Source organism: Rhinolophus sinicus, chromosome 2 (genome assembly GCF_057876585.1).
Source record: "Rhinolophus sinicus isolate RSI-liver-muscle chromosome 2, RSI-T2T, whole genome shotgun sequence".
In the NCBI taxonomy this organism is placed as follows: domain Eukaryota; kingdom Metazoa; phylum Chordata; class Mammalia; order Chiroptera; family Rhinolophidae; genus Rhinolophus; species Rhinolophus sinicus.
In genome coordinates, this window is record NC_142502.1 from 45,687,310 (window position 1) to 45,931,102 (window position 243,793).

General features: G+C 38.2%; 3 protein-coding genes and 1 non-coding gene across 6 annotated transcripts; 3 read left to right on the forward strand and 1 right to left on the reverse strand.

Annotated features, from left to right (window-relative positions):
- Window positions 1-4,959: 4,959 nt before the first annotated feature.
- Window positions 4,960-108,095, reverse strand: FIG4 (FIG4 phosphoinositide 5-phosphatase). The gene is made up of 23 exons (XM_019735020.3): window positions 107,841-108,095; window positions 97,561-97,659; window positions 96,209-96,332; window positions 87,666-87,822; window positions 87,083-87,133; window positions 85,222-85,370; window positions 82,216-82,344; window positions 79,767-79,867; window positions 78,266-78,428; window positions 77,755-77,852; window positions 71,576-71,709; window positions 70,194-70,310; window positions 68,338-68,383; window positions 67,240-67,388; window positions 64,602-64,768; window positions 54,632-54,767; window positions 49,134-49,192; window positions 47,778-47,925; window positions 45,150-45,233; window positions 43,220-43,415; window positions 42,169-42,251; window positions 38,144-38,230; window positions 4,960-5,318 (listed from the first exon to the last, which is right to left on the reverse strand). The coding sequence occupies exons 1-23, from the start codon at window positions 107,904-107,906 to the stop codon at window positions 5,141-5,143; spliced, it is 2,721 nt and encodes a 906-aa protein (XP_019590579.3). The 5' UTR covers window positions 107,907-108,095; the 3' UTR covers window positions 4,960-5,140.
- Window positions 23,342-23,415, forward strand: TRNAV-CAC (transfer RNA valine (anticodon CAC)). Its single transcript has one exon. It is a non-coding gene; the product is annotated as a tRNA-Val (tRNA).
- A 65-nt stretch (window positions 108,096-108,160) lies between the features above and the next one.
- Window positions 108,161-218,261, forward strand: AK9 (adenylate kinase 9). Of its 3 annotated transcripts, none has more exons than XM_074333408.2 (41): window positions 108,161-108,240; window positions 117,822-117,949; window positions 119,217-119,280; window positions 120,795-120,847; window positions 120,947-121,043; window positions 127,253-127,365; window positions 130,641-130,829; window positions 135,145-135,273; window positions 139,853-139,927; window positions 143,879-143,977; window positions 145,666-145,805; window positions 145,886-146,066; window positions 149,642-149,786; window positions 153,817-153,924; window positions 154,019-154,117; window positions 156,722-156,805; window positions 158,240-158,379; window positions 162,764-162,920; window positions 163,740-163,854; window positions 172,157-172,233; window positions 175,056-175,196; window positions 177,445-177,531; window positions 177,991-178,191; window positions 178,627-178,748; window positions 183,251-183,463; window positions 185,040-185,300; window positions 186,249-186,373; window positions 191,115-191,334; window positions 195,971-196,036; window positions 199,364-199,576; window positions 200,006-200,224; window positions 203,148-203,361; window positions 207,933-208,134; window positions 209,818-209,964; window positions 210,069-210,289; window positions 213,064-213,260; window positions 214,338-214,507; window positions 214,719-214,817; window positions 215,225-215,327; window positions 216,463-216,577; window positions 217,544-218,261. In XM_074333408.2, exons 2-41 carry the CDS (start codon window positions 117,833-117,835, stop codon window positions 217,744-217,746), a joined length of 5,721 nt encoding a protein of 1,906 aa, XP_074189509.2. In that variant the 5' UTR covers window positions 108,161-108,240; window positions 117,822-117,832; the 3' UTR covers window positions 217,747-218,261. The 3 variants fall into 3 exon arrangements, with proteins under 3 accessions (XP_074189509.2, XP_074189508.2, XP_074189510.2); XM_074333407.2 differs by lacking the exon at window positions 108,161-108,240 and adding an exon at window positions 108,812-108,967; XM_074333409.2 differs by lacking the exons at window positions 108,161-108,240; window positions 177,445-177,531 and adding an exon at window positions 108,812-108,967.
- A 6,945-nt stretch (window positions 218,262-225,206) lies between these two features.
- On the forward strand, window positions 225,207-243,537 carry ZBTB24 (zinc finger and BTB domain containing 24). The gene is made up of 7 exons (XM_019735024.3): window positions 225,207-225,431; window positions 226,078-227,057; window positions 229,409-229,576; window positions 230,045-230,128; window positions 230,808-230,891; window positions 240,398-240,479; window positions 241,231-243,537. The coding sequence occupies exons 2-7, from the start codon at window positions 226,103-226,105 to the stop codon at window positions 241,946-241,948; spliced, it is 2,091 nt and encodes a 696-aa protein (XP_019590583.1). The 5' UTR covers window positions 225,207-225,431; window positions 226,078-226,102; the 3' UTR covers window positions 241,949-243,537.
- Window positions 243,538-243,793: the final 256 nt, after the last annotated feature.

Here is a 243,793-nt window from a genome sequence, read left to right on the forward strand (position 1 = left end):
GTCGCTAAATGAGTTACACACACCAATTAAAGATCAAGAGCACATTTGTGAGGGGATTCCTGCACCAATGGAGAACCTCTGGCTATTGCTTTGTGTTGAGTACTATCTCTACCTAACAGCAGAGTGCTGCTGGCCTGGGTACTGTCCTGTGTGCTCTCGCCCAATGCCCAGTACGTACCACGTACCATCACACTTACCATTATGGATCCAAAGTGTCCTTTTCTCACCCATCTTCCCTATCAAACCATCAACTCTTTGAGGAAAGGAACTCTGTTTTGCTTGCCAGTGTATTCTCAATCTCTAGCAAAGAGCCTAGCACATAGTAGGGGTTCAGGTCTAATCCTATAATGGTCCAACTTTGCCACATGGCAAGAGCTGCCTTTTCCTTTTGGTAACTGGCAGACACACTTGGGGAGACCTGGTCCCTAAGTCTATAGTCTCTCTGTGCTTCCACCTTGTCTAGCACATGGCCAATGCACCAAAAAAGAAAAAAAGAAAAAAACAGTTTGTTGAATGAGTTAGCTTAGGAGGCGTGCTTAAGCCAAGGAGTGAATGGATTCATTCATGTTAGTTAGGCAGCCATCTTCTCATCTTTGTGGGCCTCAGTTGGAGGAGAATAAGGACCTCTTAAGACAGGAAGAGTGACACAGATAGGTGGTGGTTGTGTGGTGGGGGGTGGGGAGGGTAACATTCAGAAGAAACACTTGTGGGAGAAGTCCAAGAGCTGGGGGAAGGTTACCAGGCAGACAGCGTTTGGTTCAGAAAGTTCCTGGGAGCACTCGTCTCTGGAAATGTCAAGATTTGTGGCGCATTCTTAAGGCTAAGGAGTCCTTCAGGGTTCCAGGTTTGTCTGATCTGACGACGTCGCAGTTTTCAGATCTAACTGACGCCGTTGCTGCATCCATGGGAAGGATGCTGTCACACAGCAAGTATATTCCATGGCGATTCCTCCTGTCTTTCTCCAAAGTGACCAGTGGCCATTTGCTTAAGTGACTGGACACTGGGGAAAGGGAACTAGACATTTCACTCACTCTTAGACACAGATATGAGTTGACAGTGATACCTGGATATGCAACGTGTCATCATGGCTCCCCATTAGAGTGAGGGCTCCCAGGGGCCAGGTAATAGACACCAGCCTATAGTCCAGCTCACCGTGGACCCATTGGGTCTGTGGTGGTCATTTTCCCAGCCCTTGAGTACATAACTGGAACTGTCATACTTGGCAGAGGGTGTGACATCCACATGGGATCCTTGGACTATGGGTTAATAGTTCTGAGAGTGGAGATGACCAAGTGGACACCTTTCAGAGGGCTCCCTCCTTATGGGCCAACATCATGCATCATAACATATCACCCCCAGGGCAAAAGGAGGAGATGAGTGCCACTTTGTAAAAACAGAATCGTTTCATATAGCCCATTGCCCTGGAGTACATTACGTCCCCTGGGTAACGTAGGTGTGGGCATTTCCACTTACAGCCAGTTCTGACCCAGATCCAGAGGAGCCTTTTCACTGTGTCTGCCAACCCTCTGCAAGCTGATTTTGTTTAAAAAAATAATAACAAACCCACCCTGGTAAGTGTATGTAAAATAGAGTCCTTAATGCAGGTAGTAAATTGAGTTTCCTGCATAGACAATTTTTTTTTAATGTAGAAGACTCTCAGAAGGTTTATAGAGACATTTAATTTTATTATCCCAAAGATTTAAATCTTTGTCCCAAAGATTACATGAGGAAAATATAAAATAGATTGTTTTTTAACATAGGCTTAATTGGCCTGAAATAATGATTAGAAAGGTCATATATTTCCATTTACTAAATGTTTTCTGTGAACAAGCTGACCTGTGAATTTCTCTCTCTGAAGATACAGACAAAATTAAATGTTTTATTGAACTGAATTAAAGATGACTTCATAACCAGGGAAGAGAGATTCATACAGGCTTTTATCACACGTGATTTGCCAACATGTGGCATCTTTTCTCAAATTGATTTTTCAGAGGCATTAGATTTTATTGAGGCAAAGCCAAACTTAACAAAATTTTATCCATACCTCTTAGAGAAAAACAGACCTCTATAGTTAGTTCATCTGGAAGTGAAAAGTTAAACTAATTCTCCACAGTGAAGTGAATAGTAAAAAAAAGCACATTAATATAATCTCTAGTCTACCTTGTGAATAGTGTAAAAAAAAAAAAAAGCATGTTAATATAATATATAGTGTACTTCCCCTGCTAAAGAGCAATAGAAAGTAAATATAGATGGAAAAAGTCCATATTTAAGACTTTTCAATATTGTCAGTACAATTTCTGGTATGTTGCAATGACCAAATCCAACAAAATTGAGGTTTTGGACTAGCTGATCCTTTTGGATGTGATAAAAGCAAAATCTATATTTCCATAAATCTTTTCTTCTCCAGAAAGACAAGGTATATAGTCTGGACTCAGAACAGCCCTGCTGCTGGCAGGAACACGCCACAGGTTGGGGAGTGAGGGGTTTAGGGAGGTGCCGTCAAACCTCCCTCAGACGTCTTTTAAAACGGAAATAACATCTTTCTAACTGGGTTCGACCCTCAAAGGCAGGAGGATGATTCAAGTCTCTTGTTTCTGGTCCTGAGCCTCCAGTGTCACAGTGCTGCCAGAGTCACCCTCAGAGCATTTACTGAGTGTCAGCTAGAGGGGCTCTGGGCTCGAGAGATGCCACTGAGTGTGGCGTGGCTGTGCTCTGACAATGCTCAGTCTTCTTGGGGAGACAGACACTTAACCCAATCTGCAGAACAATGTGGTAAGTGCTGCAAGAAGCCAGGATGCGGTAGCACCCAGAGGAACATGTCCAACTGAGGCACTCTCTTCAAGACCCTTACTGGTGCCACCTGTCCACTGGTTAACACTCAAGCCCGTGATCTCTTAGCACAGTAGTTCTCGAAATGTGGCTCATGGGCCCATGGGAGTTCTCCAGGCTCGTCCAGGGAGTTGGCCGGGTCAAACCACTTTAGTAATGATACTGAGGATTTGGGGATGCGCCTGTCTTAGCTATTCTGCCCCCTTGAGGCCAGATGGTAAAATTTATCACCAGCCCAACCACCTCTAAACTACAATGATTGGGGGATAGAGAGAGAGAGAGAAGGGAAGAGAAAGAAACGTTGTATTTAAATTATAATTCCCATTTTAAAAGGAAAAATGATGGTGTTGAGGGAGTGCTGGAGTCATTTGCTTTTAAGCAGCAGAGGAAATGCAGATGGAGGCCCTTTCCTTGTTTCTGTGGCTCACTTGGGAGACCACAGTATATGTGACTCTCCCCTCAGCATCCGTGCCACACTTCTCTTGCTTCTGATCAGAGCCTGGCTGCTTCCTACTTTAGCAACTCATATTTCACAGTCCTTCTCTTTATAAACTAATGCTCGTGGTTTAGTTTTGTGATTTGCTTTATGAAAACATCTTCATAAACTATTGAAGTTCAATTTCAGACCATAGTTCTTATTTACCAATTGGATGGCAATTACATTGGAGGCCACTTAGATGAATGTATCAAAGAATTGAGCCCATAAAAATATTTTGTGTGTGGGTAGCAAGAGTTAAATAATAGCTTACTGTTCTTTATTAGTAAATGGCCCTCCAGCTTCTGAAAATGAAAAGGGGACTCAAGAGTCTATTGAAGGAAGTTGCTCATGTGTGGACAGAGAAACCTGAGCTACCGTAGGAGCATATCAGTTTGGAAACACGTGCAGTTTCCAAAGAGGTGTGGATTCATCACCTCTTCCAAAAGGAGCACATTAAGTCTCCATAAGGAAGAAAAATAGATCATCCTTCCTTCAGTAAAGGATTCACTTAACCATAAAAATCATCAATTACCTCTACTGTTAGGAGAGATTCTGAGAAGTGGTATTTATCTCAACAAAACAAATTAAAAATGCCAGGGGGGGCAAACCAGAAAAAGAGAGTGTGTCTTTAAACTGGTTTTAAGAGAGCAAAACATGATTTCAAGAAAAGCATGTTTGGGACATTAGACCACCTTCACCTTCTCTGGCCACTCTAAGCCGTTTTATTCTGACCAGACAACACCACATTCCTTTTGCCTATTATTTTGTCATTCTTTAATCCTAATTTTATGATGGCATCAAATCAAAAATGTCTGTTAATTAGTGCTTAACTTCTATCTGCAATTTTAAAAAAAATCCCAGAATCTTGGTGTTGGAGATATTTTCAAGGTCAGTTAGGCTGATCAGTTTTCCTTCTCCCATTAGACGGCTTGGTTTTCTTCTTTATTTTATCTATGAGGAGGGAGAACTGAGACAACTTGTTTTTAAAAAAAGCAGAGAGATAATGAGATCAAGTCATTTGTGTTCAACTATTAGAAAATGCAGAAAGTTGTCCCTATTATGTTTGACTAAACGGAGAACAAACCATATGTGTACACGAAGAGTCAACTCTGATTGGACACCACATGTAACAGAATTGTACACCACAGAAGTTATGCAGAGTAACAACTTTTTAATGTTTTATTTTGATATAATTTCACATTTATAGAACAATTGTAAGAATAGTTCCAAGAACTCCTTTTTATTCTTTCTCAGGTTTACCAATTACTAATATTTTGTCCCATTTGTGCTGTTTTTCCTGAATCATTAGCACTTTGTTGACATCTTATCCCTTTACCCATAAATACTTCAGTGTTTATTTTCTAAGAAGGCCTTTCAAAGTAATAAATTTTAAATCAAAACACAAACTTAACATAAAAATCATCAGAATAAATGAGAAAAATATGTTAACTACAAAGAAAACGACTCCTTTTGCACAACAGAGGAATTTCGGTCCTGTTGTTCTTTCTGTGATACGCCCAGGCCCTCCCAAGTGCCTGGCACACAGCAAGTGCTCAAGAAATGGCTATTAGTTTCTTAATGTCATGGTATGAGACTATATTGATCACAAGTCTAAACAAAGTATTTCTAAAATAAAGCAAAGGCAATGACAGTTCAATATTCAGTCATTTCTTTATTACCTATAGTTTATAATTCACCAATTACAAAAAGAGGAAAAACCTTCCGATGTAAAGGACTGACAGGCAATTACCTTTTCAGATGAGACAAAACAGATTACAACATAAGCAAACTGACTTTGTTGGTCCCCGTCAGGGCCACCGTGGGGGCCTCCCTTCACAGGTAGCGGTTTCTGATGTATTCTCGGTACACAGAGGTGTCTTCTTTCCCAAGGGGCTGCGTGATACCGTGACTGGCCTGGATGTGGGCCTGGAAGATCTCTGTAGATTTTCTATCTACTCTTGGAGGCTGAACTTCATAGATGTTGTCTTGTGAGAAAGCCGAGATGGGTGTTCTGTAAAACAGAAGAGAAGGTTATGTTAAAGAAATAAAGGGAAGGACCACAGGGAGCGGTGGTCTCCAAGTGTTTGAGAGCTACTGACCTTGAATGAGTGGGCTTAGTAGTAACAAGTGGAGGTAGTGACCTCCCCTGTCCCCTCTCAGATGGCTTCCTCCTCTGCCTGGAGGACAGAGCTGGACCCGCAACTGCCCAGGGAGCTTTCCCTGAAGCACAGGCCAGGCGGGCACCCCTCCTCTGTTCCCACCGCCCTGAGCAGCCATTGTCTGTGCATCCAAATGCCTCCCTCACATGACCGGAGTCACTTTAGGTGGGCGCTGTACAGACTTTTTGCTCCCTTTTTTTGTATATTGATTTGGTATCCTGTAACTTTACTGAATTCATTTATTAATTCTAACAGTTATCAATAGTCTTTTTTTAAGGAAGATTTAGCAGGAATCAGTGAAGTAGAAGATACTAATAATTCCTACGTCCCACGTTCATTAGAGGAGTAAAGGAGCTTATGTGCAAAGTGCTCACTTAGCATAGCGCCTGGCACACTCTAAGTGCTCAGTAAATGTGAACCACTGTTAACAACGATAGGTGCTTAATTCCTTGTCTGCAATTCTGACATCCTAAAAGCTTTAATACCCTAATGTTACTTTGCTGGTAAAACCTGATCCAATTGAAACTCATTTGGTGGCACATCCTAACCTGAACTAACAAACTCATCCCGTTTCCTGTGAGTATTAGTGTGTTTCATTATCAGACAAGGTATATGTTCCACTGTGCTGTGCTAACACCCCCAAAATTCTGAATTCTGAAATAGCCTCAGGCTTTAGGATAAGAGATTGTTGATCTGTACTAGGCAGCTTCCTTCCTTTCTGGGATGATTTGAAAAGTGCCAAAGAATCTCTCTATTCAAAAATACCCCTCCATTCCCACCTCACCTAACCTGGTGTAGCGCTCAAAATTGCCATCCACCCCTTGGGGAAGGTGCTGTGAAAATGCATCTCGCTGTCTGACGTACCCTCTACTCATCAAAGGGTGAGCACCTACTAGTTCTTACATCCTTAGCGGGAGGCAGGGCCTCAAGGGATGAGTCAACCAAGTCAGGTGTGATGCAGTGAGTCCGCGTGTACAGTGTGGGTGGAAGGTCAGGAAGAGGTCACTGACAGGAGAGGATGGTAAACTAAAAAGATGTGTGGGGCATTGGGAGTGTAATGACAACACACTCCACCACTTAGCCCAGGGCTGGCCCTGCCAGGTGGAGAGTTCTCCATTCTCGGGCACCAAGATAACACAGAGAAAGATCTGGAGAATCTATTCTGCTAGGCTGACACCTAGCCTTGTTCATGTGCATCTTATCAGAGGAATCAGGAAAGCATCCTGCGTGCTGCTGTTTGGTTAGCTGGGACTCCTAGGGCTGGGGGAGAGAGCCTGCAGTCAGAAGCAGAATTGGACCTCAGACCCAGTTAGATCTGTACTTGGCATGTCGTCAACATTTCAAGGGACACGAGGAAGTGTAGACACACACGGAAGACAGCATTTATACACTAACACCCTTGATCCTGATAGGATGTGTTACACTTAAACGTGGGTCTTTCTTACTCTCCCAGAAGACAGTCAAGGCAGCTTACTGTATTTGCTTTTATCTAGAACACTAACACATCCTGCCATGGCGGGAGACTCTGCATTAAGTCACATTAAATAAAATCGCATTAAAATGAAATACAACTAGAGGTGAAATATTCTTTCTGGAAGCCAACCTCAACTGTTTTCACCTCAGGGTAATATATTTCAACTCAAATTTGGTAGATAGTTTATGAAATACTCCCATTTTTTCAAAGCACTCTGATAATTTCACATAATCTCAGAGAATGTATTCTTACTTAAGTAAACAAAAAACAAAGGTAAAATGATTTACTCAAAGTTAGAAAAAATTAAAGACCAAGGTGAAAGGATCCTGAGATGTCTGAATCTCACTTTGAATGTCAGCCTGACAGCAGTGCTGTCCTTCAAAATACAGAAGTTAGTTATTGTCATGTCTGTGGCTAACACGTTATAATGGTGAATAATTAGGATGATTAATATATGAATTCTTCTTCCCAATTTTCTCTCACAAAGGCATAGCAACTCTATCGTCATTTACATAATTCCAAGTGAGATGCTAGAATCCTTTAATGGTTGATAATATTCAGGGTCAAACCATTCTAACCTGAACCTTTAAAAAGGAGGCTCATTAACATTTTTAAAGATAATTATCAAAGCACCGGTCACAGCCTCACACACCACCTACACCTGTCTAGTATCTTCTTCTCACATCCCTTTCACATGTATTATCTTATTTACTTTTCACACCCATCTTGGAGGCAGGAAGCACAGGGATTACACCCTCCATTTTATAGATGAGACATTTGAGGTGGGACGGCTTTCAAATGGGACTAATGGTTTCTGTCCCGTCTCTGAAGGCTGACCTTTGCCAGGATCCTTACAAAGGCCTTAATGAAGGCCTCTCTGGCAGAAATCACACCAGACAGCCAAAAGACGTAGGAAGCTACCATCTGGAATTACACTTGAATGTAGCTGAGAAGGGAGCGTGCCAAGTCACGGAGTCACTGCTTTATCCTTCAGAGGCCTCAGCTGCAGACACGGGCAGGCGGGCTGTGGGAGGTAACAGGACCAGGGCTCCCGACGACAGAAGGCCGGGACAACCACAGGCTGGGCCACAGACTAGCCATTTCCACCCAGGGCCTTGGGTTTCTTGTCAGTAAATCAATCGGGAGTTGCCACCCTGCTTCTGAGTAAATTGCTTCACTGCCCTGTGGCATCATGGGAAACCATTACAAACACTCTAAATACGACATGCCAAACATCAGCCTTAAATGGTAGCAGACTGAGTGGCAGGTGGGTTCAGGGCTCCACCACCACCTCTCTATAGTTGCGAAACAATGTATGGAGTCAGAAAATGCATCCACTACCCCCTTTGTCCTTTTTACTCTTCTAGATTCAAAGTCTATATTAACAAAATTGTGACGTTAAAATGTTTGTTAGTGGATCTGGGCCAGGAAGAAGCTTAAAACGTACCCCATGTTGTTGGCAGAGTCAGAAAAAAGAGCAGGAAGAAATGGGTTCACAAAGAAACCTTTGTTTCCTCAGATATCAAAAGCCAGTCACAATGGGCTCCTCATGGTTTTAGGGCAGTGGTTCTCCAAGTATGGTCCCCAGACCAGGGGCATTCGCGTTACCTGGGAGCTTGTGAGAAATATAGATTCTCAGGCCTACTCCAGACTTACTGACTTGGAAACTCTGAGTGCGGGGCCCAGCAACGGTGTTTAACAAATCCTCCAGGTGATACTGACACTTGCTAAAGGTGGAGAACCCTTGGTCTAAGGAGACCAATTGTACATAACGTGCTAAATAAGACCTTATTTGTGGTCAACCAGCAGCACTGAACATTTTAAAGCAAGAACTTTTTTCTTAAATGATATACTACTACTAACCCTACATTGAGAAGGCATAACTAAACATTTAATTATAAAGATAAGCAGCAATATTAGATTCATCACACACTTCCTCATGAGGAGACACTTTTGATTTCCCCTTTGGCTTACACATATCTAAGATGGGAAAGAAATACGAAAACATCCACGGGTTGGCACTTGTCTCAGAAGGCACTGGAAAGAGATGGAGGTAAACCCAGTAACGCTTCCAATACTACACGGAATAGTCTTTTTTACTAGTTTAGGTGGCATCTGTTTTGGGATATGAAAACCAGTCTTTAAACACTAAATGATATGGAAATTGTGAGACTACTTTCTTTTATTCATTCCATAAAAGGAATAAAATCCAGAAAGAGCTGGATTATGGTTGCACTTTCACGGTGGAAAACAATGGTTCCACATTTCTCTCCTGGCCATAAAGAGGGAATTGTTTTTTTTTCAGCTTCTCCTTACAGACCCCAAAGGCACATGACCTATTGACCCTAATTCCAGTGCTAGTTGTATTTCTGGAGATAAAGTATTACAATTACAAATCTGTAGGCTTATTTCTTTTTATCTATAAAACTTAATTCTACCTTTAAGGAGAGCTCTTACAGTCTTATTTAGAATAACGTATTTGCCAGTTCATTTATGGGTTGCTTAACCTATATTGCTTACTCAAACACCAAGGATTGATGACATTTAGCCTTAACCGCAGTTCTCATTCATAGAAGAGCAACGCTTTGGGCAGAAATTAATTAGACACACCATGTGCTTGTAAAGAAAATTCTTATTCTTGCCCTTTTATACTCTTTCTTAAGTGTGGCATTACTCACTTGGTTAAAATGTGACCATGTCTGATAACAACCATATCTTACACTTGAACACAGAACTAATGTTCGAGTTTCTTTTAAAGTTCAATTCCTGTTGAGGATTTTTTCTGACTTATGTGTATTGAGAACCCAATAAACATATTCTGGTTTCACAAGAAAGTTATATATAGATAGATAGATAGATATTAGAAAGTATTTTATATATATGTGAATATACATACACATATATATAATTAGTTTCAGGTGTACAAAACAACATAATACAGAATAAATGTGGAAACAAAACAGAAATAGACTCAGAGATACAGAGAAAAAAACTGAGGTTGCTAGATGGGAGGGGGTTTGAGGGATGGGGGAGAAGGAGAAGGGATTAGAAAGTACAAATGTGTAGTCACAAAATAGTCACAGGGATGTGAAATTAAGTTTGGGGAATTTAATCACTAATGTTGTAGAGATCATGTAGGTTGCCAGATGGGCACTGGACTTATTAGGGAGACCACTTCACAGACTGTAAATACCTGACCACTACACTATGCACCTGAAGCTGAAGTGGGAAAACATTGAATGTCAACTATAATTAAATATATATGTAAATATATATATAGTCACAAGAAAATATTTAATTCAGATTAAAATCTTTTTAATTTAGTAATGTAGTTGGTGATAGAAAAACCAGACACTATTCATATAATTTCAATAATTTTATATATGTGATACTTTCCCATATGTTAAAATCTTATTATACTTTCTCTATGATTAGCATTTTGGCATGCGTCAAACCCCATTTGGCATTTCCAGAAAATTTCGTAATGGCTCTAGTCACAGAATAGGTTTCCCTTCCAGTGGTCCATTCTGTTGCTACACAAACTCTAAGTTTTCTCCCAACAGGGCTGTTCTCACCTCACCAAATCATTCTTTGTTGGTCATGACTGAATCACAGAATGAAGAGACTACAGAGCTGAGAGGCCCTGACTGCAGACCTTGGCCAGCCCCTCGATTTGCAGATGACGATCCTCATTAGGGCATTTCTCTCATTCCTTCTACTTCCTAGGAGAAAACTCCTAGGGGCAGTTCCACGTCGGTCAGATGCTCTGTCTCGGTGAACAAAACCTCAGCAAATGCTTGAGTAGCACTAGCCCTTGATTATTAGTCTATGTGTCTTTCTGCCAGTTTGGGCATTTCTACTAGGAAATAATAGCCCTTATCATCTAACGGTACACATGGCCATGCAACGATGTGCTCTTGCTACGCCTTCAATATCGCTCAGAGCCTTTAGCTGTCCCTTGTGGATGCCATTCGAACATTTTTTTCGTGACCATCCACTGCTTCTCTTTAGTCCCCTTGTTAGGTTGCTTGTATCTTTACAACAAGGCCCTCATACACTGCAGCCTCGTCATGAATCTATTCTACCAAGGTGATGCAGTGAGAACGTGTTTGCTTTTTCATGTTAAAAAGATGAAGACAGTGCTGCACATTAGTCACCTTCCCTGCACAAGCATAGACACCTAAGTCCAACATGCAGCTCTCAAACTGCACTTGTCCAATATGGTAGCCATAAGCCACATGTGGCTACTTAAATTCATTAAAATTAAATAAAACTTAAAATTGGTTTCTCAGCAGCACGGGTCACATGTTCAATGCCTGATAGCCGCAGCAGCCCATGGGCACTGTATTAGCGCAGATACAGAATTTTCCCATCATCACAGGAAGTTCTATCGGACAGACTGTTTCAGAACCACTTTCCTGTTATTTTTTTCCTCAGAAATTCTGGGTACTTTTATGTCTTTCTGGACCCATTACCCTAATATAATATGTTTCTGCAGAGCATTTATCACTATCCAATCATTTACTTATGTGTTTATTTACTTACTTGGACGTGAACTCCATCTCTGTCACCCCTTTATCCCCAGTGCCCAGAAGAGCACCTGACACATAGTAAGTGCTCAATAATTATTCGCTGACTGAATAAATGATGTCTGGTTAAGGAAGGTGATTTTACCTTGGGTTTCTAAACGCAGAACCTGAATTTAGTGTGATCTGGATTATTCTAGATTATAGGGAAGCTATAGTCTATTTCCCATCACAGGCCTCGCCCTTAGGTTCCTTAGATGGATCATAGGTGAGCTAGAAAACTGAGGGAAAGCTGGAGTGCTTTCTAAAGGAGCAAAGTTATCAAAGGGGCTTAAAAAACAAGGGTAAGACAGGAGGGGTGAGTTCTTACCCCTCTTTAGAGGTGACAAAATAGTGTCTCACAGAGATTAATACATTTACTAAAGGGCTGAAGTCAAGAGGAAAGTGTCAATCCTCAAACCACCTCTACTACAATGAAACAAAAGGCAAAATACACCCCCATATTCTGGAATCCTAGAAAGCAGGCTCTGCCTATACTCACTTTTATATACCCTGTCCCACCAATTTCAGTATTGGAAGTTGAGGAAGCACTCAGGGTTACCGGCTGCCTTGCCCCTCCCCCCCGTAGGGCACTTTCACATGCCTTTGGGTAAATATAGGTGTATGACAGACAGAGCAAAGGTGACAGGCTTGAGGGGCAAGCACGTGCCCTGTATTGGGAAACTAAACCATGTTATTAGCTGCTGATGACATTCTAAACATCATCAAGGTAAAGAATAATAATTAATTCCCTTTTACTCCTAAAAGACAAGTTCTCACATACACAAAATGCTATGAATCTGATACACAGCCCACAGCAAAGTCCAATTATTTCAATCTTATTATGCCATTGAGAGCTAATGAACGTGACACAAAACAGGAAACAAATCTGACTCCAAATCTCAACAGTTCCGAATCCGTTTAACAGGGGCTATGATAACGGGATGACTGAACTGTCCTCCAGCACTGACCCTGAAAGGAGGGTTGGAAATTCACAGGCAGGTTAGGATCCATTAAAGCGAAGATGACAATGCCAGGCCCTCCATAAACCACAATTAGAAGGAGCAAAAGGGGTGATGAGAAGCAAGTGAAGGAAATCATCTATGACGCTGGAACAGAAAATGTTGCAGCTCCTGTGTCTGCATAGAAGGCCCTTCAAAGGCTCGGCAACAAGGAATCTCAATTCCTTAGAGCAGACTAGGTCTTTAAAGATTTTGATAAAAGTGGAACAAGGGAGCATTTTGGTCATGAGGACAGCAAAACCTTTACTGTCTGTGTGTTTCTTAGACACGTATCTGCCTTCAGCCTGCAGGGGCGCTGTGAAAGGCACTGCAGTCGCACAAAAGGTGAGGATTTTACACGTACGCCTAAGCAACATGAACAACACAGAACAATTATTTACAGAAGAACGTACACAATGACCTTAATATAGCTCAAAGAAATTTATGCAGTTGTAATGAATGCCTAAGACTGCTAAACTCTATCTTTTGAAGACTCATTTGTCATCAGACCCACTAGATGAAAAAACAGTGTATGTATGTGCACACACACGACTGTATGTAATAGATATATTTACCGGTAACATGTAGTTATGGCTATATACACTATTATATACATGTACGCATTTTTTAAACACAATGCTGAGGAAAGGGCAGTATATATGTATTACAACCTTCCCCACAAAGCGATGTACTTCAAATGAATCCATGAGAACTCACTGTACAGTGCCCATTTTAGTGTGAAGATACTGGCACGGAAGTATATAGCTGATGAGTGTCTAGGATACTGGAGCCAATAAATCTAGGTAACACACTGTAACATTTACTGTTTCTTAGACGGACCTGGAACATCTTAAAAGGTAACTTTTTATTTATACTGTTATATACTGGGGTGCCAAAAAATGTATACACATGACTTGTATTCATCTTTTGTTATCGGTATATATTATTACAATTTTAATAGTTTCCTCCTTTCTTAAAACGTATGCATTTTTTTGGCACCCTCTGTATATATGATCAATGCAATACACACTAGAGCCTTAGAAACTGTTACAAGCTTGCCAGAGGGGGCGCTGGAGAGAAGGTGGTAGAGCCCTTAGTCCCCGTAGTTCTTCTACATCTGGCTGATCAAGCAGTGCCTATCTGGCTGATTAAGCAGTGCCTTTCTGGCAGCAGCACATGTAGAGTTAGGGACATGAAAAAGTGACAGGCTACCAGCTATACTTTTATTGCGTCTCCCATTAGCTAATGGGAGTATGGCTAGTATACCAGGTACCTTACTCCACTATCCAAGCAGGGTGCTTTCCTCATTCTTGCCTAATGGGATTTGATCACTGCTAATACATATGGCAGTTGTATGTTCCCATTCTCTCCTTTGTGAATGACAGTTTTCCTTTTCCTTTGCCACCATTATATATTAGGAACAGTCAGTCTTTTTGTTTATAGGTCACTAAATTACAAGCCGCCTCATCTGGACCAGATAAAGAGGGCTAACACAGAATGCAGAGATCCTGGACTTTGAGTGGAATACAGTAACTTATGGTAGGGGGTGGGGACTGGGTTCTACCTATAGCAAGAAGAGTACGCATGGATTACTGGGCAACAAGATTTCTAAATATCCATTTGAACTCACCTTCTAGTATGCAAAAGCTGAAAAGCAAACAATATCCCAGACTCCCTTGCAATTCAGGTTCAAAACGTGATTTAGATTCTACTCACCGCTTGTACTCACAGGAGGCTTTGATTTGGAACTGAGTCATATGGAAAGAAGCAAGATATAGGATATGTTTTGCAGACTGTGGCAAAGCTGACATATTCTTGAGTTGGCCACTGCAGTGGCAGCTTCCTGATTATAGCTGAGATGGCTGGTTTTGCAGCCAGAGCTGCTGTGATAGCGTCCTGATCAAGGCAGATGCAGCAGCCCCTTTGATAGTTTGCCATATGGTTTTGGGAGTTGTTCCTGGAAGCTTGGCCTATAGTCTCTTTGGCCCTCAGTGATTCTGAAAAACCACCTAAAATCCTGTAATAAATCACTGTCTATTTAATCTACCTAGAGTGGATTGTTTTCTGCAACTGAACTCTGATTACCATTGTGAGCCAGTGAGCAAAGCACAGCCAAGTCCAGCTCTCTCTTGCTTTACCCAGAACAGACAGCCAGGTTGGTTCCTAGATGGTTCTAGAGGGAAGGGGATACTTCCAGCCATTGGGCACGTACGTGTGTATGTTTGCTGCCCATGGAGACGGAAGGGGTAGTCTACCAAAGCACACAGGTGAGTGTTCATGGTGGTACTTTTTATGTTTGCCCATACCCATTAATGTCTTCATTGGTCCAGGTATGGCAGAATGACACTGTTTTACATTCTGTGTGAGAACTGTAAAATGAGAATGTAATTGTGTTTTTAAAAGAAATTTTGGTTTTGGAGAAATAAAGCAGAATGATTTTCGGGCTTGAAACAGGTAACATGCTTCCAATTTACAGTGCAATTTATAAACCGTATGGATTTCCTCCCATCTATAGGACATAGTATCTTGTTATAGAATGAAATGCAGTTTTTCTCTGTTCCAGCTGCGTTTTTATTACAAACACCGGGGGAGTGGCCAACAGTACTGGGCTGCATTGTTTTGTAGGCTGTAAGGTGAACATTTCAGCTGTTGTTTAATGAGAGAACACTTAGCTTTGAGCCACAGACCTCAGGCACTGGTTACCCTGCACAGCACTAGGTCTGTTCTGCCAATAAAGGGCGGGCTGCACATCAGGGACCTAACAGCTGTTCCCAAAGGGCAAAGACAGAGCCGCACTGCCTGGAGTCCTCCGATTTGCCCTGCCTGTGTGCAGCCCTGACTCTCCCCCAGGTTAACCAGTCATCTATCGGGCATTTACACTGTGACCTCTGGGAGCCATCTGTCCCTTCTGTACTCAAATATCCTGCAACAGCAGCAGCAAAGGTCTGTCACTCCTTCAAACCTCAGACCAATGGGTTACTGTAGTGGTCATGTGTCTTATCGCCCACATGGAGGTGATGACACCCTACTTATCTTCTTCTTGCCCATTCAGGTATTTTCACCTTTTCCTGGATGATTCACAAAGGGCTACCATTGAGTTTACCATGTCACATCATTACATCTCTTGTAACCTGCATCTTTTTTTTTTTTTAATTTTTATTGGGGAATATTGGGGAGCAGTGTGTTTCTCCAGGGCCCATCAGCTCCAAGTCGTTGTCCTTCAATCTAGTTGTGGAGAGTGCAGCTCAGCGACAAGTCCAGTCGCCGTTTTCAATCTTTAGTTTCAGAGGGTGCAGCCCACCATTCCATGCAGGAATTGAACCAGCAACCCTGTTGTTGAGAGCTTGTGCTCTAACCAACTGAGACATCTGGCCTCCCCTGCATCTTTTTTTCTAACCTTTAATCTTAGAACCACTTTAGATTTATAAAATTATTGTGCAGAGGATGGAGTTCCCACATAGCCCACATCCATTTTCTCCTATTAGTAACATCTTCCATTAGCATGGTATAGTTGTTGCAATTAACAAGCTGATATTGACACATTGTTATTAACTAAAGTCCAGACTTAGTTTTGACCCAATATCCTTTTTCTGCTCCAGGATCCCATCCAGGATATGTTACATTTAGTCAACATGTCTCTTTACGTTTCTTATGGCGGTGACAGTACACTTTTCTTGTTTTCGATGACCCTGATTTTTTAAAAATAATTTTCTTATTTTTCAATTACAATTGACATACAATATTATATTAGTTTCAGGTGCACAATATAGTGATTAGACATTTATATAACTGGTTAAGTGATCACCCCAATAAATCTAGTACCCATCTGACAGCATAGTTACGTGTTACAATATTATTGACTATTCCTTAAGCTGTACTTTACATCCTCATGACTATTTTGTAACTACCAATTTGTACTTCTTAATCCCTTTACCTTTTTCATTCACCCCCCAACCCCCCTCCCATCTGGCAACCATCAAAATGTTCTCTGTATCTATGAATGTTTCTATTTTGTTTGTTCATTTATTGTTTTTTAGATTCCACATAAAGTGAATCATATGTTATTTGTCGTTCTCTGTCTGACTTATTTCACTTAGCATAATGCCCTCTAGGTTTGTTCACGTTGTTGCAGATGGCAAGATTTCATTCTTTTTCAGGCTGAGCAATATTGACCATTCTTCTTTATTCATCTGCTGATGGACACTTAGTTTGCTTCCATATCTTGGCTACTATAAATAATGCTGCAATGAATATACGTATGCCTATGTCTTTTTGAATTAGCATTTTGGGTTTGTTTGGATAAGTACCCAGAAGTGGGATTACTGGGTCTTTCTCTGTCTCTTGTTAATAGCCTTTCTGTTAAAGTCTATTTTGTCTGGGATAAGGACTGCTACCCCATCTTTTTTTTTTCCTTTTCATTTATGTTTTCATGAAATACCTTTTTCCATCCCTTTACTTTCAGTCTGTGCGTGTCTTTCAATCTGAAGTGGGTCTCTTGTAGGCAGCATATGTAAGGGTCTTGTTTTCTTAATCCATTCAGCCACACTATGTCTTTTGATTGAAGCATTTAGTCCATTTACATTTCAAATAATTATTGATAGATATGTAGTTATTGCCATTTTATTATTCATATTTTTTATCTTTTTTTTTTCTTCTTAAATAAGTCCTTTTAACATTTCTTGTAATATTGGTTTGGTGGTGATAAACTTAACTTTAACTTTTTCTTGTGTGAGAATGACCCTGATAGTTTTGAAGAGTACTTAACCTGCATCTTGTCAGAGTTGGCCTTTCCTTTACTAAGAATCAAAGAAAACTGTCTCTTGGAAGGAGCTATCAGTAGGATCATGAGCCTTCAAAACAAATCCTAACTGTCCTGAGTTTTCAGAAAGACCCTGTAACTTCCTGGTCGTCTGTGACAGAGTGTTGGGTGCGCTGGCCAGTGGATATCCAGACAGCTGCTGAAGGGATTTCCGTGGGGTATTCAGTGGAGCAGGGGTTCCCCAACCTGGCTGATCATGACATCCAAACGGAGAATTTTATAAAGCACATGTTCCCGGGCCTTAGCCCAGGTGTAGTGAATCAGAATCTCTAGCAATAGGGCTTTGAATTCTGTATTTTGTATCCCTTTAAAAAGAAAATAATACTGCTAATTTTGTTTTGAATACAGAAAATTATAAAGAAAACATGGTGCATAATGTCAGTATTATTAATATAAATAAAAGTATAAATGTAGAAACTTTAAAGAGTAACCACAAAATCCAAAATGAAAACTGAATGCCTCCCCATAATCTACATATTTAACCATTTTCTAGGGAAACTCTGGTTGCTCCCTGTTTTTATTGTTGTCTTTTGTTTGCTTTGGGATTTGTATTTCAACAAGATATTCTGGTATAACAAGACATTTAGAATCTGCTACTACAGAAGAAACACAGATTCAGCTGTGGGGGAGCAGAACGTCCCTTTCAGTGCTGATGTCCATTATAAAATCATAGAGCCCTGCTTCCCCCCCAACAAGTAAGGCTAAAGCCATTATTAGATGGGGCAGGGCAAGGAGAGACAGCCGGTGACAGCATGTGGGGAACTGCAGCCCAGGCCGGGTGAGAAGGGCGTCCATGTGGGGCAGCCTGAGCAGGGAGAGGCGGGAGTGGGTATCCATGTGGTGGGGTGACCTGCAGCCCAAGGGATGAGGAGTGCGTTCCGGAGGGTAGGTGTCTCTGCGGTGGGAGTGAGAGCCTGAGTGGAGGGCATCTGTGTGAGGGAAGGGGTGGATGCGGTGCCGAGGGGAGACTGGTTATGTGTGGGGGGATTCATCAAATAAATAAATGTAACAAGGGTAACAGGAGCCAAGCTTCTCACTGCTGGAGAAGGAAGTCACTAATATGGACAGGGAGGACAGAATAAATGCTGGGTACCCTACAATTACTGGTATCAGTATAAATTTATGGATTTAAATCTATCTATCTATCTATCTATCTATCTATCTATCTATCTATCTATCTATATTTACCTATGTTTATTTACATTATATTTATAAATACATTTATGTTATATACTAAATATTTATGCAGTATATACTTGTGTATACATATATGTATATGTATAGTTACACATAGATGTCTGCATACATTTACATATATATGCATATGTAAATGTGTACATGTCCTATGAATGGGCCTGGGAGCAGCAACGCCCCAATGGCAGTGGCACACCCAGTTCCCAGATCTTGGCTTTAATACCATTTTCCACTAAAAAGGAACCAGGGATCCTTAGAGAAATGGCTGATTTTGGGGCTGGGGCAGGCAAAGAACATGATGAGCTTAGAACATCTTGTGCCAGAAATCAAGGAAGTGCTCAAAAAATAATGAGGACATGTCCAAAGAACACAGAAGCTAGGTTAAAGGGACGCTGGTGAAATTGGGGCAATTTGAGCATCCAAATAAATGATAGAAACAGATTATTCCCCATTGAACAAAATAGGAAACGGAGATCTCATACTGAGAAAAATACATCAATGAAAAAAATTGAAAGTTTGATGAAGTAAGGGATATTTATATAGTTTCAAAGCATCTTCCACAAAATATTCACTCATTAAAAGAAGAAAGAAAGAGGAACTTCACAGTGAAAACACCCAGAAGATACAATACCACTTTAATCAAGGGATTGAAATAAAGATCGTTAGTAATGGGACGAATTGAAATTGTGTGGCACCTGATAGGATGCAATGAATAGAACCCACCATCCTTCTGTGATAGTCCTGCCTCTGTTCATATGTACCTTAAGCCAACAAACATTATGTCACAGTTTCTGGGAGTCAGGAATCTGGGACTGGCTCCAGTTCAAGGTAACTCACAACGTTGAAGTCAAGATGTTGCCTGGGATGACAGTCACCTCAAAGATTAACTGGGGCTGAAGCGTTCACTGCCAAGGTCACTTCACATAGCTGGTAGGCCTCAGTTTCTCACTGCCTGTTGATGAGATGCTTCAGTTCCTTGCCATTTGGGCCTATCCATAGGGCCGCTCACAACAGGAAGCTTGCTTCCCCCAGAGCAGGGGATCCAAGAGATCACTTTCATAACCTGATCACTTCTGCTATATGCTCTTGATCACAAAAATCAACTCTGGTATAATGTGGGAGGAGACTGCACAGGGTGTGAATAACAGGCGGTAAGGCCAATCTGAAGGCTGGCTACCACACTGCCCAAGATTCAGAAGATAATCATGACAAACCCAAATCGATGGCCATTCTATAAACAATTGGCCTGTATTTTTCAGTGTCAAGGTCATGAAAATCAAGGAAGAATGGGGGAATTATTCCAGAATGAAGGAGACTAAAGAAACATGACAACTAAAAGTAATGTGAGATACTGGACTAGATCCCTTTGGGATTAAAGATTTTATTGAAACAACTGGCAAAAAACTTGAATGGGGTTTCAATAGCTTCATCAGAGGATCAACTGGTAGCAATGTACTGATGTTAACTTCCTGACTTTACCAGACTGTACTGTGGTTTTGTAGGAAAATGTTCTTATTTATACGTAATACCCACTGGAATGTTAAGGAGAGATAGGATATCAGGTCTGCAACTTACTCTCAAATGGCTTTCAGGGAGTGTTCTTTGTCCTGTAGTTGCAACTTTTAGATAAATTTGAGATTTTTTCCAGACTAAAAATGTATATAAATTATAAAGACCTATGAGAGAAATTTAAAATTGTCTAAGTTAAAGTAGAAAATCCTAATTCTATTAGGTAGAACTACAGGACACTGCTGTTTTTATAGGTCAAAATGTGTGAATATTGGTACTTCATATTTCATATGGTTCAGAAAATATTGGCAATTTCATATGGTTCACCTTAACACAGAAAGTCCCAACGAACTAATCAACATCAGAGACAATGAAATTATGGATGTCAATACAACGCAGTCAATTCACAGCGCCCTTTGAGGGTCTCACTCCTGTAGTTACCCACTCTTTATCCAGAGTCCTCAGCATCGGCCTCTCTTGCAGACCCCTTCCTGTCAGCACAGGGAAGCTGCTGCAGTGACTCACATCTTAGAAAGAATTTCTTGATTTCATATTCCTCTCCAGATACAGTCCTATTTTTCTGCACCCTTTTACAGCATTTCTTGAAAGAATGGTTTCCATTCCCCATGTCCTCTTACTCACTTCCCATTTCTTCCTAGATTCACTCCAAGTGGGAGACCATCCATAAACATTTTCTCATCACGGCCATCAATAACTTGCCGGTTCATTTTTCTCTATTCAGCACTGCTGCCCACTCCTTCTTTCTAGAAACATGTTCTTCTCTTGGCTTCTGCGAAACCACACTTCTCTTGAGTGTCCTCCTATTTCCCTCTTGGCTTTCAGCTTTGCCCCCTACAATTCATCCTCCAGAAGGAACCTAGTCATCTTTTAGAGCTGTGACTCACCGCATGCCACTCCACTGAAAACCCTCCAGTGGCTTCCCCGGGGACAGAAGACCGGCTAAGCTCCGGAGGGACCTGGCCCCCACTCCGCCTGCCTCCTTCCCACAGCACATTCCTCTGGGCCTCTCCTTCAGCCTTCTGCTTGCTTCTCCAACCTGCCAAGCTGGCTCCTGCCCTGGTCTTTGTGCACATCCCCCCTGCTTTGAACAGTCTTCCCCAGTCAGCTCACGGCAGGCGCCTCCTTTTCATTCAGGTCTCAGCTCCAATGTTAACTCCTCAAAGTGACTTTCCTTCAAAACTTAAATTAAAACAGATCCCAACCTTTAGCTGCCCCGATCACTCTCTCTCATCACCCTGGTTTGTGTTCTTTGGGGCATTGATTCTAATGTAAAATTGCTTTATTTATTAGTTCAATGTTTGTCTGCCTACCCTAAAACATACACCTCCTAAGGGACTTTGTCAGTCTCGTTCTTTACTATATCTCCATGTCTCAAACAGTGCCTGACGCATAGTAGGGGCTTAAAAAATATTTAGTGAATAAACAAATCACCTACTTCTTGTTTCGAACTGCTAATGATCCCAATCATCGGATGTCCCATGATTGTGATAATGATAATTACAGAATCTTTGAGATGACCTTCCTTCCAAATCTTCTTGTCCAACATCAAGTCCAATGAAGAAACTCTCCCCAACACTGCTGTCAGGTTATCCAGCCTCAGCGTTAGTATTCTCAGTAACAGGACAACCCATGACTTTTCATAATGGAATGTCTACATGCCATTGTTGATAGCTCTAACTATTTGAAAGATTTTCACTTCAGCGGCCCTAAATCTTCCTCCCTGTATATTTTACTTATTGGTCCCCAAAGTGAAAAAAATCCCTGCTTCACCTGATAGTGATTCAAATATTACTTGAGAGAATGACCACATGACTCCTAATTCTCTTTCCTGAGATAAATGCTCCCAGTTATCTCTATACTTCATGTGACATGAAAAATTAACCAACACTGCACATGGAAAAGGTCTCCAAAAATTTAGCAGCTTGGTTTAAAAAACTAAATCCTTTCTAAGCATTTTATCTGAAAAATAAAGCATGAGAGTGGCCTGGGGTATTCAGAGACCATGGTCTCATTTCCCATGGCTGTCTTTCTGTTCTCTTAACAGCCTGCTTCTCTGTGTCACACTCTTTCTGATACTGAGGGAACTGCAACAATCACGGACAGCCAAGCCCATGTGCATCTTTCCCGAGGACAAAGACTTTTATTTTTCAGAATATATCTTTGGGTCTGTGTTCTCACTTGTGAATAAATTTTAATAAGATGAGAGAGAACTCTCACATTATAACTGTTTGCTAATGAGCATTGTGGCAAGGGCTCTTTGCTGAAGGCATGAAACAGTTTATTCTACGAGTGAAAAAACAGTTTGGATCTTATTCCCCTTTGGGCTTTCAATATGTGTGGAATGAGGGAGGAAGAATGTGTGTCGTGGTTAAACAGGCAGCATCCCGGTGCATATGTGTGTCCTTCCCTGTGACTTCCAAGTAGAGTAAGCATTCTAAGTATTCCTGAAGGAGCGAGACTATGAAAAAAGAAACTGACGAGCCAGAGGATGTCTCAGCTGGTGCTCTTGTCCAAGCCCTCATTTTACAGATGAAGGAACATGGCCCCGACAGGGAAGAACTCATAGTTCAACAATGCCAGACGTGGGACCAGGCCCCAGGGTTCCTGATTCTCGGGTTTCTTTCCACAGATTCATGCTGCCTCTCTTATTGGGCTCCTGTGCAAATACATTTCCAGCTAACTGGATAAGTAGGAAGGATTTTGTTCTGTTTTCTGTTTAAAAACCAAGTCATTGTGAGTGACTTTCTCACATCCATGTCCCCCAAAATGATTATTTTAAGCCAATCACAGCTAGCTCATGGCCCTTGGCAGTGACAAGTTCAGGGACTGGCAATGTGACCCAATCCTGGCCCATGAGGCTTGAAAAGTCTGCTAGGCAGGTTCTGGGACTCCTTGCTCCTAACAAGGAGACACAGGGAAAATTTCCTTTTCTCCCTTTGGCACCACTGGGTCTGACTGTGGTACTTGGACCTGCTACGGCCATCTTGCTACCAGTCTGAAGATGAAAGAGCAGAGACATGGAAAAAAACTGGACACTTTATGATCCCAGGAAGCTCCTGAATCAACCAACTCCAGAGCCTGCACTATCAGCAATCTTTCAGTGAAGTAAAATTATAAATTATCTTATCGCTCAAATCAATTGGGTAAGATGTTCTGTTATTTGGAGCTGAAAGTATCCAAAGAAGTTCAAACAACTTTTTAAAAAGAAAATATTTGCTGCCTTAATTCTTTAAACAATAAAAATAAATAAATAAACATTTCTTCAACCAGTCAAGAATATCGTTCTGGGGGCGGCCAGTTAGCTCAGTTGGTTAGAGCGTGGTGCTCACAACACCAAGGTTACCGGTTCGATTCCCGCATGGGCCACTGTGAGTCGCGCCCTCCACAACTAGATTGAAACAACTGCTTGACTTGGAGCTGATGGGTCCTGGAAAAACACACTTAAAATAAATAAAAGTTAAAAAAAAAAAAAAAAGAAAAAAAGACTATCTATCATTCTGCTGGCCAGAACTGAGTAAAGCTATAATGTATCAATGTCTTGGTTACCTCAGCGCCACACACTGACATAAATGGTTAAATATTCTAGGCCTTTTTTAGTCTTAGGGCCCCTTTACACACTTAAAAACATTATTGAACTTTGGTTTATATGGGTTATGTCTACTGATATTTACTGTATGAGAAATTTTGTAAATATTTATTAATTCATTTAAAAATAGTAATAATAAACCCAATAAATATTAACATCATTACCAATCACACCAGTATTGTTCATTATGATGGCTATAAGTTTTCTGATTTTGGCTTGAAATATCCACATTTATCATTAACAAATATTATCAACTGTTTCTCTTGAAATGAAACGCTTATTTTTTGTCATAATTATTTAAATTGGTGTTCCGTGAAAAAAGGGGTGAGTTCAAGCTCACAACTTAGACAATTTCACAAGTGCTTTTCCTCGAAACACCATCATATTTTGATATGCAGTGGAAGTGTTTTAGATGTATTTCCCATTTTGTCACAAAGAATACGAAAAAGAAATACATTCAAGGGTTGATAGTTAATTTTTACTGCTTCATCAAGGACCTATGTGTGTAACTGGCCTCCCTTCCTCCCTCCTTCCGCTCCCTCTCTCTCATTCTGCTATAAGTGTGTAGCAATGAAGAAAATGACTACCAGTACAGTTTGGCGCCTCTACTTTGATCTCATAAACCCAATCAAAGGGTCTTGGAACCCCCAGGAGTTCACAGACCACATTTTGACACTCATTGCTTCATGCTTTTTATCTTTATCCTTTTCTTCCTTTGCTGACAACCTGCTAGCTGTCACTATCCGTTACAGTCCATGCTACCTAGGGGAGGCTCCCCACTTTTAGCTGCACCCAGTAGGAGTATGGGTTGGGGAAATTCCAGCTGCCTGACTCAGGCCAGCATGTTATTGGACTTTGGGTTTAAGCACCAAAGAAATGGATTTGAGTCCCAGCTTTATCACTGTATCAGCCCAGGGGACCCTCTCAATTCAGTGCTGTGATGGTCAGGAGGGAGGACAGTAAGATCAGAATGTAGTCACTCCTTTACTCTTCTAATGCTGTCCTTGTTAGTCTCTTTGGGTACAGTGGGGTGAGTCAGCCTCACTCTTGGGTTTTGAGATTTTCACAATGGTCTCTTGTCTATGGAGAGTTGCTCGTTGGTCTTTGAGGGACGTTGAATTTGGGAATAACCTATGTCACCATCATGATCCATGATTTTCTGATTTTCAGTTCCCTGCTACCAAATTGCTGAAGCAATTCAAAAGAATTCTTCAAAAGAATTTCCCCCCATTCGAAACTAGTTCTTGGAATCCCTTAATCAACATGTCTAGAATTAAACCAGGATTTCCTGATTTTCATTTGGCTGTTGTTTCCAAACACATGAAGCACTAAAAAGGTTTGCTTTGTTTTATATGTAGCTTACTCATAGAATCTTATGATTAAAAAAAAAAATTATGACTGTTTGATCTCAGTTGCAAAGGATGAAATTTTTTACATTTAAAAAAAATCTTCCCACTCAAATCCACTTTCCATTAGCTTGCAAAACACTCTTTATAAGATGGTTTATATTCCATTAGTAAAAGGTCATGGTTTCTATTCTATCTGCATGATGTCACCAAAACACAACTAAGCCCCAAAATATCTGAGTAAAACATATCCTGATAAAGGAACTACCAATTTAGCTATTTATCTGTTGAGATAAGCCTAAAAGAGTTTTATTGTTAAAGAAGTATTATTTTGATGTGCAACACTTAAAAAGCAGTAATTGACGTTATTTTGACATTAATTAATGAACTTCTAACACAATTATAAGTACAGTTTGGCTTTACAGTAGTAAAACAAAATGGTTAAAAAAGTCAGAATAGTCTCAATTCCTCTTTTCTTCTAGAACAGGGAGGGCACGTCCCACGGGGTCCACTTGGGTCTCGCCTCACAGGGATCACTGCTGAAATCTTTGGGTTTTGACCACAGAGAATCAGACAGATGAAATGAAGAAGCGGGAGGGTCTTACAGTAACCAGCACTCAGATTTTGGCAGACCACATTTATCCTTGAAACTACAACTGAAAAGAGATCCCAGCCAGGGACTCTTTCCATCCTCAGAGCTGAGCTCATGGCCCTGTCTGGCCAGAGAGCTTGGTGTGCAGTGGATTAAAAAAAATGCTAAAGGATGCTAATTAATATCACAAAAACATATGCATGTGTAACTCTCACCAGTAATAGTAAATATATAGTAAAGTCAGATTCTCTGATATTGTAATGATGGTGTGTAATTCACTAGTTTAAAAGTAACTAATTTAAAAAATAACCATAACTACAATAATTTGCTATTGAATACATAATATAAAAAAAGATGTAAATGGTAGTATCAGTACCCTAAAATGTAAGGGGGGAGATGTAAAAGTATGAAGTTTCTATATGCTATTGAAGTTATCAACTAAAAACAGGATGTTATAAATATAAGATATTTTATGTAAGCCTCATGGTAACCACAAAGGAAAAACCTGCAGTAGATACACAAAAGATTATGATAAAGCAGTCAAAGTATACTGCTATAAAAAGTCATCAAATTACAGAGGAAAACAGCAAGAGAGGAAGCAAGGGACAAAGGATCTACAAAACAGAAAACAATGAACATAATGGCAATCATAAGTCCTTACCTATCAATTTCTTTAAATATAAGTGGATTAAATTCTATAATCAAAAGACAGAATGACTGAATAGATTAAAAAACAAGATCCAATGATATGCTGCCTACAAGAAATTCACTTTAACTTTCAGAACACATAGACTGAGAATGAAGAGATGAAAAAAAAGGTATTTCAAGCAAACTGATAACCAAAAGAAAGCATGAGTAGCTATATATTTATATCAGACAAAATAGACTTTAATGGTCAAAAGGACAAAGTCATATGATAAAGGAGGTCAATCCATCAAGAAGATATAATAATTGTAAATATGCACCCAATATCGGAGCACCTACATATATAAAGCAAATACTAACAAAACTAAAAGGAGAAATAAACAGCAATACAGTAATCATTGGGGACTTTAACAGCCCACTCTCAATACCAGATAGATCATCCAGAGAGAGATTCAGTAACAAAACTGAGAATCTGAACACTATAGATCAGCTAGACCTAACAGGTATATACAGAACATTCCATCTAACAGCGGCAGAACTCACATGCTTTTCAAGCAGACATGGAACGTTTTCTAGGATAGATCATATGTTGGACCATAAAACGAGTCTCAACAAATTCAAGAAGGTTAAAATAATACCAAGTATCTTTTCCAACCATAATGGAATGGATATAGAAATCAATAACAGGAGAAAGCTGGAAAATTCACATAAATTAAACAATACACTCCTGAACAACCAATGGAGCAAAGATGCTAATTAAAATGGAAGTAAAAAATATTTTGAAACAAATGAGAATAGAAACACAACATACTAAAACTTATGGGATGCAGGAAAAATAGTTACAAGAGAAAGGTTTATAGAGATGAACACATTCATCAAGAAAAAAAAGATCTCAAAACAAACACAAAACCTAACCTTACACCTCAAGCAACAACACAAATGAACAAACAAAGCCAAGAGTTAACAGAAGAAAGAAAAATAATAAAGATTATAGCAGAAATAATGAAATAGAGAAGAGAAAAAATTAAAAAAGATTAACAAACTAAGGGTTGGTTCTTTAAAAAGATAAAAAAAAAAAAGATGAACTTTTAGCTAGACTAACAGAGAGAGAGAGAGAGAGAGAGAGAGAGAGAGAGAGAGAGAGAGAGAGAGAGAGAGAGAGGAAGAGAGAGAGAGAGAGAGAGAGAGAGAGAAACCCAATTGAATAAAATTATAAATGAAAGAGGAGACATTACAAATGGTACCATAGAAATACAAAGGATTGTAAGAGACAAGATGAGCAATTACATACCAACAAATTGGACAACCTACAAGAACTGGATAAATTCCTAAAAACTTACAACCTCTCAAGGCTGAATCATGAAGAAACAGCAATCTGAACAGACTAATAATAAGGAAATTGAATTGGTAATAAAAAACCTCCCAACAAAACCCAGGACCAGATAGTTTCACTGATTAATTCTACCAAAGATTTAAAGACAACACCAATCTTTGCATTCCCACCAACAGTGTATGACAACATGGATGGATCTTGAGAGTGTAATGCTGAGCGAAATAAGACAGACAGAAAAAGCAGAGAACCATGTGATTTCACTGATATGTGGTATATAAACCAAAAACAACAAAAGAACAAGACAAACAAATGAGAAACAAAAACTCATAGACACAGACAATAGTTTAGTGGTTATCAGAGGGTAAGGGGAGTGGGGGTGGGAGATGAGGGTAAAGAGGATCAAATGTATGGTGATGGAAGGAGAACTGACTCTGGGTAGTGAACACACAATGGGATTTATAGATGATGTAATACAGAATTGTACACCTGAAATCTATGTAATTTTACTAACAATTGTCACCCCAATAAATTTAAATTAAAAAAAACACACCAATCTTTCTCAAACTCTTCCAACGAACTAAAGAGGAGGAAAGACTCAAAATCATTTTATGAGGCCCGTATTATACTAATACCAAAGCCAGATAAGGATATTACAAGAAAAGAAAACTACAGGCCAATATCCTCAATGAATATAGATGCAAAAATTCTCAAAATACTAGCCAATCAACTTCAACAGCACATTAAAGGGGTCATCCACCATGATCAAATGGGATTCACCTCTGGGCTGCAAGGATGGTTCGACATATACAAATCAATAAATGTGATACACTACATTAATAAAATGAGATAAAAATCACATGACCTCAATAGATGCAAAAAAAATTGAAAAAATTCAACATCCATTCATGATAAAAACTCTCAACAAACTGTGTATAGAAGTATTTCTCAACATAATAAAAACAAGATATGACAAGCCACAGCAAAGATCATATTCAATGGTGAAAAGCTGAAAGCTTTTCCGCTAAGATCAGGAACACTACAAAGTTGCCCACTCTCACCACTTCCATTCAACATAGTACTGAAAGTCCTAGCTAGAACAATCAGACAAGAAAAATAAAAGGGATCCAAATCAGAAAGGATGAAATTATCTGTTTGCAGATGACATGATCTTATATGGAGAAAATCTCTAAAGACTCCACCAAAAAAACTGCTAGAACTAATAAACGAATTCAGTAAATTTGCATGATATAAAAATCAAGAAACAAAATTCAATTGCTCTTCTATACACTAACAACAAATTATCTGAAAAAGAAATGAAAAAAATCCTATTTACAATATAAAAAAGCAATAAAGTACTTAGAAATAACTTTATCAAAAGGTGAAAGATCTGTATAATAAAAATATAAGACATTGATGAATGAAATTGGAAGAAGACATAAATCAATGGAAAGATATTCTGTGTTCATGGACTGGAAGAATTAATACTGTTAAAAAGTTCATACTACCCAAAGTAATCTATAATTACAAGTAATCTGTTAATTGCAATCTATTAATTATGAACTCTATCAAGATTCCAATGGCATGTTTTACAAAACAGAACAAATAATCCTTAAATTTGTATGGACACACAAAAGATCCCAAATAGCCAAAGCAATCCTGAGAAAGAAGAACAAAGCTGAAAGCATCACACATCCTGATTTCAAACTGTATTACAAAGCTATAAGAATCAAAACAGTATGGTATTGGCATAAAAAAAGACACAGACCAATGGAACAGAATTGAGGACCCAGAAATAAACCCATGCGTATATGGTCAAATAATATTTGACAAGGGAGGCAAGAATACTTGATAGAGAAAAGATAATCTATTCAATAAATGGTTCTGGGAAAACTGGATATACACACACAAAAGAATGAAAATGAACCCGTATCTTACACCACACACAAAAATTAACTCAAAATAGATTAAAGACTTAAATGTAAGAATTGAGAGCATACAACTCCTAAAAGAAAACAGGGGAAACCTCTTGGAAATTGGTCTTGGCAATGGTTTTATGAATATTATACCAAAAACATAAGCAACAAAACCAAAAATATACAGATGGGATTTTATCAAACTAAAAACCTTCTGTGCAGCAAAAGAAATGATCAACAAAATGAAAAGGCAACCTATGGAATGGGAGATAATATTTGCAAACCACATGTCTGATAAGGAGTTATCCAAAATATATAAGGAACTCATACTACTCAATAGAAGAAAAATAAATAATCCAATTAAAAATGGGCAAAGGACTTGAATAGATGTTCTTCCAAAGAAGACATACAAATGGCTAACAGGAACATGAAAAGATGTTCAACATCACTAATCATCAAGGAGATGCAAATCAAAACCACTTAACACCTATTAGAATAGCTATTATCAACAAGATGGGAAGTAACAAGTGCTGGCAAACATGTGGAGAAAAGGGAATCCTTGTACACTGCTGGTGGTAATGTAAACTGTGCACCACTACAGAAGCCAGTATGAAGGTGCCTCCAAATATTAAAAATAGAACTATCGTATGATGCAGCAATTCCAATTCTGGGTATTTACCTGAAGAAAACGAAAACACTAACTTGAAAAGACATATGACATATTCACAAATGACATATTCACAAATGACATATTCATGTTCATTGTAGCATTATTTACAATAGCCAGAATATGGAAACAACCTAAGTGTCCAGAGATGGATTTACGAATAAAGAAGATATGGTATATATGTAGTGGCATATCTTTCAGCCATAAAAAGGTAGGAAACCTTGGCATTTGCAACAAAATGGATGGACTGTGACAGCATTATGCTAAGTGAAATAAGTCAGAGAAAGATAAATCCCATATGATCTCACTAACACATGGAATCGAAAAACAAAACAAAACAAAAAATCAATAGAATCAGAGAACAGATTGGTGCTTACCAGAGGCAGGGGGTAGAAGATGGGGAAATGGGTAGAGGTGGCCAAAAGGTACAAACTTCCAGTTATAAAAGAAGTAAGTTCTGGGTACGTAATGTACAGCACGGTGGCTACAGTTAATAATATTGTATTGTATATTTGCAAGTTGCTAAGGGAGTAGGTTTTATAAATTTTCCTCATTCATACACACACACACACACACGCATTATGTTAGGGGAGAGATGTGTTAGCTAATTTCATTTTGGCAATCATTTTGCAGTATATACACATATCAAGTCATTACGTTGTACACATTAAATTTACACATTATAAGTCAATTATATCTCAATAAAGCTGGAAAAATTAAATTTAAAGAATCATGATTGTATTTTAGCTTGTCCTACTAACATTAACATATAAATTAACTAATAAGGACAGCAGTAGTTTTATCATTTGAAGAAATCCTGAGAGACCTGCCAAAATCTCTGAGTTGTTACTACATCTAAAATTGAAAATAAACTATAGTGAAATACAACTTACACATATTTATTATTTGTTTTGCCATTTGCTTCAATTTGTTAACCCTGGCACTTCTCCCTCTTTTTCCCTCACACTTAATTACTGCATGACATTCCTAGAAGTGGTAATACTACTGAATATCAAATATTACTCATGTGTAATTTATTTAATGCTTACTGTTACCAGGTATTGTGCAAAGGCCTGAGGATACAAAGGCAGATAAGCCCTGGCCTCAAGTAACTCATTGTCTTTTTTAGATTTGTTTTAGATTAAAAATACCACATGGTGGGTTCTATTTATCAAGGACTTTCAGTTCCCATAAAATTGAGAGGGATAGCATAAGGATGTTTATAAAATATGAGCAGTCCTTTAATTGTGAAGACATAATGCGATTAATTTCCATGGTAGTATTCCTCACATTTCTTCATGAAACCATGAAGAAAATGAATAAGAGTAATATTACAATATTAAACATGAAGAATTACTGATATAACATTAAAGACTATTGAAGCCTGTTGGTGAATTTTAAACTAATTAGGACTTAGTGGAATTTGTACTTTACTTTTTAAACCATGTGTAAAAACCCCAAGGGGTTCTAAGTGACTTATAGAACGGTAAAGCTATATTTAGATATAAAATTGAAATGTTTTCTCTTGCATGTAACCAAAAGTGTATCTTAACTGAAAAGACTACTCGTGTTTGGTCAAAGAGAATGGCAATGAACACACCATACCTGGACACACATCTTCATTGTGCAAAGAAAAACAAGGTTGTCAGGAAGCCATGGTGACATAGCACAGGCTCAATAAATGCGCCGTCTGCCCCCCATCATCCCACTCACCTTCCATACACAAAGATGATCAGAATTTGGTAAAGTAGCAAAATATCAAAAGGTTAAACAGTTACAACAAAATGTGACTCTTGTGTATGGAGCTAAGAGAACCAATGAGTAATAGCCCTCGTGTGGCGATAGCCGATCTCCAAGCCTGTTCCCACAGGATTAACCTACTTGCTCATGACAGCGTTTTATGAGCTAAAAATACACTTGGAACTATAACAAATTCTTCCTCTCTATCAGTAATTAAAGGATTGTTTTCCCTGTAATCTGACCATGACTCTCCAAGAAATTTAAAGAGCACGTATGATAATCTATTTAACTTGGACCCCTTCAGAGCAAGTTAAGAAATTTCACTTACTTGCTTTTTAAATCAAGAGCAGAAAACAAAACTAAATTATTCACTATCTTTAATGTAAAACATCTTGAGCTCCAGAAAAATCATCTCGGAAGTCTTATTACTGTCACAAATGAACCACCTTAGCCCCCAAATTTCATGTCATGTACTGCCAATTCCTGATGACCCACCACCCTATCTAGTCAACCAAGCTAGAAAACTCTTGCTCTCACATGTTCCCCACACCCAATCCATTACCTACATGTGGCAGATGGAGCATTTTTTTTTTACCAAGCTCTACAGATTCTACATTTACAAAATAACCCCTTTCTTTATTTCAGCTGCCAATAGTACTCCAGTCACTTTGTCCTGATGTTTCCAACAGATACGTTGTTTATTTCCTTGCCTCCAATCCACTCGCCATGCTATTTCCAGAAGTGAACTTTCTAAAACGCAAATATAAGCCTGTCACTCCCCTGATTAAAGCAGACTTTTAGGATAAGGGTCACGCTGTCTCACTTAGCATCTCCGTCTGATCCATTCGTCTGTATCGCTTGTATCCTCCTTGACTATCCCCTGGCATGAGGCACCGAACTGTGTATGGGTCTCCAAAGTGGTGTCTGGAGCCTCGGCCCTTTGCCCTCCTTGCCTTTTTAAGCAGATAACTCCATCTTTCCCTTAGAATTTACCCCAAGCGTTAAGCCTGCCCAGGAATCTCTGCTTGATTTGGATTCTCCCTGTATTCCTACGACCTCCTCTGCTAAACAGTCACACCTCGCCAGCCCTGGGAATCACTGACTCACCCCGCAGTGTAAACCCTCAGACTCGGGCTACTACGTCTCATTCCACTCTGTATTGTGAGCACCTAACCTGGCACACAGTGAGGAGCATTCAATAAATATCTGTCATTGAATGCCTTTAATGTCTCACCAGTAAGGTAAGTATACCTTACCTTAGAGATCTACGTTCCCGAAAAACAACAAAAAAACCCATTAAGTGGGTATGTAACACCTCACGTGAACTGTGAAAGCTCCCATAGAGGGTATGCTCTGTAGTGATCAAAATAAAACAGGCAATACACTAAATTAAAAAAAAAATACATCCAAGTCATTTTAGATACCTTAAATTAATAACATAAGTACCTACAATTAAATTTATATTTATTATTCCTTATATGCTAGAAACCTTTCAGGGTAGTCCTCCCTGAAAGTTTCAACACATTCACCCTGTTTCTTTGACCTTATGTTGTTTAACATAGTATGCAGATGCTATTTTAGATAATATTCAGACAAAGAGGCATGCACTTTATCTACCTAATGGCTTTTCATTTTGACTTTCAGTTGTAGCTCCCGTGCATGCTCATCCCAGCTCTCAATTCATTGTAAGTAATGAGAGTGTATTCCCCAAGGTCTGCATTTCTTTTACCCACTATGGACACACCACAGAAACCTCTCTCATCTCTTCCTGGCCCCTTTTCTTCCTGACCTGTCTTCTCTTTTTCTAATTATTCCCAACAGGAATCACTCACACATACTTGCATTCAATCAACAAACATTTATTCAGTGTCTAGATTCCAGGAACAGAGCTAAGTTTTTAAATTCATGTGAATCCAGAAAAGGTTCATTCACATAAATCCAACCTGCGACTGTTCCCCACAGTAAGAAATGTACTTTGCATGGCAAACCAGTACATACATGCTGTATTTATGCATAGAAACAAAATTTCATGAAATAAGACTTAATCATATACTATGGGCAAGCACTGCAACTTTCTGTTGGTTTCAGTTCAGTTTTATTTCATTTCACTGTGTGGGAGCCTACACATTAAATTTCATGACCCACTAGTAAATCAAGAATTACAGTCTGAAAAGCACTGTCCTAGAATATATAAAGGAAGGAAACTTCTATTTTGGAGAGATTCCTGTATTAAAAAACAAAAACAAAAAAACTGAAAATACCCTGGAAGGAATGGAGAAAGGATGGCGAGGGAGGAAGAGGGAAAGAGGAAGATAAGAGTAAAATAAATGGGGGTGGTGGGTGGGGAATGAAACAGAACAAGCTAATTTAGAAATAAAAAAGATATATAGGGAAAGCCAGAGAGGGTTAAAGAAAAAGAGAGCGAAGTAAAGGCCAGAATGAAAGAGGAAGAAAGGCTGTTGAGGTAATTTCTGGGGTGAAGGAAGAAGTCACAGCCTCGTTTCTGGGGCTGAGGAACTGTCACCTACCATCTCCTGCCTATGGAGGGAATTAGCTGATTCATCATTGATCCTGGCCTCCCAACTGCTCTCATCCTTAAGCCTTTGAAGACTGTACTCTGCGGTGTTTGGGAACGATAACAAGTTACCCATTGAGGAGGAAATTATTTAGCCTTCAGCACAAAGACCAGAGCATTATCTGCAGAGGACTAGATGCAATCAATTGGAGGGGCGTGGGACCCCAGAGAGTGACTTGTATATAGAAAGCACATTATTGAAAATGTTTTCATGAAAAGCAAACAAAGTTGAGTTAGTCATGGCCATTGTGTCACACTCATCAGTGTGAAAAGGTGTGCTAATACTGAGTAAGAACACACTCTCATCTGTGAAACGCTTCCCCTGCCGAAGCCCATACCCAGAGGCATTCACTCTAAGGTCAATACATGATTCTTATTATGAGATGCACTCAGGGAATAATTTCAACCTTATGGTCCTGTAACAGTTAACATACTTATTTACCTTGTATTACATTTCAGCTCATTCTGCATTGGAAAAATCCTCAGACAGTATTTATCCAAACCCTATGTGTTATATTTTGAACCATTTCTTAGAGGTAATTTCTAAATGAGTGAGACATATTCCTGGAATAGGTGAGCTACAGAAGAGCAGGCACTAATGATATGTGTCCTTGTTCTTTTAAACCTACACTGATTGGCCTTTGTTGCTCCGTTAAACACTCCCAGAGAACTGGTTGGAGTGTAAAACGAGAACAGGCTGGTCTTGAGTGAATGCAGGGAATCACTGCCAGGCCGTAAGCACAGCACCCCACCCGCCCGGGCACAGCACGTCCTCCCACTTGGGTCCTTCTCACTCTGCGTTTGGTCACAGATGCAAGTGGAAGCAGGACAGAGGGAAAAAAGGCTCAAAACTTGGTGTGCTTACTTTTTTTCTTCTATCAGAAGGCAGTCCGGGAACAACAACAACAAAAAAACCAGGAGGGGGCCGAGGGCTTACAAACAGGAAACAGAATAGGGGAAGAACTAAAAGGAAAGTTCAAGGATGGGGTGAGGAGGGAAGGAGTCACTGGGAGGATGGCAGAAAACCAGGGCGGGCGGGTGAGGTGGGCCTCTAGGGAAGCTCAGGTGGCTTCATACACCCCCTGACAGTAATGAGAGGGTCTGGGGGGCGAGGTGCAGTCCATTTCAGCACTCAGTCTCAGGTACTGTTTTGGGGGGCAGTAGAGAACACCAAACACGGGCTGCCCTCTGGGAACTTATCACCTGCTAGGACAGCAATAACCCTAAGTGGCAGCAGCACTGTTCTGAGGCTGGCCGGACACCGTTCTGAGGCTGGCCGGACAACGTCTGCACGGTGGCGGGAGTCAAGCAAAGCATGCTTGTCCAGGAAGCACCTCTACATTAGGGACGATGCGCTGGGTACCGGGACAAGAATAGAGGTGTATACCGGGGGTGCCAAGAGGATCTAGACATATCATAAGAGATGTTAACACTTTGGTCAGCGTTGCTCAAGCAGTAGTCCGCCATAATTAGAAGTGTCCGGACGCTGATGGTAACCACTTTGAGCACCTCTTGTAATTGCAGAAGTCAAACGTGACTTGTATGCTTCTTTTGTTATCAGTATATATTAATACCGGTTTTTCCCCTTCTTAAAATGTGCATACAATTTTTTTGGCACCCTCTGTATTTTCTTTAAATATTAACAAAATTAAAGCTCAAGAGAGCAGAGAGAGTATGTCTGCATGTAAAGGTGTCTACAAATCCAGACCATGTCAGAGAACCACAGGGAGGGCTATTAACACTAATGACAAAGTATTTCTGCCACTGTGGTTACAAAAGCAGCTGGTCACACGAGGCATTTACAGCTTAGTGGTGGAGATCCAGCCTGTCGGGGTTTGAATCTGGGTTCCTTCACTCGTTAGCTGTTTGACTTTGGGCAAATTACGTATTTCTCTGTGCTTCAGTTTCTCATGTGCCAAATAAAGGCGATAGTAAGATCTACTTCACAGGGTTACTGTGAGAATGGAGTTAATACAGGTTAAGACCAGTGCTTACCCAGTGCTCGCTCTGTAAGTGATGGCTGTTATTTCTCCCTAATCACCACCCATCCACTTAGGAAGCGGCATGAGTCAAAGGGAGGGGTCACACGCAAACAAAGTACAGCTTTGAGTGGGCTGACGGTGCAGACCCTGACCAGTTTTGGTTTAACACATCCATTTCTAATAAATGTCTTGCAAGAAGACCTTGGGTGAAAATGTCCAGCTCCCCCATCTATTAGGTTGGTGCAAAAATAATTGCAAAAGCCGCAATTACTTTTGCACCAACCTACTAGGTTTCTGTACTTCTGTTGTTGTATTTACCTCATATTTAGCAAAGGAGTAAGGTTTGCCTCATGATTTCAAGAAAAATTGGATAGATTATGAGTTATCCAGAGAAGAGTAGCTACGTATGTATATATAAACTTAAAATAAACTAATTACCCTTTTAAAATCTACTAGAACCTAAAACATAACAAGATGAGAATCTCGATAATCTCATACAAATCTAACTTCTCTTGGTTTTGGCATAGCTTTGGAAATCTAAAAATGAATAGTTGACATTTTAAGAACTTAGAGTGGTTTCAATTTAAAGTGCACAACCATGTACAAACACAGACACACACACCCCAAAACAACAATAACACTCTTGGGCAGTTGCCATGACAACATAATGCAGAGCCTACCAGGCTCTTTGTTATCCTGCTGAAGATGCTGTGCAAAAACACACTCAACTTAGACTCTGCACTAATTAATTGGAAAAGGTTAAAAAAAAATTCTAGATCCACATGGTTTTCATATGTCCTAGAACTCAGGAAAGCAAATACTAAATATTTTAAGAAAACAATTTAAAAGTAATAACTGCAAGATCAATTATGCATCAAAGTAGTCCCAATGTCAAAGGAAACAGGGGAAAAGGTTTTCTTTCAGTTTGTGTGCTATATTCATGTCATCATCTTCTCCTCCTCAGTTGTGCCATGCTATTTTAATGGAATAATCAATTTGTATAATACAATTTGGTTAACAGAGTCTCTTATTTTACTGACACATTTAAATACTTTCCTTCTTTGGCCACATCTATTTCAATTCAGTTAGGAGCCCATACTTCCATATGCTAATTAGACATAAGGGAATAAAACTGTCTCTACTAGGAGTTTGTATCTTTTAAAAAAAAGGAAAAACAGAAAAAATACTGATGGGGAGAGAACAAAGGGATAAATAGCCATTTTGAAGGCTGTGATAAAATATGGTAGAGCTATGATTCAGGATATGAACCTAGTTCTGTTTAAGAATTGACTAAACACCCATTTAACTTTATAGCAAGTTAAGAACTGGTGAGGACCTATAGCTAGAAGAGACAAGCCCATTCCTGCCCTCGAAGAGCTTGTATTAAACTTGAGGAGCATGTCTACAGGGTCAGAGCTGTTTTGTCATCCCACCTCTACACAGTGGAGAGCAGAGTTCATGGCGAGAAGCCTCCGTCAACTCCAATCCTAATCCAAAGGATGCATTTCAAGTACCGTCAAGGCTCCCAATCTCTTCCCCATACCTTAGCTCCCCCGTTTTCCTTGGATAAGGTACTAGGAGGAGATGCTATGGTGCTTACACTAATGTGTTGAGAAGACGATTTTTTTTTTTTTTTTAAAGTCTTCAAAAAAAGCACTATGAATGGCATGAATACGAAGATTTTTTTTTTTTTAAAGGTCTAATCTAGTACTTACAATTTTGTAACTCCATCTGGGCACCTGGAACAGAGCTGCTGGCTGCTCTTGTCTTGTTGATGTTGACTCAGACCCAGCTGGACAAATCTATACATTACAATGGATAAAAAGTAAGCTAAAGAAGAAACTACTTGCAATAAGTTCAGTAGATCACACAAAATGGAATGAGCTTTCAAATGACAATACAGTAGTATCTCGATTTTTGAACATGTCTGTTGACAAACATTTCGGTTTACAAACGCTGTAAATTTTATGGATCTATGGTATCATTAGTAAAATTCGTGCTAAATTTGCAGTTTTAGGGGTTGATTTTAAAGGTCTGGAACGGGTGAATCCATTTTGCATTACATTCTATTGGGAAACGGTGCCTTGGTTTTCAAACGTTTCAGAACTTGAATGATCTTCCGGAACGGATTATGTTTGAAAACCGAGGTATCACTATAATATGCTTATTTCAGAAAAGCACACAAGTATTCTGTGTAACAAAAGACTTTACTTGTAAATGGTAGTCTGATTTTAGAGTGGGTTTGTTAGTTGTAAAGAAGGAGAGATTCTGCAGAACCATGGGTATAAGAATGAAACGAAACGTGTACTTCATTGTATTTCTATCTACTTAAATGTGATACAGAACTGAACCAAAACGTTCCTAAAGCCAAACAGATGATCTTTTAGGACCTCCTAAATCTAAGGGTGACTGTGGCAGGAAACATGGGGAAACATTTGTGGTGAGACACGTGACAGGGACAGGGCAGGATCAATATAGGGATCCATCTCCTAAAGCAGCAACGCCGCTGAGAACCCAGGAAATGGACTGTTTCCTTAGGACCAGAAGAATCCCCAAGTAGACTCCTCTCACTCCTAAGGGTACTTTCAACAAGGTGGAGGGGACTGAGGAGACCATCTGCTGAGCACCACTGTATACCAGCCCTCCTTAGAGAAGACTGGGGCAATACTAACCTCGGCCTGAAGCTAAGAGCCAAAGGGTATCGCCCCAGCCCAGTCCGCCGGTCAGAGGATATCTAAGATGGGCCCAGCTATTTCTCAAGCGCAGACCTGTCTAAAGGTGGCCTGTGCTATGTGCATTCATCTTCCCCTCAGGGTTGTGGCTTGTAGTTTTGTTCTAATGTGCCCCTGGGAGGTTACAGGGCAGGATTAAAGGGCTAATTCTCTTTCCACTTTTCTGCTATTTAAAACATTTTCTTTTAATGACTATGGATACTTTTATAAATTTATTTTTAATTAGCTTTTTTAAGGTCAAACAAAGTGCTGTAGAACTACCAATTCTTAAATCATTACAATGCTACTGAAAACTTTTAAATAGCTTACTTTTACGGAACTTTTTATCTTTACCAAGTGAACATTTTTGATGCATTTTTTGAAAAGAATGTCACATAATATCTAATATTTGTACAGAACTTGAAACTTACCAAATCATGTACACAATCACTGTCAGAATTTAAAAAAAAAAAAGATTTGGTGGGGGTCTGAGGCTTTGCGGAAGTATGTAGAAAAGTTCTGGGTCTGGTCAAGATAGCAAACCAAAGCTACCAGAAAGGATGAGGGCAAAGGATGGTACAGGGAATAGGGCTCAGCAATTAGAACAAAACCATAAAACCAAGAAATCCTCAGGAGTTTGATGGTGGTTGAGAGTCAACGTAGGAAAAACAGGCAGGAGAGCAGGAAGCTGCGAGACAGGCCTCAGAAGCCAACTCTAGCTGCATCACTTCCCTGCACCATTGTTCTATGGTAGCCCACGTGGGAACTGTGACAGGCTAGCCCACGTGGGAACTGTGACAGCCTAGCCCACGTGGGAACTGTGACAGCCTAGCCCACGTGGGAACTGTGACAGGCTAGCCAGGATAAGGCACCTTTGTTACAAGCACAAACTTTGGGGGTACCAGCCGAGTGGGTACAGAACTGCAGTGGGAGAGGGCACCTCACAATTTAGGGCAGAACATGGGCTCTTGTCCTGCCCTTGAAGCTCTCCCCTCTAGATCAGAGGATGCGCTAAGAGAGCATTGGGCCCAGCGGGGGCAAAAGGGGATGCCAGTCAGTCCCTGCACATTCTTGGCCACCCCATGGCACAGCTACCCATCCCCCAGACCCTGACGGAGCGAGGCTTCCTCTGCCCACAGCAAGGCCCGTGACCGGTCTCAGAGAGGGGAGATGCCCCTACTGCAGACAGGCAGTCTGCCCATAGGAAGGGGCTACTCACAGAGAGAGGAGGAGATGGCCTGGACCCCAGTCTGCATCATAAGCAGGGGCAGCTGATATTACTAAGAGGATAAAGAGGAAGGTACAGTCTAAGATCACAGCACACCTAGGAAGCACGGGCTAGGGCTCCTGGGTAAGTCACTGAATGGCTCTTTCTGTGCTCTCAGCATATAAAAAGGGATAATAATATCTTTTCAGTCTATTACAGAGCTGTTTGAAAAAACAACTAAAACACAGTAAAGTGTTATACACATCAAAGAAGGAGGTGTTGTTCTTCAGAATATCCAAACCAGAATCTTAGTGCAGGACGTGGATTCCTTCCAGTTCTGAGGTAACCCCTTCCCCACAGGCCTGCCCTTGTACACCTCTTAGATTGTTTCCCGGGGATGTTGTGGCTGAACAAGGCTGTATCTTACTTCTCGAGAAGGGAGAAGTAGAAGTGGGCCTCAGGGCAGCCTGAGTTATTATACAAAGGCTCCAGGTGAAAGTTATGCCTGAAGCAAGAGGTATGTTTTGCTTAATTGAGCCAGAATGTCAGTGCTTGACATGTATACTCACACTCTCTGCGATAAGCAAAGTCATATTATTCAGTCACGAACCCCAGATAACTCGGGCTGCCAGACCGTGCTGCTTACAAAGACCCACTTCAACTAATGAAGAGTTTTTAGCTGCACTGCTGTGACTGCACGTCTGTGTGTCCAGGAGTGAGGCGGGTGCGGCCGAGTTCTGAGTGACTAAATTGGCTTCTCCTAAGACAGTGATGTAGTCACGCCAGTGCTCTTGCAGTCAAGAATACTGTGCATTTTTGTATTTTACATATGACGTGGGAGATCTTACTAGTTTGAATTAAAAAGCTAACAATATCCAGTTCGATGGATTCTGCAAATGAAATACTCTCCTTAGAAAGAATGGAAGGTCAGTGCTCCTTTATATTATAGAGTTTACATAAGCCAAACTTATATGAATGAAGTGGGATGGTGTTCACATACAGTAATTAAGGCTTCTCAGTGCATGTCCTAGGCTGAGGGGGTGTTTCCAGTGGTCTCGTCAGGTTCTTGAGGATTTCTAGGTAAAGGATTCTTTTGAGAATCTGATAACTATGAATCTTCTAAGATACACAAAATTATGTATATTAGTAATTTCAGGGAATGCCTTTTGGTGGATCATGTCCTTTCAGCTAGGTCTGCCTGATAAAGGTAGGTAGCATTCTGAATTGGCATCCTGTGTCACTGCTTCCTTTTTCCTGCTCAGCCACCACTCCCACCAGCGGCCCAGAAATAAAGCGAATGTAAGGTCCTCAATCGTGAATATCCCAGGTTCATTGTATAAGAAGGTACAGATCTTAAGGCTTTGTTAATGCAGAAACGTATATGTACTTCAGTCTGCAGCTTATATGTGCGCAGTGAAAATACATGTACGTATCACTACTTTTTATCACTGAGGGGCACTGAGATAGTCTCAGGCAGTAGACCCTTTAACTCCAAATATAAATCAGTGTTTCCAAATTTGACCTAAACTCTATGACTGTACCACAAGTGGAATTCATTTCCCTCTGTATTGACTGTTTTCAGTTTTTCAAAGTTATACTCTCAGAACTTTCACGATCACTCCCAGACATGTGCATGTACAGAACAGTGAAAAATTAGAGTAACCCAACGTAATGTGTCCAGCTGAGGCAGAACAAGGTGACACTGTCTTTTTGTTTTAGCTCTCATACTGTAAACAATTATCCTTTTCACAGTCTATAACTAGATGTTATTGTAATAATAATTTGCATTTTTTTCCTTAATCTCTACATGGAAGTAGTTCACCTTGAATAAATGGAGAGATCTTCTTCTGAGAGGCCATCAAAGAGATTAATTCCATATACCTCTTTCATGGGCTGGACCACATTCTGGGGTTAAAAACAAAAGAACGAGGAAGAATTTTTAGACATCTAGGATATTAATTATGTCCAAAGATGAAGAAAAATGAACCTGTGAATTTTTCCACAAAAGTAATCACAATATTTCTTCAATCTTATTCATTATACTTCTCATTTAAATGTTTTATAAAATCTGATTTCATTTCCATTGAAAATAGTTTACTTTAGGGTAAAAAAACTTAAATAATTACGAGTTATATGATGCAGGAGTTGGCAAACTTTTTCTGTAAAGGGCCAGACAGTAAATATTTTAGGTTCTTTGGGTCATACCATCTCTGCTGCAACTACTCCCACTCTGCTGTTACAGTGCAAAGGCCACCACAGACAACATATAAACAAAAAGGCATGGCTGGGTGCCAATAAAACTTTATTTACAAAAACAGGCAGCAGGCTGGATTTGGCCAATCTGGTTGCAATTTGCTGACTCCTGGAATAATGGATTTAGTTCTTATCACATTTTATTTGCCATCTCTACCTCTAATGACTTTTGGCGAATTCTAGAAATTAAATTTCCCCAAAGCTAGATTCGGTTCTTTTGTTGTTTATGTCCCTTTATTTTCCCTTAATATATTAGTTATATCAAATTGAACAGGATGCATTTCCCACTGAAGCTATGCAAAGATTGTGAGGCCCAGGTCCAAACCCTGTATTCATTCCAACAACGGGCTGCTTAAAGAGGGATAAAATTCTCTTTAAAATTCTGAAGTGATAAGAATTCACCATTATACCTGGGAGCAAAAATATGCCAGTCTTTTCTCAAAATGAAACCATTTGCAATTTTGTCGATGCTAAATGTATTCAGCGCCTCAACCACGGCACATTGGACTAGTGTGAGTGAGATAACGTGACCTTTTCTCAGCCTTTTAACGGAAAGTAGAATTTTAGAGCTCTTTCCTCAGAGCCTCCCGCTGGCCCACACAAGCTCCTCTCCCACACACCTCGGTCACTTTGGCACCGTCTCCCGTGTCGGTCATCTTCACTGGGGTGGAGCGCTGTGACACAGAGCCCTCGTCTTCCCTGTCGGTCCCCGAGTCATCCTCAGAGCTGCTGGACACCGCCTCCTCGCTGGGGGGTGGCGGGGCGCTGGCTGCCGTTTTCCGCTGTAATACAGCTTCTTCTCGATTGCTTTTGTTTCTTTGAAAGATCAATATGGAGGTGAAGCAACTTTAAAGCAAACCCTCAACACGCACTGTGCAGCACTCTACCCCAAAGCCTTAGTCCTGGTGAAGCATAAGAAAATGACTGTGAGAAACTGGTTTCTAAGCTCAAGTTGTGCTAATGGGAAAACCTTAATATTTTACCATGTACAGGTACTGACTTTATATGAATTTGAGCCCTGTTACAAATTCAGAAAATAAACCAGAATGTGAGTGTAAGCCAGTGCAGAAAAGTTTTCTGACCACTTAGTTATTGTGCCTTCCTTTGGTAACTGAAATCAGTATTTTCAAAATATATGGTACAATAATAGACTACCTGTTTGAGGTATTAGTAAAATTACCTATAACTTGTAAAAGCTTCAATAGCAAATCCATGTATATTTCCTTCCTTCCTGTGATTTTTATCAATCACAGTATCAGCAGATTATTTGTACCAAAGTAGTGAGTAATTAATGAACATAAACTAAATTTTAAAATTTACTGTTATTAGTAAATAACTATATTTGCTGAACATTCCTTCTAATAGTAAGGGCTAGATGGGGGTGGGGGGAGGAGGGGAACAGAAAAAATACCCAGACTTATAAAAGAATTTACTTTTATTTTAGTTCTAAATTTGAGAGTAGTAAGAATATTGTGTTTTTTGATTCAAAAAATATTTTATAGTAATAATTTTGGCTTTTATTAAAAATGTTTAATATTTCACTCTTTTTAAAAAGTTCTCTGCAAGGGATATAAAATAGCACAATATTTTGAAATGTTCTAGGAAAGGAAAATGTAATACTATCTGACTATGGGTTGGATAGTTTAGAAAATAAATTAGTTTCTACTTTCAACAATTAAAAATTAATGTTGATAGCATTTCTGTGCCATATACTAATATAGCTGGTTATTTATGTATTTGTCCCAGGAACTCCTTAAATTCTAAACTCCTCAGGACATCCTAGGCTTCTGGCCCAGGGCTTAACATATACTATTTAAAGACACATATTTAAGCCACAGAAATGGTGTGTCTGAAAAATAGTAATATATATTCCATTGTATAAATCACATGTAGCTAGAATCTAATTAGGACCCTATACACACTCCTAAGTATAATTAGGACTTAACACCTACAGTCTGGTCAGGGTCTAGAAGAAATCTTATCACTGTGTTTATTCAGGTCAGAGGCAGTAACAGATTCTCATGCTAGAACACAACACAGTTCACTCCAGTCTCTAAGCATGGAGATGTAAACATGGTTCGTCGTCTTCTCCATATTATTGGATATAAGAAAAAAAGTCTCCCTCAAAACAACGTTACAGTTATATACAGAAAATCTATTAATCTCTCTATCTGAACATATTTGCTTTAATGTTTCCTCAGGATGCAAACAAAAGTAAATACGTTGAATATAAATTTTTACCTAAGTATTTTATGTTGAGGGAAATAGAGGATGCTGACTTATTCATAGGACATACATTATGCCATCTGTGATATTTCTAATTAAAAATGAAAAAACACCATGTGGCTGAAATTCCCATAAATTCTACTTTCCACATTGAATACTTTAGTGATCCCAGTGCTACAAACAAACTACCTGTATAGCTGCAATAAATGGACTGTGCCCCAAACTATGTGACTTGAAGTCATTAGTTTTTGGTGGAAATTACATTGCAAATGCTATCTTATTTTATATGAATCTTTAAAATTTCATTCTATATGCAAATCTTACCCCAACACGGATTTTCCGGTTTCATCTGGTTTACGCACAGTAAATGGACTTGGATCAATGCCAACGGTCTTAGGCATAAAGTCACTGAAGAAAAGAGAAAAAAAATTACATCTGAATCTCTGTCCATCCAGATGATACTGGCTTCCACTCAATTCACATTTGTATACTATTCCTTCTTAGCCCTTGGAGTTCCATATATTCAGAGCCAAGTGTTGTGGGGAGCTTAGGTGGTCAGGGCCATAAAACCCTATGAACTAACGGCACTAGGCAACTTCAATGTTATTAGTCTTCACTGTGAATTTTCTTTATAAGTTAGGAATTTGAGATTTTGTGTACTGGAACAGAGTTGATATCTAAATTACTACTAAGATGTATACCCTCTGGTTAGGTATTACGATTAGTTTTCAGGTATAATTAAACTCATAAAACCCACTGACTTTTTAAAACACTAAGCCACTCGGTTTTATGGACAACGTTTTCATTACACTATACCTCCTAAGGAAGCGGACATAATGATAAAAAATACAGTGGCACAAATTAAAGTATCAACATCTACCTCATTAGGCTAAGGTTCATTCATTAAAACACTGGTGGAACACTTAAATAGAAATTGTTACCACCTACTAAGATAAGCAAAAGCTACTTCCTCACTATGCAACACCTACCTACCTGTCACTGCTGAAGTCAGACCAAACTCCTTACTAGCTGCTAAAAAAAGCAACAGTTATCGGCAAGGATACTGCTCCAAGTGTGATTCAATATTACATTTTTTTGAAGGAAAAGAAAGTAATATTGAATCTGACTCAAAATGCCTCTTTAACAGTTTGAAAATGTTGTTTGTAAAATGTAAGTGGTTTAATTTTTCTTTCTTTTTGAACATGTAGTTTATCCTCATTATCAGTGAACTCCATATTTGAGAATTTGCTTACTCGCTGAAATTTATTTCTAATCCAAAAATCAACATTCAGAGCTTTTGCGATCCCTCCCAGATGTGTGCATGTGCAAAAGTGTGAACAATTAGCGTAAGCCACTGCTCCTGTTCCCAGCTGAGGCAGAACAAGGTGACAGTCTGCCTTTCGGTATTAGCTCTCATGCTGTAAACAAGTATCCTTTCCAGTCTATATGGTGCCATGGTTTTCACATTTTTGTGCTTTGTGTTGGTGATCTCTGTCTAAAATGGCCCCCAAGCATAGTGCTGAAGCTGTCTTGTGTTTTAGAGCACAAGACAGCTGTGTGTTATAGAGAAAATACGTGTGTTAGAGAAGCTTCATTCGGGCGGGAGGCATAGTGCTGTTGCTGTGCGTTCAATGTTAATGAACTGACAATATGTATTAAATAAGGTGTCTTAAAACAGAAACACACAAAACAATGGCTGACAAAAATGTGACCAGTGGCTTTCAGGAACCTAACAGTGTGTTTCCCCTAGGAGCAGGGATTCACTGGTCTCTAATTCAGTGTTTCCAGGAGCTTTATAGAACATAAGTCCTGTAAATACAGAAATCCCATGTATACCTGTATGTACGCATATACCTAACATCATCCTTTGCTGAATTGAAAAATTCTGGAAATGACAATGAGCTTATAGTTAAAACAGCTAAACTTTAACAAGTTTAATTGAAAATGCAAGTAACAACTCCAAACTTTCCATCTAAAACTGAAGCAAAATGTAGAGTGATTTATAGAAAATAAAAACCATAAAACGTTTCCGCATGTACCATGTTAAGCTTAGGCATATATATATATCACACTTGAAGAAAATTTAAAATATAAAAATGTAAACTTCAGCATTAAACATAATAATCAAAAAGTGCTATGCTTTACCTAATTTTCTTATGCTAGTTCTATCATTTTCCTAAAAGGCCCCACACCAAAGTCTAAAAGAGACCCAGAAAAATGCAGTTATGTTCAGGGGTGACAGACCAGGACGGGGAGAGTCTGGAAGCAAGGTCACATGACTTACGAAAGAAAGAATGGAAGATATTTACCCTGAAAAAAATTACTACTGCTTCCTCCAATATCTGGCAGGCTGACCTATAGAAGAATTAGACCGGCAGTGTACCTAATAAAAATAGTAATATAATGGTAGCCACCCTTTATTAGTTACCTACCTGTGTCAGGCACATTAGGCACTTGGCATGTGTGTGTATAGTATTTATGTGTGTAGGTGTGTGCATGTCACACACACCCCTATGTGTAAGAAATGAAGAAACGGAGACTCAAGATATGTTGGATAATTTTCTCAAAGTCACACAGGTAGGCAGTGGCTGGTCTAAGATTCACATCCTGGCCTTTCTAATACCAAAGACTGTTTTTTCCCTGTGAATTATGTTAGCTCTCAACTTCTATGTTTAATGAAAAAAAATTGAGTTTACTTCAAATGACAAAGTGAGACCAGTGAGAGGCAGGTTTCAACGGGTCACAGGGCAGCAATTAACTCCAGTTGTCTAACAATAGAAGGGACTCCCTCCTGAAGTGGTGGGCTCCCCATCACAGGAGGTATTCAGGGGCTGAACCACCACCTGCTAGCAGGCTTGCAGAACAGATTTCGGGTAAAGTAAGACATGTCTCTATAATCCAGGACAACTGCAGCTCCCAAATCCTTACAGAAGCAGAATGCTCGTGACATACCGTGCGGAACTTGTCATAGCCAAGCAAAAGGTATCGTCAAAACTGCTCAGTTCGTACGGTCGGAAGAACTCGTTGTGGATGTCAATCTCTTCTTCGTATTTGTGAAATTTCTTCACTATCAACTTCTTTAAGTTCGCAGCACAGATAACTAAGGGAGATACTGCCTGTTACTCTTTCGATTACATCTAGCAAACATGCCGGTAATTATCAACTGTTTCCAAACAGCACACTGAACAAGGTTCCGTTTCTGTCTTTGGCACTCAGAAAAGAGACAAAATATATGTGCACAGAATAGACAACGTAAAGCCGAGTGTCACAGGCTGTAAGGGGGCAGGAGCAAGGAGTTGTTTTAGAAGCCACATTACTCAGCAATTTCAGTTCCTTTCTGTTCTTAAATAAGTGCCCTCTGGCCTTCTAGATAAAAATCGAGCAGCTATTTCACTAAATTTCTTGTATATTTCAAATCTTGTTTATGGCCAATGTTAAACTGTTAAAAGTCCTTTCCTTTCTTCCAGAAACTTCGTAGCAATATGAGTGATCATTTTGCCCAGAATGTTAAGCTTCCAAATACTTTTTAAAAATCAATTAATTTATTAAGAACTAAAAATCATTTGCTATCTTCTTACTTCATGGTTTCACCACCCAGAGCTGGGATGGTTAACCACGACTACATGGCGTCCCCAACCGGAGCGTTCCAGACGGGCAGTAATCATACTTCCCTTTCACACATAAAAAAAATTGGCTTGCCCAAGGTCAGGGGAGTCAGAAGCAGAACCAGGGCCAAACCGTATTTAAAACTGAGCAGTTATTTAAATTCGGAAACATCATTCTAATGTATTGTACATTGGAGAATATTTTTTAATACAAAAATTTTCCTGCCTTTCTGACCAATTAATAAAATTTAATTTAAACTTTAGTGACTAAAAGATACTTTTATAAACACATCTGTACCTTTTTTCACTGCTTAGGTACAGGAAAAGGTTTTATTGCTCCTTGTAAATGGGTCTTCACTTTCTCCCCATTCCCACCAAATATCTAGAAATACAATCAGTACTAATTTGAAATGATGAAGTAGTATTTTATATCTACTAACCATGTGAGGGACATAACCTAGTAAGTGTAAGACACAATGTAAGGCATTGGCCTACTTAGATAAAAGAAGTTTAAAACAATCCTTGCCCTTAAAAAAGCTGTCTAAGATGTCTCAATCCCCCATTATAACAGCAACATAACACTGAGTAGCTATTCATTTCTTTCTAACAAAATATTATATGCCAAGAATTTAATACTTCAAGCTCATGTAGGAATAATTCCAAAACGTTAGTATGAAAACTAAAAGAGAAAAAGCATACCTACCTTCATCATAAGGCAGGGGTAAATGTTTTATTATCTCTGGTGTCCACCAGTAAGTATAACTATAAAATAAAAAAAAGAAAGATGGATTAAATGTAAATGTTGGTTTTCTACAATTCACTGGATTAAAGGGATTGTATGATTTATGGTAAGATAGTTCCTCATACATCAAAGTTTTTTTTTCTTTTTCTTTTTAAAACACGTTTGTGAAGCTTTTGGCATGGTAAGTCTTCAACATGTTAATTCCTTTCCCAAGCCCTTTCTTGTTTCAACTGTGTCACAGATCTACAAAAATGCCATGAACACATCTGAGAGTCAAGATGTTCTGATGTATTTACTTTTTGCTAAAACAAGATTTGGGTATACTAAGCCAGATTCTATGAGCTGCTGTTACTTGTCCCCAGGGAGGGGACTGGCACCCGGTGAGTGGCAGGGCCTTGGCCGCCAGGATTGGCTTGTACGTAATTATCTGAGAGTTAGATTATCTTTTCTACTCTGCTCTATGTGCATGGGTCTGTGTGTATAGTTACTTAAAACAGTTCAGCAAATTCATGAAGTGAATGGATAGTCCTAAAGAGCAAGTTCCCTCAGAAAATAGAAGAAGCCCTGTTTATCTTTCTAAGTATTCATTACTTGATCAGAGTAATCAAGTGAGAGTAAGGCAGGGAATTTCAATGATCTGCATTTCTGCTTGAACACTCATCTGCTCTGAGCAGAGAATCTGAAAGAGCATTCTCGCTGAACACTGAATTTCATTATAAATCAAATTCTGATGAAGTGGATATTTAAAGAAAAAATGCTATATCAAAGTTCATGAGAACTAGGAAGGGGAATGATGTGCGGTGGCATATCAAAACTTTTAAGAAAACACCTTTTCAAAAGGTTCAGAAAAAAGAGCCTATGGACAAAAATGCTGAAAATATAATTTTAAAATGAAAGGCTTTCTAAATATAAAATGCTGAGATTATAATCTTGGATAATCCCAATTATGAAGAATGGGGGAGTATTTAAATGAAATAGGCAACACAGAGAACTCTCTTTGGAGATGGCAAGCAGAATATGCGTACATAACCAAGCATGATGAAGAAAGGAAATATGAAACAAAATATACCCAGCTTGGTCAATAAAAAGTAAATATTATAAAAACGTGTTTTAATTCAGAGTGCACCATGTGGAGAAAAAGAATTACGAGATAATCTTGTATTAGTGATTTGAGACCAGGACGTAATTTGTTTCTAAATAACACTAAACTGTATTTCCTAAGCAAGACAAAGCAACTGAACAATACTTTTTTGGAAGTCCACCTCCTCTAAGTGGGTCTCAGAAGAAAAGAAGCCCAGGAGAAATATGTGCCCTGGGAAAGATGAACTGAGATGGATGAAGGATGAGAGCATGAGACCAAGCCCAGGACGGGGTATCTTCATTACCTCCAGCACCAGGTACATTTATTCAGAGGAAGAACGCCTGCGCCAGGACAGAAACCTCCTTTGGGACCAGGGATCAAAGGAGGGAGATGCAAGGTGGTGTCAGTTCTTTCTCTGTGTATATACAATACCTAGTAAGTCAGCATCTTTTCTCTCTTTCAGTCCCCAGTATTAAGAATGCTCAGTTCCACTGGCTCATATAGAAAGGTTAAGGAGATTAAAAATGACTCTTTAGTTCCCCAAGCTAACTTGGGAGCCCTCTGAAATAACATATATGGACTTTAGCAAAGCAATCAATATTTGTGAACAAGACACAGAAATGTGGGCAGGATGACAGTATAGTTAAGTGATAATAATATAGTAAGTTAACAGCTGTTGAAATGATTCCAACCAAAAATTATGGAACAATTTTAAGGAATTGTCTGGTGGTATTCCACAGGCCAACTACCCTATTTTATTCAACAGTTTTCATCAAAGACTTTTATTAGAATCAAGGTGGCCCAGATGATTAAATGTGAAGAAGCTACAAAGCTACTAAGATGAACAGTTAATAAAAAGGACACACATTTAAATACTTTTTTGGGGAAGCAGTCAAAGCACATATGAGCACGACCAGAGTGCTCCAAGGAACACAGCCTGGTATAAATAAGGTGCGGCAGTGCATGTTAAACAGACTTGGGAGTTCTAACGGACAGGAAGCTCAGCGTTAACACTGATGGCAAGGCTGAAAACAGTTAATGTAATCTTACACTTAATGATAAAAATAGAGTACCAAGGACAGGGGAATAATGGTCCCATAATAGTTGGCACCAATCACACCAAACTCTGACTATGATTGGACCCAGGTTTGGATATCAATTTAAAAAGAACATTGACATTGACTGGAATACATACAGAGGAGAGAATTCTGAAGCTAAAGAGACTTGATACCACAGTATACGAGGAACAGCTGAAGAAAGTGGGGCCATTTAACCTGGAGAAGACGAGATTTTGAGAATGTATGAACTTGTCTTTAAATATTTAAAAGAGGATCAAGTGGATGAGGAAATCATGTTCAGAAGGTCTCAGTGGGTTGAACTAAGATTCGTAGGTAAAGTACAGAGAAGCAGGTCTCAGCATGATATGAGGAAGAATTGTGTAAGTGAACTTTCCGAAACGACTGCCTCCTCAACCAGGCTTGTGATGGATGACAAATGAGGACGAGTCAAGCATAGACCAGATGACCTCTCTCTGGGCAGATACAGAGGAAAGTCCCATAGCAGACAGTGAGGGGAGCCAGGAAACCTCCCAACTCTGAGTCAATGAAATAATTAATGCTTCATATCTAACAACATCTTGGTGACATTATAAACACTTACATGACGGATGCCACAACCTAATTCAGAACAAAGCTTCAATTAGTAGTTTTGAGCCGATCAATAAATGTGGGATTTTGAGTAACAAGTAGTTACCTATAGGGGACCTGGTTTGGATGAACTCTAGGCAGAGCTAGGTTTATTATTCCTTTATCATTCAATAAAAATATTATTTCAGAATAAATCAATGGTAAACACAGTATAGAATACAGGATTATCACCAAATTTGGAAACAAACAAATACATAATAAAGTTTCTATTTATATTATAATAAGCGATAAAATAACATTACTTAAGTTTCCAGATTTTATGGCCACCTATATGATTTTTAATAAATGTTACAACTAGGGAATGTGATCTATTTAAAGAATAAAAACAATACTGATGTCTATTGGATTTAGTATGTGCTAAGCATTTGTATTATCTCATCTGATTCTCAGAAAAACCTACAAGTTATACACTATTCTCTCTGTTTTACCGATGTGGACAGAGAATCAGACCAGTTACATGACTTGCTCACCGTCTCACGGGTAGTAACTGGAGGCAGTCTCTCCATCACCTGACCGCTTCAAGGCCTTGTTTATTCTGTGTCAGACCCGGTACTAGGTACTTCCCTCACATTTTCTCATTTAATCCGCAAAACAACCTTGTGAGGTATGCAGAGTCATATCCATTTTACAGATAAGAAAACGAGATTTCCAGAGGTTAAGTAGCAGGTCTAAGGTCAAACATTTGCAAAAATTCCAACTCAGCTGCATGCAAGCCTTAAATCCATGCTCTTGTCCTGTTAGTGCCTCTGGCTAAATAGTTCATTTCCTCTGAGAATTATACTGCTTTAACTGTCATCAAAATAATCAGTAAAGGTGAGTGACACTAGAAAGTCCAAAATAAAACACTGAAATTTATCTTACAGAATTTATAACTACTGTTTATAGGCAGTACCAATTTTTGACATGATTAACCAATTTTGGGGATTCTTGACGTTCTGGAGAAAAAAGCAAAAACAACTGAGAAAGAGCCGTATCAGCTACTTCGATAAAACTTTATTTTTAGTAGCAGGCTTGTAGCTGATTCTTGTTAAATCACCTAACTAGCTGAATAATCTGTCAAGATACATTCTCTTCACACCTCAGTATCCTTTTTTCTAGAAAATGGGGATGTAACACCAGCTTCTTTTTATTTCCCCAAATAAGCTCTAACACTGCCTGCCTTACTTATGTAACTCAAGGTAAGCAAGTGGTTTAATTTACCCTTGAAAAATACTAGCTAATTTCTGCAGTAGAAAATCAAGTTTTTGTTGTTTCCAGCTTGTCTTAATATTTTCCATACTTAGAAGCAATATAAAATTTCAGAAAATCAAACACATTTACCCATAGTCAATTGTATCACCAAAGCTAAAATAGGTATTTACGCTCATTTCTCCCCAGATATATGTAATTAGTTCCAATTTTTTTGCTTGTCAGCCAAAATTCACATAGACAATCATTTATGAATACTAAATTTAATGTAAAAACCAGCAGAACTTCATTCATAGGAAAAGTAAGCTCAAGCATTAAGTTGGTTATTCCAGTAATATGCACATATCAGAACAAATCTGAGAAACTTATGAAGTCTGACACTTCCCTAATATTTTAAATATTCCTGAAGTAACACAGAATTTGGTTTAACAGCTGTAACATCCGCATTTATTAATTCACCAGTTATTTGTGGTCTATCCACATAATTAGCACAGACTGTCAATAACCCCTGTAGTGTTTGGGAGGCGTCAGTGCACAAAATAAGGGCTATATCAAACTGGTGCTGCGAGAGAAGAGCATTATGAGAGAACTTGACATTATGGCCTGTGAGCAGAATGGACCAGGCTCCAAACTCATATACATATGTGAAAATTGCGCTTATGGGGCAAAACTGATCATATTAGGACATGACTCCTCAATTAAAACCATGAGTGTTCTCATGAAATCCTCACAATAACTCTGTGAGGCGTGTCCTGTCATTTATATTTTGCAGATGAGGAAAATAAGGCTTAGAGAGGTTAAATAACTAGTCCAAGGGCACACAACTGCAGATACTCAACTCTCTGACCCTGAGGCCCACACTACCTGGTGTCCTGTTAAAACACTTCAGGTAAACAGTTCATCTCTTTTGAGAACATTAATACCAATTTAACTGTCATCAAAATGACCTGACCTGATGAATGACTCTAAAAAGTCCAAATTGAGTGGTAGAGGTGATGGGAGTGGTATCTGCCACTGAAGTCACTGCTCTAGTTTCCTGTCTTTACTAGTATCACCAAGAGTTGGTTGTGCTTCCTGGAGGAAAAGACACTGGAGGAATCCCAAAGTGATGCTACTTAGACACCACCCTTGAAAAACCAAAGGCTGACTTCTTAAATGTCAGAATTCTTTAGAGTTCCCCGGTTGTAGGAAGCACTCAAAAATGATGGTGATGGTTTGCTTCAGTGAAGCTAAAACTTACATTCAATAAGGAAGTTCTGAAACTTTGTATCTTGCAGAAAATGCAAAACACCAATTGTTAAGGACAATTTCCCAAACCTACTATCAGGACGTCAACAATACTAAATTCCTCATGGCAAACATGTAGAAAGACTGACTACTTCAGTAATATGTAATTATTTCTCAAAACAAAACAAAAACAAAAAGTTTCATTTTCAAAATAATATCAAATCTGAGTTTACATAGTAGACTAGGAAGAAAAATACCTTCTTGTTGGTAGAAGTCTCATGGTGTTTTTATGATGCAAATAAAAATCTGTTGGAAGTTCCCAGAGATGAGGTTTCCCTTCAGTGGGATGGAAAACTCCCAAGAAGAGATTAATGGCATCTTGTCTGTCAGCATCTAAAAAGCAAAAATACGCATTTCAGGAAATCCATTACTGACATATACAACTCAGAAGAACGTTTTCTCAGGAGAATGAGTACAACTGTGATTTCATGGGATATATCTTTGAAAATAACAGTATTTATACTTCAAAAGCCATACACAAACAAATCTAAAACGAAGATTTTGAGCAGAGTTCAAAATTTGCTTCAAAATGTTTTCTTTTTGCTCCATACCGCTCATAATATAGAGGATACTGCACAGAAACTACTTCTTGAACTTTGAGAGGCTCTTACAAATCTTTAAGAACTGCCATAATACCACAGTGATTTTTAGGATTAAAATATATTCTCACCATTTGTTAGTTTTATTGAAATAAATACATCTCCACTTTACTGCAAAGATAAGCGGAGATATTAGAGACAAATAAAATAACCCATTTCCTACCCATGTTCTGTTGCACATCCTTGAACAAGTTAGTTCACATAGTTTCCACTTTGAATCCTTGAAAAGCTAGTCTCCATTTCTTTAGCAGAGAATGTGTTTACAACATTTCCTGCTCTCCTGCCCCGCCCAGCTGTGGACCTGGCCCCATTCCCTTTTGTGTGTGCTAATAAAGGCAGAACAGGCACACTGATAATAGCCTCATTCTAACCATTCAGTCACTCCAAATTACTGACCATGTATGTATATGTTGTATTTCCTCTTCCTCTTCTAATTAAATTTTGGTAAAAATGATGATAAGCTCTGAAGTGGTCTTATAAACTTCCCTTCCCATTCTGCACCGTCTCCCCCCAGCATCCTTTTTTCTTTCCCCTCACTTCCTTCTTTTCATTCTTGTCTCAGAGCTCTAGGTACTCAAGTTTGGGGCAGATATCCACAATATAAATAATGACCTCTTTCTGAAAATGAGCATGGAACTCAAAACATAGCCCAGTACAAATGACTGTTTTTGAAATAACATTATCATAAAATCAATTTTCTTCCAATAGATATTGTGAACACATATACCTGAAATTAGCAACATTGTTCTCATTGGGCTATTTGGTCATTTTAGCAAAAGCAATAAACGCAATATGGTACACCAAACATGTATTTGAGTTATTAGTATTTTGACAGGAAGTATTCCATTAAAACAGCGCTTTCAGGCTAAAAGTAACATATAAATGCGATGTGTTTATATGCTGAATATATTTGGGGGCTTTTTTTGCCATTTGTTGAGAGAAAATATCAAGTATTAAATGATGTAGACATTATCGCATCCTCTTTACACAATACAAAAGTAAACATACTGCTTTTATGGTAATTACATTCCTTATGCTTCTTGAATAGCCTTAATGATACTTATTAACTCATCTATGTGGTACCTCAAAATATCTTAATGCTATCTAGAGAAGCTTTCCATTTTTTAGCCATGTTTTCAAGGAGTTTCTTTCATCCTTTAAACCAAGAGTAGCTTCCTTGAATTTTTAGCAAGTATGAAAAAATATAGGATGTGAGAAACATAACCAAATAAAGAATAGTCCTTCAAAGGATCATAATGAAGACTTCTTGAAGGTACTACTATTGTTATAACTTAAAATATATCTATGGAGCTTATGGTCACTTGTTAAGCTTGGACTATAAAGCCAGGCCTAATGAGCCTGAAGATTTTTTCCTGGCTCTTTTTGACAGCAAGTAAGACAATCACACTCAGGAAGTACTTGTGGTATTTTGGATATGGACAATAGCCTAAAACAGGGAAGTTCTCTGTAGAATAAAATGATTACCTATTTTTGTACTCAATCATGCTTCAAAGGAAAAAAGAATATGCGCCAATTCAAACTCCATTCAAACAGCTAAACACTAACCAATTTTATTATACACTGTATTTAAATAGATCAGGCTTGAATATAACAATTCTTTTTAATCAGCCAAAAACTTTATTTTGGAAGTAGAAAATTTGTTATTCTAATATTTTATTAAGTGTGTGATAAAAGGGCCCTGACATCAATAATGAAAAGGAACATTATTTGACTGTCATAAGAGCTGCTGCAAGGCTGAGTAGATAAAGATAGAAAAGTGATCCCTGGGATTTGGCAATGTGGGAATAGTCGGTGATTTTGACAAGCACAGTTTCAGTGGCATGACAGAGCAGTGAAGCAGATGGAGAGAATAGGATTTAAGAGAGGAAACAGGATGGCAGATAATTCTTTCAAGAGGTTTTGCTTATGTAGAGAAATGGGATGTGGGATTAAGGATAGAAGGAAAGGTAAGATGGAAAACACTAAGGTGTGCTTTCATGCTAATGGAAAAAAGGCAGTAGAGAGGGAGAAACTGACCAGGTACAGCAATGAGAACATAATTACGGGACTGCAGGAGGGAAGGGATTTCAGAGCACAGTAGAGGGGGCAGGGCCACTCCAAGCACAATAACACAACACAAGGTAGCAACTATGGATGCCATAAGGGCAGGTTCTGCATTTGGTGGTAAGACAAAGCGGGAGTTCACCTCAATGACTTATTTTCTCGAAGCAAGGTCATCAGCTGAGATTGGAGTGCTATAGGATTAGAGAAAGGACAGGTATGAAATGGTTGTTTTGGAGAGTGGGAGCATGAACATACCAAGGAAATGTAGTATAGTAGCTGTCACGCTGTTTTTAGTGTCCTTTGGAAAACTGCAGTCAGTTTAAACTGAAAGTAAGTAGTAAGTTAAAACTTTTTCTTTTGCCACATTTAATTGTGGGAGAGATGGGTAGTTGTGTTTTAATGAGAGTTACTAATGCTATTTAAAATGTCATTAAAGCAAAACATGTTTCCAATTGTCCTCTTTCCGTATAGCCAAAGCTTATTCACTCTAAACATGCTGTTGGAAGAATGACCTTAGGAGGCTGTCTCACGCTTCTTGATAAACTAAAATGCTCAGCATGCTCCCTGGCATTTACCTCTTTCAGTGATGAGCAGAAAGAAAAACAGTTCCACTACCTTATAGTACTATCATAATGCTAGATGATACCATCTGGACAGTTTTCTGTAATTACTGTTTTCTGTACATGGTAAGCTTTAAAGTCTTTACCCTGAGAGCTTTTTTATTTTAAAATCTCTGTTTGAGGAGGCTATGATTCCCCTCCATGCATGCATACACACACGCTTACATTTAAACTGTACGTGTGTATATATGTATGTTTGTATGTATATATACAGATCTATTATTAACTGCTGTAGATATCCTATTTTTTTCCTTATAATAGTATTTAAATTCAGTGAGCCTCAGCAAAAAAAATTCAGGCTTACAAAAATGTAAATGTAAAAAAAAAAAAAATCAGAAAGAGCTTAACAACGTCCTTAAGGCAATTATAATTACAAAGCTCTTCCTAATATCCAAAGTGAATATCTAGGTACCTCTTCCTTCCTTGTTGGCATCCGTCAACTGATTATGTAATCAGTTATGTTAGAAATGAAAAGATGCTTCTTAGAGACAAACCTCAGAGCCTGCTAATATGTGAAGCCTTAGGAACAGTTTTTAAAATGAGTTCGAAAGGAAGTCAGGTGGGTTGTCCATATAGCATCAATCTATCTAATACAAACCAACAATAAAATTCCTAACAACCTAATTTCAAATATCTTCCTGCTTACCTACAGGCATAACATGAGGACATTAAGTTTTAAAGTCATCTTGAGTGCTTTAAAGAATATGGTTCTATAAATATATTATTATATAATATTCATTGTAATTTAAAAATAAGTTGTACACCCCAATGACACCATGCTTCTCAAAATAAAGTCTATTTTAGCACCATTATTCATAAAATAATTCCTGTAAAGTAATTCCCATCATACTAGTTCCTCTTTCAGTTGTGCATGTGATTTTACCTTGCCTTTCCACTTCTGCATGTTACTATTTTATAAAAGTTTTAGGGCAGCCAGTTAGTTCAGTTGGGTAGAATGTGTTGCTATGGTACTAACACCAAGGTTGCCAGTTCAATCCCTACATGGGCCACTTTGATCTGCACCCTTCTTTAAAAAGAAAAGGAAGGAAAATTTTTATTAAATTCATTGGGGTGACATTGGTTAGTAAAATTATATAGGTTTCAAGTACACATTTCTGTAATACATCATCTACATATTGCATTGTATGTTCACCACCTAAAGTCAGTTCTCCTTCCATCACCATATACTTGACCTCCTTTCCCCTCTTCTACCGCCCTCTTCCCCCCTTACCCACTGGTAACCTGTTGTCTGTGTCTATGATTTTTTGTTTGTTTGTCTTGTTCGTTTGTTGTTTTCAGTTTTATATCCCACATATAAGTGAAGTCATATGGTTCTCAACTTTTTCTGTCTGACTTATTTCTCTTAGAATGATAATCTCAAGATCCACCCATGTTGTCACAAATGGCAATACTTCATCTTTTCTAATGGCTGAGTAATATTCCATTGTATATACTCGTATGTACCACATCTTCTTTATCCAATTATCTATCGAAGGACATGTTGGTTGTTTCCATGTCTTGGCCACCATGAATAATGCTGCAGTGAACATAGGGGTACATATATCTTTACGGATAAATGTTTTCAGATTTTTTTGCGCAGATACCCAAAAGAGGGATTGCTGGGTCGTATGGTAATTCTATTCTTAATTTTTTGAGGAACCTCCACACTGTTTTCCGTAGTGGCTGCACCAATTTATATTCCCACCAGCAGTGTATGAGCGTTCCTTTTTCTCCACAACCTCTCCAACACTTGTTACTTGTCTTGTTGATAATAGCCATTCTAACAGGTATAAGGTAGTATCTCACTGTGGTTTTGATTTGCATTTCTCTAATAACTAATGAGGTTGAGCATTTTTTCATATTATCTGTTGGCCGTTTGTATGTCTTCTTGGGAGAAGCTTCTGTTTAGGTCTTCTGCCCATTTTTTAATTGGATTGTTTGTTTTTTTGTTGTTGAATTGTATGAGTTCTTTATATATTTGGGATATTAGCCCCTTATTGAAGCTGTTATTTGCAATATCTTCTCCCATCTGGTTGTTTTCTTGATAATTTCATTTGCTGTGTGGAAGTCTTTTAGTTTGACATAGTCCCATTCATTTATTTTTTACTTTTACTTCCCTTGGCTTTGAGGTCAATTTCATAAAATCCCCTTTGAACCCAAGGTCCCTAAGTTTAGTACCTACGCTTTCTTCAATGCAATTTATTTTTTCAGGTCTTATGTTTAGGTCTTTGATCTATTTTAATTTTGGTATATGGTGACAGATAGCAGTCTATCTTCATTCTTTCATTCTTTTTCCAATTTTCCCAGCACCATTTACTGAAGTGGCTTTCTTTTCTCCATTGTATGTTTTGGCTCCTTTGGCTAAAATTAACTCCCTATGTATATGTAGGTTTATTTCTGGGCTCTCAGTTTTATTCTATTGGTCTGTGTGTCCGTTTTTCTGTGAATACCATGCTGTTTTGATTATTGTCACTTTGTAGTATAAACTGAATTCAGGAAGTGTGATACCACCAGTCTTGCTCTTTTTCCTCAGGATTGCTTTAGCTATTTGGGGTCTTCTGTGATTCCATACAAATCTGATGATTTTTTTGTTCTACTTCTTTAAAAAATGCCACTGGGATTTTGATGGGGATTGCATTAAATCTGTATATTGCTTTGGGTAATATGGCCATTTTAACTATGTTGATTCTTCCAATCCATGAGCATGGAATATCTTTCCATTTCTTTGTGTCCTCTTAGTTTTCAGTGTATAGGCCCTACACATCCTTTAAGTTTATTCCTAGGTATTTTATTCTTCTTGTTGTACTTGCAAAAGTTTTTTTTTTTTTTCATTTCTTTTTCTGAAATTTCATTTTTAGTATGTAGAAATGCAATGGATTTTTGTGCATTGATTTTGTATCCTGCAACTTTACTGTATTTGTTTATTGCTTCTAATAGCCTTTTGGTGGAGTCCTTAGGGTTTTCTAGATTTCTCCTGCTGTTTTTTGTTTTGTCTTGTTTTTTTTATTTTTTTTGCAGTTGATCTCCAATTTCAAAGCACTGTAATTGGAGAATATGCTTGGTATGATTTCAATCTCCTTAAATTTGCTGAGGCTAGTTTTGTGTCTGAACATATGGTCTGCCCTTGAGAATGTTCCATGTACACTAGTAAAGAATGTTTAGTCTGGTGCTCTAGGATGAAGGGCTCTGTAAATGGCAATTATGTTCATTTGGTCTAATGTGTTATTTAAGGCTGATATTTCCTTACTGATTTTCTGTTTAGATGCTCTATCCAAAGCTGTCAATGGAGTATTTAGGTCTCCTACTATTAACTGTATTGTCCCTTACTATAACTGTGTTTTTGTCAGTTTCTCCCTTTAGTTCTTAGTAGTTGCTTTATATATTTTGGTGCTCCCTGATTGGGAGCACATATAATGATGAGTGTTATGTCTTCTTGTTGTGTTGTCCCCTTTATCACCATGAAATGCCCATGTTTGTCTCTTGTTACCTTTTTTATCCTGAAGTCTGTTTTGTCAGATGTAAGTATGGCTACACCCACATTTCCCTGGATACCATTTACTTGGAGTATCGTTTTCCACCCTTTCACTTTGAGTCTATATTTGTCCTTGCAGCTGAGATGTGTCTCTTGAAGGCAGCATATGGTTGGGTTTTGTTTTTTGATTCAATCTGCTACTCTGTCCTTGTTATTGGTGCGTTCAGGCCATTTACATTTAAGGTGATTCTTGATATGTAAGGATTTCCTGTAGTCATTGTATCTTTTGTTTTCTGGTAGCTCAGTGTCTCCATTGTTTCTTTGCCTTTGTGTTTCTGCCTGTTATTTAACTTTGGTGGTATTCTATGGATTTTTTCCTGTTTCCTCTTTTTTTAATGTTGAGTGTTTTTGTTTTTTGGGTTTTTTTGAGTGGTTACCACTAAGTTTACAGTATACATTGAGCTTACCCAGAGTAGTACAATGGGCAGAGTAGTACAGTGAATTCTAAAGAAACGATCTGAGCAGCCTAAGAGTGCCACTGATAGGCTACATATTATTAGGCTGACATACTTAGTCCTACCAATGTTTCAATTCAGGGAAAAGGGGGAATTTGGTAGGACCTAGGTAACAAATTAACTCATGCATTTATTAATTCATCCCACAAATATTTAGTCTGCCACAAGCAAGCCTTGGGGGCACCATAGTAAACAAGCTGTATATGGAGCTCTCAGGTCTCATTGTGGGGGGTGGGGTAGATATGGAAAACAATTAATTGCATAGTTAATGATTTAACTGTAATTGTGCCAACTGCCACAAAGGAAAAGTACAGAATTCTACACCAAAAATTGGAGGACCTTCCTTGAGAAAGTGAAAGTAGAGTGAGCTCTAAGGCCTGGCTAGGAATTAACTAGAAGAAGCTTGCTTGCAGTCATGTGTTCCAGTAGGTGGAACAGCATATGATTAAGGAGCCTCTGGCAAAAAGAAGTATAACTTAGGAACCTATGAGAAGGACGGTGTGTCTGGGGAGTAGCGATGGAGGATGGAGATAGGAGTGAATGCCAGGATGTCAAGGTAGGCAGCGCCAGGCCGTGTAGAACCTCTAGGTCTGTCTTGTACTCCTTCCTGCACCCACAAAGTTGCCAACCAGTTTCTGACTCCCCCATAGTGTGTGACGAGGGAAGGTACTTGGTGTGGTAGAGTCCAAAGTGGCCTCCATGATGTCCACCTCCTGGTCTTCATACCATAGTGTAATACTCTCTGCTATGGAGTGAACTCTGTCTCCCCCAAAATATACATTGACGTCTTAATCCCCAATACCCATGAAGGTGACCTTATTTGGAAATAAGGTCTTTGCAGATGTAATCAAATTAAGATGATGTCATACTGAATTAGGGTGGGCGCTGATGCGATATGACTGGTGTCCTTATAAGAACAGGGAAATTTGACAGACACATGAAGGAGGAAGGCCATGTGACAACAGATTGAAGTGCTGTAGTTGCAAGCCCTGGAACAGCAAGGATTGCTGGCAAAACTACCAGAAGGTAGGGAGAAGTAAGGATTCTCCCCTACGGGTTTTAGAGGGAGCCTAGTTCGGCTACCGACTTGATTTTGGATTTCTAGCCTCCGGAACTATGAGATAACAAATTTCTATTGTTGTAAGTCACCCAGTTTGTGCTGTTTTGTTATAGCAACCCTAGGAAATGTATACAGATTTCCCTTGTGTGTTGGTGGGATATGGCAAAGGGATAGGATGTCACACTTATGGTTACATTAGTTATATAAGACTGTCTTGCTAGAAGACTCATCCTAAAACTCTTTCCCATGCTGGATGTGAAGAGGCAAGCTGCTATGAGTCCTACAACACAAGGAACTATAAGGAATTGAATTCCAACAAACACACGATGGGGACAGTCGCTCCTTCCCTAGTCAGACCTCCAGATGATATCCCAGCCTGGCTGACATCTTGACTGCAGCTTTGTGAGACTCTATGCAGAGAACACAGTTAAGTTGTGCCTGGACTTCTAACCCACAAAAATCATAAAATAATAAATGCATGATGTTTTGAGCTGCTAAGTTTTTAGTAGTTTGTTACACAGCATAGAAAACTAATATTCTTGAACAGTAGCACAGGAAACTGGCTTTGCATTCTCTCTGGGCATGGAAAATGTTGAAAGATGACTCTTGTGGATGCTTTCATGCCCACTTCTGAGGTTCCCATCACTGGGTCTCTCCTGCAGTTCCCTTGCTATGGGCACAGGCATCTTTCATATTAGTCAGTTTCTTGCACCTCCTTCCTTAGGAATCCAGTGATCGCCTTATCCTGATTCTTGCTGTTAGGATCCCTCTGGCCAGGACTTAGGCCAACCCCATATCAGCACCCTTCTCCATGAGGTCTAGATCTGGTCACCAGTAAACACTTAACTAGTAAACACATGGCCCAACCAACTCTAGGAGGGCAGGCCATTGCCAACATGGCAGCCGTCACCTCAGCCCCTCCGTCTGCTTCAGTCTGCTCCACAGGAGCCCAAAGCCAACAGCTCCAACCACAGGACACATTGCACTTGCCCAGTCAAGCCTGTTCTAAGCTTAAGGTGAAAGAGTGACAGTCACTGCGTGGCAACAGTTTGCTGCAAAGTATCTCTTTAGCAATCTGCCTTCTTCACATCCTGTAAACATTTTTATCCTTGATCTGGTTCAAGAGCCTAAGACTCACAGAATCAGTCACTGAGCACTTTCTTTGTAAATTCTGTGCATGGGGATTTATCTCACAATCACTTTGGTCTGTGATATCTATTATGTTGGAAATTCCATCAGAATGGAGGCAGGAAAAGTAACATTTTTAACAACCTGTTACTTTTAGTATTCACAAGTCATAAAATAAGAAAATAATTTACTGTTAATGTTATCATTCATTTCTAACTGTGCTGTTTTGTTAATAGCACCCCTAGGAAACGTATACAGATTTCCCTTGTGTGTTGGTGGGATATGGCAAAGGGATAGGATTCATTTCTAACATTATTTAAATAAACACAGTGATATTTATATTCTTAGACAATTGTCAAGATTATGAACTCTATTTAAAAAATTATTCAACACACTCAAACACTTTTATCTATGTATTGCAAGCAGAAATATAGGAGACAGAAGTCAAGGAATCAAAGTATTTTGCATTATGTAAAAGTTCCAGTTATGAGTAGCAAAATGCAAAAGTGCCCCATTTAAAATACAAAGTTGATTCATTTACTGAACAAATGTTTACTGAGTACCTTCTCAGTGACAGACTATTTTATTTAAACTTTTTAAATATTTAATTTTGAATTTTACTTAACCAGATAGCTAAAAAAAAAAGTGTATGTATAAGAAAAACGCACATTGGGATGAGACTTAGAAATGCCTAATGCTCCAGAATTACCTGAAAAAGCATTGCTGTAATATCTAGACAGGGTCTGCATGATGTCTTTTGAGTGCTGGGTCCACGGCGCTATCTTTCTGTAGGTTTTTACACGATGAACAAGTTGAGAACCACCATACTGAAGGGACAAGGTATCCCCATGATCTTCATAGAGTTCCTCAAATAACCTAAGCAAAAAAACCACAGATATTAAATAATTTTAGAAAAAGTGTCACACATGTTATTTACTTAGCCACAAACACAAAATATGTCTTATTTTAGTAATTCTCTGAACCTTTCCTGTCAAGAAGATTCGTGAACATCTTGAATAGAAATGCAAATGCAAAATACATTATATTTTATAGAAATAGTCTATTGAGCAACAAAGTCACAGAAAACAGTAAAAAAGAAGTGGGGCACCAAAAATATAACCCACCAAAGCCAGACCAAGCTGGTTCTAACCTTATTAAAAGATGCCTGTATCCAATCATCTATCGAAGGACACTTTGTTTCCATGTCTTGGCCACCATGAATAATGCTGCAGTGAATATAGGGGTACATATGTCTATACAGAAAAAAAATGTTTTCAGATTTTTTGGATAAATACCCAGAAGAGGCATTCCTGGGTCACATGGTAATTCTATTCTTAATTTTTCTGAGGAACCTCCATACTGCCTTCCATAGCGACTGCACCAATTTACATTCCCACCAGCGGTATATAGGAGTTCCTTTTTCCTTTTTCTCCACAGCCTCTCCAACAGTTGTTATAAGTTTTGTTGATAATAGCCATTCTAACTGGTGTGAGGTGATAGCTCATTGTGGTTTTGATTTGCATTTCCCTAATAGCTAGTGAAGTTGAGCACTTTTTCATATATCTCTTAGCTGTTTGTTTGTCTTAGAAAAAGTGTCTGTTCAGGTCTCCTGCCCATTTTTTAATTGGATTGTTTGGTTTTTCATTGTAGAGTTATATGAGTTCTTTATATATTTTGGATATTAGCCAAGGTGTCCTTCCATAGATGATTGGATAAAGATGTGGTACATATATACAATGAAATATTACTCGACCATAAGAGAAGATGAAATACTGCCATTTGTAACAACATGGATGGATCTTGAGATTATCATGCTAAGCGAAATAAGTCAGAAAAAGTCAAGAACCATATGATTTCACTCATATGTGGGGTATGAAACTGAAAGCAACAAACGAACAAGACAAATAAACAAAAAATCATAGACACAGACAACAGTTTAGTGGTTACCTGAGGATAAGGTGGGAAGGGGGCAGTAGATGAGGGTAAAAGGGATCAAATATATGGTAATGGAAGGAGAACTGAGTCTGGGTGGTGATCAACAATGCAATATATAGATGATGTATTACAGAATTGTACACTTGAAACCTATATAATTTTACTAACCAATGTTACCCCAATACATTTAATGAAAATTAAAAAGAGTTACTTCTCAGGATAAAAAAAATACTAAAATATAAAAGACGCCTAACTTTCTGCAACCTTCCAGACCAATTTACCTCACATGACAGAATTTTCTGTTCTCTTTGAATTGCCTTTTGAAAAAAGGACATGCTCTGATCACAGATAAACCATATTCTTTCCTGAAAATACATGTTTGAAACTTGCATTTCTTCAAGTGCCTTTTAAAGACTTTCAGTGCAATGATATTTGTGGATCTGACACTTGTAAGCTGATCACTTCCCTTGATTGAGTCTTTCTGACTATCTCAGATGACCGATAACAGCTATCACTGTATTTTCAAGAAATAGTACTTCACGGTTTAGGGAATATAATCCACAATGTTGTAGAGATCATGTAGGGTGCCAGATGGGCACTGGACTTATTAGGGAAACCACTACATAGACTGTATAGATGCCTGATCAATGCACTGTACACCTGAAGCTGAAGTTGAATAATATTGAATGTTGACTATAATTAAATATATATACAGAGGGTACCAAAAAATGTATATACATTTTAAGAATGGAAAAAACTGTATTAAGTTTATAATACTCAATATATACTGATAACAAAAGATGAATACAAGTCGTGTGTATACATTTTTTTGACACCCCCGGTATACATGTATATAGTCACAGGATGTGGAGTACAGCATAGGGAATATAGTCAATGCAATTGTAACAGCTACATACGGTATCAGAAGGGTAGTAAATGGGGGCGGTATCAGTTTGTGAGTGGTGTAAATATCTAATTATTACATGGTTTTGTACACCTGAAACTAAAAAAAAAAAGAAAGAAAGAAGCAGTACTTTATGCAATGCCATGGATCCAATGGATAGTGAAGAAACCAATCCCTAATGAAGACTCAATCTTTTAATCAATCAATTACTTTTTTTCCTAATATAGGCTAGATTTGTTTTTTAAAAGTCCCACTAGTTTGGATTTATCTAGAGCACTTCAGATTTATCTAAAGAACAGTGTTTACTGATAATTAACACAAACAAAAAAACATAGCAACAACACATAAGTCTTTAATAGAAATATTTATTACAGAATTAACTTCAAAAATTAGCAACATCATTTCTGAGAAGCTGAAAGTAGAAACGATTTCATAAAATCCTTATAATAATTAATCAGGTTTGCTTTCTGTCATTATCAGCATGCAAAAGGCAGAACATAAGGCTTACCTGACTGCATCTGTATCAAACTGCAGATTAGGTTTGTCAATCAATCCCAAGGAATAGAGCTGATAAGCCAGAGCACATTTTCCCACCATAAACTGTGCTGTGTTCGTGCGATCTAAACAGTCCACACAGTTGGTTCGAAGAACACCAGTCTAAAGAGAAATACCGTAAGACTTTTAATCGTTATTCAGTCACCAAAACGACTTTCATACTTAAGATTTATTTTCTTTAAGAAGTAGAAGACACGCTGTAGGCTTGGTATTATTCTTGAACAAATAATGATGAACACTTCTTAAATTATAAAAGGTCATATTTGCTGCTCACTTAATGTTGCTGTAACAGCATCATTACACTTTCTAGCCTATATTTGAATTTTCTTCTTTAGTTTAACAAGATAAACCACATACCTAACATTTTCCACATGTACCAATTAGTAAAATATGTGCTTTTTTCCCTGATATATCTCCTTTACTGTACAAACCAAGTATTCAGTGGTTGAGACCATATATATCACTTACCATGTTTCCCCGAAAATAAGACCTAGCCGGACCATCAGTTCTAATGCGTCTTTTGGAGCAAAAATTAATATAAGACCTGGTCTTATTTTACTACAATATAAGACCGGATCTTATATAAGACTGGGTCTTATTTTACTATAAGACCGGGTTAATATAATATAATATAATACAATATAACATAATACCGGGTCTTATATTAATTTTTGCTCCAAAAGATGCATTAGAACTGATGGTCCGGCTAGGTCTTATTTTCGGGAAAACACGGTAAAGCATAATTAGTAAATATAGTGATCATACCTGGCTCATTGTCCAAAGTCATCCTAACTTATTATTTTCACATTTCTGTTTATGTTTTTATTTCTATTAATAAAATCTATACTATACAGAAAAAAATCTGTAGGCCATTATTTTAGCTGCACATCCTCTGTAGGAGTTAAACTAGCAGTAAGGCTTTTAAAATTATTCTCAAATGATTAATAATTTTGCATTAATTAAGAAGGATGTCTCTCCATGGTTGCTTTCAGAAACCATCATACACTGTGGATACAGATTCTGTTCATTATTAATATAACGTCGTCTATACCTGCAGGCGACCAGTGGGAATCACACATCCTCCTAGGTCATTCCACCTGTGTTTAAAAACACATGCTTTAAAAAAAAGTTTTTTAGAGGTTTCATTTATTTATTTTTAAAGGTTTTTATTCAAATGTACCTCACATACAATATTATATTAATTTCAGGTGTATAAAAAGTTTTAGTAGCATAATCTATATTCATTTTTGGTACTAGATCTTTATTAAGAATCACATAAAAGTAATAGACCTAAATGCACTGAAATCATCAGCTGATTCTGCTTACTTTCCTTCTTTCTGGTAAGTGAACAAGCAGATTACTGCGCTGGTACGCTATCCATGCCCTCCTCAAAGACAGCCCAGGAAGGCAGCATCCGAACTTGTCCCAGTGCCCCACACCCTGCCATTCGGTCACCCAGGTCCAATCACAATCGCTCTTCTTGAATTCAAGCTCATTTCTTGCTTTGTTTCTACAGACATGAATAATAATTGCAGGGCATCTTCCTAATCAAATCTTCCAAGCCTTATCCTTCTACCCTCAACATTAGGATTCTCTAGCTCCTCCGGCTTTTCTTCATGGAGCTTTGTCCCATTCCTTTGGTTATGTTTTTTGTTCTGTTTTCTTAGAAGTATTAGTGTGTCCTTCCGTTTCTTGCTGTGTCCTTTGGCCGTTTTTGCAGACTTCCTTTATTATATTCCTACATGTTCTCCATGTGCTAATGACAGCAGGGAGATTTGTTCTAAGTACTACAGAATGACACTGATATTTTATTTTGATTGTTTAACAAAAGATGTAGTGCAGAAGAGTTAACATAGCAGGCCTGACTGCTACCCTCAGAAAGGTGGTACCTCTCAGAACTTGGGTTCACACCATTCCCAGAAGAGACAAGAGGGGCTCACTGTGCCTAAACTGCCTGTAGAAACAATACAGTTTTGAAGAATATCCTCTTTCCTTCTGGGAGACTGGAATTTTGGTATGCGCCAGGCAGAGATAAAAAATCCTGGCACTGAGTCTCTAATAACCTCCCCTGGTTGGCAAGATTTCACACATGCTGTCACAACAAGTTGCTGGGGGAATTAGTGTGTCCTGGGTGACTACTAGGAGGTCTCTGGAAGCTTGCGCCGTGCACTGGCTTTTTTCCTTCCCTGATTCTGCTTTATATCCTTTGACTGTAATAAATCATAGCCATGAGTACAATATGCCGAGTTCTTTGAGTTCTGTTAGTGAATCACTGAGCCTGGGAGCGGTCTTGGGGACCCCTGTCACAGGTGCCCTAAAATTCAAACTGTAACCAAAAGATTACTTCTAAAGACATACATACTAGTAGTTGATTGTTTTTTGCTTTTTTTTTTTTTTAACCATTAGTTAACTCTGTTAACTGAAAATAAAATGCTAGAAATAAATATCGGTTCCTTACAAGATAAATGAAGCACAGATCTTTGATCTGAAGATACTCAAAGTAGTAGTGAAGATCTGTGAGCAAATAACTATAATACAATGATAAATATTACTGTCATTAAAATATTAGTATTTAGTCTATAAGGAAAAAACTTTCCTTCTCTTATTTAATACTGAAAAGTATATTCATTGCAGAAATTTTTATTTACAAAAGTATTTTACATAATATTTATTCCATGAATCAAGAGATAGAGTCCATGGCTTCCATCGGAAGGTATACAACCACCTGCGGAAATCTCCTGCCCACAGTGAATGCTCGTTACACAGGCCCATGAGCACCTTGTATTGTCTCCCCATAGGAAAAAATTAATCTATCTTCCAACTAGTACAAACTGCTCATATTTAGAATATTTTTATCCGTAGAGCAAAATTCTTAATTCATTTTAAGTTTTCAAACACTATACATACTTTTCATCTGGCCGCAAAATGCTACAGTAAGAATCGGGGCGGTTTACAAAGAAACCTGTTTTCTTCACCACACTTTCTGCGATCACATTTAGTCGATCAAGAACATTACACAGCTTGCTGAGGGGAGAAGGAAGAATTAGAAAAGTGAGAACAACCCAAGTTTTAATTAATATTTATCCTTACATCTAAAGCAAATAAAGTCTACAGTAATGATATTTAGGGATTTAATTTTAAAAATCTCTGGTGTGTACTCAGTTGGGACATTGTAACAATTTTTAGAATATAATGTATACTCAATAACTAACAAGATGTGGTGCAAAGAGACACGAAGGGCCTGTAACTTAATATTAACTATTGGCAAGCCTTAATCTTGGCACATTACATCCCTTCAAGAACTTTTCCCAAAGACTTTCACTCCTCAGGAGACAAGTCAGTCACGTCAATATACATTCAGAAAATGACTGTAAAGAGAGCACAATACACTGTGGGTGGCAGGGGAAGAAAACACTGGACAATAAATTAATATGAATGGCACCAACCTGTAATCAAGCTAGTTATACTCTGGGATAGTACATGCGTGCGTGTGCGTGCTGTGTGTGTGTGTGTGTGTGTGTGTGTGTGTATCTAACCACATAAAATGATTTAGAAAAAAGTACGAGTTAAATGCAAAGCAATACAGTAACATTAAAAAAAAAAGTGAGACCTCAAAATAAACTCAGTGTTTGTATGATGCCTAGTAAATGAGCAAAAAGACAATGCAAGGTTAATGAAAGGAAGTTCCTTGGAAGAGATGAGCTTTGAATCAGCTTTTGACAAGTAAAAGAGGTAGGAAAGCTCACTGAGAAGAAGGGAGGGTGAGTGAACAACAGAAACAAAGGCTGCTATGCTGGGGGGCAGAGCATAAAGTTTAGCTTTTCTGAAACAGAACAGCCCTAGAAATAAAAAAGTTGTTACATTCTGGAACAGACCAGGTAACAGGGCTTTCTTTAACATCACACTAAGGAGTTTGGATTTACTTCAAACTCTCAGTTACTGCAGGTTCCTCCATGAGTGGGACCATCTGCAAGAGGTGTCAGAGAAAGTGACTAAACAGGGAGCTAGAAGGAAATCCAAACAAGTGAAACGAATGCCTTGAACGAAAAGCAGTGGAGTAGAGATGTTCTTAAATGATGAGATACTACTTCAGAAAGGATTTGCAAATGGTATAAATAGTGGGCAAAAAAATGTTTGGTCAATTAATCTAAGCACTCAAGTTCTACACCAGCAGCAAAACAGCCCCTCAGCAGGTTCCTGCAGGAGATTACCATGCAGATCAGCTTCCTGCTATCTTACATCAGAAGAAAAGGAAAACGTCCCGACCAGACATACAAATGTCTACTCGCCTTTTGGTGTACTTGGCCATATCCCAAGGGATGTAAATAATGGTGTGCTCAGGAGGCAGAAACTGGTTGAGATATGTTACAGCAGCTACGAGCTCTTCACTCAGAATTCTCTCATGCTTTCTTTTCTCTCGTTCCTTTACCAAAAATTAAACATTTTCAGTATTCTAATTACCCTCAGTGTTCTAATTAGCTTAAATCAGAAGAACAGACTCTTAACATTTTTATTTTTCAGCTAAGACAAGACAAAAACCTAAGTCGTAAATATACAGAAATGAAACCTACCTACCCAAATGAAAATCATATAAATACAAAGAAATAAATATTTCATTGAATTAAAGTCAACAGATAAGGAACTTTTAAGACTCAGGGAGATCAGGTCTTTTCCCAGTAACCTGCTGCAGCTCCAAGAATCTCAGCTTACCCTACACAGGTCCGGTCTACACAGGCCTACACCCCACTCTGACAGAGGAGAATCCCCAAGGATCAGAAGAAGGGAACCCCCAAGTCCAGTCAGCTACAGACCAGGCAGAAATCAAATGGGTCAATGGATAATCCCCAAACTGGCATTGCAAAGGGTGCTTTCGCAGCCTCTGCGTGTTTTAAAATTTGACTCTCGTAAAATATCCTGGGAGGCAGCCAAGGCAGGTCCTTTTGCCCTTTTATGCTGTGGGTGAAAAAACTGAAGTTGAGAGGCGTCCATGTCTACACTTTACCTTCTGCCTCCTTGCCCGCTGCACCTCTTAGATATTACACTGCCTCTCATTCAAAAGGGGCTAGCGCATGACTGGACAGCTGTGTGGCTGGAATGCTAGGTCTGCCCCTTACTGGCCAACTGTCCTAGGCCGCCAGGTCCTCATCTGTATAATGGGCTAACAATGATATCTCCCTTACAGCATTCATGTGAGGTTTAATGGGGATAAAACATGAGCATTTTGTATCACAGCATCTGGCACATGGTACGTGTTCATAAAAATTAACTATTTTATTGTTATCCTGAGCCAACCTTTACTGAGAAACAAAGAAAAACAGTTAATTCAGCAATGTTGACACTGACGTGGTATTGAGACACTATTGCTGGCAGTAAAATAGGTCTTGGCTATTTTCAATCATGGTGATTACTTTTCAGTTGTCATGAATGTAATTGGACAACCACTATGGAAACAAAAGAGGTGTCAATTTTGCACAGCTGAATAAATCAAATGGAGGGATTAGATAAGAGCTGATTAAAAACTGTTATATCAGTTTAGGATGAACATATATTTAGCTTACTTTTACATCTGAGAAAATTATATACTGGAATTTTTCTCAAAAACATTTTATTTTTTAAATTATTTGTTCAGTTGTGGTTGACATTCAATATTATTTTATATTAGTTTCAGACGTACAGCATAGTGGTTAGATAGTGTTGGGAAAACTGGACAGATATATGCAAAAAAATGAAACTGGACCATCTTCTTATACCATATACAGGAATAAATTCAAAATGGATTAAAGACTTAAATGTAAGACCCGAAACCATACAACTCCTAGAAGAAAACATAGACAGTGAACTCTGACACTGCTCTTAGTGATATTTTTTCAAAAGCACTTTCAGTCAAGTAGGGAAACAAAAACTTCTTGAAATTCTTGTATCAAATCTGATGTTTTATGAGATGGAGAGAAAAGGTTATTTAATCAACTTTTGATCATCTCTATGTAAGGAATCGGCCATAGTGGATAAGTGTTAGTGGGCCAGTTAGTCAGCCTGCATAGGCTCACAGGCCCCCTTAACCAAACGAAACCTTCACGTATACAAGTGATTTTTCGTTTCACCTCAGAGGGTTCAGAGACCCCTGACTGGCCATCCACGGCCCCCCTGATGTACAGTGATGCTCATCCTAGGTTAACTTCCTATTGATCCCCCAGCAGCGGCACTGAAAGCGTACAGATTGGTGCCAAACGTCTGTCACCCAGTGCCTGAGATGTCCACAAGTGTGGGGGGCAGGGTTCACAACACAGGGTAAAAAATAAAAGAAACCAAGAAAAGCATTTCACTTTAGTAACCTCATATGGAGGCAGAATAAAGAGCAAATATCCCTCAGTATCATTCTACACACATTCATTCTTCGACTCTTTAATCACAAGTTAATGATTTCTTCTAAATGAACTGAATAAACATCTTCCTTTATCCTCTGAATATAATAACTAATGACAAAAACAACAAAAAACATTATTTCCTATTCCTCAAAACAGCAATTTAATCTCTAAACTATTCTCTAGTTAATCTCTAGTTATTGCAGTATTTTTATGAAAATGGAACAATAAACAAGTAGTTTTAAAATCCACTGACTGGCCTTTAAATATTTAAAAAAATGTAGATTTGAGAAATCACATGTATCAAACATTATTTTTTGAATCTGCACATTTAATAGAGAATTATTTCAAACATCGTAGACTGTATCTCCATTTGACCACAGCTTTTAACCACACTGTAAGGACTCTAAAGTATGACGAAGATTCACTAATTTAGGTTGAAGTTTATATTCCAGAGACACTTTTTAATTTCGTGCTTTAGCAAGAATTTATTTCTGTACTAACAAATATCTTATTTTCTGCACATTTACTAGAAAAGTGCTCATGAAGATTTTTGTTCTTAGCGTTTTCCTCCTTTAATTTTTCAATTATGTATATTACAGTAGGCTAAGGTTACAGATTATCCCGCTACATTGCCTTATATTACTCTCACTTGACAGGGAGAGAGACCGGAAAACGAAACTTCTGAAATAATGTGAACAAGTCTAGAAAACGACATAGTTAGTATCTGTATGATTTGTTTTACAAAGTCAGTCCCTGGTAGGATGCAGTAATTACATAAACCAAAGAGCAGCAAAGGAAGAAATAAAGGTGATTGCCTCATTGTAGCCTGGCCACTTTCAGGCCATGATCTTCTAAACTCTTGTTTTAACACACACACACACACACACACACACACACACACACACACACACACACACACAAACACACACACACACACCGGCTCCTTTGAACCTGTGCATTTATTAGGTTGGTGCTAAAGTAACTGCAGTTTTTGCAATTATTTTTAACCTGTTAAACCGCAGTTACTTTTGCATCAACCTCCTAGTTACGCGGTCCTCTCCTGGCAACTGGCTCACAGCCTTCGTCCCGACCCCAGCCTCTGCCTCTACCCGGGACCAGTGTCAGGACAGTGAAGTCGTCACTCTCCCCCTCCCATCTTAGATCAGTCGTCAGCACAGGTAACTCCTCTGCCTTCCACTTGCCTGTTCAGAGCCTGTTTTATTTTCAGATTGCTTGTTTTAACTACCCCCATCTTACAGGGGCCTCAATCTACCGACAGCCCCACCTTCTCCATCAAGCCCACTCCGTTACTCCCCTTTCTTCTCCAGCTCAGACTTCATGGTCCACTTCAATTATATTATTGCCAATATTCAAAACTCCTTTGATCCTGTCTTTTCATGTCACACCTGGATGGCAAAACTAAATGAACCCAATTATCTATTTTATCTGTGATTATACCCATTCAGAAACCCTGCCAGAAGAAGCCAGGCGAAAACAGAATGGTTCCATTTAAGAAATCCTGATCGCCAACCTGAAATGAGCCCTTAGCACTGGCTGGATGTCACTAGTCAACTTCCCCTCCCACGTACACGAAGACTGTTAACCCTTCTCCACGGCCCTCAAACCCCCACTCTGGGATGCTGATCTGTCCTCCTCCCTTAGGGAGAAGGTAAAGCCGGAGCATCAGCAGGGAGCGTGTGGGTGTGCACGCCCTTACTATTCTCTGTCCTCCCAGTAAAGTAATTCCTCCATCTCTGTTTCCAGTTTCCTCCTTTCTTCTTTTCTTGAGTACATGATGCCACTGACCATCCCTTCTCTCTCCTGTTTTCTACCTCTCCTCAAGGATCTCAAATGGATCCTTTCCACAGGCATTTGAACACATCATTATAACCTCTTAAAAAAAATGATAAAAACGCCAACTCTTTCATTTTTCAGTAGGCACTCCCCGGGGGGGGGGGGGAGGGAAAAAGGACTCTGCTCACTGCCACCACTTGCTCGTGTTTACCCCACGCCTCAGTGGGCTTCGGTCAGCAACCTCGGAGTCACTCACACCAGTGAGCATTTTCCCCTTTTCATCTTACTTGACCCGTTAGCAGCACTTACCACTGCTGACCACTTCCTTCCTTCATCGTGAAACATGCTTTCTGTTGGTGTTTATAACACAGCACTCACCTGGTTTTCCTCCCACTTTTCTGCCTGGTTTTCCTCTGATTCTTCTATACACTCACTCTACTCTACCTGGACATTAAGAGCTGGAGATTCTCAGGATTGGACCTGAGGTCTTCCCTCTTCTCACGCTGTACCCTCCCTATGGGCTTCCCATCCGTGCCCAGGCCTCAAATGGCACCCGCACACAGAGGAGTCATAAAATCACACCCGGGCTCAGCCCTCTTCTCTGAGCTTCCAGCTCACACTGCCACCTACTTGCCTCTCCTTTGAGAGGACTCGAGGACACCTCAAACTTCAGCCTTTCCCAACCATACTCGTCATCTTCCCCCACAGACGGAGGCAGTGTTCCCCCATTTTAGTGAACGGCTTCCCCATTTTAGCGAACGGCATCCCCATCCATCCACCGGAGTAGACCAGAAACCTAGGAAGCAAGCCTGACATCATCCTCTCCTTCATCTTCCATCCAGCCCATCACTGAGTCTGCTGCCGCCATCCACTTCTCTCCATCCCCCCCACACCTCTCTAGTGTAAGGCAGAGTCACCCCTTTTCTGGATAATTATAGTAGCCTCTTGTGTGGTCTTCCAGAACTGATTTTAGTCTTGTACCAATCCATTTGTTGTCTATGTTAAGGTCAGGATAATCTGAGCATAAGGCTCTCAACCGTGCAGAACCTTCAATGATTTTCCCTGACTCTCAGGATAAAGACCAGACTCATGAACACATCCCACAAGACTCTGCATTGTCCGTCTGTGACATCTGTTCAGCCTCATCTCGCCAAAGCCTCTCTTGCCCTCATCCTTTGGGCCCCAGCCATACAGATACAGGCCTTTCATCCTCAAATGCCCCATGTCTGCTCCTGTCCCAGGGACTTTGTACCTGCTGTTCTGAGTTGAATATTATTCTTTTTCTTCTTGGCCTAACTAATGCGTCTTCCTTCAGGCTGCACTGACTCGTCACTTCCTCAGGGAAGACTTCTCTCCCATTGTAAGCGCTCATAGCACCATTTACCCTGTCTTGGTACCTGTGCATTACTTCACCTTCTCCTCTTCTGGACTGTTAGCTCTGTGAAGGCAGGAAGTGTGTCTATGATAGCCTTCACACAAAGGAAACCTTCAAAAATACTTATTAAGTGATGGGCTAAATGAACACAGGACTCCTTGGTGTGTTTTTTTTATGGAATTGAGTTATATTTATAACCAACCTCTCAGAATAATCTGACACTACTAGGTGGTTGGTGGCTGTCACAACAATAACAAAATCCTTGCTTTTCATACTCTCTTGACTGGGGACTGAGAGTCTTTCAGTTCACTTGGCTGCACCACATACAGATACAATTTATCGTCTGTTCTCCCTGCCCTCCACCCTAGGCTTCTGACCTGAGAGCCAACTCATATACACGACCATGGTGACCAGATACTACTCTAAAAAGGAAGCATAGAACTGAGGCCATGCCACCACTTTGTCTGCCTGATTCTTGAGACACAGTGGCACCCCATTTTCTGAATCTAGCCTTTAGATCCTATTGCTACATGGTAACTTGCCCAGGAGATTTTCTGATTGTCAAGGGAAGGGCTGTACCAAGACTGGGCTGTGGCTGTTTCATCTCCATGCTTCCTTCTCCAGGCTGTCCTGGATACAAAAGTAGAATTTCACCCATGCCTAGTTTACTCATGGAAATCAGGAGATTGCATCGCTCCCTTCCCTTGGACACATGCCACTCATTCTCCTAGGTATCCAGGGAAGAGGTCACATGCAATCTGAGGCCAAAGGACAGTGGCTCAGACAGCTGACACAGTGAACCATCACAGCATGATAGGTCTACAAGTCTTTCCTCTGGGAAGAGGTAACACAAGCTTGTGAAACCCTTTTGTGCTGAGGAAGAGGTTGTCCAGTGTGGCTGACCTTCATAACCAGACAGGTGAGCACGTCATACCTTCACTAAATTCAGGATGATGATGGGGGAGCCAAACCGCTGAAGCATCTGGTCAAAGTGAAGGGCAGCCACATGTGCAAATGGATCTGCCTGATCCACTGGGGAGAAAAGAGGAACACATATCAGAATGAAAATGATAAAGCAAGAATAAAAGGAATATAGAATTTTGTGTTGTTTTTTAATGTTTAAAGATGCCATTCAACGAATCTTCTAGTAGTTTCACTTCCCAAATTCCTCTCGAGCTTATTAGACACTCATTCCACATGTACATATGGAATGTGAATGATTCTTCCATTTCTGATGTGAAATATAAATAATTTACTAGCAGCCAAAATTAAAGAAAAAATATAAAGTTACTGCATAAAAATAACAGAAGTCCCTCTTCCAAATTATCTTTCTTGGACTAAAACTTGATTAAGACCTAAGCATTTATGAGATTTCTGTGACAACAGTCCATTGTCTCTAAATGTGTATGCAGAACAGTTACTATTGAAAACACTGTTCCACGCACATGTGATGGGTGGTTTAGGCATCATAGTTGAAATGTCCTGAGACCAGTATAAAGGAACTGATCCTCTAACTTGCACATAAGAAGAGTAACTTCCTGCAGTAAAAGACATCACAGAAGCATCGCAGAGTATTTGCTCAGTCTCCACTTCATTTGCAACATCACCCTGAAAAGAAAGGTGCATTTAAATGGATTTTATGTTCTTAGAATTTTTCATGGAAAACATTTCAAGTACGCAATGAAATTCTAATTCTTATTCTCAATGTTTTAAAAGACATAAATGTTGATCAATTGTCAATATGCACATTAGACAAGGAAAACCATTAAAATGTAATAAAGGAAGGCAATTTAAAATAGCAGAGATAAGACTAGAAAAAAATAAGACTAAATAGCTACGAATACAAGTAGTAGACAACAGCTTGAGTGATATAAGTGGCAGAGAGGGGGAGAAAAGAAAAACAATTACATGAAATTATATAGGAGGTTAGGAATACCAGTGGAATATAAAAATCTGCTTCTGAAGACCAAGAAGAAATGAAAGGACGAGAGTGAGATTCAAATAAGGCCTGATACACAGAAGGAAAAAAGGGTCTTGAGGTCAGTTTACCTACAAGGGCATATATGGATCACTGCATAAATTATACAAATGTCTAACCACTATGCTATACTAATATAAAATACTGAATTGTCAACTGTAACTGAAAAAAATAATTATTAAAAAAAGAGTATATATGGATATGACAAATAATTTTAGAGGCATAAACAACATGTCTGTTTGGTTATCCTTTGAATATGTGAAAGTAAATAATATAGCTACAAAATTCTGATTTTTTTAAAGCACCAGTTATAACTATTTTCATTATTGATACAATTCTAGGAACAATGTTGCTATTTTAAGCCAGGATCAAAACCCAATGTCTCACTCAATCTGTCTACTCAATCACACATCTGCTTAAGAGTCAAATAGTACCTACTGCAAACAGATGGAGCACTCCATGGGGAGTACATGACTGATCGCAGGAAAGATGAATTTTTGTTATTTTCTGGTAGTGAACAGAATAAGGAGTCTCTTTTGAGCCAAACTAAAGCAGAGGGAAGTGGGTAAAGGGTTTCCCGTGCTTTGCTCTCCTTAGTCTTATCATGGATGCGTTCCCAACAAGTGCTCTCCTCCACTCATTCCTTGGGTGGAGGTGCTTTGCTATTTTAGTCTCTACACTGAATACGTACATTTTTTCATGTATTACAGAAAGGGTGAGCCCTCCCAAACATTAGACATTTCGTAACTCTCTAAGGCATTGTATAACTCATTCTAAGATAGCTGATTCTTTAGAACAACTTGTGAGAAATATGACTAATATATAAGAAGATATTCTGGAAAATTATTCTCTTGATAATGTCCCAAACTAAGCCATTCCACCTTCTATAATTCCACTTTGCTTCATCTGCCAGCAAAGCTGATGTAAAAGGTTAAAATACCAGCAGCACTGTTATTTCCCCATCTTACCTCGCAGTTTGCACCTCTCTTGAGAAAACGGGTCCCAGCAAACTTACTGGATCTTCTAGCTATTAGAGTGACATACACTGGTCGTCCATAGATCAACAACTCTTAGAAATCAAGTTAAAGTTGTTTAGCATTCATGACTGTCACACGAAACCAAGAGGATCATTTTTTATACCTTAAATACCCATTTAAACAGATCTTGAGTTTAAAAGCTCCACCCAAGAATGAACAGCATTGAGTCCAACTATTCTTTGAATGGTGCATGTATTTAAGGCAAGAACAGGTTTCCCTAAGGGGTGGTTTCTAAGAATTTCAGAGGAAATGGTAGCCAGGTGTAAGGTTACTGACCAAGGGAAGACCTGGTCTCTCCTTATAGCCAACTACAGGATGTAAAGAGGTACAACTAAACCTCCCTTAGTCTTCAGAGAGCATACATCTCTCAAAGAGAACATGTCACCTAACAGGCTATTTAAATTAAAAGCAGTATATAATACTGAGTGAATGGAGTGAGTTTAAAACAATCCAAATGTGTCACCTAACTGCAAACACTGAACACTGCACTGTTTAACCAACATACAGCTTATTTAGTTCTACAACTTCATTTAACTTTCTAAGCCTGTTTCATCTTATACCATAAAATGGTGTAAGTATTAATAATGTAACTAATTGTATTAGGTGGTTGGGAGGCCTAGGTTAGGAAATGTGTGTAAAACTAGTGTCTGGCCTGTAGGAAATGTTCAATGGATAGTAATTACTTTTATCATCATATAGACTTCCAGAATTCACTACATGCTTGATGAACTAGAAGACCAGATTCATCATCTAAACTAATGAGCTTTCAAATTATAATCTATGGTGCTATTCACTACTTCATAAAAACAAACATTTATCGTGCTCAATCTATGCCAGGCCCTGAGGTAGCTCTTGGCAATACAAAACAGCCTAGAACTACCTTTTAGAAACTGCCTTTAGAAACTGTAGCACAGGAATCTCACTCATCTTCATTTCAAACTTCCTTTGTATCTTTATCTAGCCTCTCCTCTCCCTCACTTGCCACCAGGAAGGCACTACCGGTCCTCTTTAAGGGTAACCTCTCCAAAGTAGTCCTTGAGTCCACTCCTCCCAAATGCTTACAAGAAAGCATATTGATTAATCACATTCACCCACTTACTGGTCTCCAAACAACCACTCTTTTAAAGTTTTCACTATAGATCTTTTAAAAATCTAAGACACAAGGAAGAATATCAACTAGAAGACATGCTAGGTGCTCAAATGCCGTACTTGATCTCAAAAAGGGACAGGAAAACCCTGAACACCACTTCTAGAAAGCAGACACTTGCATTCCTAAGCCTCATAATAGCACTTCTTTGAAAGGTTTCAACATAGCTACCGTTGTTTCCTGGAAAATAAGACCTAGCTGGACCATCAGCTCTAAAGCATCTTTTGGAGCAAAAATTAATATAAAACCTGGTCTTATATAAGATCCAGTATTGTATTATATTATATTATACTATATTATATTATATTGTACCCTGTCTTATATAAGACCGGGTCTTATATTAATTTTTGCTCCAAAAGACGCATTAGAGCTGATTGTCTGGCTAGGTCTTATTTTCGGGGAAACATGGTAGAAATTAAATGGAAAGGAAAAATAGTATTTATAAATTTGACCTCATCTGCTTAACCCAAGGCTACTTCTATTTAATCTATTACGCCCCTTTCCAATTAAAGCCTTTATTACATTATGCCTGAACCACTACAATTTTTTCCTAACTCACATCCCTTGTTCTAGTCTTAATTCAGTTTAAAAATGGCTGTCAACTCAGGGATTACTCAGCTCTGCTTTGTACATGACCCTCTTAAAAAAAAAACAAAAAAACTTTCAACACTTCTAGCACCAAACCCAAAGTCCTTAGTCTGACCACCAAAGCAACCCAGTAACTGGCAATCTGACTCCCCCCTAGCAGTCTCCTTCCCATTGCATTGTACCTTCCAGGGGTTTTTAACACAAGCCACAAGAACACTCCCATAAACTCTTCCACCTCCACACCCATAATGCTTCCCCAACCCATGATCTTGCTCCTTACTCGCTGCTAAGGCCTGACTTTTGTTTAGGGCCCAGGCCAAGTTCAACTTTTCCTAGGAGCCTGCCCCATCCTCCCAACCTGTCAGTAATTCTGCTCCCTCTCTCGGGTAAGAATGATATTTCCCATCTATACAACTTACTAGGCACATTGCATCTTCTTCCTTATTATTTATCTTTCGTCGTACATAAAAGATCTCTTCAAGTGATTTGCACTCCTCTCTGTATTTCTACTACATGGCATCACGGGTTAAGTTTCCCATGGGTGCCTATCGTGATAATTATAATCTTATAATTCATCTATAGCTTTCTACAAATTGCTACAGTATAAGTTTAATAATATGTATCTTTTTTTAAAAAAAAGGATACTTGACTGCCCACAGAATCCATGAATAATATACAGCAGCCAGTCACGATGCACAGTATTTTTAATTATATCCAGAAGTTCACCATTCCACACATATTTCATGTAAGGCTCACTACAGATCCCAAATACACCTGAAAAATAAAAATTAGTTATCAGAAAGATAAGGAAATTGGTTGATACTCAACTCATTTTTAAGATCTTAAACTTCCATTTCTAACCTCAAAATAAGATGCCTGATTAATAGCATTGCCATTTTCAGTGGGTATCATTTATATCATTACCCAGAACACTGTGCTGATTCTGTACAAACACATTTTCTGATCTGTGAGTTTTTAACCTAAGAGGAAAGAAAACAAGAGGGAAATTAAGGACTCCTGTACGAATATACAAACAAGGCCAAGAGACAGCACAGAGCAGTCAGTGGCTGGGAGCGCTGATCTGGGGGCAGAGGGCCTGGGTTCAAATCCTGGCTCTGCTCTCATCAGCAGGGTGGCAGGTATGACTAGGACTGTCACTTACTATCTCAGTGCCCCTGCTTCCTCACCTGGACCTGGATCGTAAAGATGAAATAGGTTAACAATGCACATAAAGTGCTTACTGATACTTCCATAAGTGGTAGTTATTAGTGTATCAGGCTTTTTGTATATAAAGAAATGATTTCAGCATATCTAGATACATTTATTAAACATCAATGAGTTTTATAAAAGTTATATAAAGTGAAAAATGAGTATATTTATAATAACGGTTTAAAAGGTTGCAACAGTTCTGGATAGCAGGCAATCAATACTATGTTTCTTCTCAAAACATATGTTAAGCGTGTTTATATACTATGACGAATACATTTGGTTTGAGTCATAAAAACAGAACCTTCTCTGTCTTTTTAATGTGTTACAAAGAGCATGCTTAGTACAGACTCGGATTGGAGTCCTGTCTATGCCACTTACCAGCTCTGTGATCTTCGGCAAGTTACTTAATGTCTCTGAACCTCAATTTTCTAAACTGTAAAATGATACAACTACTCACTTCAGAAATATTGTTCAGATTAAACAATATACGCAAAGTCACTAATACACTACCTGACCCAGTAGAGACTTTTTAAAAAATGTATTATTTTATTTTTCTACCTACCCCCATACCTTCTGTTTCCTGTCAGTTTTCCCCTGCGTGGCAGGAGAATAATGCCCCCCAACACCAAAAAAAGATGTCTACGTCCTAATCACCAGCACCTATGAATATGTTCCATTACACGACAAGGAAGAGTTAAAGTTGCAGATGGAATTAATGTTACTAATCAGATGACTTTGGATGGAGAGGTTTATTTGGATTATTCAGGTCGGCCCAATGTAATCATAGGATCCTTATAAATGAAGAGGAAAAGAGGAGTGTGAGTCAGGCAGCCTTTAGAAGATGGAAAGGACAAGAAAATGAATTTTCCACTAAGTTCTCAATAAAGGAAGGCAGCCCTGCCAACACCCAAATTTGAGTCCACTGAGACCTATTTTGGACTTCTGACTTCTGTAAGATAATAGATTTATATAGTTTTAAGCCATTAAGTTTGTGGTAATTTGTTATAGCTGCTATAAAAACCTAATACACACTGTTATTCATATCTATCAAGTAGAATTGCTCTAATGATAGTATAAAAGTAAGTGGCTTCAGAGGCTTAATTAAGATCCCAGAACAGATATTCAAATTCTGGGATGAAAATTTAGTAATCCTTTTAGCTTTTCTATTACAAAAGGTGATATTTAGAAGAAATGTTGCAAGCAAATATTCAGGCACACGTTATCTTACTCTCTACCTGTGTCTAGAAGTATATGTTACAATTCAGGTTCTGAATAAGGGCAAATTGATGTGATCTAGCTGTTCTGGGGTAGGGAGGGTGCATGGGGTTTGACCTTAGCTAAAGTGTTAGTCAATCTAATAAACTGACAGGAGTCAAGGGTAATGACAGAGATGGCATTCAGTTTAAGTAACAGTCTAAATCTTCTTGGGGTGGATCAGAACCTTCGGCAAAATGGTACCAGAGCACAGCCTCTTCTTGTGTGTCCTACAAGGACAAAACTTCTGGAACTTTAGATTACATCCTACCTCCTGCACCCACATATTCATCACTATCATTTAAGTTGCATAGAGCAAGGTGCCCAAGATGCTGTTGACTTATTACGCTTCCATAGCAAGTCTAATTCAGCTAAACAGCCTTGGCTATAAGTTTGAAAGGATTCCTTCACATTCACTTTAGCAAGGCCTCTGGCTTTAGAGGTCTAGACCAACCCAAAACCTTAGGATAAAGATGCCAGTTCTGCTGTAGGACTGGTTAGTCTAGGGTCTCCGGTGTCACCCTAAACTAGTCTCACCGTGGTCCTGCAGTGGTCCTACAGTGGGCCTGACAAAAGCAGGGCCTATGCGGGACCAGGGGGTAAAACTGGGACCAACGTACGAATAGCCTCTGACCCGCTGCACTGGATCCTCTGGGTATTGGCCATGTGGGCTTCATCTCAGGCCTCCGTTTCCTGCTTAGTCCTTATTTCTTTCAAAGTGGCATTATAGCTACTGAGCAGCTTTTATGGGGATTAGAGGCATTGTGTGTAAATGGCTAGGACACAACAGACAACGCATGGTAATTTTTCTCTAAAACTCAGCCCATACAGAGCTGGTCTCTATGAAAGAAACTCTATGGGAGTAGCGTGTATTCTCCAATACTTAGACACAAAATTCTCCATTTCAGCTTCACCAAAGTGTAGACCTGAATGTATTCCACAAAAAGTGCATGAAAATTTGCTACAAAATGTCAGCATACCATTTCCTGGCTGGCCTACAAATAAAATCACCCAGTGATTAATCTCTATAAAAATGAATTGGTCAAGTTCATATATCTGAAACGACCTCATGTAAGGACAAAGAGCAACGAGGGATGCAGAAATATGAGGGAAAGGTGAGTGAATTTCATGAGTGCCATTACATGGAAGCCACATTAACATGCATTAGATGTGCTGAAAACCACCTACCACTTCCACCCTGTGTAGTTAATCCTTCATCTTCAAAGATGTCGAAACTCTCCTGGCGAGTCTGGGTCGTTTCTGACTTTAACATTTCCAGGGGCATTCGCAAGACAGTGAGATTATATTGAAGTGAGTGGGACAAATCATAGCTGTAACTGAGAACAGAACTGAAACTTAATAAGAATTACATTAGTAAAACATATTTCAGGGTCTTGGTTCCCATATGGAATTAAAAACTGTGAACTAAATTACTTAGCACCTGTTACTTTACCTAAAAGCAATGCTGTTCAAGTGAGCACAGTAAAACAGAGTAAACCATGAATGTAATTGAAAATTCAAATATCACTGCATGACTTAGGCATCTGCATGGCTGGAAATATAACATATACAATATAATGTGAATAATCTACATTCATTGATTTGCAAAGTGCATTTTTTGCTTCACCTTAAAATCAATCTAACTTCATGGCCTTGTAAAACAGGGTCACCCTCTCACATATATCTGAATATCGTTTACAGATGTTATAGTATCTACTGCAATAGTGCGTGCTCTGTACTACAGTTTACCTATGAACTAAAATAATTGTATTAATTGTTAATGGTGATACTATAACTGACTTTGTAATAAAACAGGAATAAGAATACAACACAAGCCATTACAGTGGAACATGTTTTAGGAGAGTGACAGCCACCCAGGAAATTATAAGAGTTTGAACAGTCTGTGCAAATAAAATTTGGACTTTAAGCCAAAAGAAACCCTTTACAATTCTGATTCACATAATAATTTTTATAAGTATCTCTCTAGCTACATAGTTTTAGCATATAATTTCAGACGGTATCTAGATTATTTAGGTTTATACAAATATGTAAAATATTTTAGTCATATTTTACGATGGTTATAATTGTGCCTGAAGACTCATCCATTATGTTTTAATTATTACTTCTTCTTTTATTTATATAATTTCATTGAAATTTATTTGTTTCATCTGTGAAATTAATTTTCACCACATTTGTTTGATAGAGCAATTACTTTACCGCCAACTAATCTCACAGGGATAAAAATTGTATTAAGAAGTTGGTTTTTCAATCCCACCTACAAGAGCATCAGAAAAAAAAAAATACTTAGGAATAAATTTAACCAAGGAGGTAAAAAAATCTATATGCTAAAAATTATAAGACATTGATGAAACAAACCGAAGAAGACACAAATAAATGGAAAGATAGCCTGTGTTCACGAAACAGAAGAATATTGCTTCAATGTTCATACTGTCCAAAGTTATCTATAGATTCAGTGCAATCCCTATCAAAATTCCAATGATATTTTTCACAGAAATAGAAAGAACAATTCTAAAATTCATATAGAACCACAAAAGATCCCTAATAGCCAAAGCAATCCTAAGAAAAAAGAACAAAGCTGGAGGCATCGCACTTCCTAATTTCAAACTTTATTACAAAATTACTGCATTCAAAGCAGTATGATACTAGCAGAAAAGAAGGACACGCAGAACAATGGGACAGAACTGAGAGTCCCAAAATAAACCCACTCATATACAGTCAACTAATATTTGACAAGGAAGTCAAAAAGATGCAATGGGGAAAGGCTACTCTCTTGAATCAACAGTGCTGAAAAGACTGGATAACCACCTGCAGAAGAACAAAACGACCCCTGTCTTACACCACTCACAAAAATTAACTCAAAATGGAATAAAGACTTAAATGTGATACATATACACAATGGAATATTATTTGGCCATTTAAGAAAAAGAATACAGGAAATATACTGTGTCCTCTGATTCCGTTTTTATACCCTGGAAAATAATATAAACATTTAAGTGACTGATAGGAGAAAAATTAAGCTCAAACTTACCTAAAGTAAAAATTGCTAGATAGGTCCACATTTTGAAATATTCGTAGATACCTAAAAAACAAATTTAAAAAAAATAAAAGCATGTTACATGCATCAAATACTATTTTTTTCATAGCTTACCATAAGCTCATATATACATTTATGTTTGTAAATATGTTCATTAAAACTGAGGAATTCAATCCATAACTGGATTAGTGATTTCATCTGAAGCAATTTCTAAGTCTGTTGATCATCCTTTCAGAGACTCTTAACCTTATAGTTTGACCATTTCCTCATCACTGATTATGCCACAGAGGGAAAGTCATGCACTTACCTGTGTGTGGGGGTAGAGGGGGAGTGGCGGGGGGGGGGGGGGTACCTGGACTTGGGGAAGACAGATGTAAACACTGTTCTTGTTTTTATGATGTGCTTTGTAAATGCTTTGAGGTTGGAGAGAGGAGAGTAACAAAAACAACCAAAATACTTGTGGGCCATCACAATTTTAAGTTGGAAAGTGTTTTTAACATAACATTTATAATCTTTTGACTAGCTTTCTAATTGCTCTACTACATTAAAAAAAATAGTAGTTACCACCAGCACATACCTAGCTTCATCAGGATGAGTAATTCGTACCGAGTCATTGGGTATATAGATCATATTTGTATCTTCAATTTTATATATAGCATGACCTCCAATATCTGCCATCTTCCTCCTTTTTGTTATTAACACAATATAATAGCCTTCTAAAAATCTGACGAAACCTACAGAACAGAAAAGAAAGATAATGTTTCCTAAACTTAGTAATGCTTTTAAATAATACATTTAAAAGGAAAATGATTTTGACATATTTCCTACTTTACTTCTCTCTATGATTTATAGTCATACAAATTTTCAGTTGTCTTAGAACTATTCTCTAGAACTATCTAAAATGACATTTATCTCACTTAAAAATATCACGCTAAACAATTTTATTTCCTTCATTCATTCTTTTACATTAAGTCTCATTCCAAATAGGACTTCAGTGCTGTAAGCAAAAATATGTACAAGATTAAGAAGCATTGTTGTTCAGTGAATATAAGTTTCAGTTTTGCAAGATGAAAAGTTCTGGAGATCTGTTGCACAGCAAGGTACAAATAGTTAACACCACTGTACTGTACAGTTAAAATTGGCTAAGGTTGTAACTTTTATAGTATGTTATGTTTTGTACATACATCTGTACAATAAATCAATATGCATTTAGTAACACGTATGTAAAAACCACCTAAGTTCTCAGAAACTTATAGTACTGTGCTAACTTGCACTGTGAACCTTGAGGAGGGACAAAGATTAAGCACCACCATAGATTTGTTTGATCAAGAAACCTCATCTCCTTTTCAAAATGAAATTAACCAATGGATAAATACATATTCTGAGGAACATACTTTGAAATATATTGCTCAAAAGTAAGAACAAATTTCATGGATTCTTGATTACTAGAGGCAAAACCCAACTTGAGTCAGCTTTTGTTTATTTATTTATTTATTTAGGTTGTTTCCAGTTTTTATTTATTTATTTACTTGTTTCAGGTGTACAAAACAATGTAATAGTTAAACATTTATCATTTATATCCCTCACACAGTGATAACCCTCTACCCCCATCTACTACCCCTCTGACATCGCATACAGCCATTACATTTCCACTGTCTCTATTCCTAATGCTGTACTCCACTTCTTGTAAATATATATATGTATACACACACACACACACAGTATATATATATATATATATATATATATATATATATACACACACACACACACACACACACACACAAAATTGTAGTTGACATTCATTGTTGTTCAGCTTCAGCTTCAGGCGTACAGTGCAGTGATCAGGCATCTACATCATCCCTGAGGTGGTCTCCCTAATGAGACAAGTGTCCATCGGATACCCTACAAAATCTTTACAACATTATTGATTACATTCTCTAAATTGACTTTCGTATCCCCGTGGCAATCTTGTGGTTACTGATTGTGCTTTCTAATCCTCTCACCTTCCCCCTTATCCCCACCCCCCAAACCCCATATAGCAACCCTCAGTTTTTCCTTTATGTCTCTGAGACTGTTTCTGATTAATTCATTCATTTATTCTTTTCTTTAGATTACACATATAAGTGAGATCATATGGTATTTGTCTTTCTCTGTCTGACTTATTTCACTTAGCATAATGTTCTCTAGGTCCATCTATATTCTTGCAAATGATAAGATTTCATTCTTCTTTATGGCTGTGTAATACTCCATTGTATAAATGTACCAGTTCCTTAATCCAGTTGTCTACCGATGGGCATTTCGGTTGTTTTCATGTCTTGGCTATTGTGTATAGTGCTGCAATAAACATAGGGGTGCATAAATTTTTTCGAATTAGAGTTTTGGATTTCTCTGGACAGATACCTAGGAGTGGAATTGGTGAGTCATAGGGTAGTTCCATTTTCAGTCTTTTGGGATACCTCCATACTGATTTCCATAGTGGCTGCACCAATCTGCAATCCCACAAACAGTGCACAAGGGTTCCCTTTTCTCCATATCCTCGCCAACACTTGTTATTTGTTGCTTTATTGATGATAGCCATTTTGACTGGGGTGAGGTGGTATCTCATTGTGGTTTTTATTTGCATTTCTCTATAGATTAGTGAGGTTGAGCATTTTTTCATATGTCTATTTGCCATCTGTATGTCCTCTTTAGAAAAATGTCTCTTCGTGTCCTTTGCCCATTTTTCAATTGGGTTGTTTGTTTTTTTGGAGTTGAGTTGAGAGAGTTTTTTATAAATTTTGGATATTAACCCCTTATCGGATGTATCATTGGCAAATATCTTCTCCCATTCAGTAGGATCCCTTGTTGTTTTACTGATGGTTTCTTTTGCTGTGAAAAAACTTTTTAGTTTGATGTAATCCCACATGTTTATTTTTTCTCTTACTTCCCTTGCCCGAGGGGATATATCAGTAAAAATTTTACTCTGGGTAATGTTTGTAAACTTTCTTCCTATATTTTCTTCTAGGAGTTTTATGGTTTCAGATCTTACATTGAAGTCTTTACTCCATTATGAATTTATTCTTGTGTATTGTGTAAGGAAGTGGTCTAGCTTCATTTTTGAGCCAGCTTTTAAAAAGGGAATTAATATGAAGGCTACTGAGGTGATCCATGACACCAATGGGCAACAATATGATTGGGCCTCAGAAAAAAACCTAGTCAAGATGCATCTCTGAATGTACTCCACTCTCATCTCTCTCCATAGACCAGGCTCCTCCACTTCTCTGGATCATGTGGTGGGAAATACAGCTGCTAATAGCTCTAGGCTTTAGATCCAAAAGCTTCCCTGGAAAGAAACAACTTTTTTATCAAGCTCAATTCCAGAATTCCTAGGGAAGTACTTGGATTGGCCCAACATGGATTGGGCGCCCATCCTTCGATCAATCAACTGTAGCCAAGGAATAGAGTAACATTACATTAGAAGCCATTCAATAATTACCGGTAGATGATTTAGATGGGGCACAGGGAGTTGGTCCCAGTTCCCAGAAAACAGGTTGATCAAACAAGACAACATATCCAGTAAATAGCATATCCTTCATGCAACTCCCATAAATATCACTTCTGATAGTTAAGCATTTTATGAATGTTGGAGTATTGGAGTATTATAAAGTTATATTTTATGTTAAATCATTGGAATGCACATGTTCTATACTAGTGATTAAAAGAAAGATTGTTTGTGTTAACGTTCAGTAACACTAAGTTCTCGGAAACACACTAGTTACCACAGAGCCTTGGTCAAAATTTTCTGGTTCCCAGAACTTTTGCTTTGGGAATTAAAATTAAATCTTTAGGTGGTGGTAGTGGTGGTCGGTGGTCACTCCCAGAATAGCAACATGAGGAGTCTGGAGACCCTCTCCCCAGTGGAACAACCATAACTGGGGAAATTTTTTTTTTTTAGGTTGAAAGATTCTGGAAATTGTTCTAATGCAATTTAGCAAACAGAGAAACACTTATTCAAGAAAATCTACTAAACTTTGGTAAAAACAGAAGGTCTGTGGCATTTGAATTACCTGCTTTCCTTCCGTACCTCTCTCCTAGTTCCGTGTGACAGAGTATCTATTCCAGGCAGGTGCAGCCAAGAAGATAGTGCTCCCCCTTCTCTGCCCAGCTCTCAGTCTTGGGCCATGGTTTCTGCTCAGGAGGTACAGGCCACCAGAATTCCTCATTCCCTTCAGCTATGTGTTACAGAAGCTCTATTCCAAGCAAGAGCTGAGATCTGGGTTCATTTCTTCTACTCAGCTCCTACTCATAGGGTGGAGACTCTACCCCAGCATAAATGGTCAAGAATCCTGGGTCTCAATCCCCCTCACCCAGCTCACTCATAGGGCTAGTCAGATACAGTCATATACAGCTGACTTCCTATCCGAAACACAGAGGCCAGAAGGCTATGAGATAATATATCCAAAGCACTGAAAAAAAAAAATGTCAACCAAGAATCTTGTATCTAGCGTAAATATCTTTCAAAACTTTCTTTTGTGCACCTGTGAATATGCTTGTTCTCTCTCTCTCTCTCTCTCTCTCTCTCTCTCTCTCTCTCTCTCTCTCTCTCTCTCTCTCTCTCTCTTTCCTTCTGTTGCTGTCTGTCTCTGTCTCTCTCCCAGAGTGTTATATTCTATAAAATCTGAGCTAGGATCCTGGTGCTATGAATTTTTGTTCTAGAATTGACAAAAACCCATTGTCTGTGTCTTGTTATTCGTGGCTGACAAAAAAGGAAACTAGTGATTGAATACACTAACATAAATGAGCTGAAATATATTAGAAAGATGCTTCAAGGAGTTTATGCTTCAAGGAGCCACACTACTGAGAAAAAATGCTATTAAAACAAGGAAAAATACTTATATTTTAGAGATCCACACAGCACAAAGTACTTTTTAAAAAATGTTCATTTATACTGCTTTGCTCACTTCAGAGACTAGCCAAAAATTCCCTGACTAAAGCTAAAGGATATAGGAATGGGAAGGAAAAAAAGATGATGACAATCACATTAATAGCATGTCAGGAAGTACTTATCCTTTTAGAAGGATAAAACTTACAAAAGTAAGGCTCTCAGAAGCAGCATAAAAACACTCAAAAAGAGAATCTAATTGGGTTTAAGTAATAAATATTTCCAAGATGAATGATTTTCCCTTTTACTCTTGCTATATACTTATTTTTATATAAAAAATCTCTGTAATAATTTCTCTCAACTTGCATTCCAATTGAATTTTAATTTTACGTTTTTAGCTGTAGACTAATATCACTCTACCTTTCCCTTTATAATTTGTATAAAGGAAAGTAAATATATTGCACAAAAGAGACTCTTTTCTACCAGAAAAAAAAAAAGCCTTCAGTATATTATATTACAGATGAGAGTATTTTCTCCTTCCTTTTTACTACAAATTGGAAGCGGCACTCTCTTTTTTACAAGGTTCCTATCAAATACATACAGCCAACAATGAAAGCGTTTCTGTTTGGCACAGACATCTGCCAAGAGTCAGCCTATTCATCACTTTAACACACTAAACATCAAAACAACCTTTTTCATCTTCATTCTATGTACTTGTGGAGAGGACCCCGCCAGCCGACCAATAGGGAAGAACACGATACCTGTTTAGGGAGATGGAATCACCATGCCAGCTAGTCATCATCTTGAAAGCCTATAGGGAGAACAGCACTCTGGCGGCGAGGTTTGAAAAACCTCCACAAGGTACCTCGGGCTTTTACACAACAGAGCCCACTGGAACCAAAGGGACTCCCTGACACCAAGTCTATTGCTCCCTTGCTAGTCTGAGGCTCACACTTTGATGTTGCTGTTGTTTTCATTATTCATTATGTTGTTTCATTATTAACTTGGATCTGCAACCAATTTCTAAGTGTACAATTTTAAGTAATAACTGAGTCCATTGCTTATTTGGCTTCTTATATAAGAAGTAATAAAACTTCTTATTCTACCACTTTTCTCCAGTGTACTAGCAGCTTAAAAGAGGATCCTCTGACAGGTGACACAGGCAGAAAAAAGACAGACCTGAGGCTATTGAAAGGGGCTGGGGCGGTCTCAATCCCAGCGGAGGTGAGAGTAGCCAGGACTACAGTCCTCCAGCCCCCAACTCCATGGACGTGCCCCTAGACCTGATAAAGCAACTTCTGTGAAAAGATGCTCTTCATCCCATCCAGTGATTTCCCAAACTTCCTGCTGGCGATCAGATAACAATAGGGCAGGTCGGAAACGGGCAAGGTAGCTACAGGACTGGATCAATCCATGTCTAGGGACGAGTGATAGTCCATGAACTTCTGGTACCAGCTCACGAACAAACTGAAAGTAAAGGTTTAGAAACTTTACAACAATTTGAGATGGCCACAAAATCCGAGCGGCATGATCAATGAACATGCCTCAAACAGGGTGTAGACTAGTTTGGGTATTATTGAACTTGTGTGATGAGTCACATGTGGTCCAAGGTGCAGACAAGTTCTGGACAGTATGGTTGTATTAGAATACATAAAAGGCATTTCCATAAAAATAATAAATGCTTACTTTGTACATTGTTGTGTTACTTTACTGGCAGGTCACTCTTTCAGTGACTTCATCTCCAAGAAGAGTCTCACACCTGAGAGGCCTAATCGCAAAGGTAGCTACTACAACACCTAAGTATGTCACCTTTAAAAGAAACATGAAGACACCTTCAGCCCTTACTCAGAGGTTATTAACCAATACTTATATATAAAATAAATATCTGATTACAAAGTTGGTTATCAATTGATAAAAATAAAGCTTCTGGTTTTACAAGCTTATTTATCAATAGATTTAAAATGAGGCAAGGAATATTGCTAAAAGCAAATGTGCCAAGAACAATTAAGAGTGACTAATGTACCATAAAAACAACAGTATAGCAGACTAGGGGCCATTTAATGTAAAGGTAAACTGCCCAAATTCAACTCCAGAATACCCAAGGGAACCTATTTTTAAACACTATTCAATAACTGATCTTCACTTTGTTATACTTAATCATCAAAGATAGTTCAATTTTGAATAATAAACCCTGGCTAATGAGGCAATCAATATTACATATGCCTTAGGAAATTTCTATTTCAAAAAGTTGTAGTAAAGTAGCAACATTTAAAGGAATAAGTTTAACCTATTAAGTAACTTAAATTAAGCCTACTGTATTTAAGACACATTTTACTTCCAATTTTTTTCTTTTAAATATAAGCACCACTTAAAGTGAAATTTAATATATATGGAATTTATGGAATTTAAACATGTGAACTCATATGACATACAGACACGCACACACCCACAAACACTTATCTAGACATGTAAGTAACCTCAAGGGACTTTTCAGGACTGAGCAGAAGGTGTAGAAAAGGGGCCAGTCCAAAGGAGATGAAACTAACCATCAACTAACCACACCTGACCTTCCCTGGCAGCCACCTAAGACACCAAATGGAGTTACAGGGATTACATATGAAGAGCTCTGAAAGCACACTGAAAAAAACAAACTTCCAATATGGCAGAATATAATCAAAATATCAACAAATACAGAATCACAAAATACAAAGTGTTAATCAGAAAAACTGTTAGGTTGGTGCAAAAATAATTGTGGTTTAAAAGGTTAAAAATAATTCCAACAACACAATTACTTTTGCACCAACCTAATAGCATAAGAAATTGAAACTACGGCGTAGTTAGGGCCATATTAATTTTAATATCTGTAGAAAGCAATCGCTCACTCCATGATGCATGAAGTACAGTAGGTTTAAGAAGCACAAAGATAATTTTGTAAGTGTTTAAAAAAATAGACTTGAAATACAGCTCTGCCAATAGAGAAGGTGAGATACAATTGCCCTCATTTTTGCTTCCAAGGCCCCATCGGGCCTCACACCACTGCTTGCCAACATTCCAGGACCCACAGGCTTCTTCATGCCTGTACCTCTGCTGACAGCCCTACTAGAGTTCTCTCCTCTTCTCCCCACATCCATCCAAATCTTGTTCGGCCTTCAGGGTCCAGCCCAAGTCTCGTCTTCTCCAGGAAATCCTTCCTGGCCATGCCAGATCCAAGTGATCTACCTCTTATGTAACTTCCAACACCACTTAGCTTTTACTACATATCTCGGCCCTTAATTACAACCTTGGGAGTTCTTTCATGGGCATTGGTTTCTGTCTGCCACCCCAGTCTAATCATCCTAAGATGCGCAAGAACAAACCCGCAATACAGCAAAGACGGGTTTACTGACCCTCTGCAGTGAGGGACGAGCACACCAGAGAACTATGGGGCACTCATAAAGGCCCCACCTGCCAGACAGCACACTCCTTAAAGGCCAAAACCATATCTATCTTTGTTCATGAATAAATAAAGTAATGGAGTTATCGGATTTGAGGGAAGAGTTTAGGTAAAATTGAAATGAAGAGGATCAAACAAAGCAGGACCGTATGTAAAGAGACGAATATCAAGTCTGGATGGTGAAGCCGAATCAGTGTCCCGTTTCCTTGAAAACAGTGCAGTTAGAACAACTGTAGACTGCTGTGTCCACAAACCCCTTATCTGAAGCTCTGCATCTGAGTTGTAAATCGAGGTTGCTCCTCTGTGTCAAAGCGGCTTGGATCATCCAGGCAGGAGGGGGTGTTTTCTCTCACTGCCAAAATTTCCAACAGCCAAGTGTCTGACAGTCTATGATTCTAGAGAACAAAGTTTCTCAATGAGCAAGAATGCAGCAGTCACGGAAGGAAGTTAGGACACTACACTGCAGCATGTCCCTGGGAAAAATTCCTGTTAATTTTCAAGCTAGTTTTTCCAGCTGATGAACAGCAGGGCAGATGTTTACAGTCCAAGATCATTCCTCAACAAGCCAAAGAGCAGACTCCTTAACGGCCCCAACCATTGTCTCCACTGGTTTGCCTCCTCGATGACACGAGCATACTGCTGAGTGTACAGCAGATGCTACAAAGGCTGCTTGACATCTGACTGATGGATAATGAAGTTTTAAACAACCAAAGCTACAGAAAATGGGTTATAAGTATAAAGCACTTATATACCCTTGCAAACTATTCTTAAGAAGTCTATGTAGGAAAAAAAAAAGGTAGTAAGAGGGAGATATGTTTCTTACCTACGACACCAAAAGCAGAAACAGCTCGAAACAACCCGGAGGAACCTTTCTGTCCCATCTTTGTTCTATTTCCGAGATCCAAGCGGCCAAGGAGTTCTCTCACTTCTTGTGGAGAATACACATGCTAAAAATAAGCAAATTTAATCTGTAAGGTTGTGCTTAGTTTTTACATTATTTATTCTTTACTCCTAAAAAATTAAAAGAATCATTACAAGAATCATTAGTTATTTCACAGATAAGTACATAACAGTGCAGGACTAAGCTACAATTTTAAAAAGCCAACAAATTATTTACTATTGGCAATGAAAGGTGGTTATCAGATCACGTTGCTATACCATAAAACTGTATCAAACCTTATCTCCTGAACCAGAGATTTAAGAGATTCACAAATTTCAAGAAATCTGTAAACCCTTTAAAATTATAGGCAAAGTTTTTGTTGTATGTGCATTTTTTATAAGAAGGCGCTTAGCTTTTTTAGATTCTCAAAGAGAACGCTGAACAATCATTCCTACCCCCAAATAAATTATTACATTGTATTAATAAAAACTCCCAGATTTGGGGGGTGCAAGAGATCACGACACCCAGGAGTGCAGGAAATCACAAAATAGAATTTATCTAAAATTATTATAACACAGAAAATTTTGCAAGAGCTTAGTGAAAATTGGTTCCAAACTGTAGTTACTAATACATTTGAAAAACCAGGAATCTACATGTTTTCAGAAATATTCACAAACTGGAACTTTAATACAAAGGATAAGTTAGGTTCTCTCATTTGAAAGAGTTAAAATTAACTGTTCAACACCACCATATTTTGACTAACAGCCTCGTGTTTTTGTGCCACCAGAATTAAGTCTCATATTCCTGACTGGGTAATATAACATCTGGATAAAAATACTTTATCATTTTTCTAGTGCATAGTAAGTCATCAGGAGAGGTCGTGCAGGTGATTTTTTTAGCAAAATAATAAAGTCTGCAGTAGGGAAGTCCTTTCTGACTTCAAGTAACTTCCTATTAAAGCATAGTAATAAATACTCTCTTGGGTAGATGAAATATTAAGAGTTGTACTGAATTATTAAAATGTCACCTTTAAGAAAATATATTCTTATACAAAGAGTTTGCTTTGTAAAACAAATCAAAATGAGGAACAAAGTGTCATTCTGGCATATTACTTGACATCAGTAATTTGTAGAAACCACATTAGAGATTCAAATTCTAGCCAATCATGAAAAATAATTGTAATTGTTAGATGCATGATAAAAAAATTATGTATCGCTAGAAGGTGTAAGGATATTTCATATCCTTTAAACAAGAACCAAAGTTTATGTTTGTATTCAGGTTTGCAAGATACTTACCCTATCATCAATTATGACCAAATCTTTTGGTTCTGTTCTATCAATTTTCAAAACACGGTATTTTGTTTCTGCATGATTGCTCCCAACCAGAAAGTATCTCTATAAATAAAAAGGAATGTCATTAGTTTTTTAAGGCATTTTGCCTTAAACACATTTAATAATCACTTCAGTTTTTGAAATAAATACATTAATAAAGTGAGATTAATTTTTAAAAGAAACATTTCTGTTAACACCGGCACATTAAAAGAAAGGCTGATTCAAAAGGTCAATTTTAACATTGAAATATTCTTAGTGGTTTCATGATAAGCATCAGTCTGATAGCTGAAACGTACCCAGTAACCAGGTCAGATGAATTTAATTATATTATATAGAGATTAACCTAACTGATTGGTGACTGATGTTTAAACTTTGCCAGGAAGGAGCAGCTCTGGTAAGAATTAGAAAGCTCAGCATATAATTAGAAATGCTCAATTATCACTATTAAAATATTGATAATATATCAAATAAATCTTTACACATTTTCTATAGAAGACTGAAAATGACTTTAATATAGCAATGTAAAAATCCACTCCAAAATCTTATGAAAGTTTAAAATGAGTGCACTTTCTCAAATGGCTTTTTATAGATAAGCTACAAGAAATAATTAATATTCTTTATTTTCTGAAAGAAACACTTTCTTGGATCATTATACCTGAACATATTAGTCTTCTTATATGAATACTGAGAATAAAGTGAATAATAAAACTGTAGAAAAAGAATAATCTTATATTTAAATGAAAATGCATTTAAGAAAACCTAAACAAGATGAATCATTTTAAAATTGCATTTAAGAGAATAAATCTCCATTAGCAAAAATAAGTTACTTAAAGATATTTTCCTTCAGAAACGTCCTTTAAAAAGTGCTACATCTTCAACATTGCAAAAACTGAGAAGACATTGCCACAATCAACTGGCATCTTACCATCTCATTGGTCAAACGAGATAGAGATACACAAAGCAATTAGATAAAATTCTCTAGATTAATGACCAAACTGAAGTGTAAAGACCACAGCAATTCAGAGCAAGCAAGATTAATGTGGATTACTATCGATGCAGAGAATGTCAGTGGAGTCAGGACCTAAATTGAGTCTTAAAGGATGGGTAAGATTTCAGTAAGATTTTACTGTGTATCAGAATGTAAGCACTTGGTTGTATTGTTTTAATACTAAATCTGCAGAAATAACGAGTTTTTTATTAAGTATATATCGGTTAGTAACGGTCTGATCTAGACTTCCAGGTTATAAAGAACAATACTATATGTTAAAAGATGCTGGGTTAGCCCTATCTCAAGAGGAAGGCTAACCGAAAAACCGAATCCCTCATCTCCTAGGAGAGGTAAAGTCTGGATGACACTACCAGTTATAACGAGGTGGGAGACAAGCAATTGTAATCAAAATTAGTAAACTACTTCCAGACGTCCTGGCACTTCATGTGACAGGACTTGATGCATTGGGGGTAGAAAGGCCAGGAGACAGAGAGAGGGAGAAGCTCCAAATTCTCAGCCTGGCCTCCTTTAATTTCTTCCCTCAGTCCCTGCCCAGAGGGGAGGGATAACCAGGTAATAAGGTTAACTTCAGAAGAATGGTTTGCAAACTATAGACGTTTGTTAGCAGAAAAGGGAGCCGGCTTCTTGAGGATCTAAGGAAAAACAGTTTCTGGGAGAATAAGTTACTTAAAGATATTTTCCTTCAGAAATGTCCTTTAAAAAGTGCCACGTCTTCAACATTGCAAAAATTGAGAAGACATTGCCACAATCAACTGGCATCTTACCATCTCATTGGTCAAACGAGATAGAGATACACAAAGCAATTAAATAAAATTCTCTAGATTAATGGCCAAACTGAAGTGTAAAGACCATAGCAATTCAGAACAAGAAAGAGAGAAGAAGCAGCGAGTACAAAGACATGGAAGGAAGAAGCTTGGTGTTTTTGTTAGAGGAACAAGATGACAGGTAACTGAGAAAATGCTCCCTAGGACACCTAACACAATGAATAGTGTTCAACAAAAAGCACTCAATGAGTGTTAGTTTCTTTTCTCTCCTATACTTTGTAAGATATCAGCAAGTTTATGACATTGAATTTGAGAAAAAGGGGGAAAAAACAGTAAAAAAAAGTACCTCAGTGGAAGAAAAGCATGTATAAGACCAGAATGGAGCCAGATAACAGAAGAATGTACACGTCTGTTAGTCATCAGTCTTTGTCCTCAGGAGAGAAGAGCATGCACATCAACAACCATGAGTAGCGGGCAATAATAGAGATATGAACTGGATGCAATGACAGCGTGACAGGAGGGACACCTAATCCATCTGGGGAGGGTCAGAGCAAGCTACCCAAAGAGGCTAGTGCTGTCCTGATGTGGAGTTTGGCTTGAGGGACCTCTAAAATAGGCCTCGCTATACTGAGCCATGATAGACAAGGGATACCCACCATGTCCGCCAGTAACAATCCTCTCATCACCGGCCCCACCAAAGCACTTTTATTGGTATCTAAATGTAGCACTTACTTCTGAAGGCCTTGTCCAAATTTGTTGGGGGCACGTCTGTCCCCTTCACCTAATTATACACGGCTCAGGGGACGAGGGCTAACACCCGAACCTCTGTGGTTTTTAATTCCAGCCTAGGGGTACAGCTTGGTTCCACAGGCACTGGGTAAATGGTAGGTGAAAGAACACTGCCCACCACAGACTAATCATTTAATTTGCTGGGTAACTTTCTACAACATCTACACGAACCCATAGTTTTTGGGTAAGCACACAGAAAGACGGCTCTTTTGGTCAACCACTCAGTAAGGAAGAACATCACAGCTTTACGGGAGGTAAAATCCCGGAATGAAATTCCTAGAATTTTAATAGATCCTAGGAATTCTGAAGATTAATTGCAATATGACTATGATTTGGCAGTTCGTAAAAAATACACACACACACACACACACTTCCTGAGATTTGAGCGGTTAGTGGGCAAATGCACTGCCGGCCCTTGGAGCAGATACATAAGAGGGCAGACTTACACCTGCCATTTCCAGACCCCTCCAAAGCCTCTAGTAAGCAGGGGAGCCAAAGCTAAAATCCACAGAATTTTGAAGCGGATCTGAGTGGGGAGAAAGAAACAGAAAGTAGTATATATACCTATATTTTCTCTCTTCTAAAGTAGTCTAAGAATCCTAAAAATGTTTTGTGCAGAGAAGAGCGACTTCATATGAAGCCAGTTATGTGGGAAAGAAAACCACAGCCCTCAGCTGGCGTGCTCCGGACAGAATCACTCTCCTGCACTGCCCTCTGGTGGGTAGTTGACCATCGACTTTCACACCAAATTTTTAAGAGATAGTAACTTCCAGAAAGCCCTTATTTCTACTCGGTTTAATTTCCTTCCTATTAAATATATCAACTCTATATAACTATGTATGTATATCCTTAGACTTTGTTATATTACAACCCATTTGCTTCAAAATGGACTTCAGCATTTGGAGGCTTAAAAATTGTCCTGAAATATCTTTTCCTTAAATTCTTCTCCACTGCTGATATTTTTATATTTTCTTATTTTGAAAAATTTTCCAACCTACAGTAAGATGAACAGAATATACAATAAAAACTCATATACCTTTCACCTAGATTCACCAGTTGTTAACATTTTGCTACATTTGTTTACTCCCTTACTCTCTGTAGAGATAAGCTTTTTTCTTTCTGAACCATTTAAAAATGAGTTGCAGGATCATAACACAACACCCCTAAAAACTTCAACTTGTGTTTCCTAAAAACAAGGACATCCTCCTATATAATCATATTATCTATATACAATCCATATACTAATGAAGTAGTTTTATGCCCCAAGAACAAAAGGAAAAGTGAAGGAGATAGCAGCCAAAAAATTATTTAAAACTGAAAAGCATGCCCAAGAAAGCTGACTCCTACGCTGGCAATGAGAAAGTCAAGAAGCAATCCAACTTACACCACAGAACTTCCAAAAGGTGTCAAAATGTGTGGCATCTCTTATCTCTGGAGGAAGGAATGTAAAATTTCAGAAAACAAGATAAAAAGAAGGTAGCACAAGCTTCTAAAGAGGAAAAATACAAGCTTGAAACTAAAGATCAAGACTAGAATAACAGTAGAAATTCTCAGTAGCAACACCGGAAGGTGGAAGCCAGGGACATAATTAATACATTCCAAGTTTTAAGGGAAAATTAATTTCAATCTTTAATTTAACATTAAACCTATCAATCAAACATGAGGATAGGATAAGGACATTTTCAAACATGCATGGGCTCAAAATAATTTATCGTCCATGAATCCTTTCCCATGAAGCAATTGGAAGAGGTATTCCACCAAAATGAGGGAATAAAGTCAAGAAACAGGAAGACACAGGGTCTGGGAAAATAAGGAAGTCATCACAAGGGCAGCTGTAGGATGATGGTGCATAGGCAGGACAGCAGCTTGCGGCAGCCTCAGGAGCAAGCAGTCTAGATTCGAGCCATTGCTTCAAGAAGATGAGACCGAGAAGAGTACCTAACGGAGATTTTAAACACCTGGGAAAGTTGAGGTTGAATTCATTGTAAGTACTTAGTAAGAGCTAGGGCTTGTAGAAAGAAGGAATGGTCATCTCAAGTACGGGCAGTCTGAAGTTCAAATGGTAAAGATGAAAAAAGAGGTAAATAAAATGCCCAAAAGCAACAGAGAAGGAACAGGAGCAGTAATTGGCGTGTACAGGATTTCCATAGGCCCGGCTTGTGTCCGCTGGATTGCCTGAATGCCCACATACACGCAGGTGCGCATGAATCAGGGGAAAACGTTTGTGTGTGCTTATAGATGTGTTGGGGGTTGGGGGCTTGGCAGGAGTTGGGGTGCAGAATTAAGATACCAAACAAAAGCTATATTAAAATGCCCATTAAGACAGAAGATGACCTGAGCTGGCTCTCTTCCGAAAGTTAAGCATCGGTATTGAAGAAAACGCTTAAAATGTCAATATGTGGCTTTAACAGTGGTTGACTTAATATAAAGATGCACGTGTTTCTAAAATATATACATGCACTCCAAATGGAATACAATAGATAACCCGTTTAACAGGAAATTCGGTATCTATTAACATTATTATCTCCTTTTATAATGACAGGCTAATTAATCACTCACTTTTCATCCGAGGGAAGAAAATCAGTCTTCTTGATAGACAAGAAATTTTAGGTTGTCTGATAGCTTCAATTAATGTTAAACTTCACTTGAACTTTCGGAATAAAGGTATTATTTTTAAAGATCACCGTGAAGTTACTTCTCACTACCTAACAGTATTACAGACCTCCTACCTCCTCACTTTTTCCAGTAATCCCACAATCAGTAATGCAGCTCAGAAAGGGAAATGGGTCGCTGACAGTCAAAAGGCATGTCTCCAAGTCCACTCTGCAGATGCAGAGCTTTACTGATGGGGAAGCTTCAAATCCCCTGTAGCTACAAGTGTGAAACTTTGACTCCTCCAACCACACCTGCCAAATCAACTATGCTTCTCTCTCCTACTTTATATCATTTCGTTCCCTGATCCAACCCCTAATTCCGTTCCCTAATGACACAAATCAAGGCTAATATGAAGGCTCATTGAGTAAGCTGCATTCCTCATGATGTGGTTCTTACTTACTTTATTCTATTTTATACGATGGGGTGGGAAGTAGGGAGAAGCTTCCTTAAATCCTTTTGGAACAAGGCAGGAATTAAATACACACTACCTACTCGCCCAGCTGCATACATACAACCAGTTTTGAGCCAGTAAGAGTAAAGGTGATGCTAACATCGTCACCCCCGCAAAACACACATGCAGACACAATAATCTGCCAGTTCTTTCTATTCAGCTACCAATTTTAAAGTCAACTGCTATGCATTCATTTCTTTGTTATGAAATGTTCACTTATTGCAATGGTAAGACCCCCTAGGGCATCACACATGAAGCAAGAGCTATACATTGTAAATCATCTAAGGTAAATTGCAGTTTCACCCAGGAAAACTTGAGGTTGCTGAAACTCCTAGTTGCACTGGGCTGCATGAATGTCAGGGCTGGGTCTGGTCTTAGTTTATCTGTGGGCCGGGGTCACAGGGCAGATAAGGGCTAGAGCTGAGCTGCAGGAGCCAAAGGACAGCATGAAGGTGCTGGGTGCCAGGGAGAACAGGTAAGTTTGGGAGGAAGCAGACCCTTCACAAGGCCCCAACGACACTTCCTGCATGCCACCTACCTCCCTATCCTCTCCAAATAGTCCTCAAACTTCACCTCTAAACACAGGTAACAATGACAGCCCAAACTTCACCTCAGGAGCAGTTTTGCTCAACTATCCTTCTAAATGCAGACTCAGGACAAGAGCCACTGATCTTGCCCAATGTCTCTTTTGTTCTTTAATGTGTCCCTAATTCCTTCATAACCAATTACTACACTCCCAGAAACCCAAACAAGAATGCCCGTTTCTTTCACATACTTGCCAACAATGACCTTGGGTCAATCTTTGCCATTCTGACAGGTGAAAAATGGGAATCTATTTTGATTGTATTGCCTTCATTAATAGCAAGTTGAATATCTTTTCATATTCATACTTCTTTTTGGCTAATTACCTATTCATGTATTTGTTCTTTTTTGTCCGGTGTTTTATTTTGCAAACTAATCTATACATTTTTTTGCATGTAAGAATATCCTACTTTACCCATCTTTCAGGCTATTAATATTAGGTTGATGCAAAAGTAATTGCCGTTTAAAAGGTTAAAAATAATTGCGAAAACCGCAATTACTTTTGTACCAACCTAATACTATCTCTGTAGTCTTTTGACTATTTTTTATTTACATTCATAGTTTTAAATGTTTTCTATTAGAAAAGAAAAAAATTAAGTCAATGATCTAAATGTCTACCTTATGAATCTAGAAAAGATGAACTGATTAATCTAAAATTCCTAAGAGGAAGAAAATAAGCTTCAGAGCAGAAATTGATTAAATAGAAAACAAACAATAGAAAAAATTAACCAAGTCAAAAGTTGGTTCTTTCAAAAGAATAATAAAATTGATAAACACCTAGCAAGATGGATCAAGAAAAAAATGAGAGAACACAAAACACCAATGTCAGAAATGAAAGAAGGAGTTTCACTACAAATCCTAGAGACATCCCAAGGTTAATAAGGGAATAACTTGATGACAATAAATTCAACAATTAAAATGAAATAGGCAAATTTCTTGAAAAGCACAATTTATCAGAACTGACTCAAGACCCATGAAAAATCTGCATAGCCCTATATCTGCTCTATAAATTGATTCATTATTAAAATTTGCCCCACAAAGCAACTCCAAGCCCAAATGCTTTCCGTAGTAAATTCTAGCAAACATTTAAAGAAAGAAACAATAGAAATCTTATACAATCACTTTCAGAAAATAGGAGAAGGAACACTTCTTGACTCATTTTATGAGGCCAGAGTTACCCTGATATCAAAATCAGGCAAAGATGTCAAAGAAAATGATAGACCAATATCATGAACATAAATGTAAGAATCCTTAACAAAATATTAGCAAACAGAATCTAGCAATATATGAAAACAATAATATAGCAAAGTGGTAGGTAGAGAATGGAACAAGTTAGAGATAATAAAAGATGACAGAATGTTGGCAATTTTGAATCTGGGTGATGAATATATAGAGTTTATTATCTCATTCTGTTTACTTTGTATATGCTTAAAATTTCCATAATAAAAAAGCTAAAAACCAAAAAGACATACAAACCACAAGCCAAATGTTCTAAATTATCTGATGCCTCAGAAATATAATTGCTCTGTCAAACTGCTATAAAAGTTTCTAATCATTTACTCAATTTCTATGTACAATTTGTCACAGTCCAGTTACAAACTATGCCTAACAGCAGTTACTGACCCCCCTCAGTAACCCTGTCCTAACCTCTCTTTGCCTCATTTTTTTCTTCACCACATAATAATAGTAGTAGTAGTAGTGGAACAACATTTACCTCTTAGAGGATTTATGAGGACTGAATAATAAAATCTATGTAGACTGCTTTTTGGTGCCTAGCATACAAGTGCTCCGTGAGCGTTAGTGATAATTCTCATTAATACAACTTGCTAGTTTTTTTTTTTAATTCCTAGGATCGATTTAGTTGCCAGTAATTTCATGCCTTTTTCTGAATTACTTACATCCCTTAAACTTTGAGCTTCTTACTCAAAAAAATATTTTGCTTATTTCTTTGCTTAAGTCAAAAATGCACCTACTGTACTAATGAAGAAACTGAAGTTCAAAGATTAAATGCAGCAGACATGGCTCAGGAGGTTGCCTTGGCCCAACCATCCCCTGAAACAAAGCAATGGTTCCATAGACAAGTCATTACTGCCAGACCCTTCCTGGCCACGATGGTTTGTCCACCCAGGAGCAGATTCCCAATCATAGATGAGTAAGATTCCTTCTGTCAGCACTATGCTCTGTCCTTGGTAGCGCTCTTGAGATGGTTCTCAGACCCTGATGTGTGTTTCTGTCTTCGCACAGGTTGGAGAGTTAGGCTCCTCCATGATTCTTCTAGGCAACGGCTCCTTCAGCATCCTTGTGATAAATTCGCTTTTTATCTCTAAGCTGGCTAGACTTAGTTTCCACTACTTAGATGGCTGAGGCGTCACAGCTGAGTTCTAGAACACGATACTCTTAAACCCCCTCCACCAGAATCTATTGAGAGCCTACCTTTTTCAAAGCAATGTACCAGATCTGGGCTATGAGGACTAGCAAGATTTTGACAGGAGAAGAAGGGGTGGGACATTACAAGGAGAGAGAACAGCAGAAAAGGAACTGAAAGAAATACAATTTTGCTGCAAAATAAAGCACATAAAAGTACAGTTAATCCTCAATAAATGTTTGCTGAATTGATATTAAACTAGATATAAGATTGGACAGACAAGTTGACGACCTATGTCAAACTAAGGGATTCAGCATTTACTCTCCTCAAAATGGGGGCCACTGAAGGTTTCTGAGCAGAAGAGCACTATATGAATTGTGCTTTAGAAAGAACATCTCAGTCAGTCCTCACGAATGCGCAGCTTATTAAAGAGCTGAAATTTCTGTGTTTTCAGTAGTGTTTATATTTCCAACTAGGGACATTTACCAGCATATTGTACAGAAAGCTGAAGGTTTTGCTTTCATGTGAGAATGATAATTTCTGTATGACTCTTCTCAGAGAAAAACTGGATATTTGCAAATACAGTATAGTTGATAATTTCATCTTCTGGTCTGGGTCTCATCAAATGAAGTTGTTAGTAAAATTAATTTAGGGTCAAAAATTTTTCTACACTATGATGACCTGAGGCAGACATGATATTAAGACCATGTTATAACTGAGCAACTATTAAGCTAAGTACCTTCTTGTACTCCTCTATCTAATGAAGACAATCCAAGTTCCACCAAATGTGCCTCATAAGACACTCCATAGCATAAGAAAGAGTATTACGCAGGCTTCCAGCATATGCAATCTTGTTATCATGACGTGTAATTTTAAACAGAGCCTAATACACCAATTTAGAAAAGCTATGCTTTATTTTCCAACCACACAAATGACAAAATATGTACTGTACTTCTATAAACACCATTCCCTAAATTTTAGGGAACTAGTAAGCTAAACATAAAAACTGATCTGCTATTCGACTAGTAACTATTTACATGGCCATTTGAAGTAATAAAACAAAAGACATGTGTTGGAAAGAAGTCTATTGAAAAGCAAAATAATTTTATCCAAACAAATCAGCTGCATGTAAACAAAAGAAGTTTTTCTTTCCTTTCAAATAAAGAAAACCAAACATTTCAGCAATAAAACTACTGGTAATTAACATTGATCACAGTGATGGTATGCATTGGAATAGTAAAACAGACAAGTTACCGATTCATAGGTCAAAAATACCTTTTCATACCCATGCCTGTACTGTAACTAGTGAACTGTAGAACTCTAACAAACTTTCTGAAAGTTGAGAAGAATCCAGTAACTCCTACAGAACCTCATGAACAGTTTCTGAGATACCACAAGCAGCTGTTTCCAGCATGTGCCAACCGTGGCTTTTAAATGGAAATATGTAGATGCGAAAGCACCAGTGTCCTGGGTGCGACAGCAGGGCAAAGCCCCCCTCAGACATATTCCCCAAAACTGGGATTAGGGAACTGGAGGATGGGGGTGGGGGTTATGCTGCCTCTGCCCTAAGGCCTCATATTCACTCGCCCGCCATCCTCCCGCCCGCACCCCGCCGCGTCGGGTACTCACAGCTCTGGTCTCATACAGAACCAGCTTCTGGACCGAGCTGATGATGGGAGCGGCGGCCGTGGGCATGGCCCGAGCAAATGGGGGCCCCCACGAAAGGGCACCAGGCGGTGCGGCCCAGGTTGCGGCAGCCTCCGATTGCCCAAGGAGACCCAGAGAGAAGACACCTCAGACCCCAGACAATTCCTGGGCCCTAAAGATGAAGATATAGATGACCCGCAACAGCTCAGGTGTTTCCGGATCCCGACGTCCCACCTCCAGGCAAGCCCCGCCCCGGGGGCGGGGCTGGAGGATTTACCATAGAGAGTTAGGGTAGAGGTTCCCAGAATCTGCGTGCTGAAGAGGAAGGAAGCGAAGGACGGCATTTTTAGTGCGGGCAGGAGAAAAAAACGGCGGAGGAAAGGTAGCGGATTAATTAAGTCTCTCATGTATTTGGTCCTTCTCTTTGGAAAGGGGGACTTGGAGCTCTATTACTTGTTTTGAAGTGTTTTTCCGAGTTGCAGACAGATCCATTCCCAAGTTGGTCTGTTTTTTCACTGTCTCCTTCTGCCTTTATTTTCCTGGAAACCTACTTTTACCCTTACGAGTCACAAAATCCATATCGTCCGGAGAGTGTGTGGTTCAAGGAATTTTTTAAAAAATCACCAGAAGTTGGAAATTTAGGACTTTGCCACGTATTTGTGCCTGAGACTAACCGTTTGTAAATTCTACAAGTAAACTCTCGAGGGTAGTGTAGTGCAGTGTAGTGTAACACCGGCTTTGGAGTCAGGCAGTTCTGCGCTAAAATAAGGTTTTTTCCATTTGATGTTTGTGAACATAAATAGGTAATGCACGTACCCTCTCTATCGCCTTCCATATTTGTGAAAAGCATTGCATTATAATTATGAATATAAAATTAGGTATTCATGAATACAATTATGAATACAAAAAAGTGAATATTTAAAATAAGAAAATTTTTTTCTTATTTTAAGCCACCCCCCTTAAAGCCCCGCCCTCGCTGCCACCCCACCCCTAGAGGCCCTGCGCGCCGCACCGCCAGGGGTTGCCTCGGCAACCGCTCAACAAATCCGAGAGTCCCCAGAGGCGGCTGCCGCTGGTCAGTGGGGTCCGCTGGGGTCCGCTGCGACCAGGTAAGTAGGGGTCATAGTCCACTGCCTGGAAGCATTTTGGGGTAGCTTGAGGGGAATCCCACCTCCTGCAGGGACCCCAGACCAGTTCCTTTTCTTGCATAACTAAACTTGGAGATCTGCGTAAATTCCACGTTTTAAAATCACCCTTTCAGTGACTTTTCATTCCACAAATATTTACTGAGCACCTACTGTGAGAGCATAAAATGTACTGAAGTGGCTGCTAACCTAGCCTAGGCAGAGTGCTAGGTTTCCCAGGAGTTGAGCCCCCTGTAAACTGGACACAACCCACTGCTAGAGAGTTTTTCAACTACTAAAAACGTGAGGAAATTTTTAAAATTTGTATTAAATTATAGTGTAAACACATAAAATGTAATATTAGAGATTATATTATATAACAATGTGATATTAGAGATAATATTGTAAATTCAAAATGGAGAAATTACAAAACTTTTAAAATAATTGGTTTAAATTTTCTTTCACAATTTCATACAACTTTTATTAAGAACTAGGAAGGTGACCATGTCAATTCTGGCATTTTGCATTGACTTGGATCTTTTAACTGGGAAAAATATTTAGTCCTGTTCCATTTCATAATGGAAACCAGCTCTTCTGAACATGAGTTAAATATTTGCACAATGTTTTTATTTGGGATAACAATTCTTTTGTGTGTTTTTTTTTCGTTTCAGGTGTAAAAAACAATGCAATAAGTAGACATTTCACCCCTCACAAAGTGGTAACCCCCCTCCCCTAATCTGTTGCCTCTCTGACATCGATATATCTATTACAATTCCATTGACTCTATTCCCTATGCTGTATTCCATATCCCGTGACCATATATATATATATATATATATATATATATATATATATATATATATACATACATACACACACACACACATATATAATTATAGTTGACATACAATATTATTCAGCTACAGCTTCAGGTGTTTAGTGCAGTTGTCAAGCACCTACACTACCCGAGAAGTGGTCTCCCTAACAAGACATGTGCCCATCTGACACCCTACAAAATCTTTACATTATTGATTATATTCCCCAAACTCTCTTTCATATCCCCGTGGCCATATTATAGTTACCAATTTGTGCTTTCTAATCCCTTCCCCTTCTACCTCATCCCCCTCCACTACCTTCTAGCAACCATCACTTTTTCCTCTATATCTCTGAGATTGTTTCTGTTTACTTTGCTCAATTTATTGAGTTCTTTAGATTCCACATATAAGTGAGATGATATGGTATTTGTCTTTCTCTGACTTATTTCACTTAGCATAATGTTCTCTAGGTCCATCTATATTATTGCAAATGGTAAGATTTCATTCTTTATAGCCGAGTAATACTCTGTTATATAAATGTACCACAGTTTCTTAATCCAGTCATCTACCAATAGTCATTTCGGTTGTTTCCAAGTCTTGGCTATTGTGAATAGCACTGCAATAAACATAGGGGTGCATATATTTTTTCTAATTAGTATCTTGGATTTCTCTAGATAGATACCTAAGAGTGGAATTGCTGGGACATAGGTAGTTTCATTTCGTTTTTTGAGATACTGATATACTGATACCTCCATACTGATTTCCACAGTGGCTGCACCAATCTGCAATCCCACCAACAGTGCACCAGGGTTCCCTTTTCTCCACAACTTCGCCAGCACTTGTTGTTTGTTGATTTATTGATGATAGCCATTCTGACCGGAGTGAGGTGGTATCTCATTGTGGTTTTTATTTGCATTTCTCTAATGATTAGTGAGGTTGAGCATTTTTCTGTATGTCTATTGGCCACCTGTATGTTCTCTTTAGAAAAATGTCTCTTCATGTCCTCTGCCCATTTTTTAATTGGGTTGCTCGTTTTTTTGGTGTTGAGCTGAATGAGTGTTTCATAAATTTTGGATATTAACCCCTTATCAGATGTATCATTGACAAATAATTCTCCCATTCAGTAGGCTGCCTTTTTGTTTTATTGATAGTTTCCTTTGCTGTGAAAATACTTTTGTTTGATGTAATCCTATGTTTATTTTTTCTTTTATTTCCCTTGCCCAAGTAAAAATATTTCACAGAATAATGTCTGTGAATTTACTCCCTATATTTTCCTCTAGGAGTTTTATGGTTTCGGGTCTTACATTTAAGTCTTTAATCCATTTTGAATTTGTTCTCATATATGGCATAAGTAGGTGGTCCAGTTTCATTTTTTTGCCTGTGTCTGTCCACTTTATCCAGCATCATTTATTAAATAGACTGTCTTTACCCCAACGTAAATTCTTGCTTCCATTGTCATAGATTAAATGACCATATCGAAATGGATTTATTTCTGGGCTCTCTATTCTGTTCCATTGATCTATGTGTCTGTTTTTATGCCAGTACCACACTGTTTTGACCACTATAGCCTTGTAGTATGATTTGATGTCGGGTAGCATGATACCTCCAACTTTGTTCTATTTCTTAAGATTGCCCTGGCTATTCGGGGTCTTTTATGTTTCCATATAAATTTTAGGATTATGTGTTCTATTTCTGAGAAAAATGTCACTGGTAGTTTGATAGGAATTGCATTGAATCTATATATTGCCTTAGGTAGTGTTAACGTTTTTAACTATATTAATTGTTCCTCTCCATGAACATGGTATGTGCTGCCACTTATTTGTATCTTCTTTGATTTCTCTCTTCAGTGTCTTATAATTTTCTGAGTACAGGTCTTTCACTTCTTTGGTTACATTTATTCCTAGGTAAATTATTGTTTTTGAAGCAATTGTAAATGGGATTAATTTCTTGATTTTCCTCTTCTGATAGTTTATTATTGGTGTATACACATGCAACTGATCTCTGAATATTAATTTTATATATTGCTACTTTACAAAATTTGTTTATCAGTTCTAATAGTTTTTTGGTGGAGTCTTTGGAGTCCTCTCTATATAGTATCATGTTATCTGCATATAAAGACATTTTTATTTCCTCCTTTCCAATTTGGATGCCTTTTATTTCTTCTTCTTGTCATATGCTGTGGCTAGAACTTCTAGAACTATGTTGAATAAAAGTGATGAAAGTGGGCAACCTTGTCTTGTTCCTCATCTTAAGGGGAAAGGTTTTAGCCTTTCCCTGTTGAATAAGATGTTAGCTGTGGGTATATCATATATGGCCTTCATTATGTTGAGATATGATCCTTCTATTCCTACTTTGTTAAGAGTTTTTATCATAAATGACTGCTGGATTTTATCAAATGCTTTTTCTGCATCTATTGATATGATCATGTGATTTTTATTTTTCATGTTGTTAATGTGGTATATCGCATTAATTGATTTGTGGATATTGAACCAACCTTGCATACCAGGAATGAATCTCACTTGATCATGATGTGTGATCTTTTTAATGTGTTGCTGAATCCGATTTGCTAGTATTTTGTTGAGGATTTTTGCATCTGTGTTCATTTGGGATATAGGCCTGTAGTTTTCTTTTTTAGTACTGTCTTTGCCTGGTTTGGGGATCAGAGTAATAGTGGCCTCGTGAAATGTACTTGGGAGCCTTCCCTCTTTCTGGATTTTTTGAAATAGTTTGAGGAGAATAGGTATTAATTCTTTTTTGAATGTTTTATAAAATTCACCTGTGAAACCATCTGGTCCAGGACTTCTGCTTGTTGGGAGATTGTTGATAGGGTAACAATTCTTAAAATAGCTGTAGAATTCTAGTTTTCCAATATATAGTTTTCAATTATTATATTATATTGTAATTAAGCACTTCCATTTGAATCTTGTCTTAGTTTGGTTCACCCAGAAGCAGGTTCTGAGACAAAAAAAAAATTGAAGAGCAATGGTTTATATGGGCTATAATCTAACAAACAACAACAGGAAGGGAAGGAAGCGACTAAAGGGAATACTATCAAGCAAATTTCTTTGTGGGCTGAACTCATTGGGGGAATACTTGGATGTATGTGTCAGTTATTTACTCTTAAGGGGCAAGGGACTTGGAGTATTTATTCACCAACCCCTACCAGTTATTTGCTGAGACCTGCAATGGCAGAACATTAATTCTCTGGAGCTTCAGTCTGCCCTGTGCTCAGGCAGAATAGGTTCTGGCAGCCAGAGAGAGGCAAAGAATCACACATGCCAGCAGTTGGAAGTTGGGCTGGCCATGCATGGAAAAGGTGTATGTCAAATAGATATGGGCAGGGCACTAATAAGATCTCTGTTCCAACCTTTGCACCACTCATATCCACTCCTCCCCCATATTAAGTTCACACCATCCATCACTGATTCTTCAAGGTGGTGTCTGGTCCTAATTTCTAAAAGAAAGGACTCACAAAATATGATTAGTAAGACAAGCTACAGAATCCACCACACAATTAATCCTAGGTCTGTAACTGACAATTCATTACTTCCCTCCTTTACCACCCATTCTAAATTTCCCTTATCCTTGGCCAGCACTTCTGGTCTAAGTTATTTTCCTAGTAAGGTAACCAGCCTTCATCCCTGAGTGGTGTAAGCCTCTGGTTATCATCTCCTTGTCAGGTTGTGGTTGCTACAATTGTCCATTTACTGGACATGAAAGCATCAAGAGGATCTCAGGGAATCCCAAGTTTAAGACATACATCTCCCTGCCCCAATTGTGTAGCAGCAACCCTACCTCCACCTGCCAGTGCAATAACTCTTTAAGGGCATGTGGCACCAAACATGACCAGGTGGCAACAGCAGTTTCAGGTTGAGTAAAAACTAAGTGGGTCCCCTGCTAGAAGCATCTCTCTCCTCAGTAAAAAACCAGAACCTCCAGTCCAGCAGAACCTCAAGTTGTGAGGAAGGGTGGTATAAATTCCTCCTGTCAATCACTGAGAGTGATGGTGGGAGGGACCGCTTCTGCCAAATCCTTGGTTTAAAGAATATTCCTCATCTTGAAGTACAGTGTCTCAATCCCACACAATCCCAAACTGGTGCTTTAGCTGTACCTTTAAGAGGCCATTTCAGCATTCAGTTTGACCAGCATCGGTAGGATCAGTGGATCTCTCTTATCATCTCTCCTTTACTGTGAAGAAGGTCCTTTGATCCAAGGCAATAGTATGTGAGATCCCATGATAATAAGACAACTCCAACCCCTCAGAAAGTGGTGCTGGCCAAGGCACTGCAGGTAAGGAAGGCAAACCCTTAGTAGGAACACATGTAACCTGTTGCCCTCTCCAAGGTGAAGGAGTCCTGTGTAATCAATTTGTCACTGAATGGATGTATTGAGGGCTTATCCTCTCAGTCTTTGCTGTGGACAGGTAGGACATCCAGTGGTGGTAGTAGCTGGATCAGCCTGATGAGAGGAAGCCTCGTTGAGCCCATGCGTAGCATTGCCTCCATCGCCTCCATCCTGACCATGCCTACTGCATTTATGAGCCATTAGGCAGGCACTGAGGTGACCGACGACGAAGACTGATTGGCATCCACTGGATAATCATCCTGTAGACGAGTGCCTGGTTGATGAGTGCCTCTTCCGAGATGGATACTTTGTGAGAAACAAAGATCCACATATTTTGTATCCACTTGTGTTTTCTATGCTGCATAACAACTAACCAAAAATTTAGCAGCTTAAAATAACACACGTTTATTTTCTCACAGTTTCCATGTCCAGGAGTCCTGGCATAGCTTAGCTGGGTCCTCTGTTCAGGGTCTCACAAGGCTGCAGTCAAGGTGTTGGCTGGGCTGCATTTTCATCTGGAGGCCCGACTAGGAAAGACTCCACTTCCAAGTTCATATTATTGGCAAAGTTCATCTGTTTGCGGTTGTAGGACTGAGGTCCCACTTTTATTAGCTGTTGGTCAGTGGCTGCTCTCAGCTTCTGGAGGCCACCCACTGTTCCATGCCATATGGTCCTTGTACTACATGGCAACTTACTTCTTCAGAGCCAACCAGGGAATTTCTCTCCAGTCTACTAAGGTGGAGTCTTATATAACATAATGTGATCATGGGCATGACACTCCATCTGCACTCAAAGGAAGAGAGTTACACAAGGGTGTATCTCATTAGCGGTCACATTAAAGTATGTTCTCTACACTACTTTCATAGGTCCTTGTAAATGGCTTCTTCCCCCAAACTCTTTTCCTCTTTTCCAATCTTGCTCCTTCCAGGCCCTTGACCAAGTGAATTAGGACCCACTCCAGGTGACCTAGCCAGGATGTAAAAGCATGAGTCCTGGGAGAGAGCCCACATATCAATAAACACTTATCCAGTCTACATTCCCCTACCCAGCACCCTCAGGATCGCCAAGGCGCGTTCTCCTGACACGTCTTAGCCAGACCCTTCAGCTCTTTCAGTGCCTAATACCTTTCTTCCTGTACCAGTGCCTCCCCGTTGGGCTGGGCTGACACTTGGCCCCAGTTATTTCTCTAGAAGCTATGAGGGAAGATGAAAGCAAGTCTTGTGGAGGGCAAGCATTGTCTTCTGAGGCATCTGCCTCAAGCCAGGCAAGAAGTGGCTGCTATCTTCCCGAAATGACCTATTTCCGTTACCAGAAATGACCTATTTCTGGTAATGCAGAGCGTTCAGGGTAATTTGAGGGTGTAAGGCACTTAGACATCCACCTCGAAAGCCCCATCCCAGGCCTTAGAGCCCTGGTTTTAGTACATAATAGAGATTTTTAAATAAGTGTACCATCTCTCTAAAATATTTAGATGCATTTCCCCCTTAGAACTACATTTTATAGTAGTAGTACTTATTTTTGGTGTTAAAAATACTTAAAATTTCAGCCCTTTAGTTCATGAAGTCTTCATTTCAAATCTTTTTAATATACTAGTAATGTTTCTTGCTATGTCTTGTTTTATGACATCTTAAAATAATATTAGTATATTAAGCCCATTTACCTGGAAGCGTATGTCCCCTCGATCCATTTTTATTGTTCTATGAACATTGCCCCAGACTACTAGGACATAGTTTTGTTCCATTTTTGAAGTCTGTTTATTAAAGTCTTTTTATAAGGTTTTGTAATTTTTCCATGAAGGGCTTATATATCTTTTGTTATATTTAAACCTGGTTATTTTATATTTTTGCTGTTAAGGTAAGTCATATTTATCTCTGGTTACATTTTCTAGCTATTTTTTTTTTTTGGTGTATGGAGATGCAATTGAATTTTATCTAATGATTTTGAATCCAGCAAATTGGATTATCTTATTTTTTAATTCTTAAAGTTTATCTGTGATTGAGTCTTTTATGTAGGTAATTGTATCAACTGGGAATTGTCACGTCCAGAGCAACACGGGCAGTGAGGGAATGAGAAGGGGCAGCATTAGGTTAAAATTTAAGAAAGAAAGAAACAGAGACTTAATGCAGTTAAATCTCAGAGAGCCAAGGTGTCTTGCAGCCTGCCAAGAGACTGGAGCCCCGAATCGGACTGACTGGTGGCTTTTATTGATAATCATACAAGGAAGTAGTATTGTTTTTTACACAGTCTGTGAGACTCATCCATCATGTCACAAAAGTGAATCAAACCAATTATCCCTGTCCACTAGCAGCTGGAGCAGAAAGCCCTATGATGACTTAGGTGAGGTATGCACATCCCTGGGGACAAGTCTCTCATGTTGAAACTGTTCCGTTGAGCTAAGCGGAGAGACCTGATCTTTTATCACTCTCATGACTTCTCTCACAATCAGGTGAGAGAGGAAAACCAGAGTCAGCAGTGGCTTTTCCCAGGCAGGCGCAAGGGGAGGCAAGGCCCCTTCCCAGATCTTCCAAGGCAGCTCATTGGGGGTCCCCACATGGTTCCGCCTTGCTTGAGTTGTCCCCCCACCATGGGGAATCTTACTCGTCATTGGCTGCAAACCATCTTTTGCGGACCAGACAGAGAGACATGAGGTATAAACATCATGATAAAAGAAAGTCCCAAAAAGGCACAGTCTCACAGACTCTCCTCAAGGAAAGACACGGGGGGACAGTTGGCTAGGCTGCTGTGTGACAACAGGGAATAATTACAGTTTTCTTTATTTATCTTGTTATGACCTTAAAAGGAACATATCGGATATTTAATTATTAAATATAATGTTTGTCTTTTGTTCATATCCTTTATCGGGTTAAAGCAGTTCTAGTCCTAATTGCTAAGAGGTTTTCTTCTATTAATCACTAAAAGGTATTGAATTGTTTCTTACATTTTTCCGTTAAGATGATCATATAGTTTTTCTCCTTTAATTTATTTTAATATAAATTAATTTTCTCATACTGAACCAGCCTTGAATTCCTGAGGAAAACCCAACTTGGTCATGATGTTATCTTTTCTGTATATTGCTGGATTCAATTTGCTAATATTTTGATTAGGATTTTTAAATCTTGTTGATGAATGAAATTGGCACATAATTTGGTTTTTAACACTCTTCTCTGGTCTAAGTATGGAGGTTATATGAGACGCAGAAATTTATGTAGGAAGTCTACACTTTATCTTTTCTCTGAAAGAGACTTTGTAAAATTGTAAGACCTAGAGCTCTTCAGTAACATCATCTGGTTTTTTGTGGGAAGATTTTTAGTTCTTGACTCCATTTCCTTAATGGTTATAGAACTGCGCAGGTTTTCTTTTTTTCCTTGAGAAGCTGATTTTTCTAGGAATGTATCAATTTTGTTTAAGTTTTCAAATTTATTTTGCATAACTTTGTTTATGATATCCTCTTATTTACCATAGCTGCAGCATTATTATCTCCATAGTCCTTTCTCTTTTCTATATCTAATATTGTTAGATGAGTTTAACTTATTTGCAATTATTGGCAAAATCTATGTGTTTAGTGGTGTGAGATACCTGCTGGGCTAAGTAAATTCACGGGGTATTCTAATACTCCCTATCCTGACTATCTTTTCCAGCTAAAATAGGTGCTTTAATACGCTTATTCTTTCTTATTATAGTATTTTGTATTATGACTTCTCAAGAGAAGATAGAAGAGCATCCTTTTGTGGATATATTTAATGAAGATGAAGCTGAAAAAGACTTTATGTTGTCTAAACCTGTTTGCTTTATTGTATTTGGGAAACCAGTAAGTTACCTCTTCTAACTTATTTAATATAATATTTATTTTTAAAAGCATAATCTTACATTACCATGCAAGAATGAAAACCACAGTGTGCTAATTTTTTGAGTGTTTGTTAGACTTTCATTGTATAACTTAAATTCTGATACAATATTGGTTATAAATTGATAACTTTCTCTCTTGTACACCATAATTGAGAAGGAACCTAGATTGTATTTTTCTTTGGTTTTATATTATGAAGAAATTAACTCATCAAAGCACTGCACCATAACAATTGTTAGTAGTAAGCGATCCAAGGTGATTTCAGACTCAATCTGCATATAAAACTTTCTGTGAAATTTATTGCAAGGTTCTCTGGATATGTGAAGGTAAGACACTATTGGGACAAAATGGAGGTTCTCCCATTGATATCTGAAGCTACTGAGAGGAAAGGTGTCTCACCTTTGCTCATAGTGTGTTAGTGGACCTGTGCATTGTCTTTCCACAAAACAGGAAGGAACCAAAAATGATTGTTAGAAGATAGCTTGCCTTTCTAGGCACTTCTAGTAAGGACCTCTAGATAAGAGCTATTTTCAGCCAGAGAGCTAGTTGGTAGTTACTATTAGAGGAGCTGAACTGCTTCAAGAGTATTTCCAGAATGGCAGAGACTAAGGGCTGGATCCTGTATTTGACTTAATTTTGTATGGACCCTGGGGCAGATACCAAGAAATGGTTCTAGTAACTTTCATTATGTTTGTAAAAACATAACAGAATTTTAAAAATCAACAGTGAAAGCAATCAGATGCAAATGTTACATCATTAGAGTGATCTTTTATCTTTAAAATATGATACTTTTCAGAGATGTCCGTTAAGGACTATTTTGCTCTTTGGAAGTTAATAAATGGAAGTCTGTTAAAACATTCATAATTATAAACTTTAGGAAGGAAATAAAATCATGAATCTCAATATAGTCACAATAATTTGTGTTCAAAATTACAAAATTTGACAATAAAAAATGTATAATACTTCGCATACCATTTTGGTACAGCTTCCTGATTTCAGGGCTATTTTCTTAAAAAATTGTTTAAATCACTTCACAAAATACAGCAAATGCAACAATTAGTAGAGGAAAATGAAACTACAAATATCTAAGGTCTACTCTTCGTTTATTTTGTGGGAAAAAAATGTACTTGATAATATTGTATCCATCAATAGAAGCTTTAAAAATGAGAATACCTGTTTCACTGGCAAATAGCTGTTTTATTGGGTTTTAAATAACATCTTTCTTTTTAAGGGAGTTGGAAAGACAACATTAGCCCAGCAGATAGCACAAACATGGAGATGTATTCGTGTAGAAGGTAAATTTTACTTTTTTCCCCAATATTTTATGCATTCAAACATGCATACAATGTAAAGAATTATACAGTGAACATTTATATACCCATCTACTCACCATCTAGACTCTATGATTGACATTTTGCTGTATTTGCTTTGTCACACACCACATTCAACACAGTGAATGTTATGTTTATAATAATATCAAACATGTTTTGCATTTCTCTTTACTCCTGGTTTTGTTCATAGAGTTTAGGAGGGTTTATAAAGTGTCTTTGACTCCATTCTACTGCTTCCAATTCTCTGCTTTTATAATTTAAAGCTATTGGGGATATGTGTGTTTGTGGTATCTCCCTATGAAAGATGAGAAGAGAAGGAACTCGCACAGCTGCTCTTGGGAATATTTTCCATAACTTAATTATCTTCAGTGATAAATTTTATTTTTTGTTATTTATAAATTCATTTTAATTCTTTGCAATACATAAGGCAAAGATTGATATCTTCATATATAAATATTTTTTTAATCAATAAAACTATGTATGCCCTAATAGAAAAATAAGCAAAGGAATGAATCGTCAATTCGTGAAAGTAGAAACAAAAATAGACAAATATAAGAAAAAAGAGTTTAATCTCATTGTTTTTCAAAGAAATGCTAATTAAAGTAACACTGCTCCATATTGTCTATCAAATGGGCAGTGAATTTTTAAATTTTCTACAATTATTGTTGGCAAGAATGCTATGAAATGAGCATTCCACATGCTATTGCAATCTGATATACTTCTTTAGGGAAAACATAACACACATACACAACTTTTAAATTTTCCTCTTTCTTTGATCAAAAAAATTCATTTGTAAGAAATCTTAAAGAATACCAAATGTTCAATAGAGTATTAGTAGCGAGGGACATAATTGAGCTCCTGGGTCCTCCCCTAGGTCATGGCCCTGTCATTGCTATCCCAGGATGTCTCCCACCAAGGGATGGAATATTTCCTCTTAAAAAGGAAACACGTTATTCAAATTTCAGCCTCAGGACCCCTTTTTCTAATCAATGTTTATTGATTTTAACATTTCCTGATGTCTGTTTTCCTTTTATACAATCAATGTGTAAAATTAGTGGGCTCTGGATGTAACTGAAAGGTTATAAAAGTATCTGGACTAATAATACTAGTGTGTACTTTGTGTGATACTTTACAATTTCCAAATCACTGTCATATACCCAACTTCATTTCATCCTACTTTCTCTTGTGTACCACACAGGGCATACGTACGAAAGTGCAGAGGTGTTTTGAAAGTTAGCTTCCCCAAGATCCTTTAGCTGGCGAGTGGCAGAGACATGTGCTCTGTGGAATACATTCTGCTGCCTCACACTTTGGTTAGGCTTAAATGACATAATGTGTATAAACATGCTTTGTAAACTCTAAAGTGATATTATTAACAAATGTTAATCTTTGTTCCCAGTTACAAAGCACGCAAATATGTTTCTGAATTTGGCAATTCTGATGCCCATTTGTGCTAATATTTTGAATTCATATTTTAGCTTTAGCAGTGTTGGAAGAACAAATTGCCAGTGAAACCGAATCAGGAGTTATGGTAAATAAATCTAAATTTCAAATTTAGTATGATTAAAAAAACAACTCTGTATTGTAGGTATATTATACAGTAATGTGCAATACCTGTGCTTGTTCTTAGTTGCAATCGATGCTGGTCAGTGGGCAAAGCATTCCAGATGAACTCGTCACAAAGCTGATGTTGGAGAAGCTGAACTCCCTAGAAGTTGCCCACTTTGGTATGTTTATTTTTATACATCAGTGGCTATCAAAGCAGCCTTAGAACTCGTGGTTTGTCTGAGGCACTAATAATTTCTGGAGTTGCTCTTTCTTTTGCCCTAGTACAGATCCCAGAGCCTGAATTCAGTTGAGCAGCTCAGATAGTTTTATTTGATTGTTTATTTATTTTTATTATTCATATTCTACATTTGTAAAAAATAAAATAAAATAAAAAAAAATTAAGTTTATATGATCCAGTCTTCTTTTATTAAGTTGGTGCAAAAGTGATTGTGGTTTAAAAGGTTAAAAAATAATTGCAAAAACTGCAATTTCTTGTGCACCAACCTAATAGCATTGTGTTATCCATCAAAAGCATAAAACTCTGCTGCGGTCCTTCTCTCAGTGCTGACACACTCTGCTGACTGCTTTCCCATTCACCCTGAGTTTTATTATTAAGTCCTGTCAATAGTTAGGTTTCTTGGCATTAATCCACACTTACAAGGCAGGAGCAGGAAGTAGAATAGCCCCAGGTTAGCCTGTTCACCCCGCGTGCCTGCCCTCTGACTCTGGGCCCGAGAGGTCTCTTGCACTCACACATTGTGGAGCATGGGCTCTGGACCTAACTGCTCAGACAAGGGCTGCTGGTGCTCAGATTGATGGAAGAGAAAGGAGCAAACTGTGACATTCGCAAAAGCAGGAAGAAAAGTAACGATGTGCTTGGGAGGAAATCACCCATCTGAAATAGATTTATTGAATGAAAGAAGAAAAATGTAGAAAGCTGTTTTACATTCTCATTAAATTAAGAGAGGACTTAATGATTATTAAAAATATAGGGATAAAAGTAAAGTGCAGTAAAGTGAAAACCATGATTACAAAGCAAATCAATGATAGTAGTAGCAAAAGCAGACTTGTCACTGCAAACTGTATCAATACATCTCTCCTGTATAGGTGATATATAGAATGAACTATATCCATCCATGTATAGACATATATCTATATGTCATCTATTATATATGTGTATATATATATATATATATATATACACACACACACACACACACATATATATATATATGTGTGTGTGTATATATATATATATATATATATATATATATATATATATATATATATATATATATATATACTTTTTCTACTGATCAGTGATAAAGAGGGTGAACTTGGTAAAAAACTCCCAGGATGTGGGAGGTTAAATTAGTAAAAAGGACAGTCACAGAATTGCAACGTAGGTCAATACAGAGGGGGCCAAAGAAATGTATACACATTTTAAGAAAGGAAAACTGTATTAAAATTGCAATACTTAATATATACCAATAACAAAAGATGAATACAAGTCATGTGTATACATTTTTTTGGCACGCCCAGTAGAAGACCTCAAAAAACATAATGATTTAAAATGAAGCATGTGTAAGGTAAGGAGGCAAGTATCTTTTTGTTTATACTTTGGAGGCAAGTATCTTTTTGTTTATACTTTACCTCATCTTACCTCTTCAAAAATTTAGAGTGATTTACATGGCTACAAAAAGATGGCATAAATTACGAGTATTGGCAAAAAGAGAAAGGAAAAAAACCATGAAAAAATAAATCTACTCAGCTATGCTATGCACAATGTTCATAACCTTTTCTACTTCTTATTATGGAAAATTTCAAACAAAAGGAGAGAGATTGATATAAAATCCACCCCCATGTGTATCCATCACCCAGTTTCTGCAATGACCACTTTTGTCTAATCTTGTTTCATATATACTTCTTCTACCTACACCCCTCCCCTAACCTACTTTATTTTGAAGCTAATCCATATCATATCAGTTTATCTGTAAATGTTTTGTACATATCTCAGAAAGATAAGGATTCTTTTTGAACTTAATCTACCAGTTCCCCTATTTCTTTCTATCATCTTTTGTTTTCTTTGTTGAAGAAACTGGTTATTTGTCTTTTAGAGTTTCTACATTCTGGATATTGCGATTGCATCCTCTGGCATCATTTAATGAAGTTCTCTGTCCCCTAGACTTCCCTGTATTTCACTTGGGAGCTGGCAGAGGAAAAGTGGTCTCAATGACTTCTTGAGTCTGAGGGCCCACTCTCAGCATGCACGGGCAGGGCCACGTTCTAGGCGTACACAGCTGAGCCCATTTAAAGACTACAGTGGAGCCCCTTCTGCCCAGCCTCCCCTCACCCATCCTGTAGCCTCCCCAAAGGAATTCCTTTGGAACCTAGCACTCTGGTAGACACAGTTTGAAAGTCTCTGCTCAGCAAGGATTCCTTCTGATGTTTGGACGTACTCGGCAGCCTGGCAGATGGTAGAGGAAAACATGGAAGTTAAAGGCTTTCGAAGCAGGGATAGTAACTTGGGCTAGGGGCTGGACTAGGCTGCGTAATTGATGACTCCAGGATCCCTCAAGGCAGAGGTGTGCTGTGGGGAGCACTGCACAGTAGGGCACTGCCAAGTTCAAGCTCAGTTTTTTTCTGTACCAGAGTTCTTTTACACTGGGAGCTTCTATCACTATTTAGAAGGAACGTATACACTCTATAATTACAATCCTTTCATTTTTAACCTGTTGTGCTGTGTTGGCCTTGAGCCAAAATCAGCTTCCATGAAGTGCATCCTCACCCAAGAGAAAACTGTGGAGTTAGTTGGACAGCCCTGGTCTGGGCATTCCCTACCCCAGGGGTATCACATTGTGCATGCTCTGGCACATCATTGATCACCAATGTGTCCACTCATGCCACGCTAGCCTGAGGCCAGATGGATTTAAGAACTGGCTGGACACGGAGCTTCCCGATGTCTCTGACTCTCATCACCTCAGTCTGAAAGCAGTAGCATGCCATCTTCAGTTTTGTGGAAATAGGGAATACCTTCTTCTTCCTACTGTGCCAGGAAGAGGGGACAAAGTGATGGTATGGACCCATTGGTTCCTCCTGGGCAATGGGGTGGACGGTCTTTCAGTTTTCTCCTGGTGGGGGTGACGCAGGCTGGGGACTAGACTGCAGCCTGCCGGCTCTGTCTACGATAGTACATGCTCAGGCTCCCAGTGAGGGGTGGCGTGGGGTCTCACATGCCTCCATCTTCAGCGTGGAGGGCAAGGACTTGGTAATGGTGTCCAGAGGTATGGGACAGGGACCGGGAGTCCTCTGTGCTTTGTCTTCCCACTCTTGCCTCTGCAATGAGCAGTTCTGGTCTGTTTACAAAGAAGCGTCCCCCTGAGATCTTCCCAGAATCAGGTCTAGGCAACTGTTATTCTACTGTAAATCTTCACGGGTGAGACACACTTAAGTGACATAACTGTCTCTCCCACGTCTTTTCCATAGATGCATTCCTAGGGTTTGGATGTGATGATAACTGGTCATCTCAGTGGGTAGAGCCCCCAAATCCATCGCTCAGGACATTCGGGCAGCCCAAATAATGGCCTATCCGGAGAGAGCCAGACTGTGGAAACAACCCCCTCTCCTGCTACCTCCCTCAGGAAAGAGACCAAGTGTGAAACTCATTTAAAGATACCAGGACACCTGAGGTTTAGCATACCTGCCAATGGTCACGCTTGGAATGCCTGATAAGGCCTCCAGGCAGTGGCAGTGGTTGTAGTAACACACAGGGTCCTGGAGAGCACAGTAAACAGAATGCCAGGCATTTTTGTGTCATCTGCTTGTGAAACACAGATGTTGGACAGCGCTGCCAACAGAGGGACAAGAGGGAGAGATTGTGTTTAGAAGGGGAGGGCATGAACTCTGGAGACTGACAGGTCTCAGGAGTTTGTCCGATCAGAAAGCGTGAGCTGGCAAGGGATGAATTCAATCTAGGGCTAGGCCAAGCTGTCCCCTTCACCCCAGTACCCACCATTGTGATGGCCAGACAGGGGAGGTAGTGCCAGCCATCATGTCCTAGAGGAGGCACTGGTCAAAGTCTTGAAAACAAGTTCTAATAAGATTGTTAATCAAGTGGGGGCTAGATTAACAACAGGAGTCAAACCAAACTAGGGGAGTGCTGAGCCAAGAAAGCAAGAAGCAAGAACAGCAGGAAGAAGCAAGCAGAGACATCTGGCCCGATTCCTGAGACGGTGCCAATACATGCAGGGCTGTATTTTTGCAGCGGTATCTTGAGCTCATTTAAAGAGCCTCAAATAGGATGAATGCCTTAGGATACCGCCACTATTTTCAAAGTGTTTCAAAGACAACAGCAAGAGCAAATAAGTAAGCCAAGCTGGAAACTAAGGATTATAGCAAGACGGGAGGGAATCATGATTACAGCTCATATATCCCAATCCAAGATAATAGGTCTCCTTTTCTGCCTTTTGAAGTTAAACTACTTAGGATTGCTTCTCTGGACAGTGTCCAACACATAGTAAGCAGAAATAAAGAGTTTGAGAAAGCTTAGGAGAAATTGGCATAAGCCTAAGCATTTAATGAGATTTTGGATTACCATGATAATTGTTGATCTGATTTTTCAAAATAAAAGATTATGGTCAGCATGTTCTTTCTTAAATAAGGATTTTGAGGTTGGCTTATTAAACACATTCATTCGTCTATCAACAGATGCTTAGCAGCTCTTATATTATCCTAGGCATTGTATAGGATAGCAGTTCTCAAGCTTTTTGTTCTCAAAACTCCATTACACTTATAAAAATTGTTGAGGTCCCCAAAGAGCTTTTGCTTACATGGATTACATCTATCAATACTTATCACATTAGAAATTAAAAGTAAGAACTGTTTTAAATATTTGTTTAAAAATAATAAAACTGTTACATGTTAGCATGAACAACATATTTTATAAAAATAACCATTCTTCAAAGCAAAAAATGTAGTGAGAAGTGTGGTATTGTTTTATAGTTTTGCAAATCTCTTTAATATCTGTTTTAAGAGAATACCTAGCTGGATTCTCACATCAGCTTCTGCTTAATCTATTGCAATACATTGTTTTTGTTGAAGTACATGAAGAAAATCCAGCTTCACACAGATATGTAGTTGGAAAAGGGAGGAATATTTTAATTGTCTTTAGAATAATTGTGGATATTCTTGGTCCTACACCAAAACTTGACAAACGGAAGTTTCTTAAAGAGTAGTTGCATTGTGGACTCTGAAACCATATTAGTGAACTTTTCAAACTCTGTTCCGTTAAAATCTATTGATCTATCTTGCCCTTGGAATGGGTCTTTTACCCATGCGTGATTGATTGTGTGGCATTACGCATTGGTCATTTGCAAAATATTTGTTCACTGAGTTCTGCACACTTTCCAAAAGTTGGCCTGTTTCATTATACAATATCAAAAAAGTCCCATTTGTTAATACCACCACCAATCTCATCAAGACAAGTGTGAAGAATTGGGAAGCTATTACGCTTATGGCAGTGGATACAAGTTTTCCAAAATTCTAATTTTCACTTGAATTTTATAATTAGGAACAAATACTGTCAGTTGTTGTCCTTGACATAACAGTCTCACTCCATTCGCTTTTTACAAAATTTCTGTAAAATATTCAAAGCTGAATAACCATAATTTATCTGTCAGTTGTTATTCCAAGAAAAAAAATGTTCTACTAAAATAGCGGGAAAATTGATTGAAGGCCTATGAATTCCCACTGCAGGAGTTGAGACTTTATTCTATTAATAAGAAAAAAGTTTATCAAGCAAGACAGTGACATAATTAAAGAAATATATTAAGATTAATGTGATGTTGGTTAACAGCGTGAATTTCAATGAGAAGATTTGGGTTTCTGGGTAGGAATGCAACCTAATGGATGTACTATGCCAACATCATATTGATAATTTCTTACACTCTGTGAGAGGTTTTTTATCACTCTCTATAACTTACATATACGTTATAAACACATATACCCTGTTATATTATAAAACATTAAGAAAGAAATATACCACACAATCCCCATAATATACCTTTGCCATTCATTATATGAGCTTTCCTAATATGAGTTAAAACAATTATTAGCATAGAATTTCCTTCCCTAGGCACCTCATGTGCCTAAAATAAATTAATTTGGAGTTTTTAAAGTTGTGTCCTTCTAGCCCAATGATTTTATTTATCAGAAAAATACTATTCATAGTTATTTAAAGATTTAAAATTTAAAGATTTTTGGTAGATGATTTTAAGACCTGCACTAGTGTTCATCAATAACTAGATGATTTTTTATAAAGTAATAATAAATCCAAGCTCTCATATGTGGATATTATTATAAAACTTTAAAATTCTATTTTACTCTACAGGTTATATCATCACTGAAATACCATCACTTTCAGAAGATGCTGTGACTATTTTGCAGCAAATGGAATTAATTAAAAATTTAGCTTTGAAACCTGATATTATAATCAATATTAAGGTAAGAATATTAGTTGTTTTTCTTAGTATAGTTAACCAATCTTTCTGATGATAGTGAAATTAAAGGAATGCTTTCAAAAATGTTAAGCTGTTAGGAAAATACTAACTTATGCATCAATTATAGGGACTGAGTTATACTTTCTTATACTTCTGTGCTTTTGCACCTGCAGCTCTTATCTACAGGACACATCTCTTTGCCTCTTCACCAGACTTGACCATAGTCATCCTCTGAAAGTCAGTTCAGGCGTCATCTCCTCAGAACTAGCCCTGATGACCACCCCCTACATACCAGCACACATTAACTAGTAGTCTCTCTCTCTCTCCCTCTGTCTCTGTTTCCCTCTCGCTCCTCTCTCCTTCCTTCTTCCCCTCCCTTCCCCTCCACCTCCCTCTCTCCTTTCCCCACACATATTAGTACTTACCACAGGAAAGTTAAATATTTCTCTGATGACCAATCATGTTACTCTCTTCTTTCCATCATATTACCTCACTGTCTTGTCATTGCCCGTTTCCCTTCTGGACTCTGCCTTACTTGAAGCAGGAACCATGTCTTACTCATATAAACAGCAACTAGTACAATAGATGACACAATAGTTTGCCAGTTAAATAAAATGAAAGAACGAACAAATAACTTGGATGTGAATGTTAAAGAACTTTACTGGATTGAGTAAGAATCAAGGCTGAGTGCTGTTCCCAATTCTCTCCTTTTTCAGCTGTGAGAATTTGGTAAGTCACACTTAGGAGTCTCAAGTTCCTCTTTACAAAGATGGTGATAGCTGCCCCATGGGGTTGATAAGAATTCAGAGAGGTGAGGACTGCTTGTTTATGTAAAATTGAATGATAAGCTTCTATATTCGTACACTGCCCGATTCTCCAACAGGCTTGACAGCTCAGAATAAATTAGATGGTTCTCAGCTCAGGTGTTGAGCCCCAGTGGTGTGTTAGGGTCAGCTGTGAGGGGGGGGGGGGGGCCTTGCCGTGCTGGACTTGCAGCCCCAGCCACAGGTCCTGGTCAGAGGCCAATCAAAACCCCTGTGTGATCCTGGGCGTGTCACATGTGAGCACGTGTATGATGGAGAGAAGGAAAGAGCAATTAACTGAAACCAAATAGAACGTCTAAGCCATGGGAAAAATAGACTATATAAGAAATTGAGACCTGGGCCCACAGGCTATATGGCCCCAAGTGCTTACTAAATTTGAGGCATCAATTTGGTTGTAAGTTGAATCAGCCAAAATGGAAGGGAAAACGTGAGCAGTTATATAAAATTCACATTGTCCATGAAGACAAGCCATTCCTCAGGAAAAACAAAACTCCCACTACAAATGAGAGAAATGTCTTTTACATGGGTCTTAATGTAAGAGATTGTTAATGTAGAGAGTGAAGTCTTGAACCCCGTTTACGTTATAAGTGAGGTAATGGGTATCATTTATATTATAAGTGTAACAGTGGGGATCCACAGCAGTTTCTACAGGGTAGCCAGAGTGTAATCACAGGGCCTACCCTGAGACAGAACTCAGTATAACACACTTCTCTGATGGTTTGGCCTTATTTAGGGATAAAGCTTGAAACTTCTGGAGCAGAAGTTCTTAGCCTGGGATCCATGAATCTTTAAGTATCCATGAACCTCCTGAAATTACATGCAAAATTCTATGTATACATGAATTTTTTTTCTGAAGCAAAAGCCTATGGCTTTCATCATCTTCTAAAAGAGTCTATACTAAAAAAAAAAAGTTAGGAACCAGTGATCTACAGTAGTAATTCTCAGAGTACAGTCCCAGAGCCAACTGCGTTGGTGGCACTCAGAACCTTGTTAGAAATGCAAATGTTCAGGCCCCACCCCAGAACTATAAGTCAGAAACTCGAGGGGTGGCGTCCAGCTATCTGTTGAAAAGCTCTCCGGGTGACTCTGACGCCTGCTCTGAAGCTTGAGGACCACTGCTCTGTAGCACGTCCCTCAGGCTCACCCTCTTGTTAATTACTTCCTATAAGTGGAACCAGGAGACAACTAAAGGCAATCGTCTTTGTCAAGGACCCACAAGTGAGTGTTCTGGCTTGCTGGAGAAGGGAAATACATACACAGTTTAAAAATTACCTAAATGGGTTGAGATCTTTTTTTGTGAAAGTTTGGACACCTACATAAATGCCTTACTTCAATAAATTCCCGTCATATCACCACATAGAGGTGGCCGGAAGAAATCAGAAAATGAGCAAGGAAGGTTCTTAAGTTTCTTGCTTCTTTATGTGGTACATAAACTGTCGGCATCAGAATCACTGAGGATGCTTGTTAAAATGTCTAACCTCACTCCAGACTTCATAAATCACAAGAGAGAGCAGAAATTTCTATTTATGAGTCTCCATACACGGTTACACCCTAATGTTTGAGAACCACCATAGAATGTCATCCAGAGTCTTTTATGCCGAAAATTATTCAGAGCAGAATAACGGAAGTTATCATTAATAATGTGCCACAGAGCCGGGCTCTGAATCAGAAGGCCTGGTCCCACGTCATGTCCTCACTCAGGACGGTGTGATGTGAATCCTCGTGCAGACGAGCCTGATTCTCTCTTCTGTGCCTTCACCTACCGGAGCAGTCCTCTGGTCGGCAGGATGGCATCAATCGGCATAGTGGGTCGTTTCTCTCACAAGATTAGTGTAAGGATAGAATCAAATACATGTGAAAGCACGTTGAAGGAAGAAAATTACTATTAGACTTTGGTTTGGGCTCTTTTTTTTTATCATCCAGGCTCAGTTTTCTCATTTACAAAATGAAAAGGTTAGACTAGAAGAGATGACTTTGTAGGTCCCATTCATGACTGCCCTTTTATGAAATACTACACTCGTAATGCTCTAAGTGATAGTAAATATTGTAAATACACGATATATTTTGTTCTAAATATATGGATATTCCCCATTTCCCTCCATTCTCAGCCTTTTCAAACTAATCTGACAGAATCCTCTTGCAGACTAACCTGATTCTCTTTTCTATTTCTCTAACTCTTTCTGCTATTCTTATAACCCTCTTTTTTCATCTTAAAACTTCTGATATTTTCTCACATGTATTAATTTTGGATAGAGAGAAGTGTTGGCATAGCATAAAAGTTGTGTCTTGTGCCTCTCTTGGCTTGTGATGAAAACTGATACAAAATGACACTGACAATAAATATTGCACTCGCCTAGGGTTTTAAGGAATTTGGGGGTTTGTGTATTGCATAGTATATGAAGGAAGTAAAGGCATATTTAACATGTTCTAAGTGATTACTAACCTTGTTCCTTAGTGTCGTGATTTTGATTTATGCCAAAGAGTTTCTGGGCAAAGGCAGCACAGTGCTACAGGGCACATATACACAAGAGATCAGTGGGATCCTGAAGTCATTGGGAATCGTAGGAAAAGGAAGAGAGAAGCCCAGAAAGAAGGAAAAGGAGAAGAGGAAGGGGAAGAGGAAGAAGAGCAAGACGAAGAAGAGGTAATATCCCAGTACCATATACTACACTTTAAAATTCACAACAATTAAAGTAAATGATGGCATGGATAATAGGAAAATAGCAGATGCGAGAGGAAATTACATTTTCTTTGTGTTTTTATTCAGTCTGGAGGAAATAGCAAACATATTTCATGTTTTCGAGAACTAGTAGATCGTACTCTGGAGGTCATCAAATTTAGCCTCCTTCTCAGAATGGAAGCCCCTCCACATCCTGTCAGCTGATCGGCTTCATTTCATAGCAACACAGTTATTGGTCACCCACTTTGTGTCAAGCACTGTGCAAGTTAGAGTGAGGAGTTAGAGTCATAAAAGAGTGTATTGTGGGGAGCAGGTAGCCCAGGCATAATGCAATTTGTGGAGTTAATATAACCCCGATTCCAAACTGACAGAGAGAGCACATAAAAAGAACTCTATAACCCAATTTCACACCTACATGTTGCTACCACAATCCTAAAGTCAATACTAGTAGGCATAATCCAGTAAGGCACCCAAGGAAGCTTCTACCATGATGGAATGAGGACAATTTGAGATTAAGAAATCTGTTAACACGTGGTGGACTGTATTTGGCCCACAGAGGTGGGATGGGCCATCGTTTGCCAGTCCCTACTCTACTGAAATATACCTGTGATTTCTATTATAAATTAATTAATTTATAATTTTATATCATTATAATTTATTATAAGTGTATTATAAATCAATACCATTTCTATTAGGGCCTAAACTTTATTAATTTATAGATGGACACATTGCAAATCATGTCCTAGGGAGACCAGATAATCCCGCAGGTTACAGTTTTATTGTCCTGTAGGTACTGAGCAGCTTTGCCACTCATATCACAGTCTTATTTCCGTGATTCTGTGTACTTCAGCTTTGTTACCCTGCTGGCTCCACCACTAATAGGTTCCAGGCATTTTTGACATTTGTTCTCTCATTTAAGAGTAGATCTTAAAATTTCTCATCACAAGAAACAAATTGTTTATATGTAATAATGAATAGTAATTAGGCTTACGATGGTGATCATTTTGCAATGTATACAAGTAACGAACCATTATGTCGTACACTTAAAACTAATATAATGTTATATCAATTGCATCTCAATTTAAAAAGCCTGCTAATGTAAGAAAGCCCATTTAAAAACATAAAATAATCTTCCCTGTGCAACTATGGCATTAAATAATCGTCAGCATCTATTCCAGATCTGTTTTTTTTAAAAAAGAGAGCCTCATCGCTAATAGGAACACACGAGTATCATTTTAACATGAATGCAACATACCATCTTAAATCAAAGACAGTGAGAGGTAGGGCTCACACTCTCATAGTGGCCAGGGCCACGGTGACGTCAGTGTGTGATGTTGGCCAGGGAAGAGTGAGGACGAGGCAGGCTAGGGCCACGCTGTCCAGTATGGCAGCCGCTGGCCCCATGTGGCTGTTTAATTAAAATGATAAAAAAATTAAAAATTGAGTTCCTCAGTAGCACTAGCCACATTTCCAGTGCTCAGTGACCAAATGTGGCTGTGTCTTCCAAATTGGACAGCATAGATACAGAACGTTTCCATTATTACAGAAAGTTCCTCTGGACAGCTACAGGGTGTATGCCCTTCTTCAGAGGACAGCTGTCTCTCACCTCCAGCCCAGACAACTATTGCCACGGGGGAAAGCTGGCCTGCTTTTACCAGTAGTCTGGTTTTTCCAGAGAAGCTGAAATCAGTGTTTTAAAATACGAGTATTTGGCGATTAATATGAAAATTTTAAAATATGTCGGCCAATGCTGTGGGAGATAATTAAATTATGCCTTCAGGCTGGATTAGCCCCCCGGGCCTGAGTTTGCTGTGATACCTGCCCAGTGGCACAGCCGTGTTCAGAAGCAAACCTGCCACCCACCTGAGTGGATGATGTGAAAGTCTTCACCCTTATATTCCCGCAGCTGGAAACAATCTCCCTGAATGCTATAATAGCTTTGTTAATGTTCTCTTAGCTTCCACTTTCCTCGACCCACCCCATCCCATTCCTTTGTTTACAGAAGCAAGCCAGAGCCATTTAAAAAAAATATATATATGACCCTCGATGAATTTCTGTTACCTGTAGATGAAAATCCAAACACCCTCACATGGTTAAAAGGCCGTGGACCCAGCCTCTCTGATCTCAGCCCTACCTTTTCTCCCCACGTGCTCCCCACATTCCAGCCACCTTGGCCTTCCAGCTAGTGTTTAACTGTGCTGAACTCAGTCTCACCTCGTCTTTGTGCTTGCTGTTTCCTCTCCCCTCTGCTGACTGCACCCTCCTCCAGACCCTCTTCATGTGCTCGCTCATTCCCATCACCCGCGTCTCACCCCAGGGATGACATCTCCAGAGACCATCCAGCAAGCAACTCTAACCCAGAAATATACCCCGCCATATATGATTTTAAATGTGCTCGTAGCCACTTTTTTTAAAAAAAGTAAAAAGAAACAGGCAAAAGTAATTTTAGCAATTTATTTAAACCAATATATCCAAACTTTTATTTCAACATGTACTCAACTTAAAAATTCTAAGAATGATGCACTTCTTTCATGTGAGCTTTTTGAAATCTGGTGTGCACTTTACATTTGCAGCTCGTTCCGGTGTGCACTTGTCACATTTCTGTTCTCAGTCGGTACGAGTGGCTGGTAGCTACCATTCGGAACAGCACAGGTCACCCCTTACCCTGTTTCCTTTTTCTCATAGCTCTTATCCCTTTCTGAAATGGCGTTATTTGTTTAGTTGCTTATTATCTGTCTGCCCCACAGAAGATAAGCTCTATGCGACAGGGACTATATCCCCTGAGCCTGTAGCAGTCCTGACGTATGGTAGGTGCTTAGTAAGAGGTTGTGTACTGATTGAATTCACAAGAATCCTAGCAGAGCCCTCTGCTAGAGAGAGAAGAATGATAGCGTCTTTCGGAAAAGACAATGTGTATTAAGCCACTTTGAAATGTATAATCTTTGGTTCGGTAATTTTACTTTTAGGAACTGCTCTAAGGGAAAATATTAGCAATATAAAGATTTATGTACAAAGCTATTCAGTGAAACGTTATTTATAATCGTGAAAAATGTGAAGCATTCTTGTCCAACTCTAGAATAATGATTAAATAATCATATTTTTAAGGATATTAATATATTATTTGACCATTAAAATAGTATTTAAAGCATTTCAAATAAGTTAGTAAATGGCTTATATAATAGATAATGTGGTTTAAATGATATAAGACATGGATATGTATGCATTGATAAAAAGTAGAATTAATAATTAGGTAATAAATATAATAATGGGATAATAAATATGATAGTGAACATTTTCCAGGCCTGGGCTGAGAACTTTTACATGTACTATTCCCTCTGCTTTGAAATGTTCATTCTCCAGAAATCTGTGTGGCTCTCTCCCTCATTTCCTCTGGGCTGTCTTCAAATGTTACTTCTTTCATGACTACCTGCTTAAAATAGCACTTTTCCCATTACTCTCCATCCCCTCTATCCTGCATTACCTTTCTTCCTCCTGCTTACCACCACCTAACCTGTTATATACCAGGGGTGCCAAAAAAATGTATTCACATGACTTGTATTCATCATTTATTATCGGTATATATTGAATATTACAATTTTAACACAGTTTTTTCCTTTCTTAAAATGTGTATGCATTGTTTCTGAAACCCTCTGGACTTATTTGTCTACTGTTTATGTTTTGTCTTCCCCAAATGGAATGTATGCATTGTTTCTGAAACGCTCTGGACTTATTTGTCTACTGTTTATGTTTTGTCTTCCCCAACTGGAATGTGTACTCTGCATTCCCCAACTGGAATGTGTAGGAATCTCCACACTGCCTTCCGTAGAGGCTGCACCAGTCTGCATTCCCAGCATCTTACTTAGTTTTATTCACTGTAGTATCTCAAGCTCCTAGAAGTACCTGACATATAGTAGGCATCCAGTCAATCTTTACTGAATGAATGAATGAATGAATGAATGAATGAATGAATGAATGAATGAACAAATGAACTAGAAGCTCAGATATTCAGAGAAAATCTCATTTCTTTGTCTCTAAAAATCTGATACTTTCCCCCTGCTCTTCCCTACTTACTGAGGAACAAAAAGAAATGAATACGTCTCAAAGTTAATTTAAAGTTTTATTCCATCTGATAAAGGGCCCCTCGAGGTGTCTCAAATAAAAATCTTCAGTCTCTGATTTTTCCCTTCTGCCTGCTTCCCAACCCAAAATGGCATGTGGTTTGTAAATTAAGTAATCATTAAGATAAATGTATATATAAAATCTCTTCTTTTCCATGTAGGCATTTATTGCTGAAATGCAGATGGTGGCTGAAGTTCTTCAACATCTAGTTCAGAGGCCTGAAGATTATTTGGAAAATGTTGAGAACGTTGTTAAACTTTATAAGGACACAGTTCTTCCTACTTTAGAAGTAAGAACAAGATATATTGCTGAAAATGGGAATATTGATACGCATTTGTGTTCTGTCACTGTTTAAGTAGCTTTCACAGTTATTCATCTGCCTGATTCTGCTCCTCTTGAGCTTGGTAGAATGCTATTAAAAAAGGCTTCCATCCCAAAAGCTGTTTCACAGAACAGTATTATTTTACAAAGCAGCAGTGTTGCTGAACAGTGATAAATGTGCTGCATTTTTCAAAAGCCACTACAGGAATTCACTTATGGTTGCAGGTTGGAAAACCCATGTTAAGAGACTATTTTATAAAAGCATTTTCAATCTGTAATTTATGGGTTTATCAAAACAATTGTACACTTAGGGTGCATGTTTTATTCTAAAAGGAATTGTTAACTTATTTAAATTGCAATCTAAAGAAGAATTATCCCCAGATTGGTTTCTATCATTATCCCATTCAAAGTTGATTATATGTAAACATGATAAGGCCATTATATGTAGTAATAGGAAAGCTTTAAAATATGATTACTAAAAGTCAATATATGAAAAGCATATTTTATACAGCCAAAAATCCAGGGAAGACTGTCAAATTTGTGTTGGAGATTTAGTCAACAAACATTTATTAAACTTGGGTATTTGGGCAGACACCAGGCTAAGCTGTAGAACTACAAAGACAAATAAAAAACAGTTGTCACATTGCCTCTTCCCTTCTGACAGAGAAATTAAAATAATTTGATTTATGCTGATTTTTAATGTTATATATTTTAAAGACAAGTAAGTGGATCATTTTCATTCTCATCATCTACTCCCTAAAATGAGAACCAAATTTCATTGTTTTCTTATGTATGACCTTTATTCCTCACTTCCTCCTCTTCTATTCTGGGCCTTTAAACATAGCTTCTTAAGAGTAATTTACATGTCTATCTATAACATTCTTTTTTTTTTTTTTTGATTAAAGTTTATTGGGGTGACAATTGTTAGTAAAGTTACATAGATTTCAGATGTACAATTTCGTAATACATTATCTATATCTCACATTGTGTGTTTACCACCCAGAGTCAGTTCTCTTTCCATCACCATATATTAGACCCCATTTATCTTCTTCTAGAGCCCCCCCTTACCCTCTGCTAACCCCTAAACTATTGTCTAAGTCTATGAGTTTTTGTTCCTTCATTTGTTTGTCTTGTTCTTTTGTTATTTTCAGTTTTATATACCACATCATCAGTGAAACAATACGGTTCTCTACTTTTTCTGTCTGACTTATTTCGCTTAGCATTATAATCTCAAGATCCATCCATGTTGTCACAAATGGTGCTATTTCGTTTTTCTTACCACCGAATAGTATTCCATTGTGTATATATATCACAACTTCTTTATCCATTCATCTATCGAAGGACATTTTGGTTGTTTCCATGTCTTGTCCACCATAAATAAAGTTGAAATGAACATTGGAGCACACATGTCTTTATGGATAAATGTTTTCAGATTTTGGGGGTAGATATCCAGGAGAGGGAATGCTGGGTCATGTGGTAATTTTTTGAGGAACCTCCACACTGCCTTCCATAACGGCTGCACTAGTCTGCATTCCCACCAACAGTGTATGAGGGTTCTTTTTCTCCACAGTCTCTCCAACACTTGTTACTACTTGTCTTGTTGATGGTAGCCATTCTGACTGGGGTGAGGTGATATCTCATTGTGGTTTTTATTTGCATTTCTCTGATGATTAGTGATGTTGAGAATTTTTCCATATGTCTGTTTGACATTTGTATGTCCTCTTTGGAGAAATGTCTCTTCAGGTCGTCTGCCCATTTTTCAGTTGGGTTGTTTATTTGCTTTTTGTTGAATTGTATGAGTTCCTTGTATATTTTGGATATTAGGCCCTTATAAGAGGCACTGTTTGCAAAAATCTACTCCCATTCAGTTGGTTGCCTCTTTATTTTGTGGATGATTTCTTTTGCTGTGCAGAAGCTTTTAAGTTTGATATAGTCCCATTCATTTATTTTAGCTTTTACTTCCCTTGCCTTTGGAGTCAAATTCATAAAATGCTCTTTGAACCCAAGGTCTATAAGTTTAGTACCTATGTTTTCTTCTATGCAGTTTATTGTTTCAGGTTTTATGCTTAAGTCTTTGATCCATTTTGAATTAATTTTGGTACATGGTGACAGATAGCAATCCAGTTTCATTCTTTTGCACATGGCTTTCCAATTCTGCCAGCACCATTTATTGAAGAGGCTGTCTTTTCTCCATTGTATGCTTTTGCTTCTTTGTCAAAAATTACCTATCCATATTTTTGTGGGTTTATTTCTGGGTTCTCAATTCTATTCTATTGGTCTGAGTATCTATTTTTCTGCCAATACCATGCTGTATAACGTTCTTTTTTCATTCAACCGAAATATCCTGCATCATCCTTAAGTGGCTGGCATAGCATAAGATATAAAGCATAATCAAAATCAGATTCAGAAAATTAGAAAACTATGTTCATAGGGGGAAAATAAACAGAGACAGTCTCTTCCATCCTAGCATCGCCGATACTCAGTGTAGTCAGTGCCCAAAGTCTGGCAAGTGGTAAATGCTTGACAGATGTTCAGCTGAGCAAGTGATGAGATCACAAAGGAAAACAAAAAATGATAGCTTCAACTTCATTACATATGAGACTTGGAAATAAATTGTTTTAAAAAAAAAAACCTCGCTCAAAAGACAACAAACTGGAAATATATCCACATCAGTTACGAAAAAGTCATAGAATTGATTTTTTTAAACCTGTAAGTTCTCACCCTCCAAGATAAATAGGCCATAAATATGAACAGAGTTTACAGCAGTGAAAGACAAAAGAGTAAAAGGTCTCTAGAAAAATGTTCAGCTTCACAGATTATAAAGAAATGCTCATCCAAGTAATGAAGAATCATTTCCATGGTCAAATTTTAAAAGATGAACAAAGAATAAGAATTTCTAATGCTAGCAAGAATAGGGTAAAGCAAACACTCATGCATACCCTGTTGAAAGGAACAGAAATCAGCGTGGTCATTTTTTAATAGCTTGTCCATAAGAAGTCCAGGAGTGGAAAACTTCTAGGCCCTGCTGCAAAGCATAGATAAGAATTGATTATCCTTGTGCCAACAAAGCAAAAATTTCAAAGCCATGAACCTAGACTTTAGGCCTAGGTAACTTGCTTAACAGTGAAACACTTGCCTTATACAGTAATTCCAGGGTACTGGTGTGTGTAGAAGGAGGTGGGGGAGAGCCAGCCAATACCATGCTGTATAACGTTCTGAAAAGGTAGGAGCCTGCATTTCTAGTCTCCTCTGACCTGGCTGAGATATCAATTCACTTGAGAGACCAAGACCAGCAAAATTCAGTATGCCTCCAAGAGACATGAGGAAAGCAAGTGGGAGCAAAATAACCTGCATAATTTTCTGGTTTATATCCTGCTTCAGGAGTAATCCAAAACCAAGTCCTCATTCTTACCTGTCTTTAAATCCCAACTTGACTCCTGGTTTCACCTGGTGTGTGTGTCTTTAGCCTCTGGAGTGTTCATACCCTTCGACTTAGTAAGTCTACTCTTCAGAATCTAGCTTGAGGAAAGAGTGCTTCTTTGTTCAGAACATGGTTATTTATGGTTAAATAAATAATATTGGCATATGTTTGTTCAGACTATTGTAATAGGGAGAACCTTCATTAATGAGGAACTTCTCAAAGAAAAGGAAGGGGACCTGGGGTTTTATGGAGGCAGGTAAACAAAGGAGCCATTCTCGAGTTTTACGGGAATAATGAGGAAGGTTGGAGATAGATCTTATCTGAGTCCTTGAAGAACAGTAGAGATGGGTCTTAGCTCTCACCATTCCTACTTTTTTGGGAATACAGGGCTCAGATAAAGTTCAGCACTGCCAATGTACAAAAATAAAATCCAGTGGATTTTAGATTTTAATCTTAGAAACAAAAAAAATAGCATAAGAAAATTTAGATGAATAGAAGTATAATCGAGATAGCGAAAATCTAATTTAAGCAAGAAAGGAAATCCAGAAACAATGTAAACATATATTTCATTATAAAAATGTTTTACATTACAGAAGTTACCATAAACAAAGTCAAAAGATAAATCCTAGCCAGGTAAAATATTTGCCATTCCTATAATTGATAAGGGTTAAAGACTTTACGTGAATGTCAGGGAAAACGAACAATCTAATAGAAGAATGCATAGAGGTTATGGTTAGGTGGTGGACAGAGATCTGGATCCTGAATCTCCCCTTAGCCAGGGGACTGTAAAGTGAAGTGAACCAATCCCATTTTTTAATTATCAGTTTGACAAATTATTTTATAAATATCTGCAGAGAAACAGATGTCCCAGCACATTTTTCTAATGGGAAGGACTCTAAGACTTCAGTGTAGAGAAAAACTGAAAAAAAGAGAAAAAAAATAAAATTCATGGTAAGATGACTAGTTTAGGCTTTGGCAAAAGATCTCTTGAACACTGAAAATAACATACATCATATCATGTATAAAGCAATTTAGCTTTAAAGATTTTTTCATAGTATATTAAGATTCTGATCTTGCATTTAGTTTTCCTAATGATCCTGCATTAAAAAATTTCTGTTATCTGCAGGAAGTAATGGCTGAACACAATTCCCAGTATCTCATTGAGCTAGATGGAAATAAGCCCCCAGAGGAGCTCTTCATGGTAAGTGTAATGTTCAGTCAAAATATCCCACGGTTTGGAAAATCAAAAAATTGTTGACTGGATTGTACTTATTTTAATAAAACATTGGAAATATATTTACATTTTTAAAACCACTTATTTTTGAAAATTTCATTTTGACACTTAAAAATTTGATGTTGTGTTTATTCATTTATCCGTATTTACTAAAACTACATTTGAATTTAATATCTCTGTATGACAAAAAGTGCCTCAAAGAAACTTAAAAGCAAGTAGCAGCCAGTAAGCACAATAAGATGCTTAACAAGTGTCATTAGGAAAATGCAAAACAAAGCCATAATGAGATACTACTTCACACTCACTAAGTTGGCTGAAATAAAAAAAAAAAAAATCAGGCACTAACAAGTGTTGGCAAGGATGTAGAAAAATTGCAACCTACATACATTGCTCGTGGGATTGTAAAATGGCAGAAGGGCAGAACCTAGTCTGGTGAGGAGGGCCATTTGTCTGAAATTATTTTTAAATTGAAACTCTAAGGATGAGTAAGAATTAGACCTAGAAGGCTAGGGGAGGGGAGGGAGGTGGGACAATGGTCCATGTTGAGAGAAGAGTCTGTGTGAAGCCCCAGAGGCAAGAAAGAGCACAGTGAGTTCTAGGAACTGAATGTAGGACTGGAACACAGGTGGGGTTTGGGGGAAGAAGGGATGGGACAGGTAGAATCGTGCCAAGGAACGAGCAGGGATTGTAATGATGAGGCCTAAACTCTTTAATGTGAGGGAATGGGCGGCCAGTAAAAGGTTTTAAGCCAGAGAATGAAAATAATCCTTCTTGTATTTAAGAAAAGTCACTCAATAGCATAAGGAATATAGTCAATAATATTACAATACCTATGTATGGTGTCAGGTGGGTATTGGATTTGTCAGGGTGATCACCTCGTAGGTTACATGTCTAATCTCTATGTTGTACACCTGAAACTAATATAATATTGCATGTCAAATGCAACTGAAAAAAAATTTTTTAATTATTTTAAAAATAAATTAAAATATGCTTCAGTCTGAAAAAGAAAGAAAGATCACTCAGACTGCAGTGCAAAGAAAAAACTGAGGAAAAATAAAATTGGTGGTTAAGAAGACAAGCTCTGGCTTTTGCAGTAGGTTCAGTAAGAGATGGTGGCCTAACCCAGGGTAATGACTGAGGGAATGGACAGAAGATGGACCTAAAAGGTATTTAAGAAGTCTGTATGACGGGACTTGATGAGTGACTTAATGTAGGTGTGAAGGGGGAGAGAAAAGTCAGACATAATGCTCAGATTTGTGGTTTGATGTAATTCATGGCAGCATAGTAAATGCTGGTGGTAGAGAAGCTTCAGTGGGGATGTGTTCTTGCTAAGCTCCTCAGCGATCTTCTCCTGACCACAGCCACTGTTCATTCTTCAGTCCTGATCTAATTCACCTAGCAGCAGCATTTGATGCAACTCATTACTTCTGCCTTGTTTCTTTCTTCCCTTCTTGCACCCCACACTGTAGTCCCTTCTGCCTCACTGGACACTCTCCACGTCTAACTAACCTCTAGAGTTGGAGGAGTCCAGAGCTCACTCCTCGTTCATTCTTCTCTGCCTTCCCTCTGCTTAGGAGGCTGCATCCAGTCCAACGGCTTTCAATACCTTACAACCTCTGGTGACTCTTAAATTCTTACTAATATCCCAGACCTTTCCCCTGAATTCCACACTTGTATAATCAACTACTACTCAATATATCCAATTGGATGTTGTATTGGAAAAACTCCATTTCCACCTGTGAGTCTTTCTTTACTCTCACACAGAACCCTTCACTTCCGACCCTTTTGGTCACCAAATGTGTGGAGGTTTCCCCACAGCAAGCAATCCTCTGTGATACCAGCTGAGTATCCTAAAATTTAACTCAATTCTGAAACTAGTTGGAGATAGTGTCAGGTCCTACAGGTCAAGGGCTCAGTCACACACGACTGTTCCCACCCCACTGCAGGTGCCAATCACAAGTAGTCGGTCCCCAGGTTACCACAACTTCTCTCCAACTTGGCTACAATTGGAGGTTTCCACGACCCCCTCTTAAGGTTCAATTAATTTGATAGAGTGGCTCTCGGAACTCATGGAAACATGTACTTATGTACCTGTTTATTAAAGGATACAATAAAGGATACAGATGAACAGCCAGATGAAGAGATACATGGGGCGAGGTCTGGAAGGTTCCCAATCTCAGGAGCTTCTATCCCCATGGAGTTGGAATGTATCATCCTCCCATTGGGGATGTGTTCACCAACCCGGAAGTTCTCCACACCTGTATTATTGGGATTTTATGGAGGCTTCCTTACGTGGGCATGATTAATTATTAACTCTGTTTCGAGCCACTTTCCCTTCTCTGGATATTAGGGGGTGGGTCTGAAAATTCCAAGCTTCTCATCATGGCCTGACCTTTCTGGTAACCAGCCCCCATCCTGCAGCCATCCAGGGACTTACCCAGGCTCTCCTCAATAAAACAAAAAATGCTCGTAGGCCTCTTATCACTTAGGAAATCACAAGGGTTTTAGGAGCCCTTTGTCAGGAATGGATCAGAGACTAAATATTAGAACAACAGATGCTCCTAGTGCTCTTATCACTCAGGAATTTACAAGGGTTTGGGGACCTCTGTGCCAGACACCAAGGCAGAGACCAATATATATTTTCTATGATCTCACAGATGTCTAATACGCATCTTAGCTTTAAATGTACGAGATAAAACCCGTGATTCACTATCACTACAGTCCCGCCTCAAATACATTCCTCCTACAGTTTTGTCCTCTCAGTAACTGTTACATCCATCCTTCCGGCTGCTCTTCTCTTTTTCTCACATCCCACATCCAATCCATCAAGTTTACACATCAGGCTTCTCCTTCAAAGTATATCCAGAATTTGACCACTTTTTGCAACCTGGGACACGCTTTCCTCAAGGAGAGGGCAGAAACTCCAATAGGCCTGGCTGAAACTTGCCAAGCCTGTTATGGCCCCAGTTGGCTTAGGGCCCTGGCACTTCTGCCCACATTCTATTGGTCAAAACAAGTTGCATGGAAAAGCTCAACACTAGTTGATAGGGAAGTATTCTCTACCCAACGTGAACTAGGGAATTAACAAGGGTGGGGAGGGAAGGGTAAATTGTGAGCAAAGAATACAATCTACCACAGATTGCTGGATACCAACAGGACTTTGTCTATCTCACCATCTCTCACCTCAGGCTCTGTTTCAGACTCTTCCACAGAGTGTCTAGGGCTGCCTAAGCATTAGTTTCTAACGGCTGCCATAATAAAGTATCATAAACTAGATGGTTTCAAATGGCAGAGATTTATTCTCTCACAGTTCTGAAGGTTAGAAGTCCAAACTTGAGGTGTTGGCAGGTACATGCTCCCTCCAAAATCTCTAGAGGAGGATCCATCCTTGCTTTTTCTGGCTTCCGGTACCCCACCCCTCAAGCATCCATTGGCTTGTGGTAGCATAACTCCAATATCTGCCTCTGTCTTCACATGGCTGTCTTCCCTCTGCCTAAAGAGGTCCCGTAGAGCAAGACCTCTAAGGACATGGATATTTGGGGACCAGAGGGAAGACTGTTGTAGATTGAATTGTGTTCCCCCAAAAGATTTTGAGGTCCTAACCTCCAATAACTATGAATGTGACCTTATTTGGAAATGGGATCTGTTCAGATGCAATCAAGTTAAGATTTGGTCATAGTGAAGCTGGGTGGGCCCTTATGCAATATGACTGGTGTCCTTATGAGCAAAGAGCCTCAGCTACACAGGGAGAAGATAGTTATGTGACAACAAAGGCAGAGATTGGCCAAGGATCACCAAAGATTGCCAGCAAACAACCAGAAGCTAGGAAGAAGCAAGGAAGTATTCCACTCATGAGCTCATCACTTTTTCAGAATATTCAAATGCCAATGTATTTAAAGATTTGTTCTTTAAATTTAGACAGTTATGGATCGACTTAAATATCTGAACCTAAGAAGAGCAGCTATTTTAACTAAACTCCAGAGTGCAGAGGAAGAAATGAATGAGGCAATGGAAAATGTAAGTTATTTTTAACTGTTTGAAAGTGTACCTTTTACTGTATGTTGTTACCTTAATTTGTATCCTTTCAAGGTTTAAAAGGAGTTTCAGGATGCCTTTTACAAAAATGGATTTGATTTTTGAAAAGAAGCTATAATATTTGCACAATATTCTAATAAACACTAAATACAACAAAAGTTTTGAAACAAAGAAAAACAATAAAAGCTGAAAAACCAACCACAAAAATAAAGAGAAAGAAAAAAACCAAGTGCACTTAAAAATGTTTGCAGTACCAAAAAAAGCAAAGACATAAAAGCCCACAGCTCTGTAAGCATTCATTCATTCCTTCAATGATTCAACCAATTTTTTAGAATAACTGCTGGGTTCCTGTCACTGATGTACCCATATTAGGGATGTGATGGTGATCCATTTATAATTGCTAGGTGCTAGAAGGTCCACAGGGCTTGAGTGTATGTGGTGCTGAAGCAAGGACACATGGGGGCTTTAATTGGAGGATTCGATCTATTCTGGAAGGGAGAAGAGACAGAGTTCATTCCTCTGCTGTTATTTTCCTGAGGTTTTCAGAAAGCAGCAAACACAAATGCGTGTGTTTTCTGCCTTGTTTAACCAGAGGCAGTCCTGATTGTTTTTAAGACTGTATTATCCAATTCACTTAAAAACTCATCTTCTTACTGCACCTCAGCACCTGCTAGACATGTGGCTCTGGGGGCTTGACGTTGAGAGAGAAACATTGTCTGCTATTCAACACTTTTCCCCAAGTTGGGACAGGAAATGGGGATGATAAGAAAAGGGTGGCTGCCTCCTGACTTGACTGGATCATCGGTTGTAGACTCCATGGAGAAGCAGGGTAACCACACCGACGAGGGTCTTGGTTTCAAGCAGCTCCCCTAAGCTGACACATTCCTTTACACTTAACTGCTTCTCCCAGCCTTCAGTTGGGGACATTCATGCAGCATCGCTGCACTGTACGTGCCTCTTTGCTCTCTGATGCTGCAGCGGTCCCAGCAAGACCATAGCTCCCATTCTATGGTCTCCCAATCAACTCTGGAGCCAGTAATGTGAGATCCTTATCTGAAGGTGGGCGGGAGCCACCCTGGACCCTGGAGTTGCCCACCATGCCATCTCTCTCCAGTTCTCTCATCTCCTAATAAGGTGGTACAAGGACAGTGAACTTTTTAGCCATCGGTTGTCTATAGAGAATTGGTTCTTCACTTCTCTGGAGGTTACCAACAGAAAGGATTGCTGAGGGCAACTTTACATTTTAAGATGAATGAAAGAGCTAAGTAAATGCAAAAAATAATCAGTGTCTAACATCTTACTATTTAAAAACTTAAATAAATTGGCAAAGAATCTGGTACATTTTCAAATCTTTTTAATGAGAACTTTTCAAAATCTGTTTTCTGAAACAGATAATAGAAAACACTCTATCTACTGTATGCTCATTCTACCTTATAATAGAAAATGCTCAGTAAAATTTAAATAAGGTCTTATAACAGAAATGGAAACTACTTGTGTATTAAATTTTGGACAAGTAAAGAATGGTTGCAATTAAGAAAAAAAGCCAAATTTGCTTTCTAAATTATTTCTTACGTAGTAAAGCACTATCAAACAAGAAATGAAATCCTTAATATTGTTCATTTCAGCAAAACTTATGTCCACATATTTAATGTAGTATTTGTTATTAACAGGATGAGCTGTTCCGTACTCTTGCATCTTGTAAACATATTGCACCAAGATACAGATGGCAGAGAAGCAGATGGGGACGGACGTGTCCCGTGAGTTTAAAAGAAGGTAACATTCACCTAGGATTGCCAGACTTTTGTGTAAGGTACGTAAGATTTTCAGAACTTCATTTTTAAACTTGCCCATACCTCTTTTCAGTTGTTTATGATTATGACATATTTTAAGTTTTCTAGGTAAAATATACTGTCTGTCATCAGAAGAAGCATTAAAAAAATTTTTATTGAACCCACGTCCCTATCTCCTTCCACCTATGCCAACACCACCGTTTAAAGTATTCATATTTGGACCTCAGTCTTCAGGGAAAACAACACTTAGCAATTTGCTTGCAGACCATTACAAAGGAAAGGTAACTATTTGGCTAGCTAGCTAGCTTTCTACCTATCTATAACTAATTAAAATTTGTAGGATTTGTACTCAGTTTTCTGAATTTTACACTGTCAGTGGGGTAATTGTTCCACTGGGTTTGGAGTGGGTAAGGCATCCTCCTTGCTGTTGATTGTAGCTTCCAGAGCATAGCCCCTCCCTGATTCCCAGAAGCCCCCAGATTTAACTGTTACATCATGTAGACGATGCCACCCGTTACCTCTCTTGCTTCCACTGGTCTGCCGCTTCCTGGATTATACCCCTCTTGGCTCAGTGTCACTCTTTCCACATACTCACTCCTGTCATAATTCTTGGTAATTTTAGTATCTACAAAGATGACCCTCCCAAACCCCTGGCCTGTCAATTCATTGACCTCTCCCACCTTGTTCTCCACCCTCAGTAAGTGAATTATTTTTAGCTTGAATCTCAGTGGTAGCTGTGGAGGTGGTAAGAAGCGGGTAGACTTGGGATAGCATTTGACGATGGATTGAAATACAGAGGAATTGTATGAAGGCCAGGGTGGCGAGAGTATAGGGTGTGAAAGGAGGAATGGCACACCATGAATGGCGGAAGACGTAGTCACAGTAACACAGGTCCTGGGAAGGAGTTTGAATTTATTCTAAGTGCTACTGAATTCTTTTAAACACAGGGGTAACATTTTTATTTGCTTTTAATTTTTTTATTGTAAAATATGGCAAACATACAGAAAAGTGAAGCTCACTGAATTATCACAAAACAAACCCTCATGTAACCACCACCCAGGTCAAATATGGAATGTTGCCAGCACCCCAGAAGCCCCCTCAGGCCTCTTCCCAATGCCAGTCCTCTTATTCCTTCCACGAAGGTAACCACTGCCCTGAACTTTATGGTATTCACTTCTGTACTTTTATGGTTTTACCATGGAAACCTACATCCAAATACCATAGGTTAATTTGGCACTTTTTTCTTTTAACTTTATGGGCTTAAACAATGTATGTTCTTGGTGCCTGACTTCTTTCACTTAACATTATGATTGTGATATTTACGCATGTTATTTGTGCATGTTGTTGCACATAACTATAGTTTATTCATTTCTATTGTTTTACTGTATTATATTGATTGAATTATAATTTGTTTGTCCATTTGAATGTCAATAAAAATTGGGTTAATTCCAGTTTGGGTTATTATGAGTAATATTGCTATAAACGTTCTTGTACATGCCTGTCAGTGCACATGTGCATATCTTTATAAATATTTCAGAGCTATATCTAGGGGTAAAATTTCTGGGACACAGGGTCATATGCATATGTTCAATTTGTATAGATAATGCCAAACTGGTTTCTAAACTATTCTACTGATTTGTAGTCCTATCAGCAATGTATGAGAGTTCTGTTATTCCACATTCCTGCCAACTTTTGTTATGAGCATTTCCCTGATAACTAATAAGGTTGAACATTTTTTATATGTTTATTTATCATTCAGATATTCGCTTTCTGAAGTGTTTGTTCAAGTCTCTTGCCCATTTTTAAATAATTTTTTTTATTTTTCAACTGCAAATGACGTACAGTATTATGTTAGTTTCAGGTGTACAAAACATGATAAGACATTTATATAATTCACGAAGTGATCACCCTGATAAATCTAGTACTCTTCTCACACCATGCATACTCATTACAATATTATTGATTATATTCCCTATGCTGTACTTTACATCCCCGTGAATATTTTAGTGAAAAATGCATCATCCTCTTCATTTAAAGCAAGTCACTAAGTCCTGCCTACACTGAAGAGGGGGGATTAGACTCCATCTTCTGAAGGGAGGAGTGTTAAAGGATTTGTGGACATGTTTTAAAACCATCACAACATGTTTCAGACAAAGGAATTATGATTTTAACACATAAAGAGTTCTTACAAATCAATATGTAGATGAAGCCCCAATGGAAAAAAATAGCAAACAGATGATTTACAAAATAATAGATAAAAATAGCCATTAAACAGAAAGACACCAAAAAACCAGTTATGTCTTGTCAATCTCATGATTAGAGTTGAAGGATCATTGTTGACACCCAATATTGGTATGTGACTAAAATGGGGAAAAGGACATTCTCACACACTGCTGGTGAGAGCATACCCATTCGGGAAGGCAGTTAGAAATATGTATAAAAGCCGAAAATGCATGTATATCATTTGAACTGGCAATTCTATTTTATAGAGTTTCCCTAAAGGAACTATCAGACAAAGATATATACATAACTGTATTCATCATAGCCTAGTTTATAATAGCAAAATCATGTATACCTAAATATACATTATTGGTATTTTAGTTAAATAAATTGTAATATATTCACCTAATATATTACAATACTGTGCATCTACTAAAAAATGGTGGTGTAGATATATATTTATTGGCATGGAGTAAAGTAATATAAGCATTTTGAAGAAAAGCCAAAATGGAATCTAGAAGTATGGAAATATGTAAACTTAAAAGGCATCTAGAAATTGATTTCTAACAACTCAGTATGAAGTATATTATTTACCTGATAATATATATCAGAATATATATAAATTCCAATTTTTTAAATGGGCAAAAGTTGACATTTGCTCAAAAACAGAAGATAAGTGAATGACCGATAAGCAAATAAAAAGAAGTTCAAAATTGCTAGTGACTAGGGAAATGTAAATTTAAACTACAATGAAATACTTCTTCAAAACGGTTAAAATTTAAAAGATTCACAAACCAAGAGTTGGTGATGAGGTAGGGTAACTGCTAGTTTCATACATTGCTGGTAGGGAAGTAAAATAGTTCAACTACTTTGGAAATAGTTTAATGGTTTATTGTAAAGTCAAATATACACTTACCATATGACCCAGTAATTCCACTCCTAGATATTTATCCAAGGGAAATGAAAACATATGTTCACAAAAAGATTTCTTCACAAATGTTAGTTACTACTTTGTTTCCAGCCAAAAACTGGAAACAACCCAAATGTCCATCAATAACTAAAAGAATAAAAATTGGTATATTCATATAATAATACTACTCAACAATAAAAAACTAACAGATTACTGATACATACAATTACACTGATGGGTCTCAAAAACATTATGATAAAGGGGAAAAGCTTGGAAAAGATTACACACTGTATGGTGCCCTTTATGTGAAATTCAGAAAACAGTAAGTGGTTGCCAGAAGCCAGGAACTGACTATAAAGAAGCATGAGGGAACTTTGTGGGGTAATATCTTGCTTGTAGTTGTTATTATATGTATATATTTGTAAAAACTCATAAAACTGTATACTTAAAGTGGGTACCTTTTTTACATGTAAATTATACACACAAAATTGACTTTAAAAATATGTATGTAACTTGAATATATATTATATGACATATGTAAATATATAATCCTACATGAAAAATGTGACTGAATTCTATGAAAGCAAGTACTCAAAAACCCAGTGAATTCTGAAAATAACATACTTCAAGCAGCATTAAAATTTTTGAGATGTAGGGATAGATGAACAATGTGTTAAATTTCATGGTAACTTGTGCTTATTTGGTTTTCTCAAATATTCTTTGCAGGTAGTTGACTATGCCAAACTTGTTCAACCACGTTTTGATGAAGCCCTTGAAACAGTAATAAAAAATACTATAGCTGAGGCCACTGAAGCAGCTATTAAAACTGTGAAAGAACGGCTTCTCACAGAACTAGAAACTGAAAAACAAGGTGACCCATCTTTTTAAAATATGTTTTTTAAGATTAAGACTGGCTACCTGAGGGCAAGGACTTGGTTCACTCGTCTTGATATCTCTGGCACCTGGCACATTGTAGCCTCTTAATAAATAGTTGAAGAAATGGGTATACATAAACCTGATACATAAACAGAGAAAAATTTCAATTCTGGACTTCTAAGGAAAGGAATCAGAAAGAGCTTCCAAGTTTAAATTTCTTTACTTTCATGAGTCAGCTTACTTGCCAGTGACTGAGCAGAACTTTTACCTTTAACTGCACCAATTGTGACACCACCACTACTCCACTGACTCATGGAGTTTGCTGTTGTTGCTGCTATTGTTGTTGCTTGGGGCTTGTGTATCAGCTCTGATTGTAAATTAAATCTTTTTGTTTGGGGAATATCAATTTTAAATTCAAAATGTTATCAATTGGTGAAACTGGAAGAAACCTTAGTGGTCAATTGAAACAATTCTCTAACTTTACAGATGGGGAAACTGAGGCACATGGAGGTTAAATGACTTCCTGCACCGGGCTGGTAGCATAGCTGAGACTTGAACCCTCATTTCCAAAATCCCAGTGTTCTTTCTATTGACCATCCTGCTGCTTCTGTATTTCACTCTTCAACATACTATTTTAGGAAGACACAAGGGTTGGGTTTTTTTTTCTTTCTGTTTTTCTAAAGGAAAAATGAGAGATCTTATTTCATGGCTGTTTTTGAAATTCATTGATTGCCTTTGGTAGAATTTATATCTATAGTTGGCGCCCTTGTAACCAGTCCCATTAGAACATGTGAAAGTAGCTTAATGTAAACATCGCCTCTTGGTGGGATACCCTCAGTGCAGCACTTCCTGTTCACTACATGGGATCTTTCTCACTTTCTAAGATCTGGATCCAAAATTTGAGATTAACTCCAGCAATTTTAGACTAGCTTCAACCATTACTGTTTGGATTTTCAGAAGCTATGGCAGTGTCCTGTCCTCTAATACGGGCATCACTGCCTCAATTCCAAAATTCTTCTCCTAATGAAGTTTTTCTCATTACAAAAGTAACAATAGATAATATTTATTGGGCATTTACTATACGACGGGGCTATGCTAAATGCATTGCATGCATTGCCCTATATTTAATTCTCATAATGCACCTGTGAAGTAGGTATTTTTATCTCTACTTTTAGTAGACTAAGAAACTAAGGCTCAAAAGGGTGTAGTAACTTGTCTGCAATTGACAGCCAGCAAGTGATTGAGATTCAATTTGATGCCTGTGCTCTTATCTGCTGTCTCTAGTGGTCACAGAAAACTGGAAAGAGCAGATGGGAAAAAAGATTCACTCATACTTACTCTCCAGTGATGTCCCCTGTTAAGAATTTGATGCACTCTCTAGCCCTCTTTTTTCTATTCATGTTGTAATGATTAATTGTGATCCTATGATATGTGCAAAATTGCATTCTCTCATTTCAAAATAATGCTTCTTTCTAATTAATATGTAATTATTGTAATAAATTGTGTGTTAGATAGGGATCTAAATTCATTATTTCCAAAATGGTGGACCAATTTTACAAATAACATTTACTAAATTAGCCATAATTTTACCAGAGATTTGAAATGCCATTGTTAATATTAATTTCATATGTGTGTGTAAACTTCTGAATTTTCTAGTCTCTTCATTTTTCTAGTACAGCCTTTAATACAAATATAATTATTAAAGCTTTGTGATGCATTTAAAACTAGTAATGCAAGTTTCTTCACAAAACATTTTGTCTTAAAATTATTGCTGAGTATTCTTTCCCTTATTACATAAAATGAATGCTTACTGTGTGCCAGGAGCTGTACTAGGCTTTGGGATACATGTAGAATTTTTTCAAGTTCTGTAATACAACAAATCCCAGTGGGATGATTATGTTAACATTCAACAATAATTTGACAAGAATTTGCATCTTTACTATTAAGCCTTCTCATGCAGACAGATGAAATCTCCATTTTTTTGGTATAATAGTTTATCCTTCCTTAACATTTTGTAGCTTTCTTCATGTGTTACCTACATTTCTCTTAATAAGTTTATTCCTAGATATTTTGTCATTTTGTTACTATTGAATGTAATCATTTTTCTGTTATATTTTCTAAGTAGTTATTACCAGCATATTAGAAAACTGTTAAATATTTATACATTTGTTTGTAACTGTCCACATTATTAAACTGACTTTCTAGTTCTGATAGATTTTTAGTTGAGTCTGTTAACTTTTGCAGATAGCCAGTCATATCATTTGAAAAAGAATTATAGTTTCAACTCCTCTTTTCCCATTATTTATGCTTATTTCCTTTCTCGACTAATTATGTGCTAGCAGTTCTAGAATGATGTTAAATAGTGGCAGTGATAGTGGGCCTGTTTAAATGGATTCTTTCCAAGGTTTCTCCATAAGGTTATTAAGTGTTTTTATCTAGCATGGATGTTGAACACTCTCAAATGCCTTCTTGGCATCTATCAAGATGATCAGTTTTTAATCTTTTGACCTATTGATTTGATCAATTATACCAATGTATTTTCCAAATTAAACCATTTTTGTAGTTCTGAACTAAACCTTAGTCATTACTTTTATATTTTTTCTTTCGTTTTTTAATCTAGGATTTTTTTCTATATTTATAAGTGTAATTGTATATAACATTTTCTTTTTTGTGCTATTATTTGTCAGATTTTGCTCTCAGGGTTTCATTAACTTTTTACATAAAGTAGGAAGCTTACCATTATTTTCTATGCTTGAAACTATTTAAATAGGAAGGAAATTATCTCTTTTTACGTGGCAATGTTGAGCTTTTGCTAAGTAAGAACACATTATTGCCTAATAAATCTGCCTCTCTTTTTTCTCATTAGCCTATAGACAATAGTTCAATATGGTGCCCAAGGAATTACAAAAAAACAACAAAAAGAGCTTTGAAATTACATGCCATCCAAATGATCATCCAGATGGTCCAGAATTAATTTATATTTTTAGTATATTATCTTCAAAATGAAAAATCAAAATTTTTATAAATACTCTTAGACAACCTACAAGCTAAAGCTTGAGAATAATGACCAGACTACTAAAATGGCTGGTTATTCCCTATTTAAGGCTGGATGAAATGCATTTGTTAATTCATTCAGCTACATGCTAGAGTACCTACTTGGTGTTAGATGTGATTCTAGGCACTGGGCTACAGACATGAAGCTCCTGTCCTTGTGGTAGTTACATTTTAATAGAGAGTACAGGGGCAAAAACACACAAGTAAACATAGAAAAATGTAGACGGTAATGGGGCAGGCAATGAGAGCGGTCGGGGTGCTGGAGTGTTAGAATGACGATGGAAGACCTCTGAAGAGGAGAGAGACATTAAACAGAAACCTAGATTAAAGAGGAAGGTAGCCTGCCTGGCTCCTGGAGGAAGAACAGTGCTCTGTAATGTTTCTTGGAGTCTATAGTGATTCCTTTCATGTCACATTGTGGCATAAAATCATAGATTTTAAAGCATTCCATAAATTGCCTTCTCCCACCAGAACATAGAAATAGATGCTGTCTCTCATAGGCTGCAAACGTAAAGCCTCTTTCTTTTTCAAATTCACAAATTATTCTAAATCTGACAACAGGGTTAACCTTTCTTAACATTTAAAAAATTGGAACATTTTTGCTAGTGAATTTTACTTCAATGTATTTTTAAGAAAATTTCAGTGGAGAATATTGAGGGTTTTTTTTTTAACGCAGAAAATTATAGTAATACAGAGGATGGCAGCTAACATGGTGCAGGCTTCCTGCGTGCCAAGCATTTTCTAAGTATTAACATCCATTATTAATACTTGCAACAATGCTTTTGGTTTGATGATCCTCATTTTGGGCAGTAGAAATTGAGGCGAGGAGATCAAATGATTTACCAAACCACGCTGAATGAGTCAGAACTCACACCCAAGTCTTCCTGACGTTAAAGCAGAGGATTTAATCACTATACCTGTGTCCTGACCCCAACTATCTTTTGCTAACACAGCCAATTACTATCTTTCAGCTGCGCCAGCTTTAAGACAATTCGAAACAGAATTTGAAATGCCAGAGTATGAAAATTTCCCAAGTGATAAAGGCTTAGAAGAGATGCCCTCCTCATTTGATGAAGATGGTAAAGAAATATATTACTGCTGTTAGTGGCCAAATCTTTCCTGATATTAATATAAACAGATTAGCTGATAAATCATATTATTCTTTCACTGCAGTGTTTACTCTCGAATCCCAAAGAGAAAACCTTTTAGAGGACAGTGAAGAAGCGAAAATGAAGTCCGTTATCGATCAAGATGCTACAATTGGTCAAGATGGTAACAAAATGAACTGTTAATGCCACACTTATGGTTCTTATTTCCATTTATTTCATATTTTATCATGTTGATATTGAAGCTTAAACTATTCCCCTTATTGGAAAGTTCAGGAGAAAAAAGTTAGTTCCTCTCTTACAGATTTAAACTGAACAACTCTAGAACAAAACTAGGTTTACTAGAATGAAGAAGAAAATGTAGAGACAGAGGCGCTTAATATGATTAGAACCACCCCAAATTTTTTAATGTTTCTAAACATAATACAATCATTATAACAAATTCTTTCTTAAAAGCTTGCTACTTCCTTTTGTGTTAGAATCCAGCCATCATAAACCTAGAGTTTTAGCTGTGAAATGTTATCATTTCACAGCTAAATGGTACTATTTACCCTTATAAAATTTTTCTATTCATATTTTAACCTAATCGAAAGCTAATATGTTTACATAGTAACATATGTTTAAATATATTTACATATGTTTAACCTAATTGAAACCTAGTATGTTTATATTAATAAATGTAAACTATTTTTACCTATTTTTATTTATAATGTAACATTTTTAATTAAATTACTTTATTAGGAAATATTTTAACCCTCATTTTCTTTTTATTTTTATTAAATTTATTGGGGTGACATTGGTTAGTAAAATTATATGCGTATATAGGTATACAATTCTATAATACGTCATCTATATATTGCATTGTGTGTTCCCAACCCAGAGTCAGTTCTCCTTCCATCATTTTCAATTACTATACAATTTCCCTATTTGTAGGTAATAGTTTTAACTAGTTCTTTATGTTGGAAACAAGTTATTTTTCAGATTTGTTTGCTACTAAAAGTAATGCTTCAATGAATTTTTTACTTTAAGTTTTGTCTGCATGTTGACATAAGTGAAGTCACTGGTTTAATGAGTACGAAGCTATAGACAGAGTCAAGTTGCTTTGCATAAAAGTTCTTCCAAACCATGTTCCACTTGGTAATATACAAAGTACATGTTTTTGTTTCCTTGGTATTGTCTCTTTAAATACTATTTTTAAATTTTTTTTAACTGTTTCTGAAGTTTAAAATTTTAATATTTGTTAACCATTTATGTTTCTTCTTTTCTGAGGTGACCTTTTTTTTTAACCCATTTTTCTAAATTGTTGTATCAGTTATATGGTTCCTATATAAGCTTTCTATATTAATCACTTACTTTTCATATTCTTTTTCCAAATTGGAGAGTTTCTCCTTTAAATCACCTTGCTGTTTATGAAGTAGAAGAATTTTTTATATTTTTGTAGTCAAATCATTACTTTCCTTTTGTTGATTTCTTTCATTTATTTTCAGGCTTAAAACGTCTTCTCTCAACCAGAGACTTAATATATATTTATATTCTTTTTTTTAATTGGTCCAACCTTTTTGTATTTACTTTTTAAGTGCATCTGTAATTTCTTGTGTTATATAACGTAGAGCTGATATTTTTGGTTTGCTCCCTCCTCCTGATTCAGGCAGATGTGTGCTTGCCTGCTGTTTATTTCAAGCCTACTAGGAATTGAACTGAGCAGTCAGAAACTTATGTATGGCACTCTTCTTCCGCCAACATACACACAGGCCCACCCCCACCCATCCACCACACACACACACATTTTTCACATTTCACAGAAGGACCTTCAATATTACATTTTTGGCGAAGTGACATCTGGGAGCCCCATCTCTGCTGCTGCAGAATTGCCAGCACCAGGACACTAAGATAGCCCCTGCCTCATGCTGTCTGTTCCATCCTTGGGGGAGGCAGTCTGAGGTAGAAGCAATTGTCAGTGCTTCTCCCTACTGCTGCAGGGATGCCAGCACTGCCAGTGTTCCCTGCTAGAAGGGCACCCTCCCTACCCCATGTATCTGAGATAAGCACAGCACTTACCTCTGGGAGCCAGGGCACTGTTAGTTACCTCGGGAAGGGAAAGCTTGAGGTTTGTTTTTTTTTCAATTTAGACCCACTGGCATTATATGAAACTAAAATTACTCTTGGTTTTGTTACAGGTTAACTAAGTTATTATCTTTATTTTCTACTGCTGATAGATATGTGTACCTATTTGATTATTATGGTTATCATTTTAATTTAAAAAATTAAGAAAAGATGAAATAGTGCCATTTGCGACAACATGGATGGATCTTGAGATTATTATGCTAAGTGAAGTAAGTCGGACAGAAAAAGCCAAGAACCATATGATTTCACTGATATGTGGTATATAAAACTGAAAACAACAAAAGAACAATGCAAACAAATAAAGAAACAAAAGCTCATAGACACAGACAATATGATAGTGGTTACAAGAGGGTAAGAGGGGAGGAGGGTGGTAGATGAGGGTAAAAGGGATCAAATATATGGTGGTGGAAAGAGAACTGACTCTGGGTGGTGAACACACAATGTGAGATATAGATAATGTTTTACAGAATTGTACACCTGAAACTTATGTAACTTTACTAACAATTGTCACTGTAATAAGCTTTAATTAAAAAATAAATTAAGAACATGAGTCCTGGGTCCCTGGACCCATACATACCGTAATCTTCTTTGGGAATCACCTACAGTTTAATGCTGTTATTTAGGTGTTGACAATGTTTATTCACAGATGAAAAAGAAACCAGTGAAACGTCTATGATTAAAAGAAGATCTCAGGACATTAGTCAAGATCTAAATCTGGCTTCAAAAAAAGGTAAATTAATAGTTGAGTAATTTGGTTCTCTTAGATTGTGGATCTAAAAAGCAAAAATAGTGCCTTCAGAATTTTGGAGGAGAAAGGTCATTTTTTAAAAAAGCATTGTTAATATCCAACTTACTCTACCTTAAAGGCTACTCTATTGTAAACAGTTAGATGTGCATGAACACAGAAAAAAGAACATGTACTATATTGTTTTCGTGAAAAAGAACATTGGGAATACAGGAGATCTATCTTTCTGTTCTGCCATCCCTGGCATGTGGCTACCAGAACAATTTACAGTGTGGCTGCTGGTGCTCCAGCCATCATATCACTGCACCTAACAGGAAGGAAGAAAAGGCAAGGGACAAAACTGGCACTTCCCCCAGCTGAGTGATTCCTGTTTAAAGAGATGGGAGGAAGACTTGCCCCTCAAAAAATTCTGCTGGCATCTTATCTATGGGCCATGCAAGCTATAACAGAAGTTGGAAGTTGGTTTTTTGTTTTTGTTTTAAGTTGGGCACAGTGCTGACCCCAACAAAATCAGGGTTCTGTTACTAAGCAAGAGGAGAAGGGACATTGGGTAGAAAACTAGCAGCTTCTAGCACATTTAGTATCTGGCTATTTCTGCCTCTCCATGCCCCCCTTCCCAACGCTACAGGAAGACCATGACTTCTTGCCTCTTCCATTCTGGTTGTCCAGGAACTGCCGGATCTCTCCATCACTGAGAACAGACTTCTCGTTTCACGGCAGGGAGGGCACCTGGACGCTGCTCTTCAAAGGCCCATTGGGGGTTTTCTGGGCTGGGATCAGTTGGGCTCTGGCAGGAGACCCTGACACATGGAACCTTGGGGCAGTGCCTCAGGGAGCACAGTAGGAAAGACAGAGCAGAATCGGGTGGAGCTGCCCGTCTCTTGTCTCGTGTACGTCGTCATGCAGCCTGTGAGCCCGCTCAGCCTTGTAAGGAGACATGCAGCGTGCAGCGAGGGCCAGAACCCAGTGTAACACTTGAGAAACCAGCCTTCGTCACCCTTTCTTCTGTTTCCTCCAACTTGCCTACCTCCTGTCCTCTTACTGTCCCTTGTCGTCTCATGCTTACAATCGGAAGTGGCCATCTGATCATTCCCTAGCTGCTTGTGTTTTAGCTTGACTCCTGGAATTCTTTGGTCCCCACCTCTTCTCCCTGGCTTCCTGGTTTTGACTCCTGCCTGACATGACTTCTCACCTCATTCACTTTCATTCTGATGCACTGGCTTTAAGCCACTTTTCTGATATTTTGTGCTTCCTGACCTGACATTTCTTCCCTTGTCTGTTTCCCCTTTCTTTTATCATGTGCTACAGTAACACAAAGATTGTCACGTATTAACAATCATACTCTATTGCAAATAGAATTGTCCACTAAAGTTATTAACGGCATTAGTTTATTAACTTATTTTACTTTAAACTCAATAGAAGACTCAATAGAAGAGGTAACTGCAGATCATCCAGAGGTTCTTTCCATGATAAAAGAGACTGTGAAAATGACAAAGAATATGAACTTTGAACAGCCATATGAGAAACATGCTGAAATATTAGAGGAAGTCCTAGAAGAGGTAAGAAATCCAGGCTGTTCGTTTTTATCATTAATTTAGCAGTAACTGAGAAAATTAACCTTTTATATATATGTAATTAATTTAGAGTCTCCTTTGATAGTACTGAAATCTATAGCCTTCAAATGCATGTACATTTTATAGTCAACATTGTTATGTGTAATGTACCCCAGAGAACAGTTGCTTATGCTCTTTGGTAAATTTTCACTTATCAACAGTTATGCAGTATAATTTCATAGCTATGAAATTAATTCTTCCTTAACTGTTATTGTCTTTAATTCAGTTCACTTGGTTAAAAGATGGTACGAATGAAGCCAATACCAAAGCTAGATATTTCATCTATGAGCTAATTAGTTGTAAACCGAGACAAATGTTGCTCCACAGATAATTTCATCCAATCACTGGGAATGTGTATTCATAATGGAGATGGATAGACACAAGTTAGTTTCCAATCTGAGGGGAAAATAAAGCCTCAGATACTATGTCCTACTGATGGCAAATCAGAATGCTTATCTTTTGTTTATAAAGAACAAGATATCCGTAGGGGTCTGCTTTGTATGGAGACCTTGAGTAAGCATTCAGAGCAAAGTCAGAGAACAAATCAGTTTTGGACTCTCAATGAACTTCTCCTATATTTCTGTGTAAATTGAAAATGGTGCAATTTGCAATTATTATGTGAGAAGGAAAAAAAAAAAAACTATTCTGTGAGAGTATAGAACCACTCTGTAACACACTGGGTGGTCTCCACGAGCCCCAGGCTATACCCAAGGCAAGTTGCTGTCCCCCTCTGAGCTTCCAGTAGAGATCTTTCAACTTCCTCTGCGTCTCACCTGGTTGTTCTGTCATCACTCTGAGCACCTACTGTTTGCCCTGTGCTGTGCTAGATCGTAGGGATCTGCAGATGAATCATAACTTCCCTTTAAGGAGTTATCTCTCAGGTGGGGGAAGGCTGACGGATAATCCAATCATTGAATTCTGTGCTTAGTGGTAAATAGAATAGTACAAGATGTAGGAATTTCACAAAGGCAGGGGCTGTCAGCTCTGCCTGGGATGTGAAACAAAGCATGGGGGTGGGGCGGGGAGGCGGGAGATATGCAAGTGAGGGAATCTGTGGCCCTGTGGAAGTCCCATCCTTGCCCTTCACTGAAAAATTTCTCGATTCCCTTCAGAGTTTGTTCTGGAGGATACAAATCTACAGGGAGTACTACTAAAATGCTTCTGCTAAAGGAACATATATAATGTTTTTAGATGGTAAACTGTGACTCTGAGACTGTAGGGGAGTTTAAATCACATGAGCTTTTGACATCAAAGCTCATATGAGATTGTGTCTCAAGAGAACAGAAACCTGTCATCCGTTTCTACTCTGTGAGTAGGAAACCTATTTTCAAAAAGTAACTAGTTAGTTACTAATTTTTTACATATAAAGACAACATTGTTTGATGTCTTTCTCAAATTAACTTATAGATTGATGCAATTCTAATAAAAATCTCAATATATTTTGGGAACTGACAAAATAACTCTACCATTGATTGGGAAGAACCAAGAGTTGAGACTAGGTAAGAACAGTTTGGCAAATTATAATAGAGAGAGACTTGCTCTACCAGCTAGTAAAATGTGTTGAAATGCATGGAGAAGATACAGAAACAGACCTCAATACAGATAATAAATTGAGTATGTGTTAAAGTTTACATCACAATCCAAAAAGGAAAGGAAGAATTATTTAATACTGTTGATAAAATTAACTATTCAGGGAAACTAATTTAGATTCTCACCTTATATCAAAATTAAAATAAACTTCATATACATTAATAAGTTAAATGTAAAAATGGCATTTTTTTAACTAGAAGAAAGTGTAGTGATATTGAAATGATCTTAGAATGGTCAAGTACTCAGGGAGTAAATGCAGTGGAAGAACTGTTAAAGCAAAATCTCAATAGAGGGGATACTTAATAATGATTCTCTATAAAAAAAATTATGAAAATCAAAATTTTAGGGCAAAGGTCAAACTGGAGAAAGATTTATAATAAAATGAAATTAATTCCTTAATATAAAGATTTCTTACAAATCAAGGAAAATCTAATATCACAACATAAAAGCAGGCAAAAGATGTAAACAGATTATTTCATCAAAGAAGAAATATAAATGTTTAATTGAGAATTTTCATATTCAAGTGTCAATAAAAATATGAAAATTAAAATAATGAGATACAATTTCTCACCTATAAAATTGGGAAAGATTTTTTTTAAACTTATAACAATTCATACTAGTGAGGCTCTAGTTATATAGTCAGATGGGAGGAGTGAAAATCAATACACACATTTTTGAAGCAACGTGACAATGTGTATTGAAAGCCTTTAAAACGTTTCTTCCTTTATCCTCCTTGACCTAAAAGCCCTTCTAGGGATCCAACCTAAAGAAATATATTGGAATACTATTCTGCCATAAAAAAAAAATGAAATAGTACCATTTGCGACAACATGGATGGATCTTGAGATTACAATGCTAAGTGAAATAAATCAGACAGAAAAAGCAGAGAACCATATGATTTCACTGATATGTGGTATATGAAACTGAAAACAGCAAAAGAACAAGACAAAAAAATGAAGAAACAAAAACTCATAGACACAGACACTAGTTTAGTGGTTACCAGAGGGTAAGGGGGGAGAAGGGTGGGAGATGAGGGTAAAGGGGATCAAATATATGGTGATAGAAGGAGAACTGATTCTTGGTGGTGAACACACACCCAGAATATATGTGATATACAGATGATAAATTGTGCACCTGAAATCTATGTAACTTTACTAACAATTATCACCCCGATGAACTTTAATTAAAAAAATATATGTATGTATATATATATATATATATATATATATATATATATATATATAAAGAAATATATGTTTGAACAAAGATTTATATACAGATATTCATCACATGATCACAATGTTATGATAAAATTATAAATTATATAAATGTTTAACAGTAAGAGGATAATTGAACAAATTAAGGTTTATTCATTTGATAAAATACTATGATGTCTTTTTTTTTAATTAAATGAGATGGGAAAACCATAATTGATATATTGATATTGCTTTAATCTTCGTATCTTTGAAACTTGGACAGTAAAAGTTTTTACTAACCATTTATATTTTTCCAGTTTTATTGAGATATAATTGACATATAACATTGTAGTTGTTTAAGGTGTACAACATAATGATTTGACGTTAATGATCTGATATATGCATATATGCAAAATGATCATCACAGTAAGTTTAGTTAACATCCATCACCTCACATGTTAATAGTTATTTTTTTGTCTGTGTGTGAGAAGAACTTTTAAGATTACTCTCTCAGCATCTTTCAAATATACAGTATAACATTGTTAACTATAGTCACTATGCTGTACATTATCTCTCCAGGACTTATTTATCTTATAACTGGAAGTTTGTACTTTTTGACCCCCTTTACCTATTTTCCCACCTCTGGCAACCACCAATCTGTTTTCTGTTTCTATGAATTCAGTTTTTCTAGATTCTATGTATGAGTGAAATTATACAATATTTGTCTTTCTCTGACTTATTTCACTTATATTTCTTCTCTATAACTTTCTTTTTTTACCCTTTAATTCTCTTGTGTTACACATTTCAAAGTGTTTAAAATTCATTTTTTCAAAAGTCTTCATTCAGATGTAAACTCATAAAGCATATAATCTGAAATTCTGCATGGGCCAGAGGGTTACATGAGCCCTTTGACTTACTTCTAACATCCTGTGATTACCTGATGGCACACAAACCCTCAGAAACGTTGTACTGACAGATCCACGTTACTCGGATCTATACTTGTATTGAAGCTATTGCTGTTTGGTTGTTGGTTGGGGTGAGTTTAGCAGAACTGAACTGAAAGATTTGTTTTGACCCAGTTCCCTCCACAGCTATTAGTAACTATCTCAGTACCTCTCAGCTCTCTCACTGAGGGCTGAAAAGCAAAAGGGAAGTTGTCACTAAAAAAGGCAAGCTGGACCTTGCTACTCAAAGAGTGGTTCATAGACCATTATCACCTGGGAGCACATTAGAAATGCACTCTCAGGTCTCATCCCAGACCTTCTGAATTAGGATCTGAATTCTGTAATACTGAAGAACATATAGCAAAAACATGTGTTGTTATATTTCTTTAATAAAGCCTTTTCCTTTCCATTCTTAATTTTTAAAACTTACAGCTTTCTTGCTTTAAGTTTATCTTTTGAAATTAAGAGGCTCTTTTTTTTCTTCCAAAAGTAAGAAGGATTCAAAAGATAATTGGTTAAGGTTCACAGAAATGTTTTCTCAAGCTAGCACCCTTGACTTGTGTAGCTATCATGGTAATATCAATGTGTCGTTTTTCACAGATAGTTGAAGAAAACAAGAACAGGTTTTCTGGTGCCCCAAAATATGGAGGATGGATACTGGACAACTGCCCTATTATAAAAGAACTGTGGACAGTCTTAGTTGAGAAAGGAATTACACCAGATTTAGTAATTTGCTTATCAAATACAGAAAACAATGGTTGGTAAATATTTATCATGTAAATTTGAAATTGAAGTTTTTATTGATGATAATATTTTTATTTAAAATATGAAATGGGAAAATCTCCACCCTCCATAGGTACAAATACCACCTCAGCAATCCTTTCACGATCCCGAGATACACAAAATGAGGCATCCATCCACCAAGCAGATGGCCAGCATAGTGTGCTGGATCACTGAATGTTCTATCAGGCCCTTAGGATTATTCTTTAGAGCTGAAAATTAGCACCGTCCCCTCCAGTCAGCACTTCTAAATGAAATACATGTAAGGTCGAGGGCAAAGACTATATATTAGCCCTTCTTCACCTCAAATGGGAAATATTAAGTACTTAAAGATAGCAGAACTAAATTTTAATTATTTTTTCACTTTGTACAAAACTATAATAACCAAAACAGTATGGTACTGGCATAAAAACAGACACGTAGACCAATGGAACAGACTAGAGAGTCCAGAAATAAACCCCCACCTATATGGTCAACTAATCTTTGACACGAGGGCTAAGAATATTCTGTCATTTTGCCTGTTAGGAAAATGTATTTGAAAAGAGTTTCCAGGGTGGAAATACAATATATTGCCTTTTTTCATGTTTTGGTTATTTATACCATGCCAATATATACTTTTTAAAAAAGATTAAGTTGGTCTCTTAATATTTTAAAGAAACTGGGCTCTATTTAGATAAATGCTTAAAGGAAAATGTTTAGATATAGGGAGAATTAATTTTTTATTATTAATTTCCAAAGTATATCTCACTATATTTTATAGAGCATCAAAATTAATATTATTCTCTTTATATTTCAGGAAAGTGTTTACTTAATAGACTGTATTTGGAGAATAAACCTGAAATTGACTCTAAGATATTAGAAAGATTATTAGATGAACTACAAAAGGAAAAAGCAAAGGAAGAAGCAGCAAGGTAAAATCTGCCTGGCATAACAAAACAGGTTAATTAATCTTTTATGAAGCTGTTAAATATCTACTTACGATTTATATTTATGAAATCTCTTTAATATCAAAATGGTGATCTAACTGATCCAATTCTAATTAATTCTAAGAAAAACAGTAACTTCACAAATAATTCCAGAATGTCTAACGTAGAGTTGTGGATGTTTTCACAGTCCCATATCAAAGTCATTCCAAATCAAATGTCTACTCTCGAGACACTAAAAAAAAAGAGCACGGATAAGATTTTATTTTATTTCTTTTCACCATATTTATCTGTGACTTAGATAATTTTGCTAACTAGAATCCACAAATTGAAGAAATAATATGATAAAAACTAAATGAAAATACAATGTGATAGGACTAAAATGCAAAGCTTGACTAAGTCCTACATAAGGAAAGGACTAGACCAGTTATTTACTATATTCATAGGTTTAACATCAGGACTTTATTCTCCAATCTGGGTACAATGAAGAACTTTTAAAAATATGAACACATACCTGTTTCTTCATGACTGGGGTCAAGAACTCTCAAGTTCTTTTTTTTTTAGTTTCAGATGTATAAAGCAATGTAATAGACATTTATCATTTATATCCCTCACACAGTGATAACCTCCCATCCCCCCATCTAATACCCCTCTGACATAGCACACAGCCATTACATTTCCACTGTCTCTATTCCTAATGCTGTACTCCGCTTCTTGTAACTATATCAAGTTCTTCAGAATGAGAAATAAAGTATAATAAGAAACAGTGACTTAATTAGCTAATTGTTCTTCCTAGCTGAAACATGTTAGATACTTGAAATTTTAATTTGTCCACTGGGATTCCTACTTCTCAATGTGACAGAGGCTGAGACATTTAAGAACTAAATTTCTTTATGTTAATCCACTAAACCTCCTACAATTAATGATGGCACCTGTACGAGCTTTCTCAAATGCTATTTCATTTTCCCCTTCAGATATTAACAATTTGAGCTGGGATTTAGGAGAGCTCTTTAAACTCTGGAAATTATGAAGCCAGTATCTGGGTTATTAGAGGGTAGAGGGGCAGATAACTGATAAGTGTGTCAGAGAATTTTTTTTCAGTGTTCATTATTCCTCTAAGTTAGCCATTTCTTTAGGGACTTATCATAAAAATATACAAAGTATAATTTAGTTAGATTAATTAATGAGATTGTTTGACATATTGACTAAAAAGTATTAGTAATTCAGGTAATACTTGCAAACTGATTGCGTTTATTTTTAGCTTTTAAAAGTTTTCTTTCAAATAGAGCTAAATCTTCTAGGATTTAAGGGATTACGTAACTTTTTTCCAGTGTATGAGAAATAGTCAAATATTTGAGAACTGATGAAGATAATGACATAAGACTAAAACAAAGTTCATATGATTTCTAGACTGAAGGTCTGCTACATTTTAAATGCATAAAAATAAATATGTCTATAATTTTTTAAATTTTTATTAAATCTATTGGGGTTACATGGGTTACTAAAATTATATAGGTTTCAAGTGGACAGTTGTGTAATACAACATCTATATATTGCATCATGTGTTCACCACCCAGAGTCTGTTCTCCTTCCATCACCAGATACTTGACCGCCTTTTCCCTCTTCTATCACACCTCACTCACCCCCTTACTCTGGTAACAACTAAACTGTTTTCTGTGTCTGTCATTTTTTGTTTGTATGTCTTATTCATTTGTTGCTTCCAGTTTTATATCCCAGATATGAGTGAAGTCATATGGTTCTCGACTTTTTCTGTCTGACTTATTTCTCTTAGCATGATAATCTCAAGATCCATCCATGTTGTTGCAAATGGCAGTATTTCAAAGATGAAAGCTTATGGCTGAATAATACTCCATTGTGTGTATGTACCACATCTTCTTTATCCAATCATCTATCTAAGGACACTAATTGTTTCCATGTCTTGGCCACCATGAATAGTGCTGCAGTAAACATAGAAGTACATATACCTTTATGGATGTTTTCAGATTTTTTGGGAGATGACTCAGAAGAGGTATTGCTGGGTCATGTGGTAATTCTATTCTTAATTTTTTGAGGAATCTCCATACTGTTTTCCATAGTAGCTGTACCAATTTACATTCCCATCAACAGTGTATGAGGGTTCCTTTTTCTCCACAACCTCTCCGACACATTATTACTTGTCTTGTTGATGACAGCCATTCTAACAGGTAAGAGGCAGTATCTCATTGTGGCTTTGATGTGCATTTCCCTAATAGCTAATGAAGTTGATCATTTTTTCATACATCTGTTAGCCGTTTGTATGTCTTCTTGGGAGAAGTGTCTGTTCAGGTCTTCTGCCCATTTTTTAAATTGAATTGTTTGTTTTTTTGTTTTTGTTGAGTTGTATGAGTTCTTGATATATTTGACATATTAGCCCCTTATCGAAGGTGTTGCTTGCAAATATGTTCTCCCATTCTGTTGGTTGCCATTTGTTTTGTTGATGGTTACTTTTCCTGTGCAAAAGCTCTTTAGTTTGCTATAATCCCATTCATTTATTTTTGCTTTTACTTACCTTGGCTTTGAAATCAATTTCATACAATCCTCTCGGAACCCAAGGTCAATAAGTTTAGTACCTATGCTTCTATACAATTCATTGTTTCAGATTTTATGTTCAGATCTCATACAATTCATTGTTATATGGTGACAAAGAGCAGTCTAGTTTCATTCTTTCGCATGTGGCTTTCCAGTTTTCCCAGCACCATTTATTGAAATAGCTTTCTTTTCTCCGTTGTATGTTTTTGGCTCTTTTGTCTAATATTACCTGCCCATGTATACGAGGTCTGACAATTAAGTTCGCGAACTCATCCTAGAAAAAGTGCTACATACCTCATTGCTGAATATCACTACGGTCACCTTCGAAGTACTCCCCTTGGGAAGCTATGCACTGATGCCAGCACCTAATCCACCCTTCAAAGAAATTTTGGACCTCTTTCTGAACTGGCCATATTACCCTTGAGGTCCTGAATGTCATCAACTGTCTTCCTTTCAATATTTCCTTTATCTTCAGGTAAAGAAAGAAGTAATTGGGGGCCAAATTAGGTGAGTAGGGAGGGTGTTCCAATACAGTTATTTGTTTACTGGCTAAAAACTCCCTCACAAACAGTGCCATGTGAGCTGGTGCATTGTCGTGATTCAAGAGCCATGAAGTGTTGGTGAAAAGTTCAAGTCGTCTAATTTTTCACGCAGCCTTTTCAGCACGTCCAAATAGTAAGCTTTGTTAACTGTTTGTCCAGTTGGTGCAAATTCATAATGAATAATCCCTCTCATATCAAAAAAGTTTAGCAACATCATTGCAACAAGTTCACGAACTTAATTGTCTGTCTGACCTCGTATACTTTGATGCTCCCTGTTTGGGAGCATATATATTGATAAGTGTTGTCTTCTTGTTGTGTTGTCCCCTTTATCATTATGAAATGTCCGTCTTTGTCTCTTGTTACCTTTTTCATACTGAAGGCTGTTTCATCTGATATAAGTATGCCTATGTCTGCTTTCCTCTGGATGCCATTTGCTTGGAGTATCATTTTCCACCCTTTCACTTTGAGTCTATATTTGTCTCTTGAAGGGAGCAAGTGGTTGGGTTTTGTTTTTCAATCAAATCTGTTACTCTGTGCCTTGTTATTCGTGAATTCAGTCTATTTACATTTAGGGTGATTGTTGATATATGAGGGTTTCCGATAGCCATTTTATCTTTTGTTTTCTGGTAGCTCATTGTCTCCATTGTTTCTTTGCCTTTGTGTTTCTGTTATTTTACTTCAGTGGCAGTCTATAATTTATTACCTCTGTTTCCTCTTTTTTTTTATGTTATGTGTCTCAGTTCTACATTTATTTCTGAGTGGTTACCATAATTTATGTGAAAGAAAGTTTCATATGTACAGTAGTCCATTTTCTTCAGCATGCATCTTATCTCCATTCTCCTTTGCCAATTGAGATCTTTACTCCCTCCCCTTTTATGTTTTTGTTGTCACAAATTATCCCTATTTATGCTGTGAGTTCATTTCTGAGTTGCAGTAGCAAATTGTCTTCTCTCTCTGTCTCTCTCTCTCTGTCTCTCTGTCTCTGTCTCTCTCTGTCTCTCTCTCTCTCTCTCTCTCTCTCTCTCTCTCTCTCGGTTTTTATTTCCTTTACTTTTTATGTGTTGTTTAAGTGTATAGTGCCCTGCTCTGTGTAGGGGTTGCCATTTCCTGCTGTTGTCTTTCTATTAGTAATTTTCTGTATAGTTTTGTGTCCTTTTGTCTTTTTGTTTCAGGTAGAATAACCTCCTTCAGTATTTATTGCAATGCAGGCTTTGTGGTGGAAAATTTCTTCAGCTTCTGTATATCTTTATTCCTCCTTCATATCTAAAGGATAACTTTGCTGGATATATTATTCTTGGCTAATAATTTGTCTCTCTCAATAGTTTGAATATTTGATTACACTCCTTCCTGTCTTTAAGTTTATTTTCTGGATATTTTTCATTTTCTTTTTGAGCTGCCTTGTTACCTTGGTTATTCATGGTAATTGATGGATGGTTTCTCTTCCTGGACATCTACAGGAGTGAATTCTGCAGCAAGTTGATATGAACATGTCTCTCTTTTGTTTTCTGGTAGGTAGCGCTGGAGCATTCTATTTTCTCTTGTCCTGTTCCAGCTTCTTGCATGGTGGGAGGTTTCCTAGGGAGGTGAGCGTCTCCTCTGTGACCAGTTTGCCTTGGTCTCAGGGCACCACCCCCCATGGGAGGATGTGGTGGGTGATAGGGTTCTGAGCCCCCAAAATCCCAGTGCTGCCCCCACAGCCAGATGTAGCGCTGTGCACCTCATCAGCCCTGTGTGCCCCTGCTGGGATCAACTGCAAAAGTTGGGGGCAGAGTGGGCTCAAGAGAGGTCACTAGTGTGTTTGTGTCTGTTTTCTTCTGAGTAATGGTGACTGCCTTTAATTTTGTGTTGTTATTGCAAGCAACTGCAGTATTTCAGTGATTTATAGACAGGGTGACCATATTTCTCTATTTGCCTCACCGCTGTATCTCCTCCCTTGTCTCTGGAATTATCCACAGTGTGTGTCTGGTGCTCAGGATCTATCTCTCCAGTTCTCAGGACTGTAGATATTCTTTAATATTTGATACTACTACAGTTTTTTTCTGGGGCCCACTGCTAGCACTGGGAGGGTGTGGGAGAGGCGAGCTCTGGGAGGGTTTGGGGAGACTTCCAGGCTCCATGGCTTTGTTTTCTGCCTGGCAGTGAGGGCTCTTAGACCACAGTTGTTGCACTTCTGTACACAGTCTTTGCCCGAGGTCTCTGCTCCGATTGCTGGGTTCAGCCATATTATATGCTGGCCACTCAGGCAGGATTGCTGGGGCCAGAGAGAGTGCATCTGCAGTCTAAATCCCCCCATCTCCTGGGACCGCAGTGAGCTCTGGGTTGCATCCCACAGCTCCCATCTCTGTACTTCTCCCTTCTCTCCTCTCCTGTTTGCCCTGATTCGCCCACCATCAGATGTTTCAATGTGGATCTCTCAGGCATATTTGTGTGTTACGTAGGGAATCCTTTGTTGATTTATAGCTGTTCAACTTGTTGTAACTTCAAGGCAAGATATCAAGGGGGACCGCTCATGCTGCCATGTTTCTGACATCACTCTACATTTATAATTTATTTTTAAAGGAAAAAGAGATCTTTTCTACTTTCTCCCAACTCTACTTTCACCTTGCTTTTACCATATAGAATTTTCTGAGGTATGTCTATAATCAGTTTTTTACTTCTTTTGATTTTAAATGTTTATATCTTTATAAACTTCTTAATGTCAAAGACTTGCCCAGATTGAAGCAGGCTTTTCTACGTGTCTGTATGTTCCCTTTTAAATTCAACATGAGTATTTCAGAACAAACATTTTCTTCATATACTGCAGAAAATGAAATCTGAAATGGAACCAGAAAAAAAAAAAATGGTCAGAGACTCTTTCAAAGACCTTGCAACTTGGTTAGAAAAGAGATAACAGGATTAAGAATTCCATGTTGAGCCAAATATCTTAAGACACACCGAATCCTACAGCTTTTCCAGCATCAGTTTCCACATGTGCTAGTCAAATGCAGAATAATTTTTGTCGTCATCATTAGTTAGTCTTTGACCCATCTATCCAAGTGGTTTATCGAAGTATCTAATAAGTGGCAGCAGAAGTCTTTCTTGTTCTTGCCAGGTTTAGATTCTTAGCAGCAGTATACCTTATCCAGATTTTGGATGAGGGGAGCCTCACAAAAACGTCCTGTATGAACTGCCGATTCATACACGATCAAAATGGGGAAAGAGTTCAGAAACAATGCCCAGTCATCTCAGAGGTCTTGTCATAAACAAAGGGAACTCTGGTTGTTTCCATGTCTTGGCCACCGTAAGTAAAGCTGCAGTGAACATTGGAGCACACTTGTCTTTATGGATAAATGTTTTTGGATTTTTTTGGTAGATACCCAGGAGAGGGATTGCTGGGTCATATGGAAACAACCAAAATGTCCTTCGATAGATGAATGGATAAAGAAGTTGTGAGATACATATATATATATATGTGTATATATATATATATATATATATATATATATATATATATATAGTGTGTGTGTGTGTGTATATATATATATACACACACACACACACACACACACACACACACACAATGGATGGAATACTATTCGGCGGTAAGAAAAGATGAAATAGGACCATTTGTGACAACATGGATGGATCTTGAGATTATAATGCTAAACGAAATAAGTCAGACAGAAAAAGTACCCAACCATATGATTTCACTAATATGTGGTAATAAACCAAAAACAACAAAAGAACAAGACAAACAAATGAGAAACAAAAACTCATAGACACAGACAATAGTTTAGTAGTTACCAGAGGGGAAGGGGGGAGGGGGTTGGTAGATTAGGGTAAAGGGAATCAAATATATGGTGATGGAAGGAAAACTGACTCTGGGTGGTGAACACACAATGTGATTTATAGGGGATGTAATACAGAATTGTATACCTGAAATTTATGTAACTTTACTAACAATTGTCACCCCAATAAACTTTAATTAAAAAAAACAAAACAAAGGGAACTCAAATTACATCAAAACTTGAGGCTGAATCACAGGATTCGGAATACAGTGAGAGAACACCCCCTATTAACAAGAAACACATCTGTTGGGAGAAGAGTTCTGATACTGTCTTGTGAAGAGAATATAGTATATAACTAGATTTTCAAAGGAAGGGGAAGAGGACACAAAGAACAATAATATGAGAGAATGACAAGCCTATAGGGAAGACTGTCCCAGAGTGTTCCACTGGTATAAATGGGCTCTACTTTACTTAACTAGTTCCCTGTTGGTGAATACTTGGTACAGTTTTTGGTATTATGTTTTAAAAATGAAATTATTTTGGAAAGAATGCAACATTGTTGTACATGTTCCTTTGTGCAATAGTTTGCTGATTCCTGAGGGCTAAATTCCTAGATATAGAATTTCTATATCAAAAGTACACACATTTTAATTTTATAAATATTGCCTCTCTCCATCATTTTACTAACTTTCCTTATACCTGTATTCACCATTAAGGCAGGTTGAGTTCTTCATCCCTAAAGAAAACTAGATTCCCTCCAGATATTTAAGTTCCCATATTCCAAATCTCTTTAAATTTCATCATTACTGTGTTAAATCAGAAAATGATTATTCTGATTACAAAGATAAATGTATAAATTTTCTATTTATTCAGTACAGAAAATGTTTTAAATGTAAAAAACTTAAATAAAATTAAAAACTCTCGTAATGCCACCATCCAGAGATAATTACAATTATAACAATTTGACTAATTCTCTTCTAGTCTTTTAATCATTTATATATATTTTAATTACAGAATTGAAACTATTATACATAGTTTTATATTCTACTTTTTTCACTTAACATTATGTTATGAACATTTATCTTTTAATCAAAAAAGGAAATGGCACAATTTCTGCCATTTGGCATTTCAACTTGGAGTTAGACAATCCTTTTTTAATTTTGACAGGTTTCCTAATTAATAGTCAAAGTTTTTCAAAGTGCAGTATTCCAACTTGTCTTTCAAAACAAAAATCCTGAAAATTAACTGACCTCAATATGAGTAAATTAAATATTTACATTGTAAAGTAAAAAGTGTAATGAATATTGTAAACAATTTACTCTTTTTTTTTACCACTGTAAGCCTTAAATCCTATAATTTTGTGAAATGTGTGAATTTCCTAAGATAGTTAAATTTTGAACTTTTTTATTTCAGAAAAGCCAAAGAAGAGGCATTGAGACTAGAAGAAGAAAATCAAAGAATACTGGAAGCTATGAATGAGAAAAGAAAAGGCAAAACACAGATTGATATGACTAATAATTTGTCATTTAATTTTGTATTGTTACTGCAAACAGCTGCATTATTTCAGTGAATGATAGACAGGCTGACCATATTTCTCTATTTGCTCATGAGAGTTCAGGTTTATGGTTATGGTTCTGATGTATTTCTTTGACCTCCTTTCAATTCTCAAAGTGTTCCAATTTGGACAATAATTTATATGTAGTAATGAATTCATAGGAAAAAGACTCCTGGTACAGATACTCACGCACCCTCTAAGACTGGTACACAGCAGGACAACATGTGCAGCATGTCTTAAAATAGTTGCCCTTGTCATAGATGACACATATTGGGATTATTTCTATTCGAAGGATCCTACAGAAGTTGAGAAAACTGTCAAACTCTTACTATACCCATTGTCTTTGCACTTAAACTTATAGAAGAACTTACTACTAAAAGTTTCTTTTAAGACTGGAGTTCTTAACCTAGGGTCCAAGGATAGAATTCAGGGGTCTGGTAACTTGAATGAGAAACTAATCATAACTTTATTTTAACTAACCTTTAATTGAAATTTAGTTTTTCCTTAGACTAGAAATTAATATAGGCAAAAAAAACCACAATAGTATTAGCAGTAACTTGACTTTGTCACTAATAGAAATGAAGATATTTTTACACCATATTAGTTTTATATATCTTATTTATGCATATCCCTATCCCCAAATTGTGGTAGTTATTAAACCAGCTATTAGTTCTTGTTATTTAATGCATTAGTAAAGATGCACAAATTTCTTACAGCACAAGAAAATTTTTGATATCTTTATGACTATTTCAATACAATTGGCTTCTTACATATTTTATTTTATAAGATTGAAAGCATTATTCTAAGAAGGGGTCATTAAATTTCACCAGACTGCCAAAGGGGTCCATAGCTCAAAAGAGTAGAGTATCTGTTTCAGTTTTCCATTGCTGTACAAAGAGCCACCTCAAAACTGTAAAACAACCACCATTTTTATTATACGCACAGTTCTGTGGGTCAGGACTTTAGGCTTATCTCTGTTCCTCAAAAATCTCGATTCTGATTTTAAATAACCACCTTGGAAGTAGATTCTCTGGCCCCACTCAAGCCTTCGGGTATTACGGCTCTGATTAACATTTTCAGTACGACTTACGAGAGACCCAGAGCCACAACCATCAATAAGCCACTCCCAAATTCCTGACCCCAGAAACTACAAGGATAATATGTGATTATTGTTGTTTTAACCAATACACTTTGGGGTAACTTATTCTGAGGCAATAGATAATAATACAACATATACTTAGTCAAAATCACAGATAGTACAAGGATCATATAACACTTTTCAGTCCATTTTTTACTTACATAGTACTCACATTATCCATTAGGGTTCTAGAAAACAGTATTGGAACTTTTTACAGTTTTCTGCATCATTATATAAATTTTTTTATTTGTATGTTTTACAAAGTACCTACTATACAACTTACAAATAACTAAATAGATGCATATTGGAGGTATATGATTTTGTAAATTATTTTTTATTTTTTTATTTTTTTTACTCTAGGAGATATTTAGTTGAAAGACATTTTGAGATTCTGGTGTAGAGCACATAACTTCATCCCAAACCCTAATAGGATTCAGCAAATGCTGCTTCTCCCTCCTGTGTATCACCATAACATTCTTCTTGTAACACAAAAGATTCATCACATTCTCAGTCATATACTCGGAAGGAACACATGTGTTCAGCAGTCCTGGTCAGACCTCGAGATATAATGACACTTCAGGATGCTTTTCTTGGGTGCTTAATCACCCAGATTTAGGTAAACATCCCCGTGCCAGAGGTATTACACACCACTGGAATGTGATTCTTGGAAGGTGCTCACTGGGATTCCCGCAAAAATCCAGAAAACAAGCTCGTTTATTTTCTCATGTCATCTCTGCATAGAAAGTACCTTGTTTTGCTGTCAATTTCACAAATATATTAAAGGATTGAGGAGATAGATTTTTCTGACACCACCAGTTACTCCATCTCCTTCCTGAAAGACTTCCATGCATATATTTCTGATAGTGGTCATCAGCAACTACAGAAAACGTGGAGTTATGCTTTTTAAATTTCCATTTAACATATTGATCAATATACTCTATTACTTATTAGCTGTAAGAAAACAGAGTCTAGCGAGGTGCTGCCCAATAGAAATATAATGCAAGCCACATATGTAATGATAAATTATCTAGTAGACACATAAAAAGTAAAAAGAAACAAGTGAAATGAATTATATTTTATTTAATATTCAATATCCAAGATACTATTTTGACATGTAATCAATGCAAAAATTATTGATATTTTGCATTCAATTTTTCATACTAAATGTAAAATCCATTGTGTATTTTACGCTTACAGCACATCTCAGTTTAAACCAGCCACATTTCAAGTGCTCAATAGTCACACATGGTTAATTGCTACATATCTGACAGTGCAGGTCTAACCATTCCCTTATTGACTGGACATCAGGGCTGTTTCCACTTTCTTACTGTTACGATATTTGGGACTGCTACAAACAATTCCTCTTTTAAATGAACCCTTCTGCTCGTGCTCCCATAACTCTTTGAGCACATGACGATAATCCTTTACTTACCACTACATTTTAACAGGTAAAATATATAGTAGTGTATCTCTCTCTCCCCCAGTAAACCCCTTGCTCTGGGAGGGCTGGGACCATTCCTTATTCTTTGTTTGGGTCTGAGCACTTCTCAGAGTGTCTGGCTCCCAATTAAATGTTTGCTGACCTTATCTGAATGATAATTTATTTTTTCTAAAAGCAGAAGATCCTGAACCTGAGGCTGAAGAGGAGATTGAAGGTGATGAGACTTTTATTCCCGAAGGGTCTGAGGCCCTTGAGGTAGCCGAGGAGACTAGGGGGTCCTTACCTGAGGCGTCTGAAGTGTCCTTGGTCCCTGAATCAGGTTAGACTTAATTGGCAGCCATATCCTTAATTCTACTCATGTCTATTGGTGTGTTTGTATGTGCACGCGTGTGTATATGTTTATCTGTTAATAAAATGGAAGCAGGCTAAGAATGGAAAAAGGAGCCTCCAGATAGCAGCCATTTAGTCCAACACATGGTTTGAGTGCAGTAGGAAGCCAGCTCTGCTCTGCCCGTCCTGACACTCGGGAACAGGGCCAGCTATGTCATTTGTGGGACACATTGTTCAAAAGGTAGGGGGAAAGTGCCATTAAAGGTAGGAAAATATAAAGCTTTTTCTTCCATAATCTCTCTCTCAACTTATTATGTTTCGCTTTTTATTTTCTATTTAATGTCATTCTAAGTAAAGAAAAACTAAAAATTTAAATTATTAGCATGAATTTTACCATTCTCCTTTATGTTGTGCAATGCCATTTTTAAATGAAAATATGAGCATTTAACTCATATGCAGAATCACTGAAATGACACAATTCACATTTCACAGCTCATACATACATAGGTATTTCATTCTCACCAGAACACTGAGTCCGTTTTGTGCACAAAACTAAATCAGCTTTTTATTTCACTTCTTAATATGCACATATTCTACCAACACTCTCTACCTTTAACTTACTAATGACTAAGGAAAGACTGAAAGAAAAAGGAACATTGGTTGTCCTGTCTTTTCTTTTCCTTCTGTCATCCTTTTCAGCCTACGTATTTACTACAGGAAAGTAACAAGAATAAGAAAGGATATGATGGATTCCTTGGTCATTCATGTCTCTCTGAGCGCTCTAACCTTTTTTCTACATCTGAAGCAAGTTCTAGTTCCAAGGGAAAGCATGGTCTCTCAGGGCTGTCAGCATCCTCCCCTGCCTGCTGTCACCACTCAGTCACACGTACTCCCACGCATCGTGGGTCCCCTGGAATTGTGCACTCATGATGGGGCATCAGGAACTCTCATAAGAATGAGATGGGAAGATCTGGCAAACACATATTGTGCATATCTCGGCTTATATGCATGCTCTGTTGTCCCGTTGAAGTCACTTTGGATTTTGCTTACAAAACACAGTTCAAAGATAAAAATTATTAAAATTTTCAAATTGACAACCACAGAGCATTAAACTAAACATGAAGCTATTCTGAGTGAGGCTCTGTACAACTGCACAGGCCACACGCCCAGGAAGCCAGCCCTGCTGCAGAGGTGCAGTTTGCTGGGTTGAGGCAGGGCAAGAAGGAGTCTATGGGCAATGAAAGGCACTCTCAGGACCAGAGAGTGGGCTTAAAGCAGCAAGATACAGGGTACCGCACCGTGGAGGGAGGGAGGCTCGTAAATGCTTCCAAGCAGAGTTAGTATTGGATTAGAAACTAATGCTACAAACTGAAGGTCTTCAGATACTTGGAACTAGATGCCAGCCTGGAGCAATTCAGAGCTGGAAACCTGCTGTTAGCTGGGAAAAGAACCAGGAGTAGGGGAATTTTCACATTGAGAAATCTCAAATTCAACATAGATCATTTTTACCACAAGGATTGGTATTAGCTCTATGGGACAATAAGAATAAAATTAGATGCCCTTGTGCCAGATAGAGGAGCCAGCAGGGTGAAATACCCAATTTTTTTTTTAAGAGTGCCACACCTCTATTTATTTGTGCTGCCACCCACAAACCCCGTCATTTTCTTTAGGATCTAACCAATTAAGCTGACAATTCTCCCTCCCACCTACCTTTTACAAGATAGTCCATAAAATATCAAAAGAAATAGAAGAAACTGACATCCATTAAATATAATACATCAAACGTATCCCCAGAGTTCCAGTTTCCATAGTGTCTCACATTTAGTATTTACTAATGTAACCGATCTAGGGGACAATTTAGTTTTATTGCCTTTTATCTCCTTACTATTTCTCCCAGGGAGCCTCCTTTGGATGTTCTAAAGCCAGCATCTTATTCCATTTAGGGTCAGTTCTAGCTCAATGCTGTCGACATGACTGTTATCAATCAGAATTGTATGTTCCATGTGTCAATTATTATTCTGGTCAATGTCCGTTAGTATAGTTAAGAATATTCTTCATTTTCTTCCTTATACTATTAGGTATTTTCAGGCCATACTTTACCTAACAAGAACTGGATTTTTCAGTTAGACATAGTGTATACAATTTAAACTGTGTTTGAAATTTTCTTTGTGCCAAAACTCTGATAAAGGAACAATGTTTTAAAATTAAAACACTAACTATTAGATTTCTTTTTTAAGTATCTGAGCCTACTGGGGAAGCTACAGTTGGAACAGAAATTCCAAAAGAATCCAAAGAGGACCTAGAAATTACATTACCTGAAACAGGTTAGCTTATAAAAGTAGTGCATAAAAGTGTTTTTCATATTCTCCTACAAAGGGTCTAGTCCCTTATTTTAGGCATAGTACCAACTTTCTACTTACTTTTTTCTACATCGTTTGCCAGTTGATGTGTTATATATATTTAGCTTCTTACATTAAAAATGTATCTAGCCAGCTTATAATACTTTTTCATCAAATTTTATTTTATTAACAGTTAAGGTTACTATATGAAATGCACATTAATTAGCCAAATAATTTTATTAATAGGTAATAATTTACAGCCAATACAAAGAATGAAGCATAATTAAAATGTGAATTTCTAAATCTACATCATTGCTCAGAACACTGAGTTTATTTCTTTCAAATGTTTTTAAAATATTATAAAGTATAAATTATTTTGGCAATATGGCTAAAGATATCATGTTTGAAGCCTCTTTTTTCTTTCCTTTAACCTTTACTCAAAAGTCATACTACCTGAATTTCCAGAAGATGCTTATCCTGATGTTCCTGAAATGGAACCAATGAAAGAGAAGATTAAATCTTTCAACTCTGTCTGGAAACCTCTGGAAACAGTAATCACTGAATCTTCCACTCAGATTTTCAACTTGGAGATTGCTGGCAAAACTCCAGAGCAACTACTTCAAAAAGTAGTTGAGACTATGGAAAGTAAGGGCTGTAATCCTAACGTTTACTGTCAAGAGCTAGTAATATTATTAAACATACTGTGAAAGTTTAAAGCTTTTCTTGATGGTCCATGACGTACAACATTCAATATATCCAGGGATGATGTTTAAAATATCTAACAACTCCCATAGCGCAGGCATCCACTAATCAGAAAAGCGGTGGGGCACAAGCGGCACTGCCACACTGGCCAGATGTCACATAAAGCATTTGTAAAGGCTGATTTGCATACACATTTCAGCTAAGAGATCAGTCATCATGATTCGTTTTCTTAATCTTTGACTACTGTAGTATGCTAATATAATTTTATCATAAAATTGTATTTCCATATTTTCTTTCTTTCTTTCTTTTTCCTTCCTTCCTTCCTTCCTTCCTTCCTTCCTTCCTTCCTTCCTTCCTTCCTTCCTTCCTTTTTTACAGAACCTTTCCAGTATACTGGATGGGAGCTAAGTTTGGAAGATTTCGAAGAAGAAACAGAAGACTATCAGGCTGAAATAGAAGCTGATGAGGAGCTAGGAGAAGAAGATGAGGAAGAGGAAGAGGTATGAGTCAGAGATTGGGTTTTTTCCAACTCTGTGTTGCAGTGTTTATGGCCCATTTGATCTAACAGATCTTTCAGTCTGTTAGGCTCCCTTGGCCTATAGGTGGTGTTTCATTTTTTTTTCTCTCTGTGGGGTTTCAGGTCTATTGCTGGGGTGCTCTCAGTGATGTCATTCTCAAAAATTGTGACAGGCAAAGTGACTGCTCTCCGCATAGATCAGGAGTGTAGTAGCAGATAGGCCACCTATGTGTTGCTGAGGCCTGGACAAGCCTAGTCGTTTGGAATCCTCGTATTAGCACAGATTCAGAGTCAAGGAGGACTCCTGTCACACGTACAGCTCCTTCTTGGTCTTGAGCAGGTCAGAGAGACCACAAACACTCCTGGGTGATAGCTGCTGATGCTAACATTCCCCAGGAAATCCACAGATCTCTGAAAACAGAATTTCTTTTAGGACTTAACCACCTCAGTACTCTGGTCCCTCTGATGTTTGCCCCAGGTACTCATCGAGCGGTAGTGGTAAAGAGTGCTGCACAGGTTTCTCCCCTCAGATGTGCATGATCACCGCCTGCCCCAGCAGTTATTTCACTCTAAGGAGTTGTTAGAGCAAGGAAGGGAGTGTCCTCAGATCACCACCTTCCCAGAATCCCTTGCTCCAAGGCACGGCACCACCACCATCGTCACTGCACACATACCTCACATTCTGCTTCTAAAATTTATTTAGGGATAATTCTACGCAACCCATTCTAAGGCAATACTGGAGTCAAAAAATATATGCCATTTACAACAATTAACTGTAAAAACAAAATAGATCAAATGGATCAAGATATAAAAAGCAAATGCTAGCAACAAAAAAAGAAATGGCATTCTGAATATCAATAAAAGTAGATAGAATTCAAGGAGAAATGCATGTTTTAATGCAAAAAGATATTTTATACTGTAAAAGATAAACAAAACTGGGCACTAGTTAAAGTGCTAAGAACAGCTTTTAATCAGTAATAACTATTGCGATAGGGAAAAGAGTCCAGTGTGAGCTGAAATCAACTTTGGTTGAGTTGGATGGACATACAGAAGTGAAAGAGAGAATTAAGGAATAAGGAGGGGGGCAAGCAGGAGTGAAAAATTACAAAGCATTAGTTAGTCAGTCAGTCAGTTTAAAAAACAATTGAGCCAGCTGTGTCTGCTAGGTGGCAGTTATGTAAGTCAGGATTCTCTGCTCCCATAGAGACTAGGAGACAGAGAGCCTGTCCTCAGGTGCTGGCTGGAACAAACAGTCCATTTTTTTGGCAGCCTTGAGTTAGGCAGACACGAAAAGAGAGTAGGGTCATATTAGGGATGTGGCCTTGAACTGTTAGAAATTATGTTAGTGTTTATTAAAAGTCTTTTTAAATTTTTTTTCCAGCTTTATTGAGAAATAACTGAAAAATAACATTGTGTAAGTTTGAAGTTGTACAACATGATGGTTTGATACATGTTTATATTACAAAATGATCACCACAGTAATGTTAGTTAACACATCCATCATCTCACATAATTACAATTTTTTGTTTGTCATGAGGACATTTAAGATCTACTCTCTTAGCAACTTTAAAGTGTATAATACATTATTGTTAACTGTAGTGACCATGCCATACATTGGATCCCTAGAACTTACTCATCTTATGACTAGAAGTTTGTACCTTTTGACCAACATCGCCCCATTTCCCCAACACCCCAATCCCTGGCTACCACTGTTCTACTCTCTGTTTCTATGAGTTCAGCTTTCTTAGATTCCACATATAAGTCAGATCATACAATACTTGTCTTTTTCTGACTCATCTCACTTAGCATAATGCCATCAAGGATCATCCATGTTGTTGCAAGTTGCAGAATTTCCTTCTTTTTTACGGCTGAATAATATACCATTGTATATAAATATACCCCATTTTTTTAATCCAGTCACCTGTCAGTGTTCAAGCCTACACCCATAAAGAATGAACATTCTCTTTAATGCTCATATAGTAGTTCACAAAGAAAACCACAATGAAGTATAAAAAGTAGAAATCGTACAGATCACCGTCTCTGATCACAATGTAATAAAACAAAAAATTAACCCTGGAAGGCTAGTACTTCGCCATTCCCCCAATATAAACACTTGAAATTTTAGCAATACACATATTTTCTTTCTAAATGTTGATAAGTTAAATAAGAAATCAAAAATGAAATTACAGACTAATAATTAATGATAATTAAAAGATCACATATAAAAGCTTTGTTGCACGGCAGAAGTAGAAATTAGAGTTGCCAGATTAAAAATTTGAATTTCAGATAAATGAGTAATTTTTTAATGTAAGGTACATACTTATGTATGGTATATACTAGAAACCTTGTTTTTTATGTGAAATTCAAATATCACTTGAGAACCTGCATTTTTATTTGCTAAGTCTGACAACCCTACTTTAAGAGCATTTTTTTTTTCCCCTTCTGCTTCCCCCCACCACACTCGGGTTCAAGCGTTGTTTCTCAGTCTAGTTGTGTAGGCCACAGCTCCCTGGCCCATGCTGGTTTTATGAGCCTTGCGCTCCCCCCGGCTGAGGCAGTCAGTCACCAGTCATCGGTGGACCGCTCACGGTAGCTCTCACCGGCTGCTGGCCGCTCACGCTGGCCTCCAGCCGCTCCTGGCAGCACATGGCAGCACACGCCAACCTCTGGCTATCTCAGCAGCCCAGCTCCAGGGAGAGCCATTGTTCACAATCTTAGTTGTAGAGGGCACAGCTCACTGGCCCATGTGGGAATCGAACCGGCGACCTCGGGCATCAGGAGCATGGCACTCCAACCACTTGAGCCACCGTGCCCCCTAGAGCATTTATTGAAAGACTGGAAAAATTAATTGAGCATTCAATTCAAGAACTTGGAATAAAGCACCACAAAATAAACCAAAGGAAAAGAGAAAGCAAGAGATAAAAGGCAAAAATTAATGAAATAGGAAAAGAAGGCCAAATTTTAAAAATAGACCTAATTTCAAAAAATGAAAAGTTGGTTCACTAGCAAGAGCAATAAAATAGACAAATTTCTAACAAGTCAAATTAGGTAAAAAGAAGCAATACATAACATTTGAAACAGAAATTTACCAGTATATAATCAGATTTTAAGAAGAGGGTAATTTTAAATTACAGGAACTTTATACTAATAAATTTTAAATCAAGATGAAAAGGATTGTCAATATACAAATTACTAAAATTTTCTTAGAAATAAAGATAAAAGCTGAACAAACAAAAATAATAGAGGGGAGTTTTAGTTCATTTCAAATATCCCTTCATTGAATAGATAATTCGTATGTTGTTTTAACTCTTCTACATCATAGAAAAAGATCAATACTTCCCAGCTCATTATGAAGCTTGCATAATCCTGATACAACATTGAACAAGAGTGTTGCAAGATACTAGTCACAGGCGTGTAAAGTACAGCATAGAGTATATAGTCAGTAATATTGCAATAAGAGTGTATGGTGTTAAATGGATACTAAACTTATCAAGGTGATCACTTTGTAAGTTATACAAATGTCTGATTACTATGTAGTATAGCTGCAACTAATATGATATTGAGTGACAAATATAATTTTAAAAACTAACATTTAAAATAAAATTTAAAAAATAAGAATGATAAAAATTAAAAAAGAGTGGTACAGGAAAGGTAGAGATTAGTCTCATTTTTTTATCTTTACAGAAAGTTGTTCATTATATTTTGTTTTGGGGGAAAAAAGATGCATGTAGTAGAATAATCATGTAAAGTATTTCCATTGGTATTTTTAAAAATAATATATTTGTGCCTAAATATCTATTTTTGTATGTATATTGTTAATATAGTATTAGAAGGAAAAAGGTATGTGAGAGGAAATTTTCATTCTTCACACATTGTGATGTGTTTTGAATAATTTACAATAAGCATGTATTTTATAACACAGAAAATTATTTTTTAAATATACTTCCACTGCTTTAAATAAATTACAGGAATCCCTAAAGGCTTTACACATAGCTTCTTTATTTTTCACAATTGAAAATATATTACACATTTCCAATGGACTGAAATAAAATAGTTCCAAATTACTTGATTATATATCCACTTAGTAGGAAACAAAACAAATCCTGAAACAGCTCTCATCTCAGTTTCAGTGGGTAAGAAGTTGTGACCCTGGCTCAGCTGTTACTTCTTGGCAGTTACTTTATTTGAGAAACTGACCCTGCACCAGCACACCCTGGAGTTTTTCATTACACCTGTGTCTGTAGAGGGCTGGGGACGCCTTGATTCTCAGTGCTGCTTTATTTCCTTTATGAAAATAAAGAAGCTTGAGATGTGAACTTGGATATGAGAAACTGATTTTTTAATTAATTGAAAGAGTATAAGAACTGGCTTTTGCAAATTGTTTTAAAGGTGTATTGTTATGGTTAAATATTATTCAAGCGACCTTATTTTTCAATCCCCTGTTTAGTATTAAAATATTTCCCAAATGTTAAATAATATTTCTAGAATGAAGAGAGAGTGAAAGAGAAGAAAAGGCATTTGGGAGACACAAAGCACTTTTGTCCAGTGGTTCTCAAAGAAAACTTCATCCTACAACCAGGCAACGTAGAAGAAGCAGCTAAATATCGAGAAAAGATCTACTACTTTTCAAATCCTGAGGCTAAAGAAAAATTTTTGGAGCATCCTCAGGAGTATGTGGCTCATAACGAACCATTAAAGGTGAGAACCATATTCCTGTCCTAACAATTGTGTACTTTTGGGGGGACTTAGTACATCCACCATTTTACTTAATAGTGAAGTCCTCAATATGCTATAATAATGTAGTGAAAATTTCTAAGTTCCACAAACAATTTTTGGGAATATAACCTAAAATAATTATCTGTTTTGATTTGTATGGTTATGCCTTGTGTCAAACTAGCACTTAATATTTGTCTTTTTAGCTGAAATAAAAAGACACATTTGAATTTGCTGCTTATACATTTATTGAATTTTATTTATATTTTATTTTATTATTACATGTATTTTATTCCTTAAACAGCTATGCCGGTTAGTCTCTTTGAGCAGAGCCGTCTGCTGATGATAAGACAGGATTTAGGGGAAGTGTAGGACTTAGGGGTTGGTGTTCTTTCAGTGGGTTGGCATGTGATGATTCAGGTGAGACTGCTGGGGACCTGTTTCACACTCAGAGGCATGATTATGGGGGCAAGTCCGTGCCTGATTGCTTGACTCTCAAGAGCAAGGGCTGGCACTGCTTCAAAAATTACAAAAGAGTGTTCCCCGAGGTGGTGTCCTTGATCAGTTAAACTGTTTTAAAACTGGTTCAAATAGGTATAGAACAAGTAATCTTCTCTGAAGTTTGTGGGAACTTTTTTTTAATCCTTACTTGTTTATCACCATTGGAACTGTTTTCTACTTTCTTTAAAAAACATTTATTAAAGCCAGACACAAAGGAACAAATACTTTCTGATTCGACTTATACAAGGTACCTTGGATAGGTAAATTCATAGGGACAGAAAATAAAAGAGTGGTTGCCAGGGCCTGGGAGGAGGGGAGAAAAGAAGGTGCTGTTTAATCGGTACAGCGTTCCAGTTTGGGATGATGAAAAAGCTCTGGAGAGAGATAGTGGTGATGGTTACGCAGTGTTGTGAATGTACTTAATGCCACTGGATTAAGTGGCATTAAGTAAATTAAGTACACTTAAAAATGCTTCAAATGGTCAGTTTTATGTTATGTATATTTTACCACAATAATAAAAGAACATGTGGCAACATTTTATTTATTTTTTAAAACAAAGCACACACATAAAAGCATGAGCTTTAGACAAGAGTCCTCATTTTTATGTTTTTCTCTTCCACATGGGTATATATTCTTTCTAGTGTATATAATGTTTTATAATCTTTTTTCACTTATTATATCATAGGAAATTTACGTATTTCTACATAGATCACGTAATGCTTGATCATTTTGACATACCATTTTAATAAAATGTATTGTTTGAGTTTTTATCATGTCAAAAAAGTATCTTTTCCATTTTGTTAATTAAAATTTTTTTTTAAAGCTCATTTTATTTATTAAAGGCCCTTTGGCACATGATATCAAGGTGATCTTATGGTTGCTGTTGCTCCAACGCAATGAATCATGATAATTGATACCCTAATGTCGAACATCCTTGAGTTTGTGAAGTGATAATTCAGTCTTAGGGAGGGCAAATAATTAGCCTTATTTGTTCTAATTCCTCAAAACTTCCTTTCCTTCACTCTCCCTTTCCCCACCTCTCCCTGACTGCCCCCCACAGGCTCCTCCATTAAGAATATGCCTTCTGGGCCCCCATGGCTCTGGCAAAACTGTCTGTGGAAGACATTTGGCAGAAAAATTGGGCGTTTTTCACATTCAGTTTGAAGAATTTCTTCAAGAAAAACTAATGCTCAAAACTGAAAAGAAAATTGGACCTGAATTTGAGGAAGATGCTGAGGAAGAACAAATTGGAAAACAAGAACTTGAAGAGCTTGCATTTCAGGCCAATGTCACAATTGAGAAAGAACATACAAAGAAGCCGGTAGTAATATTAATACTCTCTTTGCAGATAGTTGTGTGTACTGGTATTACTTTTGGAAAGTAGAATATATGCTGTATAAAACTCTAGAAAATTTCTAAGAAGCAGAAAGAATTAGCCCATAAAAGTCATTTAAGAGTCATCCTCCCCATATGTTAGATGCAGAACTTACTGTTCATCTAGAATATAAATTGAGTTTTACATGTCTCTAATAAAAATCAGAAAAGCTTTCCCTGACACGAATGTTATATAGCATTTATTTGAGACTATGTTATTTGATATGTCTCACCTCGACTATAAGGTTTTCCATTATTGTGTTGTCTGGTTTTTTAAACCATATATCATAAAAATCTGCTCCAATGCCAGTGGAGATCTGAAAATATTAATTTCTAATGATACCTCATACGAAAGTTTGTATGTATCTCTTAGACAGTTTCTATCTGGGGCTGTAAAGAAAAAGTTCTTAATTGTAGCTCACTTTTTAACCATTTCTGATATAGCTAGACCCTTTTCTTCTCCAATGATCCCCTGTAAATTGACCCAGGTACATATTGTATTTCAGATGGCTGCCTGGCTAACCCATCCTTTAATCAGGATCTAGGTTAAATAAATAGAAGATAGATGACAAAAATCAGTTAAGCCATACAGATGTGTGATCTAGATTGAACAAGGTTTTAGCAAAAAATGATGAGACAGGTATCCTGAGGCCATGTATGAAAAATCAGTTATACTAATCATTAGTAATTCCTCTTAGCTATAATAGATATAATGTAATATTTAAAACCATATTCAATATGGGTTTAAAGAAAAGAGCTCAAATTTTAAAAGGTTTACAAGCAACAGTACAAAAAATAACCTTTGGAAAGCAGGTCTCATCTTAATCAACTAAGAATATAGTATTGTTTATTAATATAGAATTTAAAAATTTTGTTTTCTGATTTTTGTTTTTAGCCTCCAGAAGTAAAATTTACAGAAGAAGAAGAAGCAATCAGATTAAATCTAATGGAAAATGAGCTGTTGCCTCCAGAAATTCTTGAAGCAATTCTTTCTGAGTGGTGGTTTAAAGAACCAATACGGTACCTTAATTTATATAGGTTTATACATTTATTGACTTGTATTTGCTTTATTCTCAAAAGTTAAAATTGTAATCCAACATCAATTGAAGAATTTTCTCTTTTATTCTTATGTAAACTAGTGATTCTATACATTAAAAACATCTGGGGAATTATTCCAAAATTACTGATGCCGGGGACCCTAAGCAAAACAATTAAATCAAAACCTTCAGGACTATAAGGTTGGGATCCAGGCCCTGGTATTTTTGAGAGCTCCCCAAGTGATTCTAATGTGTAGTTTCAGCTGACTGCCCATGTTCTAAACCTATGTACACTAATGCTGGGCTGGACCCTTTTCCCTGTCACCTTTTAATAATTACCGTGAAAATCACTTAATAGCTGTATATGGTGTTATCCCTTTATCTAAAGCCAGGAACAAGGCTGATGCCAGACAGGACACGTGTAGGAATCTCCAGGTCACCAGAGTTTAAAACTTCACTTCATTTTCCCAACCAGAATCTCCTTATCCACCAGCAGACAGGGAAATGATATTTACAGTACTAATAGTATAAGAACATCGATAAACAAATTTTATGTGCCAGGTACTGTTCTATGCATTATTCATATTAATTACTAAATCCTTACTACTACCCTGTGGAATAGAAACTTTTATTGTCTAATTTTGGAGATAAACTATTTCAGAAAGAAATCAAATAAGTAGCCAGTCCCAGAGCTCCTCGGGACCCTCTTTCCCTTAGTCCCTGGCCTTTAGGGACTAAATAAGTAAGTGGGATTGTTAGTCATCAACTTTAATTTTAATTTCCTGATCCCTAAATGAGATCAGTAGTTCTAGTGAACTTAGGTAAGTTGCCTACAACAGTAGTCATGAGTTGTTCCTCATTAATTTAGCTCCTGACCTCACACCAGACATTGTCTTAAAAAAAAAAAAAAACTTATGAATTGAAGAATCAAAAGTAAAAAGTGAAATTCTGAAAGCCTAAATAAAATAGCTAAACATTATGCAACCATTGAAATGTATTATTTAATGAAGAATTTGTAGTAGCATACGAAATATTATTATATAATGTTAAGTTACAAAGAAGGTACAAAGTTATTTGTAATATGGTTGAGAGATGGACACATAAAGAACAAACTGGAAAGAAAGAAAACAAAATGTCAATATGAGAATGGAATATGAGATTATGGATAATTTTGCCTTTTTTCATGCTTTTGTGTAGTATTGTCCACTTTTTCTATAGTGAGATTTGTTGCTTTTATAATCAGGAAAAACATCAGCATATTTTTAAAAGGCTATTACCTTAGTCTGGAAAGGTGTAAGTGCCTAAACTAAGGTGTAATGTTAGAAATGGAAACTTGCATACAGAAGAGGATGCACCAGGATTTAGCTACTATATGTGAGAATGAGGGAGCAGTCCAAATGTCTCTGAAGTTCGCCACCTGAATACTAGTGAGTTAGTAGGAATAGCAGTGTGGAAGGATAACAATGAGTATTATTTTTGACAATATGATGCATGTATGATTCCTGAAGGGCAGTCAGAAAGAGAAACTATACAGGTTTTTTAAAATTCCGAATCAAAACTCAGAATAGAGGTTGGGTGTAGAGGTAAAGATTTAGAAGTTATTGACAAGGAAGTGACAACTGGAACTGTAGGAATGAAATTGTTCCTCACAGAAGAGACTATGCTGAAGGCATCTCCAAAGAAAAGGACACGTATTTTATGGATAATACATAGAATTTGCCCATTTAATAAGAGAAAACATTTTTTTAAATTTTTTAAAATTATTTTAGTATTTTATTATTCTCATTTTTTTAAAAAGTTTATTGGGGTGACAATTGTTAGTAAAATTACATAGATTTCAGGTGTAAAATTCTGTATTACATCATCTATAAATCCCATTGTGTGTTCACCACCCAGAGTCAGTTCTCCTTCCATCACCATATATTTGATCCCCCTTACCCTCATCTCCCACCCCCCTACCCCCTTACCCTCTGGTAACCACTGAACTATTGTCTGTGTCTATGAGTTTCTGTTTCTCATTTGTTTGTCTTGTTCTTTTGTTGTTTTTGGTTTATATACCACGTCAGTTAAATCATATGGTTCTCTGCTTTTTCTGTCTGACTTATTTCACTTAGCATTATACTCTCAAGATCCATCCATGTTGTCACAAATGGTCCTATTTCATCTTTTCTTACTGCCGAATAGTATTCCATTGTGTATATATACCACAACTTCTTTATCCATTCATCTATTGAAAGACATTTTGGTTGTTTCCATGTCTTGGCCACTGTAAATAAAGCTGCAATGAACATTGGAGCACACGTGTCTTCATATTTAAATGTTTTCAGATTTTTTGGGTAGATTCCCAGGAGAGGGATTGCTGGGTCATACGGTAATTCTATTCGTAATTTTTTGAGGAACCTCCACACTGCCTTCCATAACGGCTGCACTAGTCTGCATTCCCACCAACAGTGTATGAGGGTTCCTTTTTCTCCACAGCCTCTCCAACACTTGTTACTATTTGTCTTGTTGATGGTAGCCATTCTGACTGGGGTGAGGTGATACCTCATTGTGGTTTTTATTTGCATTTCTCTGATGATTAGTGATGTTGAGCATTTTTTCATATGTCTATTTGCCATTTGTATGTCCTCTTTGGAGAAATGTCTCTTCATGTCGTCTGCCCATTTTTCAATTGGGTTGTTTGTTTTTTTGGTGTTGAGTTGCATGAGTTCCTTGTATACTTTGGCTGTTAGCCCTTTATCGGAGGCACTGTTTGCAAAAATCTTCTCCCATTCAGTTGGTTGCCTCTTTATTTTGTCGATGATTTCTTTTGCTGTGCAGAAGCTTTTAAGTTTCATATAGTCCCATTCATTTATTTCAGCTTTTACTTCCCTTGCCTTTGGAGTCAAATTCATAAAATGCTCTTTGAACCCAAGGTCCGTAAGTTTAGTACCTATGTTTTCTTCTATGCAGTTTATTGTTTCAGGTCTTATGCTTAAGATTTTGATCCATTTTGAATTAATTTTGGTACATGGTGACAGATAGCAGTCCAGTTTCATTCTTTTGCACGTGGCTATCCATTTCTGCCAGCACCATTTATTGAAGAGGCTGTCTTTTCTCCATTGTATGTTTTTTGCTTCTTTGTCAAAAATTGTCTGTCCATATTTATGTGGTTTTATTTCTGGGTTCTCAATTCTGTTCCATTGGTCTATGTGTCTGTTTTTCTGCCAATACCACACTCTTTTGATTATTGTAGCCCTGTAGTACAAGCTAAAGTCAGGGAGTGTGATACCTCCAGTATTGTTCTTTTTTTTTAGGATTGTTTTGGCTATTCGGGGTCTTTGTGGTTCCAAACAAATCTGATGATTTTTTTGTTCTACTTCTTTAAAAAATACCATTGGGATTTTGATGGGGATTGCATTAAATCTGTATATTGCTTTGGGTAATATGGCCATTTTAACTATGTTGATTCTCCCAATCCATGAGCACGGAATGTCTTTCCATTTCTTTGTGTCTTCTTCAATTTCTTTTTAAAATGTCTTGTAGTTTTCAGCATATAGGTATGTCACGTGCTTGGTTAAGTTTATTCCTAGGTATTTTATTCTTTTTGCTGTGATTGCAAAAGGAATTGATTTTTGTATTTCTTTTTCTGAGATTTCATTGTTAGAATATAGGAATGCAGTGAACTTTTGTACGTTGATTTTGTAGCCGGCAACTTTAATGTATTCGTTGATTGTTTCTAATAGCTTTTTGGTGGAGACTTTACGGTTTTCTATATATAGCATCATGTCATCTGCAAAGAGTCACAATTTAACTTCTTCATTCCCAATTTGAATACCTTTTATTTCTTAGAGAAAACATTTTTAAATGCCAATTAAGGGCTGAAACTGTCAAATGTTCGTGAAGGTCCTGTTCATATTAAGAAGAAAACATATTTAAATACAAATATTTAAACAAACCAAATTTTAAATAAACAGGATAAATTCTCATTCAAAATATTGACTTTGTCAGCTAAACAAAGCCAAGTTCTCAAAGCCTGATTGTTTATAGGTACTCCATAATGAAAATGTGTTAACATTCCAGTTATTTTCAGGATTCTTAAAGTTTCATCATACTTGAACAAGTTTGATAATCCTATTTGAATAGAATCACCTTACACATATGAACCAGATACATACATTAATAATTATCATTGGTTACAAGAGGACCTGGGGAACAGGGTATGAATTGTCTCATGAAAGGAAGCATTGTTAAAAGAAAAAAATACTAAAAGGTGGATTCCCACTAAAGGTGGGCTAGCCAAGCCCACCTTTACATAAAAATTGACCCGTTCGTTTGGCTGGACATTCCTCTCAGGCAGAGAATTTATGTTTTCTTAATTTTTCATCAAATACTAACACTATTTACAATTAAAGAGAACTTATCTATAGTATAAATATAAGTATAAAATATTATAATTTTAATCTAATTCTATACATTTGAGAGAAGACACATAATTTTTATACAGATAGAAATATTAAAAGAGGGCCTGCCCGGTGGCTCAGGTGGTTGGAAAAAATATATATATATATGTTAAATATTTAAAAAAAAGAAATGTTAAAAGAAGAGATACTATAGTAAACTTTAAACTATTCATTGCACATCTCGTATAAAGTTGGAATTTATCGATACTCTTTCATTTTTAAATCAATATTTATAATATAATATTTTGAAGAAATAAAGTAAATTACTAAATTTCCACCTAGTTCCACAGGTTTTATATTAGATGGTTTCCCACGATCTCCTGATGAGGTCCAGTTTCTGGGGGAACATGGATTTTTCCCAGATGCTGCTGTTTTTATACAAGTTGAGGATCAAGACGTTTCTGATCGCCTCCTGCCTCCCCTAATTGAAAAGTGGAAACTGAAACAAAAGAAGAAATTAGACAGGAAAAATCTCATTAAAGAAATGAAGGCAAAAATCAAGGTATGTAAAAAAAAAAAATATGGGAGTAAATTGGTTGAGTATTCAGTTTATAAAGTGGTCTTTAAAAAAATGTAGTTTTCTGATTTTAATACCACAGTCAATATGAAAACACTTTTCCACAAATATTAAGAGTATTTATAATTAAAGAGTTAAGAATTATTTGAGGCCTATGTGATTATCAACATGTTAATGCTTCTCTCTCCAAGGCAAATAAAAGTAAAGATGGTAGTAGCACTAAAGTATCCCTGTACCAGACACAGGAGCTAGTGGAAGAGGCAGCAAGTGGAGCAGGCATGAAACACAAAGAATTAAAACTCTCAGTGGCTTTTTCACTAGCTCCTGGAATTGTGACACCACCATGAAGGCCATATTAGCCTGTACAGAAACAGATCCAGATATTAGCTTAGAATGTCTTTTCTAAAACTGTAATGTGAGTAGTATTCCATAGTGTTCGGAAGTGTCATAGGGAAGCCAACAATCCTACTTCTAGGAATCTAACAGAAATGAAACACGTCCACATAAAAATATGTATATGAATGTTCATAACAACATTATTCATAGTAGCCAAAAAGGGGAAACAATACAATGCCCTCAACTGATGAATGGATAAACTAAATGTGGTAGACATCCAGATAGACTGCCCTGGGTTCTGGCCCAAGATGGAGACATAGGAGCCTCCTGAACTCCTCCCATAGACACAGTGAAGCTATAGCTATACACAAAGCAATTCCCTCTGAAGGAAACCTAGAAACTAGCTGAGCGAGTTTGTACCTTTTATTCCTACACATTGGGCAAACAAGAAAATATCCATATCACCCATATCAAAATATCTGCTGCCCAAAGTTTCAGCTTCCCATCAGCCTGTGTTGACTGCAGTCTCCCCTTTGGGACATTGATGGGTCATAGCACACTCTCAACTACTGGGAGCCACAAAGAACACAGAAGGTAGATTGAACAATCACAAAGGTTTGAGAGACAGCCAAGAACTCGGGCCAGGATGATCAATAAGGTCCGTCTTCTACACAACACCATTCTGTCAAGACTTGGAGAGGTGTCTGTTTTATCTAATGTGCAGAAACCAACACAGAGAGTCAAGGAAAATGAAGAAACGAAGGACTATTTCAAACAAGAGAACAAGATAAAACTCCGGAAACAGACCTTACTGAAAAGAAGATAAGTGATTTACCTGATAGAGAGTTTAAAATAATGGTCATAAATATGTTCAGCAAGGTAAGGAGAACAGCACATGAATAAAATGAGAATTTAAAGAAAGAGATAGAAAATATAAGAAAATACCAAACAGAAATCACAGAGTTGAAGAGTACAATAACTGAACTGAAAAATTCAACAGAGAAAGGTTCAATAGCAAACTAGACACATACATCAATGAAAAAGAATAGAGAGCCCAGAAATAACCCTACACATATATTGTAGTTGCCAGAACCTGGGAGTTGGGAGAAATAGGGAGAGATTGGTATAAGGGTACAAATTTTCAGCTGTTAGAGAAATAAGGTCTGAAGATCTGATGTATAGTTGATCACATGGCATTGTATAATTCAAATTTTCTAAAAGAAAACTTAAATGTTGTTACCAAAAAAAAAAAAAAAAGATAAATATGTGAGGTGATGCATCTGTTAATTAACTAAATGGGAGGCATCCTTTCACAGTATATACATAAATCAGATCACCACGATGTACATTTTAAATATCTTAACATTTTATAAAACTGATTAAATAAATAAACAAAGTGCTACATCCATATAATGGCTACTACTCAGTATTAAAAGGAAATGAACTGTGGATACACCCTACAACATGGATGATTATCAAAATCATTATACTAAGTGAAAGAAGCCAGGCAAAAAAAATAGTACATACTACATGATTCATTACATTTATATGACCTGTCTTGACATGGCAAATCTATAGATCTGGGCTGGAGTAGAAAGAATGGAGCTTTCGAATCTGGAACTAGGAAGACTAAGATGGAACATGAGAGCCGTGCTCAATTATTTGAAGGGCTTTCACGCTGAAGAGAGCTTGTAGTTCCATGTGGCCTCAAGGGAAGGAACAACCATTGGCAGGAGGAAGGTACAGAGAGATGTATGTCTTTATTAGTAAGCGTTTCCAAAAAGAACCAAGATTGAAAGCAGTGAGCTATTTGTCAATAAACACAGGCTGAATGGACATTTGGCAGGAATGCTGTGGAAAAAACTTCTCTGTAGTGTCAGAGAGCTGATCAGTTAAATCCAATTCTGAGATACTATAACTTAAGTTGCTTAATACAGTCTCACAACTCAATCCTCACTGTAGACAAAGTGTTAAAAACCATGACGTTCCTCTTCCATCGCTGAGACACAATCGGCAAACTCTTTTTGGAGTTAGCTGGAGGAAATCCCTTCAAGGGCATTGCCATCCATCCCTCTGCTCTACCACACAGAGTGCGTGTCCCAGACCACCCCTACCCCACCCAGAATGGAGGCAAGCTGACCTCTCAGCCATCCAAAAACTATGGAAGTAAGGAGAGAGATGTGGAAAGGTACCCAGCTTCACACTGTTCTTGATGACATTCTTCCCTGTTCTGCTGCCTGATCTCTCTGAAGAAAATAGGCCAAAGTGTCTGTCCGTGTGGGAATGGAACAGAAATATAGAAGAGGGACTAGCACAGCACATTGTGTGTTACCTCACTGTGGGCTGGGCACCTCTAGACCAGCGCTGTCACGGAGCCCTGTGACGGTGGGACTGTTGTGGCCGGTGTCTTCACCTGCAAACAGCAGCTACGAGCAGCAGCTGTCTTCACCTGCAAACAGCAGCTACACGTGTGAGGACTGAGCACTTGAATGGGGTTAGAGAGTCTGAGAACCCAAATATTTAGTTTTACTTAATTTTAATTGATTTTAATATAGTCACAAGTGACTAGTAGCTACCATATTAGGCAGAGCAGCTCTAGGGCAAGGAAGCTCCCTCCTGGACATCTCCTGCCCTGAGAACTTGAGGGATATGGAGCAGAAAAGATGAGGTTTCAAGAGCTAGTTCATAACCTCATGCATCAGCTCCTGTCCACACCCACAGCGCTATCCTCGTCCCCCTCCTTCTCAGCTCACACCCGGCACTCCTGCAGTGACCTCCTACTCTTCCTTCCTGGCTTCATCTCTGGGCCCTCCAGGCCATCCTTCTGGCCACCAGAAGACTGGTATTCCTAAAAACTCTGTTTGGATCTAGCCACCCTGTTAAGGTCTGAACTCCTTCGTCTGGCATTGAAAGCCTACCAATCTTGTTCCAAATCCTCTTTCTAACTTTCTCAGTGGAACAACTGAGAAACAACTGTAGCACCCAACATGCCTTATGCTTTTCCGTTCCCTTATCTGGAAGTTTCTTACACTGCCCTCTACTGGCCATGTGACATTGCATGAGTTAAACCCTCTGACTTCGTTAACTCACCTTAGAGTAGGATAATATTGTCGGCCTGGCAGATATGGCTTAAACAGAAAATGAAAGAATATATATATTGCAGCGCTCAGAACAGTGATGGCATCTGGCAGACATACAATAATTAGTTGAACTTGACTAAACACAACTTAATTTGAGTGAAAGGATCAGAGGAAAAATAGATTCAAAATACATGTGTGTGTTATTGTGCGTACTTTGCACTTCATTATGGTCTCCACAGTGGTCTCTATGTATGTTACAAAAACACAAAGGAGACTGTGTTTTCACAACTCTGCAGTTAAAGCACCTCTGGTAAAACTCTGGTTTAAAAAAAAAAAAAGGAATAATAAGAGTTTTTGTAACCTCTCACCCTGTAAAGAGCTATAGAATCTCTGGGGGGGCTCAAAAACTAAATGAATTTTATTCCGTTCAGTTTTATCATTTTATCTACAAGTATTTGTTGAATGTCAACAAAACATAAGTTCTCCAGTTTATATACTCACTAATTGCCAGATAAAAGCCGCAGGGTCCTGCTGGTCTAGACCTGAGCCCCCAGAGCACGTCTTCAGGCATCACTCTAATCTCTCAGGACTTAAAGGGACTCCAGTTTGGAGAGCCCTGAGGCAATGAGCCCCCTGAATCAAAGTGGGGCTGATTAGTTTTCATGCGAACCTTGGGGACATATCAAAGGATCCATTGCATTAGATTTAGAGGCCCGTGGAAAGCTCGGAGGACTGCGCATACACCATGTCTGTGACCGTGTCCAAAGTACATACGCTTTCCCCACTGGTATGCGTATTTTTAGGTTTTAGTAGGCTCTCATATTTTATAGTTTGATAAAAGATTAAACATTTCCAACAGATTGCCTCCAAGTTTTTCCTTATTTCTCCATGTGCAAAATCCACCTCTTCACTAAAAGCAAACTAATAAGTAATAAATGTGAGTAGGAATTCCAAAGTTGGTAGAAGAGTGTGTGGCCCCATGTGTTCTTCATCCGTCTGTAGGGAAATGGCTGACCTAGCAGTCTGGGATACAAGGATGTCGTAGCATAATGACCACCCTCACATACTGTTTGGGAAAGCTCACCATCCTTCCATCCAAATGTTATTCCCACTTTGGGAAATATGTATATGGGGAATTAAATATACTAATACATAGAAAGTCATTTTATCATTACCCATTAAAAATTTAAATGTCTCTTTAATAGGATGATATGATTTCTAAAAGAAGGGCTGAACTTATAGCAGAGAAAGAGAAAAAAAAGAAAGCGGAGGTAAGACTTTTTTTTTTAAGCAGGACACCCATTGTGTGTGTGTGTGTGTGTGTGTGTGTGCGCGCGCGTGTGTGTGTGCATGTGTGTGTGTGCACATGCAGTATAAAATAAAAAGATGCATAGAAAAAAGTCTTGAATGATATACAGTTTATGTAGAAATAGTGAAAATATATATGATTTTTATTTTCTTTATCCTTTTTGTTATTCCATAAGAGTATACAATGACCTTTTATTATTTTTAAAATCAAAAAAATGAACACTGAAAGGAAAGAAAACCATTAAAGATGTTTAAATAATCTAATACAAAATATAATGCTACATTAAACTATGCTTCTTTTGGATTTTTATTTTTGCTTTTCACATATTTTTGCTTTTATCAATCTTTGTCCCATGCCACAGGGACATAGGCTGGGAGCTGGGTGTTAAGGTGTAGACAGGGAACCTGTAAAGGTGCGCTGGGACTAAAATGCAAATTATCTCAAGATAAAGAATGGAACGGGCAGAACCTGTGAACCCTCAGACTCATATACTGTGCAGGAGGCTCAGTACAGCTCCTTGTCTCCGTCTGCTGATTTTTTAAAAACATAAACCTTCAAGATAGTGGATTTTGTTTTGTTTAAGGAGGAACTATTCCCAAATTGATCTAGCTGACCCAAATACTACAGCCAAGCTTGTTTGGGGGTGCAGGAGTTAAAGAGAAGGTGTGACTAGACCAGCTAGTTCTGTAAAGGACCTGAGGCTCATATTTATACAGTCAGTTTACAAGTAACCCTTGTAACCAAGGCAAATAATACGGTAGTCTCTGCCTTCTTGCATTTCCTTCTAGTTCAAGGCACCCTTATAAAATCTTTTCAAGGCTGTCTCTTCTTTAATCTGATTTCCATCAGTATAAAAATGTTCAACCCAACAAGGGGAAGGAGAAAAGAGGGATAACAGAAAATAGGGCTCGCTACACCTTCAGCCATGTGTCCCCTGGTGTGGATATGCTATGTTTACTCCTGATACAATGCAGCTGTAACTGTGGGCCCAAACATTGCAGAAGAGCGGCCAGAACAATTGTTTGTTTGTCCAAACAAAGTATTTATAACCAGAAGTTGATCTAAAACCATTAAACTGAGAAAGTTATGGTACCATCTAAGAAACAAGAACCCTCTTCATTATTTGCTTTGTTCTTCATTCATCCATTTGGTCAGTCAGTGAGTCCATCTGCAAATCTTAATTGAGTGCTCACTATAAAATAGTGCCCGGCACTATTTCAGACACTGAAGAATCAGCCATGAACAAAATTCACAGAAATCTCTGGCCTCGTTCTAAGGCTCATTGTCTGAACAAACATGTTCTGAAACTCTACTCTGTTCAAGAAGTCATGCTAATGTTTAGGATCAAAAAAGTCAGACATCCTAACATGGGATCAACCAGTTAACTATCTTTAGCCCTTGGGAGCCCCTAGTGGTCCCCTTATGAATCACCTCAAATGTCTCGGACATATTACCAAGAGTTCAGACTTCAGGGTCGAGTTTACCTAAACTGGTATAATCTCTCCGGTTCTTGCTGACTTTGTTCATTGGTGGCTACCTAATGCCGGACGTAGTGCTGACACATAGTGGGCAGTCAACTTATAGTTGTTTTGTTGCTGCTGTATAACCTTGAACAAGTTACTTAACCTCTCTGAGCCTAGGTTTATTCACTGTAAAATGGGAAAAATTAATAATACCTAGTTCCCCTAGTTAACAATACTTTAATTTCCCTTATTTACCATTGTTTAGTTAAGCCTTCTTTTTCTTAAGAGAATTAGTTTTCAGGATAAATTTTAAATGTTCTTAATTTATAACTTTTTCATTTGTTAACATTAGAATGGATGGGGGCTTTCTTATTTTTCATTCCAAGATTCAATATTCTATCTTATAAATTAAACAGGTTTTTGTAAGTTAGCTCCCTTGAGACTTAATATTTTACGAAATTGGCTATGTATCCCACACAATTAATTTATACAAACTGACTTTTGAAAGACAATTCCTAAGATTTTTGGTAAGTCAAAGATTAAAACTGTGTGTTGATTTTCTTTCCAACTTCTTTATGAGAATTTTATAAGATATGTCATGCTACTGCCTCAGACAAAAAAAGACTAAACAAAATGTGGTCTCTCAAAGATCACATAGTGTGGTTGTTATAATCAGTTAATGCGACACTGAGTCAAACCCATCCTGACAAAACAGGCCTTGGAGCTTGCTTTCATGAACAGAACCAGGGGCCTTCCCATCATTTGCCTCTTTGTACAGAATATGCAACTCCATGACTCACCTCTTTACAACTAATTGGGGAACCATATGCAGATAAAGCCCTTCCCAGGTTTGTCTTCTCACCTTGCCTTTACTGGCTGATTGTTTAGCAGCAAATAAAACATTTTAACATTAGAAGTCACTTCAAAGTCTCAAGGTGACCTTGGTCTATTATGAGCACTGCGCTCTAACCCACTGAGCCAACCAGCGGCCCCTGACTGTTATTTTAGATGCCAGTCCTGGGAAACTGGATGTGCAGAGATGGAGAGGGAGGAGTTAAGATAACTCTCAGGTTTCCAACTGGAAAGCAGTGCTCTGAGACAAGGACTACTTCAGGGAGAAGAGTGTGGAGGCAGTGCAGGAGGATCAATATTATAGGGTTCAGTTTTGTGCAAACTGAACTATAACACTGAAAGCCGTGTAACACTACTTATTATCTATATCCTGTCACAGTCTTTAATAATCATTTGTGTAGCATTCTTGTTTCCTCAGATAGGCTGTAACCTCCTAGAGGGCATATACTAGTCTATTAGTACATGCTTTAAACAAAGTAACATAGTAACTATAATAGCTGTCATTTGCATGCTTACCATGTACCAGACACTTATCCAAGGGTTTTACATGTATTAACTTATTTAATCTTCCCAACAAACTTGTGAGGTAGGTACTTTTATTATTCCTATTTTACAGTTGAGGAAACTGATCTTGTCCAAGCTAACACAGCTAGTGAGTGCTTTATACTCTTAGAGTTACATTAAATATTTTTACTGACGACCATCAAAAACGTAAGATTCTGACAACCATAGACATAAATAGCATTTAATATCTTGTCTATCTATTTATATATGGGGTCACAACGGTGGCAGAATCTTGAAGGCATTAAATTTTTGGGTGCCAGATATTTAAAATTTTACTGTGTTACTAGATGAATGTTGCCACGCCATACCAACTAAGATCCAGTGATACACAATATTCCAGATGACTAGTTAGCAGTATCATTTGTTACCTATTTCATATGTATAGTAAAAGGAAGTGTTTTCTCCCTGAGGTTGTTAGAGAAGATGAAGAACTTAGTGAGGAAGGGGCTGAAGAAGATGACGATGATGACGATATTGACAACATCCTCGAAGATGAATTTCCAAAAGATGAGGAAGTGATGAGTGAGGAAGATGAAGAACAGGAAACTGATGCACTTGAACGCCTGAAAGGTGAACTGGGAGAAAAATATGAAGCAGATATGACTAATTTACAAGTAATACAGGTTATTAATTTTCCTTCGTTTTTCATAAATCATAAGTGGCATTTGAGAATGAAACAAAAGAAATTTGGTTTATGCCTTGGTTATTTTTTTAACGTTTCAAAAGAAATGTGTGTTTTAGGGATATATTCCCTTTCATCAGTACTACTTTCAATTGTGAAAACAAGTTAATAAATCAAGGGCAGCATGGAAGCCATATAGGGTCAAAGGGTTTATTAGGTTGGTGCAAAAGTAATTGCTTTGTTTGCAATTATTTTTAACCTTTTAAACCACAGTTACTTTTGTACCAACCTAATAGCTGCCCACATGCATTCACTCAGAAACTGAAAGATATTTGTGCTCTAGACTGACGTAGCAATGTCTGTATGCTGGGACGGTACTACCACCTTCTTCCCACTAAAACATATTTGGTTTCATGATTTTTCTCATCAGGATGAATTTGACAAGTTTTTAATACCAGTATTTCTCATTAATGGAGCTCGGAAAATTCACATTGTACAATATTTGTTAAACATGAAACTGAAACCACTGGTGGAGAATCGTGCAAGCATTTTTGAGAAATGTTATCCAATATCATCACGCCTTGCCCAGAAAATGCTCAGCGTTACCTATAAATATATAAGCACATTCGGCTATTGGGACCCTGTAAAGGTAACGTCAACAAATGCAGCTGAAAGCATGCATAAAAAAAAAGAAGTTCTTTTTTTATTTCTTTTATTTAAGTATGTCTAGAAAGACAGGGTAATTTCAAAAATAGTAAGCACTGTACAGTATTCTTAGCTAGCTATAACAATATGTGGTTGTTTTGCCTTTTTGAAGTGGGAAAAGTAGTTAAAAGGTTTTCATTTCTTTTGTCTATTTCTGTAGAGATAATCCAATTCCAACTGGGTTTTAACTTAGTAGCAGAAGAAGATGGTGAAAATATTTTCAAACTAAACATCTAGAGAGCTGAGCTCTGATACTAATTTGCTATGTAATTTTAGGCAAGTCATTTAACCTCTTTGATTCTGTTTCCTTACCTGTAAGATGGAAGAATAATGCCACCAAGCCACTGAGATCAAATGTAAGAGTATAAGCCCTCTAGAAAGTGTGAGACACCATACAGAATGTGCCATTGATGTTTCTAACAAACTTACTTCTAAGTACTATATTTTGGCAAATACAGTACTTATGTGGACAAACAGATTTAATACCTTCAAATGTGGGATGGTTTTCAACAAATCTTAACAAAGAACATACCAGCCACTATTCTAGTTCTTGGAAATAAAGTAGTGAACAAGATTGACAAGTTTCTTTTGTCATGGAGCTTATATTCTAGTTGGATTGGCGAGGGAGGATAGGCAATAAATAAGTGAGCACACAGGTGCTTGTCAGATACTATTAAGCACTACGTAGACAATAAAAAATGTCATTTCGTAGTGAGCTGCTCACTCGACCAGCGTACCTTCTCATTCCCACCAGTGATGTGGCACAGTGGAGAAGACTGTTACCTCTGGAGCCAGACTATCTGAGTTCAAAAACACCCCTTACTAGCTAAGTGACCTCGAACAAATCACTTAACCTCCCTGAGCCATTCCCATTTTTGCAATGGGAATATGAATAGTCTCTACCTTACAATATTGTTACAATGATTAAATGAGCTAATCACTGTGAAGTGCTTGCAACACTGCTTGGATTTTTGTAAGTAATCAATTAATGTGAGTTATTGTTGTTATTAATATGTATTACTATTATTGTATTTTGGAGGATGGGTCCAAAATGGATCCATGTGCATGTTTCTTGAAACCTCTTTCATGGTTGATATTGACACGATCAGTCTCAGTTCTACTTAATTGTGCTACCTTATTTATCTTAACCATAAGACTCTCAAGAGAAACCTTGTCAGATATCATGCTAAAATATACAACACCATTGCAGTTGCCTCCACAGAGAACTGGATAGTTAAGCTTGTATGAGAATCACCTGCAAAGCTTGTGAAACATGGTCATGCCCTAGCCTCTGTCTGAGCTGGGCAAGGGAGAGAGAGAAGCAGGCAAAGTCAGAACCCCATTTAGGGAGAACAAAAGGGGAGTCCATGTCCAAACGTAGTTGGGATTGTACAAAAGTACTTTGTGGAGTGATGAGTGCATGGTCGTAGGAACGGTTTAAGCATATAAGGAATCATTTTTCGGGGCTGTTGGGAATTTTTCTGAGTGCTTGACAATTTGGTATTTCTGAGTTCATAACACTGTGGGTATTCTGACCTGCAGAGGAAGAAGGAAGCATGCGAGGTATTTTGGGCAACAGCAGAAACTATTGTAAGGAATTTGAAATGGAACCATTACATGTTCAGCTTTTTTTTGTTGTTGTTGTTGTTACCAATACGAAGCATAGGGCAGATATTCCCACCCTCTCCCTGAGTGACTCCTTATCCTTGGCATTTACTCCCAGCCGTGAACCTCACTCCAGCCCAAGAGTGATGGTCATGATGGTGTTGATAATACCATTGAAGGATGAGGACTGTCCTGGGGTAGTTCTGGGGGAGGAGTGACATTACCACCTGCTTCACATCTACTCTGTCAAATCCAGGGATGGCTGAGGCTTGGCCATCTGATGCTGTCAAAAAAGATCTTCAAACCTACCATCAGTTAATTACCCAGTTCTCATCATCACCGATACAAAGATGTGGGACTACCCCTCCCACTCCATTCCTTCCCTATACCTTAGGCAGCCTTTTAGTGTATTTTTCCCTTTTGTGTCTGCTGTTAATGTTTATGTGCATGGAATTTCATTTGTATAAAAACATGGCAGAGAAGCCAGTGGGATTTGTCCTACCAGGATAGTACACCCTAAAAGATAACCCAGGATCCCACCTGTTTACTATAATAGAATACCACAAACTGGGTGGCTTTAAACAATGGAAATTTATTTTGTCACAGTTCTGAAGGCTGCAAATTCAAGACCAGGGTTCCAGTGGGTGGTTTTCAGGCAAGGCCTCTCTCGCTAGCCTGTAGACAGCCACTTCTCACTGTGCCCTCATATGGCCTTTCCTCTGTGCTCACACTCATGCACGCCTGGTGCCTCTTCCTCTTCTTATAAGGACACCAGTCCTGTTGGACTAGGGACACACTCTTCTGACTCATTTAACCTTAATTACCTCCTGAAAAGCCTATCTCCAGATAAATTCACTTGGGTGTTAGGGTTTCAACCTATAAATTTTGGGGAGCATGTTTCCATCTGTAACACCACCTTAGGAATGGACCTATTTGTAAAGATAAATAAGCCCATGAATATATCCAAACAACTTTACATTACTTGGCATAAACATTCAGTATACACTAAATACATTATAAAGGAAACAGAAGAACTATCATTGTCATAAACTGAAAGCCATTTAAGAAAGATGACATTAATTACATGTGGGCATAAAATAATTTGTTCTTTTCACACAGTTTTTTAATATCAATATTTGATTATAATTAGTTTCATTCTATAAGAAATATTTATTTTGCAAATTGTTGTTTTTCAAATGTATTGAGGGAAATGATGTATGAAGTAAAGCTAACTTACTAATTTAATTGTGTGTATATTGCAGCTAAGTGAAGGAGAGACCATCAAGCCAGTTGAAAACTCACAGAATCCACTTTATCCTGTAATCCATCGTCAGTATATTTATTTTTTTTCTAGTAAGGAAACTAAAGAAAAATTTATGAAGAACCCAATCAAATATATCCGCCAACCCAAACCTAAGCCTACTATGCCCATTAGGATTGCAATTGTGGGGCCTCCAAAATCTGGGAAAACTACAGGTAGGGTGTGTTTGCCTTTGTTATCCATAAACATAAATGAATCCCCCGAAAAGTAGTGCCCCTTCTCCAGGAAACCAACTATCAAAATTGATTCAAAAAGAGATAGGAAATCTAAAAGGGGCCATAGTCATTGAAGAGGAGGCAATCCAAAATATAGCCCCACTCCAAAACAGCCCAGTATCAAATGGTTTTGGAGGAAAATTATAGCAAACTTTCAAAGGGTTAAAAATTCAAGAGATACTTCCTATGTTTTTATAAGCTTTTCCAGAGCAAGGGAAAAGACAGTATGCTTCCCAATTTATTTTGAGTTTCTTTTTTATTAATGAATATAATCCACATAATCCAAAAGGTATAAAGAATAAAAATACATTTTTAATTAGCATAACCCTGATATCAAAACCTAACAAATACAAGAAAGGAAATTACAAACTAGTATTACTTATGACTATAGTCAAATAACAGTATATTAAGATTATATTAGCATAAAAATTATTTTAAAAGATTTTATAAATATACTCTAATGTATTAATAGTTTAAAGAGTAAAAATCTATTATCTTAATATTGCTGAAAAGGCATTTGGTAAATGTATTCCTCTAATGTTTGAATTTAGCATAACTTTGGATTGGTTTTTTAATAAAGGCAAATAGTCAACATGAATAGTGGATGATCGAAATGAGGTATTTAAAAGGAAAGCAGTGGGACTTAATGACTGACTGAATAGAAAATGATGGGGAAATATGAGGTCAAAGATTAATTTGTCACCAGGAATAATAAAGGAGAGTTTCGTGTTCTACCTCTAGATGAAAAGTTTGTTTTGCCTATTTAAACTTCTTAACATAACAAGACTCTAATGGTCAAACTCTAAATGTTCACAAAGATAATGATATTTCCCAAAGAAAGCAGAACATTGACATTCAAACTAAGGTCCTACAACAGCAGCCAAAAAGTGAAAATGGAGATAAAACAATTTGATTTCTAATTTCTTTGTTAAAATACAGGTTAATTTTTTAACAAAATGTCACATTTTAGAAGCTTAATTATTTTTAGGGCTTTAAAACAATAGGTTTGAAAGTTGAGACTAAGGGTTCTGTAGCTCTCACAGGGACTTCCCTTTTGAGTGGCGTTAACTGTGGTCAGTTAATCTGCATTCCTATGGGATTAGATGGGCTCCTCTGTCTTCTCTCTCTCTCTCTCCCTCCCCCCTCTTCTCTCTCTTTTCCTCTCTCTTTTTTCCTCTCTCCCTCTCTCCCTCTGTGTGTGTGTGTGTTTGTATGTGTGTGTGTGTGTGTGCGTGCGTGCGCATCTGTGTCCTATACACATGCTGTCTCCAGACAGCGATGAGGCAGGGTATATAGACCTCAACAAAACACATCCACATTTTTAAATTAAATTTATTGGGGTGACAGTGGTTAGTAAAATTACATAGATTTCAAGTGTACAATTCTGTAATACATCATCTATAAATCCCATTGTGTGCTCACCACCCAGAGTCAGTTCTCCTTCCATCACCATATATTTGACCCCCTTTACACGCGTCTACTATCCCCCTTCCCCACTTACCTCTGGTAACCACTAAACTGTTGTCTGTGTCTATGAGTTTTTGTTTCTTTCTTTCTTCGTCTTGTTCCTTTGTTGCTTTCAGTTTTATACCCCACATGAGTGAAATCATATGGTTCTCTACTTTTTCTGTCTGACTTATTTTGCTTAGCATAATCATCTCAAGATCCATCCATGTTGTCACAAATGGCAGTATTTCATCTTTTCTTATGGCAAAATAGTGTTCAATTGTATATATATATATATACCACAACTTCTTTATCCATTTATCTGTCGAAGGACACTTTGGTTGTTTCCATGTCTTGGCCACCGTAAATAATGCTGCAATGAATATCAGAGTACATACATCTTTATGGATAAATGTTTCAGCTTTTTTTTTGAGTAAATACCCAGGAGAGGGATTGCTAGATCATATGGTAATTCTATTCTTAATTTTTTGAGGAACCTCCATACTGTTTTCCATAGAGGCTGTACCAATTTACATTCCCACCAACAGTATATGAGGGTTCCTTTTTCTCCACAGCCTCTCCAACACTTGTTACTATTTGTCTTGTTGATGATAGCCAATTTAACCAGGGTGAGGTGATATCTAATTGCGGTTTTTATTTGCATTTCTCTGATGATTAGTGATGTTGAGCATTTTTTCATATATCTGTTGGCCATTTGTATGTCTTCTTAGGAGAAGTTTCTGTTCATGTCTGCTGCTCATTTTTAAATTGGATTGTGTGTCTTTTTGTTGTTGAGTTGTATGAGTTCCTTATGTATTTTGGATATTAGCCCCTTATTGGAGGCGTCATTTGCAAATATCTTCTCCCATTCAATTGGTTGCCTCTTTATTTTGTTGATGGTTTCTTTTGCTGTGCAGAAGCTTTTTTAGTTTGATATAGTCCCATTCATTTATTTTAGCTTTTACTTCCCTTGCCTTTGAGGTCTAATTCATAAAATGCTCTTTGAACCCAAGGTCCATAAGTTTAGTTCTATGCAATTTGTTGTTTCAGATCTTATGTTTAGGTCTTTGATCCATTTTGAGTTAATTTTAGTACGTATATGGAAACTGATAGCAGTCTGGTTTCATTCTTTTGCACATGGCTTTCCAGTTTCCCCAACACCATTTATTGAAGAGGCTGTCTTTTCTGCATTGTATGTTTTTGACTCCTTTGTTGAAAATTATCTGTCCATATTTATGTGGGTTTATTTCTAGGTTTTCATTTCTATTCCATTGGTCTTTGTGTCTGTTTTTCTGCCAATACCATACTGGTTTGATTATTGTTGCCCTGTAGTACAAGTTGAAGTCAGGGAGTGTGATACCTCCAGCATTGTTCTTTTTTCTTAGGATTGCTTTTGCTATTCAGGGTCTTTCATGGTTCCATACAAATCTGATGATTTTTTGTTCAATTTCTTTAAAAAATGCCATTGGGATTTTGATGGGGATTGCATTAAATCCATATATTGCTTTGGGTAATATGGCCATTTTAACTACGTTGGTTCTTCCAATCCATGACTACAGAATGTCTTTCCATTTCTTTGTGTCTTCAATTTCTTTTAAAAAATGTCTTATAGTTTTGACTGTACAGGTTCTTTACATCCTTTGTTAGGTTTATTCCTAGGTATTTTAGTCTTTTTTGTTGGAATTGCAAAAGGAATTTTTTTTTTTTTCATTTCTTTTTCTGAAATTTCATTGTTAGTATACAGGAACGCAATGGATTTTTGTACATTGACTTTGTAGCTGGCAATTTTACTATGTTTGTTGATTGTTTCTAATAGCTTTTTGGTGGAGTCTTTAGGGTTTTTTTAATAAACAACCAAGTCATCTGCAAAAAGTGATAATGGAACTTCTGCATTCCCAATTTGGATGCCTTTTATTTATTTCTCTTGCCTGATTGCTCTGGAGAGGACTTGCAATACTATGTTGAATAACAGCGGTGATGGGGGCAACACTGTCTTGTTCCTGAACGTAAAGCAAAAGGCTTCATTTTTTTCACCATTAATTTATGATATTAGCTGAAGGTTTGTCATATATAGCCCTTATTGGGTTATGGTATTTTTCTTCTATACCCATTTTATCAAGTGTTTTAATCATAAATGGATGTTGTAGCTTGTCAAATGCTTTTTCTGCATCTATTGATAAAAATCATATGATTTTTATCTTTTCTTTATGTGATGTATCACATTGATCAATTTGTGTATGTTGAACTATCCTTGTGCCACTGGGATGAAGCCCACTTGGTCGTGATGTATAATTTTTTTAATGCATTGTTGTATTTGACTTGCTAGAATTTTGTTCAGGATTTTTGCATCTGTATTCATCAGAGATATGGGTCTGTAATTTTCTGTTTTTGAGAACACACCCACATTTGGTACTAGTTACTGGGAGTCATTGCTTGGTCTCATATAAGAGAAGCAGAGGCCAAGGTTAGTCCTCTTTCAACCGATGGCAACACCTTTGTGATCGTGGACAAACCATTCCATTCAACTGGGCTTCAGTTCTCTCATCTATAAAACTGGAATTTCAATATTCATTCTATCCACCTGATAGAATAGTTGAAAATGTCAAGTATAGTCACAGAAGAAAAAGTGCCTCATAAGTTGTAAATTACTATGAAAATGTCAGGTGTGCCATTATAATTTTTAAAAATTTGTTTCCTAGAGGATTAACTGAGTTATTTTGGACATAATACCAAATATTAATAGCACACATCAGATGCTTTGTAAAGGTCTCAAAAAAATTGCTACTTCATACAGAAGGAAAACTTAAATGTTGATTCGGTTATGATAAAACCCCACAGAGTTGGCTTGTTGCCCAGATCCATCAGCCACATACCTTACGTATTAATAATGATTGATTTTTGACAATATTAATTCAGTAAAATGTAGCAATTTTAATTTTTGAAGTTGCTCTTTCAGGAATGTGAAAATTAGTTTGCTGTAGATATCAGTTAACCAGAATCTGAAACTAAGGTTCACTGATGAATGTGTGAAATGGAGTAAGTTTAAAGTTTTAATTTTTTTTCAGTTGCCAAAAAACTTTCCAGTGAATATGGCTTGAAGCGTTTGTCTGTAGGAGAAGCCATGCGTTATGTACTAAACAGCCAACCAGACACAGAGCTGGCACTTATGTTAAATTGGCATCTTCAGAAAGGAATGACAGCACCTGATGAACTGGCTATTGAGTCCTTAGAAATCGCTCTGATGGAAAGTGTATGTAATACTGCAGGGTAAGTGGGTGCAGGGGTGGGAGGAGGGTTAACTCTTCAAAGAAATTATTCACTGGAACTTAAAACACCTTAAATAGGGTTTACAGCTCTTGGAAGGGTGGGATCTGCTTCTCAAACTTTGGGCACCTTTATGGTTACATACTCATACTTTAATTTTCTGTCAAGCTAAAACTTGGCTCGAACACTCATGTGCCAGACTAGCAAACAGGCCACTTCACTCCCTGCAGCAACCCCTGAGATGTCTGAAAGTCTCCAGCCTTATACAGCCAACCAAGGAGGCCGCTGTGACTTCCACAGCCCAGCAGAGCTTCTCACTGCCCTGTGCAGTGATGAAGGAATGGCCCTTCCTGTCCCCCGGATGGTACTCGTTCAATGGAGACGCTCTCTCACTGGCCCAGCTCACCCTCCCTTTAATGCCACATCTGTACAGGAGAGCTCTGTGCTTGGGCTGTCTCTTCAGTTACCCTCCCCAGCTCACCCACTGCTCCCCTGGCACAGCTACTGGTCACACCTCGTAGTAAAAGCCAGTGACACCTAAGGCTCTGCACCTGAGCCCAGTTCACTGACCTACAATTCCCCTGATTTACTCAAGGTTGTTTGATATTAGGCTCCCCCTTGCCCTTCGCTGCCACTGGTCCTTAATCAAGTCCTTGGACAGTTCTAATTTCAGTTATGGGGGAGCAGATTCTGGGGTGTCAGATTATCTTTTTCCCCAGAGACGACCCCAGGACTCATGCAAATTGAGTTACCTCCTCCCTGCCGTTCAGCTTTGCATACAAGAAATCTCAGTAAGTGCAATCTTGGTTTCGTCCCAAAGGTTTCATTTCACCTTAATATCAAGACAGTGACTGCCCATTCACCCTGAATTTCCCTAATCCTGAGGGCCCCTCAAGAACAAACAAGTTGAGCTACTCTCCATTCAAAAAAAAACTTAAAACCAATAACAATGGCACCTCCATACATTCTCTACTGGGCTGGCCTGGCTATATTATCTTCCAGTCCTCTCGACAGTAGAACTTAGAGCTACTTTGTGCCTAAAGACTTGGCTAGAGGGCACAGAGGGTGGGCATCCTGTGACTTGCTCCAAACTAGCCCTTCTTGATGACCGTCAGCCAGTATGCCCAGCTCGCTCCCACCTCAGAGTGTTTCCTGAATTTGGGGGCCATTCCTCCCAGAATTTGAAAACAGCCTTTATTCCTCCTGTCAGTCTAATAGGAACACTCTCATTATCTCCGACTGTTGGACTAACTTCAATTCTCCATCGTTTCTGCTCAGAGGCGTGAGGTGTCCTGATGGAATGATTCTCTCCCAAATATCACAGGGCTCCTCTCACCAATTCCCTCCTCCCCTTCTACACCCTGGCCTGGCCTCCTCAATTGAATAACACAGTATTCAAGGTGTTATGTGTCTTATCTATCTCTTGAAATCTTGTCAAAATCTAGCTCTGTGGCGCTAAGTGTATGAATCCAGAGCTGTGTCTATATGTTTGCTGCCCTCATCCAGGGTCTTGGGCTAACTGAGATGAAAAATAGAGAGTTAAAGAGGACAAAATGCCAAGAAGATAAATTGAGTTACATAAGAGCATGGGATGACTCCGAAAGAGAGACTAGTTCTGGAAGACAGAAAGGAAGGGATGAGAAAAAAGAAACCTGAAATTTTTATTTTCACATTTCTCCTTGTTAGTGTTATCATTGATGGATACCCTGTAACTAAATATCAAATGAGTCTCTTGGAAGCCAGGTCAATCATCCCCATGGTCGTCTTTGAGTTGGATGTTCCTTCCAAGGAGATTTTCAAAAGATTGCTCCTGCAGAAAAAAGAGGAACAAAGGTAATGGATGTGATGAAAACAGTGATGAAGGAATGAGCTTCAGTCACCCAGAAGAAAGTATGTTTTAAATAGCTTTTGCACTTTCTTTTCTGTTTCTCTATTAGCTTGCCTTATCCATTACACAATAGCACGCAGATTACTGCTGTCAAGAACTCAAGATACCACAAAAATATTGATGCGATTAGACAATATTACCAAGAACAACAGCAGAACTGGTATGTGATTGATGGATTTCACAGCAAATGGTGGGTATGGAATGAAGTCATGAAGAACATTCAAGTGGTGAATAAACATATACAGATATACCTGGAAAAAATAAAAGCAGGTGAGAAAACATTTAACTTAAAATAGAATAAATATGAGTTTAAAGCTACACATGCCTGGCTCATGTTACCATAATTCACTCAATCTGAACATTTGTTCCCACCATTTTAATCAGTATTTGAAACATATAGTACTATCCAATTATTGCTGACATGTATATTTGTTCTAATAAATGACTGCTGCTACTCAAGCTCTCATGTATTGAGTACCTGTGTGAATCTAGCACGTAAAAATAATACATGGTCTTTCACTAGAAGATTTTATAATGTGTGGAATGCCATGTAAGAAGCTACTTTCAAGAATGGTAGTTATATGAGGTCAGTGGAGTGACACTTGGCAAAATTTTGTTTTGGAATCTAGAATTAAAGTTATTTTTACTATTTACATTCACTAGAGTATTATATAAATGTTGAGTCTATAAAAAAACTTGAGCACAAGTTCTTTTACTCTATATTTGGAATCCATGAAAGAAAATGTTCGATCATAAATTCCTGTAAGTTTTTTATTTTTCTCTGAAAGTACACAAACAGAAGAAAAGTTACCTGCATCCGACACCTCTAAAAAGAGTGATGATGACTCCAAAGAATTTATCTCTGGGGGGCTCACAGACATCTGTTTAATGACTTTGTTTAATTTTGGAAACTTATACAGGAACTATAATAAGGTTTGATAGAGCAACATGACTGAGAGAATCTTGTACAAGGAAACATGCAGCGAGGATTCTGATAATAATTGTATCATTGAATCTTGACTTGTTTCATTATTTAGAAATAACAAATATCTCTGGTTCCTGTTTGTCTGTAGATTGGGAATTCATTTCCCCTGTGTATTTAAGGCATGAAGATAAGAATGCAAGGAAGGAAGAATTAAATTTTTAGAAACCTACTCCCGATAAATTTCGGATAGCATCACACTAGTAAAACATTCCACAGAAGACTTTAAAAGCAAAAATCGTGCCTCATTCATTTTCTGTGACCTTATTTCCTCCCTGCCTTAGATTGGGTTCCCTGGAAACAGACTGAAAATGAAAAGTTGTGTGCAGAAGCTTTACCAGGAAGTAGTCTCAGGAGTAGATTTGCCAGATTTAAAAAATAAAAATACAAGATGCCTAGTTAAATTTGAATTTCAGATAAATAACAAATGATTTTTAGTATACATATGTCCCAACTATTGCATAGGGGAGTACTGTATTTTATCCGACAGCCCTAATCAGGAGATACGCCTGTGGGGAAGGGCAGTAGAATTAGGCAGAGGGAGAAACTAACTTGCTTTGTAGTGGAAACAGAAGCCTCAGCAAGTCCTATAGGGGAGCACTGGAGCCGGGATGGATTTTCAAAATTTCCCCAATTGAGAGAAGGAGCCGGGCTTTATATCCTCCCAGTGGCTTGTCACTGACCATAAGTCATAACCTGTAACAGAGGGGCAATTCCCAGTGCAACTCTGAGCCGTCAACACCAATGTTCCCAGCAGCTGGGGGCTGGGTGCGTGAGCCCTGAGGAGGGATCTGGATGGGGAACCATGGGATCCACTTCATTATTCCATATGTACTTGCCTCTCCGCCTTGGATAGTTTAATCTAATTGAAGTGACCTCTTGCTCTTCTGCTTCAACTTCCGCCTGACAATCTAGTCTGTATCTGAGTGTGCAAATTTAGTTGAGATTTTTTTTGTTCCACATTTCCTTTTAATGTTACACAAATGATCCTCCCATATCAGGGGCCAAGGTTTACTCCAATGAGATAGAGCAAGGTCAGGGCCAGAAGATTAAAGAGATTCTCCACCTTCTGCCACATTCCAGAATAGAATATATAGACATTGCCAGATGTCATCAAGAATATCCCAAGAATCAGAGAAAGAGGTATTTGAGTGTAATTTAGGACTTGAAATCAGGTGATTCTAAATTTCTAAACCTGTCAGGATTGGTGAGGTTCAGCACATCTGAGCTAAAGAGCAACCTAGGGATATATAGCATGGTAATACTATAGTACCACATAGTATAATATTATAGCACTACATAATACTTTATACTTTAATAGTACTATATATTATTATATCATAGTACTGTAATTGTGATACTTTAGAATAATAATATTACACCACTATAGCATTATAGTGGTGTAATATTCTTCATAGGAAAGCAATATTGGGGCTTCTTAACCTTTTCATCTGTGCCATAAATAACAGATGAAACAGTGTATTAATTTATCTATTACTGCATAACAAATTATTCCAAACCTTAGTAGCTTAAAATAACACACACACACACACACACACACACACACACACACAGCTTCTGTGGATCAGGAATCCAAGCAATAAATAATAGCTAAGAATTAAAAACAACCAAACCATTCATTAACAGATAAGTGGTTAAGTAAGCTATATGTATATTTATATAATGGAATACTGTGCATCAATTAAAAAGAATTTGGTAAATCATTTGGAAAGATGTCAAAGACCGTAACTAACTGACAAAAACCAGTTGCAGAATAATGTTTCAGTATAGTGGCATAAGTATACAATATGCAAAAATCACACGTGTACATGCAAATGTACGGGAAAATGTCTGAAAAGGATACACTCAACAGTGATTTACCTCTCAGCAGGGTTTGAAAGTTACAGAAGAGAAACTAACTTTTTACTCTATTGTTTAGAATTTTACAATGTATGCATTTGTATAGTTCTTGTGCAATTGAAATTATTTTAATTTAAAAAATCATGTTTTCTATGAAAAAAATGTATATATACATATATAATAGTTAATCTGTTAATAATAGGGAAAGCCGCCTGCATTGACAAGTTATGCATCACTCCTCAAGAATTTATTTCTCGCCTGGGCGAATTCGAACAGTTCTGCCCCGTCAGCCTGGCAGAATCGTATGAATTAATTGACTGCTCTGTAACTGAGTCCTTGGAATTTGCAGCAGAGTTCAGAGGGCACTATTATAAAATGAGTTCTCAGGAAAAACTGAATGTAAGTCTGCTCCTCACTTCAAATGTTTACTAGGAAAAGGAAATGCCGGTCTCAGAATTCATCAAATAGGAAGGGGTGGGCGCAGCTGGGAACACACAGGGATTGGGGTTGAGGAGTCCCGTTATTGGAACCTGTGACTCTGGGACCGGCATTTCCTTTCCCAGGGCAGATTTTGGCACAAAGCAGAACTTTGTGGGTCAGTGATGGGTGCTCGGCCTAGGCCAGCCTAAGGAGGGGGGAGACCCAGCGGTGAGCCCCACCAATGGAGGGGATGCTGAGCATCAGGGCTCAGCCCGCAGGGGGGCACTGAGGAATTCAGCTTTAAGGGCGCAGAAGGGAAGTCAAAGTCAGTAGGAATAGAGCAAGAGTTGACATGTCTCTGTGCTTTAAGTTTTTTTCTCTCATTCGAATTCCCTGCATACCTTATATTTCTGTTTAATGGACTAGAATACAGATTTGTCCTGATATTATAATGTCCATAATTTGATGATATAAAAAGGTTGGTAGTGGTAAACGAATCAGATGCCTCTGAACATTTTCTTTTCCCTGGAAGAGTTGGGAGTTTTTGATCACTTTATTAAGGAGACATTGCTTTCTTCCTGTTTATTTAAATGGTAATCACAGAATTTTAAAACTGGAAGTGCAAGTAGAGATCATGTATCTTGTCGGCCCCCTCCATTTTACAGAGTGATAACAAGCTGGAGAAGTCAGCCCACCTGCCAAAGGGCATCCAACTAGTTAATTATGCTTCAGGACAAGAAGATAAGTGGGCAGGTGACTCTACTTTCCAGTGCCTGGCACATAGTAGGAGTTCAACAAATATTTTTTGTATGAATGGATGAGTGAGAGTGAGTGAGTGAGTGAGTGAGTCAGTTTAGGGGAGACTTTAGATACAATCACTTGGGAGTATTACTCTCGGGAACTTCTAACCAGGGAAGGAGTCATTGTAGTGCTGAAAGCGGCTCTCAAACATAGCCACTGAAAATGGGGAGAGTATCGAGAGAGCCTCAGTGGGTTTTTGATTGGCATGGCATTCTTGTTTTAAATGGTCTTGTTGCTGTAATCCTTTTCTCATAGAAATTTTTGGAGAACCCAGAATTCTATGTGCCTCCGTTAGCACCATATCCACTCCCATCTGCCGACATGATCCCCAAAAGGCTGACGCTGTCAGAGCTGAAGAAACGATTCCCTAAGTGTCCTGAGCTCCAGGGCTACTGTCCTGTGACCTATCAGGACGGAAAACAAAGGCAAGTCCTCAGCCTCCTGGAAATACAGAATGATATGTCCACTCAGAATACGGGGTTCATATAACAATCTTAACAAAAGATCACTATTGTTTAACTGGAAAATATTCTATTTCGTCCTTGAGTTGCATAGGTAGAAAAATAAAACATTTTGACATTCTATTTGTACAGTACTACATATTAATTATACAATAGATTTATTTTTGGCTTTCAGATATGAAGCCCTAGTACCTGGTAACATTAAATATGCCATAGAATATCGTGATCGTATATATATTTGTGAGAGTAATGAAAAACTCCAGAAATTTCTGAGGTGAGACCATTCACTAAGTCACAAATATTTCTTGAATATCTTCTATGTTTAATGCAGCATGCTGAGATTGTGAGTGTGTGTGTGTGTGTGTGTGTGTGTGTGTGTGTGTGCATGTGCGTGCATAAGGGGTTATTTGGGAGAGTTAGAAGCCTAAGGAGAATAAAGAAAATTTTATATAGTGTGAAAAATAAGAAAATTGAGATGAGATGAACAGGGCTAGGGGCCTATGTGAAGGTGGTGGTCATGAATTTCTAGGAGCCCCCGTCTTCCCACTTATATCATTTTCTCCAGTGGAGGAAAACAGGTGGCGAACTTCATCTTTTAATTGTCTCTGGTGTATCTACATTACTATGTGCACACAATGAGTATATTTGTGAGCATCCCTCTAATAAACTTTGTGTTCTTAGGTTGCCACTGAAATACTGGAATCAGAAGCTTCCGTACAAACTTCCCCCATTAAAGGAACCAATACATCTTACTAGTCTTCCTTTACCTGGATATCTGGAACAGGTTCAGTGACATAATTTTCTACGTATATACATATATATATTAGAAGAGTACAGTGATCTCTTCTTTAACATTAATTTTCTTTTGGTTACAATGAAATTCAAGGCAGAGTTTTCTGATTTTAAGCTGCAAATCCACATTTAACCTATTTTGTTTATGGGTGGTTGTGAAAGTAAGATGTGTGAAAAGCCCCTGCTTCCATAGCTAGTTCCCAAATACCTACACTAAAGTGAAGAGAGAGTAGACTGTCATAAAATTATTTACATTTGACTTGTAGTTTGGTTTGTATTTTGAATTTCAGTGTCTGTAAAACTTTTCTTAATTTGAAACGTACAGATTCAGTCTCTAAGACATTTATTCCCTGCTCAGATTTGTCACTACAACTAAACCACCAAAGCCATATTTTGCTCAAAATCCAGATAAAGCTATCTACTCAAGTCAGATTTTATTTATCTAAATATAAATCTTTTTAAAAATAGTAAAAATTTTCGATAGCCAACCACTATTTTTAATTCTATGAAACAAATGCCCAGGGTACAATTTCAGACTTTTCTCACAAATTCTCACTTTGTTTTCTTCAACTCTCCTAGATGTTTGGCCTTCAATCTGGTTTAATATCAAAAGGCAAGAAGAGGCCCACCCAGAGAGGGGCATTCCCATAAAGGCCAAGTTGTATCAGAAGGGGGGCCTCACACCTTCTTTGCCCCTCCCCCCAGAGTCCAGAATCTTGAAGGCAGTGGTAACTGTGGTGTCTAGAAGCCCTTGTCATGTGGCCAAGGGTCCTGATAGTGGGAGCCAGTCTGGCCAGTTCTGAGCAATAGAAGCAGAGATGGGCCAAGACAACACAAGGCCCACTGTCCCCTTCTTTCTTTTTAAGTTTTCGTGACATGTCAAATGTATAAAAATAGACAGAATTGTGTAATGAAGCCCATCTACCCATTACATAGCTGGCACTAAGCCAATTTGTAATTTTCATTTTTCTGTATTTTGTCTTTTCTATTGGCTAACCATCTTTATAAGCCCCATTCCCAACCTAAGGAGGCTATTTGAGGCAAAGAATAGCCTCTTTATCTATTTGCCACTAAGAATAGAAACCAAACTCAAATATGCACATGATTAAATTGTTCCCTACCTGCAGGGTATCGCAACTTCTCTAATTAAAGCAATGAATGCAGCAGGATGCTTAAAGCCCAAATTTCCTTTCTTAAGTATAAAGAGATCTGCGCTACTCTATATTGCATTTCATCTAAAAGGTAGGTCTTTTTAATGGTATACTACTCAGAAATAATTTAACATTAATTGCAGTACACGAGGTCTGTCAATTAAGTTCGCGAACTCATCCTAGAGAAAGTGCCACACACCTCATTGCTGATTATCACCACGGTCACCTTCGAAGTGCTCCCCTTGGGAAGCTATGTACCAATGCCAGCACCTAGTCCACTCTTCAAAGCAATTTTGGAACTCTTTCTGAACTAGCCATATTACCCTTGAGGTCCTGAATGTCATCAAAATGTCTTCCTTTCAATATTTCCTTTATCTTCAGGTAAAGAAAGAAGTCATTGGGGGCCAAATTAGGTGAGTAGGGAGGGTGTCCCAATACAGTTATTTGTTTACGGGCTAAAACCTCCCTTACAGACAGTGCCGTGGGAGCTGGTGCATTGTCGTGATGTAAGAGCCATGAATTGTTGGCGAAAAGTTCAGATCGTCTAACTTTTTCATGCAGCCTTTTCAGCACTTCCAAATAGTAATTTTGGTTAACTGTTTGTCCAGTTGGTACACATTTATAATGAATAAACCCTCTGATATCAAAAAGGGTTAGCAACATCGTTGCAACAAGTTTGCGAACTTAATTGTCAGACCTTGGTATGTGATAGATAGGATTGTTGAGCTGGGTTGGTCTTTTGAATGGTTGTGTGTGTGTGTGTGTGTGTGTGTGTGTATGTGTGTATAAGTTTTTTAATAAAAATATCTAAATTTCTAGTTTTTTAGAACATCTAGTTTTTAAAGCAGGGACACTGAATAATATAGTCAGCTCTCAATAATCCATGCCATAAAGGAAGGTGAAAAGCAATTATATCTAAAAATAGAATAATCCCCAAACTTTATTTGGGATTTGGATATCTACTCAGCTCAATCACACACACAGTTCTCTTTCTCTGTAATTTAATGATTCACTAACCTAACAGAAAACATTCACAGTTCTGTGAAATTTTCTACAGCCTTTAATCCCAAAGGTTCTGAATATACAAGAAAAATGTATAAGAAGAAGATGGAGCAGTTTATGGAGAGATGTGAACTCATTACATACCTGGGTGCCAAGATGACCAGAAAATATAAGGAACCTCAGTTTAGAGCTATTGACTTTGATCATAAATTACGGACATTTGTCTCTCTTAAAAATATAGACCCAATTAATGAATAGTTTGCTTGGGTAACTGCAACCAGAATTTCGAGAGTTTTTAAAAAGCAGAGAAGGAAATAGATTGAAACTCTGACCCTCTCTAATGTACTTTTCCCTCTGAGTGATGTACCATGGGCCAGACCTCAAATAGACTCAAGTATCTGCCATCCAGGAAGAAGTGCTCTTCTGTAAGCATGTTTTAAGGTAATTTTAATGTTTCTTGCTCTTGGCCTAAACTTTCATGCTTCAACAAAATGGTTATTCCATTTAGAATTCCATTTAGAATATTTAGGTAATTTATTTTGCTTAAGCTATTTTTCATTTTCCTTTTTAACATTTTCAGTAGAAAAGTCAGTCTCTGTTAAAGAAAATTACTCAGTAAATGTTAGAAAGGTTCAAGAAACAAAATTAACATTGATATAAATAAAATGGAAAATTGGTTACACTTTCAAAATAAGAAGTTGTTTGTAAACTTCATGAACATAAGATACTTTATCATTTTCCCAACAAAATAAATGGCTTTTGAGATAACAAAGTAGCTGCCTCTTTTCTTTTTCTTAAATATTCAAGGAAGTGCTTTATATGTTATTTTATAATTAGAAATTATCTGGAGTTTTTAGAAAGATGAAATTTAGAGCCTTATATGACATTATCAGGAAGTATATGCTAGAAGAAAACTTACTAAATTTTAATGTGAATGAGATTTTAAAAATATGATTATCAATTTTTCAGCAGTAGCAGTATAAGGAATCTAGACTGTGAAGTAGTAATATTGGGTCTTTAAAAAATAAAAATTGAGGGGGTAGCCAGTTAGCCCAGTTGGTTAGAATGCGGTGCTTTTAACAAGAAGGTTGCCAGTTCAATCCCTACATGGGCCACTGTGAGCTGCGCCCTCCACAACTAGATTGAAACAACTACTTGACCTGGAGCTGATGGGTCCTGGAAAAACACACTTAAATAAATAAAAGTTAAAAAAAAAAGGAAATGAAAGTTCTAAAATAAATTTTTAAAAAAGAATATTTAAAACTAAAAAATAAATAAATAAAAATTGTAACCTGTGTAACCTTAGGTAAATCTCAATTTCCCTGAGCCTTTGCTTCTTAATCTCTAAAATGAGTGAGTTAGCTCTTTTTTCAGCTTTATTGAAGTATAATTGACAAATAAAATGATATATACTTACAACGTGAAGATTTTGATGTAGGCATACATTGTGAAATATTTACCACAATCAAGTTAACACATCCATCACCATACATACTTAGTGTGTCTGTGTGTATAGTTAATATGCTTAAGAACCACTCTGTTAGTAAATTTCTAGTTCATAGTTCAGTATTAACTATAGTCTCCGTGCTGTACATTAGATCCTCAGAATTTGTTCATCTTATAACTGAAAGTTTGTGCCATTTGACCAATATCTCTCCATTTCTCCTGCCCCCAGCCCCTAACATTCATCATTCTACTGTCTGCTTCTGTGAATTTGACCTTTTTTCTTTTTTAGATTTCATGTAAACTTTCCCCTACCCTCAAGGTTCTTTAGGTTGGTCTAATAATGCTATCTACATGAGAAAGATTTACAAGAGAAAATAACCAAATTTAATGACATGTCGTATGAGAACCCCTCACATCTGAGAGAGTCAGAAACCCCACATACAAGAGAGGTTCAGGGACAGAAAATTAAAATGATGTATAGATGGCATTTTGAGCTAAGGTAAGGTACCTTGGGGCTTCAAGGGGGAAGAAAGTCATTCACAGGACAGTAAGAGAAACAGATATGCAGTAAGTAGAAGTTTGCCCTGCCCTAATATAGATCATGAAAAGTTATTATGGTGATAACACTTACTATGGACGAGGCGCTTGATTTAAATTCTTCTAGGTAGCTGGGGAGGGTTGGTGGCAAAAGTTTCTCTCGAGCCTGCAGGCTCTTGGATGCCTTTAGCTCAATCCACATACCAGAGGCACATCTTGGGTGACTCATTCTGAACCACTACAAAGTGAAAACAGACAGTATCTGTCTTTCTCTGGCTGGCTACTTCACTTAGCATGATGTTCTTCAGGTTCATCCATATTGTCTTTGATCCTTATCATTTCAACCATGTTAATTAAAAACTAGAAGCCTGTTTTACATATATTTTGTGTGATGTATTTCATAATAAAATCAAGACATATGGGGCCTAGAAACTGGAGCATTACTGAATTTGTGCTATAAAATCCCTATAAAGATGCCCTATTGACATTGAATATTGTCAATTACCCTCCTGTTCCCCTCAAATCCCTTTAAATCATAATGAGCCTTGGACTATAGTTTCTTCCAGCTATAGTTATCAGTCAACCATCACAGCTTACAGGGATGTTTTTAATGACAAAGGACTTCTACCAACTTCTAATTGCCAGCTGATCATGACTCTGTCCTTCCTTCAAATTCCTGCCAGATCCTCCATTGACCCAAACCACCCAGAAGCCAGGTAGGTACTGGGCTCTGCTGAAGAAGTCCTTACAGCCCCTCAGGGCCATAGATGGGGAGAAGGGTGGAGATTGGATTTGGAGGGAAAAGAGAAAAGTCTAGATAGCTCTCTTATCTATCAATATTCACTCTGTAAGTGATCTTTATTCTATTATAATAATTTATAATCTGTACTCTGCTAAATCCAATGCCAATATCTCAAATTCTGTTTTCACTTCTGAACTCCAGACCCTTACCTATAACTGCATACCGTGTATATTTACTTGGTTATCTAGCTGACATCTCAAATTTAATATGTCCACCCCACACTTGTTATCCACCCAATTTCTCTTCTTCCAGTTTTCCCCCAGATCAGTTAATAGTAATATCACACACTCAGTTGATTTGGCTCCAAATCTAGAGATCATTCTTTCCCTCACTCCCCACATCTACTCTCTCCACAAGTCCTGTCAAAGAGAGTTACTTCCAAAATAAACCATAAGTCTGGGCTCTTCTCATGTTTTGCACTGCTCTCACCTAATCTTTATGCCTCTATTCATGTCCCTCTAAGATCTAGTTTTCATCTAGCACCTGGAGTAGTCTTTAAATACGTAAATCAGATTTCATCAGTCCCTTTTAAGCTCTTCGAATGGCTTTCAATTTCAGTTAAAATAAAATCCAAACTTCTTACTCTTAGCATGTATATAATTAATTTTATATGTCAACTTGGAGGGTATTTTGGATGCGATTAAAATGTAAATTGGTGAACTTTGAATAAGCAGATTGTCCTCCATGTGGGTGGGCCTTATATAATCAGTTGAAGACCTGAATAGAACAAAAGACTGACCTCCATGAGCAAGAGGGAATTCTCCAGCAGCATGCCCTCAGACTTCCTCTGTACCAGCAGCTCTTCTGGGGCTTAAGCCTTTTGGCCTACACCTGCAGATTTTGGACTTCCCAGCGTCCATAATCATGTAAGCCAATTTCTATAATAAATCTAAATCTCTTTATATCTCCTATTGGTTCTGTTTCTCTAAAGAACTCTAACACAGTATAAGAGACCTTAAATGATATAGCCCTGTCTAACTTTTCAACATCTCCGATTCTTTTTTATTCCTGCTTTTGGATTGACTAAGGATTTTTTAATTCCATTTTCTCCTTTAAAGGTTTTGAAGTTATGCATTCTATTTATATCCATTGAGTGACCATCTCTACTCTTAACATGCACACTTAGTCTAAAGGTAATCAATATCTCTGTCCTTAAAACACTTAATACCAATCACCAGCTTCCCATCTTAAATGTTATTTTTATTCAATATTTTTTATCTGGTCTACTTGTTTCCTATCCAAATTAGACACTTTCTTTTCATAATCAGTGTTGGCTTAAGTTTTCTTCATGTTTTTATTTTTGTTTGTTTGTTTTGTTTTATCACTGTTCCTTACAGCTCAGACTTTCCTTCTGGGCTTATTTTCCTTTCTATGATAGAGGTTTGTTTGTGTTAATGCTTTGAGTATTTGTCCAAAATTGTGTTGATTTTTCCATTGTTCCTTATGATAATTTTTTGGTATAAAAAATAGAAATAGACGATCTAAATAGGCCTATATCTATAAAGAAATTGAACCAATAAATAATAATTTCACAAAATAGAAAGCACTGGGCCCAGATGGGCTCATCAATGAAATTTACCAAACGTTTAAGGAAGAAATTATACCAGTTCTCTACAATCTCTCTCAGAAGATAGATACAGAGGGACTACTTCTTCATTCTATGAGGCCAGCATTATCCTATATCAAAGCCAGACAAAGACATTACAAAAAAACTACAGACCAATATTTCTCACAAACACAGATGCAAAAGTCCTCAACAAAAAAATTAACAAGTTGAATCCAACAAGTATAAAAAGAATTATACATCACAACCAAGAGAGACTTATCCCAGGTATGCAAGGCTGCTTCAACATTCAAAAATCAATTAATGTAATCCATCACATTAACAAGAAAAATCACATGGTCATATTAATAGATGCAGAAAAAGCATTTGACAAAATCCAACACTCATTTTTGACAAAAATCTCTCAGTGAACTAGGAGTAGAAGAGAACTTCTTCAACTTGATAAAGAACATTTATAGGAACTTACAGCTTACATCATACCTAATGGTAAGAAATAAGAGGATATTCCGCTAAGATCAGATAAGGCAAGGATGTCCCCTCTCACTACTCTTTTCAACATCATACTGGAAGTCCTAGCTAATGCAATAAGGCAAGAAAAGGAAATAAAAGGTATACTGATTGGGAAGGTAGAATAAGACTCTTTGTCTGCAGATAGCATGATTGTCTATGTAGAAAATCCAACATAATCAACAAAAACCCACCTGGAATTAATAAGTGATTATAGAACAGTTGCAGGATACAAGGTTAATATACAAAAGTCAACTGCTTTCATACATGCCAGCAATGAACACATGGAATTTGAAATTAAAAACATAATACCAGTTACATTAGCACCCAAATAAAATAAATACTTAGGTATAAAGCTAATAAAATATGTACAATATCTATGTGAGGAAAAGTACACAAAACTCTGATGAATGAAATTAAAGAACTAATAAAAGGAGAGATTCTACGTTCATGGATAGGAAGACTCAATATTGTCAAGATGTGAGTTCTTCCCAACTTGATCTACATATTCAATGGAATCCTAATCTTAATTCCAGTAAGCTATTTTGCGGATATCAATAAACTGATTCTATAGTTTATTTAGAGACGCAAAAGACGCAAAATAGCCAACACAATATTGAAGGAGAACAAAATCAGAAAACTGATGCTATCTGACTTCAAGACTTACTATAAAGCTACTGTAATTGAATTGGTGAAAGAATAGACAAGTAGGTCAATGGGACAGAAAAGAGACCCCCGAAATATACCTACATAAATATAGTCAACTGATCTTTAACAAAGGAGCAAATGCAATACAATGGAGTAAAGATAGTCTTTTCTACAAATGGTACAGGAACAACTAGACATCCACATGTTAAACAATGAATCTAGACACAGACCTTGCACCCTTCACAATAATTAACTCAAAGTAGATCACAGATCAAAATGTAAAATGCAAAACTATAAAACTCCTGGAAGATAACATGGAGAAAACCTAGATTACTTTGAATATGGCAATGACTTTTTAGATACTACACCAAAGGCATGATTCATGAAAGAAACGATTGATAAGCTGGACTTCATTAAAATGAAAAACTGCCCTGCAAAAGACACTGTCAAGATAAGACAAATCAACAAGACTGGAAGAAAATACTTGCAAAAGACATATCTGATAAAGTATTGTTATTCAAAATATACAAAGAATTATTAAAACTCAGTGAAATAACCCGGTCAAAAATGGTCAAAAGATGTGGACACTTCACTAAAGAAGATATGTAGATGTATAATAAGCATATGAAAAGATGCTCCACATAATATACCATTAGGGAAATGCAAATTAAAACAACAATGAGATACCACTACATATCTATCAGAATGGTGAAAATCCAAACCACCAACAATACTAAATGTTGGTAAGGATGAGGAACAACAGGAACTTTGATTCATTGCTGGTGGAAATGCAAAAATGGCACAGTCACTTTGGAAGATACCATGACGGTTTCTTACAAGACTAAACACACTCTTACCATATGATCCATCAGTAATACTCATTGGTATTTACCCAAATGAGTTGAAAATTTATGTCCACACAAAAATCTGCACAAAGATACTTATAGCAGCTCTATTCATAATTGCCAACACTAGAAAGCAACTAAGATGTCTTTCATTAGGTGAATGGATAAACTGTGGTACATTCAGACAATGGAATATTAATCAACACTATAAAGAAATAAACTATCAAGCCATGAAAAGACATGGAAGAACCTTAAATGCATATTACTAAGTAAAAGAAGCCAACTGAAAAGGCTACATGTTGTATGATTCCAACTATATGACATTCTAGGAAAGACAAAACTATGGAGACAGATCAATGGTTTCCAAGGGTTAGCAGGGACAGAGGGATAAATAGGTAGAGCACAGAGGATTTTTAGGACAGTGGAACTATTCTATATGATATTATAATGGGGGATACGTGTCATTATACATTTGTCCAAACCATAAAATGTGTGACGCCAAGAGTGAACCCTACTGTACACTATAGACTTTGGAGGGTAATGCTGGGTCAATGTAATTCATCAGTTGTATAACAAATGTACCTCTCTGATGCTAAAGGTTGATAGCAGGGGAAGCTGTGCATGTGTGGTGCAGAAGGTATATGGGAACTCTGCAGTTCTACTCAGTTTTGCTGTGAACATAATATTTAAAAGGGAAAAATTGGTGAATTTTGAAAATACCATTTACTGTTGCTGTTTAGAAGTTATCTATAAGTGTGACTGGGTTTCCTTTAGAGGTAATTAGTATTTTCTTTCTCCATTCTTTTAAGATCTCTTTATCTTTGATGTTTTGCAGTTTGACTACAATATATCTAGCTGTGAATTTTTTGTTGTTTAGTCTTCTTGGAATTTGTTATGCTTCCCAAATCTGTAGATTTGTGTTTTGTACCACTTCTGGAAAACTCTCATCATTATCTTTAAATATTGTTTCTCTCATTCTCACTAGTCTTTGCACATAGAATTACAATAGGTTATATTAGCATTAGGTGATGATGATGATGATGAAGGAGCAGGAGGAGGAAGAAGAGGGGGAGGAAAAAGAGAAGAATGTGAAGGCGATTTCATTCATTCGTCACACATTCGAGACCTCACTGTGAGCTTCAGCGTCCAAGGTGCTATAAAACTTGCACTATTGCAGAGTGACAACGCCATTCCTGCCCATCTCCCCCAATTCACTGCAAACACTAGCCCTGTCTGGGCTCCCCGGGCGGCTCCTCCGGGGACTTCAGGCCCCGCCCCGCCCCCGCCCCCGCCCCCGCCCCCGCCCCGTCCCGCCCCCGCCCCCGCCCCCGCCCCCGCCCCGCCCCGCCCCGCCAGGGGTTGCTCCGCGGGCCACGTGGTCCGGCGTCTTCGCGCAGGCGGCTTCCAATGCCGCTGCTTCCGGGTTGGCAGCAGCTGGTGGCGGTGGCGGCCAAAGAGGTGAAGTCAGGGCGGCGCAGGAACCGCAGCCTCAGGCCCCACGGAGCTGAAGACCCGGGAGGGTCCGGCGCGGGTGCGCCCGCCAGGCTGCTGGGTGGGGCGGCCGCGACCCGGGCCTCGCCGGGCCTCCAGAGAGGTAGGTCCTCCCGAACCCACGGTCCGTGGGCGCGGGACCTGCGGCCGCGTCGACCCCTCCCCAGCGGTCCGCTTCCGGGTCCGGACCGGGACGGGAGGGCCTCCCCCGCTCCCAGCTCTGAGGGCCCCCGGCCCCGGGAATCGTCAGCTCGCCGCTCCTCGCCGCGCGCCAGCCTTGGACGATCCACGCCGCCCTTCCCAGGCGAGGCTCCGTGCGCCCCACGTTATTATTTAATTGCGGCCACTCCAAAATTCACGTCACACGTGTACATTTTCTTCGCCCTTTTCATATTTGTTTTCGCAGAACAAAATGGCTAATAGTATGGGAAATCGAGATGTTAGTTCTCATTCTGATATTTGTACAACTATGGAAAGTTAGTGCTGGGAAGGACTTGAAGGATGGTTGTCCCAATGCCTTCATTTTGCAGAGGAGAAAATAGACCCTAAGAGGTAACGTGGAGGTTGGAAATTCACGCAGCCAGGTAATGGTACAACAGGGGTGAGAACCCAAAGCTAAGTTTTAAATGTACTTTTTAAAGTGGTAAGTGGTACATTGCAGTGAATAGTGTGAAGTTATAGTAGGTTCTTTGGGGCTGGGATTAACTTTGTTAGTCAATGCTTCCTCTTCAGTCATTTTCTTATTTCAGGCTTAATCCTTGGCTTCTAAAGAAAATGGCAGAAACATCATCAGAGCCTTCGGGGCAGCTTGTTGTACACTCAGACACTCACAGTGACACTGTCCTGGCCAGTTTTGAGGATCAGAGGAAGAAAGGCTTTCTCTGTGACATTACTCTAATCGTGGAGAATGTGCATTTCCGGGCCCACAAAGCCTTACTGGCTGCCAGTAGCGAATACTTCTCCATGATGTTTGCTGAAGAGGGGGAGATTGGCCAGTCCATTTATATGCTGGAAGGCATGGTAGCCGACACATTTGGTATCCTGCTGGAATTTATTTACACAGGTTGTCTGCAGGCCAGTGAGAAAAGCACAGAACAAATTCTGGCTACTGCTCAGTTCTTAAAAGTCTATGACCTGGTAAAGGCTTACACAGACTTTCAAAATAACCATAGCTCCCCAAAGCCAACGACTTTGAACACGGCTGGTGTTCCAGTGGTTGTTATTTCTAATAAGAAAAATGATCCTCCAAAGCGGAAACGGGGAAGACCAAGAAAAGTCAACAGTTTGCAGGACGGGAAATCAGAACTTGCTGCAGAGGAAGAAATACAGCTGAGAGTGAACAATTCAGTTCAGAACAGACAAAACTTTGTGGTTAAAGAGGGAGAAAATGGGGTACCGAATGAACAGATTCCTGCAAAAGAAATGGACGAGTCCGAGCCTGCTTGTGACCCAGGGAGAGGGGAAGGAATGCCCGCTGAAAAAGATGAGAACTGTGATCCTAAGACCCAGGATGGGCAGGACCACCAGACTCGGTTCAGCAAGCGGAGGATTCAGAGATCCATCAAACTTAAAGATTACAAACTTGTTGGGGATGAAGATGATCAGAGTTCCACCAAGCGGGTCTGTGGAAGGAGAAAGCGCCCCGTCGGCCATGAGGCCCGTTGTAAAGACTGTGGCAAAGTCTTCAAGTATAATCACTTTTTAGCAATCCACCAGAGGAGCCACACAGGTAATTATGCTTTCACAGCTTATTGGAATGTGTTTTGGAACGGTAATGATAATAATAGCTTTCATTTATTGTGCAATGTCTAGGTAATGGCATTGTAATAAAGCTTTTATACATGTGAGATAGGTAATGTTATCCCCATTGCACAAACAAAAAGACCAAGTCCTGGAAAGCCTAAGTGACTTGCTCAGGTCATCCATTTATTGACAGAGCTGAAGCCAGGTAGCTGGATTCCAGAACCCCTCTTCTTATTTGGAGGTGTTGGTTCAAGGCTGTAATGTCCAGGTATCAAGCTCTAGCCAAATTCTGCTTTCTGACTCTTGAACATTCCTCATCTTGACCATAGCTATACTTTTGCCCAGGTCTGTCTGGACAGCTTTCTGACTCAACGGTACAGCTATAAATGTCTTCTTTTTGGTCCCTCTAGCCCAACACTGGCCAAGAGGCCCTTCTGTGATGATGGAAATGTCATCATCATCAGGTATAGTGCTGTCCAGTGTGGTAGCCACTAGCGACATGTGGATTTTGAGCTTGACATGTGGTGAGTGTGACTGAGGAACTGAAATTTTTATTTTAAGTAATTTAAATGGCTACCATATTGGATAGTGCAGCCCTCACCAGAAATCCCTTCCTTGTTTGAACCCTCTCTTATACACTTAACTCACTCTGCTTTGGGATCGATTGTACTTACCACTTAAATACTCCTCAACTTAATTGTAAGCTTACGTACAGGGACTGGTGCTTAAGCCTGCTGTCATCCAGTAGCTGCTGTCATCTGACCCAATAGCAGCACTGTGGTGCTGAACCTGGCTGCACCTTAGAATCACCTAGGGAACTTTTAAAACCTACCAGTGCCTGAGCCCCTACCCCAGAGCTTCTGATTTATTTGTCTGGAGCCTTTGTGGTTTTTAAAAAATAGGTGAAAGCCCTGAATTCCGGTTCTTTGAACAAAGTAGACACTTGAGAAATATTTGTTGAACTGTAATAGAGCATAGTTTAAAGAATTAACTAGTTCTACAAGATTTGTCAAGGAAAAGAGCATGTAGGATCTTCCTTTTTGACCCCAGTATTCTGAAATTTTGCAGTGAAGCACTTTAGTAGATCTGTTTTCTTCCATTAGGTGGATACCAGTAGATCAGTACAGTCTAGAAACTCATATTTTTCAGTTCCAGAAAGTTTTCTTGAATTCTTTCATAGATGATTTCTCCCCTCCATTTTCTCTGCTCCCTCTTTCTGGAACTCCTGCTATTTGGTTGTTGCACCTCCTGGACCCATCCTATAACTTCCTTATCTTTTCTCCTGTTTCCCATCACTTTTTGCTGTACTTTCTGCGAGATTTACATTTATTCTTTCAGCCCTTATGGTTTTTCTATTTCTTCTCATATTTTTTTACTTGTAGATACTCTTTTTCTTTCCCTCTGTGTTCCTTTTTTTTATTAGAGTCCTTTTTTTGTTTCACAATGTAATATCTTACCTCTGTGAGCATGTTAATAACATTTACTTATTTATTAGGCTTTAACACTTTCCTCACCTTGGGCAGTCTCTGTTTTCTGCAAGTTGCCTTTTCTCTTCTTGCTTGTTTGGACATCTGTTTCAACTATTAGAGGCCTTCCTTGAATGGTGACTTTAAAAATAAAATCATAATCATGTAAAAATGGAAACTGTGGGTGTGGCGGGGGCCTATAAACACTGGCCTTGCTGCAGGTGGCGTGGCTGGCCCCCACTTCCTTGCTAATGTTCGCTTACCTTGAGCTCTTCACATTCCAGGCAAAGACTCTCCACTCTCCCTCCTGAAGGCTATAGGCCTGGCTGCCAGTGTCTAGAGCGGGAAAGGGAAGAAGGCTGGAAAGAGTATCCAACATAAACTGACCTGCTCTCCGGGTGGTCATCCCACTCCACTATGCTGGGAGACCTCTAATCCCTGGACTCCCAGTCCAGAGACCTTTTGTTTTTTTTACCCTCTGCAGAGAACAGTCTCCATCTTCTGTTAGGGACAGGGCCAGTCTCCTGGCTCTGGAACAGGAAACTGGATCTGAGGCGTCTAACTACCTTTGAAATAGACTGTCATTTACCCTCCTTACCCCCATTTTTAGACATAACAGCTGTCATTAATTCCTGAGCCTTATGGAGGCTCTGTCTTAAAAATTACGTTGTATCTTAGCACTCCTCGCTTCTGGCCTCAGATTTATCGATTCCAGCTTGCAAAATTTTATTGCTGATGCTGTGTCTCCTGTTCATTGGCCTTTTCGATGTGTGCCTGTTAAGAGTCATCCCTTCATTGTCTTTAATTTGGGAAGAAACAGAAAGATGTGCAGATTCTTGCTTACTCCAATTTTCTGGGGCTCTTATTCCAGGGGAGCGACCTTTCAAGTGTAATGAGTGTGGGAAAGGCTTTACCCAGAAGCACTCCCTGCAGGTCCACACCCGGATCCACACCGGCGAGCGGCCATACACCTGCACTGTGTGTAGCAAGGCTCTCACCACCAAGCACTCGCTGCTGGAGCACATGAGCCTGCACTCAGGTAGTCGGGCTTGCACTGGAGGGTTAACCACCACCAGATTTCTGTTTCCGGGGTGGGCATTGTCATGATCTAAATGGTCTCAGTCTGGTGTCATTTCCCGTATAGTATCATTGAAAGGCAGAATTACGCGTCTGTCAGAATGTAGTATTAGAGTTCTGCACAGCGTTGAGCCTTAAGGTTGGGCTTATAAACAGGATGCTGGGAGGTCACTGTGCAAACGTGTTTTGTTTAACCACCAGAGTTTAGAATTATTTTACTTTGGATACTTTTGGGGGAAACTTAAATTCTCCAGTTCTAACCCAGTCTCCACCACTCTCTATTGCCTTGCGTACCTTTGCACAGGTTTGTTACTGTGGCAGACTGAAGTCATTGGATTTATAGACAAGTCACTTGTATGATTCGTAGAAAAAGGCCTTCTAGGTCTTTATACTTCTTGCATGTTTTTGTGTTTTGTTTTTTTATTGGCAGGACAGAAGTCTTTTACCTGTGATCAGTGTGGAAAATATTTCAGTCAGAAAAGACAACTAAAGAGCCATTACCGCGTTCATACAGGTACAATAAAGTGAGACAAAATTTGGATTGGTCGGGGAGAAATGGCAAATACAAGTTATTTCTGAAACATTAGGTTTATGTTGTGGAAGATAAATGAGTATTTAGGGAAAAGTCTTAAAAAGCAATGTAAATGAGATGTTCTTGTGTTATTCTCACTATCATGTGATTTGTTTTTAACTTTATGCTACAGTTTGATGCCACACACAGAAACCATATAGAATTGGTATCTTTCAAAAGTGCCACTTGACCAAGAGGGCGCCAGTGGATTGGTCGTTAATCGTGCCTGGACAGAGATGTCACCACCCCGTAGCTGTCTGTCCAGGCTGTCTGCAACCTGGTTGCAGCCATTGGCCGTTTTTCTTTCCTGCTAACTGATAAGATAACTGATAAGAAATGAATGGGGGGTTGGCAGCATCACTTGAGATTAACTGGCCACCGTCATACCAGTGCTTAAAGGGAAAAAGGATATTATATTTGGGGAACTCTTTTATAGCTGTCTTTGGGAAGCAGTAAGTTGCATAGGAAAATACTGTTACCAAGTTATTAAAATAATATATTGTTTTTATTAAAGTACCATATTGAAAGTGATTATTTTTCAGGGAAGTGCTTTAACAGAAATCACTGAAGAAATGCAGGGAGAGCATATATGCACTGACACTTTTTTTATTGTTGCGACAAGGCCACTCATTACCAGAATGCAGCCACTGCCATCGCAAATTCATGGACGTGTCTCAGCTAAAGAAACATCTACGAACACACACAGGTAAAACTCTACCTCATCCTTCCTTTCTAGTGTGCTTCATGTTTTCACGAGAGTCAGGAATGAAGTTCTCGGAGTCCCCTCCTGACTGTGTTTATTGTAAATTGGGTGGGAATTTTATAAGTAGATCATGTAAAAGTCTGAGGCAGAATGTTGTCAACATCTGTGGGGAAATCACATCTCTGTAGATTAGCAAAACGGAGATTACTTAGCACTATTCATACAGGGGAATTTATCTAATACACAAAATAGTACAAGTCTGTGTCTGGTTCTGTGTTTTACTCTTAATTTACTTCAGCACTGAGGATTATCAAGATAATTTTTTTAGAAAAGGAAGGAAAATGAAACACCGTGGTAACATAGGCACTGAGGACTTTCCACTTTCTCTCCTGGAACCAGTACTTACAATGTAAGCATTGCCACCTCCAGAAAAATGAGCTTCAGGGTTAAAGAGGAAGCAGGATTGATTCAGTCAAGTCACATTCTGCGTTTGAGATCAGAAAAGTTAAAATGGGGACCTTTTAGACCTTGGAGTAAGGAGCATTTCAAAATAAACCTGGAGGCCTGCCCAGTGGCTCAGGAGTGCTGTGCTCCTAACGCAAGGTCCCTGGTTCGATTCCCACATGGGCCAGTGAGCTGCACCCTCTACAGCTAAGATTGTGAACGACAGCTCTCCTTGGAGCTGGGCTGCCATGAGCGGCCATGAGCATGAGTGGCTGGCAGCCATCACGAACTGCCATGGGCTTCTGTGTGCTGCCGTGGGCTACCGTGTGCTGCCATGAGCGGCCGGTGGCCTGTGTGAGTGGCCGGTGGCCTGTGTGAGTGGCCGTGAGCAGCCGACCTACAACTGGCAACCGACTGCCTCAGCCAGGGTGGGGGGGAACGCAAGGCTCATAATACTAACATGGGCCAGGGAGCCGTGTCCTACACCAACTAGACAACGGCCTGAACCAGAGTGGAAGGGACAGGCGGGGTGGGGTGGGGGGGAAGTGAATAGACCTGTTAGATTTTCTAAGAAAAATACTCTAATATAGTTAATTATGTAATGATTTTGCTAAATTATCTACTAAAATTATATGTCAGATTGGTTTATGTTGCTCTGGACATTTTTTTCAAAAATGCAAGTTTTTTTCCTTAAAGTATCTTGCTTTTTTTAAAGTAAATGTCTGCTAGGGTATGAGTTTAATGAAGATGAATCTCTGTATACAATCTTTCTACAGACATTATCATAAATAACTTGTGTGAAATTTAATTCATCCACTGAACACATATTTACTGGGTACCAGACGCTGTTCTAGGACCTGAAGAAACAGCAGTGAGTGAGCTGCACAGAGCCCCTGCTCTTGAGGGGCTGACATTGGAACAGGGCAAAGGGAAAACTGTGTAACGTGTTAGGTGAGGGGAAGTGCAATGAAGAACTAACTGTAGAGGAAGGGGACCGGGGCAGGAAGGAGAGCTGTCCTTTTACGTGGGGACTTGTCTGGAAGGCCTCGCTGACAAATGCCATGGGGAGTGAGCGAGCCACTGTCCAGGAGAAGAGCTTTCCAGGCAGGGGGAGCAGTAGGCACAAAACCTGAGACAGGAACGTTTCTGACGTGCCAGAGAAATGCCAGGAGGCAGAAGTGGCCGAGGCAGAGCCAGGGAGTGGGTGTAGGAAGGAACGGGGTAGGCGGATGTCAGAGACCGTTGGTGTCCGTGTACGGCCAGGGTTCTCCACCTCGCTGTGTGCTGCAGTCACCAGAGAAGCTTTAAAAAAGAAAAGGCCTGGTTTTTACCCCAGAGATCCTGATTGAATTGACCTGAGGTAGGCCCTTGGAACTGGTATTTTAAAAAGTTTCCTAGGCAATTCTAATCAACACTCAGGCTTAAGAACTTTTGAGGCCACAGTAAAGACTTTGGGTTTGATTCTGAGTGAGGTGACCTTAACAAGAGGAGTGACATGATATGACTTAGCATTTTAATAGGATCGCTCCCGCCACCATCTGGGGTGGGGTGAGGCAGGGGTGCAGGCACCCATGAGAAGGGTGGAAGGATCCATAGGAAGCTATTGTGACAAGGGCTTGGCACAGTGTGGTAGCAGTGGAAGTGGTAATGAATGTCCAACTCTGGATATATTCGGAAGGAACTGTCCGCGTGATTTGCTCATGATTGGATGTGAGGGTGAGAGAAAGGGGAGGCAGAGGAAATGGGAAGGATGAAAAACGGGGAGACTGCAGGAGGAATAAATCAAGAGTTCTATTTTGGACATGTGGGGTCTGAGATATCTATTTGACATCAAGTGCAGATGTGGAGGAGGCCGTTGAATATTTGAGTCTGGATTTCATGGGAGACGTGCGAGCACAGAGACAAATTTACATGCTTCCACATCTACCTGTAAGTAGCAGCTGTGAAGAGCATGCCTAGTGAGGGGTGGCAGTGGAGGAGAGCCGAGGCACCTTGGACTGTAAGGTATTGGTGAGGCTTCTGGTCTTCATGAGGCCTTGAAATGGGGTAAAAGGGAACAGAAGTTCTTTCTCCATAATCCCAGCAAACTCTTCTCCACTCTCTACTTTGAGGAGAAGCAGAAGAGGGAAGTGGAAAATATTTGGTGGGTGAAAAAACAAGCGAAAGGGACTCTGTGAAGTGGTTCACATGACTTAGAAATAAATCAAACCCATAAAAAATTGGGCGCTGAGGGTAGGGGTTATGGCCCACCTGTCTCTAGCACAGAAAATGTGCAGTGTTGTTGCAAGGAGTTGACATGCCACGTCCCTGGGCCTCAGGCAGGGTGGAAGGTGGAGGGGAAGGCTGCCTGGCAGAGTTGGCACTCACCTCTGCAGGTAGTGGTGTGAACAGCCCTTAACTGGCAGGTCAGGCTGAGGGGGCCAGGTCAGGAAGCACTAGTTGCAACAGAGGGGCCACACGCAGTGGGAAAAACCAAGACTGTCATCTCTTAGCTCTTTAAGGATAAGACCGTCACTGGGTTAAATGCCCTGTGCCAAACCCAAGCAGTCAGAGATAAGTAAGAAATGCTGTTTTCCCTAAGAGGGCATTTTCAGTGAGGGAGTTGGATGTGTTTTAAAATTGAGGCAGGAAAAAAAAATAAAATTGAGGCAGAACATCAGACAGACGGGCAGTGCTGGTGATGTTGCTGCAGCTTGGGTTCTCGTACCTGGAGCCAGTCAGGTTTACAGGAACCGAGCCAGGCCAAGCCAATCACATGAGCAATAAGCCAGCAAATGTATTAACTTAAAGGGACTACGCCTTTCTATTGCCCACAGTACTGCCTTCCTGACATGAGTGTACCTGAAAACCAAGTTAGTGATCAGAAGATTGCTTGGTGACCTGGGGGCAAGTTCAGGGAATTGGCCCAGGCCATGGAGAAGCCTGGTGAGTGACCTCTGACCCCGCAGTACAGTCCTAGCCCTCCAGTGTCCCTGTCCCTTGCATGGTGTTACATAAACACTAATTCTGCCCACTAGGCTCCCACTTACATGTAGATGCCCTGCCTGGTAATGCATAATCTTATTAATTAAGTCACAGCTTTCATTCACAGCCTCATTTTGTTGGTTTGGATTTGAAGCTTCCTAAATCTCCTCAGCCTTGTGTTTCCAAACCATCCATTAATGTTGCTTGTCCCCATCTTGGTGAGATCTGGAAGCCCCTCACTGTAACATACTCTTACAGAGTCCACATGTGACCTAGTAAGAGTCTCAGTACGATCCACAGTAGAGGTGTGAACATGGTAACAGAAATGATCCACTTTCCCTGGGAAGATCTGGGAAAGCATCCCAGAGGAAAGACCTGGATCTTGAAGCCCGAGGAAGTGCTGGCTGGACAAAAGAAGTGGGAAGAGGCGTTCCCAGGCAGGAACAGGGTGTGCAGAGAGATATTGAGGAGGTGAGAGGCTGGCATCCGAGGACCACAGTGAGGAAATGCCACCATGAACAGCAAAAGTGAGATTGTCAGCAAGGGTGGAGGCCGGTGCGGGGGGGACCTTTGGGCAGAAAGGAGGCGTGTTTTGATTTGTGTATTGGAAAAAAACTCAGGCAGCCCCAGGAGGATGGACAGAGTGGAAGGAGCCAGGTAGCAGGCTCCTGGGGGAAGAAAGATGCAGGCCTTTGGGTCCAGAGAGTGGAAGTAAGAGATGTATTTAAGAGAGATCTGTAGTGACTGCAAACATGACAAACTGTTCATATCGAAAATACTGAGTATCCCAGTAGAAAACTGAGCCGGAGACATGAAAGGCACATCATAGAAGACTTAGGAATAGCCCGTAGACGTATAAAATAATGTTAACTGCACTCATCATCAAAGAAAAAGAAATGTCCACTTATTTTTACCCATTACATTGGCACATATGTGAGGAAATAGGCAACTTTATGTTCTGTTGGTGGGAATATAATTTAGGAGCTTTCTGGAAAGAACTTTGGCAATGTGTGAAAAGATGCTTGCGTAAGGATATTCATAAGTAGGATTGTTTATAAGGTCTCAAGCTTAAAAACTACCACAATACCTCAGTGTCCATCAGTAAGAGATTAGTTAGGTGAATTTTGGGCAGGATGCATAGTGAAACACAGCACATACATAGTGGTGTGGCTTGATTTGACATTACAGACCAGCATGCACTGGACAATCTGTAGGGAAGGAGGAAACGTTCTTCTATGCTCCTAGGTTCTTTCAGCTGGTCTAATTATAGACATGAAACAGGTTAACAAGAGAAAATAGGCCAATTACATACATACATACATACCAGAACCCCACATACGTGAGAGGCGGAGTGACAGAAAGGGAAGATGAGGTATGTATGACATTCTGAGCCAAAGAATGAGGTAAGTTGCCTTGGGGCTTCAGAAGGGAGGAAGGTATGATAATAGAATAATAATAGCAGCTGTTCAATAATTAGAAGTTTGCCCTGCCCTGTAGATAGGTCCTAAAGAGTTATTTCTAACTAAAGAGTTATTTCCGGTGATAACTCCTATTATGGGCAAGGCCCCTAATTTAAATTCTTTAAGGGAGAAGTGAAAGTTTCTCCTTAGTCCACAGGGTCTCAGTTGCCTTCAGCTCAAAATAATTCACATACCAAGTGGCACATCCTGCGGTGTCCTGTCTGAACCCCTTCAGTCTCACCTTTGAAATTTCCTGAGAAGTTTCAGCTTCCAGAAGTTGGGTTGATAGATTGTTCCTTATCTCATTAAACCAGCCTTGTCTTAAAAATAGGTCAGTTCAGTCTAACATTTGTATCCCGCTTCAGGAGACAGTAATGCAGGTGGGCTCCCAAAGTTAGGCCTGTGGTTCGGGCAGTCAGGTATTTACTAAGAGACATCTGTGAGGCAAAGGAAAATCAGTAGTTAATAATTGGAACAGACTAGTCCTAGTTCCTGGTTCTGAAGGAACCACATTGAGAAGATTTCTAGATGTCGGGTTTGAAGCATCTTCAGATGGAGTGGAGGCGGGCAAGTGACAATCTGATAGATTTTCCTGGTCTGCATTTTGAATGTCTCGGTGATCTTTCTACAACAGGCATGGAGGTTCTCCATGTATGAGCTATTGTGGTCATTTCTCTGAAGTTTATTTCAAGTTGTCCCACTTTAGCTTGCCTGGGTTTGGGAAAAAGGCACTTTGAGTTCTCAATCATTCCAAGTCAGGAGGGAGGGAGAAAAAATTGGAAGCATTAGTTTGGAGAGTCAGTCAGATACAGGGAGGAGCTAGAAGAATTCAGGATCCAGTCCAACTTGCGAATAGGAACAAAACTTCAAAAGACAATGAACAACACTAGAATTTAATAGCCACAAAGGTGTATTACTGAAACATAATCTTTTCTCTAAAATCACCCCCATTTTTACCAAACATAGCTAAATTAAGACTAATTCGTTTGTGAGATAAGTCTAGTTTCAACAAACTCAGCCTGTTATTTAAATAGGAGCAGCAAGAACGGTAACCTATAGGCTCTTTTAAATCTATTTGTAATTTTATCAATTTTTATGTTTATTATTTCACCAGTGGGTTTTGGTATCATAGTTCATGGATTTCCCGTATCAGGGAGTCCTGGAAATTTCTCTTTTCTGTTCCCTGACTGTATTGCCTACTTTGTGTAAAAAGACTTTGGGTCCCTCGCAAGGGGTCAAGCCAAGGGACCCTGGTCCTTTTGTCAATCTTTAACTTATTTAGTTGGCCTAACTGCTGCCCCAAGGATTGCTGGTCAGGTTTTTCATTATAATTTCTGCCTTGCAGCTATTTCAGTTTCTCACAGGTAAACAGGATTTGTTTGGGGCCCTTTGATGTTGGCGGGCCAACAGGGGGAGCTTTGGTCCATCCAGCCATTGGCAGTGCTTATTACTGGTCAATCCTTCGTTTTAACTCTGTCGACATCCATTTTATTTATCCCAGTTTTTTTTAATAACCATCTAAAGACTTCCACCCTGCTGGGACTAGTCCTGTGACTTTCCTTTTGGTTTTCTTTTTGTTTCACCCCTATCAATATTTGCTTTATTCACCTATTTCTTAAAAATTTCTACCTTGTTGAGAAAAATCCCTGGACTCTCCTCTTGGCCTCTCCCATTCTCTTGTTAATTAACCTAATGTTGTTATTTGCATCTGTGAGACCTATGAGGGAAAACAGAGACTGCAAAATCGATGTTTTCCCTTTTTATTATTAAGGGAATTCTTAAGACTAGGTGCTATATTTCTTTGAATCCACTTTTAAAATTTGGTCTTTCCGTGGTACCAATAAAACAGTTGTTACGATGAGAGCTCTAAAAATTTCCGAATTTAGATGTATTTCCAATTGAAAGGATCCACCCTCTCTCTGGCCTTGACAAGTAGTATCTTAACAGTGACTCAAGCCAATAAACCTTTTTGTAGCGTAGTCAAGGGCCACACAAGTGTGTGAAGAATGCAACCCTCACAAGATCCAGAAAGTTCACTCCCAGAGTACTCCTAAGACATTAAAAAGGCAGGCAGTCAGGCAATGAAGATGAAGATGACAGAGTTGCCTCATGAAATTTCCCTGAGAGCTGGCACGGAGGGACAGAAAGACAGAGAGCTGCCTGGAATGGAATCCCCAGTCTATTTGGCTGCCAAATGCGCTCTGATAAGTACACCTGCTGGATGGCAGAGACCAAGCTCTCAAAATATAGAATAAGACAAATGACATAACACACAAAACAGTGACCATCTCTGGAAGGAAAGGATCAATAAAGATCCAGAGTACTCACACCACATAATCAAAAATTGCTAACCCCAAGGAACTAGTTCCAGAAATATTTTTTTCCTCCTAAATTTAGAAAAGGGGGGGAAAAAGGCTCTCACCATTGAACGCTGCAGGTAGAGATCTGGGAGTCTAACTTGACAAGAATTCTTACCTTTGCCGGCTCGTGCGTGAGGCCCCAGGATCCTTCTGCAGCAGCTTCTGGGTGAGCAGCGCCTGGCCAGTGAAGTATCCTGCTCACAGCACCAACTGTGAGGGAGGAAGAAACTTGCCTCTACCCTTCTAGGTCTTTTTGTCTGGCCTAACAATCAAATAGACATGAGACAGATTTGTCACCAAATTTAATTACATAGGTACATATGGGAACACCACATACGCGAGAGAGGCAGAGGCAGAAAGGGAAAATGGGGTAATAATGACATTCAGCTAAGGATGAGGTGAGGCGCCGTGGGGCTTCACAGGGGAGGGAGGTCATGCACAGGATGATAAGAAGAGCAGATATTCGGTAATTAGAAGTTTGCCCTGCCTTACAGATAGGTCATAAAGTTATTTCTTGTGACTACTCATTATGGGCAAGGCCCCCAATTTAAATCTTTAAGGGGGAGGTAAAAGAGTCTCGTGAACCCACAGGCTCTCGATTGCCTTCAGTTCAAAGCAATCCTCATGCCATGGGGAGGCCTGTTCTGAACCCCTTCAGATCTCACAGCATAGAATTGCATACTCTTGTGTACATTCACAAAGAGATGTCTGGAAAGATGTTCATTGCAGTGTTATGTAGCTCTTTCACGTGAGGGGAATTTGGAGTGGTTTTTACAAAAATACGTTGGGCTTTTTGCTATTATTCGAGTCTTTTTTGTACAGTGAACATGGGTGAATTTTAAAGAAAAACAAACCTATTTCATTCAGAGTTAAAATGTATAGAACTGAATTGCCATTGAGCATGAACACAGAGTGAACTAGAGATGTCACGTGACTGTTGGGCCAGGCCGGGGCAGGGGTTGGATGGTGCTGCTATTACCCAAAAAAGTTATTCCAGGATAGAACCGATGGTGATGGGAAATCAGCTGTGATACCCAACGAGCCCTAAGTAGTCTGTACTGTCAGGCGCTGGGGTGCAAATTTACAAGTCATCAGAGTCGGGGTGGGGTTGGTAGCATGTACTGCTGAGAAGAGGGTCTAAAAGGGAAACCCTTGAGTTACTTAAATATTTCTGTGGGCCTCCCCCTGGGTGGAACCGTGAGAGTCATATCATATCTTGGCCCCATCCTTTAATCGCTGTTGTCTAATCTCCTATAACCAACTTCCTTCTGGCCCCACTGCCACGCAAGCCCTGTCCCTTCACCTTTCTTTCCTTCCTCTCCATCTGCCTCCTGCACTTCATGGCCCAGACCTCAGCATTTCATGTCTAGACTATTAGGAGTCCCTGCCAAGTGCCACTGCCTCCAGCCCACCCTTCCCATCGTTTCTGTGTCTATTTTCTCAGTACTTTTGTCATGTTGTTCTGCTAAAAATGTCCAGAAGTTCCACAGGTCCTTTCCCAGGAATTGATGACTCTTTGTGGCCTGACTTGACCTTTTAGCTCCACCTCGGAGTAAATGCTCACTTTACACCTTAGAGTAAATCCTCACTTCGTCCACACCACGCGGTCATTTCCAACACCCAACTTCTGGTCGTACTGTTTATCCTAGTGGGGGTGGGCAGACAGATCTGTGACTCCTTATAGGCCCAGGACTGGCTTTCATGTCTGGATGGGGACCTTTAGGGTTTGCACGGGAGTATGAAATGATCTGACTGCATAAAGACAGGGAAGCAGGCGCAGAAGTGGGGAGACCCACTAGGAGGCTGCTGCAGAGAGATGCCTTTGCCCTGGACCAAAGGTGGCAGCGGAGATGGCAGGAAGTGGTCTGATTCTGGATACATTTGGAATGTAGATATCAGTGTAAATAATACGTAAGTCACCCTGGTGCACAGAGGTCCTTAGAAGGTCAGGAGCTCTGCCTAACCGAGGGGTAAGGTAGGAGAGTGGATGGTACGGGAGTCAAGGTCGTGTGTGGCTTTGTTCCCTGCATATACTCCCTTACCTCCCTGCTTCCGTTTTTAAGTTGAAAGGAAACAACCGCACCTTGTACTTTTTCTGCATCTTCTTGGCACTTAGCACACACAGTACTTAGGAACGCAGTAGGTGCTTCGTAAGTGCTTAACGCGTTCATGCTTATTAGGGATTCAAGTGGTATTTCCTTTTTTATATTGTGAAACTCGGGTGATTTTGGCTTTTTGTTTTATGTTGAATGTATATTTCTAAATATTTTCCTTTTTTTAGGTGAGAAGCCATTTACTTGTGAAATCTGTGGCAAATCTTTCACAGCAAAGAGTTCTCTTCAGACCCACATCAGAATCCATCGGTAAAGATACGTCTCACATGGAGTTCTCATTCAGCTTTGGTGTTCAGTAGGGTGACATGTGTTACCTATATAATCCTTTTCCCCAAATTATTACTGGTAGAATTTAATGTATACTTTATTATTTTTCAAAATCTTTTCAATAAAGAAATTCCTCACTTAGGTAGTATCAAGAAAACTGATTCTAGCCAGTGAAAGTTTGTATCCTTGATTTTATTTCTTGAATTTTTTGGGGGGCTAAGGGCCTAAATCGTTAGCCAAAAATAAATATGTAATGTTTTTTGAATAAATATTTTTGTTCACACAACTTACTTCAGATTGCATGTAGTAGATCTTCTGGCAGCATCACAAATAATTAGGGGCTACTCAAATTTTAATGTTGAAATTAGTCATCTGTACTTATTTGGCCATTAGAGTCAAAAAATTGGCTGTGAGAACTAAAATGAAACAAAAAAGAACTGTGTGTTTACTATGTAAATATTTACTTTCTTATCTGAAATAAGTACTAGGGAGCCATAAATTTTATTACACCTAGCCCAACCCCATCCACCACCCTTAGATACACCCCCCCCTTTTTTTTTCTTTTTTTTTTTTTTTTTAAGAATAGAAACTTACTGAGTTAGCAGGAGAACCCATGACTTAGGACTCCCGGTCTAGTTAGTTTTCCTCTATCCTTGACTGCTTCTCCCTCAATAACCAGGAGGTAATAAATAGATCTTTCTGTTTTTAATGGAACACGTATGTTTTCTTGTAGGGGAGAAAAGCCATACTCCTGCGGCATATGTGGCAAATCTTTCTCTGACTCCAGTGCCAAGAGGAGACACTGCATTCTGCACACGGGCAAGAAGCCCTTCTCCTGCCCGGAGTGCAGTCTGCAGTTCGCTCGCTTAGACAACTTGAAAGCTCACCTGAAAACCCACAGCAAAGAGAAACACGTGTCGGATGCCGGCAGCATTTCCAGCCATAATAGTGGGGAGGAGGTCAGGAATATCCTTCAGCTGCAGCCCTATCAGCTCTCTACCTCTGGAGAGCCGGAAATTCAGCTTCTTGTCACCGATTCTGTACATAACATCAATTTCATGCCTGGTCCTAGCCAAGGCATCAGCATCGTCGCCACAGACAGTTCCCAGAATGTGACCGCAGACCAGGCCGCTAACCTCACCCTGCTCGCACAGCAGCCGGAGCAACTACAGAATTTAATTCTTTCAGCCCAGCAGGAGCAAACAGAACACATTCAGAGCCTCAATATGATTGAAAGCCAGATGGAGCCCTCGCAGACTGAGCCAGTGCACGTAATCACACTCTCCAAGGAGACCTTGGAGCATCTTCACGCCCATCAGGAGCAAACAGGGGCGCTGCACTTAGCAGGTGCCTCCGATCCCGCTCAGCACCTGCAGCTGCCCCCAGAGCCTGCGCCACCACCCGGCCACCCGGTGCCCCCGCCCGCACCGCTGAGCCAGGAGCAGAGCTGACCTGGGCACCAGTCTCACTGCTCTGCTGGCCCCTTCTCCGTGAGCCAGCTATCACTGACTGTGCGCTGGAAGTCAGGCGTCCTGAAACGCGCACTCACAGATGCTTCCACAAACAGCTACCTGAGAGAGGTAATCCTTTCCGTCCAGGCAGCAAGGTGTTTGTGTCATGTCCTAAATATCATACGGATTGGGATTTCGCATTTCAGTATCGATGAGTGGTTTTTGCTTCATCTACTACATCTCGTAAAGACTTGGATGATTGTTCTTTGGGAGTATTGATTTAGACTTTTGTGTAAATACTGAATGTTCACAGCCATAGATTATGGAGTTGCTGACCTTGCCAGTTATATATTTTATTTTTATTTTTAGAGCAAAGGCAGTCATACGAGTATGTTGAATTGGGTAGAATGGTGGGTTCCACTTTCTAATTTCTCACGGGCAACACGATTGCCTCGACAAGACAAGTCAGACTTCTAGATCTCTACCTGCAGTGATGTTTGATCATCATGAAGAAGTTAGAGCTTTCTTAATTATCTTGGAATAAAAAATTTGTTCAGTGTAATTTGTGTTAAATATACTCTACTGAATTCTAATCGACCTCTGAAAATGTTGATCTGTATATTATGTCTGATAAATTTCTGAAGATGGGAACTTATTATAATCTATTTTTATTGCAAATACATTAAATCCCACAAAATGGACACATTATTTTTAAAAGTAAATATATTTTCATAATTAATCTTAAAAGTAATTTTGAGCCTCAGAGACTTACTAGCCAGCGTGTCCATAATCGTATTATTTTAAACAGTTGTCAAAAGATTACATTATGTTTGGGTTAGATTTTCCAGCCCAGCTTATTTTATTGGATACTGCTTTCTCTCAAGTAAACTAGTGGAGGATTTTTGAGAAAAGAAGGTGGGCACTAAAATACGAGTATGTAAATTAACAATGCTGGTGGAGAGTAGGGATAATCTGCCCTAAAGTTACTAGGGTACTTGTTTTCTTATTTTAGACATCTTTGATTTCCACCTGAATCAAATTAAATTTAGAGGTTAAAGTAATAGAGAATTGTTCAGGTTTGAGAGAAGATGAAAGCATTTTTTTTAGATGTTTGCCAAAATATATCTTATTATATATCATTCACAAAATTTCTAAAATGATTTATCTTGTATGTGTCAACCAAAGTAATATTAAATCAGACCTGACTAGAGCAAAGGTATAATTTTTGCAAATACAGTTAATGCCTTAAATATTATTTCAGGTTCTTGACTTAGTCATTTAAACTATGTACTTTATTCTTAAAATGCAAAGTTTTTACCGGGTTTTCAAAGCTTACTGGCCCACATTTTCTCCAGGAGATAAATAGTATTCAAGTAAATAAATACTTAAGTACTCACTGTGGATAGCTGGATCATTAGTCAGGTAATATGGTCACATGACTGTAAGTCAAGTTTAGCTTTATGACAGTCTACCTCTGCACTGTCTAAGAGAAATTTAATGTGAACCACATATGTAATTTTAAATTTCTAGCAGCCATAATCAAAACAAGAGGTGAAATTAATTTTAATAAAAGTTTATTTAATCCATTATTTGCCACATAGTATCATTTCAACATGTCATCAATACAAACATGTATTAAGATATTTTACGTCCTTTTTTGCATCCTAAGTCTTCAAAGTCTGGTGTGTCTGACACTGCACACTTGTTTCGGGTGCTAATGTGCACTGGACACACTGCATCTGTATTTAGAATTCATGCAGTTTTACAGGTGAAACTGCATATTCAGGTAGTTGCAAACATACTTTTTCAAATACCTAAAATAAGCATCAGTTTTTAAAATATATT

Excerpts from the sequence above, each read along its gene's own strand:
- AK9 (XM_074333408.2), top strand. The coding sequence starts at position 117,833 with ATGACTTCTCAAGAGAAGATAGAAGAGCATCCTTTTGTGGATATATTT. Across the intron at positions 119,281-120,794 it reads GAGATGTATTCGTGTAGAAG|CTTTAGCAGTGTTGGAAGAA; the intron begins GTAAATTTTACT and ends TTCATATTTTAG. Across the intron at positions 215,328-216,462 it reads TACCTGGATATCTGGAACAG|GGTATCGCAACTTCTCTAAT; the intron begins GTTCAGTGACAT and ends CCCTACCTGCAG.
- ZBTB24 (XM_019735024.3), top strand. The coding sequence starts at position 226,103 with ATGGCAGAAACATCATCAGAGCCTTCGGGGCAGCTTGTTGTACACTCA. Across the intron at positions 230,129-230,807 it reads CCATTACCGCGTTCATACAG|GCCACTCATTACCAGAATGC; the intron begins GTACAATAAAGT and ends TGTTGCGACAAG. Across the intron at positions 240,480-241,230 it reads ACCCACATCAGAATCCATCG|GGGAGAAAAGCCATACTCCT; the intron begins GTAAAGATACGT and ends GTTTTCTTGTAG.
- FIG4 (XM_019735020.3), bottom strand. The coding sequence starts at position 107,906 with ATGCCCACGGCCGCCGCTCCCATCATCAGCTCGGTCCAGAAGCTGGTT. Across the intron at positions 70,311-71,575 it reads ATGGCCAAGTACACCAAAAG|CAAGCTGTGTAATGTTCTTG; the intron begins GCGAGTAGACAT and ends TTCTCCCCTCAG. Across the intron at positions 67,389-68,337 it reads TTCCCACTGGTCGCCTGCAG|ACTGGTGTTCTTCGAACCAA; the intron begins GTATAGACGACG and ends ATTTCTCTTTAG.